General features: G+C 37.8%; 3 protein-coding genes across 9 annotated transcripts; all 3 read right to left on the bottom strand.

Annotated features, from left to right (window-relative positions):
* Window positions 1-72994: 72994 nt before the first annotated feature.
* Window positions 72995-99061, bottom strand: LOC120751197 (potassium channel subfamily K member 17-like). Its single transcript, XM_040060676.2, has 5 exons — window positions 98858-99061; window positions 87066-87180; window positions 77957-78123; window positions 76620-76788; window positions 72995-74871 (listed from the first exon to the last, which is right to left on the bottom strand). Exons 1-5 carry the CDS (start codon window positions 99059-99061, stop codon window positions 74615-74617), a joined length of 912 nt encoding a protein of 303 aa, XP_039916610.1. The 3' UTR covers window positions 72995-74614.
* Window positions 99062-103652: 4591 nt separating this feature from the next.
* LOC120751198 (potassium channel subfamily K member 16-like) lies at window positions 103653-112648 on the bottom strand. The gene is made up of 5 exons (XM_040060678.1): window positions 112436-112648; window positions 108373-108487; window positions 107655-107821; window positions 105128-105293; window positions 103653-103876 (listed from the first exon to the last, which is right to left on the bottom strand). The coding sequence occupies exons 1-5, from the start codon at window positions 112646-112648 to the stop codon at window positions 103653-103655; spliced, it is 885 nt and encodes a 294-aa protein (XP_039916612.1).
* Window positions 112649-118898: 6250 nt separating this feature from the next.
* KIF6 (kinesin family member 6) lies at window positions 118899-272799 on the bottom strand. 7 transcript variants are annotated; one of them, XM_040060534.1, is made up of 23 exons: window positions 272309-272411; window positions 271354-271460; window positions 269246-269320; window positions 256667-256814; window positions 253987-254096; window positions 245670-245799; window positions 237505-237711; window positions 232291-232434; window positions 229356-229442; window positions 226202-226305; window positions 211800-211905; window positions 210817-210943; window positions 208632-208844; window positions 200182-200223; window positions 178765-178867; window positions 171508-171563; window positions 149192-149242; window positions 134845-134926; window positions 133717-133852; window positions 132193-132281; window positions 125137-125226; window positions 123123-123247; window positions 118899-120324 (listed from the first exon to the last, which is right to left on the bottom strand). In XM_040060534.1, the coding sequence occupies exons 1-23, from the start codon at window positions 272372-272374 to the stop codon at window positions 120308-120310; spliced, it is 2415 nt and encodes an 804-aa protein (XP_039916468.1). In that variant the 5' UTR covers window positions 272375-272411; the 3' UTR covers window positions 118899-120307. The 7 variants fall into 7 exon arrangements, with proteins under 7 accessions (XP_039916468.1, XP_039916470.1, XP_039916469.1 ...); XM_040060536.2 differs by having other exon boundaries at window positions 123123-123229; XM_040060535.2 differs by having other exon boundaries at window positions 132193-132278.
* Window positions 272800-285748: the final 12949 nt, after the last annotated feature.

Below are 285748 nucleotides of genomic sequence, written 5' to 3'. Positions count from 1 at the left end.
AAAAGGAAATCTCTTTCATCCAAGCTGTATGTCTAAGACACATTTGCTGTACAGATGTTTCCTAGGACAGCCTGGAATGAATGAATAAATGTCAGAAGATGTTTTAGATGGAGCAAGTAAAAGACATTATTTGGGCAAAAGAAACCTGTCAAATAGTGGCAAAGACTGCATTTTATGCCGAGTATGAACTGTGGGCCTCTCTTCAAGTCTCTGCCATTTTTCACTTAGAAGGCTGTTTTTGGATGGTTGATGACTGTTCTCAATGCCTGTCAACTCTGCATCTTTCATTTTTTTTTTAACTGTTGAAATTTAGACACCTCCAACATCGCCTTCAAGTGTTACGCATACAGCCGTAACTACGTTGAGCAGTGCACTGTCATGCTCACTATCGTGAGCAGTGTTGCTTCTTTGATTCAGTCCAGTGCACACAGAGAGGGTAAGGATGGTCTGCAGATGATGCAGAATTTTATGTGAGGCATTTGTGGAAAGTTTCAAAACTCTCCCTGGGATTGTTCATACCTTTTGGCTTAAGTATTTACAAAAGCACATTTTATGCTCTGAATGTACAGTAACACATAGTAAATCATAATAAAAATAATAAAAATAATAAAAACCTCTACCAAAACAACCTGCATACCACTGCAACAGACTTCTTCACCTATGGACAGATAATGAGTGAACAAACACCACATGGCAGATGTTAGTCATGCTGCTTAATGAATAACTGGTGATGAGTACAGTACCTGCGTGGAATGGCTGTAATGTGTTCAAGGAAGAATATGTATTTGGATCATCTGTTTTTGCATATGGATCATCTGTACCTGCAGTGCTCGAAAGAAATGTCTTCATCAGGAAGAAGCCTAAGTATTTCAACAGTTTTTCTGCACCTGTTTCCTTGACTGCCTTCTTCCTCAGCCATCCATAGCAGTCACTGGATGATGAAACGTTTTTCCTTCAAAATATATTAAAAAGAAATACTCTGGCCTTCTCTTTCTGTTCCACCATGACCTTACTGGTAGTGCCAGAAGCTTTATGGCAGTCCTTCGTGCTGACATTCATGTCAGTGATCTAAGCATTTCAGAATACAGCTCTACAAAAAAAGACCGACTTGTACAATGTCAGTCCTGGACTGGCTTTTACCACCATGATACCCAGAGGACATTACTCTTCTAGATAATATGCTCAAGGATAGCTGAGCACCATGGTAACAGAGTCAGCGAATATGCAACAATCTGTTATTTTGTTACATAAAACATCACTGTCAAGTCTTTTGTGTCATTAGGAAGGAATTAAATTTTATTTGTGTATAGTAATACGGATGAATGTTTGCACATCGTCCTGCGGCTTGTTCCCCAAACCAGTGTCATTTAACTTTTATCAATCTGGTGTCATGCAGTGCATACCTTCCTCAGTGTTACTGCCTGAATGTGACAGTGCTGGATTACAGGGGGGAATTCAAGGAGCTGTGAGCCTCCCCCGTCTGTCTCCCAGCTGGGTTGCACAGCTGCATGTCTGTGTGCCAGGTTGTGCAATGAAGGGCCTTGTATGTGACTGGGCAGATCCCAAATCCAAACTGGGCTCCCTTCCACGCACGGTGTGTAGCACTCACGTTTTGTTAGTCAACATGCCGGAAGACCTGTTCCCACCTAACTCTTCCCTTTATAGAAAAAAAGCTCATTAATTTTGGCAGTGGGAAAGCAGAGGGAAAGTTGATTTGTTGTTTCTTTTTCCCCCTCCTGGGTGAACAGAGCCACGTGGATAACAAATGAGGACAGCTATACCCACCCCCTCCCAAAAAAAAAAAAAAAACCCACAAAAACAAACAAACCCCCAAACAACCAAGAAAAAAACACATTGAAAAGGATCATATTTTTATCATCTGTTCTCCTATTCCAAACCCTGCAGCAACAGCCTGTGAGGTTAGATTGGGTCTTATTTAGGAAAAAAAAAAAAAAAAAAAAAAAAAGATTGAGTAAGTAAGTGACAGAGTTGGCTACATGCAGTTAAAGCAGTATGGATTTTTAAGATTTTTGTTTCCTATGGACATGAGTTGCTTTTGTGCTTGGTGTCCTGGAATGAAAGAAGAGTCATGGCTCATGCAGTCTCTATGCATGTGTGCCCTGTGTCTTTAAAGGAGTTTTGGAAGAAGACAAGAGCTCCTGGCATAGACAACCTCCACAGCCCCTTAGCCTGTCACATGGTTCTTTGTGATCCCTCCTTCATCACATGTGTTATTTGGAAAGACAGCAAAGGCTGAGCACTAACACCCACAGCTGTTCTGCCAGTGAAGAGCTTGCAAAGCTGTTAGTGGCTTTTGACTTATGCTTTGTACTCCCCTTGGCCATCATCAAGAAAGGTGTTAAGGAGTTTGGAGGAACTTGGATTTCAGTGTTACTGCCTTCCAGTGGTGCCTCCCACATGCCAAAACCCAACGTAAAAGTAGCAAGCAAATCCAGGTGACTCGCCAGATATGACTCCTGGGAGGTAACTTGGCACAGAAGTGACTGGGTTAGAGCATCAGATAAAACTCCACCTGGTCTGGTGCTTTGGTCAACAGCAGGGCTGTTGTCATTGCTCTAAGTGTAGAAGCTGCCTGCAAGTCCTAACTTCCAGGTCGCATGGTGAGCACCATGTTCTTGGCTCTCAGTGACTTTGTAGGCATGTGTGTGTGCATGGTCACAGTCAATTGTACAATAACCCATGACTGAGGTGGAAAAGCAAGTCAGATGCTGGATATTTTCCCCCTGTTGTGTAGCACCTCAGCAGTGCTCTGTTCATCGTTCTGTCTCACAACTGGAACACAGTCCAGTGTGTGAGAAAGTGAAGAAGCAGTGTGTGAGTGAATGGAAGCAGACTCAAATTGCCCATGTTGCTGCTCTCCTTTGGGAGCTCCTGGGGAAGTCCTGGTAACTCAGGTCAGACTCACAGCGGTGCCAACAATGAGGCGTGGGGGAGGCCTGAGAGGAAGCACAGTTGAGGGAAGGCACAGAGTCTAAGAATAGACAGCTCCTAATTATACCTGTGCACCTGCAAAAATCTCTGAAGCAGTTGGGAGAAAGAGAGAATATGGGGGAGGGAACACTGACGCCATCAAGATAAAGGGCTGTGGTGCTCTCTACGGGCATCCAAGCAGAGGTGAACATCCCAAGCTTTTTTTGTTCATTCAGGAGGACCATCTGAGGCTGAACATCCCCAGGAAATACTGCATTGCCAGCATGGGTTATAGAAACTAATATCTAGCAGCCTGTTAGAGGTTTCACGACTCATTTCCTTTGAATATTAGTTATTTCTTTTGCCAAAGAGAGGCGAAAAAGGGAGGAGGAGGAAATAAAAACTAAATTGGCTAGTTCATTTAATTTATAATATCAAGTCAATATGCAGATGGGTGAACTCTACAGATGGCATTGCTTCAGTCAAGACAGAAAATTCAATGCTTTCCCTGCATGTGATTTCTTTGGAACACGGAAGTGTATGCAAATAATGGGACCAATCTGCGAATGCTCATTCAGCTCAGCAGCCATGAACTCTCACTGACTGTGGGTACTTGTAACAATAAAGACTCCAGGCTGGGGAGTCTGGTTTTTAGGTCTGCTTCATGTTCTACCCTTGCTTCACTGCTCCCTACTCTCACCCCCAATCTTTCGCAATTCAGTGACAGTCAGAGTTAATAAAGGCGTGTCTGTGATCCTATAAAGCAATTTGCATCATCATCTTTTGTGATGAAATTTTCACAGGGGAAAGAGGAGCAGCAGTATTTTGTCCAAGTAAAGGTTGCCCTGGCAATATACCAAGAAGCCTGAAGCCCTTAATTTTCCTAAGAGAGATTTGATTAGTGCAGCCCATATCTGAATGCAGAAATGTGTCCTGCAGAAACTACACTCCCCCTCCCCTTCACTCCCCCTTTTCCAAGATAAGTGTAAAAGTATTCTGGAGCTTACAATCCTGCATTACTGCTGCTGTGTCACATGCACATGGACAAACTTGGCCTGCCTTGCTGAAATTATTGTACTAGGTCTATAACAGATCACACGATATCTGCCTCTGCCCTGCCAAAAACATCCTTTTCCATAGCTGGGTTGAAGAAACTGTGCTGCTTTCACTAGACAGAAGTGGCCAGAACCTGCCAGTTGACATTAACTGTGTTGTATGTTTTTTCAATGTGTGTCAATTATAAACAAATGACAATGCAACTTCCATTTTGACTAAAAGAACTGATAATCGACACAGAGCTATTAAAACATGACAAATAAGTAATGTCTAAGCCAGATAAATAAATGAGCTGCTGGAGAAGTCTTTCTTCTGCTGTTCTGCCGAGTGCAAATACAGCAGCCTTACTTAATAAAGGTGGCCTCATTTAGTTCTGGGCTTGTCTCAACACTAGTCTTCTACAAGCACTTTGGACAAGATCATTAATCCTGCATGTATCAACTGAAGACATGCCTCCCAAATTTCCTTCTAATGCTGAGAAAAGCCCTAGTTACACAATTGTACCTTAACTAACAAATACCTATTCTCAGCAGTGGGAAGTGAGTTATTTTGCAGCTCTCAGAGCGTACAAATGCCTTGTATGACATTTAAAGAGATTAAATTCCTTTGCCACTCTTTATACCTGGACTGCTTGTAGGGCATGCTTCTTGGTAAACATGGGAAGATCACAATTGGAATATCTATTATCGTGGTAATGTATGAAAATCTGACAGCTATTAACAGAGCAGTGTGGTAAGGACATTGCTGGGGTTCATAGGTAAAGAAGAGAGTGGATTTTGATATCTGTCATTAGTACAGAACAGTGGGGGAAGCCACTGCGGTGCCTCGCTGGCAAGACACAGGGGCGGCTGCCGTAAGCTGGGCACTGGAAGAAAGGGTGGGATGGAGCCTAGAGGAGGAGTTGTGCAGGCTGGCTGCAATGGGAGGCCTTTGCTGGCCACGTTGTGGGCAACAGGGCCACACTGATACTCCAATTATCATTTTATTTCCAGAAAAATTTGGCTTTCCTGTCTGGAGTGACTAAATTAACTCTTTTTTTCTCATTTAACCTTCATGCAAACTCACCTGCTTTTGAACAGACATTGCAAGTTTTAAGATCCAATTCAAATCTGAACCTTTCCTTGTGGTCCCCACTGTGTGCAGAATTCCTCTGAGTCTGGCAGTTTTCCATATTAGAAATCTAATTTAGTTTACATTGATCATGGTTTAGACATAAAGCTTGAATTCAGTCAATGTGGATAGAAGGATTGAATATCTTCAAAGAGTAGTTCAGAGAAAGAAAGGAAAGAATAAAAAGGCCTTGAATAATATAGAAGATGAGATCTAGCACTGCTAAGGAGGCAGATTGAATAAGCTCATGCTCATTTTATATGTGACTTTTGCAGTTCAACATAGGCTTTTCAGGACTGTTGAGTATACCCCCTTCAGGACCAAGGAGCAGGAGCAGGGAAGAGCTCACAGCAGCGCCTTGACAGCTTGCCAATGCACACACAAGCAATACGCACCTTTCAGTTAGTCCCTGCAGTGAATTATGTTTTCAGTTGTACCTTGCAGAGTGAATAGCAAATAACTTCAGACTGTAACACTGTCCAATCTGTTCCCCATATGCTCTCCTTTTCCAAAGAATACACTGTACTGTGCAGTAATGAGCGCGCTCAAATAACAATGGAAAGAATGACTCTGATATTCTCTTGAACTAATTTCAAAGATGCCTATCCAGTTCTCTGCCTTTTTTGGTCAGTCTCTACACCATTTATGCCTGCTTTTAAGCAGGCTGGGTAGGAGAAGAGATTCCAGCACACCTGATCCAACTTTTAAACTCAGCTCCACAGAAAGGCAGATATTACACAGCCATAGAGTTACGCAGTCAGTAAAACTTTCCCTGCTCCGAGTACATTTTTATTTCTGAAAACTATGCAAATTCTGTGTTGGTAAGGTATGTAAAACTGATTGTGGGAGGTTACACATGAACTGGAATGCACGGCACAAAAAGTTGTATCTTCCTGTAACACTAAGCATTGCCTCACATATGGGAGGCAATATATCAGAACTCACAAATCCTCTTTTAGGCACCTGTAAAAAACCACTGAAGCCAACATGGGCCACCTGTGACATGCAAAGGCCTCAGCTGAAACAGACACATTCACAAAGCTGAGCTATGAAGTCCTCTATAATAAAAACTCCTACAATCTCGAAAGATTTATTGTCTTCTGGGGGCAGTTTTAGGCACATAACTTATTCCCATGGAGCTCTGGCAGTTTCTCATACCTTGGTTCTTCTCCCAGTATTTTCTCTACGGCTAGTCCTGCAGCCAGCTTGTTTTCTAGCTGGATAAGCTGCCTCTGCTGTAATATCAACACTTGCTGGGCCAACAGGGAAGACAGTGGAATCAGATACATATATTGAATAACAACAATAAGTAATACTGTACGTTCTTTATTCCTTGTACTGACTTTCACCGTGAAGGACTGTGCACGGCACAATACTGAGTGAATTTCAAACCCTGTGTACAGGGCCAGCACATGGTTTCTACAACATCTGACTTCTACTAAATGCTCAGGTTAGCTCTAAGTGAGAAGTGACTCTTGTTACACTTCTGCATATAGGCAAATTTCGCGTAAAGACAATGAAAGATTATTTGGGAAGAGTGAGGGTACTGTTTTTTCTTCTCATTCTGGAAAGGACCACCAAAGCCCTTCGGCCTACTGAACTATAAAGACAAAGAATAAAGGTTGCAACTAATGTGGGGAAAAGGGAACGGGCTTACATCACCACTCTGTCCTGTTTGAGTGGTCTATCTCCATACACTGTTCATGCTTGGACAGGGCAGTTTCTATGCAGAAATGTTCCTGCTTGAGTGTCTGCCTCATTAACAGAGCGTTGTGTCATAGACGGTGCCAGACACAGGGCACTGCTGTGCTGTGGAAGGGCTCAGCTGAACACAGAGGCTCTGAGGACATGGGTGAAGGCTCCCGAGTGCACTTGCTGAACCAAATACATTGCTTAAAAATAGTGTCATGGAATAAGACAAGTAAAAAGCAACAAGCATCTGGTTGGAAAAGAGATTTTCCAGCCCAATTATTCTTTCAGAAATTCCACTTATGTAGGAGATGGATAGAAGCTCTTCATACCTCTAAAATCCTCCAACTCTTTGCAGACAGACAGGTCTCCTTTTAGCCATTGTCCCAGATGTATTTCAGTTGCAATCCAAAACAAGTCTGGCTCAACCCTTTGCAGACCTCTGAACTGTCAAAAGCCTGGAACAGCAAGACTGGAGCGATTGCATCACGTGTGAGGGGGGGAGGTCAGAGGGAATCATCGCTCCAGAATGCGTGCCCACATCTCAGCTTCTAATCCTGCTCCGACACCGGGCATGTCGGATCACGCACGGAGGAGGTGCACGGGGCATGCCACTGCTGGCAGGTGTGTGCTGCTTAACAAGGCTGCTTTGAATGCTGGCCCCTGCAGGTTCTCCTCCACCTGCTCCAGCCCCAGGCTGGAGAGCTTCCTCTCTGCAGCCACAGTGCTGGCAACTGCTCCTACCTTGGGGATTGCTACTGGCAGGGATGGGCACAGGAGAGTGGTGCTACAGGAGTGCAGGAGGATGGTGCTCCTGCAGGGATGGGCAAAGGAGGATGCTACAGGAAGTGGAGGAATGGCAGCAGAGGGAATCGCGCTTAAACTGCCTCAGGCTTAGCAGGACTCCTCTTGGCATTACCAAAGGATCGTGCCTCTGCCTTCATAACTGCAGAAATACTGAACAAGGCTTACTTCCTTTTAAAAACAGAGACATTTCATCCAGTAAACTATGTATTTCTTGGATGTTGTTTGGCTTGCCAAATGGCAAGCCTTCAGTTTCTTCCTGCTAGATCAACCCGAGGCCTAAAAATGCTGTGTCTTGTATCTTATTGCTGAAAGATTAGTTTGTCCATGCTTGATTAGAGAGGTTCTGCTAAGAGAATCTGTTATATAGAGGTTACTAAGCTCCTTGTAGCTTCCTCACAAAGCAAATGCATCCTTTCCCCTAGAAAAACATTGAAATTATCAAGGGATTAGCATATGTTAAGGAACTAAAAAAAAAAATATATAGCAAGAAGGTCAGAGAATACACAAGTCCTTTGGGCTCTTGTGTATTGCAGCCAAAGTTCTGAAAAGCACTTCTGTTCAAGGACAGAAACTGTGGCTCTCTGTACTCTCAGAAGGGTGTCAGCAATTGCAGAAGTGTGGAAGAGAGGAGGAAGTCTCATGGCTCCAGCTGAGGGAAGGAGCACCAGTGACATGAAGAGTGCCCCTTCAACCAGCAAGGAAAAGAGGAACCGCCAACTCTGTCTCTAAACCATCGGGTCTCTTTCCTGTGCTAGCAGGATGCTCCTCCCAGCCCCTGCTTCAATTTAAAATTGTCTTCCAGAGAAGTAAGTTCAAATGCTCCAAGTGAGAACTAATTTGTATCACAGAAAATGAATGGAACCCATGGAGTCAGGAGAAAAAAAAAAAAAAAAAAATTGAAATGGGCTGAGTTTCATTGCACTCGAACTTGCTGAAGTTCAGATACATTCAGAACCGGAGTTTTGGAGCAGACCCATCTCTGTTGTCAACTCACTCATCCTCTGTTGTTGTGGATTGTTTATTACAAAATAGTGTGCTCAAGATATCACTCTAGGTGAAAATGTAGAAAAAAATAGTTCTGAGTGCAGTGGTTGTAATAATTTTTGCTTAAAATGCTTTAAAGAATATGCTTAAGAAAGCTGAGGACAAGTGCACGTGGAGATATACTGATTAAAATACTGAACTTTAGCCTTGTAGGTCTGCACATTTATACAGATAACCACATCATAAACTCAAGCACTCTTAGATTCAGACTAGCTGGATTCATCAGTAACTCTTCAGCTGTGGACAGAATATATTTCAGGGAGCTGGAATTAGTACAAAATAATCATAGACTAAAAAGGCTTTTGCCGTGTTCTGAGGTGTAGAGCAGGATTTGGCCCAAAAAATACACTATCATAAGCTCTTTGAATTAATACAAAAATAGAATATGGTGCTTTTTATTTTTTTTACCTAATAGTCTCCAAATATTTTTTAAGTATTATTTAGCACTAGCTAAATAATAGCACTCTCTGTTGTGGGAATGTGTTTTCACAGGCAGCTGTGATATGTGTGATTTACCCTGATTCACAAAATTTAAAAACATTAAAAAATAAAGAGTAAACAAAAGAAGGCAGGGGCAGGGAAACAAGAAAAGGGCCAGGGAATCAATCCAGATTGGAATGAAAATTTTGCCACCCATTACTGCTGAATAATATTCTCTGTCACCATAATTCTCACTAATTTATATGACCAAGGATGTCAAGTTACACACTGTCATGATTCTATGCAGTGTTATTTTGGACATTTTTTATTTACTTCCTTTTTGACCACTTACCAGGTTTCCTCAGGGAGGGATAATAAAGTGTACCCTCAGAGAAGCCCAAACTGTATTACTGTACTCCCAGAACAGTTTCTAAACCCATTTGCTCCTCAAACATTAGTACAGGTTGTATCTGTCAAGCCATCCCTTTTAATTTTCCCAAGCATCTGATGTTTGTGCAGTGCTTTACGTGCATATAATTGCAATGACACAATTGAAACATGCTTTAAAAGATGGTTTTATAATATGTCTCTGTGTTGTTACTCAAGCAAGGTTACTTCAGTTTCTGGCTTGTCACAAGATCCAGCCATATAGGAAATGTATGGGCCTTTTCACATGGGAGAAAATTAATACTGGGAACTTGGTAACTAAGAAGATGTTGAGAGATGTGCACCCATTAAAGTCTTTGACTAACAAACCAGGGAAATGATGGCAGACCACTTGTTACTGTGAGAAAGATGCTCTTGCAGGTTCCCCACCCTGCAAAGGCTGGGTCTAAATGTTTGTTGTCAGTTGCTAGAGAGCCTGTAACTTGACATAACCAGGCGCTGATGTCAGGGCTTCAGGACTAATACTGAGCTAAGATCTTGTCAGCATTTATAGTTAACCTTTTTATTACAGATAGATGGCACGAAGTAAACTTAAGTCAGTGTTTACCTCTACTTTTAAAAGCCAGGAGAAGGGAAGAGAACAGTTAGTGGCTTCAGGAGGGCTTGATAGCCAAAGACTAGTGTCCTTGTAAATCTGATAAATAACAGACAGTCTAAATTTTTGTAAGAGCTCCAAGGTTTCCTGTGGGATTCCTTCAGATAAGAATTTGAAGGGCGCTGGTTACTTCTGAAGGTATGTTCCTCTCTCAAGGTCCGGCACATGGGGAGAAACAACTTTAAAATAGAAAGAAGGAACATATGGGGAGAAGCAGCATCAGAAAACCCCTGAAAACCCAACAAACCAACTAGTACTTCTTTGGACAGAGATGGACTGTCTCTTAGAAGAAGCCTGCGGTCTGTGGATGAGTAAAGCAAGGGGGAACAATTAGATAAGACAGTGGTGAGAGAAATACAAAGTGCAATGGAACTGAAAACCAAACAAACCCTGCCATATGTAACCTCCTGAGTCAGGGTCATGCCCTAAATACACAGTAGCGTCTGAAAGTAGTGCATGTTGTATTTAAGTACCTAAATACAGTCTTAGTGCATACCTGTAAAATTTTTTTCCAGATCCAGCATAATATCCTTTTATGTACAATATGTTCCTTTAATATGGAAGAGATGGCAATCTCTGAACCTGCAGTCAGAGGTGCTTTCATAAAGAAGGTTCCTGGAACCATCTCGTCTCAGGTTCAAAGGCTGCTCAAATGTTTAAGCTCAAACAAATCAAATTAAGTATGTTCTTGACAGATTATGTTCCCCCTTTCGTAGGTCTCCCCTAAAGGATATTAGTCATAAGCCCAGCAGAACTCCTACAGTGCATCCACACAGTTTGAGGTAGATGTTAAAATAATCCCCCACTTGAGCACACAAGTCTGGTAACTGTTCAACCAGTTATGCAATTTGCATGTGTAAATGAATTTAGCATTCACAGATGGATTCCTGTGTATATTACGGATAGTTAAGAGTGGAGTCTGAAAACTGTTCTGTAGTATTTATTTCCCCTAATGGGATTCTATCCCATCAAATTATAAATCTATATGTTGAGCCCTATCTATGTATAAAGATGCACAGAACATATCTGCCTGCTTTCACTTCTGGAGCTGTAACAGTGCTCAGCCAATTGAGAATGTGATGGTAGAGCTCCAGACAAGGCCGTCTTTGCTCGTCACACTTTGGAAAAGTGAGCGGGACAGCAAGATGGGCAATTTTTTTCAAACTGTAGTGGCCTCTGAGAAGAGCTGATTTCGTGCACTCTGGGTGTTTGAATTTCAGTTTGGAGATCATTTCAACTCTTGCTCTATTTTTTGGAATGCAAATCTTCAGGTTATGCAATGTACTATTCACATTCTTTATTGTCAGTACTCAGAAAGGAAGTGTGTCACCAGTCCCACTGGCTACTTACTGGCACCAAGTTGTTAGCAAAGTGTTGTATGAGTGCTCAGTTTCTGGCACTGTGCTTTTTTAATTTTTTTTTTTTTTCTTTAGAGAACAGACAAACACAGTTCTGACCTACGCAAACGAATGCAGAAAAATAAACTGGTTTAAGGTTCAAGACTGACAGCTCTGTCAGTATTATCAGTTTCTGTAGTATAATACAAAATGAAAGTATTCTTTTGCATGATCAGTCCAGGAAGAACTGAGTAGTTAAAATGATCAATACTTCACCTAACCTTAGAGAATTCAATTTTCATCAATTTCTAATAAAAACAGAAACATCTTCCAGATATTAATTTGTTAAAAATACATCTCTCACTCACATGTTTACAAAACTGTTTCCCAATATGATTTTTAGTTTCTAAATGAGTGAGAACTCCAAGAAAGATAATTTTAAAAGCTATCTTGCACTTCGTGTTTAGGGATCAGATTAAAGTTTGGGTAACAGCAATGGCACATTTAGACTTTTCAAATTCCTCATAGGAACCACAGAGCTACTACTAAGAGCTATGAATGGGACTCTGCCTATATGCCTGTAGGCATAGATTTATATTACAGTCTTATAAGTTTATATATTTGAATATTCCCTGTCAGATAAAAGAACATAAGTCAGTGTGAGATGTTAGGAATTGATAAACCTCTTGACTAATCCTGCGTCATACTGATCGGCTTTCGGATTAAATGAAATATGTTTACCTTAAATTCTATTCCATTACTCCTTTAAAGTCTTTAATCTCAAAGATTCCCAAAAAAATACAGTAAAAGGATACTTCTGAATACCTGGATTCTCTGCCTAGTTGGTTTAAATTTTAGGAGTAAAATACTAATAGAAATTTAAGAATGATAAAAATTTTTAAAAAGTATTGTACCAGTAAGCAAACACTGGTATAGGACATTAACAAATTAGAAAAATGAAGTTGATCATCTGAAGGGTTGGGGACTGTTTTCTGCCTACTTAAAACTCAGTTTCTACTATGCATATTTACAATTCTAATGCCCCATAAAGACTCATTAGGTGAAAAAAGTCTTTGCTAAAGATTTCATGTTTCCTTCTTTCCTATGCTCTGTATTATTTAATCAGCCACTGATGACAGCAATTCAAATAGAAATATAAAGCTTCCTATAAAACATCCAGAGAGTCCTTTAAGTAAACTAGTGTTAAAAAAGATAACACTGAGAATTCTTCTCCGTTCCAGAGCCTCATGAGGATCAGAAAAACTATTAGTTTCTGTTTGTAAATCACTTTAACATCAGGGTATCGTTCTTGAAAATTTCAACCCTACAAAAGAAATTGTCAAAAATAATATTTATCCTGTCCACTAACTTTTGAGCAGACGTGCTGTTACAGGCATTCTCTGTGCTTTGCTGCGTTTTAGCTGCTGCCCTTGTTTTTACCTTTTGCTGGAATACAGCTTTATCACATGAGGCTGCTGTGTTACAGCGCTGCTTCCTACCAGTGTCTTCCTGTCTCATTTCTTTAATTACTGTCTACTGTTCATGTCAATTGCAACATGTGAATGAAAACAGAAACCAAGGCATGAAAGAAATTGACAATATAGATTAAGTTATAAATCCCTAACCTCTTTTAGTGTCCTACTTCAGACTTTACTATCCTCATATGTATTTTATCTCGTTACGGTGATACGCTGGGTTTGTCTTTACCCCACTAAAAAGCCTAATCAATTGGGAACCCTTTGATTAACTAAGTAGTAGGATCACTTTTTCAAGGCACAGCAAGTACTTTTCCATCCAGCTCTATCTTCACAAACTCAAGATGTCTTTGACAGATAAGGTTATTCGTCTCTTTGTCATTTTCAGTGTGGACTGTTTAGCATTTTGGTCTGAGGTATGACTTTTATTGTTATAGAATAACTATATAGCTAAAACCTGTAGGGAAAATGCAGCTGAAAAGAGCAGATACAGTGTTCTGCTTCTCATAAGGCAGTGAACTGCGCTCCTATAAACACTTGACTGTCAATATATCTTCATCCTCAATTTAGAACATAGTTGGAACAGTACAGTTTCTGGGTGGAAACATGGCCCAAAGGACTTCCGTGGTTCTCTTTAAACCCAGTTGGCTGTCCTCATTAATGTGGAGTTATAATTCAGTTTGATAATGGATACATTTAGTTTAAGTGTTTTCTTGGGGGGGAAAAAAAAAGTATTTAAAACATTAAGTTAATCTAAGATTAAATGCTTTGTTGCACAGGAATTTAGGTATGTGCTTGAGAGTTCTGATGAATCGGAACCCAGTGAGTAAATGAATAGCTACATGGTTTTTAGAAGTTCTCTGTTTAGTTTACACATTCTCAAGCTTAAGATTATTTTTTTGCAAAAAAAAAAAAAAAAAAAAAAAAAAAGTTAAATGTTACCACATAAATATAAAATGGAAACTGTTTAAAAATATTTATTATATTATTAATATATTATGTTATTATTACTGCAGCCCCATTCCCCACACCCTCCCCCTCCATAAAGAAAACAAGAAATATGAGGAGAGAAATAGTATATTTTAATCGTAAAATCACTGTGAGGTGATGTGATGCTGAAGAAAAGAGTGTCATTAACATACATAATTTTATCTACTTAGGCCTCAAAAGAAGAATATTTGTGAAGGTTACTTCTAATTTTTTCTTGTAATTTTTCCTTGCAAATGAATTTTTAGACAGTTTCCAAACACTATCAGAGTAAAATGTTTTAAATTTAATTAACAGAATTAAATGTGTTGGGACAAGCTGTGTGAATACGACAAAAGGTGATTATGAAAATTTAACAATAGAGACTAGTGAGAAACTTGCAATGTGTAAGGGTTTTATTAAAAAATATATACTCATAAATCCCAAAATGTTCCACCAGAATATTTTCAGTGCACTTCTGATAAAGTGCAGGCTGGATCCACTGGGGATGTGCAGCTTGTTCTGAGTCCAGCCATTACACCTGGACATAACCAAGAGCTTGAGCTTCCAAGTCCATAGCTCTGTGTCAGTGTCACACTGCTGACTTGGTGTCTCACATTTATCCTCCAAGGCACTCAGATCCTCTGCTACCAGCCCTGCCTTGCCATATGGGTCGTTTCAAAATCAGTGGCCCAAATGTTTCCTTGCTTCCTATCTCTGAGTGCTATTGCTGGGAATGTGGGGGTTTGAGTGAAATGAGGTCTCTCTGGTGGGAACAACTTCAGGATGCCCAGAAGGGATGGGTGATTATTTTGTACCACATCAGTATTCTCATCTAAATGCATGACAGCAAATCATTATTTAATTTAGGGTGCAGTATGGCATTATAGCAATGATGTCACTGAAAGACACGTTCGTGCTTCTCAGAGCAGTTCCTTGTGTGCACTCCCTGTTCCTTGTGTGCAGTCCCTGTGTGCACTCACACAGCCATAAAGGTCTTAGGCCAGTAAGTCTTATATTTGTATAGAAACTGAAGTTAACCTGATATAATCTGAGTGAACATAGCATTCTCTGTGTTGATTTAGCTTTAGTTAATTGCCTACTGACTTCAGCTAAATCCTTAAATCTACTCATAACTTCCTATGTATCAGGGTGTATTCTGTCTTATCATTATAGTTTTCTTTTCTGTAAAGTGACTTAAAAGTTCAAGACTCCTTTTAGAAATTACTTGCATGTTCAGGAACCTCAGACTTTGTGTAAGGCACTAACACATAAGCTTATCTTGCAAATTATATCAGTGGTCTTAAAATGGCAAGAGTCTCCACCTGTATCGTGCAGCATAAGCCCTAGATTAGAAAACAAGTCCAAAGTAAATATTTAATTGAGGATAAACAATTAACAGTTCAGAGAGATCAAAGAGAGAACTCACACTTCTGACCAGGACTGTTTAAACTTGCCCAGCTTCAGGTTAAGAGCAGTGATCACTTTGAGGTCACCTTCACACTCAGAAATGACAGGAACTTTGACTTTTTAGCCGTCTCAGGTCTCCAGACGTAAGTTCTCTGGAGAACCCTGGACTCTAAAAGCTACAGTTTTTCCATGCCTGAGGATTTCACATGTCTCATTTAATAATGATCTCCAATCATGAAAGCCAGTAGTGATCACAAGCTCTTAAACTGTCAGTTATCTGGTATTTGCATCTCCTACTGAGGGGAAAGAGCAGGGCGTGGAAGGGAGAAAGAAGGCATGCAAAGTGAAACTGAAGTCAGAGAGAGAGCTGCAAACATGCAGGCTGAAAAACACAGCTGTTAAACTATCCTATAATATGTGGACTCATAAAAAGCTAGGAATGAGGATGTAGCTTCTGGCAGTGTCAATACGCCGAGTAAGCAAAACGTTAGCATGGCTTAAGACAGCCTCATGATCTTAATTTTCCTTCCCTTCCTCTTTCATCAATCTGATAATTTAATATAACCAAGGAGATTGAATACTTAAATCTTCTACCTCTGTTGGACGTGGTGGCATAGTTTCCAAATCTGAGATGCGAAGGTATATCATCATCATCATAAATTCTTGGCTAAACTCGAAGACCTCGCCTTGTAACGTGATTAACTACAGTGTTAGCATTAATCCTAGCTTTCAAGAGACAAGTATTTTCCATGAGGAGGGAAGATGATTTGAACAGAAAAACATCTAAATGTCTACATAAGAAACTCATAGAATAGCCTCTTTTTGTGTCTTGCTAGAGGAATGTAGCCAAATGTTTCAGGGCTTGCAGATGGACGTAGTGGCCTGACCACACCAGCCCTTTATACTTGCCTGTGAAGTTTTGGGATTCTGTTCCAGGCTCTGGGACAGCTGGGCAACGCTTCTCCAGTGCACCACCTTGAAAATACTAACAACAACAAGCTACTTCCCTGTCAATAAAAAAGCGCTATCGTGCAATAAAACGACCAAGATGAAGGTACAGAAGGACCTTAATGTAGTTGAAAACAAAGACTAACCTGTGTGTGAAACAGTGTGTAAAGCAGAGAACTGAATTTTTTAATAGATCAAAATGGAAGAGTCGGGCCTCCAAAATCATGATTTAAAACAAACAAACAAAAATTCTGTGTTTCCTATGCACATTGCACAGTCTTATCCCCAAACTCACTTGCCCAGCAGGTGTGCCAGCAGGAATGAGATGACAGGGTAGACAATTCCCCGGGGTACCTAAGATTATGAAGTCTTACTGTACTAAGGTTCTAACCCACAGCCAGCATCTCTCTCCTGTCCCACTGCAACTGTTCTTGTGGCTGTAGGTATTCTTTCCCTTTCCTTTTATCTTCAGAAAGTTGATGTACATCACCTACCCCAAGGTTAAAAAAAAAAAAAAAAAAAAAGAAAAGAGAAAGCAGAGTTCAGCACTGAAGTCAAGCCCTAAGGAAATACTGACAAGCAATCTGTCTTGAGGGGGTAATTTCCAGATGGATCTGGTGAAGAAACCACATTCCTGAAACTAATAGATGAAAGCATGGCAGCTGATACAGCTTAAATTTGTGACTCAGGCAAATCTGTGCTTACCCAGATAGGATTAATGCTGATACCAGCCAGAACTGCAGTCCCTTAGTGGCAGCAGTAAGGTTTTGGGGATTGTCCAATCTAAAATAGCTACTTGCTCTACTGACTGCCATGAATACACCATTGATTTCTTCATGTATTTGAAAAATGGCAAAACAAACATTCCCAATACAATCTGGGCTTTCATTTGCAGGAGGGCTGAGCTGGTTCAGGCAGGTTATAGTAATTTGTCTGTTGACATTCTTCTGATGGACAAAATGCCTATTATAAATAGGTTTGTTGCTTCTCCCACTCTGGTGGCCCCTTGCCAAACGTATGGTCTGATCCCGGCTATAAGAGTTGGCTCTGCAGATACAGTGCTCCCATATGCAGTGCAGCTCCGAACACTAAGGGAAAATTAATTAGATATACCACTAAGGGAATTTTAGAAGGTTAAATCTTCCCACAGCTGAGTGGAAGAGATGAGAGGCACATGTCTGTCTGTGGCTATGAAAGCCTATGAAGCTTTTACATTCCATTTATCATGGGGAAAGGGTGTAAATGGTCTACAGGCTTGCAAGTGGCTGTGGTAATTAAAAAAAAAACCAAAAAAATCATCCTCCAAAAAATCATCCTCTATAAACCAGATCATCTTGAAGGGAGCCTATAAGACAGATGGGAACAAATGTTCTACCAGGGCCTGTCGTAATAGGAAAAGGGGTTCTGGTTTTAAACTGAAGGAGGGTCAGTTTAGATTAGATATGTGGAAGAAGTTATTTACAATGACAGTGGCGAAACATTGGAACAGGTTGCCAGGAAATGTGGTAGATGCCCCATGCCTGGAAACATTCAAGAGCTGGAGCTCTGAGCAATCTGATCTCACTGAAGATGTCCCTGCCCATTGCAGGAGGTTTGTCCTAGATGCCCTTTAAAGGTCCCTGCCAACCCAAACCATTCTGTGATGTCACAAATCAGATCATATTGCAGACATATAAATATTAGATTTAGCATAAGGAAGAAGGAAGGAATATGAGGCTGGGAAGGAGAAAAAGGAGAAGATAAGATTAACACTGCCCAGATTTAAATCAGCTCAAGGCGCCTGGAGCCCTACCTAGAATTTCAGCATATGCCTTTCAAGACATGTATTTGCTTTGAGACCAATGCAAAATGAACTGAAATTGTACATGCTTGTTGGGCTCATTTGTCTGCAATTCTAGTAACTATATCAATCAAACTTCATTCATTTCCCTGGGTCCCACCACCCCTCAATGCACACTTTACTCAAATTAGTGATCCAGCACTAATGCGTACTTTACTCAAAAACCCATTACATATTTAACTACAAACAGTTCTCAGGTTCAAAGTGTGCAGCAACAAGCTTTTTGTCACACGTGGTGACAAAAAGGGGCTGAGAAAATCCAAGTCTCTTCCTGACCCCTCTGCTTACCAGTGGGGATCAAGAAGGGAGATTTCCATTTTTGATGGACAGATGGATCTCCATCTGTCTGGCCACAGTCTCAGATGGGTTTGGACTAGCTGGGAATTCCTGTATTCCTCCAGTTGAACAAGGTTCTTAATTCAAGGTTCAAGTGTGATTGCTGCGGTGCTATTTAAACGCAGGTTTAAACGCTTTGCTAAATCAGAGTTTATGTTGGTACCTTTTTCGGGCACTGCAGGAATTGCAGCACTCAGAGCAGCCGACTTCTGATCACTCTGGATGCAGGCGCATGACTGCTAGCTCTGCTGCGGTGATAAGCACATGTTAACCACTTGGGTGGATGTTTACTTAAAACCATCTGCTCAGCTAATCTGTGTAACTGTCTGAAACAATTCCCGAGGTCAGTCTTTTAAACAAGGACATTGGACAGATGGTCAGCTTTACAATGTGGGTGGAGCACCATAGGTTTGAGGAAGCAGATATCATTCCAACAGAAGCTTGAATTACCCAGTTTTCTTGCAGTTGTTGGATGGACAAAGCTGTTGCACCAGTTTCCAGCCAGTGCTGCGGGTAACATGACCATATTAATTCCTGCTGCTAGTACAGTATATAATCGGAGACCCAGCATTAGGGTACAATACTTTCACTGCTCAGCTTCCAACTACCACCCCACAAACAGCAGCTGCTGCCCATTCAGCAGTAAAAATAATAAGTACAACTATTTGAGCGTGGACAGCAAAACATCTAGAATTTTCTCCTTGGTTTGCACTGCTGTGACCATGACTGTGATCAGTTACTGTGCCTTATCTGTACCTTACCTAACTCCTTCAATTCACTAAAGATAAGAGAACCTCTGACCCGAAACCCTTCTGGATGCTTTGCCTGGGTGAAGTCAAGCCAACAATCTGCCTACCTGTGTCTCATTTTCTGTACTTACAAAATAAAGGGATTGCACATATCTTGCTGCTCAGTGGTGTGCGCAACACGGTGAGAAAATACATACAGTTTTAGAAAACATTCATAAAAACACGGATTTGTTCTCCTCACAGGTCTTTCAAAGGTGCCACATATTGAGCATGGAAATCCTCACAGAAAAGAAGAAGCTGTGTTTGGATGTTTTGGTTGTCCTCGAAAACCTTACAGAAATGGGGGAGCCAAAGGGAAGGTAAATGGTTAAAATATTTGCTTAGCAACGAGGTTATCATAAACACAGAAAATTATGTTTACATAAACACAGAAAATTTTCAGTAAAATTTGTTCTAAACAATTTAGTCAGACACATCTACCAGATGGCTGTCAAATGATTGATTTTTTACCTTGGTAGCCAAATAAAAAGTGGAAATTCAGAATCTGAATCTTCTTGCCAAACAAATTATTAGAAATTTATTTAATCTGACATGTCATGTTCTGATTAATATAAAATATTTCATTTCAAGAATTTTCACAGAATGTAAATATAAACATATAGAGCCGCAGTAGTTCTCAGGACTGCTCTGGGGGAGCAGTCCTTTATTCAGTACCTCAAGAGCTCTGGCCCTTGCAAAGGACTATCCAGATTCAACTTTATTCTCTGTCTCCATTGCTCACCTCTCAGAAAATTGACATAATACACACGTGTGGTCAAAGAGCCACTCTCCAGTTATCTACTGATGCACTTTCACTTTGGACAAACATTTGTAGCCCCAGCCTTCCAGGGAGTATCTCACACAACAGGTGGAGGCTCATTCCTGGACACTTTTCTGTGGTCTTTCTTTTGTAATACTGGAATGTGGAGTTGTGGTGCTAACCCAGGCTTTCTCACCTCCCAAGAAAGCACTTGACTTCCAAGCTGTTACATAAATCCAGTATCTCTCACATCCTCCTTTATTTTTGTGGTAAAAAAAGAGAAAGACCAGGATCTAGACAAAGGTATCTACTGAATTCAAACTGGATTTATAAATAACACTGAGACAAATAATGCAAACACACTTTGCTCAAAATTTGTCTAGCTCCAGTCATCTCTTTGCAAACTCCTGAGAAGGGAGTGCTTGTTTATGTACTTTGTGTGACATGGGAAAACTCAGAGGATTTGAGAAGATGGATTGTGGTCCAAAGGTTTCATTGTAATTGCACTGAATGTGTGCAGTATGCAATCGTCTGCATGAATATATGAGTTACATTAATGAGATATAAAAGATATTCCTGGGCTGGACAAGACAAATTAAATGCAAAATGTGTATTAAACTGGCTGCCATTAAACATTTTTAGCCTTTAGACATACAAAGATATATCTTCTGAAAAAAATATTCATATAAATTCATTGGAAACATAGTGAACCTAGCTAGTCTCCTAAAACGTGATGTCTGTATTCTCTGTCAGCTTGATTGTCTGTCAGCTACATTCAAATTCAAAAAAAAAATGCATCGAGAAGACAAATAAGGAAAGCTTTTAAGAGGTCCCTTGAAAAAGATGTAAGAAGGCATGCTGTCTCATGTGCTGGTGCTGATGCACAATGAGACTGCCTGGAAAAAGCCAAGACAGTGCCAAGAATGCTGGCATAAGTAGATGAATGACCAGTGCCTTTGGGGCACTGATGTTCCATTACATAAACAAAAATAGACAAGACCATCACATGCACTCACATGTAGCAGGAATGAGGAAAAAATTCTAATACTTTCTTAAGGTCAAGGATCTAAGCCACGAGATTTTCTGAAATATGTTGACAGATCACAAGATGAGTAGAAAAAAGGGAGGGCACACAATAGCTTTTATCTTCTTAGCTACTCTTGGAAAAAATGAATCAACTAATGAAAACAAGTAATATTTTAGACCACACCAGAGATCACTGCAGTCTTCTGCCACCAATGTTAGGCAAGGGCCGAAACACAAACTCAGATCAAAAGCGATATCAAGACCTTTCTACTTGGATGTAATAGCTTATAAAAGAGCATCACTTAGTGCTGTATATTCACCACTGTTGACTGAACCTTGTGGTGGCATGAAGGAAAAACCCAATGACACCAGCTTCTGCTTTGTCTAGGACTCCAGGCTGCTAACACTGTACTTACGACAAAACGCCAGCAGCCAAATTTCCCGTAAATGGGAACAGCTCAGTCCACTGGCCAGCCAAAATACCTGCTCTGTAAGCAGGGAAGCCAAGGGACTTGGCTGATTCCTCAGGAAGCTCAGCCAGATTCTGAGTCCATCAGGCAGTCACACCTTTAGCCAGGCATCCAACTTGACAGACTTCTGCCAAGAGCTTTCAAAGTACCAGTGTGTCTCCAGAGGGAAAATATTAAAAAAAGAGTAGTTACGGAGTTGCCAGTGAAAAAGTGTTATTTTCTGGAAATGTGTTTTGGTGGAAAAAGTTGTAACCAAGTTAAGAAGCAATTCTGTTTGTGGTGCTTAAATAGTCTCGGTTGCCTGAGGTCCAGAATGATTACAAAATATTGCTGATGCCAAAAGGGAGGTACACACTGGAAATATGGTGTGTGATGATGAAGGGCTAAGTGGTGAGGTTGACAGTAGAAGGACTCAAAAGTCTGGCCAAGACCATGGTCAGGATCCTTACCCTGCTCCTGCTAACAGCACTGCACTGAATAAGGAACTAGTGTTCTTCATATTCTCATTACTAGTAATTTCACCCATGAGACCAGACCATTTGAGAAATTTTGCCTCTAAATTTGCATTCTTGCAGTTAAGAACAGCATATGCTAGTATTTACAAATCAATACAGGTTAGCTTAGTACACCAAGAATCACATATGTCTGAGGTATAGCTGACTCCAGCCACTGTCCAGAAGTTGGATGTTCTCTTTCTGTAAAACAGTCCCTTTATTATTACCTACATTTGGCTCGTGCACTTGCGTGTCCTACATTGACCCTCATTTGAGGTCAATTTTGAATAGAGATTTTCTCTTCAGTTTGTTTGATTCACTCAGTCTCTCCCTAAATGTTCCTTTTATGTTGCTTCCATAACATGTAGTAAAGACTTAATGGCTGTCAGTAGAACCTTATGGGGCTTGATAGTAGGAAATAAAAGGGGCCATTGAACTCTGATGGACCACTTACAGGTCACTGAGTTCCTGGATCTACCCTGGCTGACAGAAGCCAGAAGGAATACAGAGCAGAGATGAAGCACATTCTTTGCAACACAAATAACACAATCTGGACAGCAAAGTGCTCCGTGTTACCAAGAATCAACAACTTCACCTTTAAAGAAGATCTTTTCTAGTGCTAAATATTATTCCTGCCTTCATCAGAATTCACACATCCTGCCACACATCCAGACAGTCTCAGCTCTCAGAGGGACTGCAGCCGGTATTGGAACCATTGATTTAGTCAAGGCATCCCCATTTTCATATTTATATTACAGACATACTTTGCATTCCTCTAGCACCTTTTATCAGAGGATTGATCTCCTTTACAGACAGCAATGAATTAATGCTTGCAATACAAGCAATGCCAATGTAAATTGGGATTTGTTTTCCATGTTCTGTAGATAGGAAAGAATGAAGCTCAAAAGTGATGCAACTTATTTAAAGAAGGCTTGGAAGAGCCAGGCACAGAATCCAGATATCCAGACACCCAGATATCCAGGTATCCTGATACCTGAGGTAGTGTCTTCACCTTACTGTCAGTTTCCTTTCACCTGCTCACTGTGCAATAGACATTCAAACTGCACACAAATACAAAGGAAAGCTTCACCTGCTTTTGAAAATGGATGCCTAAACTTATGGGATTGCAGCTAGATACCAAATGATAAATGTCCAGGACATCTTCAGGCATGAGATTTCACTAGTTTCAGAAATGTAGTCACTAAACAAGGATTAAGAACTGTAGCTGTATCTGTGCATAAAAACGAAAAAAAAAAAAAAAAAAAATCCCTTCTCTTAATAAGCACTTTAAGTGGCTACAGTGAGTGTGAAAGTATCACAGAAAACAAAAAGATATTGTGAAAAGAAAAAGATACTGCTTTTGCTTCACTGGTGTCTATATGTTTATTTGACATATCATTGTAAGGAAGGCTGGTTTTATTACTAAATATTTGGCAAAGTTTCCAGAAAATATATGCATGGATTAGATGTGACATTACGTGGGCTTGAACATTGCCCAATATCAACTGATATCAACAGAATATCAACAGAGCATCCTGCAGCACTCGCCTTTTTCCCCCTGTCCAATGACACTATCTCATTTCCAATTTACACCGCCGGGTACTCACATATAATGCCTATGCCAGCCACAGCCACATCAATCACTTCTATTTACAAAGAGGTAGGAATATAACTGATCTTGTGTGACACTCAAATGCTACATGCACCAAAGACTTTGCTTGTTACAGTGATCTTGATATATTCCTTCATGCAGGGTACCCATGCAAACGCAGTATTTCAGTGGAGATAAACAAAAGTGGGTATGACCTTGAACGTATCTTCCTACCTGCCTCTTCAGTAATTCTGTGGTTATGAGCTGTCCTTTCTTTCAGAACACATTTGAGAGTGTTAATGTTGGAGTCTGCCTTGTCTTGCTCCTCCTTGCACACAGGGAGACATTACCTATATGAATCCACCGACGAGTATAATTTCAGATCCAGCCCAACGTGAAGCTCCTTTGGGCAGAACGCTGATGCTTTTCAGCTCCTGTTGTTTCTTAAAATCACACTTAAAGAAGAGTTCTCGAGACTCTACTGGCTTTCTCTAGAGCCACAACCGCATCTGTTAAAAAATACAAAAAACAAAAAACAAACACCCCCCCCCCCCACCCCCCAAAAGGCAAGGATTTAAAACTTCCTAGCTTGAACCATGATACTGTGAATAAAAGACCATCTTACAACACATGGAGTATTCTTTTGCTCTTGTAGACATCACTGCAGAGGTTGTAATGGGAAAAAACATGACAATACTAGAAAAACTATCTGATTGTCACTATTTAGCTACTTGCCCTTTTTTTTCTTTTAATATATTTATAATTAACTGTTTTTCCTTCCTGTTTGCCATAGCTAATAGTCTGTTCTGCCATAACTTCAAATGCGGACACTACCTACAGAAGAAATCCACCCTTGTCAACTGTAGCTCTTTACTGAGATCCGAGGGAGAGAAAAAACCCTACCAATATTAAAATACACTATGGAGGGAATTCAATCCTGCTTGGAGGTCTTATTCTTTTGGATCTGCTTTTTTATATTAACAGTTTCTTTACTTTCCTATCTGAATGGGCTTTTTGACATTAACATTACACTATATTTCTTGTACAAATCCATCTGTTTTTCTGATGCTATCCCTGATGGAAACTTTGTCAATAGATACCCCAATTGATTGCCATTACTAAGTAGCTCTGTTTGCCATTCAGCTGTTGGGGTTGGTGGGTGCAGTGCTGTGTCATACATGTGTACCTGCACATAAAGTCCAGCCTGAGTGCTGTTCAGGCAACCAGGCCAAATTCACTAATTCAAAGCTTCCAGGACAAAGAAAGCAAGTCATCTGCTTAGGTGTTTGACTTCCATCCACAAATACTTGATCTGTATATGTACTAGTGTTTATTAGTTGTACTGGGAAAGAATGAAATTGTATATGGCCACTGATTCCTTGCCCTTTTGCTTTCTGGAAATCACTCTGATGTTAACATTTTCTCTGATCATGACTCTTCCTGCCTTGTTCTTCATGTTTTCATTAATAAGAACAGCACAGTTTGTTTTTACAACAAGTGACCACAACCGCCACTCTATTCTTTAGTCTGTTTCCAAGTCAGATTTCTGCTTTAGCCCACCCTGGACCCCTCAGTTCATTCTGCAGATTTTCAAACTATAACCATTGCTGGCCACAGACATTCCCCATTGGTCTCAGTTTTGTCCTCGGTTCTTTTCCACAGCTGTTGGACACTTGTTTCTCCATTCCTCTCCTCTCTAGCTCTTAAAAGCAGTCATTTTAACCTTTGCCGGCCCAACCAGCCCCAAACCACCTCCGGGGACAAGGCAGGGTGAAAGCCTCCCAGCACAGCTCTCCCAAGGGAGTCAATAACCAGCAGTTGTGACACAGTTTTTCCATGGAGCCAGACTCAGGCTGGCTACCGCATTACACTGCGTGAAGAATTTCTAACTGGGATTTAGATTATGGGTCCCAAAGCCTTCCTTCAGCCTTTTAATTTCCTAATCTGCCACTGATGCCTGTTTTCCCCCTATTTACACTGCCACAAGCTCTCAAGCAACCCTAAAGCAAGACAAAACCTGGAGTCGAAGCAAGTCCAATTCAGTGTCTCTAGTTTACTCAACGCCAAGGATGCCTCAATTACCCTTTGCCAGGGGGAGCTTTCTGAAAGGCAATTCTCCCTCAGCAATGTCTCTCAACAGACAGCACCTGTTTAGGTAGCAGACCACAGGCAGGTAAAATAGCCCATCTTTGGAACAGTGAGGTCAGAAAGGCAGGTCAGCATCGGCTTGTTTAATCAGCACAGAGCCATCTCTTTTTGCCTTGCAGAGCACCACTCACGCTAATGACATGCATCCTGGGCAGAGGAAATCAACAGGGAAAAATAAGAACATATTTTTCTTATGATGCTTCACTTAATGGAGTACTTTTTAATTTTTCAGCTTTCCTTATCTCTGTTCTTTCCTTCAGGTATCACTGTTTATCTCTGAGGAGAATGTTTCCTAAATAGTCACTATCTGGCTCATTCTTATTAATGAATACTCTCAGGTGCTTTTGATCTAAAATTGTGAAGTATCTCTCCTAAAAGTGTGCTTGAAGTTCATAGTCATAACATGGAAATATTTCCGGACGCTGACAAAGACAATACATGTGCCTGATTTTAACCCTGTTACAAGTGCAGCTGCAGTCCTTCTGTGCTACCAGTCTGAAACGGGCTTAAAAACCCCAAGTATTTTGGAAGATGAGCTCCAGGATAGGATACTCAGTGCAGCTGGGCAATGGGAGTGTGTAATTAGTAAATGCTACTGCCGCCTCACCATTCTTAATGTCCAAAGGGGCAAGTAGCAGTTAGTTAACTGTGTTGGTTAATCATGATCCTGGGTTGTGCATATGGAAAAGGTATTTTGTTACCTCATAGAGAGGGCTTGAGGCTTGATGTTTGAGTTCCTTTTGTGGAAGGCCATTGACACACTAATTCAGTGTGTTGGCTAAAGGTCCCTAGCTTTGCAGTGCAGTGGGTGGTGGGGACAAGATATTTGTTTCGATCTTGCAAAGCAAGGTTGCAGGATAAGTCCTTTTCAGGGACTTGAGCAGCATAGACAGTACTGGTCAGGACCCTGCCATTTCTAGCATAAAATCAGACGCTAAAACTGCAAACAATCTTTACACAAATCTGGAACTGCACAGAATACTTTCAGATTTTCTACTCTGTATTTATTGCACTGTAAATAAAGATTGCATTTCTCCTAGCCAAAGTATACAGTCAAACTGAGCAAAGACATTCTCAGATAGGTACCTATAAATATATTTGTCTCTTCAGAATGACTGTGTTTGGGCTTCTGTTTCTGCAACACTATTTTAATTTCACTTATCCTAGGGCATGTGTACAGTAAATAATGGAGCAGTACAGAGATTCCTCATTTGGCATCTCCAGATGACTCTGTGTGGAGAAGAAATGTTCGAGACGCTTGCTGAGGTCCACAAGCAATATAGGTGAATAACATACAGACTGCTAAACCCTACCACTCCACAAGTCTAATCTCAACCATTTGGAATTTAATCTCCTGATCAAGAGTGCTTCCGAGATTCTTTCTGAACAATTACATGTTTGTAAGTAACATCCCTGGGACGTGGACCCTATCCCAGATGAAGCAAAGTGACACAAATCAGCTGTCCCACACTGCTAAGCACTGTGCAGATCGAGGCAGCCACTTCCAGCACCCCTCTGCTGCATCCCCTCGCTGCAGATGCAGGAGCAAGGCAGGACAGGGGTGTGGGCTGGGGGATGAAGGTGGGAGTGTGGAGGAGACGGAGCCTGATTGTAGAAGTGGAGGATCCACAGCTGTATCAGAGATGTGCGGTGACGTGGTAGAAGTGGTTGCTGGAGGCTCAGACTGAGTTCTGAGGAAAATACAGTCTAAGCAGGAATAATTCTCTCTATGTCTGTGTGTGCCCATATATTCAGCAGCAGCAAATGCCCATCTTGCCTGAAAGCCCTCCAGCAACAGCCCCAAGCAACAACAGCTCCAACAGCTCCCTGCCCTGTGACACAAACACCAACCCAAGAGAACTGCACTAAAAACAGTGGTCTTAAATGCAGACACCTGAGGCAAAGTCTAATCCCTTCTGTTCAATTCCCAGCATATGTTTTTTATTTGTCTTCAGCCCTTCGGATGGATATGTCCTCAGTACACGCTGTTGTTGCTATTTACCTACCAGGAATCCGAAGCATTTAGTGGCATGCCAGCATTGGGACAGTTACTGCCCTGCTGGAGCTGCCCTTGGCTCTGGGCTCTGGTGTGATATCCTGTCTCAACAGTTGCCAGTACTCTGGTCTTCCCATCCTCTAGAGCCATCTGAATTTGCAATATTCATTTGAGGGTGAGCTGAGGCCATGTCAATTTCTGTCAGTCTGCAAAGGCCTGGGTGAATTATATGCATTATAAGATTCCCTAGTTTCATCCACTAAATAGTAATGGGCTTTATGTGACAGCATAATTATGGCCTGAAAAACTCATTTTAATTTAACTTGAGAAATGAATTTATGTCAGTATGATTCAACTGATGTGGACGCTGCCATTGCAGCTTTGACAGATGAGCACCGGCAAAAATCAAGCTGAGTTCACAGCTCCAATTATTTCCTTTGCTCTTGATTGACTTGTCCAATAAGAAGAAAATTGTGATGGGGATTTACTTAATTCCTCTCCTTCCCCATGTGAAGAGGAACATAATCCCCATTCAGATACTTCATGTATAATTTTTTCTCTCCAGTTAACTTTGTGTGCCTTGAATAATTCAACATTGTAAACTGAAGAGACACTTTTCTACCATTAAAAAAAAAAAAAAAAAGTACTGGCAGCATATATTCTAGTTTTCTAGTTTAGGGAAGGCCCCCTTTCTTCTTTGTATAAGGTCCCTAACAGAAGTATATTTGTGCCATGAAGTGCATGAACATCCAATACAGTGAGGCTCACAGGACAAACTGCACAAACTCTAACTTTGATATGCACAAAACTTCTGGATGTTTCTTTGGGCTTTCTTGTCAGACAGTGCAGGCAGCGCTGTCCTACTGTAGTAACTGGGTTACTGGGCAGCTGGACACAATCTCTGAGCAGAAAAAAGAGGACACATCTGGAAAGACATAGAAGTATAGAATTCCTAAAATGTAGGTATCAGAGTTAAGTGCATATACTGTGTTAGCAAGTCTCCAGAGAATAACTGAGTGTGGCAATATTACTTCCCTGCATTAGCTGCATAATTGCCAGCCTCTGTATTCCCTCTGGATGCTTATATGAGGAAATGGCACCTATTTTTTCATTAGCTAATTACACTATGATAATGAGAAAAATATATACCATGTAGAGAAATCACTGAGGCAAATCTTTATCTACACTTAAATTAGCCACTAATATTCTGAAATAGGAGTATCTACATAACTTCTTACATTGTTTAAAGTCTCTTCAAGTTACATTAGAGTAGCTATCCCTTGCAGAGAAACCATGAGTTCCCTGTTACAGTGTAGATGTCTTGCTTGGTACAGTCTTTTATTGTCACTGGTTTGATATTTTTCCTTTTTCCAGAGCCTGAAAATGGCTTTCCCCGCGCACACCCCGCCCCCCCCCCCCCCCCCCGCCCCGATTTAGATTTTAAGCTCTTTGAGGCAGAAATCATGTTTGTGTGTATTTGTACAGCAGACTTGGGTCTTGCTGACTGTGGTTTGTAAATATTACCACAATATAAATAGTACATTAATCATTAATTATATTGTTGATACATTACTATGTCTTAAGTGGTGTCACTGTCTATGACCCTGTCTCATCACAGAGATGAGATCAAGACATTTCCATAATCAAAACATTTGTCTGAAGTAATTGTTGCCCCAGATCCTTGTGGAATTGATTTAGAAACAGAGATCGACATAGTACTGTAAACGTCTTGCCTAAGGTAGCATCCCTACCAAAGATTAACATATTTTGTGAAACTTCAGAATATTAAAAGTTATTAACTAAGGTAAGTGCATCAAGTATATGCATCTATACACAATTTGATGAACACAAGAGTCTCAGACTGCTTTGCAAACATTATTTCACTACCTATAACATACAAAAATATCATAATCTTAATTTAACTCCAGGATAAACTAGCTGTTCGGTTAACACATTTACAAAATGTAAGAAAATAAGTAAAGTTGTGGGATTGTTGTATATAAGAAATGGATAAATGCTGTACGCCACAAATTAGGTGCAGATACATTGCAATTTCTTGTATTAACCAATGCCTTGAACATGAGTTCAGTGTTACTTGACCTGAACTGATTTGATTGCCAAGGTCATGCTGGAAGTCTGTGACAAAACAAAAAATAGAAACCAGATCTTCTAACTCTCACTAAATTAGTTTCTTGATTACAGCACCTGACAGTGCGATCCGTAACAGCATTTAACCATGTGAAGAGCACTTCAAGACAATTTCCCAACTACTTGAGGCAAATAACTCAAATCTCATCTAAAGTGCCTAGGGACATATAGCTTGGACCGAGAAGCCGAGTTTCACTCTTACATCAATAGAATAGATCAGCAACACAAAGTATCTACCCAACCACAGCATAGGAGATGCAGGTCCTCCCCTCCTTCCTGAATCCCCAGACACTGTGGTGACGTTCTGTGTCTCTCTTGTCCTGATGATCCTTGTTATGAGTTATGTAGTCCTGACCCCTTATCCTCCAAAGGAGAGTAGGAGGTGTCCACCAGGAATGGCCAATATCTGGTGCCAGGCTGTGCTGCAGAGAGGGAGCCCTGGGTGCAAAGCCCCTGGGGCTGAGGAGGGCCACTGGAATGGGCTGTTCTTCCACCTCATTTGCCTTCATCCAGCTTCGTGACTGAGATGTTGATGCTCATGAGCTGGTTTTGGTTTCTGCCTCACCAAAGCACCTAACTCTGAGTTAAATTACTATATGGAGGCTAGAAGGAGCGCTTCAAACAAATCTTTCTTCAGCATGCCCTGTTGGCTGGCTCAGTGCCCTGAATATTGAGATGCCTGTTGTCAACATCAGCTTTAAACATCTGCCCCTGCCTACTTGTTGTGTGGGGCACCCCACTTAGCACTAGGGACCTCTCTGGAGGTGGGCACACAATCTAGGAACTGAATATCACAGTTCTCTGAACCTTTTTAGAAGGGGTCTTCTGAGATAGTTCAGAAACTAGACACCGAATTTCAGATGCCCTCAATCATACTTTGATATAGGCCATCTAGGGAGGACTTTAAAACCCAGGGAAGATACAACACATAACCAACAGGGGAAGCAGAAGTCACTGTGGAAGGGACAGCTAGACTAATGATCATGGATTTGGAAAATTCTAATTCATCTTATTATTACTTGCACATTAAAGCTACCTGCAGATGATGTCTCAATGCCTCATTTTCTCCTCTGCAAAAGGAAGAAGGGTGTTGGTGTGTCCTACAGGAGTGCTGTGAGTTTGAAGTGTGTAGATAGGATGGGAACAAAGGTCTAATACAGAAGTGACAGTCAAGTTACAGGTTGTCAAGTAAGTTACAAGAACTACTCACATGCATAGTGAAAAATGACTGTGAACAACCTCCACCTTCGGTGAGGCTTTTTCCTTTGTGCAGGCATTGTCATGTCGCAGCTGTTTACCTGCTTCTGGGAACACACTTAGAAAATCAGTAGTAAATTCTTTTAGCTTTGCTGGGAATAAGAATCCTCACTCTTGAGTTGTGCTTGCATGAGCTTCTCCTTTCTGACCATCCTGATTAACTGCCAGTATTGGAGTCTTATATGCGTTCCTATGTAAACTACATTTCTGACCCACAACACCCTCAGTTGCCTCCACATCTGGTGTCTGTGGAGCAGAAAGGTCCAGACTTTGTCAGGAACAGCCATTTCGCAGGTGGCTATCAAAAGCTCAGCAGAATGTCAGGATCTCTATGAGAGCTTGTTTTCTTTTGCACCCTTTATCAGGTGCAGTTTCCAAGTGTCTTGCATGAAGGCATAAGAGCAATGCCATTGTTTGTTCACTATTATAAATAGCACCCATCATTCTGTAGATATGTTTATGTCCTCTGAATGAATCAGGTGCAGCTGTGTGCCTGCAAGGGATATGCCTAAAATGTTAGATGTCAAACAACTGGTGAAAGAAACAAAGTAGACGGAGGGAGGGGAAGAACACTTTTCAGCTGGACAGTTAAGAGAAATATTATCCAAGTACTTTTCTACCACTCTACAAGCTTGTATTTGGTAGCTTATGTTATAGAAACAAGCTTCTGGGAGAGGTGTGGTAGGAGAGACACCAGTATTATAAACAGAGAGAAGGGGAGGTGTGTTCATGACGGAAAAGAAAACAGAAAGGTGAGAGAGACTTTGTTCATGGCAGAGAGGCCATTGACTTGCCCTTACTGTTCATTTTGAGGAAGTCACTGAACTTTTCTTTAGTATCAGTCATCCATTTTATAGAGGTGTCTCAAATTCACGTGCTTATCATATTCTACAAGTGTACTAGAAGATAATTAACCAATTCTAATAAACTTCTACACAGTCAAATATTCTTTTTCAGAATCCAGCTGGTTAAAAGGTCACAATTTCTGAAATATTACCTGTTTGATCTAATAAGGCCCTGCATCACCCCTCATTTTGAAGCTGAATCTAAGTGACCCTCAGATATTATTTATTTATCATTTATATAAGGCCATTTTAATCCAATTGTTTCTAGTACCCTACTTCAATTAAGCTCTTTTGTAGCATCATTTTCTAATATTCACTTTATTCCTCCAGATAAATCTTAAAAATATTATCTCTTTCTGCCACCATGAAATTGGAATATTTAGCGTTCAAGTTCTGGAAAAATAAGGTGATACTTTTTGTTATTATTGGAAATCACAGTGACATTACAGCAGTAGTAGAGCAGCAGTAGCATGCTGGGTGCCCAAAAGAAAATTCCTACCACTTGGGAGGCTGGAATACACTAAAAACCAGTGTGCTACACTGTGCACTATTATTCACCAGACACTACAAAGAGATTGTATTAAATGGGAGAAGTACCTGATTTTATGGCTTTAAGGAAAGAAAAGATTTAAGCATAGCTGGAATTAAGGGGATGAAGCATGCGATTAAGGACATAAATGGGAAGAAATTGGAAGACCAGAAAAGCACTGGCACAGAAGAAGCATATAGAGTAGAGAGAGAAGACTAGGATTAGGTGTATAGGAATAACATTTCAAAGCTGTTCACACTTGTATTCTTCATCTCAGCTACTGGTGGACAGTACAGACCTCTTCAACACATACCTGGATGGAAATCCTAGTTAATTCTGGCTGTTCATGGCAGGAGCCCTGAAACCCAGACACACAGAGAAGATCTGGGGGGACTAAAATCTTATTTGAACGAGGGATGTACTTGCACGGGCTGCTGGAGCAGGGTGCAGCTCCAAGTTTTCAAGTCATACAATAGGTAGCCCATCCAGTGCATGTCACTGCTTCTTTAAGAGAATCCGTATCAGCAACCCCAAATATTTCAGCTCCATTTCTATAAATAACAGAAGATTCACTTGGAGATCATATAGCCTCCTTTAAATTTAACTAGTTGCCATAGCATCTCTCCTGCAAAACTGTGATAGCTGTGGCGTCCTAAAGGATTTCTAACCCTCGTCAACCACGCTTCTCTCTTCCCTTAGAGAAAAGGAATAAAGACAGAAAATTAAGTTTCAGATAGTTTTCTTGAAGCATAGCTAAGATTATCTGATGAAGTCTCATACCTCTTTAGAAAGAATCAAGTCAGAAAAATACAAGTTTCTGAACACTAGAAAGGAAGAATTAAAGACATGTTCAGGCAACCTTTACCCTGCCTGGCTTGTGGCACCCTGGCTCCGGGAATAGCTCCCATACCGAAGGGCGGCTTTGAACTCTGCAGGGGGGTGGCTACACCTGCCCTGCAGCCAAATTCCTCACGCACCTCACCCCCAGAACACCAGATCGCTCACGTTTGATAAGCCCTTTGCTCCTCTTTTGTAGTCTGTCTTTATGTATTTGACACATCCAACCCCAGGCTCACCTGCCATTTGGCCTATGCACGGAGGGCTGCTGGCATCCGTACTTGTGCGATGCAGGGCTTAAATGAGGGGGTAGGAGCTCTTGAAGCTACGGGAAGCCCTCTTTTGTTCAAATGCAGGACCTGGCCAGGAATTTTTTCCTGCATTCACAGGTGGAAATGGTCCATCCCCATCAGCTTTTAACATGAATCAGCCTTGCTGAAGCGCTGTGACTAATCCTTCTGGCTAATAACGCTTTACACAGGCAAGGTAAACTGGATGATTTGCACATCGTTCCAGTGCTACTGAAAGGGAAGGGCGAGTGTCAAGGTTTCGGAGACGTGTCCTTTAATCTTTTATTTCCCATAATTTCAGATGTAGGTGCTAGACCTGAAGCTGGCTTGAAGGGCATGAAATACCAGGATACAGTTTTAACTCCATTATGCATTAATGATGTTTTTCTCAGTGACTATAAGATCTGTCAATGAATTTAGGAATAGCCCCGACGTGGGAGCCGTCTCCCACTCTAGAAGTACTAAAACGAGTCAGAAAGATGAGATGGGAGATGTTAAATCATCAAAGGTTCGTCTTTGTGATTGCAAGGATTAAAAGGAGGAACTCAGAACACCCTTCGAACGAGATGTACACAGGAATTCGAATTAACAAGCTTTAGGCTAAGAGATATTATTTTTCTGCTATTATCTTTTAAATGAAAATACCTGGTCCCCAATACATCTATGGCAAACCATTTCTCAGCACTATTGCCTGGGAAAGAGTATTCAATCATTTGTCTCAAAAAAGTATGCATCAGTTTTATATAAAAATTATTTTTATGTGTTTCATGGCTCAAAAGACTATGAAATACAAAAGAGGATTAAATGTATCTCATTTATGACAGCCCACTATTTTAGAGTTCACCCTGCTTTAGAAGAAATTGCTTTTAAGTCATAGAAATGGAACTTTTGGTTTCCACTGTAGTATGTCAGTGAGCACTTTGGAAGTTCAGTGAGCTACAGAAGTAAGTTAAGGCAACTGCTCAGAAAAATAAAAAAAGTCTCAATTCTGCCATGTGTCCATCACCTGGCTGCTCCTTGTAGGCCTCTTTCTTATGAGTCACTGTGAGCAGGGCAGTTTGCTCAGCTAAATGATCTACCAGAGCTCAGGCTGTTGTGAGCAATGTGTGTTATAAATTAAGCTATAGGCAACGTGACACAACCAGATATTTGCATACCACTGGGGTATAAACGTGCTCTATGAGTACATAAAAGCAAACAAGACACGGTGTTTTCCCTGTGGTCATATTGGTTATTTACAATAGGTGTCAGTCTCTCCAACAACTAAGATACCAAGTAAGTTTAGAAATGGTTTGTATTTATTTATTTATGTCTGTCAGGGATGCAGGGAGTATTGAGAAGTACCTATCATTAACGGGCACTAATCAGCATTGCAATTTCCAAGCAAAGTCTGCTCTATGACAGTAACACCACTCCCGAGCTCTGCTCCTGGCATTTCAGTTTTTCTTTAGCACTTCAAAGAACATTTGAGTCCACATTTGTCTTCTGGCTTTTGTGGGCATGTAACAAACAGGGGAAGCAAAATCTAAGACTATCATGTGGAAATTGCTAAGGAAGCAATAGAAATATGTTCTCAGTAAATATAAGTTTGGGGTTAGAGCAAAAGACCAGGAGCCGGACCTCCAGGGCTTTGCTCTCTGGTCTGCTATTAATGCTGAGCATCCTTGGATGGACGCCCTGCCAAGCTCTTCAGGTAAACCCTTGAAAGCAATGCCCTGCTCTTACATTCTCCTCTCTTCTGCCACCGAGGGTGCATCTCGGTCTGAGACACGGAATGGATTGTTCCTGGAATAGTACTATGAGACTCGCCGAGGAAAAGGACTTAACAAATTAAGCATATGCATAGAAAAGAGATACGTGCAAGTCCACATGACTTTACTTCTTTGCCCACTCCCTCTCCAATACAACAAAGAAGCAACACTCACAAAAGACCCCTACAGACACTAAAACCATTCAAGGCAACTCTGAACATATTATAGGGTTATCAATTTATTTCCTATTTATCATATTACAAAGGAGAATTACATTTTAAAGCACTGCAGAGAGTCGGTCTGAAGTGCTTCAAAAGATTAAATTCTAATATATCTTAATATCATAAAATGTATCTTAATATTATAAAGGCTGATTACGGACTTCATTTTAAGGACTCCTCTGCTACTGTCAAAACAGAAAGTACAGCTGTTAGCCCAACTTTCTCCTTGGTAAGTGGAGGACAGTAGGAGCCTGCTTGACTGCTATAATCTTTTCATCTGAGATTCTGGGGTGTATCTGGATGCCAGGCAATACAAAACTTTTTTCAGAGCTGGATTGGTCCGGATTTTGTTCAGTCAAACAAGGGGAAAAAAAAAAAGAAAAAAAAAAAAAAAAGGAAGAAGATGGAAAAAAAAATTGTCTGTTTGGCTGTTTTGAATTACAGTACCTGTCTTCATCCTTGCTCCCCAGCTAAGATAAGGAACTATTATCCTGCAGAAATAATTTACTACCAGGGAATTTCCCTACCAGGCTGAATCTACGCTGGGAAAAATTGCAATTTCTCTTTTATTAATACATTTTTATAATGTAACATTACATTACAGAAAGAGTTCCACAGGCTTAAGTAGAAGATAAATTGATTGCTCTAAGATGAAATTTTTCATCTGGATTTTACAGAAGTTGAACAAGGGAATTGTTACAATATCTTCTGCAATAAATATCTATTAATTCATAAGCATGAATTCCTCAAAATGTTTTATCTAACACTTTCCAGCACTAAACATTTAAATCCAAAGAAAGATTAAGATTTTGTGGATGAAGTGGATAGAGAGCTTCAAGCATTAAAGGGTCCACAGTAAGAACTTTCCTACCCATTAGCTGGAGCACAAAGCCTTTGTGAGAGTCAAAAGGGAATAGATCTGAGCTTCCTGACCTCTCATGGTGGCCTCTCTTCACAAACTATGGCTGACATCTGTCTCTCTTCCTCCAGGCTTCTTCCTGTGCCGTTTTGTTAGACCGTGCACTGGTTCCCAAGTTTTGATCTATCTCTCATGGCATTGTGATCAATTCTTGCATTGTCAATTGTAACTTCAATGATATATTAATTAATTGTACCTATTTTGAGTGGGCCATGCAGGCACACCTAAACCAAGAAATACTGTCGGTGCACTTTCCACTAATAGCGTGTTTGATCGCAGATCACAAAACCTACAAGCCAGTGTGAGTTTGGATTCAATTCATTCCCAGTGGGCTGAAGTTGAAAGCAGTCCACTGAAAGCAATAAAATTTGCAGGCTTGCTTTGGGCTCTGTAGTCAGTGTCTTCATCTCTGTGGCTTCACTTGCAACCAAATTTTAATTTATCTCACAAAGCAGAGTGGTTTCCCAACTGTAGTGTAAAATCCATGTAGCACTCTTAGAAAGCTTTACAGAGTATCTTTCACTTCTACATCTCCCTCAGATCCTTCTTCACTCCCAAAAGAGAGAAAAGAGGTCAATTTTCTTCTTTCACTAGAAGCGAGGCAGAGCCTGTGATTATACTAGGTTTGCTCTGGTAGATGGTAAGAACGGTAAGAGTTAAAGCAAAGCAGGTCTTCATTTCCTACCACAGCCAACTTGATTCCTGATGGTGGTGGGTGGGGAAGGGGACTGCCAAGAACTCCGAAGTGGCAGAGGCAGTGTTAGGAATGCGGGAATCTGGGAACACCAGAGAAACTTTGGATTTTTTTACAACGAATGTGCAGTTTCCAGATGAGAATGCCATCCATATCTGAATAAGGTATATATTGCCTGCATATCTGTTTCAAAATGTATAAAAAGCTTTTTTTCCTTTTATTTCAAAGTGGCTACAAACCCTCTTTCTGCCCCTCTATGTCTATGCTGGGCTGGGTCAATATGCTCCTGTCCCCACAGCTCTGGGCTGTGGCAGTGACTGACATGGAGCTGAACTGCCAGACCTCTTTCAGAGCTCCAGGATTGGGAGCCAGCAGAGAAGTGTCTGGCAGTGACAGCACAGCATTCAGCTGTGCAACACTCCTACCCTCCTAATGCATTTCACACTCGGCAGATTGAATTGCTTTGGTCTTCTCATTTCTTGTTCTTCCAGCAAACAAAACTTTTCCCCCTCTTTTCCTTGACAAAGAGTTTTGCCATATGCTCCAAATCAATTGCAACCTTTCTGGTGCTTTGTTACTGCCCACATCTTGGGCTGCATTCAAAAAAAAAAAAAAAAAAAAAGCAGCTTAAATGTTTCTGTTTCTGCTCTAACCGAACTAAATTTGAAACATTCTGTTCGTTAATTCAAAGGTTAATGTGTCTTATCACTCCTTTCTTATTCTGAATTAACTAGAACTGAACCATTCCTTTGCTATAACTGACCTATCTGTCTGACACATTTTTGTCTTTCTGCATGGATAGTTGTTAAGAATAGAAAAGAATTTGCTCATACTCATTCACTGGTCAACATTGTTTGTTGACTTAAGTTTTACTTCCTCCATAATCTTAATTTGATTTAATGCTGCACTTCATGCAGTTCTGTCCCTTCCTATGTGCTGCCACAACACACTATGTGCTGTATCCACACGAACAGCCAGGCCATTCAGTTAAAGAAGAAGAAACAAAAGCTTTTTATTGATAAAACTCATCTTTGAGCAGGAGCAGTTCCCACATGAGCATCCCCTCATGAGCATCACTGTGGCCCACAGGAGGGGCAGAGGTGGGGCTGCCCTCTGCTTTCAGCAGCAGTGGGATCCGAGATCGATTTCAGCTTCTGCTTGAGTCTGGCAAATAGCTTTCAGACTACATCACTGTAGGTGTTACTTAGGGCAGAAGGCACCCATATCCCGTACTAACCCCTGGTGAGGACACATTTACAGGAGTAGAACAGTCACACATTCACCTATTATGACCCACCTATTGATGGCACTGACAAAGGCACTTTGTTTGGGAAATAATTGAGTCACCCCCTTGGATATCTGCTGGCACAGCACATAACTGGTGAGGAATCGTGCCCCTTTCCTTCCCACGGATGATAAAAGTAAACCCACGGAAATGTGCAAGGTACTTCAGGGTGTGATTTCCTTAGAGGGATCGGAATAAGAGGGCAGATACTCAGAGCATGAAAATGCAGTTGTTTGGGTTTGACCCAAGATTTCTATTACCCCACTTTGTTCCCTCCTGCTCTTCCTCCAAGGGCACAGGCCACTTGGGGACGTCACTCTGTACCAGGGGATGGGAAGAAGTGATGTCAATGCTGTCCCTCATACTCTGTGTCCACCCTCAGGCCTGGTGTACCATGAGTACTGCTTTGGATTCCCCAGATAAAATGTGTTTTACAGGTACCTGGCTGCTACTTTTGAGATGGGTTTCACTGAAACCTTTCAGTTATTTGATATGTTTGGGTTTTTTCAGTCCCCCTTTTTTTTTTTTTTCTTTTTTTTTCTTTTTTTCTTTTTTTCTTTTTTTCTTTTTTTCTTTTTTTTTTCTTTTTTTCTTTTTTTCTTTTCTTTTTCTTTTTTTCTTTTTTTCTTTTTTTTTTTTTTTCAGTGCAGTTGTTCTGGGAATGGAGAGTTTCATTTTCTGGATCTATATTTATTTTTTTATCTGATATTTGCTACAAATTTACATTATTTCCATTAAACTACTTGAATGTGCTAGTGAGAATTTCCATGGAAAGTAAAAGAGAAGGTATCCAAGCCTAGAAGAAAGAATGAAAGATGAAATCACACCTCTGCTCATATAGATGCAATTAAAACAGAATTAGAAAAATCAGGGGAAGAAATAAAAAAGAGGAAAATTAATCCTTCAGGTTTTCTGGTTTATTTAAATCAGCTAATTAGTTTATACGTGTTAGGTACAATTCCATTAGGGAGATTGTCAGTATAACTGTCCTGGTATAATTATATTCATGGATAAAATCAATTTAAATGTTGAAATGAATAGCTAAAGCATATTTTTCCTCTACTGCTCCAGGTTTGCTTTTACACTGTAAGAGCATAGGCAGCCAAAGTAACCTTAGTTCAGTTTACATCATGTGATAGAAGGCTGTCACTGTCACCTTTTAAATCACAGTAGTTTGTTTAATAGCCATAGTACTCGCCTTAGGTAAAACAGATTAAATACTTATGCTAGTCCTTGAAGACAGCATAGGATTATTATATGACTGCAAAAAGAAGCAAACAACTCTTCCAAGAGGAGGGGAAATGTAAGCCATTCGCTGGAAAATTTGAGAACAGATGAGTATGGCAGACAAAACTCAGGAGGAGATGGGTATTTTCTCCACCTCTTTGACTCAACATCCATCTTAACCCAGTAGTTCCCATGGAGCTAAAGCCTAAACAGACTCTGATTATCTTTCTCTCTCCATCTGGAGTGTTAGGAGTTAAGTTCTTGAAGTTGGCACAGTACCTTTTCTTCTGGAGACACAGGACCCCATAGAAGTATCATCACTTCAAAGAGATCAGCAGCTCAAAAAATGGATGAGCTGAAATGACAGGAGGCTGTGAGGTGAATCTGCACTCATCTGAGTGAGCAAAGACAGATGTTATCCAGACTCAGATTATTACATTTATTATTACATTTAATATGTATTACATATATTACATATTTTATTTATTACATTCATTATTATTACATTTACGAGACACAAAGCTCTGGGTAGCTAGGCTCTTCATTTCAGTTCAGCGTTTGTTTCCAATGGCTGTTTCCATAAATTTGCAATTTACAGGTGGTAAAGCAGGTATTCAACCCAACTGCATGAGGTTTAACTCATTCCAACAGCTCAGTCTCCTAAGGGCCTTCTTCCACAAATGTCTCAGTGTTCTTAATGTCACTACTCCCTTAAAGTAATTTACACATTGTAATTACAGATGCACTGCGCAAATGTAAAGAAGGAACGACAACAGAACAGAGTCACAATTTTCTAGATTAAAATTTAGACATTCTGGTCTATCCTAGACAGGCTATGACTGCTTTAACCAGACACAAAATATATTGCTTTTTACCAGACAAATGTTTAGGCCCTAAATAAAGCTGCCTGACACCAATATAAACTTTAATGCTTCTCAAGCCAAAATAAACTGTGCAACCAAAAGAAACTGCAGCACTTTATATTTGTGAAAAGCGTGGGGAAAGGTTGCTTGCCTCGACTCCACAAATACAGCAAAGGCTGCAAAGCCCCCTGTTACTGAGAAGATCTTGCTCATTGAACTGCCTCTTCCTCAATGCAATGCTTGTTATCCTGGTGAGATTTTTTTGCTTCAGTGTAGGTAAGGTTTTATCATCCATCTCGAGTGCCAAATGTCGGGGCAATTTCAATTAACCCTTTGCTGGCTGAAGGCAGCTGCAGTGTGTGTCCCTACAATTTCCAATTTTTCAGAAGCATCAAAGCTGGAGAAGGAAGTGGGTCTCTTTGCCTGTAAGCAATAACAAACATGGAAGAGGAATGCTGTTTATTTGGTGCAGCTGGAAAGAATGAAGATGATCATCTTCCTTTATCCCTTTCAGGAATTCAGACTGCTGTTAGGTAATAAGAAAACTATGCTAATAATTTTCCACGTAAGTAAGCAAGCATTTCACCACTGATGCTGCAATGGGCTTCTCTACTGCTGCCAAGTTGCACAGGTAATGAATAAAGCTTGTACAGTGATTCCAGATCTACAGACAAACTTTTTGCTTAACTACACTGTAGTGATTAAAGCATTTGATGATGCTTCGCAGAGGACTCTTCAATTATGGCAATTTATTTTTTGTTTAACAAAAACAACCTAACATATGTTTTAGCTTTAAAACGAGATCCATTACTAGGCTATATTCCTTCTCTTGCTTAGAGTACAGTCCTTTTTACACCATTAGATGTAAACCTTGAGTTTCTCCCATTTAGGATGTGATTCCCAGAAATAATATTTTCAGGTTCTTTACTCAACTCTCTAGTTGCACTGGACCTGGGGACCCGGGGCTGGGAGCTGCTCCCAGTGTCAGGGCAGCTGGACATTGGAAGCAGCATTGTGCTTTGAGGGTTTAGCCCCTGCCACTGGCAGTGACACAAGGGTGTCTCTAGACAGGCCGGCGCTGGTGGTGCCAGGGCTGCTCCACCTGCTCTCCAAGCTGCCAGGACACGAGCCAGTTCTGGCACAGAGGTGACAGCCTTGGTGTGGTGCTCACATCCGAGCTCAGATGCTCTGCTCTCAGCAAGGCTTGTGTGCTCAGGGGCAGCACCGTGCTGACATGACTGCTCGGTTTCTGGCAGCCAGGAGAGGCCATGGGGATAGCAGATGTGTGGATGTCTGCACTGGAATGAAGCTGTGCTTCAGCTTTGTGGTTAATAGTAAAGGGTTCAGTTTCAGAGGGACCTTGGAAGGCTGACAGAGATGCTTTGGCTTGGGGCAGACAGTGATTTTACTCCTATCCACAATGTGAAGACCACGAGTATGGAAAAGCAGTGGTATGGGGCAACCATGGGTAGACCAACCCATGAGCGAGTCATATGGGCACGACTGTCAGGAGACTGAGGCATGGAAGGGAGAGTCTAACAGTGAGTTATGGGAGTGCCAGCGGAATTTCTAAACAGACTTTAGTGGAGGTCCTGAAGAAAAGGATCATTGTAGGCAGGAAAAAGTGCTAAACATGGAATGTTTTTTGTCATGCTAGAAGATAAACCAGCAATCAAGTTTCAGGAACCCAAGATATCCCTTACATATTTTGAAGGGCTAAGGATGTAAGAGAAAAACCACAAGGGGAAAAGTTGATGGATTCTGTTATTTCGTTTAACGTGCACAAACCCCCTCACTTGTGTTTTACAACCTTGGTTCAGTACCTCTGTAGCTCCAAACAATGCTGCTCCAAAGAACTCCCGTGCCATCTGCTCCACACCCCACCACGGGCCACAGAGCTTTCAACCATACTCCACAACAAACTTCTGTAGGGAAGACTACAACAGAAACTGTGCTGTAGGAAGACATCAGGGTACCAAAGAGAGTTCCTAGTGCTCTGCATCATTGCCCTATAAAGGATATATTAGATAAACAATATGCAGAAGCTTTAGGAGTGTGGTCCTACATTACAGGAGAAGACAAAATAAATAGGTAGATAGTTAGTTAGTTAGTTAGTTAGTTAGTTAGTTAGTTAGTTAGTTCTTGGCAGGTTGATCCAAGGGAATGTTCTTTCCATATTCCATGTTTGGTAATGAACAGATCCTAGTCAGATGCTTGGGGCATTTGGCTTTTTCCAGTGCCAGTACTACTGGGAGTAATAGGGCATGCCAGTGGCCATCTGGCCAAACTGGGTGGCGCCAGTAGAAGCAAAGACTTCCCACAACCCAGTGATAGGAATGGGGAAAATTCTCAAATGGGAAAACAGAGCTGTTATCCACCTCTCTGACCTATGGGGAGAACTCAGGGCAAATGCAGTATTTTCCACTACCAGCAGACTTTTGAAGCATTTGAAACAGGATACATCTTATTCTCTGCCTATAGCTGTTTGGCAAAATGGGACACTGTTGTCAGTGCTACTGTAACGCAACTCTGTACCAAAACAAGGCATGTTTTTTCCCTCAGGACCTTTACCTCACAGGCAGTCTCACTATCACAGGAATCACATCTTTTCCTTATCTCTCCTGAGTCAGCCTGTAATTCAGCAGTGACCCCACCTTCAGCTGGGACTGGGTGTTGTTCCAGTGGCACCATCTGCCCAGGCTGCACTGCCACAGGACAGGCACTTCAGCAATGAACCCATCTGGCTGGGCTGCTCCTGCCCTGATCCCTTCCATCTCCAGATGCTCCTTCGTACCAGCGCCTCCACAACCGTATATGGGTGAAGGGAGGGATGCACCCATTTGAAATTCATCCCCATTCAGTGGTCTAGCTCATGGCATGGCCCCACAAATATTTGTGTAAGCATGAGAGAGGGCCCAGTCTGCAGAGGTGTGAGGATGGTGACCCTGAACCGTAACAGGGTGGGGCCATTTTTACCTGGTACAGGTAAAGATGGTTTAGCACTCTGCTACCAGAGTGCTTGTCCTGACCTATGATGGTCTCTGTGCTCCTGTTTCTTCCAGATACAAGAGGAGGAGGCAGAAGGAAATTGCTAATGTTCATCTTGTCAGCAGGTGCAAATTTGTAAGAAAGAGGAAAAGACTTATCAAGGATCTCTTACATACTATTAATTACTTTTTGAATGACTATAAATAAATAGCCTAAACTCCCACTACCAGGTTGAGAATATTCTTGCATTTTCTTATAGGAGGCATGACTTTGCTCACGGTTTTATGTGGAGGGTTTGGAGGGTTTGATTACACATGGACTGAAGTAGAATGCAAAAAAAAACCCAAACCCTAATCTTATCTGGGGGTGAGACTGAGAAAGGAATAGCAAGCTCTAAACAGAAAAGTGTATAATTTTGACCAGTACTGCTATGCTGCAGAGATTTAGTTAAACACTGCAATTCTGCAGAAGGACATTCTGACGTTGTCTTATGCCTTGTTTTCTCTGGGTATATGCCATATGAGACAGATATAAACTAAAACTACATTTGCCACTGGAGGTTGGAATGATATGACAAAACATCATCATAACTTCAAGTTTAGAATCGCGAATCTTTGAAAGATACATGCTTTAATTCTCATGTATATCAGGAAACTGTATCTTCATCTGGGATCTGATTAGTTCTTGATACAGTTAAGATATAGATTGATCTTGTATGAAATACTTTTATGTAGTACATTTTAACCAGGTATCTTGGTACGGCTACTGCATAATCTATACTTATAGAATAACTAAAATAAATCTGCAATCTTATTTGTGATATAACCATGTTTGGTGTAGTGTGAGTCAAGTGACTTGCAGGTCAGTCGCTGAAAAATGAAAAAAACTGACCTACAGTATGGTAGATTTATTGGTGTAATTCACAGGGAGAATGAGCAAAACAAGGAAAGACAAAATCCCAGCATGCTATTCCATGGTCAATTAACATGTAATATTGTTTTGCTTGGGTGATGGCTGCTGACAACTGTGTGGTCGCAACAGCTGGGTGGTCTTTTTTCAGCTTATATAAATAAACACTGCAAATTCTGATATGGCTGGACCAGAGTGAACATAAATGCCATCCTAACAAGAGAAAATACAGGATGCTTGCGTTGCTGGCAGGCACTTCTTGGGTTGGGCTTTCCTGTTATGGTAATTCCACTTTCAGGGTACATAGTCATGGACCTAAAACCACTGTGGCCTCAGAATGCAAGGCACTGAACTACTCTTACTCTCTTTGCTGGCTCAAGGATGTTCAAAATATTTTGAAGGAGTAGCTTAGCAGGTAAGATCAGTTCTCTTACAACTAATCTGCCCAAAATAGTACCTTGAACTCATTATCCATATCAAATGTGCACTGCCACATAATCCTGCAGTACGGAAACTGGTATCAATGGACAGGCAACTGCAGCTTCCTTGTTCCTGCCCAACTAGAAGATGGATAGTGCAGTCTCCCCCCCTTTCGGCCCAGACTCCATCTGAATTAACGAAAGAGCATTTTGGAGAGTGGAATGGGAGCTGGGTAAACAACCTCAAGGGTGAAATGTGGCTCACCAACTAATAAAGACATACTCAGAGGAAGAAAAAAAGAAGTCAAGGCAGACTTTAAAAGGTTATCTCGATTAGGTAGGGGTGGGAATAGACACCTATCTTAAACACTGTATAATATCTGAAAATATGAAGAACCCCAGCAGATGAGGACTATTAGGACTGGTAGGTGAACTTAGGATTCAGATTCCTGTTTGTTGGCTGATCAGATTTCAAAGTAGCTTTACACTCAGGAACATAGTTCTGCTATTTTGGCAGACTCTTGGCACAAAAATGAAAGTTATTTCCTTAATATGAAGACAGCAAGATGGAAATTGCTTGAGACGATGGAAGTTTGGCTCCACTGCTTGTTTTGGGGGTATTTGTAAATATAAAGCACTTTACTGTCTGGGGTCCCTCTGTAATCAATAGAGATAAGGACTTCTGCTCTCCATCACTCTGAAAGAGCTTATCTTTCCCTGGTGACCACAAAGAAAGCCCAAGAAGATGAACTGACTTCAGCTGTAGTTTACATTACAAAGAGTTTCACAGCTATTCTGGTTTAACGTATCATCTCCTTCCCCTCCTTACAGGCTCCTCCCCAGAGATGCTTCCTCTCATTTACACCCTGTCCAGTGGCACGCTATCCCTCAGTAGTGCAGCTGTGCTGTAAACAGCTTTGCGCAACCACTCCAGTCAGAAAATAACAAAAAGGAAATTATTTTTCAGATCGAGTCTCCCAATCTGCTTCAGTGACCACACAAGCAGCTCTATCAGCACAGCTGGTGCACCCTTTTCAGGGGCAGAATACAGCAGCAGAGGGAAGAAGGAACAGCACTGCTTTAGCAGAGTCATGATGCCCCACATTGCCTCAACCTGCCTCTGTGCTTTTGGAAGACGTATTCATATTCCTGGGGCTGGGATGGGTCCTAGTTAGGTCCAAGGCCTAACTCTTTTAACAGAGTAAAACTTGAGCATGCATCAAGCTCGCTCCTCTACCTTTCTCTTCCTGTTGTCCCTGTGTTCATGGCAAAGAAACCCAGAAGCGTGGGTGAGAGCACAGCTGGGATGTGCTCCTGTGCAATGCTGCTGGAGCAAGATCCTCTGGCATCTCTTGTTACATCTACAAGTATCTACTGTGAACCAAGTCAAGTGCCTAAAAATGTAGTTCAACAATTCCAGTCCTTATATTGATGTGACATCTTGGGTAGGCATTTGCTTGAGAAACTCCTTTTCTCATCTAAAACTGGAACAGTAACTCTATTCCAACTTTCCAACACATAGCAAGGCTGCTATGAGGGCAGAGGTCACCAGATCACTGAGGTTCAGGCAAACTCAGAAAATGTAGAAGACTGTAATTCCTTTGATGCCAAATTTGTTGATAAGAGACTTCAGTGTAGTGTGAGCCAAATCCTTTTGGCTGCCTATTAAAGGCAGCCTCATGACAGATCCTCCTTGTGATGTGGCTCTACTCTGTAACTGCTGAGTGTCAGCCTCTATTGTAACATCTTCTGCAAAAAGGCATCTGTTCCTTGGGGGTAAAACAAAATGGATGCTCCATACCTCTAATGAAAGCGCCATTGATTTTGTTGAGAATTGTTATTACAGTTGCAAAAAGGTCCCTTCAGGCTCGCAACTGACACGCGAGGCAGTGAAAATCAGAGTCACACTCTCAACTGCCAACAAGCAGTGTACTGGAAAGGGACGAAAGAGTAATGGGAGTCAACTAAAACAACTATGTAGTCATATTCTGAGATACTGCCAGAAGCAAAGTTTGCAGGGGCTTTCAGAAGAAGAAGGGGAGTGACAGCCAGTGTTTGATGGCGGGCCCAAAATGCATCAGAACAAGAGCATCAGATTTTTTATCTCTCTCAGTGGAAAGAGGTACAAGAAGTGTTCAGAGACAAAGTTTTAAATGAGAACAAAGTCCCTTGCCTTCAAATGCTTCTGCAATTCGACAGCCAGCAAATATGAATCCTGTGATGGGAGGAAAACTGGTAACAGATCTTCAGAAAGGATGTGATAACATGCACTTTCTCTGCTGCTTAAATCGGTCACAGGATATACAGGTATACAGGCATACAGCAGGTACCAGTTCTCATCTCATGGCAGGTCATGAAGATGTGGGTAAAATGCAAGGGGAGAGCAGGGGGAAAGGGCGAGCAGTCTACAGTTACATTTGGGGATCTGTGTCACTTAACGAGGAGCTTACCCACCACACTGGAGTGAGATTATGAAGAGAACACACACCTGCACCCTGCTACAGTGGAACAACAGCTCTCCATCAGTAAATATAAAAGAAAGCAAACCTAAGTGGCCCATATTCAATAGCTGTGTTTCTATTTTCTCAGGATGAATGGTGAGCTATCACAAATGCACCAGGCACAACTGGCACTGCAAACAAATTGATAAAAAGTCATTAGTTTAGACTCAGAAGAAGACATTCTCAATTTTTAGGAATCCTTGATGCAGCAACACCAATTTTCCCTCAGCACTGACTGGCGTTTTCCTACTTCTGTTTTGTTTCATTTTGTTTATGAATGAGTGGGAAGCAAAAGGCAAATCTAGTCACAGAAGCAACAACATTTAAAGAATCATCACTGATGACCTTTTTTATTTAGTTGTAAAACACACTCAGAGAGACGAGTCACTGTCATGTTGCTCTGCAGTTTCTGCAGACATGCGTCACCCCCTGGAAGTGACCACTTGAGTGTAGAGGACCGACAAAGTTATTGCATCCCTGATGATTTTTTTTTTTTTTTTTTTTTTTAACAGAACTTCTACTTGTGATGCCTAGATGTCATTTTAGCCTTATTTAATCTTAACTAAAATATTGGATCTTTTCTCTGAATCTCTTATACCATTTTATCGTATACACCTGTAATCTGGACATGATATTCAATGTCACTGTTTATCTCCTTAGGCTGGTTAAATCTATCTCTTGCAGCCTCTCACAAGTATCTTCACTTATGCAGCTGAAGTTCTTTACTAGTCTATTGTCATCTCACACCTTGATGACTAGCATTCCCTCTTTTCCTTTCTTCTTTACTCTAAAAGTAATTTTTATTGAGTCCTGCTTAATTCTACACACGGCTTCATCCTTATTTAGTGCTGTAAGAGTTTCCTGCCTTCAAACAGCACAATGCCTCAAAAGAAATATATATTAAGGTGAAAATACTTCAGATGATCCACCTCTTACTACCACTCCAATCCTGGGATGAGTTTTGTATAATATGTTTGCACTCATCCATCTCCACTCTGCCTGATTAGGGGGCTTGCTGTCAGTGGAAGAATGCAGATTCAGTGCTTGAGAAGAGACCGTTCTGTGATGAGGTATCAGTCAAAGTAATGTAAGAAACCTGGGGAGAGTTTTGAAGGATGATGCACTGCATCTGATGCTTTTGCTTGTTTCAGGATACAAAAGCTGTGAGCTCAAGTTCTCACAGGTTTATGCAAGGAATATTGGGTATATTGTCCTGTACAGCCCCCTTTGCCCTGTTAAAGCACAAGAAAGTCCACACAGAGCATTAGCAGAGTTCCTGCAGTTGTGTAAGTATGTGGATAAACAAATTGCATAGACAACTCATACAGTATTCAAATAACAAATGTTCAATCTGGAAAGAATCCCAGAGTATGAATGCCACTGAACACAAGAAATTGCTTCTGCTTCTTGAAACATAGAATATTTGGCTTGGATACTGTTTTCTACATCCGTATGCTCAACTTTGTGCTCGTATCTTACCTTTTTTCATTAAACTGTGTACAGTACTGTAGAAGAGAGAATTAGTTGTTCCTCTGATTAAAGAAAAAGTGCAAGGCTGGAGAGACTGTCCATGTGCAATGCACAGGATGCACTCAGCTGAAACACTAAGGCACAAGTGCAGGGTGGGACTTGTGCCCGCACTCAGGAGTAATGACGCTGTTAGCTAGTTATGCACAAGTTCATAAAAGGTTTGATATCGATAAACACTAAGAAATAATGTGAAGGTGTGTAGGGGAGAAGGAAGAAGAAGAAAGACATAATATTTTCTATAAATCAGGGGCCAAGGGAAAAAAAGGTATTGCAAAGAATGGGAACTTTAAAGCTACAGAACATTTAGTATCAAGGTAACCATCAAAGAGAGTGAGGATCTTGCAAGTGAACTGATAGCACTTGTTTGTAGCATAAAGTTAATTACAGAAGGGAGCATATGCCTTAAAATTGATGAAACTGTTGGCAGATGTACCAGCTTTCTCTTAGGGCCTGCAGAGCATCCCCAGATTAGGTGCATGGCAGTGCTGTCACTAAGACTTTGATGACCCAACTGAAACCAAAGCAGAGATCTCGCTGCCATGTGGGAACTTGCAGGTTCAAGGGTCTGTGTAATCTAAGCTGAGCTGCAGCCAGGAGGGGAGGAAACTGGGCTCTGCTCTAGCATTGCACTGCCAGCCAGCTAGGGACAAAGTTCTAAGCATCTGCTCTTGTGTAAGATGTCTGGGTTTTGGCAGCTTTAGATGCAAAAAATGTTTCTGGGCTCGTTTCTGGGCCAAGAGATAAGATGAACAAGAAAAAATGGAATTAACCTTTTGTTAGAGAGCTGGATCATTATTAGTCCATGAGGCTGCTAAAGGGGTTTTTCTGGACTCAGAGTCTGAGTATTAGTATAAGGTGGAGCACACAGCATCATAACATCAGGCACACCAGCTAAGCAGGATGAATCCCAGCATGACTTAGTGTGCATGTAAGGCTCTCAAGGGAGGTGCATGGGAGCAGCTCTTTCCATGACAGAGATGAATGACAACATTCTGAGAGCATATTTTTTTTGTGGGAAGACTACAAAGCTACTCAGTGAGGACTGAATTTGGATCTGGCCAACAGGAGGAAGTGTGGAGTTGGGAAACATTGGCCTTGCAAGCAGGGTGTTGATCAGACACCACCAAGGCACTGAGGCGAGCTAGCTGCTGCAAGGATTCTGTCTATGGCACTGCTCCACAGAAATGTGGAAAACAGACCTGGTCTGGGACGTCATACATGTCTGCCCTGTCATAAGAGACTGGCCTAATTCATTACTAAGCTAGCTAAGAGTGATACTGGACATTTAAAATGCTCGGGAATATGCCTATTGCATGTGCAGTTCACCAATTCCTGGAAGATGAGCCCAAACACGTGCAAAACTCACCCAGACAGGCAGGAGTTTGGTCCCATTTCACACTCAGGAGAGAACGATAGTTTGCTTTACTTTCAGGTGTTCCAGCTGTTCCTAGAGATCACTTCTCACTTTTGCACTAGCACTGTCAGCTGAGGAAATACCTGTGCACTGCCACTGTGTTAACTAGGCTGGTAACCTCAGCTGGAAAACCTTTGGCTGTGAATATACAACAAACAGCATATGAACAACAGCAATTAATTGACTATTTTACACCGTGCCTGTGTATGCATGTGTTTGTGTGGGTGGAGAATGCAGACAAGATGTTCCTACAGATTCTTGCAGAACGGAAATTTGAAAGTAGAATTGAAGGTGGTGAAATTTGCTGTGTGCTGCATAACAGTAAGAGAAGTGCTCTGCAGCCAGATGTTTTTTCCATAAGTCTTTGCTACAGACTGGTATTGGCCTCACTATATTAGTAAAATTATGCCTGCTGGTAAATGTCCATACCAAACTGATGATGCATTAAGGAACAATGTTTTTAATCAATAAGTGTTTGTCTGTCCACCATATTGATTTTAGTCTCCCTAGCATATTTACTTTCATTCTGGAAAGATCTTTCGATAAATGAGCTACGGTATCAAAGGAAGATGTCAGAAAAATCTTTAGAGGTTAGCATCTTTTATGTGGATTTGGAGGTTTTAGACACTTGTTAAATTTAGGAGTTAAATGAAAACAGCTTTGAATGATGATGCAATGCAATGTTGGGATTGCAAGAAAAGATCCCAGCAGAAGGCCAGCACACAGATGTGTCAGATGAGACTGCATTCCACACATCAGAAGTCACCATCCCCTGACCCAGACATGAGCAGCTATGATTTGGACTTCCTTATATTTGAAAGCATTCAAACACACTGGAAGAAATTCCAGTTATTGCAAGTAAATTTAGGCTACCATTAAAAAGCCAAAAGGTATCTTGCAAAACATCCTTACTTTTCTAGAAAGCAATTGTTCTTCACCTGGAATCATTACCCTCCAGACAACAGGAAGCTAAGGACAAAGTATATAATTTGGTCCATTTCACTATGTATTTATTTTCCTTATTTGTTCTAATGGGGTAAGGGAATTATTTTTGGTTCTTAATAGTTACGTATACTTTCCTGTCTTCTCCTTTTGAGAGTACACATAGGAAAGAAAACCCATGAAAGACTTTCAATCCCCAACACAAGAGTCACAGAACCACAGACTAATTCAGGCTGGAAGGCATCCCTGAGGCCACCTGATGAGCTACCTGCTTGCAGCAGAGCTAACTTCAAAGCTAGGTGGGGTTGCTGAAGGCCTTGACCAGCTGAATTTTGAAAATGTCCAGGACTGGAATTCCACAGCCTCTCTGCCCTCTTCCAGTGCAGTGCACTTTCAGGTTGACATTTTCTTTTCTCATATTTGATTAGAGTTTTCTGTACTGCAGATGGCAAACACTGTCTTTTGTACCTTCCTGGTATGTGTCTGAGAAGAGTCTGGCTCTGTTCCCTCTGTATCGTCCCCATCAGTGGAAGAGGGCAATAGGCTTTCCTATTCTCCTTCTCTTTCTTAGGCCAAATAAACCTTGTTATCTCAGTGTCTTCTCCCATGCCCTGTGACTTGTCATCTGTTGGACGCCCTCCTGTAAGCTGGACACAGCTCTTCAAACGCATCCTCATTTCCCAAATCCTGCTCCTAGCAAGGTTCCTGCTAAGAAATACACTCCTTCTAGCCTTTCTTGGAGGTGGGTGTGACATTTTCCTTTCTTGACCTTGGGCACCTCATCAAATAACCATAATTTTTCAAATACGATAGAGTGTGGCCTTGCCATACAATGACAGCAGCCAGCTCCCTCCTAACTCTTGGATCCATGCCATCACATCCCAAGGACTCACACACGTCCCCATGCTTACGCTGAAGCATTTGTTTACACAGTCTCTGACTTAATCTTCCCTTCCCATTAGCAATATTTGTCTCCTTCAAACCCTGCCACAAGGCACGCAGCTCCTTGAGGCTGAAGGCAGACTTTTACAGCAAACACTGAGGAAAAGAAAAAAACCAAGATCTTCAGCCTTTTCCATATCCCCCCATTACCAGGTCTCCTGCCCTATCAGGGATTGTTCTGAGCTGTCAATACATTCTCCAGGGGAAGTTTGGGTGTCCAAGTTCTGTAGATTTTCACTTTTGAAAATCTGGTCTGCTTCTGTCATAATTTTCATTAAAAAGTTTTGGGAAAGAAGAGAAAACAGGAGGCTGTGGATGTGAATGTCTGTAGAAAAGGAAAGTTATGGATACAAACAGACTGTCTTCTGCTAGGCTGTTACCAAACAGATTATTCTTCACATAATGGCAAATATTTCCCATTTTTAAAAGTCAATCACTAAAATAAATAAATAAATAAATAAATCATTATATGGGGGAAAAAGAACCCCACAAACCCAACAGCTCCTAATTTATTCCCCAGACTGTAGCTCAACACAAAAAGAAAACACAGATGTTTCATAACACAGCTGTAGAGTGAGCTTTTCCAGGTTTGTGAATTTGGCACCCTCCTGCCTTTTTGGGACCCAAATTAATGGCTCAGGGCAGACAGCCATATGCTGGATGTAGTCCTGAAGGTTCTGCCTGCATAGGGATCAGGAAGCAAGCACAAGCTCCATCAGCACAAGCTCTTAGAATTCAGTGGAAATTGAACTAAAGATCATTTGTGCCATGGTTTACATGTGTATGTTATTCCACAAAATCATAAGTAATTTGTATAAGACATAAGTAATTGACACTGACTCCACAGCCCTATGCAGGCCACCCAGATCAGAAATATGTCACAGGGGAATCTGTAGGGCTTGTCACCTGTTTAAGCCATTTGTAGAATGTCTGTGCTAGTGAAAGGTGTAGCTTTTGCTCAATCCGGTGTGCATATTAGCTGCAGTTGTAATTCAGTTGCCCGAGGGCTGCAGTGACTGCTGTTGATGTAGCTGTAAATTATTGCTTCAAGTGAAGAGAGGGCAGGAAGACTACTATTGTCCAAAAGGGTGTTCCTGAGGCAAACCCTTGATCGTTCCTGCGAACAGTGATGATAACAGTGCTGTTAGCATATAATCCTTGCTGGAGGCAAGGTAGGTACGGCTGTTTGCAGTGCGGCTGCCCAAGGCAGGGCTGCTTCCTACTCCCGTTCAGCGACCTGAGAATCTCACTGCTTTACGAGGCACTACTTTCCAAATCTCTGCCATTCCTTAACTACAGCATGTAACCTCTTTCATTTCCTTTTTCCTGCAGCCAGTTCCTTCTGGATGTAGTCTGCAGACCTCCTTCCCACCTCTCCCTGTGAGTGTCTCAAACACCTGACTTCAAATTCACCTGCATTCAAATACAATTTTTCATAGCTAAAAAGACCAGAATTCTATGCCTAACATCACGGAGATTAAGGGACATAATGTTTAAGGAACAAATTATTGTTGGACTGAATTCTCTGAAGTCTGGTCCTGCAAATTAACCGGGACTATCAGTTTCCAGTGAGAAGGAATGTTTACCAGTGGTTCATGGGATCAGCTACACTACAGCATGGAACCAAAGAACTAAAGGATTACTTGATCGACTGCTGAACAAAGATTTCCTCTGTGAAGAATTAAGATTAATACTTTGTAGAAAGGGAAAAACTCTGGGTACCAGGCAGAGCCCTGTCCTGTAGTCACTACAGTTTATGCAAGGAAGCACAGCGATGCACTAAGCTTTCTCGCTTTGGGACCATGGGAATGGATCAATCTTATCTGTTTGATGTGCTTCATCCACATTTGTTTGGCACAGCAGCAAGCAGACACTGATTTCTTCTGAGCTTAGAGTTCCATCCTAATAGGGTCAGATTTTTTCACAAGGGATTTCTTAGCCTCAATGGCACAGAAGCACACAGGAAACCAACATGATATTTTTAAGAATCAGACATTGCTTTTCTGCTAATGGAGTGCACAATCAAAACATGCTTGACTTGCATCAAGAAAACAGATGAAGAGAAAGAAAATTGGATCAAGCAGAGAAGAACGGGATTTGCTGGTAGCAAATAGAGAACATTTTTCACCTCCTGAAATACCTAGCATGCTATTTGAAGTAGTTGTAATTATGAGCACTATGTCAGTGCTCAGAGATATAGAAGAAAGGAGTCACACTGTCTCTCACTGGATAATTAAGCTCCCATTATTATTCAAGATGGTGGGATGAAATAAACGGTGTATGTTGCAGGTGGCAAGAACAGGGCAGAGTGAGGAGGGTCAGAGATCTGTGAAGGCAAGAGGCTAACCACCATGAAAAAATGAGAAATAAGAATACAGTAAAAAGAAGTGCTTCAGTTCACTGCCTCCTCTTTTCCCTATGGCAAGAGACACAACATCAGAAACAAGGATGTTCTCACCGCCCTCAGATCTACCTCACATTCTCTAGAAGTACTGGTGCTCCAGAGCTCTTCATTTCCTACCAAGATCTTGTCATTGCCCCCAAGGAAATGGGAAATTATGATAGCTTTCATTTCACTGATGTGGTAACAGTGGCAGAGATGTAAATATATTCAGAATTTTTCTTTCTAGGATTTTTCAAAGCATTCAGTCATTTGACATTTGCTTGATAGAAGTTAGATACAAAATTACTAACTACTGAAATATTCACTAACTACTTATCTGCCTTTTAAGGCACATATCTATCCTTAAAAATGAGATGCAAGTGGCTCATTTCTGAAAGTCATAAAGAAGCTTAAAGTTATGCCTTATGGGAGGTCTCCAAGGAAAAAAGTCTTAGGAGTTGGGCTTTAAGCACCCTCAGGCACCAGGTCTTTGCAAGCCCTCTGTGGGTCCCAGCTCTCCGCTTTCCTCTTAGGTCAAGCTTCTTGCTCAGCAAGAAACCTGAACTTTACTGTTCACAGATGAAAATAAAACAAAATGGTCTGGTATAACATGTACATAACATCCTCAACTTGGTGCACCTGTTTTCTCTACAGGATGGCTATGCCACCTCTAACATGGAGTGTGCTTTCTTCTCAAAACCCTTTAAGCTTTTTAAAGTTTGGAGCAAATGTTGTTACGAGGCCCAGTTTATAAATAGGAGATGCTACACATGGGAGGGCTGATTAATTTTGTTTGGATAACTCTGTGGACCAAGGAGGGAGCCTTTTCACAAGGACCCACTTTGACTTGGCCTTGTGTCTTCAGTTTCCTGAGTCTGCTTCATAACAACAAATTCAGGGTCTATAAAATAACTCTGGTGCATTCAATATATTAATTTGTTGAAAGTACCGATGTCCACTTTTTCAATGGAATAATAATAATAATAGCTTGGCTTCCTTAGAGACTGGAGTGGTGTGAATAAAAGAGCTCTGCTAGACAGCAAAGTATGCCAAATGGACATATTTTACTGGATGAGAAAAACAGCTTGTCACTTCTAATTGTTCAAATTATGTGTGATTCAGTTCTTCCTGCAGTTATTTTTAACTTGTTAAGAGGGTATTATGTGCAGCTAAGAATAAAAAGGGTGTGAAATCGTTAGCTCCCCTGGTAGGTAGGTGGTGATAATGAAGATTTTATAAAGTTCTTGTTAACAGATGAGTCTCTGCAGTGCTCAGGAAGACTCTTACAGCGTTACCAGCCTCTCACTAAAGTAATGGTTCTTAAAGAACACACATGGGTTTTGATCTGCTGTTTTCCTTTTTTTCCTAATTATAGAAATGAGCTGAAATCAGAGTGATGGCTCAGAACTCCAGGATACCAAGTGTTAGGCTGGTGTCCCAAAATGTCATCCAAAACTGCTGACTGGGACCCCAGGGCATGGTCTGCATCTGGCTCACCAGTCATGTCCTGTGCTTGGCACCTCCCTTCCTCAGGAGTGATGCAGCAGTCACTCCTCAGCATGGCAAATCTCCTAACAGAGATTGCTTTCACAGTATGGGCACAAGTCTGACATCTGGGAACTACTCTCCTAGACCCTTTCTGGCCTGTTGAGTACTCTTGCTGTAATGTGGGTATATGAAAGACCTGCTGTGGTAGCTAGCTTTGTCTAGAATAGCAGAGGAACTCAGCTCACACTGATAATGAAGACATTGGTCAAGAATATTTAGGTTACTGAACCACTGCAGCAAACCCAGATCTCACACCTACCCCTCTGCCTAGTGTGCCAGGGCTGGGACAGAAGTGTAGGACAGGGTAAACTTAAATAAGCACTTAATGGAGCATATAGGAAAAAAAGGATAAACATCCAACACTCTAAGGTAAACATCCCAGTCCTCATGTTCAAGGCATTAAACCACTCAGCAGGACACCACAAGCAGGCTGCCTTAGCTGACTTAAGAAGTCCTGTTGGTGTCAAATGCTCCTGTCAACGCAGCTGATTCAGCACTCAGGTTGTCGTCAAAGTCAGAACAGTGTTTGTGGAGTGGGGACAGGAGGCAGCTCATCAGCAACTGGACTGGTAAAGTTTCCAGGTGGAGGGCACACCTGAGCTGTCATCACTGAAACTCATGCAGCAGTGCCTGAATTAACTTCAGTCATGTTGTCATGGGTGCAGGTAGATCCTGACTTGGATGCAGGTGATGGATTTGTGGCACGAAAGAGCTCAGCAGGAGCCAGCTGCACTGGCACCCGTCCAGACTCACAAAAGCTACAGCCATTGCTGCTTGCAGGGCTATGGTGACTACGAATGGGGACTTTTTGTTCTCTGTGGAGAAAGTCCAGGAGCTTACCTTTAGTCTTTCTGGGACACATAAATAACTGTAAGGAACAGAGATTGAAACCTGGGAGATGGAGGGGATGAGGAAAGGGAAATGGCAGTCCGGAGTGCAACTGATGGGAGCCTGAAATCCCATTCAGGCAGCCCCAGTGCCTCTGGAATATGATTAATTGATAGTGTGGGCAGGGGGGGGAAACTGTCGCCGCTTTGGGGGACACCACATCCTTGCACGTGCAAGTGCTCACATGGCTTTCCCGCCTGCGTCTCTGGCTTGGAGGCATTTACAGGCTGGGTGTATCAGTCTCATAAACATGCCCTAGTCTGACTAAAGGGCCTTTTTCTTGCAAGGTTCCTGCACACCTTACCCTGTTGACCTTTGTTCTAGTTCAATTAACCAGCTTGGTAGATAACCAAAGACCCTTCAGCCTATAAAATAGATCACTTTTCCAGCAGGTATCTTGCAAACCTTGCTATTGGAATTTTAATACAGCTTCCTCTGCACCCTGGAGCTTTTCACTGTGGGCCTTGCAGGTGGTGACTTCTCTAGCATGATAATTTCTTTCCTGACTGTGGGTTCTGGCACTACGGAGTTCACTTTGCAGGGTGACCTCTACATTTGTATTCACGTTTATATTTCCGGGATCTTATCACCTTTAGATGTTTGTGATGTGAATCTCTATCTAAGGTAGTCATACATATATAAGTTCACTTTATAGTTAATGGAAATCGATACTTTTATAGTCAGATTTATCTGCTCTCCTTTCATCAACAACTCGGGAATTGAATTAATCATGCCCCAGCCGTATCTTTTTTCTATCCATTAAGTATCACGGGCACTCAGTGTCTTGTTCAGATGTGTCTGCACTGAGTAACTCTCACCTCCCTCTGCCAGGTACTTGTAACATCACATGATTGTAATTTAGTTTTCACTGATACAATCATAATTAAAAATCTCATCACTTGGGTCTAACTTGAGGTTAATGAGGGTTTTTCGTCCCATGAACAACTTATCTGGGTACTAGAATTGATCTGGCCTACAAATTGATCTGGCCTACAAAGCAGAATGAAAAGGCATGGGAGTGAGCTAATGTTTTTTAAAAAGACTGTAATGATATTTGTCTTTAAAGAAATCTGAACAAGATACGTTTGCAAAAAACATCACTCAGTAAGCAATAGTTTAAGACTGGAAGAACTGTCATAGAGAGCATTTCTGAGTCTTACTCCTATCTTTAATATTCACTTGGCAGCCTTCAGTCACTTACAGCTAGCCAGGCTCCCAGGAAATAATGTGTACTTGCAGGACAGACAATAAAAAAAATTAAATTAATTCTCAGCATCTTGAAAATTAGTTTAACAAGAGTCTCTGACTGCACATAAATGTAATGAAAAACAATTCAGAGAAATGATTGGAGGCTTTTCACATCCATGAAAGTGTCTGTGACCTAGAAATAAAACAAGAAATAGGAACTCCAGGTCTAACTTCACTGATGTCAAGTTACAACTAATATGATCTGATTTTCTGAACCTTGTTTTGAACCATTTGTTCTCCCAAGTACCCACAAAATAGAGGGCACTTGATGGGCAGTTTGGTAGGTATTTTTTGGGAGTTTTCTTTCTTGCAGCTTGCCACACTCTAAGAATGCACCCTTCAGGAGCCAGTTAACTCTGAGGTAAAGGATTTTGGCTGTCCACCCTTTCCTGGGGAAGCAGTCCTTTCTGGATGATCTAATTTTTAATGGCATTGGTTCAGAGCAAGAAAGGAAGAACCATGGTTAAGAGCAAGAAAGGAAGAAGGGCTTATGAGCACACAAGCTAAACAAAAGCTACAATACCAATTTTCTGCACAACCACTTGAAAGGAATGAGGAAACACCATTCACTTTCCTTAACCATCCGGTCATCGTTCAGGTTCCTGGTTCACACTCCCAGACAAAGGTTAAATTATAATCCAGCGGGCAAATGACTTTAAAAAGAGGGGTTAATTTACTCTGGTGAATAACAGAGGTTTGTCTCATGGACAGAACACATCACTGATCAGATCTGTATCTTGAATTTTCAGGGCCCTGTGTAACGGTATAAGGAAACAGTAACACGTAGACAAATAAGGGCGTTCAGGTGGATCTTCCTCATCTCAACTCAGCAGCAAAACTGTCATCAACAACCACAGTTTTGGCGCAGGCACACTGAGTATTCTCATACCCTAGCTGAGAAACTGGGGGCAGCAAAAATGTTAGTTTTCAGACGTGAAACACTTGATGTTTGCCAGCAATAATTATTGACTGTTGACAAAAACTGCCTAGTAATGAGAGCAGTGAATCATATTCTCTTAAAATATTATTAAGCTGTTAAGAAATTCATGGAAGAACAACTCCTGCACTACCTTGCCAAGAAAAGAGACTCAAACCAGCACCAGTCATGGATGTGAAAGACTTAACTTTTGCAACACTCAGCTGTCCCAGACTTTGGGAGATAAATGGTCTTTATATCAAATCAGTACATTTATTTGCTGAAGGAATTCAAAGCCGAAGTAATTCATATTAGTTAGCAGACATAGGGTAAAAATGAGGAAAAGGCTCACTGTGGGGTGCATCCCAGTCTGATGGAAGCGTTTTGGAAGGACTCTGCAGGACTCCTGACCTGGTGCAGCACCTCCATCACTTCTGTGAGTTAGGGGGCAGGAGAAAGGGGGATAGCTTGGAAATTCCTGCAGTCACTCACACCAGGAAGCTTCACTTTTCTACATGAGTGAGGTACACTGGCCCTAACTGCATGACAAAGATTGCACTGCTTGCACAGAAATGTACGTATGCGTCTTACAAATAATGCCTGCTGTGCTTACTTGGCTCTTGCTTGGAGGAACCAGCAGCTCCTGTGACCCCGGGCACAGGATGGTGCCTTGGGAGACAAGTAATTTTAGCCAACAGTTCTTGTCAAGCCAAGAATACATAACAAAAGGCACTCTCAGGAATTCACTGATTAGCAGCTGGGAATAGCTTGAGCTTTATCACTTAATCCAAGCCACATAAGCAAGATTTTTGTGCAGACACAGTAGTGGGTTTTAGGCAAATGCACAGGCAGGAACGCAGCTTAAAACTGCAATGCAAGATTTACCCTGAAACCCTGATTCCCTTGACTTGAGTACTTCCATCCAGCACAGACTTGAGTGAAACCCATCAATCCGAACAGACAAGATGAACAAAGAAAGGTCCCAGGGTCAAGCACCAGGTCAAAATGAAAATGGAGAACAGAATCCAGACCTCTCAACCGCCAGCCAACCACACAGTTCACTGGTTTGCACTCATCTTTCTACGACACATTGCTGAGATTAACACAAGATATGTTCTGCCTCAAGTAAAGCAGTCAAAGAGAAAACTGAGGTTTAGTGTATGAATGCAGCTTTTTATAGTGTAGGCATGCATGCTTTTATAAGAGAAAATAGCATCCGAACTGATACCCGGCTTGCTTGCATGAGTGTGCATGAATGACATGGAAAAATAAAGTAATCCATGATAACCCAGTGTTCACAAACAAGAGTACAATACAGAATACCACACAGGCCATAGATCTTGCAGGCAGCACTGATGATGCAAAAGCAGGCATAGCCAGCATTCACAAATCACCTTAAGTGATTCACAACTAGTACGTGTGACTTCCCCAAAAGCAAGACATCTCTTGACTCTTACAAGCACCCCTCTTCCCAGAGTATCACAAAATTCCCACCAGAGGCAGGGAAAAGCCTGGATCAGGTAACACTTATGCTGCATGGCTACAAAAGATGTACAAAGAGGGAAAAAACAGTGATACTGAAAAGTAATGGAAAATGTCTTCTGAGATGCCTGCTCCAATAAACAGGGTGTTTTGTCTTGTTTCAGAGCCATTGAGATCTGGAGCAATAAGCAGTGGGATAACAGCAGGCCTGAGTGTGGCATCAGTAAATCGAGCAGCGGGGAAAGAGAGACATGTTTGTAGCTGTTTATAGAAACCATTGAAAGGACACCAAAGCATATTACAGCCTGGATAACCTACATCATTTAAAGCTGGGAAATACCACCACACATCTCCACTTCATAACTTGCAAACTCTGCAAGAAGACAGCGTGAGCTAGATTTCATCACTGCCTCACCAACCTCAGTGCACTTTGCCACTGGCATTACTTCACCTCACCTCTGAGTAGCTGCTCTGTGATCTCATTACCAGGTTCTCATTACACAAAACATCTTTGAACAGCCTTCAGGACCCAGGTGCTGTGTGGCTCTGTAATGCCTGGGCACTCCTGGATGAAAGGCCTTCCCCCAAGGCAGCACTGTCTCAAGTGAGGGAGCTCACAGCAATTCCATCGCTGATGCCTTAGTAGAGGGACAGGGACTTGCCTCACGCTCCAGGGACAGCTCTATCATTTGGTGGGCTGATCAAGAGAAGGGGGATGAATCTATACCCACTGTTGCCCGTAGTGGCTTATTTGGCATTCCTGCATCCAGCAGCTCCCTCCATTTGTGCACTCCTGTTTAGGAACCATGACTTCTGAACTATGCTCATGTTTCACCCACTAACCTGCTCATACATCTATTTGTCTACTTCCCAATCTATCCACCTTAAAAATCACTTAGAAACTGACGCAAGAGCATCCACTCAGACACTGATGATAATTTAAATTAATAAATCCAGATAATCCCCTTGGGTCTGACTCTCATTTATAATTAAAATCACATTTCACAGATCCAGAAAATGGCAAATTAGATCTTTCCAATTAAATTGGCACTTTCCATAATGCCAGAGGTCTGTTCAGCGTGGCATCAGCATCAAACAAAACCCACATGTTGATTTATACATTCTCCAACACCGTGAAGAAAAAGATCTTTAAAGAAAAAGATTGAAAACATTTTAGCTGAAAAAAATAGAAGAGACTAAACCATTTAATGTGCCTATTACAAAACAAAAACAAACAAACAAAAAAAACCCCCAGAAAAACAACAAACCACATAACCGAAAAACCCCAAAACAACCTAGTCCATGCAGATGGCATGATTTGCTTTTTGGTGTCTAATGGTGTCATCTTTGAGCTGATTCCTTCTCACCTGCTTTCTTCATCTCTGGTAGTGCTAGAATTGCTGTCTTTCTTATCCACTGGGAGTCATCCAGCAGGCCTTATCCTACTCATTCTTTATTATTCTATGCAGGAGAAGTCTATGCACAAAAGATATGGAATAGTAAAGCCTTTCAACAGTCTCTATGTGGAACACAGAAAACTAAGGAATAAAAACAGATATAGTCTTCTATCCTTCCCTGCCCTCAGAGAGACTGGAGAAACCAACTAAAAGACAGGTTTGTCCAGCTTCTGAACAGCAGAGTATTGAATTATATAGTCAGATAAATACTTAATTTAAAACCATTTGTCTGAAAAAGAGAAACTGCTCAGGGTACAGATGGACTCATCAATGAGCTGAAAGCTGCTCTTGGGCTGCCTTACAAGCACCCCTATATTTGAGTTAACTGTGCAAATGAGAATGTGAACATCTCAGATGAAACACTTCTTGAGCAACAGCATAGACTGACCAAACTATTTCAAACAGGTAAGTGGTCTTGTCCAGATTCAGTGCCTGCTTTGCATCACAAGGAGTCTCTCTTCCTTCAGTGGATGTAGCAGCTGGTGTGTGTGCAGAAAAGGAAAAGTGGAAGTGGAAATCAAAGGGGTCCCTCCTGCACCAGGAATGTGAAAGACACCACTATGAGACTAGGGGCTTAAGTGGAAAAAGCCCAGAACTCCCACTTGGCCTCCAGCATGAGGAAGACTGGGCAAGCCTGACTGACCTGCTACCTAAATCCCTCTCATTTATTAGTTAACTTTCAATTCCAATTGAAAATATGACCGTGGGCATACATTCTTGGCTGAGGTAAGTTTGTACAAATTTACATTGTTTGAAGATATGATTCACTTCCTTTAATCACAATATGCTCATTTAGCCCATCAAGTATCTGGCATATATTTAGTATTCTTCCATTATCTTGGAAGTAGATTATCTTGATCTCTAGACTTTCATGAGTGGGAGGAAGCATGAAGACTGGATTGGCAGTTTAATGGAGAACTTCTCAGTGGGAAAACAGCTGAAGTGAGACCTGGCTTTTATAAACAGAGACAGTGCTGGCTTTAAACACTCCCCGTGGTTCCTCTTTGGACACTCCTCAGAACAGCACTCTCCACTGCATGGCAACAAAGCAGGGGTGGCAGCAGCGCTACGTGGTGGCTGCTGGCTCGTCTACATCACCCAGCAAAGCACAGGCACAGAGACACCTAACCCAGCAGCAGGGCAGCACAAAGTGTCAGGGCCCCAGCGCAGCACAGCACCTGGAAGGGAGCACCTTTCCTAGGAAATCTGCTGCTTTTACGCCAAAGCCAGCTTCTCCAAAGAGCTGCTGTGCATCATTTAGACACACCAGCTCAGGTAGCAACAGGTCAGCCTTAGTCCATGTGCCTGTGATGCTCAGGGTGGATGTGTCCATGCCTTTTCCAGCTTCTAAAATATCTGGGCTGCTAAAGAAGAGTTAAATATACTTCTACATCCATAAAAGTCAAGCAAGGGGCTACACAATAATTCTGAGTAAAGTGCGGAAAGAGGAGATCTTTAAATATATAAAGGGTATAGGAACTGAGCCTGGGTCTTTTGGGGGTAGAAACACAACAAAAAAAAAGTTTTACAAAATGCAAGAGTAAAGAAAAATATTTGAGTTTTTATCTCTTTGTAAAGAAAATAATTGGCTTGGATTGAGCCCTTCCCTGGGAGTGTTTGCAAACCAAACATTACACAGCTGCCAAGTACCTGAATACCAAAATGTGAAACTGACCTAAAATAAAAGCAAAAGTGATTGCTTTATTAGCATCCACACTACTCAGAGGCCTAGGTGCAGGGTGGGTAAAGGCCTCTAGGATGTGATTCATCTGCCATCTGAACGTGCACAAAGCCCGGCCTCCTATGACATGACATACACACTATTAGGTGAAATCCATCTTATTCTATAAGCGGCTCAGACAAATCATTAAGTCCTTTGATTCATTTGTGTATAGGTGTCTAATACTGGCTGAGATGAATTCTTTCCCTGATCTTTAACAAATCAGACTGCTACATTACAGTGCTTTTTTCAGGCAAACTAAGCATTTTAAAAAGCAGTAGAAGCAGAAGGAAGATTGGAACTGTTCTGCGGTATCTGTTCAGTGACAGGGATTCCCTGGGTTTCTCGTACATCAAAAGATTTTACCAAAGCTGCCTCTGGCATATTACACAGGACCACATGCCTACAGCCACGTGCACTAGCTCGAGCTTAGCATGACGAGGCCAATTAAGCTCTGGGTGTGATTAAACATTTTTTTCCCTGTAGAGATTCAGTATTTGGGAACTAGATTATCTCTGACTGGCAGCCAAGCAGACCACATCTAATTTTCTTCAAGCCCTGCCATCAGCAAGAGACAACAGGCAGTCTAAGGGGTTGTGTAAATGCACACAGCATGCTAACAATACACCTCTGCATCAGCAGAGTGCATTAGAGATCTTTTGGGAAGTATTGTACAAAGCTTAAGTAGTGACTTCTCTTGGTATTCCTGGGAGCTACAGAATAAAGAAACATTAATTCCATTCCATGATTGAAGTTGACTTACAGAGAAGTGAAAAGATAAAGAGAGATTGCCAGCCTAACTCTGTTGGGCCAGAATACAAGTGTTTTTCCTACAAGATAAGCCTTTATTTCCTTGTGGAAAGTAATATGAGCTTTATACTTGCTAGGAGGGTTTCCTGGTACAGCAATACCAATTGAAGTTACACTGGTAAATACTTCCTTGTGCTGATAAGGTTTGAATTACTCCAGAAACACACATTCTTACAATATGATCTTACGTTCCCCCATTCTACTTCACTGTTCCTCACAGACATATCCTATTGCACTCCAAACGCTGCTCCTACCACAATGTGCACACCTGTGTGTGTCTGTGTGCAGGCAGAGTTTTGTCATCCCTCATTTCTCAGGCTAAAACTGCCCTGAGCCACAGCAACCCGCTGAACTGTACAGCAAGTTACAGATATCTAAACCAAGACCTAAAGTAACTCTCCCATGCCCATCTGAGTGAGGGCATCGAGGGCTGCAAGCTTGAAAGTTACTGCCTGTGTTTGTTAGAGTGAATCAACAGGTTGCTCTGCAGGTCTCTGACTGACCTCAGATACAAGGTCAGTCACACCAGGCGCTGCTTAACCAGCTGGCTTTACTCAGAAACATGATAAGGGAGGGCAAGGCTGGGAGACACAGCTCCCATTGGCAGTCTCTGACAGCTCCCTTTTACTGCAAAGCAAAGGGTGAGGAAGATTATAGGTGAGAAACTTGCTCACCCACCCACAGGTTGACTTTATTTCTGCACGTCATTTATTTGTATAATAGCACTGCACAGTTGTTCCAGCTGTATGTACGGCTACATCCTTTAAAACAGATCATTCAGGTCTGATGTAACCTAACTGAGCTCAGCACAGCTTAACTGTTCTCCCCAGTTCTGCATTGTAGCTGGCATCCTCAGGGCTCTCCAGTGGCAACTGCTTTGTAGGCGCTTCCATGCTCTATTTAGGGGCTATTGACCTTCTCAAAATTGCTATTCAGGTGATCACTTGGGATTTGGGGCCAGGATTTGAAGGCTCAGCCCCACCTGAACTGGAGTTACTTACGTACCTTGCATTAAATCTTTTTCAGTCTCTACCAGTACACTTGTCCCTGTTGGTGTAACTATTTAACATTCCCAGGAATGGATCCTAAATGTCACCTTTTCACAACCCCCACACCTTCACAAGTGGGCAATAGATTGAACCACTGGCTCTCTATCCCTGCAACAAGTATTTAGCAAAGGAGACTGAGAAAAGACCAACTTCCATTTCACCTGGGGCCTTTACTATAAAACAGATTTAAATCCTTTGATTTTAATGACACAGAAATATGAACACACATTGATTTGACCTAAATGACTTCCCTAATCATTTAGCTGCTGGCTGTTTTAAGGTGTCTCTGTTGTGTTTCTACAAACAGAAAAGTAGCAGATAGGTGTTTGCCAAAGAAATTGTGGCTGAATTCCACGTGGAAATGCCAGTCAGCTACTTCTGTATCTATCCTCTGCTGTTTTCACTTCTGCTTGTTTTGCAAGCTCATGTGGACAACTTCCTGGTAAAGAAATATCTCTTAAGTATTGCCATACATTATATGGGAACATGCTTACCATTCTTATGGGTAAGGGCTCCAATATGGGACAAGTCCCTCTAACACCAAGATGTTCTTACAGTGCCTGAGAACCAACAAGCACCTGAACTCCAGAAAACTAACTCAGCGGCACCTGTGACGGCAACCCTCCACACCACTGGCTACTGCTATCCAAACTGGATATTCTTTTGCTTCCAATTGTAGTAATTCCCTAAGGACTAAATCCACAGAGATTTACACGTGTAGTGATTCATGAAGCAAGAGAGAGGATTGCTAATAGTTCTGTACCTCCCAGCCAAGTTAATAATTTATGAGCAGTGAAACAGCTTCAAGAGTGGCTGCGATGGCCTGCCCATGAACTTTAAGGAGATGACAATCATGTCATACTGCTGGCCTACCCTACCTGAGTCAGACTAAAGACTTGAAAACAGATCCCTCCTTCCCACATACCAGTTCCAAGCACTTTATTCCATTTTTTTTGGAAAAAAAAGCACCTGCTTTACACCTAACATTTGGACCTAGTCCAGACAAAGGTACTTTATTATGATTAAAAGTGTGGTTCACCTGTTTGGGTGGGGCTTTTTTTCTTTTTTTTTTTTACTGGCTTGGTTAGCTCCTTTGATTATTTTCTGGACTCTGAATCCCTCTGTTAGCTACTCCATGCATAGCAGGGAATATTGTACCATTGTCTTGAGAATTAGAGGTTATATACGGGTGATGCAGATACAGTGGTAGATGTCCTTATTTATGAAATCAAGAAGAAATTTTGGAACATATTCTAAACTTCAAAAGTTTTAGTCCAGAGTCAATAACAAAAACATCATGCAGTACACTCTCTTGTGGCTACTAGCTGTCATCATTAATTTTATGTCACATCAAAAGATATCCTCAGATTCAATCCTTGTGATTTCAATGAACTGCTCAGCTGAAACATTTTGTTCTGAACTCCAAAGGCCACACTATCATGGAACAAATAGCAATAACATCCAGAGCTGCTGGATCTCAAGAGAATCCATGGGGAGAACTATTTCGGGCTTAGTTCCTGGGGTCACTCATTGCCACCCGGTACTTCCTGGCTAACTACAGCTAGCATTCTCTCAAAAGGAAGACAAACTGGCGTGAAGCCATTACCACCTTCCTCCAGGCTTTTCCTGGAGATCTTAAGTGCTGCCATTCCTTCAAATTATCCACGTGCCAAATGAACTTGGAGCATGGCTGCAGCTGACAAGAAAGGCTTCCGCTTCCCAGTACGTTACAACCAACCTGAAAGCAAGCCAACCACCTGAGACTGTCTGGACGCCCTCATTCCCCTCAAGGTAAAGACCAGAACTGGTGCAGATGTAGGGGAGATCTCAGCCCTCCTCAGAGCTGAGATCCTATAGTTAACATCATTAAGAGAAGAAAACGGGAGCAGGAAAAGTAGTTCCTGCAAACCCTCTGCTCCTTCTCTTTGCATTATGACAGTCCTGGCCCCAGCACAATAGAGAAGACTCTGTTATAACTGGCACAGGAGAAGGGTTTGAGCACATGGGAAATATGAGAGGAGGATACCGAGTTTGGCTTGGGAGTTTTGAGGAAATTCATGTAAGATCAGAGTTGGTTAGAGCATGGTGCTAATAATGCCAAGGTTGCAGGTTCAATCCCAGAATGAGCTATTTACTTAAGAGTTGAACTCAATGAATCTTGTGGGCCCCTTCTAACACTCAGAATATTATGTGATTCAAGATTAAGAACACTGATTAGACAGAAGCAAGACCAGAAAAAATTATGAGAAAGAAATGGTTTATGAAGAAGAAATCATGAAATACTGTTTTATTTGCCGGGAAAGTGGCGGGAGCCATATGGGAAATGTACTGTAGGAATTAACATGACCATAATATAATTTGCAACGCTAGCAGCCCATTCTCTTTCTCTCTTTTGCACACAGAGACACAATGTTGTGTGCTGCAGTAAGAGTTCAAAATTCAAAGGGCAGACACAGAAAAGTATGACTGAGTAGTTTTGGAATCCCTGGACTTAAAAGTGCTGTAAGTCTTCAAAAGTCCTCTCATCCAAATGGTGTCAAAGCTTCATTCTCCTTATTAATATCTGAGATGTGGCTTTATTTTGGGTGCACCCAAATGGGCTGTGTTGCATTCAAGTCTTGTCTTACATTCATTGATTACTAAGGAGCAATTCTCTCTTATTTTAAAGCCCATAACTAATTAAACTCCTCATTGTGCTTTGTTGACAGCAAAACCATATAAAACCAAGAAGCCGGGCACTTTTTATACTTTCAGTACAACATGCAGTCATCCATCCCACTTGCCTTCTAGGAATGTATTTTTTTGCACTATACTTCATAAAATTGGCATTTTTACATTCTAACCAAAGCTTAATCAACAGATTTAAACCCGTCTTTGGAAGACACCCTGTCTTTCACTTTGAAGTGCAGAGCATCATTAGTACCACAATAGTGTTCTAACTCAGTAGATCCAAAAGAGTAGTGGGAAAAGCGATTAACAGCATTAACCTGGATAACTGAAATGTTTTAAAAACAGCCTTGCAACTCCAACCTGTAATAAAATTATGCATCAAGTAAGAGCAGTAGTGGTACAATCATGACTTTTTGATCAGTAGTTATCCAAATTAGGTTACTTCTAATTTTTAATTATATTGAAAGTTTTCTCAGTGATCCATTTCTCATTCACCATAGTCAGCTGGGAAAATGTTGCCTCGCTAGATTTCTCCTTGCCTCAATTAATCCTTCCTTTTTGATCCTATCCTTACTGTGTGCCTCCTTGCTCAGTTTCCACACCTGTGTCTTCTTCAGTTTTGCCTCTGGGGCTGGTTTGTACACCCCTAAATTTATGCATTGGGCCTTCCTATTCTCTCAGATGCATGGATGTCTGGAGCATTTCCATAATCACTAACTAAATACAGTTGGATTCATTTATTTAAAACATAGCTGCTAAAGGCATTAACAAAAAAAAAAAAAAAAAAAAAAAAAAAAAAAAAAAAAAAAAAAAAAAAAAAAATTATATATATATATATATATATTTTTTTTTTTTTTTTCCCAGGTTTGATAACCAGGTTCCTTAGGAATGAGTAATAAACTCCACAGCCCCCTACCCTCAACATTTTCTTTCTTGTTATTTTCTTTCCTTTCTCTTTTATCTGTTATAGCTTTCTTTGGTAAGCATGCTCTTGTTTTAATTCAGGTATTTTGGAAACTTGTATTACTTGAGAAGTAAATCTTATGTTCCAGTGAGTTTAATTCAGTAACAGTGAAGAAACAGGTAACATATTAGCATAAAAATTAAACCATTTTCAAAGCCTCTCTAATTTACACTGCATTATTTCTGCCTCAAGAGGCAGCTCCAGCACCTAGACTCAAACACTAGAAAACTATCAAATTTCTACTAGGAATGTTTTTGTAAAACTTCCCTTAAAAATAAAGGTACCTTAGCTCAAAATTTGAAAGGAAATAAAAGTTTTGAAGACCACATCTTCACTTGTATTAACATAAACAGTTTAGGAATATGATAATCCATGTTGCTGCTGTCTCCTTCAACAGTGACAGCTTTTCAGCGGCTCTTAGTCTCTTACTGCAACACACATTGACTTAAAAGGTACCAGAGATTCTTTCTACCTGTTTAGTACTAGCTTAAACATTTATCAAATTCTCTCTGAAAAAAACCCTGTCCTAAACATCCAGTTAAATCTCAGTCCTGAGAAATGAAGATTTTTCAGGGCATAGATATTGTTCCATTGTAATCACCCAACTTTCTGAGAAACCTCTGAATCTTTGCCCAAGACCATCCAGAATGACAGCTGCCCAGATGTTCAGACTCAACTCCACTTCAGCTGTTCGTTTCCATATACTTATCTGAGATATTAAAACGAAGAAGGAAGAAGAAGGAAGAAGGAAGTAGAAGAAGGAAGTAGAAGGAAGAAGGAACCTTCTAAGACCAAAAAGGTGCTCAGAAGCAATCACAAAAATTACCTGCCCTCATGCTACCTCACCCACAGCCAGGACCACTGGAAGGGGAGACACTATCAAGCACACAGTTCCCTAGACCATGGCATAACAATACCGAAAAAGACCATCTGTTTATTGCATCCACTGTTTCTATCAGACAGAATATTTATTTTCATGGATGACAAGCTTTATAAGACCTCAATACATTAAAAATTTGCCCTAATTAAATTGGTGAGTAGCCATCTGTACCAATGTAAGCCTCTACTTTAGAAAGGGTAAACCAAAATGAGGTTTGCCTTACCGGAAGCGTGTCAGAGATGAAACACTGAATCCTTCTGCTGGAACTTGTAGGCAGATAGGTAACACTGATAGGAGGCTAAACCAACCTGAAAAGCTGAACATCATTGCACATCATTTTGGAATGGTACAATGGTATCTAACGTATGAACAAGACACCCTCCCTCCGTACCACCCTTCTTCTAAAGTCCATTTCTGACTGTGAGATAAAAAATAATTAGCATCTACAAAATTGCATCTACCAGGCCTGTTGTCGGTGCAGCCTGGATGTTAATGGAGATAGTCTGGAGAGAAAGGAAGGCTGGGTACAGTGGACTACTAGGAGAAGGATGGTTTGAACTTAAAATGCATAATCATGAATGGCTGTGGTTGGGAGGGATCTCTGGACATCATCTGGTCGAACTGTCCTGCTCAAGTAGGGTCACCTAGAGATGACTTTTGAAGATCTCTGAGGATGGAGACTCTACTACCTCTCCAGGGAATATGTGCCAGGTCATCCCTATAGGGAAAAAGTGTTTTCTGGTGTTTCAGTTTGCACCCTTTGCCTCTTTCCCTGTCACAGGGCACCCCTGAAAAAGAGCCTTACTCCATCCTTTTGACACCTTCCCTGCAGATATTTAGTTACATTGATGACATCCCCCTGAACCTCCTCCAGGCTAACAATTTCAGTTCTAAACTGACCTGGGGTATCAGTTGTAAGACAAAGTATCATCAGCCATACACTGCAAGAAAAATAACATCCTGGAGTTTTTTTGAAGCCATAGACCATAATGGGAAAAAAGCCTCTTTGTTCTAGTCTAGGGACTTCATTGTAGTCAACTGGAGAAAAACTGTGCAGTTCTGAGCAGTCTGTACTACACTGCTTTGACATCCTGTTAAGGACTTCTGGACACATCTCTCCCCAAGGGGTAAATGTCTCTTGGCCTAGCAGAAACACTGAGGCTGAAGCCAGAACTTGGCCTTGAAGTAGGAGAAATAGCACCCTCTCTATTTTCTTGCTTCCAGGGATTGAGTTCCTGGGAAACAGTATAAAGGTCAGAAGCACATTATGCTCTGTGTGATTATGAAAAAGCCTCTGGAGGTTGATGTTACATAAATATTTACAACTACCACTATTAACCAAACCTGTTTCCAACCTCTGCTCTTCCCAAGGAAGAAAACAGGATAATAAGAAAAAACTGACTTGTGGAGAATAATAGCAGTGAAAGTCTAATTTGAAATTACTAATGAAAACTGCATACTTATCTGAACAGAAAGAGACAAAAAACCCCCCGAAACAATCAAGGAGCATCTGTAATTTTCCAATGCAGACTACAGATGACTGCAAGTCAGCTGTGACAAGAATGATAACAGGACCATGCTTTTGTTTTCTTTATTTTACCCTTGAAAAGATAACCTTTCATATTTTGGTACAGTAGACACATTGATGATGATGTCTTTGTGATGTTGCAAAACTCCACTTTCTTCTCATCCCTCTGGGAACAAATCATTTCATATCATTTAACCACAAAGTAGCTTTAAAAAGATCAGAAAGACCTGAGGCAGAGCACTTCGAGGGACTCAGATATATTAATATCTATTGTCCACATCAAAAGCTACCTGATAGGAACTGTCAAAAAAAAGGATATTCATAAGAGACAACACACTAATTCAGTGTCAGAGAGTCCAGTCAGAGATGGTATTTGACTCATTCATTCCTAATATTTTTGGTGATCCAAGCAAGCACTTGCAGCTCTGGAGGTATGTGTGGGTTGACAGCAGTTCTGATGTGCCTCCCACAAAATATGGGATATCAGACTGTGGGTGGCAGGAGTCTGCATCTGGGCAGCCAAAGGAAGTGATCCAGAAAGGACAGCTGGGGCAAACAATGAGGCATCTTAATACCCAATCACATGCCCAAGTCTTCAGCTCAACCCTGACATAGAGTGGAAGCACTGAGATCTGAAAAAGGTTTTTATCCTTCTTTTTCTCAAGGCTATTCCTTAAGTTCCTCTCCCCTTTGCCTCTCAGAAAGGTAAAATTAGCTGCCCAAAGACTCGTAACTCTGCTCTTCAGTGAGACCAGGGTGCTTAAACTTCTAAGGCAGTTTTGAAGACCCCATCCACAACCTAAAAATACATGGGAACATTAACCAAATGAGATTAATATAATAGACATTCAAATTCAAAAGAAGAAACTCTTCTCAATGTTTCTACAAGCAGTGTCATCAAAGAACAGCGTTGGTAGAAATTCCCAGAGTCTGTGACATTTCAATAAAATTTGAAGCACATTTACATCGTCATTCCTGTGCTTTGACAGCAAAAGCTCCTATCACCTCGTGGGCATCCAGATTCTACAATACATGTATACTTTACTAAGTTTTGCACGTGAAAAAGGGTGCAAAGGATATGCATTAATGGGTATTACATTTTATGAAGTGGAATTGTAATTTACTCACGTTTAAAGAAATATACACTTCGTTCTTCACACAGGCCAGTAAAACCTACGTTGTGTATCCATCAGTGAAAATACGCAAGATGAAACAGAGAAGTTTATGTTAAAGGCTGTTAAAGAAATTACCCAATGTTCAAAAATTTGAAATGTATTTATTTTGCATTAGTATGATCCAAGAGGTCCACTGCTTCCCTTCCTGATCTCTGCTGCCCCTTCAAACAGTATTTGAGAGAACATTTACTACTGTGCAATCAGAAAAAGGTCAACAACTGATCCCTTTGATGCGTTTCTTTCCTGTAATCAGTTCCACCAGATATCAACACTCAGACTGGCCTCTTCTGGAAACACTTTTTTCACAGTATATGTTTTGGAACTTGTGTTCCTGAAGACTGTACACTTTTCACTCCTTCCATTTCTGTGAATGGATATTTCTAATTCCTCAGTCCCATATTCCAACAGACTCTGTTTTCAGTCTTTTCTCTAACAACCTCATGGAATCTTGGTTTATTGCAAAAGCTGAAGGCTCAACCAAATGCTTCATTCTGGCTTGCTGCCATGGTAAAGTTTTCGAAGTTAATGCTTAGGATGCAAACAGCACAACAGGAATAACAAAATGAGAAGAACAGATAATGGAATACAAACAGCACCAGGAGTTAGACTCTGTTGCACCTTTATAAATGGCATAATATATCAAAAGGTTTTTGAGAATTTAATGGAATTAAAAAGACCCAACCAAGTTCTGTTTCACGACTGACACAATTAAATAAGCATCTGGCATTCTGCAGATTTAAGGCATTTGTGGTAATATATAAGATGTTAGATAGAACAGGTACATTAATCATTCATGAAATGAGAAGTTCATCAAAATAGCGTCTCTTGATCACAGCTGAAGAAAATTCAGTCTGTTTCTAGACTGAAGTAGCCCTCGTTAACATCGGCAATAGGAAAATGCTGGAACCACTGACTCTTAAAATTGCCTCTAGTCCTTTTCCGACTTGCAAAATGTGGCAAAATACAAATCTACCTAAATGAACTGTCACGTTTATGATGACATCTGGTCTGCAAAATTCTTCAAAGGATGAACTCACATAAGTTCTGAAGTAAGGAATAGCCTACCCAGTAGTCGCTTTCTGTTAGCAGACCTCTGATGTAGAAATTACTTTTTTAAAAAAATTGAATTATCTTTTTTTATCAGGCACCTCTACAAGCTCTTCCTCATTGCCATCCCTGTACGAATTATCGGAAGCAAAACCTTGTTACCTCCTTTCACAAGGCTGCCAGATAGCTTTAAACAGTGCTGTTCATTTCTTTTGGCAACATGCTACTTGTTTTCTGCATTAAATGGCACTTGCTTTTATGGCTGTGGCATTTGCAAAGTGCCATACACATAACTAGAGGCTGCAAGAATCATGCAAAGAAATGGACAACAGCTAGTGTTGCTCAGGAATGTCAAAGATTACTTCATAGATTGAGGTGGGAGGGCAGGTAACGTTTCCATAAATCTACTTTTGACTAAGAGTCCTGTTGGTACTACTTGGTGGTGCTGCAAATGAAACATTCTCTCGTTGCTCAATTCAGAATAAAAGCATTTCAAGCTCAATAAGCAAACTGTCACCCTGTCCACAGGTCAGGGCAGCTCCACTTACACGTTTCTAAATGTGTAAATTGTCTCTGGTGCAGTAAAACCTACAGGACACCGAGGGTATTTTTCTTCCCTACAGGGCTTCTGCAGGGGCTGTGTGAGAGTGAGATTCAACTGGCACTTTCATTTTTGTCTCTGTCACTGCAGATCTCCACATTTTGAAGTCCACTCATGCCATTTTTGTTATCATCCATTAAGTCTTCCGCCATCTCCGTGTTCTTCTTGTTGCATTGACAGAAGTCACTGGAGCTCTCTAGAATGGTGATGCAAAACTTGATAACCAGTGCTAGCCAGGCCATCCCAAAGAGGATCCACAGAGAGATTACATTCTTGTACCAGCTTGGATAGGTGCGATCTGGGTTCATCCCTACAACAGAATCACCCAGAACATTTCTATACTGGATCAAGAGTGCCTCAAAGGAGACATTTCATGCAAAGCACAAACAGTTGAAATATCACTCAATATTAGCAATTTCTACATAAAAGTATGCCATCTATTTAGCATGTGAACAGATGCTGCAAGTATGTTTCATGATGTGTCAGCAACAGCCTAGTACTCCTTAGGAATTGCAAATATAACCCGTAAGAAAGAAAAATAAATCCCAAATTACATCCATGTCAAAGTGAAATTATTCACGTTCAAGTACACAGTTTAGTTTCTCTACTTATTATTACTCAGCACTACAATATTCCATCAGCATCTAAGAGGGGTCCCTGCAGGCACAGAGGTAAGCAGGTTTTAGGTACCACTGTATGTGTCTTGTTGGTTAAACCAGATATAAGCAAAAGAGTCTCTGAGAGCGGGAGAAGAGAGGCCTGAGTAGTCCTAAAACCTCCGAGAACAACCAAACCTTGGAAGACAGTTTGAAATTACCACCGGCCTTCACGGCCACAGAGGCACTCTCTGCAGAATCACAGACAGCTTGGTGCCCATCAGGACTGCCAGGTCCTTTTCTGCAGAGATGCTTCCCAGCAGGTCAGTTATTCCTCCCAGCTCTTTATCACACTAGTGGGGAAACAGTGTGACGGTCACTTGAACCTTATTTTTGAGGCATAAACCACACACGGAGGCAAAATTGTTTAGCCTCTACATACCACAACTGACATATTCAATTATTCCCATACCAAACCTAGTGTCTCTATGGCAGTATTCCAGTCACAAAGGTACTACACAGGTGAAGGCACACCTGGAAGAGGAATGAATTCCAAATGATTCACAGAAACTGAGAGAAGTAAAGCTGCTGTAGCACAGAGTTCAGCATCATCTGTAAATTCAGTATGGGAAAATGCTGAGCTGACCCAGCTTTAGTCAAGCTCCATCTGGCTACCCTTGCCCAAGCTAACTTTATTCTTAACTTATTTACACATGCCTACACAAGCTCTAATCATAACTGATGCATTACAGACAAGTCCTAAAGTAACTGCCACTAAGTTGTCTAAGCTTCAAGCAAGTGCTATGAAGAAAATAAAATAGCAAATCGGTAACAGGATGTTACAGTCTTTCTGTCTCTCAGGAATTCAAGGGTGCATGTGTTTCTATAATCAATTTGTTTTTAATGAGAAAGTCTTTATCAAAAAGGTGTGTCTTGCATTTCAGCAAATGCAGTGGGTGTGGACCCAATCCCATTTCCTCTGGCAAAGGGTTTTGGCATCCAAAACTAGGTAGTGCCTGGTGCCTGACAGTCTATACCTAAGTGACTTAAGCTGCCCTTTAGAAAGCATTTACCTAGGGTTTTGACAGAAGAAACAGTAACTATCTGTTAATGATGATGCAGAGTGGCATCTGCTTAAAACTAAAGGCTGCTGATGCACTGCAGTGTGGTTAAGTGTGCCCTCATAAACTACTGTGATTAAACCATAGCACTCCTGCATGGTGCAGTCATCCAAGGGACAGGCCACTTCAGAGCCACTTACTGACTGGGAATGTCTTTGCTCTTCCACAGGCGGCATGGCCGTGGCAGAAATCATGTCTTTTCCAACCTGTCAAATGCCCACACAACATACTGTTCATCAGGTCTGGGAACTGCTACTGGTGCCAAACTGCTGAGTGGGGAGCTTTGTACATCATGCATTTGCTGTTCAGCAGGTGAAAGCAATGAAATGTGAACTACTCACCAATCACATAGTCTCCAAACCCTATAGTGCTGAGGGTAATGAAGGAATAGTAGAAGCCTTCTTCATAAGACCAGCCTTCTTTGTCAGAGAACAACAAGGGAGGTAGCAGGAGGAAAAATAACAAGCCAGTTACCAGTGCACAGGTCTTCATCAGGAAGGAAGCTTTATTCTAATAAACAGGAAGGAAGGAAGAAAAAAAAGAGATTGTCACAAGAAGTGCAGCAAGGAAAGTCCAGCTTGGTTTCCAGTTGGAGATGATGATGTTGATATGATGATGGACTCCAGAAAAGCATACAAATGTTCATTGAATTCCACTATAATAAATGGTGTGTCTGTCCCATGTGTGCTGGTTTTAGCTGGGATGGTTATTTTCTTCACAGTAGTTAGCAGGGGGTTGTGCTTTAAATTTGTGTTGAAAACAATGCTGGTAATACAGAGGTGTTTTTATTGTTGCTGAGTAGTGCCTGCCCAGTGTGAAGGCCTTTTCTGCTTCTCATTGCACCCAACCAGTGTGTAGGCTGAGAATACACAGGAATTTGGGAGAGGACACAGCCAGGACACAGCTGAGCCCAAGCGACCAAAGGGATATTCCATATCACCATGGCATCATGCCCAGCATATAGAGCTGGGGGAAGAAGGCAGCAGGGAATGTTCAGAGTGATGGAGTTTGTCTTCCCATGCAAGTGTTATGCATGATGGGGTCCTGCTCTCTTGGGAATGGCTGAACACCTGCCTGCTGATGGAAAGTAGTGAACAAGTTCCTTTTTTTGTTTTGCTTGTATGCACAAGCATGTTTTGCTTTACTTATTAAACTGTCTTTACCTCAGCCCATGAATTTCTTACTCTTCTGATTCTCTTCCCCATCCCACTGGGAAGGGATGAGTAACTGTGTAGTGCTTAGATACCAGCTGAGGTTAAACTTTGACACTGAGCCGACACAAATTGGGCATCACCTTCATAAATCCTAAACTCATGCCAGTTTAAAGCCTGTTCCACAAATGTTCCCATGTAATTTACACATGCAATTCTAACTAAAACTGATGATAAACAGACCAGATAGTCTAGGACTGTGCATTGCTCACATGCTTTATCACTTCTGTTGCTGTAGGGGAAGTCATCCATCACAGAATTTCCCTCAATTAATAAACAACCTTATCTGACACCTCATAGGGCTGTCATAAACTAAATTTATTCTCTTCCAGTTACTCCTGAGTATCATTGCCTTTTTGGTCAAATAGTCAGCCAGGCTGTCCTTGTTAGTCATAGACTCTCAAATACTAGACAATGTCCTCTGGTTTTTTTTTTTGATTTGCAATATGCCTGTCCATACTGCTTACCTGCCAGTGAAACACCTCCTCTAGGCGACAGGCACAGTGCTGAACCCCAAGCAGCATCAGCTGCCCAATTTCATTCAGGAGTATGAGGTTCAAGGGGATCCCAAAAAGTGCAAACACGATGCAGAAGATTCGACCAACTGCAGTGCTGGGGCTCAGGTTCCCATAGCCTAGATAGGGAGGAATGAAGCATTAAATCTAAAATATTCTCTCCTTACCCCCTCTTCCTGGAGGAGTGAACCTCCATCATCTACAGAAGTTAGGTGAGAAGGTCACTGCTCCAAAAGGACCTTTTCTATAAATAACTGTAAGTTACATCCATTGTTTGTCATATCCTATTGTGGGCTGGAAAATAACATTTCTTTCCCTGCCAATTTTGCTTAGTTCCTTTTCCATTTACCAGTAAATTTCCTCACCCCTACCCACTGCCCTGGCTGGGATCTGACGTAAATGCAAACCTTCCGTTTCGTTCAATTTTTGTAAGCATTGTTGGCACGGGCTTTGTTAATAAATGATCCTGCATGCCTGTCAGATGGTCTCTGAATCACAACAACAATGTTTTAATTACAACAACCACCCTCTTCTACCTTTGTCCCACAGGACTAGTGAACTTAACACTGCCTCCTTGCTTATACTCTTTTGCGCCACATGTACCAAACACATCTTAAATTGTCAAAATTATTGTCTAGAGTCAGTATACTCAAAGAAATTATATCTGACCTTTGTAAAATACTTAAATTTTAGACTTAGAGAAAAAAAAAAAGTGTTTTAAATTTTGCCTCTTTTTTCTAGTCATAGGAAGTGATCTAATAAAAGGTCCTGCCTTGCAGTCACAGCCTTGCCTGTATCCTCTGATCATTCTGGCTCCAAAATCACCTGTCTTCATTCCTCACATGTTCTTTTTAAAATGCCCCATAAATTTGCAGACTTGCACTTGTAATTTCCACTGGTTTCTGCCACAAGAAAGTCAGATTTAAAAATCTAGGATGCTTTCAAAGACAGAACAACTACCACAGCACAAGCATTTCAACAGTGCCTTAGCCCGTCAGAGACCTATGGCCTTGACTACATTCCAAAATCACCTCTGCTCATTAGAGATTGGTGTACATCCACATAGGAGGTTATCTTTTTACCACAAATAATGCTATCCCCTCCCTCCCAGCGCCGCCCAGACATCGGCACAGAGGCGCTCCCTCCACTGCTGCCTTGCTACCCTGCCTTTGGGTGCTGTAGCCTCAGGGCAAGTGAGCAGTGCTCAGCAGAGAGAGGCCCCAGGGCTGGGCTCTGTATCTCAGATAAGTGAGAGTGCAAGCATCTGTGGTTAACTCCAGAGTTCCATTTCTTCACTAACCTCTGTCACATGCCAGCTGCAATAAGCCACTGACTGACGACGTGGAAATGTGTGCAGCTATAAGCTGGGGATGGTCCACACATTCTGTGCCAAGCTTTTGCTAACAAAAAAATCTCTCCCCACGGACAACTCTGCAGTTAGTTGTGCATGTGTGCCAGCAAGCTACACCCAGAAAGAGTCTGGGGACAAACTATTCCTAAGTATGCACCCCCACAAATCCCAAATTATATAATGTGGAGGACATCTCCTTCAATAATTTTAGGCACACAATGTAGCTCCAATGGAGCCCCAGAAGCCTATCCCTGGGAAGGGGGAGAACATCCCCCAGAAAGAATGGGATGCTGTTATGTAACTAGATGTTGTGAAATGCAGTCAAACCAAAGGGGCTAAATTAAGACTTCATGCCAGTGCTACTATGTCTTGGCTTGTGAGCAGCTTTGCAATGTTAATGAGCTTTTCCCCCAATGATTGCTCCTTTCTGCCATCTTTCACTATTTCTAGACCAACAGGTGTGGTAAATGAGACATGGAGGCAAGTACAGCTGGTACATCTTTGCTTCTAAGAAAATTATAGAAAGATGTGGCTGGTGTGATGCATTGCACACAGGCTGTTACATTTCAGTGGATTAGTTCCAAATTTTCTCTTATGGGATTAGGCTGTTTTGTGGCCTGATCTGGCTCAGGAGAAAGTACTGGGGGGCATTTACTGTAGGGCTGGAGACTGAAGATGAGTAACATACATTTATGGCTAAGTTATTCCAGGGTGGTTTCCCCCCAACCCTTCCCCTTTCTTTTCCTTCTATATCAAGTTTTAAAAGACTGTGTGATGTCTTGGGCAGTTCGTTTAAGCAGAGATTTCTAAGTTTCTCTGCAGAAAAACATAAAAAAAGAAAGGCCCATGTTCTCTGGACACTGTGTGAAGCACAGCAGCCGTCAGAGTTTTGGGGATGCTGCAGAGTGCTGGACGGCAGAGCGCCTAAACTTAACTTGTACGTTACAATTAATTTAGAATGGCAGATTGAATCATGTAGGAAGGTCTAATGCACACAGTAAACCCAGCCCTCCAAACACCAGATCTGTTTTGCTTTAGATTTCTGTCTCCCTTTTCCCTTGGACTAAGCAGCTCAAGACAACTTTCTGAAGACTTGCTACTCAGTTGCTGTACACATCCCAAAAAGCCATGTCCCACCAGCTTTTTATATAGGATACAAAGAATAATCAAATTGTATAGGAGACTTTAGATGATGCAAAATGGCCAGAAATGTACTCCTGCCTAGTTACATCCACTTGTCTTTCCTCTAGACAAAGAAATGCCGAGCTAATTGGGTATAAACCTCAGCTGTTATAAAACTCAAGCAGAAATAGGAAAATAGGACTTACCCTCTTCCGTATTAATTGGTATCTTAAACCATTGCAAGCTATATGTTAGAACAGCTGAACCAGATTCAGAAATTAAAGCTACACTGCCAGTTGTGTCACATCCTTCACTGAGCCGGCTGCTGAGGTGTCACCTGGTACATGCCTGAGCAAAGAGACACTGAGAAATGATCACTAAAAACTGCAGAGACATCAAAGTACAAGTGTTTCCACTGAAGCAGCTGGATTAAGTGCATGTATAGCTCCTCTTGTTTTGAAAAAAGGTGTAATGTAAGTTAAGCTTCTTTGGAAGAAACAAAACAAGAGTGGTTTTGTTTCTAAATGCTCATAACCATATGCTTTAACTTGTGCTTCTGTTACACATATTAAGTAATTCAGGATTTTTTTCCTGCTTTCCCATTATATTCCTGTCCATAAGGGATTCAGAAGCTCTGTAGACTTGTTAAGAATATGAGACTTATTAGCAAAAGATCTTTTCATTCACAAGACAATACTTTCAGTGCCCTCAGTTAACCGAGGCAGCTGCAACTTCCTGCCACCCACAATGAGAGGTTTGTTCTCACTGACCAGATATAAGAGTATTTTCATCAAAAAGTGCTTAGAACAGAAAGTGTCTATCATAGGCAGAAAAACATCTGAAAATTTACCAAAAAATTTCATGTGTAAAAAACCCAGACTTAACATAAAACCAAGTCTCCCCAGAAATGTGTCTGAGTGCTAAAACCACTGATAAAGCTACTGGTTAGAGAAGCAATTCTTCTTGTTTTATTAAATCTTTTCTCCTACCTGGAAGTATACAAGCCATCACTGCTACAGACATGGTCTAATCCCAAATTTACAGATTGCTCTTGTTGACAATATTTTACTTTAAATAACCAGGAATTAATCTAAGCCTGGGGACCAGGTATCCACTGTGCAGTTCACCGAGGGGTGTCAGTGCCAGAATTACTTTATTTTGCATTACATATTTAAATACTCATAAAAACTTCTCTGCTTGGCATTTGGGATGATGTCCAGTGAGCCATATTCCTATTTTCCCAGGCACTGGAGGATACTAAATCCTTAAGCCATCCAGCTCCTCCTACCACTAGCTCCTCCTCTGACACTTTTCAGGAAGTCAAAACTTTTCTTTCTCTTGCAGTCTTTACAAGTGATCTGGATGTTTTCATCCAGGAGAAATGAAAGGTTTTTCATCATGAAAAAAAATCCAAATGTTTCACTGAGAAAAAAGAAATATGAAAATTCACTTTAGATGGCAAAGACATTTTTTGTGTAATTCAAAGTAGAAAAACCACAAATACACTACTGATCACTCACACAGCCTTATGGCAATGTTTGTCTGGTCCCTGAAAACGTGAGCATGGCCCCAGCTTAGCTGGAAGGTGACCCTGACAAAGTGCTCATTAACCGACTCTGACCTCATAGCTGACTGCTTTAAGCAGAGAGTTGCACTGAAGACCTCCTGAGGTACCAGGAAGCCTGAATTATCCTATGATCTTACAAGCATTAGGATTTTCAGAGGTTATTTGGTACCACATCTACATTCACCCTAAGATCAGCAAGTCAGGGGTTTTCCTATCCTCCCTCGTACTTCAAATGTCTCCATAGCTATATAAAAACATGCTTGGCTTCTCAACCTTCTTGTTAGATTTCACATTATACCTACCAAGTCTGCCCTAAGTTCAAGAACACTTATCAGCTGGACACAGCTAAGGACACCTGGCATTCCCAATTCATCTATCCAGGGAGGATGCTACAGGCACGGAGCCTGTACATGTAGGACAGAAACAGGACACGAGCCCCAGGCAGTCATACTGCTTGCATTGGCTTCTCAGTTCTATAATTAGAACAAACCAAAAATTTGAAGATTTTGATTTTAAAGCTAATGGTGGCAGAATCTCAGGAACAGTGTCTTATATGGGGAAGATCACTGGGACCCTGGCAGGCTGAGCCAGGCAAGTTATTAACAGTTTTAGCCCTCTGAAGTTTGAGATGAAAATAAAATTTGGTAGCACACTGCTTCAGTGGGTGAAAAAAAAATGCTTCAGATGAGTACTGCAGTCTTTGATTCATGCTGTGCATACTGAGTACTGCAGTCTTTGATTCATGCTGTGCATACACTGAAAGCTGTACAGCGGGCTTAGTCTCAGCCGGGTGAAATGGCATGCAGTCAGGAAAGCCGATCACATTTCCACTGCTCAGGAGATAGCTCAGAGGATGCTGCTATGAGTGGCTGTCCCCAAACCCACCAGTGACCTCCCATGGACCACTGTACCACATCCTACTTGGGCAAGCCTGTAGAGAAACTCTGCCAGCTGTCACAGGGCAGGGAAAAGATCAGCACATCAACAGGGGCAGCTTTTCAGCAGAGAACTCCCCTACACAAGAGATTCCTGAGGTTCACAGAGGATTCAAATATGAAAGTGTTCCCAAGCTGTTATTCTGTATTTTAACCACTTTGAGACATCAAGTTAGTTTAACTGAATACGCCAATAGACTGTCAGCCAGCAATGGGCAGGAACCTGACCATTTTTCAGGAGCTCCACCAGATGCTGGGGAGCACTGCAGAGGGTCAGTGTTTTCAAAAAACTCTTGCTAGCCCAAAGCTTTACCCTACTAGGACTCCACAGTCCTGGACTTGCTACTGTTTTATTCCCTGCACTGGAATCGTCTGTAGCAACCACTAAATATCTCTAACAGTGTGGTTAATACCATCACTCACTGAATAGCCTGATCCATGCCTCTGTTGTTATCTCCCAGTGCTTTGGGGTATTGCTATTAGGAGCTTTGTACTAGGAGCTACCTAGAGAAGGAAAGGACAGGAAGAAGGTATTCCCTTTCTTTTCTTCACGGTGAGATGTTTCACTTGCCACATTTTATATATGAAAACGGGCCCTTCAAATTCACACAACTGAATTCTGGGGGTTGTGCCTCCAGAATATGGTAATACAGCACTAGGCACTGGCATCCATCCATCCAATATTCAGTGGGACGTTCAGGCTGGATAGGACAATTCTCCTGCTCTTGGGCTTGCACAGACGAGTCAGCCCCACCACTGGCTACAGAAAAAGCCTTTCCCTAGCACCTTCTCTGAAATCACACCACCCTGTGGTCGTTTGACTTTAGGAACTTTGATCTTGTGCCCCACTCTGAACTAGCTTTGACCTCTGCCCTGCTAGTCCAAACTAAGCAGGAGGAGAGTAAACACAGAAAGGAGAGACTTTGTGTCGGCAAGGGATAAAGAAGTCTGAGATAAAACCAGCAGCAAGTTAGCCTCTCTTTCTTCAATCATGTTTAGGTCTACAGCTCTACAGGAACTCTGAAGATGACCCTTCAAGGCATTGGAGAAAAGGTCCTTATGGAAAAATCTGCAGAAAATGTGATAACATATAAAATCTGGTATGATGTGATATGTCAAAGACAGCAATGAAGAAGGCACAGAAGGGTAACAGTGGGGAGCAGGAATCAGCAGGTGGCCAGGACTGCCCATCTCAAAAGTTATGAAGCAGTTCCATTCAAATTATAAGACCGGCCAAAAAACTACATAGGCTTTGAGGCACTTCTTTAAACAAGAGACTTTAATTTATACATATCTGATCTTTAAACATTTGCAACTGAGGCACCAACTACATCCAGCCTGCAGGTTAGAACTCGCTTTGTATTTAAGCAAAGTTCACACGCTGCTTTTAATAACTTGTAGTGAAAATAGGTGAGGCTCTCATTTAAATGGAAAAAGGATACAGTGTAGAAGATGCTGCAACAGGAGATATGGGAATTTAAACCTTGTCAGTGGGGAAAGAAGCTAATGCACCCCAGTTGGAGTTAAGGGGGAAAGAAGTTAACATCACTTCCTGCAGCCCAGTGAGAAAGTGTAAGGACTTGAGAAATGGACCTAGCCTTCTGAGGGGAGTTACAGCACCTAAAGTAACATACAGAAGCTAGCAGAACAGAAAGAGCATCTCAAGGGAAAGCGATAAAGGTAAAAATGATAGTGGTTCTGGCAGTGCTGTTTGAGAAGACTAAGGACAAGAGTCACAAAGATGTCATTTTGCATAAGAGGCCAGCAAGGCATGGATATCATTAATTGCAAAGAAAGAATGTGGAAGAGACAAACAGGCCAAAGGACTTACAGCAGCTGGAGCACATGGAATAAAGGCCATCCACAGTCTTCAAAATCTTTATATAGTACCCTTAAATTCCTGAGAATCTTTCTTCTGCATTATCATCTTAACTCTACCCTTCCTGAACTCATTTGCCAGTATGCCTTGTGTTTTAATTCCTATAGGCTAATCTTCTGCAGCGGGACCTGCTTTCATTGGTTCCATAATCACAGCCTGAGATAAACCCTTCCTTGCCATGTAAGAACACTAAAACCTCTACAATTCCTCAAGAAGCCTTCTCAATTGTCATTTATCTCATTGCCATGCCTTATACATGAAGTTTCGTATTGTGACTCACCCCTTTGAACTCCATTGAGTTCTTTGGAAAGGAGCTTGTCTCTTTACTTGACATCATCAATTATCTTTCCCAGTCATGCAGTGGTACCCTCAGTGAGGGCTGAACCCTTCACTATCTCAAGAATTTGCATAAAGAGAGATTATGGTAACAGACTCAGGGTGAGGCTCTGTGAAACCATTTGCAGTTTTCTCTTCTACAACATATTATCAACAGAGTCTTATGACACTAATCTGTATGCAACAATTTAACTTGAAGAAGCAAAATAAAATGTCCAATCATCTAAAGTTTTCTGCATAGAAATGGCTTGTATGGCATTCTCAAATCCACAATTGAAAAAATCGGGAGCAAGTCTCTGGAGTCATAGCATCAGCTTTAAAATTATGAGATAAAGAGCTGTAAGATTTGTTTCTTTTCAATTGCCTCTGCTATCAACTCAGTTGTGTCATGCCCTGTCCTGTTCTCCTCCCCTATAGCCATCACGGTGAGGTTTACTTAAAAAAAGAGGGGAGTGGAGGCAGGGGGTGGGAAGATTAGCTGCTAAGCTACTCTCAGCAGTACAGTGAAATGCTGAGTCGAGATCTCTGCCAACATCACAACATCCCCTGGATATTTTAACATAATAAATTTGATTCTTCCTGAGTATCATTAACTTAAACTGGCCGTGGTGAAACAGTCACTCTGATGGCTTAGAAAGCCATTAGGATTCACTACCGAGGCAAGCAAAGCAGCTCTGAGCAGATGCTGCTTCGCACCAAAGGCTGGAGGGAGCTGCCCGGGCTCTGCTGGAAACCCCCAGCCTGTGTAACGCTGTCTGATGAGCCTCCACTGCCATCACCTGGTGCAACCCTTGCCTGGCAGCACAACACACGGAAAGCGTGTTCCCAGCCAGAACAGTGCATGTGCGAAAGAGCAGGGCAGAAAGGTGAACGGAGTCACAGGAAGATGACACACCACCACCCACTCACCTCCACCCCCACAGAAAACCCACAAACCCTCTCCTTCTTTGAGCTCACGCCTGTGGGCTTGGTGTTCTGGAGCCAATGTATCTTTAAAAACAACCAGAAATCAAAAGAAGGTTCCATTTGGGTACAGAAGGAAAAATCTTGATTCAAAAATACACTTAAAATTGAAGAGAGCTGACAAATCAAGAAATCCATGAGGGATTTTTGATACTCAACAGCCATCTTTCCACATACTCTCCCCTCCATGTTTTCAGAACTGGGTCACACCATAAGAAAAAGACATCAGGGCAAGCTATTAATGGCTTTGGGGACAGGGAACAAACTGACAATAATTAACAGCATCTGCCTTAACAAGCTCTGTACCTATAACATTTTATTTTTTTCATTTTCTCACCCCCTACTTATTCTCATCATTTCTTCATGGCTTTGCATTACCCATTTGTTGAAACCTGACTTAACTGAATTGTGATGTTTATCCAGCTATTTAACTTGCAATTGAACAAGCAGGTCCTCATCTAATATAGGTAGTAATAAAGAGGAATAATTCATAAATATAGTCTCTGAAGACACAGTAGTCAGTATAAAGAATTTTCCAAAATCAATCCCATCCTTGTGATAGGAAAAAAGCTCATTTCAATGCACAATTCAGCTCAGACCTCTCAGAGAGCACAAGACTTGGCAGTCCAAGGTCCAGGCAGTGCAGCACCATCAAGTTCAGGCCCCAGAAGACATGTAACTTAGTAGAAATACTTCCTGAGCTAATTATCCCTGTGTCTGATCAGTTAGAAATCATTACTGCACTGGCACTGACAAAGCACTCCTAGGGCTGGGTTCATGGGCGCTTCCCTACTTGCCTACTGCAAGCTTCAGGGAACCACAGAGTGCTGGAGCAGCATCTGAGTACAGGTCCTCATTCCCACTCTTTTCCCACCTATGAAGTGGCCCCACGAGCAGGGAACTCTTACCAATGGTTGTTATTGCAGAGATGGAGAAGAAGAAAGACCCACTGAAGTCCCACCTGCCCAGGCTAGTGGTGTTTCCCTGGAGGGTTATGCCACTCTTGTAGGCTTGGATGATACCCTGCAAAGAGACGATAAAGTGAGATCCCACAAACCCCTTTAAGGCAAGTTCATGTGACTGGCATTTCCACTTCTAGCTGGTAAAATCCCTAACTACAACCAACTCTGATTCTGTTGTTTCCCTCTTAGAAGATATCTTGTGCCTTGGAGACCAAGGGGCTGCAAGGTCAGGAAAGCCAAAAGCCAGCACATTGCTTGTAAGGAAAGGGCATCTACAGCAATAAAAGAAAGTTACACATGGTAGATTATATAGATGAATGCAGAAGAGATTGGAGGGCAAGATCAAACTAGAGAAGGCCTAGACCAACAGTAATTAACTCTGCCTTATGATATATTCATTAGGAAAATGAAATGTTTCCAGATGGGATATTCCAATGGCAGAAGTTCCAGAGCAGCAAATGTACATGCGTATGTAAATGATACAGATCCCTTGCAGGGGACCCCCCTGGACTGGGAAGGAATGCATCTGGTGTGTTATTGGAGAACAAGACTACTCAGGTTTGGCCAATATATCCCCACCTTGGGACTACAAATGTGAATGAACACATTAGATCAGCATTATGCCCGATTCTGTTCAATCCTCCTGGGAGTCTTAGAAATTACTAGCCAAAGTGCGCAGAGTTATGCCAAAATAAGATATCAGATGTCTTAAAAGTGCCCACATATGACTATACCTTCCCATGCCAACAAAATTAATGACAGTTGTGTCCAAAACAACATTATTCACAGCATTGACACTAAACAGTCCACACTTCATTTGACAGTTGATTATCTTTGAATGCAGAGTGTAACCAAGAATACATAAAATCCATCATCGGTGAAAAAGACATTCAGATACTAAATGATACTGTCCCTATCCTAACAAAAAAGACTACTGATAAAGCTTTCACCACTGATAATAAGAAATCCATGAGGGACTCAGATTTTAATCAGTTTTTGGTTTTACAAGGAAGTTGTAGTTTATACATCCACCAAGCAAACTGGCATGTCAATCCTGCAAAGCAAGGAAGCTTTGTCTCATTTTACTGATGTAACGTGCTCTACATAATATTTGTGATTTATATAATATTATACAAGGCTGTGAATTAAAAGCTGTTTCCAGGGTCCCAAGCAGCAGCTTAACAAGAAGGATCATTACCTCCTTTCCCTAGAGCTACTAACTCTCACACTAAGACCAAGGAGCAGCTCAGAGATCAACACATTTTTCTAAGCAATAAACATTGTTTGATAGTGTGTTCTCAGAAATGTCTTGATTTACTCATAACTGAAGGCAACTTCAACTCCTCAGGGTCACATCATAATCTATTAAATTCTAAATTATGAGACAGAGCAGAGAACCTGTGCTATGAGAAGGGCTAAGGACCACACATGTTGTATTGCATTTTGCTTCCTTCTGCAAATTGTCACTAACGTGAGTGGGGCAACTGCAACTCAAAAAAAGATTTTGCATATAGCATTAGTGACAAAAAAAGCAAGCCCTGATTCTCTTCTCCATGCAACTACCCCCAAAAAAAGAGATAGAAAAGGTTGCCTCAAGAAGCCTCCAGAAGGATTTGTTTTGAACAGTTGTGTGTAATTCCCCCACCCATTCTTCTTGCAGGTCTGGTATCTGCATTTGTCAGGCTGCATGGGGTGCAGGCTGACAAAACTTGACCTTCAGTTTAAGAAGTAAGGAACTCTGCAGCTAATGACAGGAACCACAGTGTCCACGAACATAAAATAACTCCCCAAGTAAGTCAAATGGCAAGAGAGACACTGGAAAATTATACAGATGAGCTATTTTTCCCCCCCTCCAGAAGCCAGTAGTTAAATTTGAAATAAATAGCTTGATATTTTCCTCAAAATGTCCTTCTGTAAACTGATCTCTGCAGCTCTTAGTTAGCCTTGAACACATATATACCTGCAGGAGCAGCAACAGTCCAGTTCTTGGAAAAATGCCTTATCAGCTGGATCGGGGATAATTGAAAAACTCAAACACGCAGCACGTTTGTCGTCCATTCTCCTCCCTGATGTCCTGCTGATACAAGCTCAGCAGCTGACAGTATTACACTCAACATCAAGTTTTTATAGCCAGAAACATTGAAGAACCAGAGAGGACTGCAAGAACCTGTGCCACAACTGGCCCAAAGAAATAGAAATACCTTCATGGAGAAAAGGGAAACAAAGAGCCTGCAAAAGAGAAGCAAGCAGCAATAACCAAGTCATTAAATGTATAATTTTACATCTTTGACCACTTCTGTTCTGCCTGGCTTAGAAGCAAGAGGCTGAGCAGTTGTGAGCAGCTGTGCAGCGACTTGTAACAACTCAGCATCCCAGGGTCGCTGTTAACTTCCCCAAGCAGTGATGCTACTGCCAGGAAGCAGAGGATGCGTCTTGAGGCTCTGCAGGCAGGCCACAGCATCTGCCCTAAATGGCACAGCGGCCGGCACTGCTGTCAGTGGGAAGCACCATGTAAGCAGTACTCACTGGCAAAGAGCGAGCCCTGAGCTTGCAGCATGCCAGCTGCTCTCTGCTCCTGCTACTGAGGCACTTGGCATGCTTCCTGAGGTCTCCAAGCCCCTTCAGCAGTAAGTCTCTAAGCATTTCTTGGTTAAATCTTGTTATCAAACACCCAGTTGACATCGTCAACCATTCAGCCCGCCCACCTGTTGAAGCCAGTCCAATGGGCACCACTGAATATTCAGGTAAATCAAAGCCACTTGAATAAATGAACACTCCAAGAAAAAAAGCCAAGTTCTTTACTGTTAGGAAGAAAGAGCTACTGATGCCGCCCTTAAAAGGGAAGATTCACAGTGGCTGGAGATAAGGATACCAGCTCTTGTTTTCCTAAAGTAAAAAATGTTTTATTATACTATCTAGAATCAACCTTTGACATAGCAACAATGATGACAGAAAACTAAAGATTGACTCTCCTGAGAATGGCAGAACTAATGGAGCTTGCCTTCCTGCAGATGTGCCCCTGGGGGCGGATTCATGAAAGAGAAATCCATAGATGGCTATTAGCGCACAGAAATTACTGCTGGCACAGGAAGTCATTGGATTGCAAACTCCTGAAGGCTGACCGAGCATTCAGGGAGATATCAGTGAATACTGTCCTTAATTTACTATATTCCTTTAGACTTCTGCTTTTGGCTACTGCTCTTTTTCAGAAAAAAATTAAAAATGGTTTATAATTTAGAACACAGGAAAAAAAAAATCCAGCTATAAACACTCTAGCAGAACAGCTGAATTCTCCCTGCTTTTTCCATTGAAGAGGTGCCATTATGTCTCTGATTTTCAAACAAATTTGAAGTATGTTTTAGCCCGTGGGTTCAAGAGGTACTAAAAAGAAGGCGAATCACACGTTTCATCGTAAATGCTTAGTTTCCCTAGCCAGCCAGAATCAGAAACTTTTAGTTTATGATTACTTTGAGGTAAAATCCTAGGGGTTTTCCTTTTTCTCTTAATTAGGCTGGTGATTTGTACAGTGTCTTCCTCAAAACCTAATGCATTAAAAGGCAGTAGTAGAAGCAGCATCTTAAATCCAGCGTTCAAAAGCAGTTATCTGCCTGATCTGGGACCTCAGTCAATATCACCAACTGCTCAAACCCCAAAAATACTAAACTTGCAGAGCTTGGGCTTGGTATTTTGGGAACTTTAAAGGTCATGTGCAATTCAAAAAGCAGAAAGGAAACAGGTGGGTGGTTAAAACAATCAGAAAAAAACAGAATGCAGTTGTTCTTCGGTTTCTACTGACAGACAATCTGTACAACATAAAACCATAGTTCCACTTCTCTGAGCTTATTTTCCCCTCTCTAAAGTGATAATAGAGTTCACAGTGACTACTACATATTTAGCTGATGATACCCACATAATTTTAAATTACAGATAAAAGTTTCATGACAATTACTGTAACTCCTGTAGGATTTATAAATTGAGATTTTAAATTATTAGACCTACACAGTCAATGAAACTTGATTTGTAGGCTGCCACACTTTCTCATCAAGTAGACTGTTGCGGGTTTTGACTACACAAGTAGGCTTTGCATGGTGCTACTTAATACTGCTATAGCTGGTGACTAGAACAACAGCATGACATCCACTCAAAGAGGTCTATTTAAAATGTAGATGCCTGTCCTGTTACCTTTGTGATAAAAACATGCCTCAGAATAGTCAAATTGGGCTTCCAGCTCCACCTTTCTCAAGTATAAGCTCTGAAGTTTAAGTCAGAAATGTCATGAGCTAATGCTTGCAAATGCAAGCTCTATGTTAGATTACATCCCAGCACGAAAGCCTGCCTTGTGCACATTTCTGCAAGGCCTTGAATTCAAGCTCAGTGGTAACCCACTAGTGAGGTAACCCAAGCTTAGTGAGGAAGCTGTGGGTTTCTGTTGACTCCCTTATCACACTTATTTTAGGATGGCAATACTCCTTTCTTTCCTTGTAATTTACTATCAGTTGCTGGTTCCTTCTGCAGCAATGTACAAACACAACATTACCATAGTTTCCTTATTTGAGTCAAAAAAAAGAAACTGAAAAAATTAACTCCTAGAGCCTGAATTTTAACCCTTCACAGCTCTGGGGCTGCACTTCCACAGATGGCTGATAATGAGTGACTCACCTATACTGGAGTTTTACCACTCAATGCAGCTTTGCAGCAATAAGCCCAAAGTAGTTACTAACAGTCATACCAGCAAAAATTAAACCATACACTTTGAATTACAGTCAAAAGATCTGTTTGTACTGTCTACCAAAAAAAAACCAAACAAACCCCCCCCCCCAAAAAACAAAAAAACCCAAAACCAAAACCAAAAACCCAACCCCCCCCCCCCCCAAAAAAAAACAACCAAAAACCAACCACAAAAAAACCCCACCAAAAAACTCCAGAACAAAAAGCCAAACCACCAAAACCCAACCCCAACAACTACAGTTTGGTTCCCACTTGACATTTGAGTATTGCATCTTCCACCCCACAAAATGTAGGTTTATTCTTTTGCATTTGCTGCAGAGACACTCTATCCTTCAGCCACAGCCCTAAGCCTCATTTACCGTGTTTGCTGTGTTATCAGCTCTGGGCAACTCCCAGCTTTCTCAGTTTACACATTTCCTCTCTTCCACGATAATCATCACTTGTGGGCCCCTTCATCACCAACCTGTGGCTGCAGCACAACTTCTGGTCACCAAGTATTGCAAAAGGAAGGACCATTATTTAACCTGACCTCCTTGACACCAACTAAAAATTCCATCTTTCACCTCTGCACTGAGTCACAACAGCGTGTGACTAGGGTGCAGCTTTCAAAAAAGGCATTTAAGATCAGCAGTAAAGAATGAATGAATGTGTACATGTAAACTGAGGCACTATGTTCTTAATCTCATTCTTCAGAACACTTTACAGCAAAAAATAAGATTTATATAAATGATTAAACAGACTGACTCTAATCTCTCTGCCCTCCCCAGAATGAGTGAGTTAAGTGAAAATGACAAAAGCAAAGCCCCAAAAAGATTAAAGATTATGACCCTACCAAATATATTCATAAGAATTCATGATTTTTTTTTCTTCTTTCTTTTGGAGGAAACCATCAGGGAAAGAGTCATAGAAATGACCTTTTTATAAACTGTGGCTCCTGTCACTGATGTTGTTCCTTGCTTCTGAACTGTGGCATTCTGGCCAGGGGTTGTGGTACTCTTGAGATACCTTTAGAGGCAAAAGCAGTATTTACTACGTGTATTTGAAAGCAGTTCTCAAGGAAGGCAAAAATGGACTAGTGTAAGAAACTTTATGCCCAAGTTTAGTTGAAGTTTACATATTCATGTACAAAACCCAACTTTTCTAGGGCATACATGTTCTCCTGAAAATGGCTTGCCTCATTTCAGACACTTTTCCTCACCTTTGCAACATAGAAAGGAGAAAAAGAAGGTGTTCCAAAGGCACCAAGCTACCATTTAGATTAAGGAGAAAACAACTCACAAACTCTGTGCATAGGAAATTCTGTGCAATGTTGGCATATAAACATTCATTTATGCCTCACAGAATACCAGCTGTAAATCAGAAGAAAATGGTTAACATCAACCTTGGTCTCAGATTGCAAGGACAAAGGTCAATTAATTTCCAAATAAGCGACAAATAGATTATTAATCACACCTTTCCCAGCCATTAGCTCTGATCCCTTGTCTTTGGAGAGGAAACTTACATGAATTCTGCCTGAAAGAGGAACTCACACAAAATAAACAAAAAACCCCCAAACCCCGCTGGATTCTTTTGAATTCATAGGGGTGTTGTGTTTTTTTTGTTTTGTTTTGGTTTTTGGGTTTTTTTTGTTTGTTTGTTTTAAAAACTTTATGCCACTTGAATAACTTGAGAGCTGATCAAGTAACTGCTCCCCCACCTCCCCAGCAATGTTTGCTAATGTAATTGGCACTCGTTCCTCAAAACCTAGGAACCCTGAGAGCAAAAGCACTTTTACTCTGCAGCTGGGCCTGCACTACAGTTTCTAGAATTCATCTAGACTTACCCACAGGAAAGGAGCAAAAGATGTAAGTCTAATGCAGTAATGAAGCAACCAATGGCACCTCAGCCGCTAGCACTTTTTCTGAAAATTAAGCTTTTATATCAAGGAAGAATGTGTGGCATGATTCATGAGACAAAGTGTTGCTGAACTCCAGTCACCTCCCAAGCCCCAATGAGGACAGTTGCCCGACAGATGGGCTGCAACAGAAATAGGCAGGGCCTGTTCAAAGAAGTTGGAAGAAGCTGCCTGTATGATTTACAGAACACAGAAAGGTTTCAGCGTATTATCCTTGTAAAACTGAGATTTCTTTCCCTAGTTGTTTTTCTTCTGTTGCATTAAAAAAGATAAAGTATGGAAAACAAGTACATATAAGAATGATCCACACCTTCAAGCAACTGATAAGAATTACCGTTTCTCTTTGGTATCCCAAAGGCAACCCCAGTCTTTAACTATTCACTGCCAGTTGCGGGTCTCAAACCTTCTGGTAGGACAGGTTATTGAGACACTCCCTTGTTACTTCCCACCAAGCCTGACCAGCTGTAAATGGGAACTTGATAATATCAAAAGAACGCTTCTCTTTAGACAGAGGAAGAATATAATAGGCTGCCATGCTTTTTCCCTTGCCCCTCTCTTTGCGAACACAAGTACTAGACACTTCCAGAAGACCTAGGGCTGAGTCAACTAACCAAAAAGAGGTCATCGGTATGCCTTCTCGTCACCTTCCAAGGAGTCTAATGATATAGTGCCAGCCTACTGCCTTAGAGAATAATGATTTTACCTTCAACAACTTCTACCAAATGTATGCTAGAAGATGGTATTAGCAGAGATGCACATTCTTGGTAAGGCACCCTTGGCTCTTCTAACCAACATGTCTGGAGAATGATGAATTGGCTGTAACTTAAGTAAAGTAGTAGTACATTTTGATAAGCGTGAAGTTGGAAAGAACAATTACAGGGGATCAACCCTACTACACCTGTGACAAGTTAATTTGACCCAACTGGGTTCTATATAGATATTAAAGCTCCACAATACCAGGAGCCAGCCAGTGCTGTTCCTTAAAGACCCTCACCACTGGCAGGTGAACTCTGGTGCTCACCCCTTCCTGCTGCATCATCTGAGCACAACATTATTTTAGTAAGCTGTATTTGCAGGGTTTTATTTCCTGACAGCTGTCACAATTCTCTGCTGGTTCAATGTCAGTACAAGGCAAGGTATTGATGAGGATCTTTCAGTCACATAGGATCTCATTGCTCTTGTAAACATCTACTCAAACTCTGTGTACCTCTAGCTGTTGACTTTGGAGATAACAGTATCTAGATCCACCTGTAGCCATTTAGTTTATAACCCACCCTTTAGCATTAGGCCCTTTTCACTACACCTTAACCTAGAAAGATTAAAAAAAAAAAAAAAAAAAAAAAAAAAAAAAAAAAAAAAAAAAAAAAAAAAAAAAGAAAAAAAAGTTCAGCTTTCACTCTCTCATTTTATGAAAGCCATTGTGTTTAAATAGCATTATATCCCTACAACAGAAAACCAAATAGAACAATATAATAAATACAGGAAACATCTGCACTGGGAAAATATGTATATAACACAAAAGGTTTCTATCAAAAAGAAAGGGAAAGATAGCATGACAGGGATGTCATGGTAATAGGGTAACACACAAAAAGTGCTGGTCCAAGCTTGGCCCTACAGCCAATCATCTGGTTAAAGAGACACTGTCAAGTACAGCAGGTGAGCACCTGTAACCATTGAAAATGACGCAGGAAAAGGAGCAAGTTTGGAGGACAGCTCAGCTGGACCAGAGCTATATATACATTCACATCGTGCAGTAAAGCTGAGGCACTTCTGCACTAGAAGTGATTCACAACAAAGCACCTGTAGGTGCCCCCAGCCCCAAAATGTCAGAAGGGGTCTGAGCCCCAAGAAATATGCCCATACAGAAAGTGTCCTCTTTGTGCACAGCCTCACTTCCTGGACAGCTCCAGAAACTAGAACCAAAATAATTTTTGCCTGGACATAGATATTTTTCTCCCCAGTTGAGTCCAGCTACTTTTCTTTGTTGCATTTGAAGTATATCACCTGCAATCTGTCTCATCATTGCATCTGCTGCCATCTTCTGCAAGTCTTGTCACTGAGAGCTTTCTTTGATGTGATCTCACACCCAGTGATTCTGGCATGTAAGGATCACCACCATAATGATAACAAAAGGCCAGATATTGCCCTCTTTGCATGTTGCCTAGTGGCTCAGGAGGATGGCCTGCTCCCAGTCTTGTTCCTGGCGAGCATGTGTTCAGTCAGACTGTATACAATAGCAGAACAATAGCCTGGGATTAGATGGGTCAACAAAGGCAAACTCATGTGTTCCTTGAGTAAACGTCACGAGATGCACTGTAGAAAGACTTGTGGCCACAGTGCCTCCATTGTGCCCTATGTGTGCATATAAACACATGACCACACATTGTTTATTGGCTTACAGGTAAAGCATTTGCATGTGCTACTTTCAGCTACTCAGGAAATGTGGAACTGCTCCTGCAGGGCAAGAGCTGGCCAGTCCCTCTAGGCAAAACAGCCACGGCAAAATCCAGGTACAGGAAGCAGGGGCCCACCACCACAGATGTCACAGGCTATCTAACATATTCTCCTCCACTGTTGTTTTTGTTGCTGGTCTGTTATTTTCATCTGTCTTCTCCTTTGTTAACTAGAAGACTGCTTCTTCCTTGGAAAGGACCCAAGTCACAGAAATTACTGAATGGTAATTCACTGGTATAGCTACTACAGCATGGTTTGTTTGCTTTGCTTCCCTCCTGCCCATCCTCACTCCGCGTTCTCCTGCTAGCTCCTCAAAGCTGGAGCTCTCTGTTGCTCTCCCATCCGCACAAGGATTGGAACAGTGCATCTCCGCTCCCGGTTGGTAACTAGGAACTAAGCGATAAACAGGTCGTAAAATTATGTTTGTACATTGCTCAGCAAACTAGGATTTTATTTCCTATTGGCCCCATACACTTAAAATAAACACAGTTCAGGATTATCTGGAATAAAAGAGCTATAAGAAAACAATGGGGAATTGCCAGTAATGTCAAGGCAATTAAAATTCACACACTGCTTTACATTTTCACAAACACCCTTTATATGTCTTTCTTAATTAGCAAATAATCAGCTGTGTATCTAGAATAGCTGTGTATCTAGAGCTTCTTATCTGAAGAGAGGCCAGTGATGACAGTGCCTGATAAACTATGTGCCATGTACTGCAATAACAATTTAGTGCACGGAAAAAACATCTCTTTTTGAGCACACCTAAAGCATTCCAGTGATTGCTGCATAGGAAATTAGAAAAGAGTATAGGAAAGCATCAGTTCTGTGGATTTTTAAGGATTAATTTCTCAGTGTTAAAGTTATTCAAAATGACACACAAAGCCATTCAAACTCAGGGTACGTTTTCTCAGAGCATGAAGGCACACACAGACACTGCATAAAATGAAACAAAGCTTATTTGTAACTTTCCCATCAAGGGCTTGCTCAGTCGCAATTAAGTACTCAGACTGCATGCATATTGTAATAGCCTCTGGTCTAAAGGCATTTGAGTGGGTGTCCTATTCCCAGGGTATGAAGAATGAGTAGAGGTCATACTGCAAAGAGGTAAAACAAACTGACAGAATGACATTTCTACCAATTTAGTTGTGATTATCTTTTCTCCACTACTAGCACCTCATCACCATCATTCACTAAGTCCTTGCAAGCCCTTGGCAAGTGCCATACCAGGCGCTCACTACACAATGGGCCGGTCCTGAATGAAGCACAGCTAAGATGCAGCTTTATGAAATGCCAGACTGGTCTTCTCTGCTATACTTCTCATTTCTCTCCACTTAAATTCCACAGCACACACACCACAAGTAATAAAAGTGGTTACTACGGTAGCTTACAAAGGTCCAAGTTTATAGCATATGATCACTGTACTACCGACTCCCAACCAGAATATACCATCCAGAAATCCAAGGGATGAGAGTGTGATATAAGGCATCAGCATAACTTTGTCTACCAGAATCTTGCTGAAGCACCAGATATGATTATACTATTTGATGGCTTCTGTATTGTCCTCTCTGCTGGAGAGAAGGTTAAAAAAAGACAACAAAAAACAACCCAACAAAAAGGTATATATCCAAGTCCCTTTTCGATTCTTTGAACTGCTATGGTTTCAGTCTCCATCATACACTGCTTTTATAAACAAACAAACAAAACCCCACCAAAACAAAACAAACCAACCCAACCCCAGGTTTCCTTTGTGTTTGGCAACATCTATTTGAGGCACTCACACCAAAGCAAGGAGTACCTGCTCAGCTACCAGCACCTACTAAAATCAAAGGGTTTGGGTAAGTACTCAAGACACTTCAGTATCGTAGGTTCTTCTTTTTCAGGCAAAAGTTGAGCAAAGAGAGAACTTATTTACATCACTTTGCTTGTATCTGTATCATAAAATGCAACTTTAGTAAGACTGCATTTGTTGTTGCTTTACATTTTGCAATCATCCTGCAAATATCTTCAGAAGCATTTTCAAGGATAACTTAAGAGACCTTAACGATTTTCTACTTCCCTTTAAACATCAAGTAGAAAACGGAAAAGGTCTGACGCTAGTATAAACATCAATTAAATTCACCACGACAAAGCCCTCCCATTAGAATTCACCGCTCGCAAGACTCCACAGACTATAACTCACGCTTCGTAAGCGCAAGAGCAAACCTAAACCACCTCTGATTAATCGCAGGTAATCGTCACGTAACGGGACACCCCGTCACCGCCTGCCTTCGCTCGGGACGGCGGCGCTTCAAAACCCGCCACGGCCACAGCCGGTGTTCCGGCAGCGGAGAACAAAAGCACCTCCGTGTCGGCGGGGAGCGCAGGCGGCCGCAGCCCGGGGCGCGGCACTGGGGAGCCCGACGGGCACGGAGCGACGCGGCTGCCCGCGGAAAGCTCCCACGCCGCCAGCGGCTCCCTCGGGACGGACGACGTGTGCGCGTACGCTTACACAGCGAAAAACTCCGGGGAGTTTCGCTGGGTTTTTTTTAAAGTCGCTCTCGGGCCGGAGGCGCGGTCGGTGCCGCTCCCGCTCCGCTCTCGCCCCCCGGGCCGGAGGCAGCGCCTGTCCCGCAGCCCCAGCGGGCGCTGAGCTCCGCTCCGCCGCCGCGCCCGGGCTCACCTCGATGAGCCGCTGCAGGGCGGGCCCCTGCAGGCAGGTGTGGTTGGCCAGCAGCTCCCAGTGCTCCCGGAGGAGGTTCTGGGCCGCCCGCACCTCGGCCGGCCGCTCCAGCGCCTGCAGCACGGCGGCGCCCAGCCCCAGGTAGCCCACGTACGCCGCCAGCAGCACCGGCACCCCCCAGCGCCGCCGCCGCGCCGCCACCATCGGCCCCGCTGCCGCCGCCCCCGGCGCCCGAGAAGCGGCTGGGCCTGGGGCGGGAGCGGGGCCGCCCGCGGGAGGAGGGCAGCGCCGGCCCGGCAGGGCGCCCGGCCCCCAGCACCTCCCCCTGCCTGCCCCCGTCCCGCCCTCCGCGGAGAGGAGGGGAGCCCGCAGCCCGGCCGTGCCGCGGAATCGAGGTGGTCGTGCCGCTCGTCCTTCTCTTCCCACCTGTGTGTCCCAAAGCGCCGGGCTGCCCGGGGCTCCCTGCTCCGCGCCGCTCGTGCCGGGCAGGAGCCAGCTCCGAGTCACGCTCGCTCCCCGAGGGATGCTACCCAGAGCCTCTCCCGACAGACCCAAGTGCTTCCCTCCCCAGCTGGCGCTACTTGTAGAGCAGTAAGCTAGCGCTCTGCATAAATCTGCGTTCCTCTTTCACTCAGCTGCTAAGCTAATTTAAAAGGCAGCGCACAGGTATTTGTGATAACAGTCCTTTGATAGAAACAAATGAAAAGGTGGCGGCTTTTTCAGAATCCTTTTATTATTCGTGGTTTTCCTGTGAAAGATGGGACTACTTTCTTCATATAGGTAGTTTCTGTGACCTATTTGATTAATTATTTTCTTGTATGAGACTGTATCCAATATCCCTATCTGTTCTATCACTGCTAGATAAAACAATCAAATAGTTTTGGGTGTATAAAAACTTTGTAATTTGCCTATTTTGTTACATAATATGAGATAAAGGGGAGTAAACCCAGTGAGTTTCTGCACAGGATGACTTTATACATTGTCTCACGCTGCCCTGTGGTGCCAGTGGATTGTAAGTACTATTACAAGTAAGGCAGCCACCAAACCATGCATTGCCCCCCTGGACATGTTCTGGGAATGTGCTATTTCATGGTTTTCTGAGATGTGCTTTAATCTGACTAGCATAAACACATGATTTCACTGCAAAAGTGCAAAAATTAATATGCAAAGGCTAGACTACTTCTAGTGTAATGAGATCATCTGGAGCACAGACTTAGGGAAAAAACCCAAAACATAGATGCTGCTCATTGCCCAGTCTTAACTATGCCTTTTCACAGTACTCATTACTCAGTGATATTTAAAGACAAAACCAGAATTATATATATATAAAAGAAAACTTTCTATAAAAATATACAAAAGTAAGAAAAAATGCGAAGATACTAAAAAGTATATGTTTACTCATCACATTTAAGATCAGGAAATAGACACATCTGAGCTACATTTTGACATTTTAGCTGTATTTAAACCCAGAGAGTATGATTATGTTGAAACATTATGGACTAAACATACAGAATTTAATGTTTATACTAAAAGTATATAAAACTACTTGCAGGTGAGACTCAGGGTTTTTGACTACAAGATATGCTGTGAAAACACATTATCAGGCATGTGCTTACTAAAAGGAATTTGGGAAGAAAGATTAAGATTCACAACAAATCTTTACAGAACCATATAATATTTAAATGGCTATTTCTGTGAGTATTCTCAGGAACATCACTTGTCTATCAGTCTTCTATTTACATCTCCACAGAGAAAGGCACAAATCTTTGCCAATGATACCTTGTTGTTGTCTGGAAGGACAGCATGTATACCTGAGGATGAAGATGGGCTTGTTGAGTAGGCTAAAAGGGTAAGTGTGAACTCGGAAGGACATTTGCTTCTTGTTCTGCCCTGGACTGGAGATGGTAGCTGCTCAGGACAAAGTGCTGCTTTTCCACATCACAGATGAACACTGCCTGAGCCCTTGCTTCTGCCACAGCCTGCAGAAACACATTCAGAGCCTGCAAAAGTGCTGTTTCCCATGCTTGGAGCTGAGCATGTGTGTTCTCCATTCTGAGCAGAAATATACCACTGGTAAAATGAGTTATTAGACCAAAAGGATCCCTTTGCTCCTCTGGCTCATAGCAAGCCCTTGTGATTGCACAGCTCTTCCACGTTACTTTTCTTGGCTGGTCAATTGATACTTGATGACTTTTGAAAGAGGAACTCTACCAGAAAGTGCTTGGTCCATCCATGCTCAGAACCTGGGCCAGTGCTCCCAGTATGTACCTCAAAGTAACTTTTATTATAGACGTGCATGACTTTTAGGAGCTTTTCAGAACCTTGAAAAATTGACAAAATAATAAGAAATTTCTATTTTTTATGTAGTACAGGTGAGGGCATCAATATCCTTCTCATTTCTCTTCCAACATGGCCATATGCTTGATTTAAAGGCAGCTTTCTGAGTCTTCGGTTGGGCATCTGGAGAACAGCTGCAGCTACTGTCAGCTTTAGTAAATGCAGCAGTAGCAAAAAATCCAGCAAATCACCATTTGCTGTTACTTTGCAAAATCTGTATCAGATACAGGAGCAATTTTCTGGACTGCAATAAAAACAATCCATACTTCCTGCAGTCAGATGTCAAGTAAAGATAATTTTAAGAAACACTTTGTCAGTAAGTGCTTTCAACCCTGATAAACCTCTTTATCATTTTTATGGCATGAAGCATGGTGTAAAACACTGGATAGGATCACCTTTAGACTAGTGCTTGTGTTGTGGCTCGCTGTGGCTGGATAAAGTACAGAAGGAATGGAAAACAGCAAGGTGAAGAAAACAGGTTAGATACAGAAGTCAGCAGAACTTCAGTTTTCTCTTTTACACAAAGAGGCCAAAAGCGTCTCATGGTGTTAACACAAGGCAGGTACAGAGTGCAGTGATGGTGATGATGTTAACAAGCACAAGTGCAAACACTGTGTGCAAAGAACAGAAAATACTGAGAGACAAAGCTTCCCGTGAGATTTGCAAAGATACAAAAAGCCAGACAGGAGAGAGTTGGCTGCTCTCAGTGAAAGTCTACAGAGAAAGCCATTGCATAAATTTATGGGAATAGCTGAGGGCATAGAGGAAGATCAGTGCAAAAGCCGAGGAGATAAAAATCTGTGAGGTAGGTAGTGGTAAGACATGAAGGAAATCTTGGATGGGATTACCATTTGAACATTCATTTTCAAAAATTAGTTGAATAAACCATAACCAGCATTTCACATAAACCATGGGCCAGCATTTCAGATTTGGGTAGCCACACTGCACTATGCAGGACTCAGCAACAGGCAAAGAAAACATGCACCTTGTCAGGCATAAAAACAAACATCTGTTGTGACCCTCCTCAGGAGTAAAAATCTAGCTCAGAAAGTATGAAGGAAAAAAAAAAAAAAAATAGTGACCTACACAAGTCTTTACATGTTTTATGGACACGTCTCCAAAATGAAATATCAAAGCAGCTGCTGAAAGGCTGACATTTGATGTTCCTTTAGTCTGACATACACTAGCTTGGGGCTAGTCTACGTACCCAGCCATATTTCAGTCATCCTTTACATTAAAGTTCCTCTTATAAATGAGTTCAAAGGGATTAATTGATGGTTACTATGTGATATAAACATACTGAATAAATAGCAGTGCGTATATAATTACAAGCATACCCATGAACATGTTAGTGATGATTGAACATGGTACCCAAATTAATGGATAATTGTTTTATCAAGTTTCTGGAGTTTAATAGAGAGCATGACTACAGATCTGCATCTCAATCAGCAGTCCCTATTAGGTGCTTAGATGTACTTCGGTTTTTCAGCTCCTTTGGTGTTGGCTGCTGCTGCTTTTGATTAATAGTAACTGGGATAAATTCAATCTCCCTGTTTCTGATGAGTCACACAATGGGCCTGACTGAGGATCAGATTTACTGCAAGAACATATCATTGGCCTTATTTAGAGGTAAAGGTACACCGTCTGTTCTGTGTGGTGCAAAATAGCTCTTCTATGAACTGGCCCAAAGCAAATTCTAATGATATTTGTGGTCTGGCCAGAAATAAGGATGTCTCCTTGCTTTTAGATTTAGTTTAAAGTGCTGTTTTCAAGTGGATGTGAAATTAACTATGATAAGGACCTGCTTTAAGCTGGAAGTTTGCTCTGAGGCAAATTCTAACAGTCCAGGCAGAGCTGGACAGACACATAATTTCCTCAAAATTAAAAGAGAAGTATTTTAGCCCAGAAGATAAAGAAATTCTGTCATTTTATATGAAAGATGTTCATTTCAGACAATATCAACTGAATCTTAATTGGGTAGATGTCATTAAGCACGTGTTCATAACTGATGATATTCCACTGTGGTTTTGTTTGTTTTCTGATTGGAAATGAAGAAAGATTTCTGTACCTGACTTTTTCCACTTGAGATTCTTGGTGGAATGACTTCTTATTGAAGCTGAGAGGCAGTCACTCTGGATTTTTATGAAAATGAGTGACCATGAGAACTGAATCCCACTAGAGAAAGAGAAAGGATAATAATTGATTATTTCAGGGAAGTTGCCTTATAATGAGAAGGGTAAAATGAATTCTGGGACCATTGTGTAACCATGTATGGTCCTTCCACGGGGTTTTAACTGGCTGATGCCTACACAGGGTGTGGAAATTTCCATGTATCTGAAACATTTCCTCTTTAGCAAACAGTACACAACCTGTGGTTTAGTCCTTTATCCACAGGGGTTGCTTAGTGTGAGACACAGATGGACGATGCAGTTTCAAGACTGCTTTCTTTGTACCTTGCTCAGCTAGGGATATGGATTCTAGGCTGCTCAGGTTCATCTTCCAATTTGGTGGTATCTCCTTCTGCCAAGCTTAAGTCAGACTTGTGCCATTTTAGCTGAAGGTATCTTTCCATCAAGTCAGCTCCCACATTGAAGACCAGAGCCAGCCAGGCCAAGCCAAAAACAATCCATATCGCAGTTAGGCTCCTGTACACGGGGATATAGTGCTTGTTGGGGTTCGTGCCTGAAAAATCCAGGAAAATTTGTATATTTATCTTGGCAGCTTTGGTCTGCTAAACATACACACTCAAACACCCTCTCCAATCCTTGCAAAAGTGTATGTGTTAATGAGCTTGTGTGATCCATCAGCAGATAGAATATATATATTTTTTTTAATGCCAACTCTGAGGTTAAGCACAGTTAGCATGAAATCCCTGAAGCTGAGGCTATACAATAAAAATAGCCATATCTAATATTAATCGGGGATGCTCAAAGTCAATGGTTCCAAGCCAACAACAGAGGAAAAAAATCTTGGAAATTAAATGTTGACTCCATATTGATCATATTTCACTCAAGAGGCACACAGAGGATCTCAGATGATTTAGAAAGCTACAATTTAGTGGTGAGGCAGCGATTGCTTTTTGGAGGGTGATATGACCTCAGTACCTGGGTTTCACAATCACTTGGATAATATAGGAAATCTAGACGTTTCAATTAAGTGGTCATGAGAATCTCAATCCTTGGTTTGATATTTCCACAGCATGGACAATCAGTGCAGCTGATACAGTCATGAAACTCCACAGTGCCAGATTCAGCATGGGATTCTTTTTTATCTCCTTTTGGGACATAGTTATGACCTTTAGGAGAGGAGAGTCATTACTTGTGAAGTAGGAAACCCTAGTGGTTTTAACAAATAAACACATTAGACATAATTTGTTAAGATTATGCATATGTTCAAAGTATGTGTAAAAATAGCCCCTCATGTGTCTCTGTCACAATGTTCTCAACCTAGAGGTCTAAGGACTAATGTCAATGGGATAGTTTTCTTTCAGAGGCATCCTGTGGTTGTCAGTAATCTTCTCCCCATATTATGTACTGATTATTTAATATTTAATATGATTTGTTGTTGGGAGTAGTAGGCACTTGCTGAAATAAATCCGTGTTAGGAGGGTGTGGTTCAAAGACTTAATACTGAAAAAGGAATTTTATTTATATTCTACCTTTCACTCTTGATAATGTTTGCACCAGCCTGGACACAGCCACTGTTGAATGAGTGTTCAGTGGCAATTGTGAAATGAGTTGGGTAACTCTCAGGCTGGCTGTCGAGAAAAGAATTCTCATATCCTATAATACATTAGCTCGTTGTTACCGGCCTGGCTGAGCTCACTCTGGACCAGATCTATACTGGAATGGATATCTATGCTCCTTGTATTTAGTATTATACTAGAGTTATGAATTTCAACAAAGCTCAATCCAGTTCATGTTCTTTTTTTACCTACTACATAGTCCCCGAAGCCGATGGTGCTCAGGGTGATAAAGGTGAAGTAAAAGCCTTCTCCGTAGCTCCAGCCTTCTACATAACTGAAGACTAATGGCGGGAACACCAGGAAAAGTAAGGTCCCGGTGGTCAGGAAGATGGCCACTGCCAGTGTTTGAACCACCTGAAAGAGAAGAGGAAGATGGCAGCTGAAGAGCATGGAGCAGTTGTCTTGTCAAAATTTCTGTATCTGTTTTACTCTTGAATCACAAACCCACCCCACCTGGGAGTGATGGCAAAAAAAAGAAGGATAAGCCAATGCTTCCATGTACTGCAGGTTGAGCTCAGTTTACTCTGCACATATTGTACTTAACCATGAAAAAAGAAAAAAAAAAAATCATAAAATTAGGGAAAAAAGGAGGATTTTTAAAAAACTTTTTGCAATGAGTTTTCAAGAATGCTCCTGTCATATTTTCAGACTTACTATGGCAAACATTGGAATGATATACTCATTTTGCAATTTCAATTCAAGTAGAGATGCTCGTCTTGAGGGAAATCACCACGTAGTGCATAACTCCCAAAACAAATATTGGCAAGAACAAATTCACCATGACTGCTTCCAAAGATTTATAAAGTGGTTTGCAAGAGCTCAGCCAAAAATATATTCGGATGAAACCAAAGTGAAGTCAGTTTGCCTGCTTTCATTTTTTAGCTTAGACGTGCTCAGAGCAGAACTGTTTTATGTTGGCACAGGGCAGATCTGTGCCTCTCAGGACAAACATCTGCCTTCAGGGAGATAAGTTACTGCATATGTGACTGCGGTAGATAGGTACAAAGAATGGGTCCTGAAAAGATTTTAGGAGTTTAGGAATGATGATCAGGAACTCAGGCGTTTCCAGGGAATGCATTCTGGTGAACTTTTGACTAATGATGTGTGGGCTGATGCAAACTCATTACAATTATTTAAAAATGCTCTCAAGGGCAATCAAACTGGAGTATGATTTTCTATTAATGAGCCTATTGTGACTGGATGAAAAGCCAAACCACTGTTTATAAAATGGAAGGTCCAGAGACCATGTTTTAATTTCTCTCTCTGAATCACTTAAAAAATAATAATAAAAAAATCTCTATCTCACATAAAAAAATGATTCTCTGAGCTTGAGAAACTTGGCTTGAGATGACTGGGTGACTTTGACAAGTCACTTCTGTATTATGTGTCGTGTCTCTCCAGCTGTGTAATAGTATTTGCCTTATTTGCAGAGCAGTTTGAGAATTACTGATTGACATGTTATAGTTGATATATAATTTAGCTGTTCTCATTTACTTCATTCCAGTACTGTAATAGTGTTTAATTACTTAATAAACTTTGTACAAAAATGTATACCGAAATGAAAATCTGTCTTTTAAGAACTTTTTTGTATAAACCTGTAATTTTGGGAACAATAAGTCAGGAACAATGACAAACTGATTGCAATTAATTCCCCAGAGCCTGACAAAATTTTGTTCATAAGGGGATAAACCAACTCCCTTGAATAAATTTTTCAGAGCAAAGAAGCAGATACAGCTCCAAAGCTTTGTCTGATCTGTCAGAAATGAGATGTCAACTCAGGAGTGAAAAGGGAAAATAAAAGATCACATCCCTGAGCTGCTATCAGAAATCTCAGGAAAGATACAACTATACTAGCATGAAAATCCAGGTGGTAGAGCTGCATGTGTTTGGGGAACAGGCAGAGGTTATGCAGCTAAAGAATTTCTTATGTAATCCAAGTCTGCATTTGATGGTACCTTTATCTCTTTCCCATTGTAGATAAAGAATGTAGTGACTCAAGAGATTTTACAAATGTAAAAGAAAAAACTTGTGCCAGAACTCTGAAATGTTTCAACATATCTCACATATCTAATCTCCCTTTTCCCTAACTGAAGGGGTCAATTTATTGAACCTTTTCTCAGAAACATGCACTAACTTTGTAATAAATGACCTTCATGTATTTTCCATTATCAGTGCTTTTCTTATTAAAAAATGTCTGGATTAGTTCAATGACTCGCCAATAAACTGTAAGTAAGGAGGAGTATTCACATTTTAAGAAAAGAAAAGGAAGGAAGTGCTAAGTTGTTGGCACAAACAGGAAAGTTAATTCTAGCCAGATCATTAGGCCAATAAAAATAAGTTGCCTTTGCCCAGTGTAGAGCTAGACTCTGGAGAGATGCTGGCATAGGCTGGAGAATAAGAGCTTGATTTGGTAGTGTGTGTACAAGCACATATTCTGCTAAGGTCACCAGGTCTATGGTTTTGCAGAGTAAGGTTTTAAAAAGGCAAATCTGGGGCCCCTCAAGCAAAAGCCTATAGCTTTAAAGCTGTTGTAGGTTGTTACCCTGGGTGTGTCTCGGTGACAGTAGGTAGATTGAGTGTATCAAGTTTCTGATTGAGAGGGCCATGTAACTGCTGTGCTTCACACAAGGAAACCTAAGCTAGCAGCAGCAGCTATCTGAGAAAAGAATAACTAATTTTAAAATAGTGAAAACAAATGGTAAATTGGCACTGTACCTGGGCACGCCCTGGCTTTTGCACCCATCTTTCCAGGGTAAGCAGATGAGCATTGAGAGCTTTCCCCAGCTGATTGAGGAAGGCCAGGTTGAGGGGCACTCCAAATAAGGCATAAAACACACAGAAGATCTGCCCTGCCACTGTGCTGGGGGACAGGTTACCATAACCTGAAAAAAAGAGGAAAACAGCTGCATGAAAAGGCTCTACAGTCAAGCTGCAGGCATCATGGAATGTTCATAAGGTTGGAAGCTCAACTACATTAAGCTTCAGGAACCTGTGGATCTATGATTTTCTGCAATTAAATCTGTCTGCAAATTGCCATTGGTTATGATGAAGCTTTTTGCATTCACTACTACTGACTGAAAATTAAACATGAAAAATATTACTCTTCCAGGTACTATTTTAACTTTCTGTAAGTCTCTGATTTTGTTGTGAGTACAACTCAGAGCTTCAAAGCAACGTTTTGTACGTGGACAGCAAAGACGTGTTGTCCTTGTACAAAACGGTCTTGCATGTACAAGTAGGCACTCAGCTTTTTTGTGAGTATAAAATATTGTATACAGAAAAATAACAGGCATAATTTGAAACCAATAGAAAACCAGAACCCACAGTAGTTGATTGTCTTGCAGGTGTATTCTGTCCACTAATGACGCATTTCTGCAGGCTTTACAGGACAGTTGGAGGAAACACCAGCTTTTAAGGAAAGAGAATACCTCACCTATAGTGGTGACAACAGTTCCTGCAAAAAAGAAGGAGTTGCTGAAGTCCCAGTTACTGGGATTTGTAGAGTTTCCTTCAGGGTTGACCCCTTTTTCCCATGCTTCCATGAGGACCTGAAGCAGAAAAGGTCAAAGGAGCCAAGATGAGGAAGACCGTTAGAAACCGAGATAAGTGCTTTTTTCATCTTGAGCAAGCAAAGTGATAAGCAGTGTAGAAACAGGGTAGAGTTGGACTGAATGTCTGCTGACATCGCAAAACTTGGAAACAGAGCTGGCCAGGAACTTAAATTCTTGCTACAGGAGAACAGGTCACTGTAGTACGATAGGTTCCCCAGCTAGATGAAATCTAAGGGGAAGGGGGTGGAGGATTCCCCAAAGTGATCAAACTAGGAAAAAAAATAAAGTTGTGCCATAAAAAATAAAGTAGTTGCTCTTCTCTCCCGCTGCAGTCTAGTAATCTCATTCAAGTTCTTAATTTCGGCGTGTGTAAATGTATAATTGTATCTGTGGGCAGGGGCGTAGGGAACATGCTCATTTCTGTACTAAGTACTAGTAAGGATGAATTACTATTTTTGGCTATGACTTCCATATAATTTTCAGTGAATATTGGGCTTCTCTTAGTCTGAAAGATTAACTAATGAAATATTTTCTGCTATTCCAGATAGCTCCTACCAGACCAAAACTGCTGTGTGCCAAAAAATTACTGCGTCAAATATCCCGTCAACTGCCTTAATAAAGATTGTGTTCCTTTGCTGTCACCAAGGATTTCTCTGTGGGAGATCAGTTTCCCTCTGCTCAGCAGGTGGGGTTTTAACAGTCCCCTTGTTTGTCACATACCTTACAAAGGCTAAGTCACAGACTTTGTAATTTTGCAAAATGCCTGAAAGAATTACCTGTTCATCTCTTCTAAAGACTTTGTATGATGTAAGACATGAGCAGGAGTCATAGCAACCTCAGCTTTAGCTGGTTCCAGGAGTATGAGACCCAAGAAGATACTTTTTCTTGATTCAAATGTTAGCCACTCCCAGAAAGATTGCTTTTCTAGTGAACATAACTACAAGGTATCTGATTTTGGACAGGTTCTGCAGTATTAGCTGATCTGTGCTGGGGGACTGAGTATCCTAAGTATAGTAATTAATTTGATTCCTTCAGTAAAAAATCCTACAGCATTGGTCAAATTTATCAGAGGGCTGCTGGACATCATCACCTGATATCATGACTGACATGTCAGCAGAGCTTACTTTCAATATGACAAAGAACTTTGCATTATCCATTAAAAGCCTTTTCTTAGAATGAGAAGAATTCAACATGTCAGATTTTCTAGAGTCACTTATTTCATTTACTACTTAGAAGAAACACACAGAAGCTACTGAGGTGTGAATATTTAAAAATAATCACAGGTTTAATTTATTCCTGTAAGGAACCCTTGACAGTTCTATGTATTTCAATGCACAAGAGCTTACTGGAGTTATGCTCACACCATGAGAGCCAACACACAAGAGTGAAGCAACTTTGAATGTCGAACCTTTCAGACACAGTTTGACAAGGCCAGATTTCTTGGTATAATTGATGCTGTTAAGTGCAACCCCATGAAAAGAACCCATGATTGAAATGGTATCCCCGTGCCCAACAAATAGGTTCCTGTAGGACAGTTATAATGGGTCCTGGCTCCTTTCATCTACAGCTCAGGTAAGGGTTATGGCAGCTGCTGAATGGCTGGTGAACATTAGCTGTTGTCTTTGGGAGAGAAGTCGTCAGTACGTAAAAGCAATGTGCTGTAATTTACATTCCTAATTTACAATTAGGAATATGAAACCTACATTAAGCTGGAGGATGTGGAGACAATTAAAACTGCCTGCTATTTCTGCTCCTGTCCCCCTGACAATGCACATTGCAGCCACCTGTGGTCAGAGTCAAGGTCTTTTGGTCTGTATTTATATCATGTCCTTTGAGACTGAAAAATTTTGGACATGATCAAAACACGGACTCCTTACTCAATGCATCTGCTTCTCAGTTATGCTGTCCGACTGTCATAATTTCCTGACCAAAGTATACCTACCAGAGATACATTAGATAAAAGAGTTTGGATTGACACCTTCTGAAAGCTTCAGGCTGCTCACATTAGGAGCTGCAGCTCAGAGCCTTCTCTCAGCTAAGCAGTTTTAGCTAGGCAGAACCGACACAGTTCATTGACATGGAATTGCAAGAATTTGTTTTATGTATAATGGAGTCAAAAGTTAATGAATTATAAGTGATAACTCATTGTAAGTGATGATAGATATGCAAAAAACCAAACAAAAACTGTGTTGAATCTCACATTGCAGGATTTAGGTTTAAAGAATGGGCATTAAGACAACTTATACTTATTAGCTGAATAGACTGAGTCCAGGGGCTGTGTCTCACTGCTGTCCAACTACTGTGACTTTTCAGACTGGAACTTGTAACACGATGAACAGGTCTCCTTAGCCATATAGTTAAAACATGCAGAGACACAACTGCTTCCCTGCATTAGAGATTTAATATGGGAAGACAAGTGTTCGCTAATATTAATAAACTTGTTAACATGTCTAATAAGCAACATATGGGTCAGAGAGTACCTGCATTTACACACACACACACACACACATATATTTATATATATACACACACACACATATATATATACACACACACACACTTTGAGGACTACCAAGTCTTGGTACTTTGAAACTTTGTGCATTGTAGATGATTTGGTGCCCTCAACTGGTTTAATCTGGAACAGTTTACAAGTGAAATTGTGTTTAATTCAGCAGAGACACAGCAGCAAAATGCGATTCTCTGAGTGGCGTGGCAGTGAACCTAAGAAAAGTCCACTGGAGTCAGAGGGAGAAGAATCTGGACACGTGTGACCTCCCCTAATGTTTTGAGGGTAGTGGAGATTTGAATAAACCTTTCAATCACATAAAGTATCGCGGTTAGGTTTAGAATGAGAATCAGGGTTTTCACCTCTGCAATCACCGTCGGAGAGATAGGAGAAGGACAGGTAATATCACCAAGTCATGAAGGCGAAAAATAGACATGTTTTTAGGCATGTAAGTTCTTGAAAGCTCTAGCCATTTTCTGGCCAATGCCCAGTTCCACAAGTAATGTATCATAGTATTAGTAATAGGAACATTGGCTTTGTAGACACAGAGGATCAGGCACCTTTTCTACTCTTTCTCATCTAGCTGCAGTGTTCGCTTAAATCGATATATGAAGTCTGGGCTTTTTGTTGATCAAAATCATATATCTTCATGGAAGTCCTCTGACTTGGGCAGTACAAATTGTTTTGAATTTTTATCAGTTTTAGTTGCATGGTAGAAAGAGTTCAAACTGTTTAGGCACCCAGCTCTGCAACTGGGTATGTTTTGAGCACAAAGAAACTCAAGGATTCAGAGTTCAAGAATTTCTGTCCATTTCTTGCAGTACTATTATGAGAATAGATCTGTAATACCAGGAAATATATCTCCAGTTTTGAGGAAAAGATTAAAATGTAATTGAAGTTGTCATTAACTGACAACCTGTATTGAACAAAAGTCCTTTATCTCTTCTTATAAGTGATAGATAACACAGTTTGTGATGGTTGACTATCTTTTCTTTAGGTCTGGAAGCGCAGGACCACCTTCAAAGGTAGTAGACAAATTCTAGCACAAAAGTGCAGAACTTGCCAGGTTTGTGCTGGAGAACCTTGGAAGGGCAACCTACTTCTTTAGGTTTGATTCTTGTTTTTTGTTCCCATGCATAATTCCCAGTAATAACTAATGAGGGAGATGAGAACCATGAAGTTGAAACTACTGCAATGTAGCACAAGGGCATCACTAGATGCACTTATATTTTGGGAGCCATAACCATGGAAAGAAAGTTGTTCCATAGATCAGGGTAAAGAAATATATGAATGGGCTTGAGTTATTTGTAAAATTAGATATTTAATATTATGGACAGCTGATTGGTTTATATCATGCTTGGCTTCTTGGCCCCAGTAGTATTATTTCTTCTAATGAAAATAATGCCTGAGCCAAAATAATGGTAACCTTTTCCTCTTACCTGTACAAACTGCTCCAGAGCTTGTCTGTCCAAGCATGTGTAATTCTGCAGGAACTTGAGCTTTTCCAGCTGGAACTGGTCCCGAAAATGTGTTTCTGCCTGCTTCTCCAGCAGCTGGAACACCGTAGCACCCAGGAGGAGGTAAAAGAGGTACCCCAATACCAGCAGCGGAGTCCAGCTGATCTGCTGGCTGTGCATGGTGAGGAAGGGCATGCTGCTGATCTGCCCTTGCCAGTCCCTGCTCAGCACTGTGTTTGTTACTGTTCCAAGATGTGACCTACCCAAAACACCCAGGAATCACACACCCGTGTTCCCATCTACTGCCCTGAAGAGTTTTTCAATAAAACACCAGGGTATCAGGGCTTACAAAATGAGACTAACCGAGAAATTTTATCCCTCCACATCTGTTCTCTATCCAAAATAAAGGGTGAACATTTATAGCTTAATAAGAGTGTGAATCATAGTGTTTTTATTCTATTAGCGTTCATCCAAAGATCTCAATCAAATGAATAAAGCCCTCTGAGGCTGGTATTGGTTTCCAGCCTGGGAAGCTGAATCAAATCTGTGGCTATATGACTTACCCCAGGTCATCTGAATATAGAGCCACGGATAAACTCTTAAAGTCTTTTACTTGTAAAGCTTTACTCTAAACACTAAACTTTTGTACAACAAAATGCTCTAAACTCTCTAATTACAGTAGACTCCCCAGAAGAAAGAAGAGTATGGAGCTGATTAAATGAAAAAGTCAATAGCTGCTGTCTGTACCATACAAACATTGCTGGCACCAGCAAAAACTGCATGGTGAAGCTTATAAACGTCCTGAATTCAACTTGGTCACACAACAAAACCTCTTTCTTTTCTAGTCCTAATAAGATCACTCTCCTCACTGCCTGGCCTACTGCTCCTGAACCCTGTCAGATGACTCCACCCTTTAGTCCATAGAGTAAGGGAACAAACCACTCATGCCTACTGCCTTCAGTCTCTGCATTGCCCTTTTAATCCAAATACTTAAGGGGGGAGGAGGGCTTAAGGTTAATCATTAGCTAAAAAAGTATCAGAGTTTCACTCATAGGAGCCTTAATAATTATCATGCACTGGAAATGAGCTGGGCTTGCTTTTTTTTTTTTTTTTTTTTTTTTTTTTTTCTGTAGGAAGAGCTTTATGGCAAGTGTCATCCATGTCATCATGCTGCTTCTGAAAGAAAACAAACACACACACACACACACACACACACACACACACATGAAGATGGCCAGGTGGCTAGGGCTGCAATTTTGTTATCATACTCCCTTATGGTTAAAATGTTCTGGGTATAGATATACCTACTTTGCTTAGCATTCATATGGTTTTACTCCTACCTTCACACAAGAGGTAGTGCTCACAGTAAAAGACTGAAAAAAATATTTCATTCATATCTTTGTCTGGGAAGGTTCCTGGACTTGCCATTTGTGCTGTGCTCGTAACCTGAGGCTAGCCATCATCCACAGGAGGATGACTGACCAGCAGAAGGCCACTTACCACTCTGAAAAGTGAAAACTATTGTGGATAATTCCCAGGAAACCATCCTGGACTTTGTCTGGGACTGCTCTGTCAGTGTGAGTAGGGGAACAGAAAGATTTCAATAGGGAAGTGCAAGGACTCACAGCCTTGCTGGCAGGATGTTTCTTTTCAGCTGAAAAAGTGAAACACTTGGGAGATGAAAATTAAAGTAGCAGTGTTATTACAGAGCACTGCAATAACATTATAAGGCAATCTCATCTGAATCAGCTGAGACATCCAGCTTATTATCACTGATGGAAGGCCTTCTCTTGTCCTGTGCCAAGGGTGACATTTAGTTACACAGCATCTAACAAGAACATCACTCTTGTGTCTGACTTCCATAATTAAAATGTCCAGCTTGTTACTCTGTTCCTACTGCAGTGGTATGGGCAGACAAACCCGGGGTATTGCACTAGCAGGGCTCTGGTGGGAAATCCAGGTGTTTGTTGTGTTGTTATTGATAGGACCTGTGACTACCAGGATGAGAGAATGCCAGCCTACTGATTTTCTGGAATGGATGCAAACCATGGAATTGTGCACAGCTGGGCTGGGACAAATTTTCTGAGTTGAAGTATATTTCACAATTAAGGGTGTGAAAATATTAGATATAAATGAACAAATACAGCACATAATCAGTTTTTTGCCTCTGTCTTTTCTTTCAGTTCAGACCAAAAAAGCATGCCAGCTGACAAACTTGGTAGTGTAAATTATGCCTTAAGAAAAAAATGTCCACGCAGACTTACTTTTGGGATCTCAATTTTCTAAAGTTTTGCAAATTGAGTCATTAACATCATCAAAGTATGCTTCTTTCTATACTACAGCTATTCCTACTGGTTTGGTTCTTCTCCCCTCTAGTGTCAGGCTGCAATCTAGGAACCAAATAAAGCCAGAATCTGTAGAGCAGCTCAGAAATTATGCCTTGCCACAGGACAAAAGAAACCCAAATATGTACATTTTGAAGTAAACTGAAGATTTCTGGGTTTTGTGTGAGTTCTGAATCTGGAAGAGGGAGTTTGGCATGGCTTACCATATTGGAAATTAAATTTGGCTTCCAGATAAAAAGGCATAATATACAATGTGCTGAAATAACAATACTAGCAAATTGCTTTTTATGACAGGTTGACGAAGCCCACTCTATAGTCTTAACTTCTCTTGTTGCTTTTCTAATGCTCTTCTGATTAAAAAATAAACAAAACTTGAGTTCACAAACTTTAGGAATAAAAAATGCGGAATGCAAGATCTTTTTTAAGGCTGGCTGAACATGGAAGCTGACTGTTCTTCTGAGGTCTTGCTTTTCCAGAGCTCCCTGCCAATGTAGAATGTAAGAGTGCATCTGCTCTCAAAGCTAGGGAATGACTTCTCACAAAACACATCTTGAATCCAGAACTGGACATGAATTCCTTGATTATTCCTTCATTTGTCTTTCTTCCTCAGTGTGACTGACTCGATAGGATCCAGCTTTTCCCACAGAAAATCTGAACCATTCTGGAAAGGACAGATACCAAAATGACATCCTGGTTTACAATCAACATAGGAATCACCTTTTATGTATTACTTGGAACAAATCAAAGGATTCAGTGCTCTCCAAATGCTTTACCTCTTGTTCCTACAGTCCCTAACAAATCTTGAACATGGATAGATGTGAAATAAAAGATAGGCCCAAAATAACTGAAATGGTTTGCTCACTTTCCTCACTGGTTTTCAAAAGCCAGGAAAAATACCATTATGATCAGAAGTATAATTAACATCAACACAAATAAGCTGTTTCTAAATTAAATAATAAAATAAGTTGAAAGGTATCTTGACTGATCCTGTTATTCTCAAGCTTCTGATGGAGAATGATTTTTGGACTAGTTTTTCTGGTAGAAATGTCTCTACACAGAACTAGTTGACAAAGTGTATGCAAAGATCCAGGAATTAATTCTTTTGCATGCTAAGCATTTCAGCCTGAACAGTTTGTACAAGGAGATACTGAATTATTTTAATTTGTTTTTCTCCTTGAATGACTTTTAAACTCTGCACTGCAGAGAAGAATTAAGGAAATTATTTTAGAACCATATGAAATATAAATAAGAGAACCATTGCATTTCTTCAGGCACGGCACTGCCATCTGTCAATTTTCTACTTCTGATTTTGTTCTCAGTACAAACTTAAACCAACTATTTTGACTTCCTGATTTATGTTCACATAGGTGAAAACATGAAGTATTTTCAGATAAATATCATAAAGAATGCTAAGATTTCAACAGTATTTTTCTCAGATGTAGTCCACAGGAAGAAAAAAAAATATCTTGAATTCTATAATTATTGTATTAGAGGTAGACCTTATTTCTGTTCTTCATCTATATAAATGCATTTGAGTCAATCCACGGTTGGTCCACAAATACAAATATTTGTTTAGTTCACTGTTTGTGCCAAACGAAGCACTGCAGCTGCTCCCGAAAATGAACTGAAGGTAGGCTTTAGAAAATCTCAGGTGCCATTCCTGAGCTTCTCCTCAAGGAAAAGAGAAAAGGAATCTTCAGTTTTATTGTGCTGGTGTCAAATCAAGACACCTCTATAAATATTCAGTTTACTTTGCTTGTCTTATAGGTGGGGCTTAAAGCAAACATTGCAGAAAATGAAAATATTAAGAAAAAATATTAGAAAAAGATTGTTTAACATTGATTAAAGCAACAATAAAAATGATTCATATGAAATATCATAAGGTCATCAGTTTGATTGCTGTGGTTATTAAAAATTCACTTTGAAAAGACAAATGAATTCTATATAGAGCTACAAACATGCTATATGCAAAAAGGCATTCCCAGGTGTTCATCTTCTTAGCATCCATATTCACCAGCTGCATGTTTGCAGCAATATTTATAAGATCTTAACATTTTAATCCATTGAAGGGCTCTCAGTTTATACTACTGACATAAAATACTTGCATCCCATGATTGATTAAACCAGGTAAATATATATTACATTATATACTTACACTGTTACACATGTGAGCCTCATTACTCCTCTTCAAAGCCTCTTTCTTAGAAAACACAGGAGTGACAGAGGGAGATTGAGTTAGGGCATGCCCATCTTCCAAGAAAGAGAAACTCAACTTAAGGTTTTGACATTTTCTTCTTGGAGCTCTCTGGAAAGCTGCAGCAGCTTTCAAGAAAGCTGCAGTGAAATACTCAAGCCCAAACCTGGTTAGCTCAACGTTTTCACTAATGCAGGTCCAGACTGTGTACAGAGCCCTGGCAGATTCAACATAAATGAGAACAGACCCATGGCCTTATCCTGGCCCTTCCAAAGGATACAGTGCTGCAACACAGCAGAGAATGCATATCTTAATTTCTTCTGACATTAGCGATGTAGAAGATTGGAAATGTGTTGAAATAAAAGATGAGATGATCTACAATGCCTGGCATCAATTAATCTCAGAAAAACCTGTATGGAATCTAGCTCTCAAGACCTACTTCCTCAAAAAAAAAAAAAAAAAAAAAAAAAAAAAAAAAAAAAAAAAAAAAAAAAAGCATTTGGGTTTATTCTGGTTGCAGAAAATAAATAAATTGCATTTACCATATGATCATTGAACCAAACCCAACTAGATATCATGTGAATTGACTGGAGTGAGACGTGCATGAGGAATGCCATGCTTAGCAATGCTGTTTTACAGGTGGCTTAGAGAGGATTCAAGACCAGGATAAATGTGGGCCTTTGATTGTTTCTTCAATGTAGTAAATGCTTGGGTTATTTAAAATTAATCTTGAAGTTATATGAAGAGAGATTATTAAAAGAAGGAACTTTGGTTGTCTGTGGCCAACAAAAATTTCTTGAAGCAATAAATGATTTCACAAAGCCACAATGACTCAGAGAAGAGATCCAGAAGTCCTCCAGCACCCGAGGGAAGGCCATCAAAAGTTGGACCCAGGCTTTTGACAGTGTGGTTGGTGAGAGGAAGAGAGATAATGACAAGAAGAAAAGTTCAGGCTGGACATAAGCGAAAACCTTTTTGTCACGATGACCGTCAAACATTAGTATGAAATGCTTAGAAAGGTTATGCAGTCTCCATTCTTGGAGGTCTTCAACACCACATTGAACAAAGCCCTCAGCAGCTTGGTTTGCTCTTGTAGCTCATGCTCTTTTGAGGAAGAGGTGGGATAAAAGACCTGCTAAGATAATTTCCAACCTGAAATTTCCTGTGAACCCAAAAGGCAATTTTTGAAGAGAGGAGCAGTCTTTTTTAAAAAGAGAATGTCTCCTAAAATTATCTTTTCATAAGATCACATGATCTTATGAAAATTTTCAAAATATGCAAGAACAACTTTATTTAAATGATTTTATATATTTACATGGTTTTCTATTTCTGGATGCACTTTTGTCCAAGACGTCAAGTGCCTGTTAAAACCTTAACCGTAGACCATTTTGCTAATCAGGTACTACTTTGTTGTGATTGAATTTCACACCAAATTTACAATAGTGTAAAAAAAGGCTAGAGAATTTTGAAACAGGAGAGAAAGGAATTATTTTCCTTTGCAAAAAGTTTGGCAAACTGAGAACAGAACTCTGAATCATCAAGTTACAGCAGCATCACATAACTCATACAAAGATAGCACTGAGATTCTTCTTTTAACCAGTTACTTAAAGCTATTGGAAATACTTCAATGTCAAAAGGAAGGAGATGTTGGACCAGTGATTCCCTTTCAGCCACCTTCAACTAAATTCATCACTATGGGTATTTCACTGGAAACAAAAAAAGATGGATGCTTGACCCAGCAACATTTTGGAACCTGTAGCTCTTCTCCATCTAGCAGCGTTGAACAGAAGCAGGGATGTGGCCCTGCTCTCCTCAACAGAGTTGTATGAACATACAGTGCATATTTAATACAGTGTTCATATATAACAGAGTGAGAAGAAGAAAAATAATGACAGACAGATAAAAATTCTGGAAGGACATTTTAATATAATCACCAACAAAGCAGACATATAAAAGGGAGAAGGCCTGTGGATTTTTCCACATCTGACAAAATCCTTGAACGCTTCCCAAAGTTAAGAGTAGATCTGACTTTTATCTCAGTTTGCACATACTAAATTCTGCTAAAGCTTACCAATTTATATAGTATCTGTGTTGACTTTTACAGAAAATTAAAGTGCAAAACAGGTACAACTTTAATATTTTAAACTGATTGCATATTAGTTGTTAATTTGACAAACATATCTTTTGCAGGTTTGAACACAACAATTCACCATGTACTTCTGTATAATTATGAATTTCACAAAGAATTAAGTATCAGCATGTATAAAAAGAAATATACATCCTTGAGAATATGTGACTTCTGCCAATATATTGTTTTATTTTTATGTGAACAACCCATATGCTTCTAAATGCATGACTAAAAGTTTATCATGAGCATGAAAAGTGATAACTTCAATATGGTAGTATTCCAGAGAAATAGTCTGTACTTTGCATTGCATTTTTGATTTTAATTTGATGTGTAAAACAAATTGTTTCATAACTGGATATTATGCAATACAACAGTACCAAGTCAATAGTGAAATTACATTGTATATAAGATATAAATGTATTTAAATTTTCACATCTCGTTGTTGTTTTAGAAGTATTGGCCTTTTTCTGTTTAAAGTCTATTAAGTGTAGTTGTTTCTCCTGAAACCTGTGTATTCTGGGAGGGTGTGCATTTTGCATAACATTTAATCCATTCTGCACAACACTTAATCCATTCAAACAAAAGGAGAACAGTTGGGAAAGTTTGAACTCTGGAATTACTTTCTCAAATACATTTGTTTTTATATTACAATGTAATCTCAATAGTCGAATAATCTGATATGAAAATTGCTATTCCTTGAAGGGGAAAAATCTCAAATGAAATTTTATGGAATTTTATAACCCAAATAACTACTGTTATTGAATGGATATCTCTTGATGTTCAATAGGTATAATTAACAAAGCCTTGTGCAAATTGATGTAAAAATCCCCCATCAGCAGTAATAAGCCTTTCCCAGATTAAAGATGTATAAGAGCATTAATACATTAGATAATTTTAACATTTAGAAATGTACAATGAATTCTCATAAACAAACATGTTTGCCAAACTCTTGATTAGTTGTTTCAGTTTAATTAATCATAATGCAAGGTGAAGATACTAGTGCAAATACTCAAATAACAATTGTTGGACAAATAGATTTTGCTGTCAAAGACAGTTTGTATACCCTTACCAATTAAACTTGTACATCTGAAGTACTTACTTGTACCTGTTTCTAAACAGAAGAAGAGGGGAAAGAATAAAGATCTTTCACTGTTTCTAAAAGGAAATAGTGGACGGTGACAAGAATTTCATTTGTTCCCTAAGCCTGAAAGGAGATAAAGAAATACATTAGACTACATTTCAGGTTGCACTGTCTATTTTAAAACAAACTTCAGAAACACAAAACAGAAGAAAGGGAAAAAAAATCCTTTAATTTAAATCTTTTAAGACACAAAAATCATTCATCTAGTCTTCTGCATTTTCATTTCTCTACCCCAACACTGAACATGGCATCAAAAACAGGTTTGCCGAGTAGCCCTTTTCTAAAAAGCTTTCCAGTGCAGTTATTACAATGCTCTAACAATTCCAGCAGTGCACTGTGAATGTACACACTTTAATTCCACTCTCTTTAGAAAGCAAATGGTAATAACCTACAGTCCCAGAGGTAATCTTTACTGAGACCTCTCATTCCCACCCCAGCATTAGTGTCACTAAGGATATTGAGAATTCCCATGCTTTTTATTTATGAAATTTATTTCCACTCTGTTGGCTTCTCTGCACACATTTATTATTTTTTATTTTTTTTTCTTCCCCTCTAATGTATAGTAGGGCCCTCAGTTTGCTTCTAAGATACTAATGTAACAGGGTGAAAGGGTCAGGATCAATAAAGGAAAAAGCAGTGAGGATGTTGACAGTTTTTAAGCCCAGCAGACTTTGGCTTGGCTGACCTTATGCTTCCTTATGTTGTTTCCTGCAGGGCACTGTGTGTGTTACAGTCATGCAGAGAGGGAATACATTTACATGCAAATGTAGAAAGGATTGTTGAACATCTCAGTTGATGAGAGCTTGGTAAGGAAGCAACAGAGCACTGAACTGGGACTCAGCACACTTAGATGCTGTGTGAAAGTGTCTGACTAAGCTTAATGGATCTGGGCAAATAATTTCTCTTTGGTTTATTTTTTATATGTTTGAAATTTCTTGGGGGAAAGTTATGTGATTGATGACACGCAGTATTTTCACCCTAAAGTTTGAAGTGAGACTACATTCTTCTACTCTTCCTCTCTACCTAACTCTACTTTACATCTGAAATTTTTTCTTTATGGGGTCAGGAATGGGGACATCATAGCCCCCATCCCTGTCCCCTAAAAAACCAGCATCTAGTTCTCCTTCATCTTGATAAATTAGAATTTACAAACTTTATTTGCTCAATGGCTCCTGTTGCCAGTGGCTTCATCCCTTAAATCTGGAAGGTTTTCCCTTTCCTCTTAGGGAAATAAAGCCTTCTTTTATCTGCTAGGTTGACTCCAAATCCTTCTCAGAACTTGCTGCTGAGCTGTCTCTTGCCTATGACACGTCAGATCCCTACATGTTTGTTCAACAGACCTGGCTTCTTTACTTTTTTTATTCTCCTGCTTATGCTTAGCAATTTGTTGAGTCATCCAGCCCTGCTCTGCCAGGATGATCAAATGCTACTCCATTCCTTTTTCATCTACTTACAGCAGCTCATCTTGTCTAACTGAACTTCAATTTTAAAAGTGCTGACTGTCCTTTGTTCTGCAAGAATACCTTATGTTACCTAGGGTCTAAATAGTTGTCAATGTTGATAATGTCTACTCCCTTCTGAAACTGATGGATGATGCCAGGTGATAGGCAATGGCTGAAAACAATCAGGATGGAAAAGGCATTTGAGAGAGACATTCTTGATGTGGTGTGGTTTAGGAGATGATCATAGGATAAGACCTGCTCCTGTTAATTACATTACTCTCCATCACAGATTGAGTCAGATTTGGACCTTCTGAAGGCCTGAAACCTGCGTTGTAACACATTTATCTCTAACCTTCTGATGAGCTGCCTATAAACCCAGTTTAATTTCATTTTCAAAAGAAACCCGACAACAGCTTTTCTAAATAAAGACAAAAGGGATCCCAAAGCCTAAGTGTGCTGTGTTTGCTTTGGATGAGTGTAGGGAGGCTGTTTTTTCAGCCAGTGTGTGTTTACCTGACAGTTTTCTGATAAGCAGTGTGATACCAAAGCCCTACTTTGTGGCAGTGCTAACACCATCTGCCAGGTGCCTGTTGAAAAATGCTGTCATCAGCACTGATGTGCTGATGGAAAGTTATTGCTTCAGTAACCACTAACATGCTCATATTCTGTCTAATTGGTTGCTGCCTCTAAAAACTACTATTCAGGAAAAAGAAAAAGCACAGGTAATTTTTCTTTATCATGATAAATTACTTTTAAGCCACCTTGCAGTGCCACAGTTGTTTATTTATTGCTTTCTGCTTTCTGCCAATTTTAGTTATCTACACTCTAGAGTGAACTTTATTACCTTCCTATGATTGCTCTCAGTACCTGATTTGACGATAAATAGTCACAGAAATTTTTATTAGACCTTGGCATAGTGAAATACCTGTTAAGGACATACTCTTTGCTAGGCACAGTGGGCCAGTCTGCCTCCTGATGTAGGGGTACAGTGCAACCATTTGAGTAATCTTTATTTGGTTTCATCTGTTACAACTAAATTTGTACTGGCTGAAAACTAGGACAGATAGTTTAAAGAAAATCTATACAGAAAATATTGTATCATCAAGAAACCACATTCAAATGCTTAAGGGTAAAATAATATGCTATGCAGGTTGCACAGCCATGTATGTCCCAGACTTTCATTGATGGTGGCTTAGTAAAACAGAGAGCCTTCAGAGTTTTGCACTGCAGCATTGAGCTACTTAAGCAATACTTGTGAAGAACCTCAAGTGTTTTGAACGGCTGAGAACATAATGTAATGTAATTGAAGCCAGAATCAGTTCTCACTTGTGTCAGTATAATGTGGACTAAAGTTATTTCGGCTTTAAAATGCTGTACTGGAGATTTTGGTTTGGCTTCCTATTTTTTGGCAGGATTTACCTTTCTTTTGCAGGATGTTCTGTCTTGCTTTAATGAAAGCTAGGATGTCAGCATCAGCCTGGCTGTCTCCAGTCAGAGGAATAGACGTACTTGAACTTGGTGGGGTCCTGAAATAAGAAAGTATGCTGGAGGAACTCAAGTGAGTAAGAAGGTTAATTTTTCTGTCTCCTCTTTTTTTCACCATGAAGGATTTTATTCTTTAGATGTATTGTTAAATATGGCACAGAGTTGATCTCAGGACTTCTTAATGGTCTTATGGAGGTTCCTAAGATTAGCCACTATATCTTTAGTGCGGGAAGGCTACTTGCTTGTCAGCTATAGACCTCTCACAAAGGGTTAAAAATGCTGTAGTGCTGAGTCAAAGACTTAATTCCAAGTGGAAAAGCTTAATGTAGTGAGTTTACCAAGGAAATGATGGATGTGACTATGCCATGTGTTTGCTTGCCTCAGGCTGCTGTACATCTGAACAGATCAATAGAATTTTTGCCTACAGTGGGGGAATTAAGTTTTCATACATACACAGAAGTAAACAATCAAGTGGCACTCAGGGCATCTCCTGACCGACACAAATCCTTTGGGCTGCTGAGTCTCCAGTCCCAGCTGAACTCTTGTACCTATGCTGTTAAATGATTGACTTATGACTGCTTTTGACAGATCCTCTGGTGGTGTAAGATGATGTAATACAAAGAAGCTGTTCTAATCAGCTGAGAAAGCTAAGAATTTCCGCCTGCATCTTTAACCTTATTTCAAGATTAAGCACTAATTGGGATGTGAGAAATACAATGACAAAAATTTACTATAGAGGACAAGTGAAACTGAAGGGAAAACCTTTTGTTTTACATATCCTACCTCTGTAATTATAGCTATTTTCACTGTTCCTTACTGACTGTAGCAGTAGGTGGTTTGTGTGACTGACTTATACAGCAATCTGATATCCTTGTCTTTTTGCTACTAATTAAGATCTCAGTTGCTGAATCATTGAACCAAAAAGGAAAAATGAAGAAATTACTCTGAACTTAAAACTCCTCTATTTTTAAGTAATTTACAAGGTGATAGCAGAACACCAATAAGGGACTATACTTGATTGATTTTCAGTTACTTGGCAGCAATATAAAAAATAAAAACCCACAGGATATTGTGAAGGTAGTCTCTAAATTCCATTTTTAGCTTCTATTTTTCTCCTGCTTGTCTTAAACCCTAATTTAAAACATTAGGTTTTGGGGGATGAAATTTGCCATTATTTTTTTTTTTTCTGCTTTAGAAATGGATTGTTTTGGAAAATGAAAGAAAAAAACCCTTGTGCTTTCTTCTTACTAATTCAGTAGGAAAAATAGTAACTTGACCATATTTTCCTAAGGGCATTAATAGCCAGAGCTGTTGAGCACAATAAGAATATAACTTCTGGAAGCAGAGTGATTTGGCAAAATGTTTCAGTGGGAGAAAAGAACATGGAAATAAACACAGTTGAGAAAATAGAGAGGCTCAAAACTCCAGTAGTTTCTGTTAACCTGCTAAGCTAATTTGCACAAAGCAGTACCTGTTCTGAGAAAACATGACACGTAACTTTTGCCAAGCCTGAAACTGTTGTCATTTTATTTTAATAGAATAATATGTGGGAGAGAGATTAAAAATATTTTAAAGACAAAATCACAAGTATGAAAAAAAATCTCTGCCTAGTTCCTGCATTCTACAATTCTGCAATACATACACACTCCCTTTCTCTGAGCAGGCTGAAAAGACACTTTCATGAATATTCATAAGCTTATAGAGAAAAAAGCCTCAGGCCAAACACGAAACCACCTTTGTAATACTGATGATGCAGCAGATTGTTGTAAAGCTATGTGGCAGCCCCGCAGTTGCTTTGAAAGTTGTAGGAAAATCTGCAATTTTTTTAAAAAAAATATTTTTGTATTTCAAGGAGACTGTTTCTAAATAGACTTATGGAGGAGGGTGAAGGCATTATGTTATTTTGTACTTCGCTTTTTCCTCTAAGTAGCCAACGTGTAGCTCTTACCTTGTTTTTAAAGCTGGGTTACCGAAAGTGATTGAATTGTTTTTTACAGCTGGATCTTCATACAGGCTGTCTCTACTCGTGTCTGAAGAACTGGAATGGGAAATGAAGTAATGAAGGAAAATTAAGGAAATAAAGAAAAGAATATAACCCTTTTGTAGGCAATAATAATACATACACTAATTAACTACAAAGAAGCTGTTTTTCAAGGTTTTTAAAAAATCTATATAAAACCCTTGCTTATTGAAAGAAGATTTTTAGTTTAATCCATATGATGATTATGTTTATGTAGAGAATGTGGCTATGAAATAATGCCAAATAACTTAAAAAAATTATACTTTTAGTATTTGCCTTCCAAGGCAGACTTGTAAAGCACTTTGATATATCCAATGTACAGTTTGTAATAGCATATTTAGTTCTGAAAGTGACTATTAGCCAAATGAGGCCTTTGCTCATTTTCCATTCTTTCTTTAGTAGGGCAAAATTATTACCAAAATCAGTGAGAGGCTGGATAAAAACTCAGTGAGAACTTTGGGATGGGGCTTGTGGTTGATAGCCAAATATATTGCAAACAGCTGCTGTGCATTCCTGCCTCTGCAGATATCATTATCAAGGAAGATCACTGTTAGGGAGGCAGTTTTCCACCACTGGATATCTAGGGACTCTGCTTTCCCTAGGGGTTGCATGTACTGCCAGATCTGGTGCCAATCTTAGAGTGGAAAAAGTAAATTACTCAGTGGAAGGATTTTTCCAGTAGATGGCAGGATTGGCAAGTTCTTGTTTTTCTAACTCTGCAGTAGTTTGTTCATTGTTGGCTGCTGAATTGATATTTCTGGCAGAGAACTTGAAAAGGGAAAGAAATTTATTACTAAAACTTTACTGTATTACACTGTGCCAGGTTCAGTTTTGCAGAAGATATTGTGCCCAGGAGTATAAGTTGTTTTCAGTTGAACAACTCCAGGTTTGCTGAATGATTCTCTTTAACTCCTCGAGTCCCACACCATTCACACCTGCCTAATTCAATTAAAGCAGTATCTTATTTAATGTTAAAAATATCCTGTACTTTATTACACCTACATATTGCAAGAGCTAGAAAGGATGTGTGATGTTATTACCTACTGTATGGTTTAAAAATATCTGGGAACCTCATATTGTCATTCTGCTTTAGGATTTCCTGAACATTTTTTCCACTGATTTGGCAGTTCCTAAAAACAAAGTGATTCAGTGTTTTAAATTCAGTTTTCTTAAAGGCCTCTGTGTATGTGCCCTGAGATACTGAGGCATCCAAGTCACACAACCGCAGTTTAATAAATTGCTACACATCAACTGAACCATAGCGACCATCCCTGACTCTATTCTTAGCCTACAACAAACATAAAGTAATGTGAATGAATGTGTTTCTTTTTCATTGCTCTCTTTTCATTGAAATAAATGTCTTTGCTTTCTCTTTGCCATGCACAAAATGCATAATTTTACAAATACTGTGAGTCAGAGGAAGTATTTTATTTTTAAGTTGCAGTAATTTATATATTTGAACTACTTATTTTTTCCATAGAAATAATAATAATAAAAAAAATTATTATCCAAAATTGTTAAATCCCCATTTGATAGGGGATTTAGATTTAGACTGATTTCAAAAACAAGTATATACTACAGGTATGGCATGGTTGGGACTCTAGGGATGTCACTTTCAAGTGCATTCCTGGACCCAAGGACAATATGGCAAAACTTGCCTTGGGGTGCTCTGGGTGAATTTGACACCCATGGAAAGCAATATTAAAAAACCCACGTAGACTGAGGGAGATGATGCCCAGAATCAGGAAATTAACATTACTGTGCTTAGAGATGGACCTTAACCTCCCATCCTGTGCCTGTGGGATTTCAAGCAGGCATTTTTATTGTGGGATACAAACTGTTCTTCAAGTTAAGGAAATTTATAAGGAAGATTATAATTTTTGAAATGACTGAAAGTTCTGCTTTCACATAAGAGGTTAACAATTAGTGTACTAATCTAACAAGTGAGTCCCTCAGTTTGGCATGACTCAACCCCCCTTTTTTTTTAATATCCTAGACATTCTCTAATTCCTAGGCTAGAGGGATGGTCTGTATGGGGATAACTTGCATCCTTCATACCGAAGTTCTGATAATGGCATTGCAAGATAAGTTGCATCATAAGGGGACAAAAGAGTGTAATTTTGCAGTGCAGTGGTTTGTATGCTCAGATGTAACTTGTTCTTAGACTGTTCTTAGAAGTGAGGACACTCTGTATTCATCTGAGTGTTAGATGCTGTTCTAATAATGCAAAAAATGGAGAAATGTTCTAGTAGTGCTCTAAATTTAATGGAAAGTCATTATGCCAGCATGGGGTGGGGGTAATGATACCCCTCTCTGTGTGACCAGCACGAAGGACTGGACATCTCAGGATGCTCCAACAAAGCCAAACAAAACCACGCCTGACACACTTTCGTGTGATGAAAGTCTTTCTCAAGCAAGGGGTTGATCCAGAGATCCCTAGAGGTGCCATTCAACATTTCTGTGACGTGCAAACAGGCATTCCTAGACCACATTTTGGATTTGGGTGGATGTACAAGGTATGTAAGTTATGTCCTTTTGTTGCCTAAGCTTTAACCTCTAACATTATTCAGCTTGTTTGGACAGTGTATAATTCCTATTTTCATTCTGAATCTATCTGATTTTTTCCTTGAGTTGCATTTAAGAAATCTCAAAGACTGTTTCCTGACAACTTCAGTAAATTTCCTACTTTTTCTGGATATTAGTCTGTCAACTTTATATGTCTGTTTGTTTTTACAACCTAGTACCTGAAGTTTCACCCAGTGGACAGTTTTCTTTCTTGGGGGGGTTGGGGGGAGAGAATCCTCTGTTTGGGGGTGTATTTCTCAGTTAGGCATGGAGCAGTGGTCATAGAGATATACAGAGGGTTGCAGCAGTATACACCTTGCTGCAGAAACCCAAGGACCAGAGACAACTGATCCATGGACTGATCAGCTCCATCAAATACATGATGAGCTGCAGAGATGATGCATGTCATGGTATGAGGACTTCATTTGCCAGCTGAAAAATAATGGAAAATCAGGTGGATCAAAATGTAAAGTGAAAATCTGAAGGTGTGCAACCTCTACAATGTTAAGAAAATCTCTGCTGGACTTGTCCAATTATCCTGAGCTTTGGACATGAGGGGAACAGATGTTCAGTGTACAGACAGGAAATATTCAAGCTGCTAAAAGCTGAGCATTTTAGTAGTTGGATACAAAAGTAAACTTGGCCTAACATTCAAATTCATAGATAAATTATTCCAGTTGTTTCCAAAGAATGTGAAAACCTTTGAAATGTCACTAATTGATGATGTTATTCCCAGATTATGTTTTTATCATTATGTAACACTGCAGAAATCTGTCAGGAATAAAAAATGATTAGACAGAAAATGCTGTAAAATATGTAAACATTGACCTTGTTTCACACAACATTAATATAGGGAGCAACTGTTGCAATCCAGGACAATAATTGTTAAAAAAATATGCTGCTCAAAGTCATCAGACAACATGAAGAGTTATTTGAAAATGCCTCCAAGGGAATTTAAAGTGCCAGGAAGATTTTGAATAAGAAACAGAACAGCCGAGGAGTCTGAAGTCGAATGTACTGTGGGGCCTGCTGGAATAGGACAAATGAGATGCAGTAAAAGGAAATGAGTGAGGTTAAGAAAGATTTGACTGAGATAAAAAGGAATTAATTCCTTCTGAGAGGAGGAAAAAATCCAAAATTTTTATGATTTTAATAAGTATCAAACATTTATATGATTCAAAGAGAATACAAGAACTGTTCAACACTACTGAAACTAAATGTTCAGTGAGAGAAGCAATTTGAATAGACAAGGATCTGATAAATTCCTTAAATGAAAGCCTTTGTGGGAGAGACTGTATGAGGAAGAACAAAAGTCTGTGTTTGAATTCTGAATGTGTGGAGCACACATGGAGTGCTGAGCCTGACATGCATTTTCAGACTTCTTGCAGACGTGACAGGAATCCATTAGGAGACATAAACATATACACGATGGGAGCTGCAGGTAGCACCACAAGCTTTCAGACTTCACTGATGGAGGCAGAAATGGTCACTATTCAACTCTTTGATTAACACAGACTCATTTTGACACTAGCAACTCAGCCATTTTTTAACTGAAAAAAGAGACATATTTGGCCATGAATCAAGTGTCTTTTAGGTGTGTGTATCCTTCTTAAGCCTCAAAAGGATTACCAGCCTCCCTTCTCTGTTATTTTAGTTATAAATTAACTTAATATAAAATAAAATTTGAGCCTTCCCAAGGCTTAATTTTCTCTGGAAACATGACTAAGGTGTGTCAAACAATAACAATCCACACAAAACATGCACTAGAAGGTGATCAAAAGACTTTATTCAAATAGGAATATACCTGTGCCTTTTGCATGCTGAGTTATATAATTCATTATTTCTAGCCTGAAGATTGTATTTACATCCATTCCCATTCAGGACTTTGTCTGGTTTTACTGAATAATTTGTCTGTCAACAGCAGTCTTAGAATTTAGCCGCCTAAATTTTAGATCTTACGTCTATTGAACACACATGTTAACAGAATCCCACCTTGGAAACAGGGTTTATTTATACCACATTGTATCAAACAAAATTTGTGTCAACTTTTGCTTTGGTGGCAGGTTATTCTGCTGGGTGAAGATAGCAATATCATTGTAAAGAGAGAGAGTGTTGATTTCTAGGCAAGTTAGAAAAAAAGAGCCATCTGTGTCTCAGGACTATGTGAAAGAAGTGCCTATAGCCTGAACTCATTCTTCACAATAATGGGAAGTGGTAAGTAAAGTTCTTGCATCAACTGGGGCCAAGGAGGTCCCTGGAAAAGAAATACTCTACTATTTTATTCTTTTAAAGTCTGTGAAAATTGAAACCATTATTCTAAAACGTTATTGACTTGGGTACAGGAAAAAGTAAATTTTCATGCACAGTGGGATGTTAAGCCTATAGCTCCTGCCTCAGAAAAAGCAGAAATAAGGTTTCTACTTCCATCCGCATGCCACTGGAAATGTACCTGAGTAAAATGCATTTAAACAGCCCAACATAAAATAAGATCAACTTTCTAGAACCGTAGGAAGGAAAGAGTGCTTGACTTTTAAAGATTATTGTAAGAATATTGATAGAGTTGGGAAAATAAAACTACATTCATCCCAACTCCCTCTACAGTTTTAGTTCCAGAAGATAAATATTCCGTGTCTTTGACATTTATGCAAGGATCATCCAGGCAGCCTCAGCCAAAATGCCCATTACTTAGACACAGAGAAACTGTTCACTGTAAGGAACATCTGCTTTTTGCAGGAAATCATGTGGGGCAGTACAGGACTCTGAAGTAAACTTGGCAGCTGAAAGCAACCACGCGCCTTTCCCTATTCTAGTCAAAATGCCAGATGGACTTTTCTTAGACTTGTCCTCCAGTAATAAACATGAACAGTAAAGGCATTTCATAGAAAAGCTTAAAAAAACCCATAATGAAACCAGTTATGCAATTTTGTTTCTGACCTAGGGTAGGGAAAGGAGGATTCACCACTGCTGGAGCCACTGCCAGTCCCCCATTGCACTGGAAAGTGCCTGGCCATTACCATATGCTCTTTTTAGTTCTAGAATTTTTAATTAGAATGCAAACGAAATTGCTTTCCTGAGCAATTTGTTGTTCCCAAGATCAGCGGGACAGAGAGGTTGTGCAAGAGGTGCTTAGTTCAAAGGACAGTACAAAGTTAAAGAGAGTGACAGTCATGGACTGGTTGAGCTAATTTGGCTGAATTTGTGCTAAGCTAGAGCAAAAATGCTCTCATGTTCTATTCCATCAGCTTTTCTCTGGGACAAGTAACCTTCAGCCTGAGATCAGAAATTAACAGCACAGATTAGGCCTAAAACCTGCCAACCATTTGCAAAGTGATTAATGTCTAAGTCTTGAGAGGGTACAAAATAAGAACCAAACCAAAGTAGAGAAGACTGGAGTTGGTTTTTCTCAGTTTGGGAGATGAAAATGTCTTCTCAGAAAACCTTAGAGGACTGTGTCTATCATTTTCTATGCTGATTATGGAACATTTATTACAGATACATAAGAGGATAAAATAAAACCTAGAAGCTATTTTAGTTTCAAGAAAATTCAGTATTCATTATTTAATGGCATGTAGGAGATATTATGTTTGCTGAAAAGCAGGAAACATCATTTATGCAGATTACTGTCATAAAAATGTAGGTAAAGCCACTCATCAGAGAAATGTTAATTGCATAATGAGGAGGAGAGAGGCAGAAAAAGAGAGCAAGAGAAAGGTGGGGAGGGAAAAAAGAAGAGGGTGGGAAACAGGAAGAAGGAATGGGAGAGAACACCTCCATTTATTGTCCTTGAATATGGAAACCTGCACAGACAGGTATTCTTGCATCCTGCTTTCCCTGATGGTTATGAAAAGCCTACTACTGCAAATTTAAATTACAGGTTTTGAAATCGGAGCTGACTGTTGATGAAACAACCAAGATGATTACATTTTTCTCCTGTAGATGACACATCAGCATCTTACAATATCAAATATAATATCATTGTGGAATAATATGCTGCGTAAATGTAGGGCCATGGCATTTTTTCAGTAGCAAGTCTAACAAGGATATATATGAAATATTTTAAAATTTGTTTGTTTGTTTGTTTGTTTGAAGTCCCCTGCATACATCCCAAAGAAGATATAGTCTCCACATACTGCAAAATTGAATGAATACAGGCTTGCCTTTCTTAGTTGTTGTGGGGCCCCTAGAGAAAGCTTTCCAAGGTTCCATGACCAACAAGTCAAAAGAACTGAGGTCCTACGTTCAATAGGACTTCCAAATAACGGAATGGTAAAATTTCATTTTCTACACAAACATTTCTGTTGTAACTGAAAATACAATGTTTCAGTGTGATATTTGCAAAAGCATTGTGGACAATTTCACTTTTACTAAAACTGCATTTTTTTCCCATATAAGGAAGGAAGAGAAAAATAAACAGTTTACCTGTTAGGTGATAGATGCTGTGAGGATCTGATAAACCGTGGATAAACAGTGGTGGTATTTGGTGATGTAACCATTTCTGGCTTTTCCTGCTGGGTTTAGATTGAAAAACAAAATTATGAGAATGGGATTTTTTTAAAGTGTTTCATATTGGCCGATAAATTTCAGCAATAACAAGGTAAGCAATGGCTCATTCAGAAAACCCAGAGTCTGAATCACACAGTATTTTCTCCACTTGCACAAACACTTCTGAACAAAAAGGAAAGTATTTAAATTGTTTCAAGTATTTTTAAGCTCAAGTTACATGTTTTTAATACGTAACAGCATATGTTCACTGATTTCCGTTTCTTAGGGAACTCAGATGTATGGATGGGTCAAGATCTAAGAAATCAATCCCAATTACATTTTCCAGTTTTCTAATCTTCTACTGATGTATTATGAGAGGTTGAATCCTGGAACTCTCGCATTAAGGGATAGAGAAAAATATGCTGCAGTGGATTCAGGAACATTGCTTGCAGTGCTTTGAAAAGCCTAAATATTTAAACAGGAGAGTGACTAAAATGTCATCTTCTTTTGCCACTAATATGGTTAGGCATTTTTACTGGAAAAGTATTTGGGAATGCTAACTTGCTGATAAGATGCTTAGGTGGACTGTATGGATAACTAAGCTCCCCATGTCAAGTTCTCTATTTATTTCAGGCTGTTTTCTTAAAAATACGGTTGAGAATTAACCAAAATACAGGCTAAAACTTTCTTTGTAACAACTTTTCCTCAAGGCATAAATCTTCTCTTCCAGTTAATAATAAATGACATAGGGTGGACTGCACTCAGCATTCTTTTTCATGAGGCTGATGTACATTTCAGAGCTTTGTTGTGAGTTGCTATGTCACTACTTGCAAGCCATTTAAAAATTGTCAAGAAGGGGAGCACAAGAAAGCTAGGTTGTTTTTCAGTAGGTAATGTTCAGACTGACTGTGTTATGAACTTCTAATACACTGGCTAAAATGACAGCTCTTCAGTTCATTTTTAAACAAGTCACTGCATTAGAGCACTCTGCACTTAAACACTGGTGGACTTCAGCTAGAGAGGGAGGAAACACTGTGTTGGGAGCTGCTGACCCTCTGGGAGCCTAGGGAAGCTGACAGGTTACTGGAGTCTTTGCAAGCAAAGGAAGCTAAAAAGTAACTACATTTGCTGCAAAAAACCTGATGAAATTGTAGTTTTGCAATCTGATATTGTTCTTTCAGAGTTGCTGGCATTTTTGGCCCATTCTTCTCTATCAATCAAGTTGTTTGGGAGAACATCAAAACAGACAATAGAGCAGGAAAAAATGGGTTTGTTGTTTTTTTTTTTTTAGCTACATACAATAGCTTTGTCCAACTTACATTGGCATAAGCACAGGTGAACCAGACCCTGAATCCCATCCTTCATACTCCTTTCTATCTAGTCAATTAACTACTTCTTTAAGAAATTATTGAGGATTTTATATTTACATGAAAATCAAAGAAATACAAAATTATTTCATACCTGGAATTTTTTTGCCTCTTCAGACCACCAGACTTCAAAGTCTTTTTGCAGCTTCATCTTCACTTTTTCCATAAGAAGCTGCAGGTGCTCAATTTCTACCTTCAGCCCTTTGAAGCGACTATACACTGCTTTATAGCTAATATGAGAAGAAGAAGGTGTATTACAAATTTTCCAATATATATCTGAACAAATGTCAATCCTACCTAGAAAAGCCAGCTATTTAAACTATAAAATAATGTATATTAAGCAGCGATGCAGAGGACACAGACAGATGGTAGAAGGAAACAACTCATATTTTATAAAAGCTTCACAGGACAATAATTGCGAGAAACTTATTCCAACAACCTTCTATTTCATAAAGAAGTTAGTGAAATTCAAGTGGGATCAACATCGATTAACAGTTAGAATACAGGTTCAATCAACTATGAAAATTATTTCTTTTGAATTCTCATCGTGTTACCATTAATAAATAATTGGTATCTTCGATTCAGATAGGAGCTGAGATTGGTTCCCCTGTCAGATGGAAGCTTCCTTACTCTCCTGTCTATCAGACATTTGGAGATTTACCAGGAGTATGCAAGAGCCAGAAGTTTCCTCAGTGACTGTGACTAACATTAATGCTAGCAAAATACTTCATACTGATATCCTTGTATCTACTTTTTTTTTTTTTTTAACCTCCTGGCTACAGTGACAGTGGAGCAAGGATCAGTTAACCAATTTGTATTCTGCATATTATTTACACCTAGTGAGTCCTGTATAACCTGAAGGTTTTCTTTAGGTCAAGAAAAGCAAGACTTTTCTGAATCAACCCAAGAGGCTCACAATACGTTTGGATTCAAACTACAAGTTGCAAACAGTAATCCTCAGGGAGGATATTAAGCTGTTTTTATTTATTTTTAACCTTTAGCTCAAGCATAAATTTTCCTCTCTCATCTACCGTGGCATCTGACAGACAAACCAACAGCATATACCCAAATTTAAAAACTATTAGTGAATCACAAGGCTGATATTTTTAAAATGTCAGAGAAAACCCTGAGGGTAGCTGTATGTGCAGAATTGTAATTGGAATATACTATCAGTATAATTTATCTTCCGAAGGAGGGTAGAAATGTGAGGCAGAAGTAATACCTTTTCTTTTCTTCTTCAATTTGCATTCTAAGATTCTCTTCTACTGGGTCAAGCGTTAGTTCTTCAGATGGATTTGAAACAGCTATAGGATAAATGATCAGATTTAAGAAATTACTATATGTTGTCCAAAGAAGCAAGTTCTAATTAGAATAAAAACTAGCATTTAAGAGGTAGTTGATGAAATGGGGGACATTAACCATTTCTTTTTTCTGGAAATGCTTCTTCAAATTCCTTATTTAGGCCTTACTTAGTAGAGGACATAGCCAATAACTAGTGATTTGAATCAAATTGCTTATATATTTTTTTTCATAATTAAAGACTGGAACATTAATTTTAGATATAAATAAAAGCAAGGTAAACATTCACATTTGGCATAAAACACTATCAAATGCATTCAAACACTTCTTGCAATATTTTTGGCAACAAAAACAAGACTAGAAGCTGTTGCAAAAAGAAGAGACAGCAGTAGCTCTTGAAAGAGAGATTAACTTTGGAAAGCAATAAATTCAGATAATTAGTATAAATAAGGAAAATATCCTGAAACTATGTGAGAAAAATTTCAAGGTAAAGGAGAGCTAAGGAAATACCTTAAGAGCAGCCCAAGTTAGCCTAAGAAAGCAGCTTATGATTTCCCTATCCTGTAACAGAGCTAGTTTACATGCAATACACAGTATGCCTGTTCTGAGAGATGGCAAAACAGTCTTTCCATCATGGTTTATATGTACAGTGGTGAAAGGAAATGTAAAGTTACCTCCTAATGTTACAACAGTTTCTGTTTCTGAGATGAATAAGAAGAGTTTTAGGTTCCCAAGAAAACACGTTTGACCTTTTTAACTCAAGAAAAATGAAAAAAGCCAAAAGATTTGCTGTACTATACATGCAGGTTTCCACCCCAACTCTTATTTCTGCCAAGAAAGTAAATTCTATGTCAGTCTGTCGCAAGGCCTGAGGAGTACACCCCCTCTTCAAGGAGAGGAAATCTGTCTGGAGCAAGAAGGCAGCAATGACCCCTCTCTGCCTGTTGGCACACCAGCTGAAACCATTAATCTTTTGTAGTAACACCCTATAGCTTAATACAGATGAAGTTGAAAAGCATTTTATTTCATTTCGTAGCTCAAGCATGTTAATACAGACAGTCAAGGTGGACAAAGCTCACGCACAAGTCTCATTCCACACATTGAAAGGCCTTGTTGCATGTGATTACAAAGGATAGGATGAATACATTTGTGGTGGGGAGGGTACCCTTATAAAATAAAAATACAAACTGCTTGAAATGTTAAAGTGAACAAGGAAGACAGGAGGCAGAGGAGATGCTACAACAGTGACATTGTATAACAAGTTATACCTGAACATAACAGATAATAAAAAGGTCATCATAATCATGCCAGAACCCTTAAGGAAAGGAGCAAACCTTTCCATGATTACAAGGGATGAGGATTTTCTGATTTGTCACATTTCATCCCCAAGAGAAGGTATAATGTGGGAGAGCACAGAGCTACAGATGGAACATGGGGGGGAGACACTCATTGCAGAGCTTCATGCTTCTCTGAACTTCATGAACACACAGCAGCCAGGCTTGAGGGAAATGTGTGCTTGTGGAACAAACTGAAATGATTTAGGGAGTTACTGGCTCACAGACCATGTAAGAATCCTGATTATGTTTCCATGAATATTCCAGCCAGACCTAGGGTGACCCAATTTCAGGTTAAAGGGGACTCTACTGTGCTCACTGAAGAGCCTTTGTCCTATTTGCACAATCTGTGACTGTGTCTGAGTTCAGGAGGCAGAAGCTCTAGCCCCTATAAAGAAGGGAAATAATATCGGGTGCAAGAGAGTAACATCTTGGAATGTTAATGTTGTTTCTGAAGTGAGGACTTCCCTACATGAAAACATCACTGAATTCTGCTAGTTATTACAATGTGATACAAGCCAGAGTATAGCCCTCCTTCCTTGGTTTATTAGGACATCTAGTACTTGGAAAAATATTTTGATATTAGCTCTGAAAGGTCAGCCAAACTCAGGCAAAATTTTGTCACTTGTTTATAAAATCAGCAGAAGAAGGGGTGTTTTTCTGCTGATTACATGCTGTAGAAGGAATTATTTGGTTGCACATTACCGTCAGAAATAATAATAAAGCCTTTTGTATGAGATGAAAACCTTTATCATAAAAAGGGTGCAGTATCTTTACCCATCAATACAAGTCTGCCCATTATCCCTGGCTGGTGATGAAAGGCAGAAGCACAGCTGTAGACACGGTAAGCAGCACATTTTTGTGAATGGAAAGAGATGAGTATCCTGCAAGCTGGTGTGGCCCCAGCAGCAGATATAGCATCAGACAAATGGCTAAAACTTACACATCCCTGTGCACATCATCACTGAGCTTGGATCACAAAAGCAGAAGAGATCTGAGAACAGTGTCAGGTGAAGTCCAGTAGTAAGTCAAGTCCAGGGCATGCCTGCTGGGGCACTGCTTTGTAAGTTCTCCAGTGTCTTTTCCCAAGCTGTTGCAATGTCCATTTCAGTTTCTTGTCATGCCTGCTCATAGCAGCAATGTGTTTGTGAACTGAATAACATTCTGCTCTAAAGACTAGACCTTTGGAATACATCTGCTCTAATATATCCATAGGGTCATGGCTCTTTCCTGATGTTCCAAGCAAAAAGACATCTAAGATCTGGTGGACTGCATTTCAACGCTTATGTTTCCTGCTACTTCTGCTTTCTCTTCATTCCCTGCTACTTCTATTCTCCCCTCCCCTCCTCTTTACCTTTCCTGATGATTCCCTCCAGTGGCCTCTTTCTGCCCCTCGGCTTCTGCTGCCTCACACCCCTCTCCTCTTACCAGTCCAGGCAGTTTCAGCTACAGCTGAAGAAAGGAAGCTAAGGCAGAGGTTACTGGCTCACTGTATAATGCCAACATATCTAATATTAGCATTCTTCAGTACATAGGCTCAGTCATTTAAAAATAATGTTAGAGGGACACTGAATGTATAGACTGTAAAACATAAAAATCATAATATTTACTCACAAATTTAGTTTAGACACCTAAGAAAAAAATGCCTTTTTTTTTTCTCCTCCAAAGAGTTTCTTTTTATTGTATGTATCTGCCTTCCCATGCAAAACCAGAAAATATATATTAACCACACATATACAAAGTACTTGTAGATTACGAAGCACTGAAAAGTCATGACATCAGCATTTGCACACATATATGAAAAAAATTTACAATACATTAGAAGATGTAGTAGAGATGCTACTGCTAAAATATTAACTATAGGATATCATTTCTGCAACCGCACAGAACTCAAAGTGGTATCTGCTTTGTTCAGGCAGGGTTGATTTTTAATTCATTGATTGACAGTTTGTCACATGAAACTCAGCTGTACAGTTTAACTCTATGCTTTTAGTGCATCAGCTGAGATGATTTCATTCAGTTGGAGTGCAATACCACATGCACTTTTTGTGCCTCAGTGACTTCTCCTGGGCAACGAATGCAGTTGCTGCAATTTAATCCTGGATAATGCAGCCCCAGGTTTCAGGGGTGCGGGGAGGTATGACATGCATGTTTAGGAAAACATTGGCTCTGTGTATACTAGGGGTTTCTGTTGGCATCCAGTTCTGTACAACAGAACTATTTTGGCAGCAGTCAGCAATGTACTGATAAGGAGTATTATTTTCTTTATATTAACATAAATGCACATAGAGCTGAGTGGCAAAAATTATGAATCCTAAGTCGTGAAGACTTTTCTAAGAACACTGAGTCACAAAATGTAAAGAGACTGACAGTGCTACACTGGGTAGGGAAATAGCTAGCAAATTTTATGTTTCCTTTCAGGCTGTTTTTGCTTCATCTTCATATACAGCCCATTTGGTGAAGTGAGTACAGGATACAATTGATACCAGCTGCCTGCACAGAGATGAAGGTGATCTCCGCATGAGTTGACAGTTCATATGATAAAAGGTTTGTAATTTTTGGTGCTTTTTTTTTCCCGTAACGAAGATTGTAAGAGGCACTTAAAGATATAGTTTTGTTCTGTTTTGTTTTCCCCTAATGAAAAAGCCAATTTTGGAGTACAGGAAGTGGTAAATTTTACAACATATCCCACATGATCAAGTCACACAGTACCAGAGGGAAATTGTAGCACCTGCTAACTGGATCACTATTTCAAAGCCATGCAGAAAGCTTGGATGAAACACACTATTTCTAGAATAATACCAAGTCTTATCACCATAGTTTAATGCAAGCTGGCAACAACCTGAAATACTCTGGCAGGTTCTTGCCTATAGTCAGAAAATGTTGCAAGAAACTCTCTGTGACCCTGAACTTTATACTCTCAGGGTGCTCATATATTTCTCAACCTCAGTGTATCCTGGAAGTCAAACTCCTAGGGATTTATTGTCTTGTGCCTCAAATAACATTGTACCCTGCCCTTCAGCTGTACTTTTGCAGTCAAACATTATCATTTTTTTCACTGGATAGTCTTGTTGTTTATCTGCTTAAATTTATAGTCACTTGAAGTAACCAAATTTAGAATTGACTTTAGTATCCCATTAATATATTTACTGCATTATTTATCAGCTTTGCAGATTTTGACAAACTCAAGTATTAGTGCTTTCAAACTGGAACATATGTTGTAAGTTGTTTTTGGATTTTTTTTTTTTTTTTTTTTTTTTTTTTTTTTTTTTTTTTAAGAACTACACATCTATCATTATTCAGGATCATCTTACAAGTAATTCTCCTCTTTTTTTTAATGTTTCCCTGGGGCTATATCAGGATACGTTTGTCACTGGGCACCACGTGTGTATCTTATACAAAAGCAAAGACAAATAGGCACAATGGAACTCAGGAGAAGATGAAAATATCCAAATGTCTGGGTGAGTTTATGTTGTGAGTTTTAGAGCAAATTACATAACTCTAATGTAATATAATTATAATTTTTAAATTTCCAGCCAGTTTGTCATAGAATAAACTGAAACACACTGTCCTATTTTCAGCATTTTACAAGTTAATGGATGTGCAGGGGATTAAGGACATGTGCATTTTGTTGATTTTTATTTTAATCACTGAATTTAGTAAGAGGGTCCATTGGTATATTGCTTTTTGTTTTGTTCTGTAACATTGCATTGCTTGTTGCTTTTCTGGCTTAATACTGGCTCAAACTAACTAACTTCCAATGTAGACCTGGAAAGCAGAGCTATTTTTCCCACCTCAGCGAGCTATTTTTCCTAAATACAGAGTCACACTTCAATTCCCTCAAGTTTCTTCTTTGAAACTAGTCACCTAAAATTTTCTTTCTGAAAATACATGGCATAAAAATCAGAAGGCATTCTGAAAGGTTCTGAAAACCTTCATAGGTTGCACTTAAGCATGCAAGCTTCTGAAACTATCATGGCTAAAAATTTTCTGTTGCATTCCAAATATACAATCAAAATATACTGGGGAAAAAAACCCAACAACAACAACAAAAACAACCAACAAAGCAGCTTCAAGTTTAATATGTTCCATACATGCCAGTTAATCTAGTGGAACAGTAACAGCTGGATCTTAGCCAAGAACCCCTTACTAATTCAGATTCTTGCCTACACTTAATAAATAATTTTTACCATTTGGTTACATGTAATTCTGAAAGCAAGCTTCTGAAACTATCATGGCTAAAAATTTTCTGTTGCATTCCAAATATACAATCAAAATATACTGGGGAAAAAAACCCAACAACAACAACAAAAACAACCAACAAAGCAGCTTCAAGTTTAATATGTTCCATACATGCCAGTTAATCTAGTGGAACAGTAACAGCTGGATCTTAGCCAAGAACCCCTTACTAATTCAGATTCTTGCCTACACTTAATAAATAATTTTTACCATTTGGTTACATGTAATTCCTTTTGCATCATTTATCTTGTTCATATTATTAGATAAAATCATACCTGTTATGTTTGAATGATCTTTCTCTGCCTCCCAAGAAGGGGTGTGATTTGTCATCCATAAGCTTTGAAGTGTTTTAAGAACTTTCATTTCTACAAAATCTAAGAGCTTTCATGGAAAAAAAAAAAAAATCTCTTTTCTAAGCTTTGTCATGAGACATTAGGAATACCCCACTACCAATGTCCAGACTGCAGTTCAATAAGCACCACAATTTTTGTAAAATAATGCCTGGTCAAGAGAAGGACTTGACTGAGAACAGTATAGCACAACTTTCCTAAGAATAAGACATGCCTAAGAGTGCTAAAGGTGCAGTCACATTGAGTATCACAGATTACTCTGCATGAGCAGCAAACACAGGCATGGACAGCAAAGTCCATGCTTGAGGATCTCATTTAGGAATGCAATGCCCATAGCAACTGTGGGATTAATTCAATAGGCCTAGTGTTTTGGAAAAATAAGGGGTGTTTTAAGTTGTACTTGCATTCTGCATAGAACTGTCTGTGGCCGTCAATACAAATGCTCATGAAAATGCACAGAATCATTTACTCTGGGCACTGAATTTATAGCAATGTCATCTGAAAGAATATTAAGGAAAAATAAGCATACATGCTTATCCTTAACTACTTCTGTTTCAGCTGTACATAGGTACATAAGGGCTGTGAAACTGATGTTTAACTTCAAGTTAGACAATAAATGAGGTTTTGACCATGATTCAAGAGGTGAGTACTTACAAAACAAATGTATTTGGCTGAACAATTTTGATCTTTTTGCTACTTTCATCTGGAAGAGAGTAGAGGAGATGGAAAGCACAAAGGAAAGACACATTATTGGTGAAATCAATATATTATGAGCATGGGGTTGGGCTATAAATTATTTAGTTTAACTCTTGGCTCAAATAAGACAAAAGGCATTGGTCTGAAGCTTCTCTATCAGATTTGATTTTTTTTTCTATGCAAATAGCAGAGATGTGCTAAGACCTCACCTCAGAGGTGAGGTGAGAAAAGTACTACAGAAAGTTTAGTTTCTACTTTCCAGCATGGCTACTCCACTGGTCCTCTAAAACTGTTACCTAAATGCTTTGTTAAATGCTGGTATGATGTATAAGTTTTCCAGAAAATTTCTGAAACTACAACTATAGGATTTCATGTCACCAGTAACGTCATTCTTTAAGAAGATTCATTTTGATGCTGCTGAGTGTTATGGCACAGGTATTAGATTAGGCAGTTGTAGGAACCAGATTATGGTTTTGGGACCCCCCATTCCTGCTGGCCCCACTCGTATCCCACACGGAGTGCCACGCTTTTGCTAGTTCTCCCATGCACATAGCTGGCTGCAGAACAGCTGGGATGTCTATGCTGTGCTACCAGCTCAAAAAGGTACAAGAAATACAGAGGTATTTAGGGAGTTCTCATAATTCAGTTATTTCCTATGATCTGTGAAGGAAAGGACACTGGGCTTCATGTTCTGATAGCTGTTGGCCAAATTACACTGTACTGTATACTGAGCAGAGACAATCTTGACACATCCAGAAACAATTACAACTTAACTACAAGACTCTGGAGAAGTTATATCCAACCTCTACACATTTGTGGGATGTTATTAGCTACTTGTTCCGAGTAATTATTTATTTTGATCTCAAATATGCAAACATTTTTCAGCAAAGAGGGAATGAATTAATTTCCTTTAGCTATTTCAGCAAAAAATAAAATTAGGCAGAAATTCTTTACCAGACCTGCAGATTTTTCTGAAATTCTGGCTATCACACTCACCATGCTATTTCTCATTCAGCCTTTGTCATTTCCTTTATATAATCAGCTAGATAGAATTTTTTACTCTAGGTCTGACCTTGAAAAACTCACAGAAAGACAGACGTGAAAGGCCTCTATTTGTTGTTTACAGTTCATTAGATTACAGAATTTTTTAATACAGAGAGCTTTCATGGAGGAAACCTTGAGAAACAGAACTAGTCAAGCTGCCCAACACACCCACTGGACACGGCCAGAAGAAAGAAACTTACAGCACCTTAAACTCCGTATTTTATTTAGTTAAACTTTCTACCAGCTTTTTAGAGCCAAAAGAGAGAGGTACTCAAAGATATACTGAAGTAAAGCAAATGAGCTTAGGCCTAGAATCTGTAGTCTGTGTGCATAGAACCAGATTTATTTTTTGGTCACTCCACTATGATTTTAGAATCATAGAATCATTCTGGTTGGAAGGGACTTTGGAAGCCTGTGTGGTTCAAACTGCTCAAGGTTTGGTGAAAACTGAACCAGATTATGTCCAGACATATTGTGAAAACTCCATGAATAGAGATCCTGCAAACTTCTTTGATGAATTTTTCAATGTGTAACTACCCTCACAGAATCGTAATATCTTATTTTAATAGACCAAACTAGAGAATTGAAAGCTTCATCTCCAGATTCTGCCTTGTTAGACACCAGGAGTTTCTAAATAATAATTCAGCTCTCACTGAACTTTTCATTATTCCAGAAGAAAGCTTGCTTACTACAAGAAAGCTTCCAGAGACTGCAAGCTATTCCAACAACAGTGAAATGCCAAAGTCAATGTCAACACAACTGAGTACTGGGTAGCTGTGCTACAAGTTCATGATTCCTAATAAAAATGTCCCTTGATCCAAGAATGTTTTTGCTCTTTTCTGAGATCTGATAGCTGGATTTGAGTGGATCACATGGGAAGCCTAACAGGAACACACAAGTAATGTCAGAATTTTCTCTGACAGTTCGGGAGGACATACTTGCAAACACTTCCAGTAAATATCAGTATTCTCTTTCTTGAAGACAAACTGAATGAGAAGTCTCATGCCTGCCTCTAGAATTGAACACTGGATGTAGTAAATCCCGCTAAAAAAAGTAATAGAAAAAAATACAGCAAAAAATACTACAAAGCACCCTAGAAAGACTAGAGAGACACCTGTGGAAAGAAAGGTCTGTGTGAGATTGAGGCCTGAAGGTGTAAGGAGTGTCTTATTAGAACATACTCCTACAGTTCCAACCTTAATTCCTGTGTAATGATGGGAAAACCCCAAAACATATTACCTAAGAAGAAACCTCAAGTAATGTGGCAAGGCAAGGGCATCATTGCAGCTTATCTAACTGCTGCTTTGAATCCATGGCTTTTGTCCTGATTGTGATCATCTTTACCAAATAACTTGGTAGATTAAAAAAAATTAAAAAAACAACTCTTCAAGAGTTTGTTGTTTCATCCATAAACTATGCTGACTTGATGCACAAAATAGCATGCAAAACCATGAGAGTAAGTTTGTTATGGTATGTAGCTTCACAGTTACCAAAGGATAAAGTCTAACAATTTGTAATGACAGAACAATTACTTATATATGTTTTCAAAATTAATTGTCCCTAATTAATTGCAAGCATTTGATTAAAAACTGATTTGGTAAATATTTTTAAAAGTACATAACATGTTACAATAATTGTACAGAGCAAATTCAAAAGTATCTGTATCTTTGAAAGAAAAAACCTCTTTTAAAAAGGCAAAGATTATTAATTTTCATCCAGTTGTGCTATTAATACCCTTGTCCTAGCAACGATGAAAAATAAACGTCCCTTTAAGCAAGCACAATCTTACCAATTTTCTGTCACTCAGAATTCCTATTTCCTTTGAAATACACCCTAAAGAAAATGGCCTTGACGCCACTAGAGGACATCCTAGGAATAAAAATCAGTGTGCTGCATGCACAAGAACTTGTACAAAAACACCACTGCTGCTTGACATTTCAAGCACAAATGCGCAAAAGAACATAACACACAGAAACATTGTGAATTTCAAAACTGTGAATTCTTGAAGAGAAATCTTTCCCTTACTCTGAGGCTGTTGCAAACATACTGCACTGCTCTTTAGCATATTTTAGCACATTTTAGCACTTGGATGTCTGGTAATACTGAGGACACTGGCCTTATCTCTTGCAAAAAAAAATCCCCAAAACCCAACAAACTAACAAAAAAACCCCAACCAACCAAAAACAACCCCAACCAACCTCCCTTAAATTATGGACTTCAGATTATTTCTCTAAAGTGCTTTATTTAACCCATACATAAGGTATCATTTTTCATCACCAAGAATGACTTGGTCTTAAAACAGGCCATCTATTATTCTCCATGGACTATGCTGGATTTGTGTGGGAAAACACAAACTGCCAGTTTCCTCAGCTTCTGTCATTTTGTGATTGAAAACACTTGTGTCTTTTCATTTCATGACATTAGTACAGATCAAGACTCTTCTGCTTCATATGAAAAAAGTTAAATGCCATCTCAGTTACAAGATGTAAAGCAGTGAAAGAAACCAAGCTCATTTTATTTAAATGTGGATTTATTTAAAGAACAGATTAACTCTGATGTAAACCAGCAGTTTGGAAGTGCTATGTGCTTTCCATTCACACAGATCACAGCAGATGAGTTCAAGACAGTCATAATTATTGGACTAATTAATGTTATATATGCCTGGAAGAGGCTGCAATGGCTGCAGAGATGTCTACCATACACTTTCTGAACATACCTTATACCCAGAGCAGGTACAAACCATGGTATACCAGCCTTTCTAGTGGCATGAGCCACATTGGAAGGGTTCAATGACAGGTTGGATGGAACTCTGAGCAACCAGATGTAGTGAAAAATTTCCCTCCCCATGGCTGGAGGATTGAACTGGATGATCATTAAATCTCCTTTCCAACCCAAATCATTCTGTGATTCTGACATCTGACACTCTGGACAACTGGGAACAGCAGTTGCCCTTTGTAACTCCTCTGATACGCAGAAATGTGTCTGACAACGCATTTGCATCCCACTATCTGATACATGGTAGTGGCAGCATCACAAGCATGGGAGGAACCATTGCTTGAAATCCTTTCCTAAGACTGCCTGGAATACTCCTGCAGGACTACCCTGCTGCATTCATCATACAACACGGCTGTACTCTGTGCCAATCATGTTCATTCATTCCTAGACGAGGAAAGGTGAGTAAGCAGAATGAAACATGCTATAAAGAAAAACACAGCAAGGAATGAAAAAGGGCATAGACTGATACTAACATCTTTAGAACAGGCATCTAGCTTTGAAAATGTAGGAAAAGATGGTGCAGATAAAGCTGCAAAGGGAAGAAAGATAAGCAGAAATTTCCCCATAGTTGCTTAAAACCAAATATATGTTACAAATCCAAATATAAAAATAACATGCCAAAATCTTTGCTCGCAGGCATTTGCCACACTAAATCAAAATGCTGGTATGCATTTTCAGGGATTGAAACATATCTGTTGTTTCTGACTCACCTCATCATTTTATTTTTTATGAGGAATCAGCTTTTTCGAGAGAATTTTGCTTAAAAAAGAACTTGGGAACAACTTTTTGCATAACAAGAGAAATACAGAATCTTATTTCTAAGATTCAAGGTACAAAACCTGGAAAAACAAGTGGGGTTTCTGTTTAATAAAATATTGATAAAAATATGCCTTAATAGTGAAATCTATAGAAGGGATGCAAGATCCTTACAAAGACCCCCATTTGTCCTTTTTTTTTTTTTTTTTAATTTCAAGTAGCTTTACAAAGACAGGAGAGTTGGACAGTAATTTACTCTTAACAAACCTCCTCAGAAGCAAAAAGTTTTGCCATCAGGCTCTGCATTTTACAGAAATACTACTTTAAAACATGATAAGATAATGCTTCACTATAATCAAATAAGACACCAATTTTCTTCTACAACACTGTAAACCCCAGGGAAAGCTTCTCTTTCCATTCTTTCCTCCCATCTTTTCCACCCAGAAGCATGGTTGTGACCCAGTGATTTTGCTGTCAATACTTAAGCAGTATGCACATTATTTCATTCTAAATATTCTCAAAGTGCAGTTAGGCATGCAAAAGGAACTTTAAATCCTGCCTAAAAATGCATTTAAGTGTGTTACTCTGAAAGATATTTATAAAGATAACTAAAATAATTTATTTGCATAGTAAGGTACTTTTTTGCAGTTAATAAAGTTGAAAGGCACACTGAGATGAATCATTGCAAATTTACATAAAGTATTCAATGTTTCTGGTAGTGTACTGACAAATTTTGAGCATCCTTTATCTCTGATGATACCTCCCATATATTTGTGCCCTTTTTTAACTCCCAGCATATGATGTTTTAAAAGTGATAGCTAAGAGCAATAGGCTAAGAAATGGCGTTTTCCTTCAAAAATAAATCCACATCTTAAGCACAGCAATAAGGGAAACAGATCCACACTCTTTAAAGTCGGACTAGAATAGTTTCTTGAAGAGTTTTGACCATAAAATGCTTTAAGTTAAGGGGAAGAAAAAGAAAGCAGCTGGAATATGTTAACTTGGTTTCTAGTTGAAACAATGGTGTGTTTTATTTCATGTTGGGTTTTCGATAGACCCTTAATTAGACTTCTGACCATGCAGTTTTCATTTAAAAATATCTTGATGACATTCTGATCATCAAGAAGTTTCTGGCAGACTAGGCACCTGTTACTCTTTGAAAGAACATTTATCCAGAAAGGCAGGCAGGCAAATAATACTCCCCAGCTCATAGAATAAATATTAAGTCAAAATATCCAGAGTATTTAAAATAATAATGTAAATACTGGAAAATACTTTGTGCAGTCCAGACTTAGTGAGAATAAACAGACAGCAATGCTCAAAACAAAAAAGCAGAAGCACACAGGTTGCCTGCTATGAGGTGAAATACTAATACAATATTTACACTGTAAATGTATAGCTGGTAAAGTCACTACTATAGCATTTCCTAAGGACATGAAAAATTATACCTATGTGTGTTATGAAAAACAGCTTAGTTATTGAAAACAGCATTTGAAACACAATTTTTCTATGTAGTAAAAAAGCCAGTGTACAAGACCAGATATTATCATTCAGACTGAAACACACATTCATAATATATTAATTCATTTTTCAAAACATTGAATAAGGAATTCTCATAAACAGCACTGCTATGATTCATCTTGTAACTCGCAAAAGTGTTAAAAAAAATTACTAAATAGATGGTATTCAAACCTGGAATGAATTAAAGAAAAAAATCCATGTTATTCTGAAGATAGCACCTTTAAATTGAACTTCAGAGGAGGGAAGGGGAGTGCAGGGAAGGGGAAGACTTGGACAGGACTCCCAGCAATCATCTAGTCCTCTTCAGGGTTCACCACAAGTGAAAGCGTATTACTATTAAACCAGGATGTTCAATTACTTTTTAAACAGTCAGGTATGGGACATAGATCACCTGTCAAGGAAACCTGTTCTTGGTAAAGCATCTTTTCTTAGTAGCACGTCTGAACTCCCCCCGCCCCGACGCAGCTTTGAACCTTTCACACATGTCCTGTCACTGGATAACAGGAAGAAATCAGCAATTCCTTCACTTCCCCTTCTCATCCTGATAAAAATCAATTGAGTTTGATTCCTGAGCTTTATTGACATAGACAAACCTATTTTTAATGCTAATTTTTAAATCAAAATTAAAAAACGATAAAGGTATGAAATAATAACATCATCACCAAAACTTGAGATGCATGGGGAGATTAGAAAGAGAAACAGTTTTGTTATTCTGAAATAACTTACTCGCCTGACTTTTGGAAGAGAAGATAGTCCCCAAATTTTCTCTTCTTATTAAGAGACAAATGTTCTCTATGTTATGTATACATAGAAATACACATATCAGCAATCTGGTCTGAGTTAGTTTCATCTTTTATGCGAAGTAGATCCATGAAGGCACATTTTGGGATTCTTTTATGGATCTAAATGAGGGGGGATCTAAACTGATTGCTCCAGCGGTTTTCTGCCAAATTTTGGCTGAAGTTTACTCTCCCCAAAGTGGAGTTCTCTCATGAATACTCCTAGGCCATTTCAGTACAAAGTCAGTGGAGTCAGCTTAAAGCATCTTAAACCAAATTTAGATGACTTTACATTTTTGTGAACAACTTACACAGACAATTTTAGCTTTACAGCTGTGTCAACAGAAACTGCAAGGAATAGCTTCTCAATTTCAATAACTTGATGTGAGACAAATGAACTGTATATGCCTTCAGTCACCCTTGGAATGAGAAAAATTAAAAAGAATGTTAGATTGTGGCAACAGCTAGCTACCAGCTCAGCTTCAGGATAAATCAATGCCTGTTAACGGGAATTCAGATTAGACTAATCAGAAACCAAACTCCCAAATCTGTAAGCATTGTGTATTATTTTTCTCACCGCATATAAAATCAGGTTCCTTTTGAGTCACATTTCAGGCAAAGTTCACAGAATCCATGTTCTTTGTGGCATGGACTATTGTAGAAACACTGTGGCAAAAAACTGTCATGGAAAATACAACCAGCCTCCCAAGCGGATTCAGCCCTGGGAGAGAGCTTGTTGGCCCTGTTGTATCCTATCTGAAATGTTATGCTCTTACCTAGAGCTGCTCTCTGAATCTGCCTCTGGATTATCTTTCCTTTCAGATGGTCTGCAAAAGACACAAAATGCAAATAATTAGAATTCAAAATGTCAAAAAATCAATGAAATCATTGCCTATTTCCCACCATTTGAAACTCCTCTGCTGTTGGCCAGTTTTAACGGGGTTTTGTGATCCAGGGGACAAGATGATTTCTGAGTTCTCTCCTTCTCTCTACTGCAAGTAAACAAGTAGGCACAATGTGACTCTCCATATACTGAGATTTAAGAAAATCAGTAAGACTGAAAATTAAGCATTTACTATCAAGCACTTTCACAGGATGATATACTGCTAGATACAAAAGACATCCAAGTGGGAACAGAGGACATATGGAATTCCAAGTATTTGTTGAAACAGCCTTTAAGGTGCCGATGAGATTGTAGGTCACTAGTCCACCCCTTCACCAGTGAAAAACTAATTCCTCAAAATTTTCCTATCTGTCCTGCTCAGTTTTAGATATCCCTTGTGCTAGAGCTTCTGCAAGTTCTACTACTGTCCTGGTTCTGGCCAGGGTTAATTTTTTCAGTAGCTGGGAGGGGACGGTGAGGTTATTCTGTACTACCTCACATCTTTGCTGGGGGCAGGAGAAAGGGACACTTTTCTTGGGAGAAGGGTCAAGTAAATATGGCAGAGGGAGCCATCCTCTATTGTCTAATATTGGGGCGGTTTTCCATCAGAATTGTTTCTTTTCCTGTATCCTCTATGATTAACACTGTTGCTGTTACTGTTCATTTTCTTATCATCTCATTGCTGTTTCCAGTAAATTGTTCTTATCTCAGCCTGTGATCTTTGCCTTTCTTACCTCCAATAATTCTCTCCATCTCACCACAGCTGGGAAGGGAAGGGGAGAATGAGGCAGTGAGAGACAGCAGAGTGTGGTTTGGAGAGTCTTGGTAGGGGCACTGAGTTGGGCAGTAACATTCCTAGATCATGGCAACTACTCAACAGGACTTACAGTGTAGATGTCATTGGTTTTGAATGAAAAATTAATCAATTCCATTATCTCAACATTCCTAGTCAGACTCCCATGCCCCATATAACTCACTCAGCCTTCTTCTATAAATTTCCTACCTGATCTACGGCAATGGGCCAGTTTCCCAATTATTCCAAACAATAATTAGATTACCTCGTGGGATGCCATTATTCAAAGAGATTAATGGAACCAATAAAGGAAAAACATAACCTTAAATATGGAATTTCAGCAGTAAATGTATTCTGAAGGAGGATGGGATTATGCACCTCAGTTTTCAAATTAAAACAATTTCTAAGCAGAGATCTGTTCATAATAGTCTAAGCTGTAAATCTGGATACCAGAGAAAGAAAAAAGAAAATCCATGCTGGATTCGCTTTTCCCCCCCAGACCTGTGATTATCTATATCATATTAGCATGCATTTTGAATTAAAAATATCCCTTTGCTTACAAGTGAAGTCTTACAGAGTAAGCTAATTAGAAGCAAATTAAGTCATTAAAAGTCAGCAAATTCTTAACCAGAGAATATAAAAAGCCATTTAAATTCACAGGTCATGAGAACTGGATTGTCCTGTGAGCATAAAATAACTACAACAAATTTATTTTCTTTGGAAATTATGAGAACAATTGTTAAGTATTTAGTAGCTTGGTAGGAAACTTATTACTTTCAATACATTACAGTATGTACATTCAAGTTTTGTTGTTTTTAATGTTTATAGAAAAATGTTTTAATGTTTATAGACAAAAACAAATGAAAACACCCTACCTACTCTTTGACTATAAAACAGACATAGAGCTGTATTTTTCTGCAGAGGAAATTTTAATTTTTAAAATTATTTTAAATTAAACTAATGATTTTTTCTGTAATTAAAGTTATCTGTAAAATTAAGAAACTGTAGTCTGTAAAATTAGGAAAAGCCTTCAGCTACTGAGAAACAGATTAAGTGAAATAGCTAAATTCATCTAACTCTTCTATAAAAAAAATCCTCCATCTCAGCTGTACCAATACTCAACCAAAAAACTACATTCAGTTAAATAAGTTGATTTCTGTAACTATAGAAAAAAGTGCCATTGATTACTAATTTTTACTGATAAAACCTGGTTGAATGATCAGCATTGATGTTATTTGTGTTTTGAAAGCTATATAAAGCAACTCAGTTGATTTCCCTACTCAATGAAATGTGATTAAATGTGCTATTTTTTTCTCAAATTGCTTTTTGCTATTCTGACTATTTAGATCCCTGTATTCTATTGCACTGTTTCATACAGTGTGATGTTATTCAATATTGAGCCATGAGACAGCCATGAAAAAATTTGTAGAAATCTTGACACTCATCTCAACAGACTACCATTAACAGAGGTGCCTCAGAAACAATCAATACATTTATCTTTGTAGAAGGGCTCAGAAACTCTCTAAAGCACAGTGAGCTGCAAAACCACTGTTGAAAAAATGGTTCCAGTAGGGACAACAGGCTTTTCATCAAGAGCCACGTGAAAATAAGGGTGACATATGGTTCTCAGTCTTGTCAATAAATGGTGTCATATCTCCTTCTTTAACCTTGCCAGAAACAGATCATCAGCAATCTAAATGCTTTGCGTTTCAAGCGGCAGTGAGGTCAACCGAAAAAAATATGCCAAACAAGCTGATGAGAGTAAGACCAAGCATATAGACAACAGCTTGCAATCAATACAAATATGTGGAAACACAAGAACAGTGTGACTGGGTTTTAAATGATTATAGCCAAGAGGCTTGACTTTCTATTACAAAGAGTTTACTCTGAGCACAGCTGAGATAGAAACCACAGAGGCTGCAGGAGCTCTACTTGCATTGCGAACTGTGTCAGACCTTTCAGCAGTGTGAAACTGTTCAAGTGTTCCTCTCTCCTTTCATTCCAGCCTTTGTACACTTCTGCTCCATCCATTACACACACCATGATGCCGCAAGAAAACTTTCTATTTGGCAACTTTGTGAAAGAATGAGAAGTTTGAATCAGACCACCTGTAATCAGAGAGGAACTAAAGAAAACTAGAAAACCATTGGCTAGAAAAATTAGATTCCAGCCTTAGCTTTCTTCTAGCAAATAAGAGGTTTTTAAATTATTTTTTCTTTAAATAGAAGTAGAAAGGTGACATTTATCCAATTCACATAATCCAAACTGGCTTTTCAGGGCAGCAAAAACTGAACTTAATTTCCCAGAAAACTTTCTGAAGAGAAATTGAAATTGTATTATGGGAAAGGTAGGCCAAACATGAGTTCTGATTTGGGGGACATGGTGGTATCATGAGGCATCTGACTGTAATTCCATACGAAGACTTAGCCATCCAGATATGATTTAATCTTTCAGTTTGTTTTAATCCAATTTGAAATTTGACAGTTTGTTTAGATTTCATTTGGGAAAAAAATTGTTTTCACTTAGAAGCTCTTATTTTTGATAAGCCCTTGAGATTTTCTGTGTATGTTTTTGATTAAAGTTGCCTTGTTTTGTTTTCACTATAAATACTTGTGAGGGAGAATGAGTGTTTCTGACCTGCCCTACTTTTCTGCTTCTGAGAACACCATTGCCCCAGTGCTAGGCTTGAAGTTCATAAGTGATGGAAGTAGAGGATTATTTCAGTACTGTTACCTGCACAAATCTTCCCATGTAAACAAAAGGAAGATTTTGGTCTTAACTACTGCCGGTTCTACAATCTTCATAAACAGAGATATGTACCCAAAGAAATACAAAGAATCACATTCTCATAAAGAAACCCATCATGTCTTCTAATTCCAAGTGTAAAGTTGTGGACGAGGTAGTGCTTAAATGTGGTTTGCAAAAATTGAATTTAAGATGTGGAGAACATCTCTCAACATATGGCTAATTATATTTTCTGAAGTTTCACCAAACAAGAAGCTAAAAATAGGTCTGTAGCTGATACTAAATAATTTTTTCCAGCAGAGTCATTCTTCATCTGGAGATAACGGTCCCAATAAAATGTTGACTGCTGCAACTCTACAGGTTTTGGCAAGAAAAGTAGTTTTGTGGAATTTAAGAATTCACTCAGCATGCAGCCAGCTGTCATTAAGGCTATGATAAATCTGTTGGTTTTGGCCTGCATTTCTGGAGACATGTAGGTATGGAAAAGAGATGAGCTGGTAACAAAGAACTTTGGCTTTGTGACAGGAGACAAAAGCAAGAAGGGAGATGGAGAAGACAAAATGGAATAGAGAAATCTAATTAAGAGTGATATAAAGCAGAGGAAAGTATCCCATATGGTGACTAAATATGACAGAATACATAACTTGAATAATATGGCTGTCCTTTAACTTCTTGTCTTTGCATTGTTCCAGACTGTTTCAAGGATCTGAAAGTATCTGCCAATGTATTACAGACAAGGAATGCTTTGACCTGAAGCATGTGCTTTGGGACAATACAAAAGGGAATATGTTACAATTAAAAGAAACCCCACTGATTTAAAAAACTTCTTTTGTTTTGTTTGGGTCCACATTACAGGTTTTAAAACTTGTCTTATGTTTTATTAGATCTTCAATATAATACTATTTTAAGGTTTCAAAGATCACTAACTCAAGAACTGACAGGCTAAAGCTTTTGTCAATGACTTCTTATCTCATTTTCTTTAGTATTTTCTATTAATTTACATTTTCCAAGCCTGCATTATGTCTTGATATATCCTTTCATCATGGAGATCCTGAAATCTTCACACCTCAAACAGGATCCTGTATATTTCACTTTCTTAATTTTTAAATGATTTTTGGTGTTACATAAATTATCTAGCAGAACATTCTCTTATGCATCCAGGGCATCTGGTTCCTGGAGTTCACTCTCCAGGGATTTTGGGTCCCTAATCATGCTATATGGTATTAGATGTTGGTTTATTTTTTTCCTGTTTCTCACACTGCCACGCCAGTCAATAGATTGGGAATGCACAAGAAGCTGCGATGGAACACAGCTGGGACAGCTGACACCAATGGACAAAAGGGATATTTTACACCATGTGGCATCATGTTTAGTTAAAAAAGGCTAGAGGGAACAAGAATGAAGCAGAAGCATTTGGAGTGATGGTATTTGTCTTCCTAAGTCACTATTAGGAATGAAGGGACCCTGCTTTCCTGGAGGTGGCTGAACACCTGGCTGCCAATAGGGAGTGAAGGAATTCTTTATTCTGCTTTGCTTTACACACAGATTTTGCTTTACCCATTAAACTGTCTTTACAGCAACCTATGAGTTTTCTTACTTTTACTTTTCTGGTTCTTTCCTCAGTCCTGCCAGAGGGGGGGCGAGCAAGTGGCTGTGTGGTGCTTTTTCTGACAGCTAGGCTTAAACCATGATGGGAAATAAGAAGGGGGGTTTTTTGTAATGCAATACCCCTGTATTTGCTGTTGGACTCAGTACCACCCAACTATGAAGACCAGCTCAAGACTCTGGAACTGTTAAATCTGATTCATGAAGTTGCATGCATCCACTCAAATCAGGTAAGAAGTCCTGCTGAATGAGCAGAAAGTAAAGATGCGTATTCAGCAAATAATCACTCAGACAAATAGAGGAACAATCACGTAACTTCCATGAGCCTTGTATAGATATATTTTTCACTACACTTGAGGTTAGAGTTGTAACAGCTTACAAAGTATTCCTGAAAGTAGGAGACATTGAACCCTAGTGTAGATATTCAAATGGAACAATTTCTCAAACTGAGAAGATCAAACAGAGATAGTTATAGGAAATCTTACCAGATGTGATATTTTTAAAATCTGGTGATGAAATTGTATGAGAACACACTCTATGATAAAAAGTATCTGACAAGGAAATTAATGGAATAAAAGAAAGTATTCTGTTTTAATGCAAAATCCTGCAGCACTAAGAACAAATAAACCATTCAGCCTTTCATTGACCCAGATAAATATTTGGGACAAATGCTGAATTTGCTTTTCAAACTTTGTCCTTCTCCAATGGCAAAAACATGTCAGTTGGCTCTATTAGGACAAAGTAGTCTGCATTAGTCAACTGGCTCAACACTTTGTCTGATGGAAATGCTTTATTTTGGAATACATGGTTGGCGAAATCCCATATAATTTGATAGCTTCTCATTTTCAGAAAGCCCTTTGTGGCATCAGGAAGGAAAACATACTATTACAATACTCATGGCCTCTCTGATGCACACGCATTTTTCCAGGTATGAAATATAGCCCTTATCAACATTAAAAATATATGGATGACAATACCTCAGGTAACATACTGTAGAGTATAACCTGCTGCAGCAAATTTCTGCCTTCTGCAGTGGTTTAAGATTTTACTGCCTCTCCTTTCTCCTCTTCCCTTCCCCTTCCCTCTATCCCAAAGTTTGCTGTCAAAGGTCACTGCCCCACAGCAGAGGAGGTAGAAGGAAATGTATGCCCATGTTCTGGCTGCTCTAGCTCCAGAATTTGGAACATCAGCACAAGCACACCAGCAATTTAAGCTGACACACTATCATCAACTCAACTACATTTTCTGAAATACAAGTAAACACTCTCTTTTGCCAGCTCGGAAAAAAGGATTGGAGAAAGTAACTGCCAGCAAAAAGATGGGCCAGAGCACTGGGAGCAAGGAAATTGATGGGATTTAATAGAACTCATCAGTCAGAGCTCCCAGGAAGGACAACAAGTTCAGCATTTGAAGCACAACCCTGACTTCCACAAATTCATAGCTGCGAACCATAGCTTAAGCTCAGCACATTACCAAGTGCACATGGAAATACACAGTTTTCCCAACATAATCTCCTTCCTTGGAATTTAAATATCCCAGATTCAAATGGATACATTTTACTATGGTGTAGGATACTACACATTTTGAGATTATTCTTTGAAATTTCTGACTGGGGCATGTTCCCTTCCTTGCCATACTCAGTTGAGACAATAACAGATTTTATTGACACATTTAACACTTTAAACATGATCAAATCTACGGACAGAAAGCTTATGAGATAGCAGTCTCTGCCAGCCATTGCTATAGGATGACAATGTACTTGACTTCTCAGGAAGAATTTCTTCACTGGGAGGGTGTTCAGGCATTGGGATGCAATGTCCAGGGAGGTGGTGGAGTTACCATCCAGAGGGCATTCAAGGAACAACTGAGTACTAAGGTGTAGTTGAAGAGATGGTGATTGGTTAAACGATGGACTGTCATCTTGTGGTTCATTGAGCTACTCAATATACAGTCCTCTAAACTCTCAACCCATTTCTATGCACTTACTTCTAACCTCCATATTAAGTCTCCTCCCCTTTTTCTTCATGTTTATGTTAATTGTAGCCAAATTGCTTTTTTTCCCTCACAGGATGATGATGACTTACACTTTCTGATTGAAGGACATTCCTGCAACTGTTTATTGTTTGGCCTTCATTTCCACAGCATCCACATCCCTGTTTTTTTTTTTTTTTCCCCTTCCTAATAGCCTTTCATACATTCTGGCTGCTGAAGAACAAAAACCAGCTTTGAAAAGGTTAAACAGCAAAACTATAAGAGAAATTGATTTTATTTTCCCGCTGCCTTCATTCTGGACCTCTACCTTCCTCTATGTACTATGTTCCCAAAGGAACACTTCAACACTTTTTCTAAAAATACAGATATTCAACACTGGGACATCTAGGATAACCAACATAAACCACTAAGGGCTCTGGATTGCAGCTCAGCATCTCCTTGAAACTGGAAATCAGAACCTGGATGCTTTCTGAATTTTAAAAAAATGCTTGGACCTTTGTTTTCATGTTGTAAGGTTCCCCTCACTACTTATTCCTGACCAGGCATTTTTAGCCAAGCAAGGACATTTAGCAGCAAGCACACTCCAAGGGACTTGAGCAGAAGTACACACTATGTCTGGATACTCCATGGGGAGGGGATAGGCAGCTCAGCCAATAAAGCAGTATTTCTCTATGTGCTGTAGCAATGGCAGTTTGTTGCATTCAGGAAATAAAGTGAACAGTTTTTGGGGGGGGGGATTTATTTGGTTTTATTTTCCTGGATAGCTCTCCTGACTTTAGCTACCTAAATTTCACTTAAGCTATATCTTAGATGCCAAAGTGCTATTTTAAGTATTGTCCAAAGAGAACAAGTATTCTGTTTATCTATCTTCATATGCTATAAAAGAAACAGAAATTATGCACATCTGGAAACTGTTGTTCTGTTGTTTATCACATCTATTTGTTCCTGAATTAAATATTAAGCTGGTCCAAAAAGCATGATTGAAAAGCAATGCCATATGGATAAGGAGCCGTAATCTGTGAATTTAGTGCTCTGGATGCTCATATGACTAAATTCAGCTTATCTCTTAAGATTATTTTTTTAGAAATTAATATGAAGAGAAAGAATAAGGAAAATAGTCAGAGAAATAGCTTTGTATACAGCTCCTATCCTTTTCACATTTTCAAATATGCAAATTTAAGAAGGATTAAAAATAAATAAAGGGTACTTAAAAGCACAAACAAGCAAAGTCAAAACCAAATGATTTTACCCCCAAAGTTTTCTGGTAATGATACATTGGTCTCAGTTATTATTTTTTCAGAGAGTGACTATATCCAAGTTTCAGATGAACATGGTTATTTTCTGTTACAATACTGCTTTCATGGCTTTGTAATTTCTATGCAACAATTTGATGCCCAGTTTCATTTTGTGATATTTCTTCTGGCCAGGGCTGTCCAACATAAAATCAAATATAGAGTTCCAGAGCTCACTATATACTTTTGCTTCAGAAACTTAAAATTTTGCTTTTACCCAAGGAATTGAGTACATACTGCTCTGTGACTTCTGGTCAGATGAGACAGACTGATGTTAAGAATCTGACAGATATGACACAAAATTTAAAATAAAATAAATAAAAAATATTATAATGCTGAAGCTGATTAGATATGCTACCATGTTTTGAGGCCATGCATATAAACATTTCAGGGTGATGGAAACAAGTCAGAGTAAGAATGAGTGTATGACACACTTTTTGATGCACATTTACTTGTAATATATGTACCAAACCTTTGAGAAGTGACTCCTCGAGTGTCAGATACAGGCTAGCAACCCAGAAAAATCTGAAAGAGCTTCCTGTGAAGATACAGCATATATTCACTGTTCTGGATAAGCCTAAGTCTGTTTCTTGAATTGCTCAGCAATTTAAAACACAACCTGATTATATATAACTGGTATAATGATGTATGTAATCAGTTCCAAACAAGCATTTTCCCTCAGCCTTAAATAAAGTGTGTGACAAAATCTTCGTATTACAGCTATCTGCTGTTGTTTGCATTCTTTCTGCAATATTCACAAACAGCTGTAGTGACATCACTGATTTAGGAACAAGTTTGATTAGAAAAAAACAGCTATTGTCTTTTAGTATGTGTAGGTCTGTATGGCTATGCTACAAGTCTGCATGAATGATGTACAGATGTGTAAATGAACCACAAGATACTATGAAAAACAAATTTCTATTTCTATGCTCAGGAAGGAATATCACTCTTGAACAGTACTACTCTGACTAAGCTGAGGTCTACTTCTCTGAAACTGGAAGGTTTGATTTTCCACTGTTAAAATCTCTGGCCATCCAATACTAAAGACATACATGACTCGGATATGGGACTTGAGGGAATACTAAGTTTACTGATGACACTAAATTGGGATGAGCTGTTGACTCCCTTGAGGGCAGAGAGGCCCTGCAGAGAGACCTCGACAAGTTAGAGAGATGGGCAATCACCTACTAGATGAAGTTAAACAAGGGAAAGTGCTGGATTCTGCACCTGGAATGGGGCAAACCTGGTTGTCTGTATATAGCAGGGAATGAGAGGCTGGAGAGAAGTGCTGCAGAGAGGGACCTCGGGTCTTGGTCTATGGTGACTTGAACAGTGCCCTGGCAGCCAGGAGGACCAAGCATGTCCTGGGAGCACAACAACGGGAAAGGTTTAGGTTGGATATCAGGAAAAGTTACTTCACCCAGAGGGTGGCTGGGCACGGGAACAGGCTCCCCAGGGCGGTGGTCACAGCATCAAACCTCACAGAGTTTAATGCTCACAGAGGACAATGCTCTCAGGCAAATGGTGTCACTCTTGGGGTTGTCCTGTGCAGGGCCAGGAGTTGCACTCAATAATCCTGATGGGACCCTTCCAAGTCAGTATAATCTGTGATTCTGTGATCAAGAAAAACTTTTTGTACAAAAGATTGTAGGATTTAACACACACACCTCATAATATACCATCAATTATCACCTAGCATTTGTTCTTTAAAAAAGCAAATTTAATAGATTGACATAAGAACATACTAAAGCCTAATAAATAGCCTAAAAAACCAGCAAAATGCAGAGTAGCAATCTAGCATTGACTATCTATTTTCAGTCAAAGGACAGTTTACAGGCAGAAAATCTGTTACTATTTTTCCAAGTTTATAATCATGGCTTGATTAAATCCAATGAGCCTGCTCAATTTGTTTTAGTTATTCTAGTGAAACCTTAAGTAAAAAATGTTTACTTGGTTTCTTCCTGAGAATAACTTCTCCCCCTGAAAATCGTTCTGTTTGTAAAGAACAGAACATCATTTGTAATAATTAGAAAATGAAAATGTTTCCTACATACGTACATTCCAACTCAGAGCCAAGGAAAACATTAACATCTTGGGCCTGGGGTGACTGTTACACTAATAAGGTTCTTCTGTTTAAAGAATAGCACACCAGGGGAGCATAATAGAGTTGTTCAAATGAGTTCATTCAGTTTGGTATTTTCTGAATAAGTCATTTGACAAATCACGTTTTCTCATTCTGGGGACCCATTCAGCATATGCACTCTAACCCTCAGGCATTGCCTATTGTTTGAAAGTAAAAACAAACACATGCAAGCACTCTGAAACAATGGACGATATTTAGCATTGCCATCAACATATACATTGCCCCCTGAAGCCAAAAGACTTCTACCTTCTGAAATAAGTTTGCTGAGTGCTGCTGCAAAGACTGTATTACCAAAGATGGTATCCTCTTCTTATAAGGAGGAGCAGGAAAAAAGAAAAAGGCTACAACAAAGCTACTAGAACTGCCCGGTTCTCTTGCCAGTCTCATTTCTACCAGATCAGATAAAAAAAATCCCACACCAGCTAAGGAATGATGAAGATAGAACCATGACGTGTCCCTCTCTTTGAAAACAGCCGAAGCATGACCGTGGTGCAGCAGCAGCAGAACAGACATCCCTGTCACCGCTGACATAAACCTGGGTGTAGCTCTGATGGGAGAGAGCCTGCACCACCCACGTGCTGGACGTCTCAGCCTCACAATAAGCCTGATTTTACTGCTCTCCTTAGGGTTATACTTAGGGTTAAAGTAGAGAAAAATGAGAAGTCCAGAAATCAGAGACACTGCAGAGGAAAAGGCATGCCAAGGGGAGCACAGCACTACCCTAAAATTTCTCCCTCTGCACTTCACCCCATGAAAATATACATGTGCTGGGTATCTGTGGCTACAAAAATGCTCATCTATTCTGCCAAAATTAGTGTAAGGCTTGAAAAAACAAAATGTTTTTCATCATATCTTCCTTCCACAGCGTTGGTTACAATTTCTTCTCTATGTTCATGATTTCAATTCCTTTCTGGAAAGGAAATTTTTCCTTTCTAGAAAATAAATGAAATCTTGCTGTTTCAATGAAGATCAATTTGGCAAGCTTTGATTCCTTTCCCTGCACTTCATGGCATCCCATGCCATTTGATTGTTTTCCCTTTGGTGAAGGTTTTTTTTTTTAGTCAGGCATGTTTTTTAAAAATATCTTATTCTATCTTATAGTTTGATTTCATTACCAGATTTTGTCATTAAAGAAATGTTAATTTCAGCAGGAAAAATTACAAACACTCAGAAAAGGAGATACTATCAAATAAAATGCAATTGAAAAAAAAATAAGGAAATTTGGAAATGGAGTGACTACAAGAAAATGGATTGGCATGAAATGAGGTACAATGAAAAGGACCAAAACTTGCCAAAATTAACCATAATGAAATCCCAAAACCAGGGAACAAACCCAAATGAAATACAGGAGAGGGTATTGATGAAATGACGTGCCCAATAAAAAAACACTTCACCAAAGGGAAAAAATCAAATTGCATGGGATGCCATGGAGTGCAGTGAAAAAGACCAAAACTTGCTTAAATTAACCTTACCGAAATCCCCAAAATCAAGGAACAATGTCAAATGGAAGGACCACAAAGAAATTGATTCTTTTTCCTGAAAGAAAATTTTCCTGATAAGGGAGGGGAAAGGAAATTAAATCTTGCGTTTTTAATGAGGAATTAATTTAGCAAGGTTTTGCCCAATTCCCTGTACTTCATGGGATCTCAAGCCCTTTTATTGCTTTCTCTTTGGTGACTTTTTTTTTTTTTTTTTTTTTTTTTTTTTTTTTTTTTTTCTATTAGGCATTTAATTTCATCCATGTCTTTATTTGTCTTTTTATTTGACTTTGTTTCCTGATTTTGGAATTTCAGTAAGAATAATTTTTTAAAGTTTTGGTCCTTTTCACTGTGCTTCATTTCATCCCTATCCACTTTCTTGTAGTCACACCATTTATAATTTTTTTTTTTTTTCATTTTATCAGATCATATCATATCTCCAGAGGGTTTGCACCACTTTCTTTTCTATTTTCAAGATTTCATTTCTGTTCCTGAAATGAAGAATTCTTGTGATTTCAATGAGGATTAATTCAGCAGAGTTTGGTTTATTTCTCTGTCCTTTATGTCACCCCATGCTATTTTATTGTTTTCTCTTTGTTTTGCAATTTATTACTTTTTTTTTTTCCTCATTTCTTTTCATGAATTTTCTCTCCTGTCTCTTTTTTTGACTTCATTCCCTTAGGTTTTAGTAGGTATCATTTTGGTAGGTTTCAGAGCATTGTATTTAGAAAAAGGAACACCCCATTTCCCAAAGATTGCTCCCTCAACTGCTTTCTTCTTGCCAATCGATATCCTGGGCACCTAGGCAAGAAGCTGCTTTTGCTGCTCCATTTAGGGTTAGTGTTGTGCTTAGAGTTGGCATTGAGAAAACCACAGAGCCTTGAAGTCCATGGATACTGCAACTAAAAAAGACGTGTCAACCCCAACATTGCTCCCGTCACACTTTGGCACCACCCACAAAACAGAAATTCACCCTGAAAAATTCTAATTTTTCTGCTCCACTTAGGGTTAGACTTGAAAAAGCCACAAAACCCAGAGCTCCAGGGACACTGCAACTACAACAAGCATGCCAAGAGGAGCATGGAGCTGCCCCAACATTTCTCCCCCACATCTTCCTTTTTGTCACCTCCCTTGTATCTTGATCCTCAGCCTTGGAAAACGCTGATTTTTCCTGCTCTGCTTAGGGTTTGTACCTCTAACATGTACAATGCCTACCGTAAGTATAGCAAAGACAGACTTTCTCTGCTGTTTTCAGAAAGGGATAATAACACTTTACAGGCTTTTTTTCATAGACTTTATAGTTTTGTTTTCTTTTCCTCCTTTTTGCATATCTTCCAGCTTTCTGGGGACTCTTCATTCAGCTAAAAGCATTATTATATCACAAATTGCCTAGTCATAGGTTTAGAATTACACTCAGCAAACATAACTGTACTACTTCAAGACAATTTAAGCCTTGCTCACTTGGCAGAGACTTTTGAGATTCTAAAAAAAATTTTCATGTGAATGAAAATATGATCTGTTGATTACAAGCAAAGTGGTTAATTGATTATTCTCACTGTGAACACTGTGAAGAAGCAAGCAAACAAAAAATCATTAACATGAGCCTTTCACTGAAGTGCTAGCAAGAAAGAAAAATACATTCCCATCACTCTGCTTTACATTATGATCCAGCTCTCTGCTTGAAGGACAAGAAAACTGGTTGTGGAAATATGCATCACAGCATTGAGTCTACTCCAAGAGGATAGTGACCAGTTACCATGTGGTAATTACTTGCCAGGCCTGTGTGAAAGTCATGACACCTATTCTGCCTTGAGAGAGATCTTCCAGAAGACACTGTGAAAGACCACACCATTTTAGATTATGCTCTACAGATCACTGGTTAACTAGGCCATAGAAATCATGTCTGAAGTGGTAGAAAAAGAACCTGAACAGAATCAGGATTAAAGTAAGCTATATTTCATCATGGAAAGAAGGAAATATGTTAAAACTGAAGGATTTTCAACCAATCAGAAAAATAAGATGTAACATCCTGCAAAGCAAAGTAAATTGCATTTCTAACAAAGAAGAAACTGTAGGCGATGACAAAGTAAAGAAATAAAATCTTTAGAAACTCAGCTGTTTTTCTGTGTTTTCAATTCCTTGCTTTCAAAAATCAAAATGCAACATTTAAAAAAATAGATTTGAAAACTTCTGTCATAATGGCACAATGCTCAGATATTTATCCAAAACAAACACACATAGGAACTTTATTTTTTCAGCATTTAGTGGCCAAACAGTTGGGCCAAGAAATTAAGGAGAAAGAATCTGAAGACTGTGTCAGCCATGCTGAATGGCCTCAGCTTTAACAGCTACTGCTATTTTTGGTGGACACATAAACATGCCTCGTTTATTACAAAACTGCTTTGAAACTGACCTGCAGATCAGAAACAGACTGGGGCTTCTAGGCACTGGGCCACATTGAATAACATCTCAGCTGGGAAATTACATCTGGGGGACTGTTTGTCCCCATGGCCTGTTTTCTCTTCTGTTTTTCTCACAGATGGCTACAGGTTTTGCAGAGCTAATATGCTTTGTTCTGTTAGGCATAAGTGCCATCCCTCAGGAGTAAGCAACATAGTCACACACCTGAGAAGCACAGTTACACGTCTGAGATGATGTTTGGAAGAAACGTTTGTGTACTGTTTTCTGATACAGCTTGTGTCCTGATTCCAAGACTGACTCTCTTAAGTGACAGAGGACATCTGCAACATACAGGCAGCATTCCAGGAGAAAAGAAATCAGTGGAAACTATGTGTATTGCTTTAATTTTATATATATCCCAGTGCAGAACAGAAGTGGTGAAGAAGCAGGCAGGCAGGCTTTTTTTACTCAGAGAGCCTGAAGTCTATGTTGATGCATTCTTGTCAAATCTACTTCTCATGATAAACTACTGTTTCAGCTTCTTCTAGATCGCTGATCTGACTGGAATTTTTCAGGTACTGAGCAATCCAGCTAGGGATGCTGGACACACAAAACATGATGCATACAGCCTGACACCGAACAGGCTTTGGAGAAGTCACACACAGCACATCTGATAGAGAATGTGCTGGGTGAGCTGTACAGCATGTGCTGCAATGAGTGCCCATTTGCACTTTGTGGGACTGGGCTCAGAGCAACCTGCTCAAGTGGAAGGTGACCCTGCCCGTGGCAGGAGGGATGGAACTGGATGACCTCTAAGGTCTCTTTCCATCCAAACCATTCAATGATTCTATGAATCTGTAGCTAATGCTTGTTGCCCTTGATCAACTAAAACAATTAAGATAAATGTGGAAATATTTTCAGAATCTTCTTTTCAATCCTTATACAAGTAAGAACTCTAACTGACCTCAGCTAGGGTATTTCCTTAGTGAGGATTTCAAGATTTCAAGTTCCATGGATTCTAAAGGTCTCTGCTTGAGAATACAAGCTACCTGAAGAATGAAATGCTGTGGAATGACATTATTATCTGCTCATTAAATCTGCATACAGAATTATTTTCTTTATGAGTTGTTTGCATCTCATTTGAACATTATTTTTGTGGAATGTAATCTTTCTTCTTGAAGTTTCTCAATCCCTTTTTAAACCAGATCTTGCAATTTTTCTTCTACACTACTCATTTCCAGTAAAATTTGCTGAGCACATATAATTTTTCATAAGTACTCAATAGTTTCTGGAATTACACTAGAACAGTGAATTAAATCAGCAACTAGGAAGTCACAATGTTTATTTCCATAAAAGAATAAGTATCTCAGAATATTACACTAAAGAATGGAATGCATTTCAAAACACAATAATTTCTCACTTCATGGCTGAAACAACGTCCAGTAAGTTAATGTCTGTAACTCAGAACATTTAGATTACTGTAAAGCAATAGATAATACTACCAATATTACTGAGCTTTAAGAAAGCAGTTCATTGATTTTGATGGCTTTTCTTTTTGTATAGCATATCATCACAGCTTTTTCATTTCATCTAGGTTCCATGTAAAGCATAGAACTTTTCTTTAACAGAGAAATTCCATCCTTCCAAAGTACAGATACTTTTTCAGCAAATGTTTTAAAAATGCTATTTGCTCATGCATTACTTCCCTCAATTCTTTCAGCTTATATAATCATGCCTTAAAATATGTGTAGCATTCCTAGGATCAGCCTTGATATTCTAGTTCTTAACTAGCTGATCCTTCTTTTTCCAAGTAACTTATTGCCTGCATGTGAAGATACAACAATGTAGATTTACACCACAAACAACAAAGTGCTCTCAGACCACCTCTACCTAAAAAAACTTAAATTCATCTATCTTATTTCTTTTCTTCTCTGAGCAAAAATGCTGCTATAAGTTCCCTTCTTAAAGTTGTATAGGTGTAAAAAAAAATCCTTGTGTTAAATATTCTTGCTTTGGAGTTTAATGTAGGTCTTCTTGGCTCATCCACATTGGGAGGAAGAGTGACAGTAACAAGATTGATTTTTATGTATACATACATAGAATCTTGCACAAAGAGAAAAAGATTAATAAAATTCTGATTTTATATTAATTAGGTTTGCAGTAGGTTTAACATCTACTGTGCATTCACAGAAATAACAGTGTGACACACAAGCTAGCGAACCAGAATCAATATTATCTTTGAGCACTGATATATCTTGTCCTTGGTCTCCTCCATCCTCACCATTTCAGTGTAGCATGTCATTAACTGTGATACATATGAACATTACTTGAATAATTTAGAAGCAAATTAAATGAGGACTCTTTAATAACCTTGCTTTCAATACTAGAACCTGCTGTCACTAAAGATCATAATTTGCTTTGGTATTCTACGGTCCTGTGCACAAAAACCAAAGCCTGAAATGAGGCAGAGCAGTGCAACAGTTCAGCATTCTTGTGGGTATAGATGCACCATCAACATCATGTGCACATAATCCACCCACCTACCCTTTTTCATTCCGAGAGTGCCTGTTTCCTCACACAGTTATTACTCCCACATGAGTTTGCCCTTCCTCTCCCAGCTTCAATCATAATGTTAGCTGATTTCTGGACAGACTAAAAACAACAGCTGCTTCCCTCTAGGCATTAAATACCATTTAGTATGCTTTTTTTCCTCTAGGAAAAAACTAAATCTAATAGTGGTAAAAATAACCCAAAATAGTCAGACATTTGTAAGAGTGAACTGGAAATCTTTACTACTCTTAAATGCTTCTAACACACAGCATATTCTTGCATATAGGAAACTTTTTTTTCATGGTGAAATTCTGAATGAATATATCAGCTTCATTTACACTGAAAATAGAAGTGGTAATTCCCCCAACACACTCTTTGATTAATGCAGCAGCAGTTGGGTCTTTTTGTTATTTAATGTTTTACAGTTTGTTCAAATGTAGAGTAAACCTTACTGTCAGAGTAAGGACTTTGACACAGAATGTTTGCAGTAATAGTGTAAAACCACCTTGGTGATAATAGCATCCTAGGAAAATACCCTCCTCCTAGCCCTGATAAGGGGAGAAATTTTTATTTCAGAAGTTTCATCTTTGCTTCTCACCATACAGCATTATTTAATTGGCAATAAATTAAACTAATTTTCTCCTACTTCAGTCTGTTTCACTTGGTAGTTAGTAAGTCATGTCCTCTTTATCTCAACCCAGAACTTTTTTCTTCCTTCTTTTCCTCCCTATTCTTTTGAGGAAGGGATGTGAGAGAGCTACTAGATAGTCAGCTGAGGTTGACTCACCACAATGTGCTAGGCACAATCACTCAAATTTTTGCAATGAGAAATTTTCTTCACTATTTTGAAATAAAACCTTAAGCTTCAAATTTCCTTCATTGTCTTCTTCAGTAATACCAAAAGGAACTACAGTTCTTGTTAGACACCCTAACTCTCTGCAAATGACACAATACAAAACGCATGCAGTCACACAGCACTTTTTTCCCCAAGAAAAGAAACCTCTTTTTTTAGCGAGCAAAATATACACTTTGAAAGTTCTTAATGTCGGACTAGAGAGGCAAAAATGTACTTTGTGTCAGTGCTGGCCCACTTTCCACTTCTCCTACGCTGGTTACAGAGTTCTCATTATTTCCTGGCCTCTCAGTTATTTTTTTCCAGTTTCACTCATGTTGGTTTTTTTGCATTTGTCTTTTAAAGGCCAGTCCTTGAGTACATTCTCCAGTCATATGTAAACAATTCTGAATAGTTCACTCAAACAAATCCAGACATGTCTACATGTTCAAAATCTATACCATCTCTCTGCTTTTTTATGGTGTACTTATGCAATATTGACTTGCAAAAAGAATTGCCCCTGAATTCTTGCACCAAAGCCCTCTGTTCCTTTATTTGTGTCTATATAGAGTTCAGTTTCATAATGCAACAAACTGTGTCACTAAAATGACTCTGACTTAAAAACACTACCCTCTTTTTCTTTTTTCTCAAGTATCAGAAAAAGACAATTTTCATCCTCAATAAAATTGATCCTCTTACTTCTAGGAGGTCATTGTGAAAAGTAAGCATAATGACAAATCTAAGAAATTTTATTTTTCAAAAAAACCCCAAATCTCTGTACTTCTATTAAACACAAAATGTGTCAGAATCCAGGACTAAGTGGTATAGTAGCAAAGAGGCATGCTTGTCAAAATACCTAATTTCTGATATTATAGTAATTCCACACTTGAAATCCACCTTACATCTAGACAGGGTTTTCCTTAATCTTTTTGTGCAAGCAGTAACATCTACAAAAGCCTGCCAAGAAAATCCTACTGCAAATTTCTTTTTACAGCCCTAATTTCCTGATGTTTTTGAAATGCTAGTGTAATTGAGAAGGGCTTGGAGTATTGTGTGTACTTTTCACTGCAAAACACTAATATTTCCAAAGTCAGAATGAAAGGGTATTTATGACATAAAAGTTACAGCCGGATGCTGCTGTCACTATCTCAAAATATAATCAGACTGCATGAAATGGATTATTATGGCCTCAGTGGTGCATAGTTTTATACTATTAAGAGTAACTTAGAAATAATGGAAACTGATATTGATGGGATCTGTTCTTGATTGTGCACAACAAGGCAGCCAGGAATGCTTAAGGAAACCAAAACAACGATAAAAGTAAATTAAAGATCTAGTTGCAGGCCGCAGATGACTCTTATTTTTCATATCACATTTCAAGTAAAAATTTGGCAGGTTAGTAAACTTAAAATCTTTAATGAACTTCTGAGTATGACTGTTATGATGAAACAGACTTAACTGAAAAAAATGCTCCATGAAAAAACTGTATAAGGTAGTGTAATTGAATTGACTAAACTGAGCTGGATACAAAATTTTAATACTTCTTAGGAGGTGCTTATAGGTAGATACATTAACAAATATATTCTAAACATAGCTGGACAGGAGGAAAGGACAGATGAATAAAATGTAATATTTGTATTCACCAGAGTGCTAATTTTCACGTGCTGCAGAGTGTTACACAGAAAGAATTAAAACAAGGAATTTACAGTATGATCACATTTAAGCCTCAGACATCAGTGTTTAAAACCATCCACAAAGTAGTTACATCTGCATAATCTGCATCGATCAGGATATAGATAACTATAAATGGATACAACATGGATAGAGTTTCTTGCTTATACAGTAGAACTAGAGTAAAAATTCTATGAAAACACTATTTTCCCATTTTGCTACCAAAATAATAAAAAAAGAGAGTAAGAAAATTAATTTTTAATTTGAAAATGCTTTACTTGTACCTACACTTATATACCAAAACAAGACCAAAATGTGCTTTGTGCAATTTTTCATAGAACTATGGAGACACTTCTAGCTTGATTCTTAAAGGAATTTTTCAACAATCATGTGGTCTACTATATATTAAAGTTTTCTACAGGAGGCATGTAAGCATCGTCAAGTTCAGTGCAACACTACTGATTTGTTACACAGCTGCTTGTTTTATTCAAGGGATCAGTTTGGTTTTTAGTTTACATATACTGTTGTACCACTCATGTTTCCCAGATATACTTCACTGTTTCATTCTTAACACTGAAGAACTTAACTGAAAGCAAGTTTTAAACAGATGTTTTTAATTGCAGCTACATCCATACTCTACTGCACTATAGCTATCAGAAGTTTTGCCTAACTTACTGAGGAAAAACCCACAGCAATGCAGTCCAAACCAGGGACTTCTTCTAGACTTTGAAGCAAACCATGGAAACATGATCTTGAGAGATGATGCCTACATTGCGTTGTTACCTTATTTCTGAGAGATTCAAATTTCAAGGGACCTAGAAATCACACAAGTCTTGTCCTAGTATGACACTGCAAGTGGTGCCTTCAGGACTCGCCTGTGTCCTACTGATTCTTTTACTGCCTCCCATACCCTCCAAACATTTGTTCTTTCCCCGGTGAAAGATGCATTTAGGGTGGCTGCTAGGCTCTTGTTTTCAAGCAGCACAGTTGCAACCCCAAATACTTAGAACGATGTGCTTGTGTGTAGCTGCTTATTGCTGGTGTTCACTGTTCCTGCTCTAAAAGTCATTTCAAGTTCCATAAGAGAAAGAATCTTGACAGGGCTGACTTTTGGTTACACCTTATTTAGGCTAAGGAATTTCTTGGGTATAACATAGATGAGCAAATCTAAGAGACAGAAGGGTTGCAGGACAACGTGTATTTCAAGATGGCAACAGAGGAAAAATAGTCCTCCACAGTGTGTTTAACTTGCTTTTCCAAGTTTGCCACAATAAAAAGCCTACGTGGCAGGAGTTAAGTGAGTTTATATAGATACTACAGAGACCCATAGTAGCAAGGCAGATATTGAAATTCTTCTTGCATGGGTCAATCTATGAATATCCATGCACAGGTTCTGTACTGACATTTCTGTTCTGGCCAGCCTGACAGAGGCAAATTACCCTACTGAAAGAAGACAGGTGAATTCCAGTGTCATGCCTTACAGAAATAACCAAATATCCAGAAAACTTCTGCAGTAGGGCTCAGCACCTGATGTCTGTGCTTTTGGATCTATTCCAAACATCAATTGTGCTGTGGTTTGAAAACACATTGCCAACTCAGCTGAGGCTTTCTGCATACCTGGCATAATTTAAATATACTGCATAAAATCCCTGAGGGACTTGTGGTATACCCAAAGGTGATTGGGAGGGGAATCTGGCAGTAGTTATCATTCATGACCACAGAGAATATAATCATGGCTATGGTGTAATTACAGAGCATTGGCAGCTGTGTTGTGAGATAGTTGTCCCTTCCCAGAAGTCAACTGCTGTTCAAAGACGTGAAGTGATGATAATGACTTCATTGTCCATGTCTATTTTGGTGCCATCCAAAGAAGGAGGAGGTAAAAAATAAGAGCAAGATCTACACCACTTGCCCTGGATGCCAGATTACCTTTCAATCTGGTCCCTCACAGCCTGTATCTGAAAGGTTGAAGAGACATGGCTCACTTCAATGTGTGCAAAATGGAGGATATTGACCTGATCAACAAGAACTTCAGGGACAGAAAAAACTGTTAAATATTTGTCAGAACTCCTGGACAGCCTCCAATTTTGGAATCAACAGAACTCCAAATCAACTAGAAACATATCAAAGGCTTCTAGGAGGATCATGTAAGACCTGCCTTGGGGTTGAATAGATCTATGGGTGATTTTTGACATTGAACAATCTGAAACTGGATACCAAACATATGCTGTTGGGGCCTTAAAGCAAAAAAATGATGAAACTCCCCACCAAACAGAAGCACTCCTCAAAATTGCTCTAATTAATCTGTACAAAGTGCAGAGTGGTAATCTTTTATCAGAAGTCATATATATTTATGGATAAATACAATGATTAATCTGTAGGTATGAAACGTTCAAATGACGATTTTGGACCCTTTTATTCCAAAATAAAATTTTAAAATATCATGCTATTGCCTTAACTTTTCTTTTTCATAAATTTCAGACATCCTGGCAAATAAAGAAGGGAGCTGGTTTTTACATTATACTATTTGAAATAATCAAAACTTGTACATAAAATTATTACTGCTATCATCAGCTTACAGCTTACCTTATTGGAAGTCTTAGCAATGCATTGACTTTTTTCTTTTAGAAACTAGAATCTCCTCCCATATATTTGAATTCTATCATTTTATCAGCCAAAAACATAAAATGAAGTTAAAATATACTCACTTATTTTATTTCTCACTTCATTTAATTTCTCTCCAAGGCATTTAGCTTCATCAAACCTGTCAAATCAAGCATAATGATACAGAATTATTTTAAAGAACAACTTGTTTCAAAAATTTATCATGATAAAATACAGAAATACTCTTATGTTACAGTGTGTTAATTTAGTTTATATTGTGTTTCATTTTTATATTGGATTTGTAATGTTTTCTTCCCTGTTACCCCTGGAAGCGGTATCACGTGGTTTGTCCCTGCTCCGCCGTGCCCATCCCCTACACTGGAATGTAACCCAACTCTGTTCCACTCCCACCTTATCCCGGATTGGGTAGTGGCTTGCCCCTGCCTCTGGGCCCATCCCTCCTGGGAAAAAGCCCCAGGACGGGGGAGGGCTCAGTCTCTTTGGCATCAGAACGGGGACGGGAAAGGAGCTGAAGGAGCTCTGGACCAAATAAAGCTATAATTCCCCCCCCGGACAAAGAGCAGGCCCTTTCCTTTTGCCATCAGTGGTCATCTGGGTCTCTCTAAAGAACCACCGCACTTAGTACTATTTTTTAATTTGTAAGTAGAACTAAATGGAAACAATTTTCCATCAGGAGAGATTGTTTGGTCTAAGAGAAACCATCTAGAAGAATCTTGATCTAGAGAAAGTAATTGAAGAAATCCACAAATTGTACTTCTGTCTAACCCAAAAGATGTCAAAACAGAGTAAACAAATACGGCTTCTCACTACAAAGGTGGGATGTGAAAAATTCCATAAGACTGGAACAAGTTAGAATTTCAAGTGCCTAAGTTGGTATCTGCTTGCAAACGTTTGCTTTCAAGGCGGAATTCCACAAGGCTAAATGGCTGATGGTGGAGGGTTGTTGAGCACTTACTCTTTCTTAGATGAAAAAAGGTGGAAGCCACTGAGGCTTCTGTTAGACTTTAGAAAAGCTTTTTCTACTGGGGTTAACTTAGAGCCCCGAGCAGCCATTAAGGATTGCATAAATATCAAAGTGAAGAAGCTCTGAAGCATCTCTCTCCTTCTTTCCTTCAGGTCCCATAGTAAGTTCATCAATTACTTGTTACTTATAAAATCTGAGACAAATCTCATGTTGGCTATTGACTCTGATTCATGTTCACAGAGAGATTTATCTGGAAAAGTTAAAGTCAGCTATTTATCCAGCCTTTATTCATAGGTTACTGCCAATAGCTGAATAGGTCGTGCATCTGTTTTTCAAACACCATAGTTTACAAACCAGCACAATAACAAAAAACTGCAATTTATGACATATCAACAGATTCCATCTGTGACTATGAATCCTAGTGAAACAAAATTAGTCAGGTAAATACACAAGACTTGAGTGTAAAACTGAATGGGGAAAAGCTATTTCCAATACTTCTTTAATTAAAAAAAAAAAAAAAAAAAAAAAAAAAAAAAAAAAAAAAAAAAAGTGGCATTATCTAGCATTAAGGTGATATTACTATGGATAGTGATGAGCAAACAATTATGTTGTTAGCTGAAAAAACTTCATGTATATCTTACATGGAAACCACTCAACAGAAAGGCTGAAATTGCCAAATCATGGCTTCTATTACTTACAAGATAAATACTCCATATGAAACCCCAGAGTGAATTTAGTCACTAATTTTAGTGGAAAAAGCATTTTGGCATAGATGTCAATCTTTGAATGCAAATGGCAATAATTAAAATATAAACATCCTGGAAAACAAATCTCTAACTCATTCTGTAAACCAAGACAGACTCAGAGGCTGGCTAATGAGGGAGACATTCAGCGAATTAAATGATTATTCACTTGTTTTAAATTATTAGAAATTACAACAACAAGTGACCCAAGTGAAACTCATCCTTTCCATGAAACTTGCCCACAGGTACTGAAAATACAAGATAGCTGTCAACCAGCTAAAAAACAGAAAGCAAGAAAAGAAGAAAATGGAAAAAAATAATGGAGAACAACAAAAATGAAACTAGATCTACATCACATCTGTAAGCTCAGTAGAATTTTACTACTGGAAATATTGACTAAGATGAGATTTAGAAGCTTCATCCAGTATGCAATACTACATTGGAGTGGCTCAGCTGGAAAGATTGCTTGGTAGCATATTTCACCAGAAAATGGGATGCATTTTTTGCCTCTTCAGAGAAACAATCTTAAGAGAACATGATTGCATTAAGAAATAGGATACTATTAAGTTCTCTGAAAGTCAAGTATAGAAAGTCCAAATTGTAGAAATTTGATTCTGTCTGGGTATAAACACAGGGTGGTTTCTTTAAAGCAGGGAAGCCGCTATTAATGTATGGAAGAAAAATTAAAAAGAATTGTTGTAAAGCTGTAGAAGATCACATTTTCTATCTTACAAAGCACTTCCCATAGGCAACTTGAATTGAAAGGAAATTGAATCAATTTAGCTGCACTTAAATTATCTTTGACTATATCATTTTTTCCACTTTTTAAATTCAGAGACATTACTGAGTTACAGTATAAGCTATTGTACCTGTAAAGAGCTCTGACGTATAGTAGGTGAAAGTTTTACTCAAAACAAGATTTTTTCTTTTATATATATATATATATATAAAATAAAAAAAAGCTAAACAAATGCTTTTCAGTATCTGATTTAATTAGCTGACTGCTTTTGATCACTTTTACACCAGTAGTTACAGAAAAAATACAATCATACATATTTTATATGTCTGACCATGTATAGTCACATCTGTATGAATTATTTCACAGCCCAAGCAACAGTTGTGACCTTCACAGTGAAACTTCCAAGTAGGCTCACAGACAGTTTACCATTCAATAATGTAAGACTGACAGAGTGCACACTTGATGTCTTACTGGGATGTGCCAGGGGCTTCTGAGGCAATAGGAGCCAACAGGGGAACACCAAGGAAATACTTCAAAGGAGTTAAAGTGTGTTCTTCTGAGAAGATGGAGCAGCCAACAACTGAGGTGCCTTTATGCATGCTGCGTGGGCATCAGACAAAAGAAGCTGGAAGTCACTACACTGCTAGAAAACTATGATCTAGTTGCCATTTCTGAAACTTGGTGGGGCAAATACATAACCTCAGTGTGCCTACCAATGGCTACAGGTTGTCAGAAGAGACAAGTGAGAAGGAGAGGTGGAGCAGTTGCTCTCTAAACCAAGAGGTGAACTGGGCGTAAAGAGCTGTCTCTGAACAAGTTATCTGCAGGCTGATAGCTGATGGGTAGGAATCTGAGACTGAGTGGTTAGCATCTACTACAGGATGCCTGATCAAGGGGAGTCTATTTATGAGGCCTTCATGCTCCAGCTAATGGAGACATTGCACTTACTGGCTCTTGTCCACCTGGAGGACTTCAAACACATCAGCATTTTCTGAAAAATAGCATGACAAGCAGTAGGCAATCAAAGAGACTCCTGAACTGCAGGGAGGATAACTTCTTAAGCAAGGTAATAGACAGCCTTACCACAGGGAGGTGATACTGGACCAACTGGTCAGCAAAGTAATGAGCTAATTGGAGATGTCAAGACTGGAGGCAGCCTGGGCTGCTGTGGCCATGTGTTGGTGGAGTTCACAGTCCAGAGGGATATGGGTAAGGGGAAGAGTAAAGTTGGGCCCCTCAGTTTTAGGGAAGCAAACTTCCAGCTCTTCAAGGATTTAGTCAATAGGATCACCTGGAAAACTGCCTTCAGGGACAACGGAATGGAATAAAGTTGGTAGGTCTTTTAGAATGTTTTCCATGAAGTGTAAAAACTCACAATCCCCAGGAGCAAGAAATCAAGCAAGGAAGGCATGAGACCAGCATGGCTGAGTTGAGACCTGCAAATCAATCTAAAGTACAAGCAGGAAATGCACAGGCAGTAGAAGCACAAACGGATAACCTAGGAAGAGTATAGTAATTCCTGTGTAGGGAATTGTGCCAGAATGGTTTGGGAATAGTATTCCCCAATTTAGGAGTCCCACGAAAAAAAACACACTTCCATTTGCTTCCCCTCCAACTAAAAGCACAGAAGGCAAAAGTTTCAATTTGAGACGAGAGCAATTTACTGGAAACAGGAAAGAAATAAGAAAATTAATAATTACAGCACAAATATTCACAATGTAAGTGTACAAAAAGAGAAAGTTTGGAGCTTGACCCAACCACAATCATGCCACCCAAAGTGGGGTCCCTTCAGCTGGGACCAGTATTACCCCACCACTCTCTCTGCCACACTTCCCCCAAGCTCTTTTCTGAAATGAGACAGCATCCTTTTCCTCTGCCTCTGGCCATGAAATAAGATGGTACTGAATAACAATAGGGTCTTGGTTACGCCCATACGGCTCCAGGCTCTGCCCCCTCATGGCTACTACAAAAAAGTAACCCTGTTTTTAGCCAAAACGAGTTACACTCTCCTCACCTGAGCTAGGACCAAAGCCCCTTTGCAGTGAGTGGCTCCAGTGAACCAACAAGTCCACTGCCTGACTCCCTGCACTTACCACAGTCAGATAACGTTTTTTTACTGGCTCAACCTCAAGTTTCCCACAGAAGAAACTCAGATGCTTGGGTCCTTAAAATAATTTAATCGTGATGCAACAGCAAGATAACACCTTGAGCTGGTGCCTCTGAGGAGGGACCCTGAACAAAGAAAACCCTGGATTTTTATACCCTTGCAGTCTAAGACCATGGAAGTCTCTGCTCTTCATCCTGAGGCACTGACTCCGACTGTGTCTCTAAGTGTCTGTCCACCTGGCTGGAACCACAGTTGTCTGTGTCCTTTGTTATGAGATGGATTAGTGCCAGTTCAAGGCCTCTTGCCTCAGGCTCCTGACACCCAGCGCTCAAAGTGAGCTACCAGCACAAAATGTATTCAACAGCACTGTGTCCTGTTCTGGAGCACAGAAAAGACATTGACCTGTTAGAATGCGTCCAAAGCAGGGACCCAAAAATCAACAGAGAGCTGCAACATCTCTCTTAGGAAGACAGACTAAGAGAGTTGCAGTTTTTCAGCCTGGAGAAGAGAAGGGTCCAGGATGACCTTACTAGAGTAATTCAATATTTAAAGGGAGATAATGAGAAAAATGGGGACAAGTGTTTTAGCAGGGGCTGTTGTGATAGGACTAGGGGCAGTGCTTTAGGATAGATTTAGACTAGGTATAAGAGAGACATTTTTTACAATGAGAGTGGTTAAACACTAGAGTACATTGCCCAGAGACGTGATGGATGCCCCATCCCTGGACAAATTCAAAATCAATCCTGACTTTGCTCTGAGCAACCTGATCTAATTGAAGATGTCCCCGCTTATTGCTTGCAGGCTTTGACTAGAAGACTGTTAAAGAGTCCTTCCAACTCAGCTTATTCTCTGACTCTATGATAATTAGCAAGCCAAGAAAATCTACCCAAAATACCCAAAGGAAAAAATAAGACAGATAAAAATAAGTAATTTGTGAACCAAACACTGTTTGTGGTATGACAGAAGTGGTTATGCAACTATAAACAAAATTATTAACAAGAGAAGTCTACATATAAAGGGAAGCTATGGCAACCTTTAAACATGTGGTGTCCACACTCTTCTTCCTGTGCAATTTGAACACTGGCTGGGTAACAGAGCTTTTGTGTAACTAGTAGTTCAGAGGCTGCATTCCAAATTACAGACTGGGTTTGATACAAATCCATTCTAATGAACTCAGTAAACTTGGAGCTATAAGCATCTTTGCTAAAAATGACAGCAAATGGCAGGGGAAACTGCCTTGGTCCAAAGTATCAAAATACATGTTAGCACTGATTTCAGCAATCAGCTGATGCCTATTAGAGAGAGGTTACATAAAGCATTAGTATGAATCTCTTTGTCCTTTAAGGAAAGCAAATCTGTCAGAATTAGTAGATTTTGGTCATCTCTATTATATATTCTGAAACCAGAAGGAAATACTGATTTGCTTCATAGTAATAACATACAGAAAAAATATGGAAGAATTGTGATTAATTTATAATGAAGAGCAGAGCATGGCTCGGAATTGTATTGGTCTCACTATCATGCTGTAACTATTAAGTGTTCTGCTAAATAGCAACACCAGAAATGACTGCAGTGTATGCAGTGATAGTGCAGTGCTGTGGCATGATCTGATAAATTGATCAGAAGAAAGGCATTACTAAATATCCAGTTTATATGGATAAATGCTTAGATATATCTAATACCGTAGCAACTTGTGTTCCTGTGGCTGAGGTATAGATCCAGGTAAAAAGTTAATCAGTTCAGAAAAGTGATAAATAGCAAGAACTTCAGTAAATCAAGATCATGTCTTTCCTCAATTTTACTGAAATAAATAAGACTTGGTGACCCTAGAAAAAAATGTCTTTCATGCCTATGAAGTAGAAAATTGTGTTTAAGAAAACAGAAGAAAGCAGGAGAAACTTGGAGAAGGAGAAGACCTCAGGACAAAAAACTCCACAAAAACACTCCAAAGCCAACCAACCAACCAAACACCCCTCCAACCAAACAGAAAAAAACCCAAACAAAATACACCTAAGCAATTCTTAGGGGAATAGTTAATTACAAATACAGATTGAGAGATTTGCTTTTTGTATCTGCAATCTCAAAGCCATGCATTTCTTCTGCAGTACTAGGAGGGTTAATACTTGCAAAGCTGATACTGAAGCATACTGTTATCCAATCAACATAGAAAAGTGTTGGTGGTTTAATTTGTGAGGTTTAAAACCTGTATGAAAATTCATGTTTTCAATGTTTTGCCATTGTCACTATTTTCACCAGACATATGAAGTGTTTTGCCAACATTAACAAGAAATGTGGAGGAGGAGAATATTATTTCTGTTTGTGAATGCAAAACTGGCAGAGAGAAGCTAAAACCACTTGGCAAACAGGTTAGGGACACCAGACATGCATATGTTAAGCATCTCCTAGCCTACTATCCAATTCAGTGCTGAAGCCAGTAAAGCATTTTTGACAATGGAATTTGCAGTAATTGATCCACTCCAATGGATTTTACTTCCCCTGGATAATTCTTGATCATGAATGCCATTGCCACATTGCTTCAACATGGCTGTGAAGATGAATAAAACCAGTGGAAATATGCATTAAGGTTCCTCGTGCTATTTTCATTTCTATGCACACTTCTATCACCACTTCTTGATATGAAATGTCTTAAGTGAGAAAAGCTGAAGTGCCTGTAATGAGTCCTCAACAGAAGCCTGGGATGACTGGTGTAAAATTACATGTTCCTGCCCAGACTGCTAATGAACTTTCAGATATCTTCCCCCAGCTGTATTTTGATGTGACACTCACCTCTGCTTCAGAAGCTGTTTGTTGTCCTCAATGGTTATACTGTCAGCATGGTCCCGCTTAAAAACTTCAAAAGCTTCCTGGGATCCAAGTGGCATCTTTCCTCCTGCCCCAAGATAAAAAAAAAGAGAGAACTTCTTCAGCGTCAGCAAAAGATAGAGATTTTGCACTGATTTAAATACTTTTTAGATAAATGCAGCAAGTCAGCTCAGGGGCCTTAAGGCAAAGAGAAGACTAAGTTCAGTTTTCCACAGATTGGAAAGCATTTTTGACAAAAGATTTCTATTATCTGACAAATTACTTATGTTTCACATTGCTTCTCTAAAGTCTGAATGCCTGAGGTATATAATTCATCAAGATAATTTTAAATGTTCATAAGTAAAACTGAACTTTGAAAATTTAAAATATGTGAAATATTCTTAAGTGCGAGCCAGGGATATTTTCACAACAGCACAATGAAGTTTGCTTCTGTATTTCTTTCATTTGTTTCACACTGGGCCCTAAATACACCTTGACTATTTTCAATATTCTTGGAAGAAAAAAAATCAGGCTTCTTTAATTATGTATTAGGAAATACTTTTCCATACCCTTTTAGGTAAAGCAAGAATTCTACCTACACAAATGGTTTGTGCCTTTTTACATTTACAACATGGTGTTTGTTTCCTTTTGTGCACCAGAATGTCAAGACTTATTTGCCCTTTGAATCTTTTAAAATCATTATAGAAAAATATTACAGTGTGTATTATTTTCAGTGCTTACCGCCAGATGATCTATAGATCCAAGTAAGATACTGTACATTGTATCTGTTTTATTAACAAAAACATTCAAAGGCTTAAGGAGAATGAGAGCTTACGCCAGCATCTGTGTTATCACCAGTACATATATGTAAATAAATAAGGGAGAAGAAAGGATGAGACTTGCACTTAAATAAATTACAGGAATGAAGACAGTTCAGGAGCAGAAAGTGGGAGGACTCTAACACTCAAACTTTGTGAAGAATGCAAAATAGCTCCACCTTTAATTCAACCTCCAAGTTGCAACATAAACCTCGAAAATTATTTTCCTTAAATTGGAATTTGGTTCTCTTTTGATTTTCCCCCTCTTGAGTCTTTCTTTTGTCCTGCACACTAGTCTGCCTTCCCACCTCAGAGCTATCAAGGCCCCCAAATCCATTTTGAACAAGAGCTATAATATTCCCTAGGCTTTCTGCTATGCAAGTGTTTCCTCTATCTTTTATGCCAAAGGACCAGTATTACCAGTAACATATGCACATACACCAGTTCTTTTTCAGGCTACCTGCTTTGCAATTTTGGTGTAAAGGTTTTCTCCTTCTCCAGGTTTCTCTTGTTTCTTCCACTTTCTTTAACACAATCTTTTAATTTCATAGGCATGAAATACATTGTTTTCAAGGTCAGCATCACCAAGTCTTATATTCATTTACATCAGTGAAGCTGTGACAAGAAATAGGCAAAACATGCCTAAACAGGCTGGGATGTGCAACACTGGAATGTTATCCCTTACTGGTCCATAAGCTGTATTTTAAAGTAATTCTAAATATATTCTGGTGCACCTCATCATACATATATCAGGATAAGTTCCCATTGACTCCAGCGAGATTTCTGTGATGTAAAATACTGTTTACAGAGAAAGCTGGTAACAAAAACTATACCTCAGGGTTCATTGATCAGCAAAAGTGTAAAAAGATTTCTTCAAAATATAGAGAAAATTTTGCACCGTTTCAGTCAAAAGAATCAGCACATCTGTTAATAATTCAAAAATTTTGAGTTGAAAATAGAACCACCAGGAATGTTTGAATGGCAAAACATGCAGAAATGCTCCACCCTTTTTGAATAAGAAAATCAAAGAAAGATACAGTGCACTATTTACTGCTGAGTGATCCAAAAGAGCGAAAGAATTCAGGAAAATATATCTTTCTGTGGTGATGACCTGAGAATATAATGTTCATGTTTCATGCTTGCCATGTAGAAAAAACAGGCAGCTTTGCGAGCAGAATTTTATAGTACATTCATGACATCTCCAGCACTAATTTTAGTATGCAGCCTGAATTGACCCCCTAGAATTGCTTTTGTTGCAGAAAAAGCTTGTATTAAGTGCAGAAAGCCTGGAAAAAATTCATTATAAGATAAACCATGACATGCCCTTATTAATACATAACATTGCAATGTAAAGTATTTAACTCTTCTGACCATGTGCTGCCTTTGAGAGTACAAATAAAAACAGTAAAGTAAGTTCGGAAAACAAAACTACTACAGTGATTATTGCTACTGTCTGGCAGAAATGTATCAACCAAAATTAAAGGTAACCGATAATAATTTCCAGCACTAGCTTGAAAAGGCATCAAATTTGTACAGCCAAACAAAGCACACAAAAATAGATTCCCAGAACACTTGGGAAGGGGAAATTTTCTGGTTTATACAGTTCATTTTAAGAAAATACAGAAACATAGGAAGTAGTAAACAAACCTATTTTCAAAATAGTATGAAAGGAAAGAAATTTAGAAACAACCATTGGGATTGTATTTCAGTATAATATGAGCATACAACAGCTACAGAATAATGTTGCACCCTACGGGTAATGGAGGAGACATTCATGAAGAAAATAAGGGACGACAACAATGTTAATTACAGCAAAGGACTGCAAGGGATAATGAAAGCTCGATGGAGTAGTTGTGTTTTCATTCTGTAATGAAGATTATTTCTTTTCCATGGTTGAAGTGGTATCTTCAGTCATTATGTTTATATTTCCTTAAATAATCTGTAATTTCATAAAAAAGCCTCACCTTCTTTCAAATGACCTCCAAGTGCCAGGGTGCATTAATATTATTGGCATGCTGTTCTCCTGGGCTTAATTCTAACAAATAAGCTATAAGTTAACATATATTATTATTAACCAAGGTGTTATTTGGTTTGTTTTTCTCTACCTTTGAAATTGAAATCTATGTACAGTAGTACATAAATTATAAGACAAAAACAGAATTAAGAGGAGAAACCAAGGAAAAAATTTTGTCAGGGTAGTGGAATAGCTCAGCTAAAACTTCTAAAGAAAACAATTTCTTTCACTCTTAAAAAGCCAAAAAATTCCTCCTCTCCTTCTTAATTATCATGGCATGGTGTTACAAAATAAATATTTGAAAATTCTTATCTAAGGAAGAACCATCATATCCTGCAGGATGAGAACCAGGAAACACATGTCATCAAGTCATTATAATGTGTTTCCTGGAATAGTCATTACCATAAAAATAATTCAGATCATTGGAAAAAGCATAAAATTTTCTTTCAATCACATTCATGAAACCCTAGTTTACAGGATGGCATAAAAAAGAGATAAAGTTTGTATCAAGCTAATTTTAATTATACCTTTCCTGTTAGATTGTGTTACTTGGGTTGAATACCAAAACACAAATATGCCCAACTCACACAATGTAAAATCCACAGCTAACCCGTCATCGTTTATAGCAAGTCCACATAGCTGAAATTTTTGGTAAAATTCAGGTTCAATCCACATCATGAACTTGTATGTTTAGGAATGTTCTCATTGGAGGTTTGATTTCAGTCTGTTCTCTGACCTAGTGAACTCAGCTTTCATATTAAGCAAAAAAATTTGGTTCAATAGGCTCCTCTGCTGAAATGTGCAAATTACAGCTGTCCCACTGCACTTGGGTAAGTCAGCAGTGATGTGTCCCAAGCTCTGAACTAGAGCAACAAGATTTGACATGACCAAGAAATAGAAAGATTGCTGTAGTATTGATAATGGGATAAACTCTCAAAATCAGTAATAATTCAAAATACAGTGAACAAAAACATAATAAGGCTTTTGGTCACTGCTAGCAGATTACTTTTTAAGATAAGAAAAGACCAAAGTTATTTAAGGACTCAGTTGTATGCCTATAGGAGGTAGAAGCCTGCATACCAGCCATGACCTGACAGATACTGTGCATGCTATTCTATCACTCACTAAATTTTAAGCATTCATTCTATGCTGTTACATACACAAATGCTATTTACAGCCATCCTAAACACCAAATGTTAAAGAAACTTTAAAGGAACATGTAGGGCATAGTGTGGCTCTGGGTCTTCAACTGCCAACAGAGAAATTATTTGGCTGAATCCTTTTTTTATATTAAATACTATGCACCGGAATTATTCAAGGACTACACTGAGTAGGTAGAGGCATGCAACTGTATAAACATAGACTTTATTTTGTTGTTAAAAGTGGTCAAACACTCTTGTATATTTACATGACCATACTGATTTTTAAATGAATCTAACACCAACAAATCCTACTGCAGATTGTATTAGTGATCAAAATTTATAAATACTTAAAAGTACCTTTTTTTTTTTTTTTTTTTTCCCATACAAATTTAAAGACTGCTCAATCTAGAAAGGGCACTTCCAGTCCTGAGTTTGGCCACCTTCTGGTTTTTGGTTGGTTTGATGTAAAAGAGTTATTGCTCAGAGGGAGAAGATCTTCATAAAGTTTAATGCATGAAACCTACAGAAAAAGTTTGCATTGCTCTTCATTTTAGTCTTGGAAAATCTGTCAAACAATAGCATGAAATTGACATCATCTCTGTCTGAAAGCAGAACCACAGTGTCTCCTCACAACACCACCCTGTAACCAGATTTTGGTCCTGGTATGAGAGCTCTGAGGGGGTTTCAGGGGCCTCATGCCAGAGCATGCCGGTTTAACCCACAAAAAAAATTGGAAGCAAAAGAGAAGTATTAAGATTGCAAGTTGATCTGTTCTGAGGGAGGAACATTAAGATTGTTGACAAAAGCAAACTCTTGGGAATAACTGTTCAGACAATGTATTCTGATGAGAAAAGCATCTGTCCACATATCTGCCCATGTAATTGTTTTGCAGAAACTTAATTTTCAGAGTAAAAGACTTTGACATTCCATTTTTACAAAGAGGTCTGTTAGACAAGAGTTGTCCCTTCCACTGAATCTAATAGAAGCAAAACGTCCCCTTGGCTCAAGGAAAGCTCTCATTCAGGTGAAGGTAGTCTGAAGAATTTCAGGATAGCAACTAGCATGAATTGTGAGTCTTCCTGCTTATAAGGACTGTCAACCTGTTTGGGCTATCATGTATTCCCACATATTATCAAATGGGAACAAAGGAACTGCAAAAACTTTCAAATGAAACTAAAGACAAATTATTTGGTAAGCCTTTGCAATAGAACCAAGGTATTAGAGGTCATATAAGCATATTTCATCATATCTTTACCAGGATCCATCAAGATGTCATAGCCATCTGTTCAGAATGGAAGAAGAGATAACAGATAACAGAGCTTGCAATAATGAGTCAATAAAGAATAAATACTTAAAAATAGGCAACCAAATGGCAAAACAACACACAACAGACACTTCCCCACTGCAAAGCTCAGCTAAATTTCTCATGAAAAGCATGTGTATTACACATGGCTACCTTCGCTAGACTACAATTCAAAAATGAGAAAGACATGAAACAATATTCAAAATCAAAATCAAAAACAAAATCACAGAACTCCTGCAGTGTTGAACAGTTTCTGGGGAAGTTAAAAGCCTTGAAGGAAAACCAGAATATTCAGATGTGATGAACTAAATAAAACATGGGCATAAATTAATTTCTCTGGCTTTGGAGTTTGTTTATTTAGAGGGGAGGAAGAGGGCAAAATGAACAATTTGTTGAAACACTGAAAATGATGAACAGCAAAGAACAATCTTGTACAGGAGCAAGTTGGACACAAATCAAGACAAACACTATTTCTAATGCAATTAATATTGCTAAAAATGGGATTACTTTAAGATGGTTAAAAGAAAATTGTAAACCCCTAGATATTACATATAATGTCAACTCTGTAAAAGCCAATTTTTATAAAGTTCAACTGAAATCCTTCCAAAACCCAGCAAGCAAACACTTACAAGAATCTCATAAGGAGTAAACTACTACATTAGTTAATAGTCCTCTGCAGTAGTAGTAAGAAAAATATTGAACTGTATTTCAAAACCAAAGATTAAATGAAGTAGAAACTTAATTTTAAAGAAGATGAAATTGACTATTTTAAGATTGTCTAAGACCACAGAAGAACAACAAAACTAAATGAGATATGATAGCTGAATTTAATCACATTGAATTTCTTCAGTTTCATTGTTTTAAGAAATCTCAAGTGGCAGGCAGGTATGTTTTTAACACCTTTACTTTTGCAACAAAAGCCACTTGACCTTTAATATCTAATGAAAGTCAGAAATGTGGTTTTAGGCTCCTTACTGAGATGTAAATCTGACATCAGGTTCAATCTTAGAGTGATATCAATATGTAAAGATTGCAACAATTGAAATATCTCTCCCGCATTTTTCTCTTCTGGAAAATCAGTATACCAGTTTGCCTCCCTGTCATATGTTGCAACACACAATTTGAGAGAGAACTGCAGGATAAAAGGAAACTGGTTATTAACAAGTTTAAATATGTTTATGACCTCCACCTGGTGGAACATATATTTGCCTAGATGTCAGACTCAGTTAATAAGGTCATTTTGGTCTTATTATGATTTTAGTTCTTATAGATTTCTCAGATATAATTTTTATTATAATTTCTCTGATTACATGGCTTGGAATCAAGATGCTCTAGGATATCTGCACTAGCATTGATTATTTACTGCGTACCAACTTTTGTGTTGTCTAGTTATGTTAGTATATTCTCTTCAAAAATCCAGTGAGCACCAGAGCTATCAATATCAAAGTTGGAGCAGAGAGATGAGAATGCAGTTAGAGGCTATTTGGCATAACCAAAATGTTTGCAGATCTCAGCAGTGGGGAATAAAATAGTCGTGTTTGGACACAAATATTATTGGAGAAGTATTTACGTTTCATGTATGACACCCTGTATGTTTCAAAAGAAAAAAACAAAATTCATCTGTTATTTGCAACCATTTACTTCTTTAAAGCTGCCTGTGAGATCATATTCGATTGTTTAATACATATGCACATTGAAAGTCCTTAATTAGTAGGTACAAAAGGAAAGCATGAAATGAAGCATGGTAGGCTTGGCAGAAGTTCAGTGGGTGGATACAAAGGAAAATATGAAGTCAAACCCACAAGAACTTTAGGAGACCCACCCAATGGTGCTGCCACTTCTAAATAAATAAGATTCATTTCTGCATAGGACAGAATCACACATTTCAGATACCTTCTCATAAAACAGGATAGATATGTCATACTGCATTGTGCAGTTTACATCAACACCTTATATGAAAAAGAAACAGTGCATTTCCCTTGTTTTTTAGGAATCTAAATCTGTTCCCTTCAGTAGCTGACGCAGTTGTAAAAGTTTTACTAAATACAAGAAAGGACCTCTATTTATGCACTTGTGTCAACTCAAATTAGAGTTGATTTTAAATCAAATTTAGACTACTGAGCTTAAGATGAGGATTGTCAATTGAGTAATAGCAAATCAAATGAGTTTTGACATACTTCATGTACTTGATATGCTGTAGCAGCAACATTTGCCACTTCTGTTTTAGGCCTGAAAGGGGGCTTTTAGGCTCAAAAACTTTTCTGCCTTTTTCAACCAGACCAACATATTTTTAAAAAATTGAATAGTCTCAAGAAAATTTGCCCAATTTACATGTTTTATGCTGTTTTGAGTGATAGATATGGTATTCATGTTCTCCTTTTCAAGATATCTTTCTCAATTTTAGAATAATTACTCTGAGGGTTGGATAAGAATATTTTAAGAGCTCTGCAAAATGACAACCTACATCAATGGAGTCCTGACAGCTTGGACCAAATGCAAGTGAAGTTTTTTGTTAAGGACATCTGTAGGCATCTGCATGTATTTTTGGTGTCTGGAGAATCATTTCTACCACCAGGCTTGCCAGTAACACCATAAACCACAAAAGAAGCGTATTTCATTTTCAGAACAATTTAGGAGAAGGAAAAGAACTTGTTATAAGCATCAATCTGGTTTTGGAAACTTACTGTATTTTTAATTTCATATTACATTTTAGCTTTTTCTTTATTAAGATACTGAGGTTTTCTGAAGTAGAAGCCTGTCTATACTACATCTTAGGTAGAAAAGAAAAAAAGTTCCTCTCTAGTGGGTACACAATTAATTAGTACCATCTTGGGGCTTTCTCTTTTAATATTTCATGCTATAAACTACAGGAGTGCAGGGGCCATTTAATGAGGTGGTGGGGTTTTTTTGGTTTTGTTTTTTTTTTTTTTTCTCTGAGGTGGAACGCCAGCACTGAATGGGTTTGCATTCAAGATGGGCAGCTTTACTGCTTCCATCAATTAAATCTTTTGGAAGCTGAACATTAGCAATTAAGAAATGAGTAAAATTTATCTGTAAAAGAAATTTGATTACTGCTCTGTTGAAGATTTTTTGGGGTTCATCTCTGAGAATGAACACAGAAGCCTGTTGTGTACCAATGTCCAAATTTGAAAACATAATTTGGCATGATATACCTCATCAATGAACACAATAAATTTCAAGCACTCACCTACTGAAGAAGCATTTCATGCCTTTCTGAAGGAATCCTTTAACTGCTACATTACAGACTGCATCAATGTGTATTAACGTACTTTAAATATACACACAAAATTAAGTCTTCAGAAGTTTCAACTAATCTCACAATGGAGGACTTCTAAGCACATGACAAGCTCCAGAAGTCTAGCAGAATTAAAATGAGAGTTCTGTGCCCATAAATTAGCAGAAGTTTAGAGAACACTTGTGTAACTTACATGCTCCTAAACACCTACCCTGATGAAAGTTGCTGAATTTGCTTTGAAATTAAGGACATTGTGCCTCTTGTGTTACACAAATAGTGCATTTTAGTAACACAAGATAAAGATTAGTGAATGTAGAAAGAGAGCAGTTATTGCCAGTCCAGCAACACTCATATATTCCATTTTATATCTATAGTGGTTTTGAAATAGCAGACAAAGCAGAAAAGGAGGAGATAGCAATGGGGTCTGAAAAAATCAACCTGGCTAGTTTCTCTCCTGAACTTTCACTTCTGCTTTTCAAATTTTCTCATACTCTTTTTTACAAAACTCTCAGCTATCTTTAGGTAAAACTCATTATTTTAGACTTTTCTCAGCTGTTAAAAGCTATTTTACTGCTTTTAAAAACTCTTTTGACTGCATTTCATTTTGAAGGGGAAAAAATCTATCTTGAAGGATTGAATTTTAAAGGAAACATTAAATCTTTGTAGAGTGTAGAAAAAAAAAAAAAATTCTGAATGCCATTTACATCCTTTTTAAAAACAGTTTTGCCAAACCCATGTAGTAAGGGTACTTGCCTTGTCAATCAGCGTTAACACAGTCCAGAAGGCTTAACAGGTTTAAGTAAAGCTGTAATTTGCATTTTTAATAAAACATTTTGAGCAGAGGCATTCATCAAAATAATTTATTAGAACAGCAAATTAGAGCTATATTTAAGTGAGTTTTACCTACTACTTACTAAATCCTACTACTTACTAAAAATGGAATAAAGCAAAGCAAATAACTCAGAATTTAAATCTATTTTTTCTGACAATAATGACAAATAGCATACACATTACATCTTTATGAAAAAAATTATACTACACATCCGTAGTATTCACTTTCAATATTCTAAGAATAAAACCTTTAGATTTCATGAGCAGGAATATAAATATTAACTTGAACATTCTTAATATATAATAAGTTTACTTATGTTCACATGAGTTTAAGCTTAAGAAGTTCTTAAGAATTAGCAGTCGTTTGCAAAAAGAGAAGTCCTGCCTCAATGGAAATATTGATAAATTAATCAAAATGGAAAAGTAGTAGCTGCCCTTGTTGAAAAAAAAAAAATGAAATGAACAGCAGATCAAATTTTTAGGATATCAAATTGCATCTATAGAAAGACTTCTAAAATGCAGCTGAAAACTGTTAAAAGGAAAGCTTAATTTCCATTCTTAGTATATTTATTCTGTAGAGAAAAATAAAGAATGAGGTACCTTCCCTTTGTAGTTAGCAAAAGTATTTTGTCTGCCAAGACTGAAACCATTAGCTGCTTCCAGTGCCACTGGATATTCCTGTTGATTTTATGTGAGCTGTACAGTAAGTATATAGAATCACAGAACCAAGTAGGTCTGAAATGACCTTTGAGATCATCAAGTCCAATTTGTGACCTAATATTACCTTATCACCTTAAATGTACTGTTAACTGTCCTATTCTTGTACTGGGCTACACAAAATGTAACATGGAAAGAAATGGCTTAAAGAGAATGAGGACTTCTATACATACACAGGTGACAAAAGGAAGGCTAGAGAAAACATGGGTCCCCTGCTGAATGAGGGAAAGGACCTAATTACACAGGACATGGAAAAGGCTGGGCTTCTGGATGCTTTCTTCACTTTAGCCATTACTAACACCACCAGCCTTCTGTTACTCAGGTACCAGAGACCAGCGGAAAACTCTGTATGAAGACAGAGAAATAAACTCCATTTGAATGTTTCTTTTGCTATTCTTCTAATACAGCCCAAGCTTAAGAAATTCTAAGATAAATCTGGTTTTCTTTACTCAATAGCTTATATACAACTTTGGAAAGTTGCACTGAAGTAAAAATGCATTCACACTCTACTGCTATATCAACCATAACAGGGAAAAGTTCATGTATACTTAACGGAAATACTGCTTTTATCAACAAAAATGTAACTGACAACAAACTCACCTTGACAGTTAGGCCCTTGTGAGGTCACCTTTTTTCTGGCTATAAATTAATGAGATATTAATTATTGTTACTGAATATCTGCTTTCATTCTTCTAAGTTCCTAATGTGACAACAGAGTTCCTATCATCTGATTGCATCCACTGGTAACCTTCTTCAATTACTTTAGGTATGACAGTACTTCTGCTCTGGAAATTTCACCACAAAGGAGGTTAAAAATTGTCATTGTAAAACCACAGAGCAACTGCAGAAGGTTATGTATTTTTTCTTAGGGTGGAGATATATATACTAAAGTGAATACTCAAATTGTGTAATTTGCTATTTCAGGGCAGTTCAAAAGAAACATCACCTAAATGTACATTTGAGTGAAGGAGGGTGGAAGGAAGTTGGGCTAAAAAATTATCAGAGTCAGTGAAAGTTAGTATTGCACTACCCAATCCTATATATCACCTAAAAGCCTTTAAAACCTTGTATGTGGTAAATTTGGGACTTCTTATGTATGACAAAATGATAAAAGCAATAACCTCACTTCTTATATCAAGACTAAAAGTAGTAAGTGGTAATAAGTATCTCTAGTTTAGATGGCTTGAAGGAATAAAAAATATTTTAGAAATTTCATTAATACTACAGAAATATTTCTGGAATTCAAATATCCCTGTTTATTCCTCTTAGCACAGGCACTCCTTATAGAAGACTGAGAAACATTTTAAAAGATCCAACCCATAGGATTCTAATAACCCCTCTGACCTAGAAGCAATGCTTTAAATCTCTATATTTCAAATTGAGAATGTAATTAAAACCAGGAATGTGAAGTTCTCCAAGTAGTACTATAATTCTCACCTGAAATACAATTCTTAACATCCACCGTTATTGTGAAAACAGCCACTCAAATATATAAATATCTCTAGTTTTTGAATTACTAAGATTGAATGTGAGAGTTCCCCACTGCCTGTTCTGCAATCTCCAAATAGCTAAAAAAGGATTATTCTTCACTACATTGTATGTCTCGCCCTTTGCAGCCAGATCTCAAAGACTTTTCCTTTCAATCCAGGAATTCACCTGGACCCTTTCCTCTCTGCACATTCATTTTTGGAGCATGGTACATGGTGAATGAAGATGAATTAAGAACACCTTTTATGCCTAACTACAGTACTGCTCCCAGAACTAAGAAGGAATATAGAGGGGAACAGAGGAGGACCATAGTAATGAAAAATTAGTTCACCTGACAGTCTCAGGCTTGCTACATGTTGGAAGCAGTAAGGGGGATCGCACTGGCCAAGAACAATATGTGCACTATTGCTGCTGTAAAAAGTTGGGGTGAGATTTTTTTGTTAAATTTATCTTAATGCATTTTAACTAAGAACTACAATTTAATGAAAAGAAACTTCTGGTTTGAGCTTAGAGTCATAAAACAGTGAGCACTGTAAAATTACTGGACAATTAATTTCTATTCCCCTATACTCTCAAGGTGAAATCCCACCATATTGGGTCTCTGAAGTGATTAAGATACCTTCTTTGAGGGCAGGTCTGCTGCAGAGAATGAATTTCTATCTTAACAAAGGGAGAATGAATACCCAGAGACAGCTAAGACCTCACAATTGCCACTAAGTTGACCAAAAGACCTGTGCTATTCATGTTATTTTTTGTCTTCAGAGAAAACCTTAGAAATAATGGAGTCAGGGTTTACAAATATAGTTTTGAAACAGAAGTGCATATATTAACTCCAAATTCAATCTCTGAAACCTCATCATGCTAAAATTATTTCAAATTTTGGAAGAAGCTTCCATCTTAAATTGTCCCTAGAGGCAGGAACTGCCTTTTGCCCTGTAGTTGTGGGTTAGTATGGCCTATCCCAATAAAAGTAAGTTCTGCTTCCATAACAACAAATAACCACATTCAGCAAAATAATCATTCATTGTCTTCATGTACAGCAACCATTCCCCATGATATAAAAGTCAGATGTGATACTCGAGTGTGGTAAAAGAAACCTACAATTTGGCAACATCTACTTGCTTATAATAATTCATAAAATGTTTGTCTTTCAGAAATCTATCCATGCATTTTTATCATTTATCGTTTTGTCTTATTGGTGGGTGCTTGTTTACAGAAATATATAAATTCCCTGAGCCTTTGAAAAATTATAGTGATTCCAAATCCCTTACTATTAGATGTGTATTTGCACTACATGATTACACATTTTTTTCCCATCTTCAACAGTGATAATGAAAAGCAAATTTAGAAGCTAAATTCCTGATCCTGCAAACAAACAAGCGCAGATATTTTTTTCCCCCAAGCAGATTCCTGGCAATTGAAGAGACAGCCAACATATGTACATAATAAACATATATATAAGCAGAGAGACACAAAGCCTTTCTTGCTCCTGAGAATAAACAAGCGAACCCCTATCTTCCCCCCAAATATTAGCACATCTTCATTATTCAAAATACAAGCTATTTTTCTTTTATGCAACATGCAACACATATTACATAACCTCTCTTCAGAGAACTGCTCCCACTAATTTATTATCAGCTTTATTTATTGTGCCTATAGCCTACAGTAAATAAAAAAAGATAAGGAAAACTTCATCATTATGATGCCTAACACGTCTATTGTATTAAATTTGAGAATAATCATAATTAAAAATAAGCTAATCTGGGTTCTTCTGAGGTTTAGTTATTGCCTCTTATTTCTGTGATTCAAAGAACTCTAATTTTAATCAAAAGTGATGCCATTCTTGTACCAGAGATATTAAAGACAAAATTGGTTGCTCACAAAGGCAAGAATGACCTATTTTCTCTCTGGCTCATCATACCAGAGTTTTTCTGGTGAAAATTCAATGGTCTCAGGAGCTGTTTGAGGGAACTTACCAAAAAAACCCAAAACTAAACAAAAATCCCCAATAATGTAATATAAAGTATTTGAGTGAAATTCCATTTCATATTGGCACAATTCCCAGTGTGAAAAGCAACTTCTTTTAATTCCTTTTTAACCAAAATTTGTAACCAGCTGAACTATATAATTAAGGTGCAACAAAGGATGAAAAGACAATTTTTGAACCAATAACCTCTGTAGCTCTAAATCTGCTTATGTCAGGACATAGAATTAAAAGCAGTTTTGCCCTTTGAAAATCTGTTGAAATAAGTGACTATCACTAGAAAAATAGCATAATTCTTCCTGAAAGCCAAGTACACTATGTTTATTTGATGGCTTTAAACTGATTGTTTTCTTGAAGATCAAAAGGGGACAATAAACTATGGACATTCCTTGTCATTCAACCTTAGTACAATATTAAATGTGCTGTATCAGAGCCACGAGCTCTTTTATCAGGCTTTAGTTAATTAAATAAACCTGCTGAAAGTCAAAAGGATATCTTCCCAGAACTCTTTTTCTTCTAGTATTCCCTCATGCAAGGTTGTTTTAACAGTTCTGATACAAAGCGATGACATTCTTCTGTTTCCAACCACTGGTCATTATTCAAACTGATGTCACTCTCTCTCTGTACACATAAAGATTAAAGGAAATTTCTGAAATATTTGTAATTATTTTGCCCCAGAATTATGGCTGGATGTAAATGGCATAAAGAGTGCTGATCAAAGTGGGGAGGCATGCAGAATAAAAGATTCATAATAAAATATTCAATAATTTTAACACAACTTTCCCAGTCCACTCTGAGTGCTTTACTCTTCTCTCTTTTTCTGAACAAGTAGAGACAGCTTTGCATGAAATATACTTGCATGCAGCTTACTCTCAGAATTTACAATACATATCAAACCTGCTATATGCTTGCCCATGCTTGTACATGAATTTTAAGTAGCCAGCATAGTCTAGAGTTTCAGCAAACTGAATTTCCCAAACAAATTAGCTATCAATACAAAGCAACAATTTCAAGAACTGGGTTGAATAGTTATGCTGACTAAATATGACGAGTCAATACTTCCAAGATTTTGTATTGGTTTCTACATCTAATTCACTGTATTACTTTCACAAATCATTTCAACTGCTCCTCAGTGTTAGAAAAACAAGATTTTGCTCTTAGAGATGGCCTTTGAACATGAAATTTCTAAGTGATTGAGGAAGATAAGCCACTCTTAATTTATTTCACTGTTGAAGAAAGTGATCCAGAGAAATGAGGTCACTTGTGTGAGTTCACAAACTTAGTAAGTAATAAGGATTGAAATAAAAACCAGATGCCCTGCATCTCAGTCTAGGATCTTATTCAATGCAGTGTATTGCCTCCATAATGCAGTGGAAAGTTGAGTTGTTTTATGTATGACAAACAAGAATACACCAGCTAACCTCCGTTAGACAATGCACTTTATCACAAGCATTCAGTGAAAAATCAGAAACATACAAAGGCAAATGTTAACAGGAGCTCATACATTATTCTTACAAAGAAGTTTCATTTCTTTTGGAATAATAAGAATGGCACAAGTAGTCAATGTGTACAACTGCTAACAACTGTCTGAAGCATCTCTGCTTAAGTAATAAGAATGTGAACATTACAAAAACAAAAAAATAGACTATTGTATGAAGAATAAAATATAAAAAGGGAAAGGTTAAGCTTTCACTCCCCTCAAAATTTACTGCAGCTGCTGTTTATGACAGAAAGCACAGCCTGTGCCACTTGGGAAAGGTATGTATGTTTGCTTATCTTTACTTATGTTTTAATTATTGTTCTGAACTGCTTCCAAAACATTTTTTTTCCTGTCTCTTCATCCACTAATAGAATCTTTAATGACTGGACAAAGACTGTACATAGAACAATGGCTACCCAAAGTGGTTTTTCATCTTGTCCTTTTGTAGTAAGCAACTGCATCTATTACTAAAAATATATATATTCTGATTTCTTGATTATCTGTGAAATCTGCAGTTTTTTTCTGAAATTAAGATTATTTTCTAAGTATTTACTTTGCTGTCTAAAATTCAGGGTTTTGTAATATTATTTATAAGAAAACCGAAGTCTTTCCAGGTTCTTATTTGATGCACTGCAGTATGACTCACTGCTACTATATTTTTCAATGTACTTTTTTTCCCCTCTTAGCAATTCTGAAATAGCTCCTCATTAGCAATGACCCTTAAAAAATTATTTGAAACAAAACAGCTTTTGACTACTGCTTTTCAAGCATCTGAAAATACCAATGATTTGACCTTGAGATTAAGGGTTTAGGAAGATGAAGACTGTGCTTATATTACTGGCAGCTATCCAGCACTACACTATAGTACAGGCACTATAATGGAAATATTAAGGTTAGTAACTTTAAGAGAATAGGCAAAAAACCCCAAAAACAGAACAAAAAAACCCCCAAAACAGACCACAAAAAAACCCAAACAACCAACCAAACAAAACCCCCCCCACACACAAAAAAACCCCAAAACAAACCCCAAAAAACCACCAACCCCCCCCAAAAAACCCCAAAACAACAAAACAAAACAAACAAAAACAAACAAACAAACAAACAAAACCCACAAAAAACCAGAGGGGAAAAAAGTATGGTTCAAATCCAGCAAGTTAGACTAGAAAAATATGACTTTCCATTAGCATGCAAAAATAGCACCTGACCAGTCAGATAAAATGCTCATATTTTTAGCAGAATATGTTTAATATTACATCAACTCATGTCTCCTTTATATCTGAAAATTATACCCACAACATCCTTTTTTTTTTTTTTTTAATGACAGTAAATAGAAATTTTACTAAACCTCAGGTTGATAATAGGTCCTTATAATGTGAGTAGTCATACAACACATTCTCTTCTATATCAAATATTTTGGGGCTGCCTTGCCAGTAAACACTAAACAGACATAAAATAGACCATGGTGAAATGGACCATAATAAACCATAATGGTTTCACTAATTATGTGCAGTTATGGTCAACAGATTTTTAGTATTATTTTTACTATATAAATAAACTATCAATTAAAAAAAATATGTGACACTGTTGTGATTACATCTAGAAAAAATGGAGTTTAATAATTTGTGCCTTCTTCTCAGAGAAGGGTGATCTTTCTTCTACTGCTTAATGTCCCTCTTTACACTTTCTTTCCTAAAGTCCACATTTTGCAAAAAAGCAGATTCCAGGAAATGAAGTTACTTGTTTGGATACAACTGCCAAAGCCACTTCCTGTATGCACTTGGCAGAAATGTTTGGGGAAAAAAAGTCTTATGACATTTTTCAATCCAACCAAGCTGGGCATTCCATTCAGCCACACAAAATCTCAGTTTAGCCCCAGAAATGTATGCCAGTTGTATATATTTGACCACTCAAAGCATTACAGTCCAGTAACAATAAATTCATCTTTATATTTCTTAGGAAAAACAGTATCAAACAGGTTCCAAACAAAAACACTGACTCATTCATCCATGCATGACCCGATACTCTTCCATTTTTTCCATTTTGCTATTTTTCCTCTCTTCTCTCTGTACAGCCTCACATGTGAATGCACTGTAAAGAGTAACTTATGAAAAGCCTGCAGAGAGACCATTCATTGGAACATGACACAACATAGTCATTGTTATTCTTGGCACTGACACTATTTATGCCTCATTCAGAGGCAGATAAAAAAGGAAATTTTAATGAGAAAGCTCTATAACAAACACATGGGCTGCTGCAACAGAAAATCATGAAATATATGATGCTCATCAGATGAACTGAACAGGCTGTCAATGACTGAATCATATTTTTTTAACTTTGTTAACAGGTGTTTTACCAGATCCTGCCCTGCACAATGAATATTATGACAAAATTAGGTCTTTGACTGTAACAACACAGTTTTTTTCCAAACCAAGTGTTTAAAAGTATCAATAAAGAAAAAAAATCTGGTTGCTTTGACTCCAGACCAATCTCTTCATCTTAAAGACTAACAAATTTACCAAAGGGCTCACAATTACATATGCATCAGTTTAAAACTGTACCTCTTCTTCCTATAGCACTCCTAATTTAAGGAAGCTCTGTTAAATGTAAATGTGACTCCTCTGAGGCCCCTGTCTTTGAACCTCCAGTTCTTTCTGGGTGCTACAGGTAAATTAAAGATGACAAGCAGCCACTTCCCAATTATTGTTTCCATTTCATTGCATGTGTAATTTCAAAGCACCTATTACTGTCTTGTCTCTCTAGCCATTTTCCATTCAATAACTCTCTTGGGTTCACTGTTAATTTCCTTCCTTTGAATCTACAGTCTCTCTTATTTCTAATCTCACTCACAGCTTCATTAGGAGCACATCCTAAGCCACAAATATTTTTGCTCTTTTCTACCCTTATCTTCTTATAAAAGTGAACTACAATCCATACGCACCCTTTCTTTTTTACCCCTTCCAAATCCATTTTCTCCTCCCAGAGTTTAGACAGTCTAGTGTGAGGTACAATAACAACTATTGTCGTATCAATTGCTTCCACGGTCTACTCCTACTACAGTTTCCTGGCAGCCACAGTATATTCACAAGAAAGACAAAAGCAGTATTCAGAAACACATTTGCTATTTGTAATCAGCACATGGTCTCCTAATTTATTCCATTAAACAGATCAAAAAGATGCCTGACATTCAAATAAAAAAATCCCAGAGTGTAAGAGAGAATAAAAGATCAATCGTCTTTTCAATTTTTTGAGTCCCCCTTCACTGTTTCAGACATTATCACAGAAATTTTCAACCCATCATTAAAGCTATTTTACTCAAAAAGTTCAAGACATGACTCAATTTACCCTAGCTTTCTCCCCCTAAAATAAATTAAATGATTTTATTAAAAGCTACAGTTAGCAAGTTCAGTCATAGGAATATAAAAATGTAGATCTCTCTCATGGCTGGCACCCTTCAATCTATTCCATCTTTTAAAATATCTGGAGAAAAACAGACTTTTAACAGTGTGGATAACAAGAAAACTCTGGGGCACCTCATGAGGATGCCAACAATGAAGACATTTCTGAAGCAATGACCTGATCACAGATCTTCCCTTTTGTAATAGATGCAACTTCTAACAGAGTTTCTTAATAAGGCAGGTCCCAAATGACTGACACTTCTAGGCCAACGGCTTAATTTGAGAAATGTTGCAGAACTGTGGCATTACATATATGCAGAGATAATTTCTATTTAACAGACAAGCAGATACTTTTTATACCAAATTCAATTTCAAATCAGTTTAAATTTGTAGCTCTACACTGCAGGAATCAAACCTAGGGCAACAAATACATGCAAGGGTGTAGCAAAATCATTTATTTGGAAAAAGCTTTTTTCATTCAGTGCTTGTCAGTCACAGATTAAAACATGCCTATTTATCGCAGTCTAAAATACCACAAAATTGTATTACAAACAACAGGTAAACTTCCTCTTCAAGAATGGTGGTGTACATTCTGAGTAGTTCTTCCCATTGTCCCATAATAATGCATAATATCTTTATGGATTGAAGTGCATACGCTAATCCTCATTAATATTCCAATCTCAAAGAAGCATTTGTCAAAATTTTTAATTAAAATCAATCAGGCCACATTCCAAAATATAACTAAAATCCATTCCAGGCAATCCTAAAGTTATGAAACCCCTACAGTTTTGTTTTTTTTTTTTTTTTTTTACTTTGAAAAATACTTTAATTTTTGTATCCAGTTTTATTTACCATACTCAAAGTCAAATCTAAAAGCAACACATGATAGCAACCTGCAACAATTTACAAGGGAAGTCAGACATGGGAAAGAAATTCTCTGGACTGAATCTTGCCTCTTCAAACAGTAACGATAAATAGATTGAAGTTCTAATTCACAGAGTATCAAAAAATTACCTGAGTGTTTGACATAAGATTAGGTCCAACTGACTTCATAAAGAACTAAAAACATGTCTACCTGTACTTCTTCAGAGATCAAAACATTAGCTGTTTACAGAAGCCCTGACAATAAATCCTGCTTGGTCATACAATGATACAATGAACCTCATGACTGCCTTGAACCTATTTTTCTAAGTACTTATCCATTTTCTGATTAACTTAGCTTTACAGACTATGTCCCCAAATTTGGGATTCCTCACAAGAGTGGGAGATTATTTACCTTAAGTTATCCTCTTTCAGCCATGTGGATGTTTTGATGATCCGGCCTTGATGTGGGGCAGAAGTTGCGCCCAGAAAACAAATATGTAAAAGGCTGAGGTATACATGTCTAAATACTTAGCATTTAAAATATGCATATGACACATCAGGAACCAGAAGGGAATTGGCCACATACATATACTGAATTATGACGGCAAATAAAACCAGTAAGAAATATTAATCTTGTGTTTCTGCATTTCATCTAAACACTAAGTAGCAAACATCAAGAAAAAATCCAAATTGAACCATAAGTTATCAATCAGCAGTTTATGCTGGGTTTTTACCCTTCCTGCAAATTATCTGGCTTTGGAACAGATGCAGGTATTTCCAGCACTTTTATGCCCAGGAGGTGGTGCTGCTGTCTGTTTCAGCAGTGACACAGGAACATGTCTTCTTCGTATTCTCTATATTATTGAGACATATATACGGAGAAACTGGTTTGATTTCTGTTAAAGAATAAGGAAAAAAAACCCCACCAGTGTCTTCCTAAAATAGAGTGTAAATCATACATACATAGAATTGTTAAGGTTGGAAAAGATCTAAAAAGTCATCTAAATCCAAGATCAAGATCTCTAAGTCCAACTGTCAACCCAGCACCACCACCATGTTCACCACTAAATCTATATCCAACTATCTAAACTATCCAGCTGCCATACCCACACATTTTTTGACTGCTTCCAGGGATGATGACTCCACCACTCCCCTGGCCAGCTTGTTGCTATGCTTTACAACCCTTTATGAGTAAAATTTTTTTCCTCATATTCAATCTAAACCTCTGCTGGTACAACTTGAGGTCATTTCCCCTTGTCCTGTCACTTTTTACCTGGGAGAAGGGTTTACCATCTCATTACAACCTCTTTTCAAGTAGTTGTAGAGAGCAATAAGGTGCACCCTTAGCCTCCTTTTCTCCAGGCTAAACAACCTCAGATCCCTCAGCCTCTCCTCATAAGACTTGTGCTTCAAATATATAACATAAATATTAAAGAAGTTAATCTCTCCATTTAGATTTTTGGGCAAGTTTATTGTATAAACTTCCAGCATAATAAACTGATACTCTCAAAGGCTTTTTTATATAGGTAGTAGAAAGCCTAAAATGACAGCAGAAAGCAATAGTGACATTATAATGTGCATAATAAAATAAATTGCAGAAGCCTTCAAACACAGCATCTGATATTAACAACATGAGATTTTCAGATTACATGTCTGTATTAGTTTTCCCTAGAGCTGAACTTCAGAATGTTGTTTCTGAGATGATCTTTATTTTAAGGAATTACAGGATTACAATAACTATTACAATAGCTAAGATAGTAACCATAAGCAAGTTAAGTAACATGAACATGCAGCATCAGTTCAAGGGCCATGAGGTGACCAAAATAAAACGTCTTGAGATAATTACACTCAAGACAAAAATAAAAGACTGAGAATATTGGTTATAGAAAATTCTTGGACATTAGTTTGATGATTAGGAAACAGTAGAAGATGAAATTTAATTTTATTTGAATGAGGGTTTAATAAAAGCATGCTGAAAATCAGGCAGGGGCTCATAGTATGATGGGGTTATTTGTGTGAGTACTTAGCAGAGTATCATTAACAACAGAAACAACAACAACAACAAAATCTTTCGGCAAATGTGTTGCTCAATCATCACCAAATGACTCACCTCTAGGAAGAATGTTACCAGGGAAAATGGAAAACAGAGAAACTGTTAAGGGAGAGAAGATTAAACATGAGTGCACTGTAATAGAACACAAAAGTAGACAGAACTTTGTCATGCTCTACTCCACCATTCACTGCATTCAAGTCAGATACATGAAATTTGAAGAAGAGCTGGAAGTACTGCTAAATGCTAACAAATGCTAAATAATTTATTCGGTCACATAACTTCTCTACAGGAAAATGGCTGGAATTACCTACATGTGAAGGATCTTTCATATGCACAGGTTTACAAAGAACAACTTCAGCTCTTTGTATAATTCTGTGTAATCATTTCAAATGCCAAAATTGTCTTAAGGAAGTCTTAGACCAGCTGCTACTTGACTCTATAAACAAAAAGATCAAAGACTGTTTTCAGGGTAGCTTGGTAGATGGTTACAGCACAGCATCTCAGGCAGGGATTTCTAAGACCAGCCCTGCAATGAAAATCAGTAAGAGTTTTTACCAGATCTAGAAGTAAAATCTACCAAACTTGCTGTATATGTGTGGAAAACCAAGTATCACTCCATTTTTAGTTGTTAGCTCATTTCCATTTATGTGGCTACTCTTTTTTTTCACACAGATGTCAACAGTGGTCTAACCTGTGAACATAATGTTTTTCTTTTGAAAGCATCTTTCTGAACTTACAGCAGGGCTGAAAATTAATGAATCAAAGACACACTTACTAAATAGATATTTCAGAGTTAAAAGTGTAAGAGACAAAAAGATAATGCGTTAGAGGTAAATGAACTGTGCCATGATTTTTTCAACAAAAGCATACAAAACTTAAGAGCCAGTTTTCACTGAGGCAAACAGGCATACAAATCTTCAATGGAAAAATTGTACAGGAACAGAAGCATGAAATTGGCCTGAAACATTTGTATGAAACTTAACCTGCTAAATGTACTGCAAATATCAGGAAAAAAGGGTAGAGATTCATGGGATATTTACAAAAAAATTCCTATTCTGGTTTTATATTCAAATATGCTGAGACTAGAAACTTAACCTGCTAAATGTACTGCAAATATCAGGAAAAAAGGGTAGGGATTCATAGGATATTTACAAAAAAATTCCTATTACGGTTTTATAATCAAATATGCTGTTTCTGCTAGGAACAGAATGAAAAAATGCATTTCTAGGTTAAATACGCAAACAAAAGAGAGACAGAATTCTAGACTGTTATATTATTTAGCAGAATTATTAATATCTGTACAGAAATATCTAAAATGTAAGCTAATAGAAGAACTTTCTAGTATTTTTGATTAGCCATATGCATACATAATGTGCATGTAGTGGCTCTATTAAAAGGCACTGTAGTCTCTCTGGTCTTGCGTTCATAACAACAACAGTATGAAAGAAGTTTTACAGACGTACTTGCCAAACCTGACAGTTAATATATAAAGGAATGTGATCACCCTTCAAGCATGCAGGAACTTTCGGAAGCATATTTTACCCCTAAAACATCAAGAGTTCAAGAGCTTCAGCCACCAAAAAAACTCACCCCAAAACAACTTTAAGGCATTAGTTTGAAGGATCCAATAGTATTTTAGACAGCCAAAGTATGGCTAATGAAACAGGAAGCCAAAAAGATTTGAAATAGCAAAGGACTTCCAAGGAACACTAGGTTACATTTAGCAGACTAATCTGGATAAGAGAACAGTAAACTGGCACAAAACTACTGGAAAGTTTCCCCATCTAAACAGACTCAAGAGGAAGGCAGTAAAAACTGCCAAAAGCATCTTTAACAAGCTTCCAAACATACGTTCTACATCAGAAGAGATTCCCACTTGCAAAGTGGAAAGAACAACATGATGAGAATCTGAGGGAAAAAAAAGAAATGTTTTGTAAAACCAAGTAAATGTGGAGAAAGAAAAAATCTGTTAATGAAAGCAGTAAGTTGTTTTATATAACAAAGTTTTCAATATACAAATAAGTTCTAGTGTCTCTGAAAAATTAGTGAAAGCATTGTAATGATCTACTCCTCGATCTTATTAAATCCTTACAAGTTACAAAATTTGCCTTTGAAGTTGCAAGTGGGGACCAAGCTCCAGAGAGGAAAATCTGGGCTTCATCTCCTAAAAATAACCCTACCTTCATATTTATAAACACTTAGTTAAGATGACAAAAATTGTAACATGCAGGGTTTTATCACTGAATATCAATTGCAAGAGCTCACTTTAAATCTTATAGCATGTAATTATTTTTCTTCGTCACAAAGAATAATCATCTCTTCTTCCTTACAAAGATATTTCTGGAGTCTCAAAATTCTTAACACAGTTCTTTTTTTGCTGTTCACTAATCTCAGTGAGTTCAGTTCAAAGTCCTCACTCAAGCAAAAGTCACAGTGGACTCACTGTGAATTCCAACAAAATAAAGCTCTTGGAAGCAGCACAAATAGAAGAATAGATTTTGAAACAAACAAACAAACAAACAAACAAACAAACAAACAAACAAACAAACAAACAAAAGAGCAAGCCCCAGAAGCTAGTTGAGTCTCCTATAAATTCACAGAGTTAGTCTGTTTGGCATTGATTACAGTCACTGTACATTTAAAGAAGGTAATTCTGTTTTAGAAACTACTTTGAGTTTTAATTTTTACTTTTTGTTCATGTCACAAGATTAAAAAGTGGAATAAACCTGTGATCTTTAAGCCAGAGATACCAAAACATATAATAGCACATGACAAAATAAGTTTTCCACAACTACATGCTAAAAACATGTCTCACTGATGATAGGCAGCCACTCATACTATGAGTACAAATTACATAAATTTGAGCTCTAGCAATACATGTTTTATCTGGTAACTTGAAATACCAGAAAATAACTTTGTTAAGCTTATCAGAAGTAAAAAGTTCAATAACACTGAAAAAAGCTTATTCTGACTGTTAACATTTGCTGAATTTATTTTCAAGGCTTTTTAAAATAACTAAATCAAGCAGTGAAGTCTGATACTTTCTGCTTGGTCCTTAAACTTGGCAATAATGAAAAATATACTGTAGTAAATAATCACTCCACATTACAGAAAACATTTAATGCCTAAGAAATTAGCATAACAACACATCTTGTTTTAAATAGTTGTTAAAAAGATGTAACAGTAGCAATGAAATATGCACTACATCTTACTAGGAGCTGGTAGAAGTTCAGCTGGAGAGCAAATGGAATATATACTTTTTCCTGGACCTTTAACAGAAAATGTAGAACATAGTTGCTTTCTGACTAATGAGAAAGATCAACAGTAATTATGAACAGTGCCCTAAATGCATCAGTGAGCTCTTTTATTGGCCAAATAGCAATAAAATAACTACATGTGTTTGTTAACAAAAGAACTAACATGAGCACAGTGCCAAGACTCTGCCCCCAGATATCCCAAAGCACTACTGGACACAGAAAATTCTCCAAGAAACATATGGGTTTGTTAAGCATTTAATTTTTTTGAAGGTTTGAAACAGGCCTTTTTTCTGAACTGAAAGACATAGAAGAGATTCTGACAGAAAACCTCAGTCAGTCCTTTCCATTAGGGAATTTTCTGGGGGTTTTCAACAATAGAAGGAAGCATTTTCCCCAAATTATTACGTAAATATATAAAGTAGACAAGATAAATATTTATCTTTCAGATGTGCAGCAGTATATGTGTTGTCATCACTACTTTCATGCTATTCATAAGCATCATCTGTTTAAGGAAACCGTTTCTCACCTTACATTTCAAAGCCAGCTTGTCAGCCCTCCAGCAGGAATATTTTTTTATATAGGTGTTTGCATGGTGTCGAGCAAAAAGTGATCTTAAATCATGAGTCAGATACATAGGAGGAAAATTCTTCACAAAAGTCTCAAAAAACTTCACAACTTCTCAATGAAAGAAAAAGAAAATGGCTCAAATGGGTCAAAACATGATCCTAATAAAATAATTTGTGAGAGCAAAATAATCACTCAAATCCTTCAGTATATACAACCATTTGAATGACTTACTAAGATTCACTGTATTCTTTAAATGTTGCAATAGTCACACTGTTTTCTGGTAACCAAACTGTTTTTATTTCAGGAGAAAAACAAATCTAGCAGGAGGAGAAACTATATAATATGTCTTTTATGCTGAGAGAATTATCCTAAGAGGCAAACAGCAGCCTTTGAAATCAGTAACTGATTTCAAAATAAGACTTATCTGAACAGAAGTAGTGATATAATGCAATAAAACTAAAATACAACACAATATTTATCAATCTACTGTCTGATGAAGTCTGATTTTTTTCTTGTTTTGCTAGATTCATTCATTCTGATTTATTCCGAAACTAATTTATTATTGACAAACTCCTCAGAAGGATTACGTGTAGTTCTACAATTATATCTCTTGAAGGTATAAATTATTAACACAATTAAAGCTACACTAGATACTTTATGACAAACGGAATTATTATATTAAAAGCAAAATTGTTGAAGAATTTGTAAAGCTCAGCTTATTATGCCAATAACTTATCTTTGCATTTTCTGGAATGTTCATCTGAAACATAATTCAAATTCATAGCCAGTTATGTCTGTTTCAGATTAATGAAAGATATTATGATGCAATAATAACAGTGACCACTATGTTAGACTATTTTGGTCACTCTCCCTCATGTAGTTACGGATTTATAATTTAGAGCTCTCTGTGATGGAGGATGGGTATTAAAAGGCAAGTTATCCTTTTTCATGGTGTAACACTTGGACTAAGATAACAAGTTCTGGTCTGTTCACTGTAAATTCACTATCTTATGCCATCTGACTTAACAAAATGAAGCAGCCTTCCACTGCTTCTAGGCAGCCTGTCTACCTACCACTCCTTCCTAAAAGAAGTCTTCTGGGATCCAACAAAAAGAAATCTGACTGCATGCAAACTGGTATCATTTTTAACTAATGTAGAATCCAATTCTATGTAACTAAATACCAGCAGAGAAAGCTAGGGCATTACTGGGACGCTGCATTTACATGTTCCTTTGTGGTGGCTGTTAAGAAGAACAGCCTAATCCAGACTCTGACACAAACTGAGAAAAGCACAATACAAAATACAACAACGATCCACATGTCCAATTTCAGTTGTTCTTAGTTAGGTCTCCAGTAGTATCAAACCTCATGTTCAACAATATTTTACTAGTGACATTATTTCAGATATGATATTCAAACAAGCAGCTAAAGACATAGCTGTTTAGAAAAAGTACCTTTCAACATTAAATCAGACACAGGCAAAGAGAGCTATGGTTGTTCAGCATGGAGAAGAGAAGGATCCAGGGAGATCTCACTGTGTCCTTCATTACCTAAAGGGGCTTAAAAAAGGAGGGAGAGGGACTTTTTATATGGACAGATAAAGTGCAGTGGCTTTAAGCTGAAAGATGGTGTGTTTAGAATAGATGTTAGGAAGAAATTCTTTACTCAGGGGGTGGTGAGGCACTGGAAAATGTTGCCCAGAGAGGCTGTGGATGTCCCATCTCTGGAAGTGTTCACGGCCAGGTTGGATGGGGCCCTAAGCAAGCTAGTCTAGCAAGTGGCATTCCTACCCATGGCAGGTGGTTTGAAACAAAAAGATTCTTAAGGACCTTTACATAACTCAAAACATTCTATGATTCTATGGAATAAACTCTTTACAACTTAGTATTATCAGCTGATAATACTATATAACGTTGCAGAAGAACCGACATAGAAATCAAATCTGGGTGTTAAGCCTTGTTAATCCTCATCTGTACAGCCATTAAAGGCTCCTGTTTAGGGTTTCAGGCATAACATAGTGGGGAAAAGGCAGACTGCACAGGAAGGTAAATACTACCATATGTCAAACCTTTGAAGATATATTATGTTCACTCAGTTTCTTCTGAAAAGATCATGCACATTTGATGCAGGATGGACTTAAGAGATAAATTACAGCTGTACCTGTAAAGCATTTACCATTGCAGAAGTCACTACTCATTTGCCTTCAAAGTCAGCCTACTGTGGGACAAATTTGGACCAGGAATTGTTTTACTGCTGTAATGAGATCAAGATAAATTTCCCATTATCACAGATTATTACATCAAGCTCACCAGTGAAATAGTCTGACTGCGTTTCTCCTACTTAAAGCAGTGTCTGGACAGGATGAACAAGAAACATGGTTACACATATCTTTCAGTGTAGATATGGTCCTAGATCATATCGGGAAAAAAATGGTAAGAATATTATTCTGTCTTCTATCACCAAATGGTAAAGATCTGTTTTTGGGCAAGTAAATGTTACAGCTACAGAATAAATCAACTATAAAATAAATAAATGGTTCTAAATATATATATATATATATTTTTTTTTTAACAAATTATTACATAGAGGTTCAAACCACTATTTTTTAAACTAAGTATTTTTTTCCTATGCTTTCTTTTGATTTCCTAATTTAATTTTCAGGATAGGGAAATGAGATAAGAAAATGAAAAACACATTAGAGACACCAGAAATTACATGCTATATTGCATTAAATCAGGTTGATGTCAGGTTTGAGAGTACAGAAGTAAACAAAGAAAGCTAGATTGTTCAAATAATTAACATGCCATATAGCCTTCATGCTGTAAAGTAAAATCTTCATAAATGATGTAAAGTATGCAAAGGGTTTAAATGATGAAGAATAGCTTTAATAGTACACTAAAGCTTCTACCTGGGAGTTTGACCCTGGCTCAGGCCCTAAGCCCTTTCACAATCTTTAGTGAATTCTTAAAGTTTATAGACTAAATGGCACACATATATATATACAGTTCAGATGGATTTTGAAATGGATGGATAATTTTATAATGATGAACATAATTTTCAGGCTTTCAATAGTTTAAAAATGAGGCTCTGTGCTCGAGTGAGAATGATGCCTCATCCAAACTTGGCAAAGGACCACAAAATAGTTTGGGTTGGAAGGGACCTTGAAGATGACTGAGTTCCAAACCCCCAGCCAAGAGCAAAGGCATCTTCCACTAGACCAGGCTGCTCAGGGCCCCATCCAACCTGGCCTGGCCAGTGCAGAGTGCAGGCAATATGGTTCTACAATCCAGTCAATTTGAGCTGACAGGCTGCTTCCTACTTCAGATTCAAAGAAAATTCCTATTAACATACTGCACAAATGTTTGCAAAAAGGCAATGCATTGATCAATACTAAGTATTTGCTGCTGCTTATGAGGGTTTTTTTAAAACACTGAAGAATAAGTGGCACTGTATAAAAGATGAAATTATTCTATCTATTTGTTGATAAAATATAGCTATTATTTGCTAGCATATTTCTGAGGTAATGAAAAACTTTGTGTTATAAGAACATGATAATATTTAGTTTATATTATTGTGACACCAAATCCCATAAATTCTTCCTATAAAATGAGAAGAAGCATGGTAAATAGGAAAAGTAGAAGACAAAGGGGAGTCCTCAGCAGCTGAGCAACTGAAACAAAATAACAAGTATGAGAACTGACTAGTTCAATTACAATTTTAGAGGATAATTGGCAAACTTAAATTGTTTAAGAACTCCATTCCCACCAGTACTCTAGCAAAATCTAAGTTTCTATTTGCCATCTGCCATGTCTGAATTTCACACTGAAAACTCTTATTTCAGATAGCTGCCCCCCAAAATGCGAAAAAAGCATATGGAAATATAATTCGTGAATATGTAATAGTCATACATGAAAATCTAGGACAAAGCATGTTCTTTACTAACAAAAACATAAGCACTTCTAGAACCTGTGGCCACCAAAATATCTTTTTATTTGAGCAACTAGAAAATGAAGAAAACATGAAACCATGCAAGAAAAATCTATCTACAGTTATTGGAAATTTTTTCATAGTGGATTTTGAAATGAACAGCTTGCAAGAATATTGTTACGTATTTTCATAAATAACCAGCTCAAGTGATGTAAGGAAAGAAGACTGCAATGCTCAACACGTAACCCTTTTCAAATAACCACTATAAAATCTGCCCTACTTATACCATCCAGGCTACTGCTCAATATTATTTCAATTGTTTGATTTGCTTCTACAGTGATTTAAACATGAACTTAAATCCTTTTGTATCACTTATACACATAAATTGAAATGGATCTTCCTGGGAAAAATATTATTAATGAATTAATGAATATAATAATTTTAATGAATTATGCTCAAACCCCCATTTTTTTCCATGAATTTACTGAAAGATTCAAGGGCCTGCAACTGAATTTATACTATGGTTCCATGGGGCTGTTCAAAAGAGTATTTACATACATTTTTAAAAGCTATCAGCACCTTAGAGGACTTTAAATTTAAAACCCTGCATCTGTAGATATAGAATTAACTCAACATGACTGATACTGAGAATCAAGCTTCCTTGTTTTGGTTCACATTTGAAGGATATACTGTAATATCATATGTAAATCATATTGGAATTATCCAATAACTGTTCACTTAATTAATTACACTGACCTGTTGCTCTGGAAAGAAAAGGCAGTTTGGGAATGGAAGAGCTGAAATCTTTTGCCTCTTTCGGATTAAAACATCTAGATGGACTCTGACTTTCTTCCAAGCTCATAGAAGGAGACTGCTCCAAGACTGTTGAACCAGCAGAGGTGGCATTAAGCTGTGCAAGAGCATCTCGTGCTTTCTTTTTTTCTTCTTTTAGCATAGTTACCAGAATATCTGCAAGATATATTAAGGTGTTTTTTTTTTTTTTTTTTTTTCCCAAAGTTAAACAATTTACATTATGGAAACATACGTGTGAATGTGAAGTTAAAGTTGGATGCGTTCTTTGCAATTGTTTTCATCTACCTCAGTTTTCCAAACAGCAGATTCTTACTAAAAGAGTAGCAAAATCACACACTGACCACAATTGCTGATCCCATTCAATAAACTCCTGATTAAAACATTTACAGAAAAACAGGATTTTTCACCATTGTGGTAGTACTTTTTTATTTTTTAAATTCTGTAAAAAAAAGGACAAACAAAACAAATGAGAAAACCTCTTAATTTACAGGTGGCCTTACAAGTGTATCCCATCTGTAAGCTTTTCACAAAATGCTTACTAAAATTCAGAAAAAGTCTTCAAGAATTTTCTTGCAATAACACTGTGAATTTACTGAAAGTATATTAGATTTAAATATATTTTTCTTAACAGCCTATAGAGGACATATAATGGAAATCCTGCATGTATCTAATTAGAAACACTGAAGTCCCAGTGATATGCTTTTTTCATGTACTATTCTTTTTAATCCTAATTAATCTTCTTAATGAATGGCAGAAAATTTAAGTAGTCTTTGGGGAATATTATTAACTGGAGTAGGAAATAATAATAAAATGCTTTCCAATTCAGTTTTTATGATAGCTTCTAGCTACTGTAGGCAAGAAGGAACTCATAGTTTATTCAACAGCTTCCATACTACCCACTACTTCATCACATTAGACATGTTATTAATGTTCTAGTGATGATATACTGTCATTTAGCCACTGCAGACTCCCTAAATCAGTCTTGTCTTCAAAGTCTTCCCATATTCTTTCTATTTAACTTTTACATGGATTTACACAAGTTTTTTCTTTTACTTCTGTGAGAAAAGCTGTAAAAAATCTGTTGAGCACAAGGGCATTTGATAGATATCTTTTGCTTTTTTTCCCATACTAATGAAATAACTTATTACAAGTGGAAATGTTTCTGGGAATTCAGATATTGAAATTTACATTTTAAAAACTGAAGAATATTTTTTAAAGGAATAAGTTAGTGTTTTAGCTACAGTTATTTAAAACTGCACCTTGGAAAAACAAAATCCTATAATCTGACAGAGCAGAAATATGGAAGCTTTCTGGCCGCCTCTGTTCTGACAGGTAACACGCTACACACCAGTGAAAGAATGCCATTCTCATTTGACATATAAAATTGAGCTGGAATTGTTGAGCACAAAGAATGCAACTAAGTTTGCTCTTTGCTAATAACTGTGAAAAAAACCCTGTTACCTTTATATTCAACAACCCCATTATTTTAATATCCCTGCTATATTACAAACTTTCCCCGCTGAGTATCCACAAAGCTGGGGTCACAGTGGCTGTGGCTTGCCATAGGTCTGTCAACCAGCTAAAAAAACCTCCCACCCATCGCACTGCAGTGCAGCTACTCGTGTTTCCTGTGAGACAGGGAAGTGGACAAAACACCTCTGAGCAGTTTAGCACTTTCATGCGCAAAAATTTTAATTTAAATATAAAAATCCAAGTTTTATTTTTCCTCTAAGGGCAAATTGCCCAGTAGTCCCCAAAGCAACACTTACTTCATTTGGCTAAAAATAACACATACAGGAAATTCTAGTCTTTGTAAGGTAATAGATTGATCTTTATATAACATCAGAGTTTTCCCCTCTAAAAAGTAGTTTAATTTGCTGAGGAGAATGTTTTAGGTGTAGCCTGATCCACAATATTTGGTTATTGGCTGGACCATTCAGAAGTTTGGATCCAGGATTTTAATTTTGATAAAACCAGAAAGAGAAGCAGGTGCAAAGCAGAAGTCCTGTCACATAAAAGCTGGGAATTGAGTATTTCCTTTAACACAGTACAGCCTCTCTCACACAAAGAAAAACAGTTGTAAGTCAGATCTCAAACCCAAATAATACTTTTCCCCCACAAAGGATACTGATTTCATTGTCTCTTTGTTGCAGAAGTCCTTTCAGTTTTTCCAGTTCTTCAGTACTGTTTTTTTCTTCAGAGAAGTCTTGTGGGAGCAGTTTTTTACCTGAAGTCATTGGATGGTTTATAATTTGCTATTAGGAGAAACAAAAATAAGCACACGCCTTTAACTTTCCCTCCAGTTCTGTATTATATTATGAGAGAGTCTAGGTACAGTAAAAAAGGTAAAACATTTCTATACTCTTGACAGAAAAAAATCATGCCACAGTTCACTCAGTTTATGTCCATTGTATCCAGTTTATGTCCAGTGTATTTTTTAATCTTCATTAACAAGTGTGCATGCATTTTTTTTTACTCTTTCTACATATAAACTCCAGTGTTCTCTCATGTCACAGAATTTCAGTATTAAAAATATAATTAAAAACTTATTATTTAATGACAATAAATTAAGATCAGGAATGTATACACTATTATATTGGAAAAACTATATCCCAAAATACAGAAAAGTATTATCTTCTATAATTTCACAATTATCAAGTGTATCTTGTTTTCCTCAATGATTCAGAAAATCTTGCAACATTTTCAGAAGAATTAGTTTAACAGATAAAGGGATATAGTGTTTTTAATCTACATTTTTTACCTCTTTCAACATAGTTTGTCCAAAATAAAACCTCAGTAATGCTGGAAATACAGATGGGAACATCTATCCATATAAAAACAACTTGTCTTGCTTCCAGTAACTTCCAGTGCTCTTACAATTTACTGCATGCTGTGGATCCTTGCTGATGATTCTAAAAAATGCTGCTGAATTTTCCTAGCTAAATTTAAATCTTCTATGAGTCTTCCATGCACTTTAAAGTTCAATTGTTTTACCCTTTTCCGGTACCTCTCCACTGCATTGCATTTCTTTTAACACTTTTCAACCATAGATATCTCCAAGTTATTTTCAGAGTGCCAGCTGCACTTTCATCTCTGTTTAATAAAAGATACCTTCATATGAATGAAGCAATACTTGATCTTGCGCATGTCAGCACCAACATCCAGAGAGCTATCAGGATCATTATCTTTGAGAAATGTTTCAATCAACTCATCCAACCTGGGAATAATAATTTTAAGAGAAGAAAAAAAAAATCACAAAGAAGACAACTCTGCAAACTGGCACGTCAAATACAATATAAAATGTACCAAGCTGTCTGATATTAATAGACTATTTTTCTTCAGGGTCCATGCATTTGAAATGTACTTTTGTTCTGATTAATTAAACCTGGACTTGATAATGAAGATTCTACAGCTGTGTGTCTAGACATACCGGCAGGTGTTAAGGAATAAATAGTTCTAGAACTAAAAGCATCTAAGTAATAATCTTTAATTTTTCTCATTTATTTCATAATCATTTGCTTTTGTGCTATCTCATAATTGAAATTGTGCTCTCTCAGAAGACTAGATTTTAAGAAGTTTTGGGCATGGGATGTTACTATATAGGATTATTTGTGCAAAAGAAGTCTACTTCTTTTTCTATAACTATAGTCAGCAGATAACATAGTTTTCATGCATAAACTACCTGCTCCCATCACCAAGTAAGGCAAACTATCTTTTAATGCAGATATTTATACATGTCTTGGAGATCTACTGCTCTTCCTCTGAGGAATGAAATGTAAACAGCATTTTATTCTCTTGCAATGTGTTCTTTACAAACAACCGACCAAACCTTCCTTAGGGAAAAACAATTAATTCATTAATTTAGTCTTCATAAGAAAATCAGGCACAGAGAAGCACCCTATTTATTTTTCAAAACCAAATTAAAATTTTCAGACTGGAAATCTATACAGGCATAATATACCATGTTCTAGGCTGGATGCCACATCTATACAGATAGAGTCAAACTTCCTCTTACATGCTGACACCATTTTCCAGGTCTTGCATTTCAGGATGCATTGCAGTTCATTCTCAAGACAAAGGGAAGAAGATTTCTAATCCCAAACTAGACTTTTAACCCGCTTACTAAGGTACATTTCTGGAAAACATCAAGCGCAAATTCAAACTCCAGAACTGGGTTCAGATTTATGGCTTCCTGGTTACTGACAAATGTTATTTAAATTATTTAATAGGCAAATGGTAGGGCAACAGTGACAGGCATATGCCCTGTAAAGCATAGTTTTCATAATTTTAGATGTTTATTTAAGTTAACATCTTCAGAAGACGAACTTAAGTTCTGAACCTGAGCAAGGGAATCTAAGGCAGCTGCATCAAGTGCCCAAATGACCAAGAAAGGCAAAAGTTCATCTCTGTGTTTCTTTCAGATTAGTTTAGTTCAGCTCCCCACTTAATATGCAATTCTTTTGAATGTCACTTTGTAGTCATTTATCCTCTTCAGGAACAGGACTGGGAATCTTGTTGCCATTTTATAATCGGAATCATTTTGTTGTAAGCACATAGAAAAATTTTAGGCATTATAATATCTCAGCATTCAAAGCTGACCCTACAGTGTGTTTTGTGGCATTTCCCTGCTTCTGAAGACTTCTCTCACTGAAATTCTTCACATTACAGTAATAGGAAATCCTTGCTGGAGAGTGAAACAGTGAGATGCATGACAATCAGAAAAAAACCCCAACATTATTTTCAGGAGACAAATATCTGCAAATCAGTAGCTGCAAGGCTGGAGTGAAAATTGGAAAACATAACAGAAAGCTTTGGTATTTATCTCCTCTAGAGATGGCAAACTGGCAATACGCAAAACAGAAGAGAAAGGAAACAAGAGGGGTTACTTTCAGACAAACTTTGCTTTCCCATTTTCATCATTTCAGATAAATAACAACAGACACCTATGTTTTCTATCACACTCATTGAATGTCCGGAATTCAAAACTTCTGAATTTATAGGCTACTCCCTGAAGTCAATGTGAGTTGTACATGTGGAGAGCTCGAAGGAGAAGATATTTAAACAGAAATATTAGCTACAGATGTATTATTGGCATTGACTTGCTTATCAACTGAAAAGAAAACAAAATTTACTCAGTAAAATAAAACTTTTACTTACTGCTACGTGATTTTTTACAGCATTAAGAGTACAACAGAACAGAAGGCAATAGTACACAGTTATTCACACCCTCTGCAGACATACTATGCACAAAGCAGGAGAATTAATCCTTCATCCATGGAGACAGGCATTTGTGTAAGCAGTGGGAAAAGAGAGGCATTTATACTAATAATGAGAATATGATTGTGATTACACAGACACAAAGTCAGTATTTATCACCATTTGAGGCACCCTATTGGTTTCAGTAAGTAAGAGGAAACAAGTAAGAAATGTTTTTTGATAATTAGATTGTCTAGACTGACTATATGAAATCATCTATAAAAAGGGCCTTTATCTTGAATTTGAAATTATGAAGGAGATGTTTTAACCTTTTAAAGATTATCTGGTTGCCATTGATTTACCCATACTAGATTACAAAAGATTTAGGCTATGGAAATCAATCAAAAAAATTGCACTAACTTGCATAATTACAATTGCCATAATGTAAAAATAATTCAAAAGAAAGATAAAGAATATGTAATTCCTTAAAAATTATGCTCTATTTTTTGAAATTATTATTCCAGTCAAGAGTCATGGTTCATTTATTAAGTGTAACGAATTAGACAAGCTGTAGTTATAAACTGCTGTTTCCTCTCTCTTATATTATCTTTTTTGAATTCTTGAAAAAACACAACTGTTCAATTCATTTTTTGATTTTGAAATAGTACACAGAAGCCAAAAGAGATCTGAGGGCCAAAACATTGAGTCAAGTCTGAAACAGCACAGTGTAAATCTGAAGTTATAAACCAGTTCAGCCACTTTCTCAGTTGCAGGAAATCTTAGATTGTCAATGAATTTTTAGAAAAATTTTCAATATTTCATCATTAAGAATGAGAACAAGAAAAGGAACTGACCAAGTCCAAATGCTACGGATAAAATAAATAAATAAATAAAATAAAAGACAACCAGCCATGCAAATCTCCATGAGTACTCAAAAGAAATCACTGCCTTCCTCAATCTTTTAGGTTTAAGGTTTTTTTCTGGTGTAAAAAACACCAGAACTCTTTCTAAAATAAATAGTCTGGCAACATTCTGGATATTCTGGGAGTTTCTTCCAGAAAACTGAAGCACTAAACAAAGGTACAAAATAAATAATATGATTTAAAGCTACTTGAATTTTCTCTTCTCAGTGAGTAGATCTTAGTAAACGGAATCGTCCTTCATTTAAGTGATTTATCAACTCAAAGACTGTCAAAATAACATATGAATTTATACAGTTCAGATATTCAGTTTTACAAATTAAAAAAAGAAAATGCTACTTCATTTCCAGGAACATTCACAAAATTAATCAAGGAGACAATAAAGAATCGCAGGGCAAGGGAAAAAAGGTACCGATGAGAATAAGCATAAAAAAGGAATACTGACTGTATATTTACTTTTTCCTAACATATATTAGACAATGTACATGTGTTTTCTAGGTGGCACAAAAACAAATGACAACAGCATTTACAAGATTAATAACTTTTTACTTCTCATATTCCTGACTAAATCAGTTAACTATTTATTTCTAAATACTCCATAAAATTAAATATATGGTATATAAGAAAACTAGAGCACAGAATTATATTAAAAGGGCTGTAAAAGATTTATGAAATTCATATAGGGCACCAACACTTAAAAGTCCAACACATTTTTTTCTGGTCAAATCCATGCACAGGCTGTAGTCATCCTCCAACAGAGAGACAGTGAGAAAAACCTTTTTGGAAATAAAGGAGATGAAAAATAGCTTTGGTTTTTCTTTGTGTTACTTTCAAGCGATGGATATTACCATTCTCCTTATCAATAACAGCATCTTCTGAGATAGTAACCTATGTTTGATCCTTAGTTTTCTACAAGGAGAATGCACATTAAATTGTTTTTCTCAAACCAAAGACTTTTGCAAAAAAAAATGTCAGCAAGAATTGAACCAGAAAAACAGATTAAAAACCCCATCACTGAACAAAGTAGAGTCTAGCTGTTCAAAAGTAGCAAGGAATTAATAGAGAACAAGAAATCCAGAGAGCTTTCTAGCAAATCTTGCTTCACTGGCTTTCTCAGAGGGATAGGTATGTGGCAGAACAAAGGTAATATGAAATCATGAGGTAAAATGAAAATATTCTTTTTCTAAAGGACAATTTCTCATCTCAGTCATAGTAGAATAACAAAAAGGCATAGGAAATAAAGCATTTTTAGTCATCTATTGTGGCTCAGCCCTGGGACCTTACACCTAGTCAGTCAGTATGTCCTATTTTCTGTAAGAGCTGTGAACTAGTTTCTTTCAAAAAGACCTGAGCAATTAATCCTTTAATTTACTTATGCTATTATGCCAAGGATAATGGTAAACATTTTCATGTCCTCTCAAAACAGATATCAGGAAATAATGCTGCCCAAAGAAGGGCATTTAGATAATGAACTTGCTAAAGGAAAGAGCATGCTGGGCACAGAATATGTACCATGTTTGAAAAATTTTCAAGTATGTGCCTGAGCTTTTCTTCTCCCAAATCCAACCCAGGCTGAGCCCTAATTTCCCCATTACAAAAATTGCCAAGAGTCAATGGGAAAATAATATAGAAAAATCATATACATAGGTTCTACAACGTGATTGAGAGTGCCAAGGTAACTCATAAACTAGAGGGAAGGAAAAAAACCAGTCCAAATGCTTTGGTTCAAGCATATAATGAAAACTAGCTAGAATCAAGAAAAAAAAAAATCAACTAACAAACATATCAAAACCACTTTCCATGATATTGAATATATGTGAATACTGCCACTTACAGTATGCTCTTATGTTTTACCTTTCTTGACTGTACTTATGAGGACTAGCACCACAGCAGTCCTGGACCTCCCTGTTATATGAGAGATGGACTGCAGAAGAAATAAATTCCTGTTTTGACATTCTATTTGTCTATTATATCTTACAAAATGAGTTTTGCAAGGTATCAATTGGTAGCAAAAAGAATAATCCCCTCCAAAAAATTAAAATTCAAGATAATCAAGCCAATGACCTAGTAATGAAATTACTCGAAAAACTTTGTAACAAATACCTGTCACTCATTGGAGCAGAAAACTGGATAAAAAGATGCTCTCCGTACTATCATCTGAAGAACAACACTAAGAATTTTATTTCACACTGGAGAGACTTGTAAAAAAATACAGCTATAAGAATTCACACTACTCTGCTTTTAATGTCATCTTGATAGGAAGAACCTATGATGGAAGCTCTTTAACTGAAATTCAATGGAAACCTGATTATGGAGATAGGTACAAGCACTGAATTGAAAATTACTGAATTGCTTACTTGTCACATTTAACTGCTTCAGTGGAAATATGCAGTATGAATATGTATTTCAGAATTTGGTACTCTTCTAACATAAGATGGTCAATTTAATTTATATAAATTTGAGGGAATTTTGTTATTCTGGTGAGTTACATCAGAAAAGACTCCATTAATCTGAAATACAAGTACCTAGCCACAAGATACTTGCACTGAAAGTATTAAACTACTATTAAAAAAATCCCCAAATCTAAAACTGTATTTTAGAAATACTAAAAAAAAAAAATCTCTTTTTGTGTATAAACAAATATTAAACTAATCGTCTTTAATTTGTTGCCGTTGATAACATTAGAAAGCCAAGTGCTGTATTCTTCATTCGTTTTAACTTAGTAAGCCTCTCAATAATGTTTCCATGCAGAATTTGTGCTAATCAAACTGGAACATGCATAATCACAGCTAATTTCACATGACAGGAATATCATCATCATATGAGGACGTCTTTTATAACTCATGGACATCCAAAGTTATTCCCCTTTTTCTTTTTTCTCTTGTATGCTGTAAGGTAAATTATAGAGCATTAAATATTATTTAATGTTATTAAAGTAAGTGAAGCCTTCAAAGGTAATTTTTAATAGATTTCTGATTTTTTTTACTGCAAGGTTCTGCCCTGAGAACAGCAGGCCTAACTTAAATAAGTAAGAGCAAGGGTGTGCTGAAGCCTATTGCCAGAATCCTGCTATATCAGAAAAAACAGTTTCCCTAACAGAAATTCTCCAAATGATGAAGAATAGGAAGTATGAAACAAATACCCATTTTCCATGAAAAACAGCAGTAAACCAAGAACAGGGCTTTCTTTCCTAGTGCTCATCAGAAAAAAAAAAAAAAAAAACAAACCCAAACAACAAAACCCCCAAAATTAACAAAAGATTACACAAACGCACAGAAGTTTTTAAGCCAATAGCAAGATGACAGTATTAAGTGACTTATGAGATTAATTTTAAATTCATTTTGATAGTAGCCATATTAACATAGTAGGAAAAGAAAGGTATTACAGTGCTGATCCAGGTGGATTTGAATCATGTTACCAGAATATGAAACCACAAGTTGTGGAAAGCCCAAGTCCTTATGCTGATGCTTGGAAGAAAATTCACAGTAGAACTGTCATAAACAGTTGGGATGGAAATATATTGAACTAACAGTGCTCTTTCGTTAGTGACTGTAAATCAGGTCTAAGTTCTTGGTCTCGCCGTTCCCTCTTTATATTTTTTTCCTTTGAAAATAATGTGAACACACACTGAACTGCAGCTTAGAGACACCTTTTACATTATCAACTTTATTTCCCTTCTGTTACTTTCTACCCTGCAGAAATTCTTCTTTAATGAAGACTGCTTACTGTTGAGACCACACATAAATCACAAAACCTTTCTACCCACATTACTTCCAATTCTATGCAATTTTTCTGATAGCAAATCTGCAGAATGATTAACTGAGCACTGTACTACTTTAACCCATTCATTAAATAACACGTACCTATATATTTTTTTAAAAATCTGCTTCTGAATAATTCATTTGTTTGGATAAACGAAGATTCAAATTACACAGCTGAAATGCATCAGAAAAGCACTCCCAGCCAACTGAGTATGTTTTTAAAGTCTGGAGCGCTCAATAGCTTGCAAGATGCACAGTCTCAAAACACAGATTTGGAAGGACTTGATTTGACCTTGCTTTGTGTGCCATGAATCATTTCTGAGAGAATTTGCCTTTTAACCCCTGATCACTGACATTGCATGTTATGTATCAAAATTAAGTTCACTTAAATAACAATTAATTTTGTATGTCAGTTGTGAACTCTGTCACAAGCAAAAATCCAAGTTTATGAAAAATAGGCTGCTAACAAGACAGCTGATGAAGCACTTGTGGTAATCAGAGTGGTCGTTTTAATTAAACAAGTTTGTTTACCTTGACTTTGGAATAGTTTTCCTATTGGTAACCTAATTGGAAACAATCCATTCTAAAATATATTAATTCTGAAAATTATCATTAAGTTTAATAATAATGTCTTTATTGCTTAAGTAGGAACTCTACATCTCTACAAATTTTATGAATTTCATTGATCTAAAAATGCATGATAGTGGAAGCAGAGTGATTATTACATTTAAGAGCAGCTAACTTGAGGCTAAATTACCTTCAAGTGTGCATCAGTATGGGAAGACCATGGAGATTCAAAGTAGTGGATTTTATGAATAGTGGAATGGAAGATAAGGGCAAAAAGCAAAAGTATTTCTAGGCATTGGTGTGAATGAAATGACAGAAGGTAAAAGCACACAGAATACATCCAGTTTGTCCTGAGAAGAGCTGTTATACATTACTGACGGGTAATGCACATGACAACATAACTGACATATATAGAGGATAATGTTGTATTCTGTATCCAGAAATAACAGCTTAACCTCTCCTTTAACAAAAGTGTGCTAACTCCTGGGTGAAAAAATAATAATTAAGGTTACATAAGCCTTTGTACAATCCCTTCAGTTGATATTTCATAGAATAGTTTTATTATCATAGCCCTGGTATAGGCTGCGTTGATTTGGTGCAATCTTAGACCAGGGTATTAAGAGCAGTAAGTCTTTGAGTGTCTTATGTTTTTACAATCTGGAAGATTTTTACAGTTATAAAAAATATCTATACAATTCTCTAACAACTACATACTACAGGAGATTCTTCTGAATTAGATGGCTACCATGTGGCAAACAGATGTAAGATGAGTTTCTACACAGTTGAAAATCATGAATTTCAATGATGAAATGCACACAGCTCTAAATCTTTGTATCAGTAAGAAAAGGGGTGATTTGGACTGGACAATAAAAAGACCAAGACTGGCTTATGACAGAAAATGTGCCTACCGCCTGTAATTCTACACATGTAATTTTTTTTTTAAGAAAAGAAACATGTCAAGTAGCTTGCTGAGTAGAAGATTTCTTTCTTCAATGGCACTTTATAAAAAAAAACCCCAAAGCACACACATAAAGGAATGTTACTCACTGCCAGTTAATACTTGTGGCCATAACAGTAGTTATGTTCTAATCACTGGAGCATATCTAAAAGTAGCAAGAGAAAACTAACCTTTAGTTTATCAAAATTAAAAAATCAAAATATCTACAAAGGGGGAAGAACTTGAAATAAAATGAAATTACATAAGACAAGCATAACAGCAATTCAAAGAAGCCGAAAATACTAATATGGATGAACACCAGTATAAAGGACAGAAGTAGTTTAAAAAAAAATTGTAAAGTATCAGTGGTTATTAATGAGATGCATATGTTCAAAAGAGAAAGACATTTAAAAAGTATTTAAAGTGCCAAAAGATGCAAACAGGTATTCAGTGGTACTTTCAGAAGAACTCAGCTGACCAAATATTCAATGAATTTCAGAGAGAGAGATTCAAAAAGCTTCTATAATAATTTATGATATTATGTATTTGAAATTTGGCTAAAATACTTTTTCAAACATCTAAATAATCAACTGAAGCTATGTCATGTTTTCTCCATACACCTCACTAATATGAGTTTATTTCACTATTATTGTTAAAACCATATAACATTAGATGATCAGTATAATTTTGAACACTAAAAAACAGGCAATAATATATCACCTATCTCCCTCCCACCCCATGCTCAAACTTGCTAAAGTTCTTTGAAAAGAATGTTGCAGTTTACATCTCTGACTAGTTTCAATGTAAAAGGTGATCACTTTAAATAAGATTTTTTTCCCCCCTACTTTCAGGGACCTTGGAACAAAAAGCCGGATGACAGAAAATTATTTACACTTTAAGCATTTAGTTTAGGTACATGCATTAGGAATCTGAATTTTCTGTGTTGTTGCTACAGATTTCATAACATGTAGGACAAAAAAATGTCCTCTACAAAAATACATTGATTTAATAGCTTTCTAAATCAGGCTTCTAAGCAAGCAGTTAACATGAGACATTTTAAGACTACTTTATAGCTAAGGTAGCTTGTTTTCTCTTGAATATTGCCTACACTGCTCATGTCAATCTGCTAACTTCTACACAGATCTACGCTCTGCAAAGATGCATTGACAAAAAGCAAGGTGATATGCCTTTATTTCTTCCACCTTGCAAATGAAATTCAACACTGACATCAGCAAATAATATCTGCTCTGCTTTTTAAAGGAGGCCATTTGTTCAACAGCTTAACTGAGTAACTGTTAAAGCTCTATATTGTACAACAGTGCGATATTGTTAATACTACGAATAGCATACAGATGTCACAAGGTTGAAACAGAAAAAAAAGAAAGACAGAAGTAATGAGATCTCCAGGACTCGAGTAAGATGAACAATATATGACTGTTGAAGTAAAAAATAGATGCCTCTGTAATAACATATGTATCTGAAAGAAATAAGGTAAAGTTATTAATAAATTAAAGTGCTAAGCCAGGACTTCCGGTCCTGTTCTTAGAGATTTCCAACTGGCAAAAACTCTGGAAGCGTGGGTGCTCTGGAACATAGGACTTTGATTTGAAATCCTGACTTTCTGGGTACATACTGTAAATTGCTAGTGAGCTCATTTATATTATTAAAAAAAAAAAAAAATCCCAAATGATTCAAACCAAAAGGACTTTCCCTTTTACTTTTTGGCATACAAAAAAAAAAAAAAAAAAAAAAAAATCATTTGAAAGTAGTTTAATTCAATTCTAAAGCATAATGCAGAAGCCTGAAAGAGTACAATTTCCTTGTATTTGGGATGTATGATGTTATTTTCTACTTTTTAAAAATAGTTCAAAGAACTCCTTTTCTAATTTTTTATTCCCTTAAATATGAAACTAATTCCTCAGCTCAAAGTAATATTTAGATCAGCCCTTTACTGCTGAGGAAGTAGAAGGTAAGATCCAAAGCAAGCAGTTCAGATTTTGGAAACATTTTACGAACTACATTTTGAACCACTTACGTAGTCTAGATGAATTTTTTAAAGCTTTGCTTTTTAGATAAACAAAATGAGAGCAGATGAATTAATTTATGTTTAATATTTATGAGAACACAATTATAAAATCAAAATTATGACACAATAATGCAAATGCTCAACATTTAACACAGAATTCTGAATTCCAGACAGCTGTAGCTTTAGTAACACAACTGGTAAGCAGCATAATATTATAATTTACCATTCCCAAGAAAAGTCAAGAGCATTTGTTTTCCATTTTGTTTTAAACTTAGTGAATGGTAAAATGGCATTGCAATGATTATGAGGAAAGCCTATTTGACAGATTTTTTTTTCCTTCTATTAAATAAAAAAAACCAAAAAAACCCAGAACAACTTGAATCCCTGAAGACTTCTTTGATTTAACTGAGGAAAAAAACAATCAAGAATGAAAATCAGCTAATTCATATGCTACCTGCAAATATTTAGCAATTGCAACTGCATTGAGTAGCCTACCAATTTCATTTGGAATGCTCTGAATGCAAACAAGTGGAATGAAGCTCTTTATTGCAAAAGATGTTTGGCATTTCTTGACTTAGTAAGTCAAGAAACATATAAAATATAATTTTCACATATCAATAACACTTATTTCTTGGGCAATCACTAACACTTAATTCCTGCAACATAAAACTATGCAATACCATAGGCATTGTGTTAAATTAAAAAAATACTGTATCTACACATGTACCACTGGACTTGGTTTCATTTTGGAGTTTTTCACTGACAAGTTTTGTACCGTTGGCCATCTGTGCTCAGCATCAAAGAATAAAATAAAAAAAAACAAACCACAGGATCAGAATACTTTCAGCAGAATAATTTTGCTGTGACCTCTATTAATGTATGTATGATGAGTCAGAAAAAGAATAATTAAAACACCTCTATTTTTTGTAAGATCTATCTTTCTATCATTTTGCCTTGTTTGTCAATTATTTGCAATAAAATTAACTACAGCTAGACTTCAAAGTTTAAGAATTTGGAAAAGAACTACATAAACTTGAATTATTTATATATATATATGCGTGTGTGTGTGTGTGTGTATATATATATATACACACACTCAATGAGATACAGTTTATTTAAGTTTAAACAGAAGATATCTTAACTAAGCAAAAATGTCTAAGTAGGATTTGAAATCCATAATGACCCTAATTAGAATTTCCTCTCTGACATGCAAAAAAAGCATTAATAATAAAACCAGTAATAATCAAAGAATTCTCTACAATACTAGTCCCTTAAGAATCATTCTTGGGTGGCCACTTGAAATAAAGCACAACAGAGTATGCTGTATTATCACCTATACCGTGCCTCTTTTCTTCTTCTGCCTGTCATAACAAACTGATCTGTATGGCTCCTGATAAATAATATTATTTAGGTTTCATTTTAGATGCAAAATCAGATGCAAATCCCAACATAGACATTTTCCAGTAACAGTCAATCATGATTTTATCAGCCATCATCCAGGTCCATACTTCTATTTGGACTACTCACTTGTATATTTATTCTTTAATGTGTACAAACTCTCCAGAAAATGAGTAGCTCCAAACTCAGATGGCCAGTCCCAATAAACAGAACTGTCATGAAGATTTGCTGTGTTATGTATTGATAGACTCTAACTGGAGACAGAACACTTAGATGCTATCTGCTGATCGTCATAAATGCTCACAACATTTAGAGACCTCAAGCACAGACATGTAAATCAGTGTGGTCGCAAATGTTATTGCCATATGAAAGCAAGCTCACAAAGTATAAATGCCCATAACCACAAAAAGATACTTCCCTTGAAATAGTAGCTTTTTATACTATCATTTCATTACAATTTCATTTGGGTGTTTGAGCCACATCATTTGTTTGTCTGTGAGTGTTCTGTTTGCATGAGCACAGACAAATGTAAAACTCATAAACCCTGACATTTGATATTTTCCCTCCCTTGAATTGTTCTAGGAGACTGACTTAGCTTTCAACATTCCATTCAACTGCAGCCCAAAATACTAACAAGCCAGTCTGACTCATGTATGTGACAGTTATTCTTTAGCACTCTCTTTCCCTCTCTGTTTGAAAAAACTCTGTATATCCTTTTTTTTTTTTTTTTTCTTTTTTCACTTCAAATCATGTTAAGAAAATGATCCCTGGAAAATGCCATTATATGGCATTGAGGACTGATGAAGTTAATTGTTTGAGGCCCTTCTTGTTTAGTATTGATCCTCAGGAAAATTATTATATCCCAGTCAACAGTACTTAAGTGCTGTTCTATGTTTTATTTCCACAGCATTTGTTCCAAGAACAAACTTATTTTTGAAACAATGAGCACATGTTCTACATGAGCCTGAGTAAATATAAACAAATGATAAATTTAGAAAACCTAAAATTTTGCATTAACCTAGTTGAGGTCCTTGAAAGTTATTTCTCATTATGTGATTTAATACAGGTAGAAGCTCATTAAAGTCTCCACCTTGCTTCTTTCTGGAGTAATGGGATGCAAAATTCCTTGTTATGATCTCAGAAGAAATCTTTTCTGATAGTGTAACACATTAGATATTGTGCTACATAGATGAAAAGGAAAAAAAAATACAACTAACACATTTTTTAGTCATATTTCTGAAACCAGGCCTCCTAGATGCTATAGTGCAATTGTATGCAGATGATATATTCCTAGTTTTCCTTTGCATAATCATAATGAAAAATTTAATCAACCATTTATCCATTACTATTTATAACCCATTCCTATTTATATGGCTACCACTTCCATGGCAAAAAGGTAAAAATCTTAGGAAATAAGATTTGTTACTGTGGTCTTAGAAAACCCAAATGATTTCCAAAACCCCAGTTTCTCTATAAAAAGTAAGAGGGAAACAAGACCACAATGGAAAATTCATGTGACAGATTTTTACAATAATGTTATGAAAGCACTCATTTAAGCCAAAATATAGATTATTTAAGAATGTCTGAATAAAATCACTGAAAGTCAGTCATCTTCTGAAGAGTGAAAAAGAAACTAACTAATAAGGGTATTTAATTTTGCATATAATGAACAAGGAAGGTACTTTTCTTTCTGTGGCTAGTCTTGGTCACATGTAGTGCTACTCTGCAATGTTATTTGTGCATTTGACTCTCGTGTTTAGGCAGATGATAAATATATATTAACACAGTAGGAACTGCAGGGACATTTCTGGTTAGGAGAATATACTGATAACTGCTGATGTAAATGATTAATAATAAAACAATCTATATGAGAAATTCAAGGTTCAAGATAGCAGCTTGTCCTCATGTGTCCTGACTCTCCTGTGTGTCAGGGAAAATTGTTACCATTTGTAGTTGTCTTCTGGACCAGTTCCTTGAGAAATTAAAGACTAAATATTTGCAGAGCTTGAGTTTGGTTACTGTTAATGCCCTAATTAAACAAAATTAGGCAGCCACTTATTTCTTTATAGAGTTGAGGTACAGTAATTAAATAGGTCCATACTACAGAATCAAAATTTCAAGCCTGGAAATTGAATTCAGTTATTGTAAACATTTAAACTTGAGTAAATAAACCAGATTTAGAAAGTTCCTATATGCTGTATTGATCTGTTACCAAAAGCTGCAGAATGTTACAATATTTACGTGAATTAATATTATATTTCAATAGCATGTTCACTTAAAAAAAAATTAAAAATTAGCTTTTATGACATTGATTAATTGTGGATCAGAAATGTGAGTTTTTTTGTTTATGTCTGAAGCAGTATACGTCTTAGCACAAGAGTATTTTTTGAACTCTACTCAGATTGCATATCCAGTTTTGAGAAAGACTGGTTTTCATTCTGCCCTATTATACAACACTTCTTTTTGCCTGGCATTTGACAGGCATTCCCATCCTTTGCATTTACTTCACTTCCTTAATGCTGAGGCGGCAAAAACACAGCCAGCAGCCTCACAGAGCTTTTCATGGAAATCTGCCATTCTAAACTGGCAAGGAAATTCACTCAAGGAAATTTAAAACTCTGAGATGAATTTAAATATTTATGCCAATAAAGAAACTGGTGAAAAGTATAATAATAAAAGAAGAAAATGAAAACAATGCAAGACAATACTGAAGTAGCTCTTTTTGGGAAAGCTCTGACGTTCTTTGCTTGCCAGTCACCAGCTCCAACTCATCCTTCAAATCCTGGATCTCCTTTTTCAGCTGGACAATCATCTACAAACAGTAAGAGATAAACCAAGCATCACCTACAAATTAATAGCTAGTTTATGCTTTTTGCAGTAGAAGGTTGAGTTTAGACAAATATACTTTAGTTTTTTCTTTTTTTTTTTTTTTTAAATGTATTTTCTAAGAACTGTCAAAATGCCTTAAATACACCAAGCACCTTTTTTTTCTCTCTCTCTTTTTCCATTTAGAAACCCAAGAAAAGCCATCCAAATTCAGTAAATTCTTGTGTTGGAAGACATGGCTGTACAGAAAGAGTTCAAAAGATTTTTTGCAAAAGAGAAATATAATTTGACATAGGAATAAAAAGAGCTTTTCTGACTCATTAGTTTTGCCTCTTAATAATGAAAACACATTTAAGAACTGACATCTTTCTTAGAGGAAGGGCAACTACACAAGAGATTTTTTGCATTCCCTTATAGAAACAGAAGTTTCAAAACAATATCTTAATTTTAATCTTACTTTTTTTTTTTATGTGACATTTTGCTATTATTAGAACTATAGCATACTATACTTAAAGGATGCATCAGTTGCTAGCATCAAACTGATGGCATAAAGTGACATAATGAAATTAAATTGTATAATTGAATAGTAATGTGAGAATACTACATGGAAAAATGAAGTAGTTTTTTAAATTCTAGGAAGTCATTGTCAGTCTGTACTTTGGGAATAAATATCTCTATAAAACCAAATTTTAGTAATCATTAAACTCTCAAAGCCATATTATGCAAAGCAATATGCAAATACCTAAGACATGAATGAATGCATTCTTAGATGCTTTATAGTTGATAATTTAATGAAGCCTCCCTTTATATGGCTCAAATGTATCAGTAGTCAAATGATATTTTAGGTGGACATGCATGCACTGATTCCATATGAAAAATAAGTTTCCAAGAGAAGAATATTTTCAAGGAAAAATGAATCACTTTTGATTGCATGTGCTTTCCAGTAATGAGATTGTTGAAATTGATGACACATACTTTCACTGGGTGTTAACACTTCAACCATCTCTAGTTCTTTTAATGGTTAATTTTAGTTGTAACTTCCTACATTTTTAAAAATCAAATTATTTTAAACATGAATGTGATTATTTCTTTTAACTCTAAACCTATAGCTAACTATTTTTTACAATAAAATATGAAAGTCTAACATAATTCTTTATTTAACAGTCTATTAAAGTGATGACTGTTAATTAGGGAAGTTGTAAGAACACTTAGAGAATATTGCAGGCCAAAAATTTTACTCTGACTTTATATTGCTCCATTTTGGTGCCACACTCTCATGTAGTTTGTGCCAGCTACTGAGTCAAGAAAGTTTAATTTTGGGCTCCAGTGGAAAATGGTAGACAGCTGAATTGTAGCAACATCTCTTTTCAACATTCAAATTTGTTAGGATGATTAAATTCAATCTGATAACAACTGAAATACCAATTTCAGGATATGGACAGAAGATTAATTTTCAAGTATTATTAAGTCAAAAATATATGGAAGTAAGATAACTTCATTTCTATGTTTACACAAAAATAGAGATGAGGTTTAATTCAAGACCCTGATTTTCAGTTTAAATTATGTCCTCTAGCCATGAGTGAAAGAGGTTTAAAGATGAGTCACTTAAAAGTGCAACAGGTACAAATTCATCTTTTCAGTAAGATAAAAAGTCAGGAATGCTCCATTATGAAGAATAAAGTTTACACAATAATCTGACTTAACTCAGATCGACCAAGAGGTATTGTGAACTCCCTTATAAAGCATGCATTCAACTCAGAGATGATAGATACTGCCAGTAAGTTGTTTTGATTTTTTCATAAAATTAATATTATTTTACTACAATAAAATTTGATTTTTATGAAAAAAAAAATTCTTAAAAACAGCACTTTGAATACTAGGGCTGCACCCTAGGAATATACTTAAGATGGGTGACAAAATCCACAATGATCACAGGGCCATATAAATTCAAGGTACTTGTGTTCCCCTGCCTTTTTCCACAAGAGGGGATGGTTTTCTAACTCTCATGAGTCCACTTTTGCTTTACTTCCTAAATGATCCTGCAGAGTGAGACATATCAAACTCATGGAGTATAGCTCCACAGGATGTAATAAATGTTCAGGAGCCTGCATGTGTTTTACCTCAACCAAAGCTTTCTGTGGCCATGGAAGAAGTGTTTTGCATGATCTGCTACTAGAAAATCTATGTAGAAAAGGAAAAAAGAACAGACAGATAGAATTGCTCAGTGCCTACTGGGATTATTTTTTGGCTCTTTTTTAAAAAAAATCTGTGATTAGAAATTATTGCTATTAGAAATTGCTTGGAAAGAAAAATAAAATAAATAATAATAATAAAAAAAAACCAGCTGAAAACCTGTCAAGGATCTTCTATTCCCTTTGAACTTCAAGAACAAGAGACAAGAGGAAATAAAACCACAATTATTAACAGTAACTGAGATACTCTAATTACCATCAAGTAACAGTGACTGAAATCATTAGCTATATAAGTAGCTATTTCTGTCTCCTTTGCTTGTTGTCCTCTTTTTTTCCTAAAGGTAACTTTATGGAGTTCTTTCTTCCTACATATATAAAATGTTCCTTGAATCAATTTCAAGGAAGGACTTAGCATCAGGATTTTCTTAGCTTTTTAATACATAATTTGTTTCAGTGGAGCTGTATGCCTTCATCAAGTGACTAGAAATCTTAGTATAATTTTAAAGAGTTTTAGAACCATACAATGATCTGTGACTATGATTTAGGAATCATCACTCTAAAAAAACCCCAATATGAACATGATAATGAAAGTGACCATTTCTCACCTGATGCTTTAAGAGTTGAGAAAGCCTTTAGAGATTTGATAAAGATCCACTTAATTATAATTGTATCCAGAAGAAAAAAAAATTAAGTAGCAGTTATTTTATAGCAAGAAAGTTGGAGTTTGCATTTGAAAATTATTTAATAGGACATTTCAGTATAAAATCCCCAACATCAAATTGACAGCTATTGGTTAATAAAACTTAAACCAAAAAATCTCCTTCCCCCTGTCCCCAGCTCTCACCAGTCTGGGGTCAATTTCTTCATTAAGAACTGCTTCATTCTTAATAAGAGCAACTCGCTGTGCAAATCTGCAGGTTGATATAGATTCCTGGGGGAAAAAAAAAAAAAAGACAGGAGAGAATTCCAATTACCTTTGCACAGGTAAGTAGCCAGACTGCCAATGAAGCCATTAAAATACATTTCCATTTTTTGAGTATGTTACAGAAATATTCTATCATTTCCTAATAATTTTTAGACCGTGTTTATCATCACAGCACCTCAGGGCTTTATAAGAATTAATCAATTTACCTTTGCTGCAAGTGTGTGGAATGAATGGAAACCAAAGTCAAAAGTACCAAAAAATGATATTCAGTTGTTGTCATTTTATGATCTGCTGTTCAAACCAGCTACCCACTAAAGAAATTCTGCTTCAGTTAGAGCTATATTGAGTAATATATCTACAATTCAGAATCAACATCTTCATCCAAGCACTCCAAAAAACTAGCACAAAAAATGTGATGTAGTGATCTAAGAAATTCTGTACAAACTCATTGGTAGAAGTAGGAATAAAATCTAGTTCTCTAGGATAATAATTTATTTGTCCTCTTCATATGAGTGCCCTTTCTTACTCTGAATTCTCTGCTTCATTGTTTTCATTAGAAGAAACCACACTAGGTCCTTAAGAAAGTGGCTTTTATTGTGCAACCTCGATTCATATTGGGGGTAGTTCTGTCTTGTGCATCGTTTGTGAATGAAATGTACACCCAAGAGAATACAGATATGGGTAACGACTCATGCATCTATCCTAATTCTGACATCTTCTGATGATAAGCAATTGACTAAGCACCTTTTTATATTATTTGGACTTATTAGCTTACCATCCACCTATATTATTTGGACATTTCAGATTTTGGAGAGCACGGAAGGGATTTTTTTTTTAATTTTTTTATTTTTGGGAGGGCTGAAGAATAAGATATGCTGTGTAAATAGTATACGTTAAAGCAGGAACATTAAAATTGTCACAGCTTATTCTGGATAATTGCGTGATCTAAATATTTCCAGAATAGAAGATTAGAACACAATGTGAGATATACACACCATATGACTTCATATTTGAAAGGATTCTGATCTCAAAGAGCTTCAAACAAAATTAACAAACTTACCCAGCTGCATTTGTAACCAGACAATATGTTTGCATAATCACGTTTGCAGATCTGAACAATGTTTTCATTTAACAGAAAAAGTCCACTTTTCTAAAGAAAAAGTCTATTACTAGATGAAGTACGGTTTGAGTATAATGCTTTCCACTGTATTTCAGAAAACAGTCATAGACTAAATAGTTTTTCTTTTCTTGTTTATTCATATTAGAATGCTTTTATGTTAGGAAAATCAGAAAATAAACAGCTTATAAATGGCTTTGAGCAGTGTTCTATGTATTCACATTGCTACATGTGAATACATTTTAGAATAAAACCATTTCAGTTGGAAGGGACCTACAATGATCAGCTTGTCCAACTGCCTGACCAAGTATAAGCACGTTGTTAGGGGCATTATCCAAACACCTCTTAAATACTGACAGGCTTGGGGAATCAACCACCTCTCCAGTCTGGTCCAGGGTTTGACCATCCTCTCAAAATGCTTCTTATGTCCAGACTGAACCTCCCCTGGCTTATCTTTGAGCCATTCACGTGCATTCTACCACTAGAATACCAGGGAAAAGAACTCAACACCTCGCTCTCCACTTTCCCTCCTCAGGGAGGTGCAGAGAGGAATAAGGTCACCCTCAGCTTTCTTTGCTCCGTACTAGACAAGCCCAAATTCCTCAGCTGCTCTTTACAGAACATTTTCCCAGACTTTTAGCCAGCTTTGTTGCCGTCCTCTGGCTGCACTCAAGGACCGTCACGTCCTCCTTAACCTGTGGGACCCACAGCTGTACACAGTTCTCAAGGTGAGAATGGCAGATAGCAGGATCATCACCTTTTTTGACCTGTCGGTTGCGCTGTTTGATATATCCCAGCATGTGGTGCCCACTTGGCTTCTTGGGCTCACTGCTCATCTGACCAGCACCCCTGGATCCATTTCTGCAGGGCTACTTTCCATCCACTGGTTACTCAAATTACGCTTGTGTTGGTCATTACTCCACTATAAGTGCAGAAATCTTGTTAAATTTCATCCCATTAATCACAGCCTAAAGCTCCAATCTAGAGATCACTCTGCAAAACCTTGTGTCCCCCAGGAGAGTCAACAGCATCTCCCAAATTTGGTATCATTAGCAAACTTGCATTCAACTCCTCCATGCAGATCATTGATTAATGTATTGAACAGAACTGGCCCTGGATCTGAACCTTGAGGAGTATCACTGCAGAGCAGTCTCCAGCCAGATGTAGCGCCATTCACTACAACCCTTTGATAAAAACTTAGGCCTATTTGTAAACAAAGAGAAGAAAAAAATCACTACATGTAATTCCATTGCAAGAAACTGGCGACTGGACCCAAAACATTTGAAAAATTTCCATAAATCCCAAACTACCTCCCCAATTCCCTTTTTTTCCTAGTGAACTTTCCATTTGTCTACCATAATCTATAAATTCTTGACTCCAAAGAAGACTAACAGAAGTTCCACCAAGGTTTTCAGTGGAAATAAATCAAAAATATATTCAGCAGGAGATCAATAAATTGAAAAAAAGAGTAGTTCATTACTAGGTGCAAGTCATTTCCCAACCACTGCTTGACTTGAGATTATTTAGAGAAAAGCACATTTTCTAAAGGATTTGTTTATATCCTACAGGAATATCCACTTATAAAATTATCTCTTAAAAACAAAATTGAAATGTTATTTTAAAAGGATAAGAATAAAAGCTTACACACTTGAATTTTAATCTATACTAAAAATCAAAAGAGCAGGATCTCTAGAGAAGTGACAAAATTTTTGTTCAAGATAGATAGAAAGAACATACATCTATATTTCTTTTGTCCATAGCAAGTGTTGATATCATGGTAGTCATGCAGTTTCCTCCCAGACTGTCTCTTAGAACTGAGGTCATCATAGAGTTTCGGTAAGGAATGTGGGACCGGTTTTTCTCTGCAAGGGCAATTATTACCTGAAACAATAGCAAAAATAAAAGACTTCTAAATTTATATGTCTATCAATGTTTAACACATATGAAGAACAAATCCAGTCTGCTCAGAAACTTTTGACAACAAAATGACGTTTATGCACCCCACTGTTAGCTGCAAACCCACTGGCTTTATTGAAAGAATTCCAAGTTAAATTTCAGCATGTTTATGTCTTTGTAGGAGCCGGACCTGAAAGACCAAACACATTAAATTTTATCATGCCCTAGCCTTACAGTCTCTCAGCAACATGGAAACTGAACATGATAAACTCAAACCCACAGGTTTTCCTAAGACACAGGAACTTACTGAAAATCTTCCTCATGACTTTTTTTTTTTGTCATAACTATAAAATATGGATAATATTAAAGTAAAAACTTCCTCAATATTTGCTAAAGCATGCTTTAAAAATTATACATTCTTAAAACACATTTCTTAGATGGGCCAATACATTTATTCCTGAGAAAATATCTTGGAAAGCAACACACAAATAAAAGGGTGTATGATTAAAATGTACTGCTGGAAAACCATGATTCAGTTTAGAATATATATGCCTTGGCCAAAAAGGAAATTGTACACCTACTATTCTCAGTTTCCCTCCTCAGCTGTTTACATTATGGGACCTAATTATTAAATAAAAAGCTAGATTACCCCATGATGTCCTGTGATATAAAAAACTTGAATTGTTATCTGGCCAAGTACTATACTGAAAAGCTTTAGGTATATGAGTTGTGCAAGCTCTCATAAATGATTAGGAGTTGGTTTTTCTTTAATAAGTGTTACATATCCGTGTGTATTTTGTTTATGCTACATTTGCAAAAATTGATATTTTAGAAAATTTATTGTGACTTTTTCATGGCATTAGTTTCTCTTAATGGTCTTCAGAAATTTAAAAGTTAAAACTATAAATCTTACACTGGCAACCTTGAGAGACACAAATGCATAATAAGAAAATTACTGTCTGGTAAAGGAATCTGGAAACCCATTCCTGGATCAAGGTTTTCAAATCTCACATGTTACAACTTGTTATATAGCAACACGTTAAAGCTTTTTTGGTTTATAATATTGCATAGAAACCTCATAGTAGTCTAGCACATCCATTAATAAGCACATTCTCAGCCTCTGCCACACAGAGACTATAATCGAAATAGACAAGATGGGAAAAGTGCCAAAGAGAAGATGTGTTATTTCCATTATAAATGCGAACATTGTTACAGGGAAGTTCATTTTTTCTGAAGTTCATGCAGGAAGTCTGCAGCCCAGCAGTATCTGAACCTTCCCACATTAACGCTGAAAATGTGACCAGCTCTCATGATGCAGAACCCATTGTACAGTCACGTGACAGTCCCACAACACAGACGATTTTAGTCCAAAATCCCATTTGTAAAACCTCACCTTAACCACTAAATTAATCTTTACAATTCAATCAAGGGCTCTGGAATAGAAAGAGGAGAATCTGAAGGAGAAGGATGTATTATTCTTTGACAAAGTGACAGAGACCACCTGTACAGAAGCTGAACCTGAGTTCTCTAAGAAGCACCAAATGCAATAATCAGAAAACTGTCTCATTTAAGAAGGTGTTATTATCCTTTTGATATAAAAAGTTGGGGTTTTTTTAACACATAATTCTAAGCATAATAATATCACTAAAGCACAGTTTCATTTTGAGTGGGTCAAACAAACCACTTTAACGCCTAGTTGCTCTCAGAACTCTTGTTACTTTTGCAAAATTGCATCCTATATGAAACAGAACAGGTACAATCAGTCATAAATTTCACTGACACATACAGAAGCACTGTTAAGCATAAAGGAAAGTGCAAGACTCAGAAGCAGTTCTGCCATGACCTGAAGTATGCCCAAAAGTCCCTGTTTCTGCCCACATCCTTTGTGCAATGGACAGATTGGCACCAGTATCTCATGCTACCATGTTTTTGGAGAATCCTCAAGACATGGGGATTTTGAGGTGCATCACTCGCAGAAACAGAGCTGTCATGTACACTTTTATCTTGCTGTTTAGTGTATCACATGCTCTGAAGCCATACACCTGCTTCAGTGGTGTGTGTTTTTTTTTTTTTTTTTTTTGGTTTTTTTTTTTTTTTTTTTTTTTTTTTTTTTAATGTATCCCACACTACTTCCCATTTCTAGTAGTGTTAAGAAGCTTAAACTCTGGTCTTTACAGAAAAAAAAAACCCAAAAAACAAAAACAAACAAACAAACAAAAAAACCCTGACAAAACAAACAAATAAACACCCACCCCAAAAAACCAAAAAAACCCCAAAAAACAACAAAACAAAACCCCAAAACAAACCAAATCAAACCCAAAACAACCTCAACAAAACAAAACAAAACAATAAAAAAAACCCCTTTGGTAAATACGGGCAGAAACCATTCACTAATGGATAAAATCTTTCAACATTCCGTAAATGGAACATGTGTTAAATGGCAGTTAACAAACATATTCATTTAAGCAGTGAAAACATTTTACCCTGTTATTCTGGGGAAATAATTCCATTATAGTGTCAAATCATATGGCAGTATAACAGTTAATTTGCAACTCTAAATCTGGCCCAGGATCCTCTATATTTTTATCATAAAGGAATATCTATTTACGCAGTTACATTGCAGTTCTAATTCCAGAACGTGTTGCTACATCTCTCAGACAAAAAGAGCTACCCAGCTATGTAGTAAGGACTCCTAAATTCCTGCTGTCATTTCAGATCAGATGCATGAAACCATCTTCATTTTTCTCTAGACACAGAGGCTTCTTGGAATAAAAGTTCAGTGGATTTATTTGAAGATCTTTTTAACATGCTGCAGATATTTAACAAGGAGATCAAGTGTGGTAACAGAGAACTGTGTTCCCATTGACATCTTGATACAAATCATTTAACGTGACTATTTTATCGTGACAAGCGTTTCAAAATGGCATAAGTCAACACTAGACCACCAGTAGAGAGCTAAAGAGTTGAGAATTTTTATAAGCTGATTTTGAGATATTTGTGCACTTTAATGTTATTCACTGCAAATTCTGGATTGAATGGTTCAATTCCCACTGAACAAAAAGACATTTTTACTTCTTTGGTGATTTCTTTATTCAATATTAGAAAACATTTCTATTGATACGCAATCCCAAACAGAATCCAACATGCTTATTTCCAGCAGTATTTCTCTAAAATAGGAACTAAAAAGTACATGAAAAAATAATATTTTTCACTGTTAAATACATAAAAATAATACAATAAATAAGAAGAGATGCTGAGTATAATTTATATGATTCTGAAGACGTCCATTTTAGAGTCACTGATGCTTATCACTTTGCTTGAGTACAACTCAAATACAGACATTTCTTGAGGGACAATTTAAACAAATGAGGGGCATGAAAAAAATCCAGTGTGATATTAAATGACTGACTGCCACCTGCTGTACCTTAAGCTTCTTCTTTTGACAGATGAAATATCTCTGATCATAAATTAAATGGAAACCAAGAGATTTGTTTTTGTTAACAGAAAAACATGTAACACAAAAAAGAAAAATATTCTTCCCAGCGAGTAGAACAGTTCTATTTCCTAATCATTTAAAAGAATTTTCACATATACACACCCCAAAAAATTTCAGGTTTAATGATTGCCTCAACTGTATATTTTACTAAATAGCATATATACTATAATGTAAGTCAAAAAGTACAGATTAGAATTTTAGAGTTAAACGTTTTTTGTTCTCCCTATCCCCCTTGTCACCCTAAATGACAGCCTCCCAGACCTGCTATGTTTCTACACAAAAATTTTTAAACCTTAGGAGGAAATACTGTATCATCTATAGGAATCCCCAAAATAATTAATTTCTAGGAACAGGAACAGTCTTTACTGGACTGTGAAAACAATATTATATATTCAGTCTTAGGAAGAGATTAATTTCTCTCACAGGTATGAGATCTGAAATGGACACTTGAAAAACTTCAGTGATTGCAACTTAATAGCACAGCATTCACAAAAGAGATTTCATTCATTGCCAAGTGTTTTTTACCCTAACTTGGTAAGCATCATAAACGTCTCAATCATATAAAATATCATGGTAGATCAGGAAGATGTATTTATTAAAGCTTTAAAAAAATTTCTTAAAATATAGTATTAAAATAATTGTTTTATTAATTAACTTAATAATTATCTAATTATTGTAAAACACTTATTAATAACAATCATTATAATTAACCAAATCTTTCTACTGGAACCCTTTATTGCCAAAGTTTCCTTTCACTGATGCTGTCCGAAATAGTGGTTTTTTTAAATGAATAAGATTAGTTAGGAACAATCTATTTGCTCAATATTTACCTTCTGGCAAAGGGTTAAAAACAAAAAGCAACGGTGAAAGAAGGATAGGGATTTTAGCAGACCTTAAATTAAGAGGCTAAATCTTTTTAGTAACCACAGCTGAATGACAAATATTCCTGGAGATTAATAAAAATAATAATAACAATATAAATATTTATTTATTTATTTTTTATTATACTGCATCTATGGGCACTATTGGTATAAATCCAATTATGATAGCTAATCCATAAATACATTACAAATGATAGCTTCTGTCTCAAAAACATCAAAGATTTTAATTGGTAGAGTAATAAAACAACACATGAGAGAAGAGCCAAATAATTTACCATATTACAATGCTTGAACCAAATAAAGCCCAAACACTTTCTTTTGAGTGATACATCATGATCCCAGCTGTGGAAGGGGAAGAAGATCATGAAGAATATTTTTAGGAGAAATATATCAGAAATCTTGTAAATATCTTTAATATTCCAAAGAAAACAAGACAACTATTTTGGAAATATTACCTTGTATACCTTCTAAAATCTTACTGCTTAATTGTTAAGTTTTCTCTAAATTAACATATTTTATTTTAAAGGAAGATGTATCAATTCAGTGGTTTTTAAAAAACTGCAACAAATATCCTAAGACTAAGTGAATATTGGAATCAAGTTTTCCAAAACATTGCATATTGTTAAATAGGAGCTTAATAAAGGGAGAAATGTTTTACTCTGGAGGTTTCAATTTTACCTGCTCCAAATAGTGTAATGACAGGTTGATATATTTGGCTTCTGTCAGTAGGTGGCCTCCAATTCCTGTCTTTGCAACACGTTCTGACCCGGCAAGGTCTACTAAATGCAACTTGGAGCGTCGGATAGTTGCAGATCCAGGTTCCTTGCTGGAGATGTGAATAGTGAAAATGCAGTGAGATCGGCTTGAGGCTTGATTCATTGGTGTCTACAATGACAAGAAAAAAAGAACTCTCAGTGTTAATGGATAAATAAATGTATCTTCTTATAGCTCAATAATCTGTCAACTGAAATCATCTATCTGATTTTTTAGCTATTGGATCTGTAATGAGCAAGCAAAAAGAACACAAAAGGATTTACCTGACATTCACGTCCTGGACAAATACTTGGAAAACTTTAATCTGGACAAATTGCACTGTAAGCAATTAAGGTTGTTTCAAAATACGCTAGCATTAGCAAAACAAGTGGCCTTACCACATGAGGAATACTAGAAAAGGGCAGCTTGACTGGAGGGAAAGGTACTGAATGCTGATCTCTGAGAAGTTATTAATTTCCCCATTGGTACATCAATTCTTTCCCTTGCTTTTTCTGATAGGTAGCCACCACTGTAAGGAGGACTAGGAGTTCCTATAAGGCTTTAGACTTTTTTATTATTACTTATATGAAAAAAATGCTACTTGGTAAAATCAGTATCAGATTTTTAGGTGGCATGACAGAGTTTTCATTAAATGTTTAGCTTTAAATATATATTTTTGGGGAATAACTACAGCCACACTTCCTTAATTTAAAACATGGAAATTCTTGGTCGATTTTTAGAAATGTGCAGTCTTAGCATCACTTCTGAGATTTTCTCAATATTTTTGAAATGCAGAACCAAAAGTTTTAAACAGCTCTCAGTTATTTAACTTTAGATTTCAAATTACCATATGCCATCACATATGCATTTTTATTAAAAAACATATAAAATATTTTTAAGCATTTAAATCACCTTGTGTTTATCAAGGCATTGTTAGAAACTTCATTCTAAAATTACGCCTCATAACCCTCATTATATAAGTAGCTAAAGCTTTAGACTGTATATGGAAATTAAAGGTTTAGTATCCAGATAGCATTTTTATTCATAATATGTAACAAGAATGTCTACATTGTTTTTAGGACATAGGCTGAGCCTGAAAAAAACCAGAGTAGTAAAATAATAAATCAATATTACTGAGTCAGCAACAAAATCTATACATACTTATAGCTGTTGAAAAAAAAAAAAAAATCATCCTGGTTATACTTGCAACATTAATCTCTTGCCTCTACTGTATTCCTCTGTTACTGTGTAATAATTTTTTATGTAGGCCTGTCCTGTGCTTCAGACCAGATATACCAACATATTACCTTTTTTTTACATAATCTGCTTTAGCATGCAACACTGTAGATGCTAAAATGGCCTGCCCATTGCAGGCATTGAAGATGGTGTCTTATTGATCCAGAAAGGACAGCCCTTAGCAGAAAGAATGCAAGATGAACATTGCTTTAACAGGAATAATATGGACCATTTGGTTCATTGTCCTCACTTCAACTTCCCATTTTCTTTCAGCCTTGATAGTGCCAGCACAACCAAACAGGTTTTAGGAACAAACCCAGCTGATCCAGCAGAAAAAAAAAAAAAATAAAAAAAATCATTACTATATACAGATGAAGAATTTTGTAATTCATAATCCTGTGAAATGAGCATCAGAGTGCAGTCACGTGTATGCTGTCCTTAGAGGTGATGCTGGGCAAATTAAGAGAAAGTGAGTGGTAGTGTTGGAATGAAAATAAATAGGCTGAGGGAAAGGTGTCAAGCAAGAAAACAGTCCCAAACTTACTTAAAATGCAGTTATACTAATAAAAATTTATATTCTGTGAAAATGTACTTTATTCAGCAATTCTGATTCCATGAATAATCAGAGCCAGCTTCACTTATTTTACTAGGACAGCTATGATATTTTTATTTTCAGCTCTGTGAACCAGGACTGGATATTTTTTTTTTTCTTCCAGTTAAAAATCCACAACAGAATTAGAATTTAAGGACATTCTCCTTGAGAGAACTGATATTTGGGGACATTTTGCATTACAGACATGGAATCGGTCACACTATACTGCAGACAAGTCTAAGCCAGATCAAATATCAGTACAGGTGGAAGTGCAAAGCAAATGTTGCTATGACAGAAGCTGAAGAAATCATCATATTTCTGAATAAGCCTTCTTAAGCAAACTTGATATTCATATTGCAGCAAAACCTCATGTATTTCAAAATGTGCTTTTAGTCACACCAATTTAATGCTAACAGAGGCAAAAAAAAAAAAAAAAAAAAAAAAAAAAAAAAAAAAAAAAAAAAAAAAAAAAAAAAAATATCAAGTCCTAAAAGAAAATAATTTCAGGACTCTGGGTTCCAAAAAGCACATTTGGTCTACAAGGTTTTTATTGTCTATTGCGATACACTAGCCACAACTTTATTTTGCATATTTCAAGTAAATATGGCTGGACTAGTCATAAGAAATTCCATTGCTTTTTCTCTCCACAGCTTCTTTTTTTCATGTAAATGAAAGAATGAATGAAGCTGATTTGGAAGTCATTGGCTAGAATCTCAAACTGATATTTTTGTCAAGTCCTTCTTTGGAGGAGAACCATGGTTTAATCAAGACACCAATACTCCTTTTTGCAGTATGATTCCATCTCTGCTTTGCAATTCCCATATATAGGAAGCTCTGTTAGAACTCTTGCAAAAAGCATCAAGTAATACAAATTTAAACTGTTAAATGGGATGTAATCATGAAATGTTAATTGCCTAATCTCCCCACGCTTTACTACTTTTACCACACAAGTAGATGCACAGCACACAACAGAAATTATGATTTGTTGGCATCTCCAGTCCAAAACCAAGCCTTTTCTTTTGCCATTTGGTTGTTGTCTTACACAGGCAACTTCTGAGTATCACCATTCATCTGTTTAGAAAGTTTGAAAACAGAAAACAAATAATATTTTCTGGACAGTGTCTCAGAGCCTACTAAAATGTTCCTTTAGTGGTTTTCAGAGTTCATTTTGGCTTTGTTAGCAGTATTCAAACCATATGTATATGAAATCATCCTCACACTAATTTAATGTGATGAAGGAAAAAAAAAGAAAGAGGGGAGTGTCCTGGTTCTCAGCAGATGGTTGCTATTGTGAGAGTTATATTTAGAACAACTGATGAGCAGCAGTTACTTACAAAGAATAATTTTTTTCCAGGAATTCTGTGACATCATAAACCACATAAGCAAACTTCAGATGTTTTGTGATATCACATGAACACTACAAAGGACTTAATGCCAGGTAATCTATTGCTGCCCATTTGTGGCACGGTAAAGGACAAATTCAGTAGCAGTTAAGATCATGACTCAGTAAAGCATCAGCATTTCATTTGATCATGGAAAATACATACAAGGTATATTTTAAGCCATACAAACCAGTCTTGTTTTTTTCCAGGACAAAAATATACCTGTGTTTGCTGAAATTAAATAAATTGTATAGAAGCTTTGTGACTTTAACTACTACATCTATTTATACAATAGTTACAAGAAGGTGGTTTCTACTTAAATGAGAATTTACATCATAGTCATACTGCAAGAAGCTTCTGAGTGGGATATTTCTGTCAAGGAATGCAAGGTCAAGAACCATCCAAAAACTTGCTAGAACCTAAGTTGTCCATCTTAATCTAATTCTCATCTATCTTAAATCAGAAAACACATTGCAGGAATTCTTCCCCATACAGGAATTTATGTATTTTGCAAACTCTTTATTTATTGCAGCTGCTATTATAAATGTTGTTTTCTCTAAAAACAGCCAGAAATGGATGCTACTGATCTAAATAGAGTTCTTAGGGATTGAGGACCTAAGAACGAGGAAGTTTCTTAAATAGGACAAAGACATATGAAAAGCTGTTTGAAAATCACCACTAGACTAACAGAAGCCGCTTCTCTCTGGAAGAATAATGTGTTGATTATGACTGCCAAAACACTCTGACAAAGATAATACATAAAAAATTTCAGGACCACTGGGACAAAACAATTTCACAGGTGATAAATACAGCCCATATTGCAAACCATACTTGGCAACTTACATCATTCCAGTGGAATCTTTTCTTCCTTGGATCAAAATATTTAGACAGCAGAACATGATTTTCCTGTATGAGTGATTTAGTGACTAGCCAATAAAGACAGGCTGAAGTGTTCACAGTTTTTTGATAGAAGGTCACAGTGAAAAGGTAAAAAATTTTCTTTTAAAGAATACTTTCTTTTTCTTCTAAAGGATTTTTAGATTCTGAACTTTTCAAAGAAAGCAAGGAGAGATAAAAAAAGAAAGTACTGATAGCATCCAAGACTGATATCAAATCAAATTTTTCCAATCTCATGCTACACTCAGAGGGATATCTGTAGAAGACGTTCTGGCAGCTACAGTAATTTCAGAGTTTGGATGGATATCTCTGCCTGATGAATATAAACTCCACTGGTTCCAACAGAACTATACTATAAAGAAGAACATATAAATTGAAGAATGGGAGGTGCCTGTCTTCATATCTGGTAGATCAGAGAGACCTCAGTATCTCTTTAGTTTCCTTTCTAAATAATATGTTACAGGTGAAGGGGGTCCTCAGTTGTACTTAGGCACACTTGTCATAGTTGAAATTGAAAAATTGTTGTTATGAAAATATAAGGATCAGAACAGGTGCAATCACTTCCTGAAAGCAATACTTTATCATTCCATATTACTACAAGTACAGTTTCACAGTTAGACCATGGTAACTTTTAAACTCAGGTAACTTTTAAAGTAATTAATATTCTCTGGTGAAGACATTACTAAACCCTATGTTATATAGTGCCTTCTATCCATATAAATCCCAAGCATTTTAAGGACTATCCAAAGTAGTATGTATAACCAGTAATTTTTTTTACCACATATGGAAATGAAAGCATCTGTGCTGAAATAATGATGCCATTTCATTTGGTGCTAATAATAAAATATAACAGGTTTGTCAGAGTGGAAATAAGTTAACAACCTGTACCAAGGAGGAACTTAGGAAATCAGAAAGTTGCAATTTCTCCAGGACTGCAGCTCAAACCCAGATAGCATGCATTTTTGTCAGAAGTGACATTTAATCTCATATGCTCACGCACTGAAATCTTATTTTTCCTATCTCATCCAATAAAAACTGCAGTCAAAGACTACCGGTGCCTTTCTAAATATATTAAAGAGAATACTAATATACAATAAATACAAGTAGAATAAGATCAATTCACAGGTCACAAATGTATTCCCAAAACTATCTTTAAAGCTTTAAATTTCATTCTTTCTTGAAATAAACATATTTAAACATTCCCAAAAGCTTACTGATTGCCCCAAGTGTATTTCAAACATTTTAAATGATGGAACAAGTACTTTGTAATACACATTGTATCCCAAATTTAAAAATGGAGCGCTATAGGTATAAAACCATGCACTGAAACATTTGCTTCCTCATTAAAGCACTCGTTCATTAGAGGAAAAATAAATTCTAACTGTACATGCAACTGCAGTCCTCAGACGTATTAATTTCAGAAAAGGATTTTACAGTTTTTAAATTACTGCACATCCTTGGGAGGCTACCTTACTCTACTGCTTTAAGAGAAATACTAAAAACACTAAGAGTTCTCAAAATCACAAAGGTTTAGGAAAGTTATTTCAAAAGACAGAGGTCATATGAGATTCCCATCACAAGAACTTAGAAAAGACCACTTCAGCTGAAGATATATTAATAGTATACCAAAATAAAATGTTTTGAGAACACTACCTAAATAGCCAAACACTTATTTCCACACAGGAGCTTTTTTAGATCTTGATGCTACCAACTGCTTATATTGCAAATTTGATTTTTAAATCCTCAGCATGCATTTCAGATACCAAAACCATAAAGTTGTCTTCAGAGATAGAAAATATAAGAAAACCGTTCCGATTTTATAACCTGTTGGTACAGACTCTTAGTATTCAAATGTAACAAGAAACTGCTTTATTGCAAAGCAAACAAAAATCTAGTCCTTACATCCAGCACAGCTGCCAACAAAAGACTCAGTTTTTCTGGTTTTGATCTCTGCCAATTTCTCTCTGGCAAAATATGAGACAAAAATTCCTATTTGAATTTTTATGAATTGTCTGTGCACAAACGTCTTCTATCTTATGATTTACACAACTTGTAGTACACATCAAAACTAAAGGACCAGTCCTACATTGCCTAATAAAGCAATCCTGCACAAATTAGATTAGTTTCCTTTCTTTTTCCTTCTCTTGGGATATAATTACATGTGGGAAAGGAGCATTCAGTTATAAACGTTCCCTTAGGTTCTGAAATTTAATGAATGAATGAATGAACTAATGTTGCCTATAAAATACTTTTAATATTGTGATGACTTTCTTTTTAGTGCAGTCAGTGATGAGGGAAAAATGCAAATCACAAGTTAGACTGCGTTAGCATAGGCAATGCAGAAATTAAACTGCTCTTCTTATTTTCAAAACAATCAATTCTTCAAAGAAGGGTTATTCAGGGTTAAGGCACTAGATTATAATTTTAGGGGATACAGATCTCATATGTGATCCATGACTGTCATCGGAGTTCTTCCATGACAAAACTCATAATTAAAAAAGATGAATCCGGCATTTATTTTACTTTCTTTTCTTTTTAGGTTTATTAATCTTGTTTCTTTTTCTTTCAAGTTGACTTAAGAGGGTTCTAATCATCAGAGGTCAGAAAGTATTATCATAACTCAAGATTTAAAAATATGGATCTCCAGAAAATCTATGTTTTATGTCATAAGTCCTCTTCCTTAGATCTCTTAATTAGCCCTTTTCTTCTCCTCTATTACACTTTGTCAAGTTCCTCTCCTCCACATAGTATCAATTTTTCTATTTCAGTATCATGAAGCAGTTCCTTACCCCAACGCTCAGGTATATGAGCAGCCCTTATGTTGATTGTCTCTTGCCTTAACATATTCCTACCTCTCAAAATATAACGGTTGAAATAGTCATCTTTGAGAAAGAACAAATACTTGTGTTTCCTATTTAAGTTTTGTAATCAAATGGTTCTTCCTCTACGTCCAGGTGTATGTGGTCATCCTGCAGGAACACAGAACTACCTGATTATTTATATACTCTAAGTGTATTTCTTGTCAATGTTTTATGATATATCCTTTTGGAGACATAGAGGAAGAGAACCCAAAAAGGTCTAAAAGAGAATTAACTCTATTGTAGCTAAGACACATTGCCGGTGCTCATATTATACAATACACTTTTCATATTTACATTCCATATCCAAGCATGAAGGAAAAAAAGAACCTCACATATTTCAGATGTGGAAACACTTAATTTGAATTTTTCAGAATCAGTAAAAAACACTCTTGTGTTTGAATATTGGCACATATTTATTTTGAATTTCCTTTGAACTACCATTTTGGTTTTTGATGGGTTTTGTTTGTTTATTTGTTTGGTTTGGGGGATTTTTGTTAGGTTGGGAAGGTCGTTTTGTGTTTTTACATATACCACCACGTGTTTATGCAACAACAAGAAAAAAAAAAAAAGAGGGGACTTACATTAAATACTTCAAAGGAAATTGAGTGCTTAATCATAGGGGCATAGAATGGTTTGAGTTGGAAGGGACCTTAAAGATCATAAAGAGCCCCCAGTCCCCTCACACTCCATAAGGAGGGACACCTTCCACTCAAACGGGTTACTCAGGGCCCCATCCAACATGATGATGAACACTTCCAGGGTAAAACTTCACTGGGAATGTTTGACAATGTTTTGCAAGGACATATTTTCTTACCTTTACGTGCCTATGTATGTTGATACACGCCACATTCAAAAGTCAGTCTAATAATTTATGGGAATTTTTGTATTCTACTTATTTGAATTTCAGTAAGTTAGGACATCAAGAACCACCAATCAGATCCACTCTGAAACACTATCATCAGAGAAATGATTTTTTAATTTCATTGTGGAAAAGCACTCAAAAAGAGGATACTAATTTATGTCCAAGGACTTCTAAAATACACATTTGAGAGAGGAGGAGAGATGATTTTGACCAATTTAACTGTGGTGGTGTTAAGAAAGATTTGGAGCAGAAAATCTCACCTCAGCAATCATTCTGTTGGTGTCCCCCAAGAAGAGTAGATTTAAGGCCTCCTCTTCATTGGTTGCTTGCTGAAGAGACAAGTTTTTAAGATGAATGTTTTGATCAGAGTCTTCCATTATTGTCACTTTTCTACATGGAAAATAAAAACAAAAGTGAAAACCAGAGTTTTAATGCAATATTGTTTCATAATTTCATTTTGATCACACCTAAAAGTGAAATCTAAAATGCAAACACAATCATAATGAAAGGACATGAAAAATAAATTATAAACATTAAAGGAAATTTTGATTTCTTTTCTACTGTCATGTCCTTTTTATTCCTTTATTATGAAACTTCACATAGGAAAAGACTATAAGAAAACCGTAAGTTTTAGAGAAAGCTTTGGGATTTTTATTTAGTGAGATACAGTAAAATCTCAAGAGTAACAAATAATACGTAGGGGGTTGTTTGCTATTACCAAGTAGAGACGATACACAAAGCATACCATTATTTTGACATATAAATAGGCATGGAATATTTCAGAATCAACACAGCTGTAGTCAACATGTTTCTAATAACTTTGTATTTGTCAAGATTATTTCTCTTTTCATTCTTAAATGGTAGTAACTACAACAGTAAATTATTCGTTTTTTTAAAAATTAAAAGCAAGCCAACAGAATGATTTTATTTATTTCCCATTAGAAACGTTCTTAGTTACACTTATATAAGACTAAAGCTCTCAGAAAGGAATTGGATGCAAGTAGCAAGGATATGGCAAAAGCTCCAGAAGAGCTGCTAAGTATTACTGAAAATCCTTTTCACTTTTTTCAATAGTCCTTTAACACAGGATTTTTTTTTTTCTTTCAAAATGATTACTGGGAGTTAAACCTTATTGGCATTACTGAGTAGCCATTAGGGTCTCCTCAGATGGGATGTTCTATAGTATCCAGCATGGAGGCCAAGTGTTTGCTTCACTAGATTTGGAAAACTCCTAGAGAAGAATCTGTTAAAACAGAAGTACACTAAATCTGAGGATAAATAACTTGTTCTTCAGGATTAATTACATGTTCTGATACAATTCAAAATAATTAGAACTTTTTTAGAAATTGGAAGCTGTTATTTTTATTTAAACCAAAACTTTATTTTCTAAGTATAAATAATATTTTTCTATCTATACATAAACACCTATACATATATGTATATAAATATTTTTTCATGGTCTTCAAGATAAACCACAAGAGGGAGTACGGGGTTTGAATTTTTATCTGTAGGTAGTTCTTGCATGTTAATTACTTCAAGTTGCTTCAAAACCAGATAGATTGTGTTTTGTTCTGCTTTACCTGCCCCAAACTGAGAATGAAATCAAGCATCAAAGCAGCATTCCATAGTATTACCCTTAGATATTGTGAGAGTAGTTCATAGTCTGATGGTCAAAACATTCAAATGGATATAAAGAAATAATTTTATCACATTGCAATGCACTCACTCTTTTCAAGAAAAATGACATGTAAAAGTACACAAAAAGCTTCTTTCATAGTCATAACAATTGCTTTTCGAAATATGATTGCCTCCCACTGTTAGCCTTATTTTTGTGTGGTGGTATAAGACATTTCTCATATAATCACAAAACTCAGCTCCCCCATTCAAAGCATAAACCCTAGAGTATAATTCTGCTCTTGCATATCAAACTTTTGATAATGTCAAGTTGTATTCTGTCTGCATCTGTGTGCATCACACACTAAAGCCCAGAGCAGTTCTGATTACAGTAGTCCTGTATTAACTTCTGCCCTTTCCTGCATCACCTGAGCTGCTACCAATGCAAGAGAGCCTTGCACACTGAATGCTTTAATTTCTTAAGTTCTTGTTACTGGCAAACATTGACCTTAAAGCTTCCTGCGATTAATTAATACCACCTCATTAATTTGTGTATTATAAATAATAATTTAAAAACCCTTAATATATTTTGGAAAAAAATTACCATTTAAAAAGTCAAGTTTCCTATTATTATATCTGTCTCTAGGGCTTAGAATTGAAGAAATCTAAAATAATCTCAAAAATTTTATAAATATTTAAAAGTTAGTCAGAATGCTGCAAACAAACAACATATGAAGATACACAACTTCTATGCCAATACATGAGCAGGACATAGTGATACTACTTCATTGTGAGGAGACTATACAGCCAAAAATAAATTTAGGAAAAAGATAAAAGAGAAAAGCGCCAAGTATGTATCATGGAGTCAGTTCAGAAGAACAGATAAATTAATGGATACATATAGGTAAAGTTTTGTAAAACTGCAAGGAACTTTAGCTTTTAGGAAAGAACGGTCAGGATAATCATCTCATGTATCATCCCAAAACCATGATCTCTCAGAAGTACAACTCCCTGAATACCACAACAGAGAACAAAGTCAACACTTACTGAAGAGACATGGTTACAAAGTTATTCAGCTACCAGCACAACTTTAACGAGCATACAGATTTGATTTTCCATTCGAGCAGAGACTTAGAGCATAATCTCCCTTATGAGACATGGCAGAACTATGAGAGGAGTAAGTGCTCATGCAGACTGTTTGCTTGACACGTCATATTGTGATAGGAAATCCTTCTCACTGTCTCCAACAGATTTTGTTTTGAGACAAAACCAGTTTGGCTGCTCTGGATGTTATGGACATGACTGGAGGTTGTGACATATTCTGGAGTTAATGGCTCATGTAATAGTGAACCTGAGTGAGCACAGCCTGTGAGGTGCTGCACACACAGCGGGGCATTCAGGCCTGAGTTGTGCTGCACAGATCCCTGGGCTGCAGGATAAATTCACTGAGTTCTCAAGAGAACACCTTCTAGAATGAAGCTGTTTTCTTGTAAGGAAAATATACAAAGGCTCAAAAGAGCACAAGGTAGATCTTCTCTTCATGTCCAGGACCTGTACTGCTCTTGTGCAGTGTGCCGTAGGGAAATCCATTCAGGCTCTGTTCAATGCTGCATGGATGCAGGGCACCCAACACGTGATGGGATGCAAGATCTACTTGTCACATATTTTCCTCTTATTCTGTCTTACCAAAGTGGCTACCCTATTAAGCCATTTGTTGCTAAAACTTTCTTACTGAGATCTGGAAAAACCTGTGCATTCTCTCTCCCTCCTCCTCCTCACCCCACCATGTAGAACAAGTAATCAAAACTGAAATGAGATTGGTGGTTCATGTAGGAACAAAACATACAAAATCTGTTAGAATTTGTAGGCAACTTCAATAATCTCACTCAAAAAAATAGTACTTAAATAAACTTTGATATTCGCTCATCAAATGCTTCTAGAAAAGTTATCTTTAAAAAGCTTAACTGGACCTTATACTCTTTTTCAGGAAACAAATCAATAAAAAACATGGATGTGAATAAACAATAATAAATCTTGTATGCTGAATTTATTGTATGCATTTAAAGTGTAATTTGTTTGAACTGTAATTTAAAAAAATCCTCTTAGAAGAAATTATTCACATTTTAGCTATCTCCTCATTAACAAAAAGAAAAGTCTAACCTTACCAAACTTTGTATTCTTTTAACCTTTGGTATTCTATAGTAACACAATGAACACTCTATTTTGAAAGACTGTATTTCACATTAAAAAAGTGAACTAGTAATATCATTAGCCCTAGAAGACTTAAAATATTGATAATTTCAAGAACACTGAAAATATAGTTCTTGAAGGTTTATGATTGTTGGTCATCTTCCAGATTACATAGTTGGTACCGCAATTAAAAGGGGCTGACATTAACGTTGTTGAGTCTGGAGGGGAGAACCAGGTTTATTTGCACCAAAAAAATCAGACTGAACAAAATATATTTCCTATATGTTCAAAATTATTCCTTTAACATTATTTTATTTTTATCCTTCTTTATTAAGGAAAATTATTATAGTAGCTGTTTTAGCTTTCCAGGTCAGCAGTATGGTAACTCTTAAGGCCCTTGGAGGGCAGTAGAGAAGCAGAACAGTATAAACTCATTTGAGGTACTTTACCAATATGCAGTAACAGGTTTTGTTTTAAAGGGAAACTATTTCACACTGACCCCATAAGAACAAAACGGTTCTGCATGTTATTAAAATATATTGATATAGGCATAATTGTTGATGTTTGAAGTTAATTGGTTCTCATCTTAAAGTGTAGTTTTCTTAAAATCAGACAGCATCATACTAAAAATTAATTCCCCTCTAAAAGAAAACTTTAAAGAATCTTCTCACCAAAATGGGGAATCCTTTTTGCTGACTTGAAGTTAAGATTCTATTTTTCCCTGGCCACATCATGCTGGACTAATGGTTGTCTGAGCTCTCTGACAAGTAGCTCCTCAATAACTGCAGATTAGACTGTCATTCTAAGGCAAAACAGCGCTTACTGTAGTCTACCTTCACATGCAAGAGGGTCACCTGCCATCAGACAGGTAGAGCAGTAACTTACTGGTTACCTATGAATTAATCTAATCATTCTTGACTAATGGTTCTATGACCTTTACTTTTGTGTTACATATGATGTCAAAAAACCTTTCATACTTCTGAATATATAACATGTCAGGAAGAGTTTTACTGGTAGGTTGTAACCAAAGTGAAATTCAGTAACATTGGGTTACATAAATTAAAAATACACTAGAACTGAGAACCTGTTGGAGAAAAAAGGCTCTTGCACAAATGTATGGTAAATTAAGAGCCTTAGAAAAGTATTCCTAATTTGAACACTCCTGCAAAACTTTTATGAAAACATAAGGTGGCAGTAAGTATTTAAATGGTTTTCTATCCGCTTTATTTCAGAGCAATAATTTCATACCTTTATGTGTTGAAAACAATAAATTTCCTTGTATGAACATAGAATTCTCTACAGCTACAAACAGAATTAGACTGTCAATATTAAATTAAATGTCTTCATTCTAGCAACTAAGATTCTTCAATTTTTTTTTTTTTTTTGCATCTGCATATGCTGGCTTAAACTAAAGTATATTTTATATGAAACATTAAGGTATATCAAATGATAACTTCTGTGGGTTCCAAGTAAAAATCCAACTAAACGTTAAGAAAACTAGGGGTTTTCTTCTGTTAAAATAGAAGTTTATTGGGTTTTCAAAACTAACGTTAGTTGTTGTAGAAATATATGTACCTATTAGAAATATAATATCTATATGTATATATACACCTACATATGCATGAATATGTAAATAATTGCATAATTCTGTGTAGGAATCTGTATATTTATGCATACAGATAGACATATCGATGTACAGCTATACAGCCCACGTTCATGCTTTTGTCAGGGAATTATTTCCAGAAAAGTAATGATTGTTTTTGTGAGAGACTCTTCTCATCTGGCAGACCTGGATGAAATGAGTAAGCAGTGCTAAGATGAAAATTTCATAGTCTACAGAATACACAAAGAATGGCTACACAAAAACCCTTGACTTCAGAAGCTGAGATTCCAAGTCTCATCATGTAATGTTTAGATGCAATGGACAATTTTAAAAATGTTTCTTATTCACTTTGCCTTAATCTTCAAATACAATTTTAATGTCTCATTTTTCAAGTACTATCAACAGTCCTGTAGTGTATCCACAAACCTTTCATAACGTCTATCACCTGAATGCAGTCTGTGTTTAGCCCTTACATTGAACTGGTAACAAAGTTAAGAATGCAGAGTTTGCTGGTCAGAAGTACCTATCTTTCGTTCCAACTACATCCCCTTCTTTTGCAAGAATATAGATAAAAATACTGTTCCAGAACAATCTGCACATTATATGCGGTTAACTAATCTTTTTGCTTATTCTTCTAAAATGACACATTTCTTCAATACTCTTTTTGTCCATCTTAAAGACTTAGGAAAGTAGCAGCCCTGACTGTTAATATTTACCCAAGAACTTAGGGTGAATACCCTATCTTTAGCTTTTTATAGTGCTTAAAGCTTAGAGGATCCACTGTGGAGTTCAACAGAAAATTATGCATAGTATGACATCTTTAAATTACAAAAAACATATATTCTTTTTAATAGTCTCATTAAATAAAGGCTTTCAAGCAAAAAAAAGTCATTATTTTGTATGTTGCTTACTATCACTAAAATATTGAGAGGTTTTAAGCATATCAAATTCTCCAAATATATATTAGTTAATAAACACATGATAAATTTTAAAACACGTGATTTCTATTTACTTATATGTAACCTCTACTTTATCATTTAAGAAAATTAATCAAGTAACTGAAATATAGTTAATCATGCAACTACCCATTCCTGCAACTTTTACTCCCTTTTTAGATCAGAATGACACAATTATTTTTATATTTTGAATCCCCAGACTAAAATATTAGAAAATAAACAAAGCATATTTATTCATTAAATACTTTTACACATGCTAAATATGAGTCACGTACATATAGTTTTAGTTTACATAACATATTTTGTTGATAAATGATGTAGTGGAAAGAATGTCCGTGCACAGTAAAACCTTAAGGCACTTATTAATATTAGTCACTCTGCAGTGAAAATCTTATTATCTTACTAAAACTCATCCTGCAGTAGTATATACTATGTAAGTTCACAGGCAATTATGATTATCCCAGCATGTTTTATTCCTAATTTGCAATCAAATTATCTATCAATTTTTACTTTTTAAAATAACCTTATACACAACACATAGTTATTCTTTAGTTTAGTTGAATCACCATACATAAACTAATTGGAGGATTCAAAAAATCCCAATTATTAGCAAATATCCAGTACCTAGTTTTAAGATAAGACATATTTCCCAGGCCAGGTAACCATGAATGTTTCAATGTTGCAATTAAATTATTAAAATTCAGTTCCTTTGAAACTAATTAATTCCTTCTCATAAAATGTTAAATGTAATGAGTTCAGATAAAAATTTCAAATAACTTAATAAATGAAATTAATAATGCAATAAACTTGAATAACTAAATGGCATTAACTTTAATAAGTTGAAAAAAGTGTAACACACTATTTTTACATGCTATAAAAATGGACACAGAAATTAAATTATATTATCCCAACTAGCTTCTGCTTAAAATTTTTGTCTGCATGCCACAGGAAGAAGGTAATAAATCAGAGTCCTGAACTTCGTCATGAAAGACACTGGTAAATACACAGAGTCCTTGTAGCACTGATGTGTCATAAAGCAAAATTTTACTTCCATTTTTCAGATAAAGAAACTGAAACAATTAGACCAATTCACAGCCCAGTCCCACCTTTCGCATTTGTCTGCTGTCTTCCTATTCTCTAGACTAGATTCTTTTATAAAGATCAGTCTTGCAAATTATTTTGTACATACATGTCCTAGATAACCCACACTATGAGGAAAAATAAAGCGCCATTTAAACACAATAAAATATTGTGTTGGAAGATTTTTTTTTTTAAATAAATAAAATGGTTTAATTATATGCAAATAATATAATTAGTTTTTCAAAATAAAATTCTACCAATTTTCTTTTATTGCCCCATTGAAAATTTTCGGTATGTCTCCTGCTCTTGTATCAGCAGTGATTTCTTTGCTGTTTACAAGTGTCTGTGGCTGTAATGTTGAGTGATAAAATTCAGAGTGCCCAGCATTATTTCAGGGCACTTGCAAATCCAGTAAACAACTCACTTATTTACACCAATTTAGGGTTTGCTTAGCTATTTAAAAATAACACACGCTGTAAACCATTATTCCAGACTTAGAGACTAGGATTTCCTATATATTAGAAACCCTTAACTTCACCAGCTGCAGTATTCATGACTTACAAAACTTTGTTTGCTACCCATCTCCAAGCATTAGTAGGGGCTAGTGTCTGATCAATGACAACTGTTATAACAACCATCCATTCTGAAGGAAATATACTGCTCTTTGGAGTTCCTTGTGGCCTGTTTTCTAGCAGTAACTTACCTTATTTCAAAATTGCATATTCTGGAAAAATAATTATCCTTGAAGGAAAAGGTCCAGTTATAAGCAGGGAGATTTTCTCATTGTTATTGCAAGGAAATACCACCTGTTACACGTCTCTTCCACGGTCATACATGCCATACAAAGAGGCAGGCTGCCATGAGAAAAACAAGTGCACCTTCTCCTTGTCAGTTGCTGCAAGAGATCTCTTCTGCATAATAGCAACAAACACTTTTAATCCTTTCACCTTTGGTTACTCCCTGGCCTCCATACACACAAAATAACACGCTATTAAGGCACCATTGACAAAGCATTCTGATTAAATTAACACTGAGATCAGTAGCACAGCTTCAAAAAGTCCCCAAACAATGTAACAGGGTACATGAAAATGATTTCTTTTGGTTTTGATGATATTCTCTAATCTTATCACTTACGGCAAATCTTCCATTCTGGAGGCCTCATGTCTTGGGTCCAGCAGATCATAGCCACATTCATTGTAGATTTCTAAGTAGGAAACATGAGTTGTGTACACTTTATTGCTGTCCTGGATAAGAAAAGAGAAGAAATAGTGTTATAAATGGAAATCTGAGGTAGATTAGAAGTCAAATTTATTTCTAGGACTTCAGGTCACTTTCTCACTTTGTGTCTTTTCCTTTTCCTGGGAATGCTGTGCATGTTCAATTTGTGATACTTTTATATTGTGTGTTACCATATGCATAATATGCATTCTTCTTCAAGAAGAATAAAGGAAAAAAATCACAAAAAACTCCAACCAAAAGAGAGACACATATACACAAAACTCACTAAAACAAAAATCCTCCACAAAACCCCACACCATCCCGATGTCTGGGATTTTTAATTGATTCTGTATACTTTAAAAAGTCTGTATATATTTAGAACATAGGAGCTGCTTACAGAACTATGCAACATGACATTTTTCACTTCTGCATTAAAAAGGAATGTTAGTATAAAAAGGTAAATGCTCATATTATGGATAGAAAGACTATGCTTAAAAAAAAAAGCAAAAACAGCAACAAAAATAAGATTTACTTCATTTAGAAACATCAATGACATACTGATCTTCTCTCCATCATAACATTAGACAGCTGTATATGATGTCAGCTGTTCTCTGCAATCACAATTCTTTTGGTAAATTACATTGCCAAAAAGTAATTTAGCACAACTGATTTTTGCAGACAGAATTTTCCCCTGCCTCAAAGCCAAATCCAAACAACAGAAACCTCAAAATAGTGGGCTTTGATTTCCAAAATTAAAGAAAGAAAAAAAAAATCAGTTACTTAATTTCAGCAGACAAAGACATTGTAAAAGCATTCATATCACAGTAGAACTTTAATAATTCAATCCACTACAGTTTTTTGGGGTTTTTTTGGAAAATACTTTGAGGTATAACTTGTCAATTTCATTTAATAATTATTTCCCATGGTTTTTTAATTGGTTATGACAGTTCACTATTTCAAGGGACATAATTTAAAAGATACAATACAGATGGGTGGAAAAAATGTAGTAAGGAACAGTTCAAACAGGATGCCTTGGAAATAGGAGAATTTCTAAATTAAAAGGAGATGTTATTAAAAGAAAAGGGCTTGATTTGCTTCTCATTTAGGGTAAAAAGTTTTGTTTCTTTGGTTTCAAATTGCAGTGTCTTTGTCCAAGTAAGAGCTTAACAAGTCTTGTATTTCATGTCCCTGATTTCACTTTCTCCTGTTTCATCCTACTTAGGGTTAGAAGGCAAATTATTCTTGTCCACTATTTGAACACCTTCCAAACCACAGTTGTAGGTATAAAAAAATGAAACAGGAGAAAGATATGAAAAGAAAGGCAAGAGGAAAGATAAAACACCTAGAAGAGATTCTTTAAAAGGTACTAAGAACAACAACAACAAATATATATATATATGAAACAATGATTTGGAAGTAGGAAGATTGAAAAAGCCCTATAAGCATAACTGAGTATAGATTTTGATCCAAAACCCAGTCTGAAGAGGGAAACATTTGTACTTCTGTGCTGAGAAGGTGAAAAACATACCAGTTATTTTTCATCCTATTTTGTTTTTATTGCATAATTAATATTAGAAAAGAATGTTGGTATGTTGGTACTGTTTGTTGCTGGCAATTACACGATAAACCTGTTCACTTTCCACAACAAAAGCCCTCCATGGGGGTTGTGTGAGTGTAGCAGAAGGTCTAAGATAACATGATCATGTGGGGGTTTTTTTCATTTCCTTTCCCACAATGGCAAGTTTCTGTGGGATGTACTGTGTACATTTACTTGCCAAAGCCATAATTCCAAAGAACCAAAGTAATTACTTACTGTTGTTAACCCTTCCTGAGACAGGGCATATTAATGTGACGGAGGCATATACCCTTATGCAAACAGACTGGTACTCTGTAGTACATGACTGGAATAGTATAAAAGTAGAGTGGAATGATTTATGTTAATGTCAAATAATATTTAAATTGCCTTAAATAAATATCTTTGCTAGAATGTGAAGATTAATGAGTCATAGGCTTGGTGGAGTAAATTAAGAGACAAAACATAAATTACAACAAACTCTTCACTTTTGCCTCCTATAATTATAAAAGTACTGGAATATTTGACTGTGTTCACTCATGTAAGTGTTTCAGACACTAAGAGAAAATGGAATTTTTCACAAACATAATAAACATAACAAACAATCAGTATGCTTACTCTGGCACATCCTTTGGCTTACTATCTCATTTCATTGCACAGAAAGTCAAAATGAAATGCAATCCATGCAATACCAAACCAGAGTGGAACTGATATAAGTGTTAGACAAGAAGAACCACCTGTGTGATCTGAAGGTACACTGCACCAACTAAAAATAGCCTGGATTTTAAAACTACAGGAACTTCCCACAGCAATGTCCATTATTTTCACACTATTGCAATAAACCAGGTAGCCAAAACAACTGCAAATATATTCTTGCACACAGTAAGTACCGTGTCAAGTTAGATATTTTCTTTGAGCATTAGTTTTAGGACTGCCACTAACAATATTATAGAAACAATCTTTAGCAGTAGTTAAATATTTGAAACCGGACATTAAAAATAAACAGAAAATAATGTTCCATACCTTCTGCAATTGATCAAAAATATAAGATAAAGTCCTGGGAATGATGCCTCGCTCACTGTAATGTTCTGCTCCTCCTGTGATGGTAAAAGTTTTTCCACTGCCTGTCTGACCATATGCAAAGATAGTACCATTGTATCCAGCCAAAACACTATACAATTAAAAAAACAGAAGAAGATAATTAATATTTAAGGCAGAACACATTGTCCATGATCAACTAATTCTTAATTACTTAGCTTAATTACTTATCCATCTTTGGTAATACAAGAATACACTTAAGTATATATATATTCTGGATTCTATAGAATTTAAACGATCTAGAATGAAAGATTTCTTGACGCTTTAACTTAATTCATTATTAGCTAATCATACTTATTACTATTTACACTAACTTTTCATACTTTTTAGTTTGGCAGATGATTTTTGCAAGGATGATATTTAATATCTTTAAAGACTGCATATGTCAGTAACCGTGCCATTGGTACACCAGAAGAATCAAGTAATATTTCACACAGGACTTCATTAAATGCAAATAAAAAACTATATTGTAGTTAGAAGCTCAGTAAGGATACTGTTATACCAGGGTCCATCTTTTATTCTGGGAATACGACTATACTAAACTATCAGACCATGCTTGGATAAAGGTATGCAGGAAAACCCGTGCTTAAATCAGTGTAATAAAATCTTCATTTGCTATGAAAACACACAAACCCACATTAGTAATAGCAAACTTTTCTGAGTGTACAAGAAGCTTTGATGGAACAGACAAAATAGCTATTAATGGCACAGCATGAAATGGCATTCATCATCTTTTAAATACCTCTTACTTCTGTTTGCAAAAGTGCTTAAAAAGGGTCCAGTTCAAATACCTTTCTCTAATTTACCACACTGCCACCATTGACTTCCACCTGATTTTCACCAAACAGTAGATAAGCTTAATCATCTTAAATTTTGGATTAGATTTACTATGCTTAAGGATCTATCAATTTTATTCAACAAATTGAAAAGCAAAAATTATTCTCGTGAATTCTTTTTAAAGAAAAAATGGTAAATAAGCTACAATTTTAGAGGGAAAACAATCCTTGCATAAGATGAAAAGAAATATTTATATAGATAGCTGCTGGTCAGGTGCCACGAGAGATGCAATGATTCTCCAACTTATTAAAGTTTATTTAAAGGCCTGAGTAGTTGCCAAATCACTTATTTTAATCCATTACAGTAGGATGTCAAAGACAGAAACAGAAACATGTTGAAAGGAACTACAGCAAACATCTGCTCCCAAAACGTGCAAAGACCAAATATATATAGATATTAGAATCCAGATGTTAAAAATCAAAACAATTATTATGATAAAACACCTCATTAATCCATCTTAGGACTCTCTAGTGCCCACTGTCACAATATCTGAATGTTGACAACAGTAATGAGTTGTCAGAAGGTAGGGGGTATCAACAGAAGTTCAGATACTGCAGATTCAAACTTAGCAAGGGGAAATGATTCTTCAAGCAAATCGTAGTTAAGCTGTGCAACTCTGCCATGCCATGTTTTGGACATCAAAATATCACACAGGCTTCAGCAGAGATTGGACTAAATCACCAAAAATTTTTTCTTCAGAGCTACTAATCGCAGAGAAATCAGAAAGTCCCTAAACTACAAATAACTAAAGACCAAGACTGAGAGGGTACATGGGGTAGGCAGCTCTACAAGCTTACTCTGTTTATTTTTATCCTCTGAGCATTGTCTGTTAGTCCCTGTGAGAGACAACATAGTGCACTAGGTGGAACCATGGTCTGACACAGTACGGTTGCTCTTCAGCTCATACAGAAGAGCTCTCTGGCTCTTCAGAGCTAGCAACTGGAGTTGCTAAATTTTCTTACTCCACTTCTTTAAAGTTGTGCCTTGCAACATGTTAAAAACTAGTAAATGTGTGGCTGTGAACTATTAACTCAACATGCCTGTACTACAGAAAAAACTATTGATTAGAATCACCTCACATGTAAACACAGGATAGAACGTCACATACTGTCAAAACAGCTGCAAAAGTCAGTGAGTTTTCTTTTTGCTATTTGATTCATATGTGTTCTTATATTTTCTGCAGTGCATCAGCACAGCTCTGAAAACTTTTCCAGAAAACCCTGACAGCTCATAAAAAGTGAACATATCCATGTCAATAATGCATTCTTCTAATCCAATGCAATTACAGGTTATCTTAATATTGCATTACAGAGATGATTTTGATTACACAGTTATGTTCTTTAAGTTCTGAGCTAAAAGTCAATCTTATTTTCTAAATTTATGTGTATCTATATGTGTGTGTGTGTATAATTACATGTATACAAATAATTTCATCCTGTCCATATTTACTGCACACATTTCTTTCATTCAGAGTGTATTTCAGCTACCACCAAGTCAATTTAAGGACAGCCTGCTTGAGGTGTTAGGGAAACATGTAAGGAAAGAAGACTACCAATAATACCAGTGAAACTGCTGGCAAAGTCTTCTAAGAGTAACAGGCAACTCCATGAGGACAGGATGGAGAAAATATTTCCTTATTAAGTCTGAGAAGCAAAACACGTATAAGAAACAAGGGGCTAGGGTCTCAGGCAGAAAAATCTCCTTTGTCTCAGAAGCAAGTTGTACACTACAATCTCACCTGAAAAGAGTAGAGGGAAAGATACAGTGAAAATTAAAATCTTCCACTGCATCAGCTTGTGGAGAAAGAATTAAACTTATGAATTACACAAAAGTTAAGGGTGTGTGCATACATATAAATTTATGAATGAACACATTTCAAAACTGAAGATGTCTAACTACCATTCAAATATAATATTATGAATATTAGTCAATGTCAATTTTGAAGGTCTATACATGGTAACATGGATTACATCATAAAAATCCATGTCTGATGTGTCTTATTCACACGTGCTCTAAATAACTTCATTTGGAATCAATGGCAACAGAGGACGTCTTAGCAATGAGCCTTGTGGACTTACCACCACAGGAAATACTTGGTGGAGATACACTTTGTTCTTTTCCACTTCTAAGTACTTCGAGGCAAAAATCCCTCAACCAAAACTCCATCAATCTAATTATAGTTGACCCCCCAAGGAGTTTAACACTGAAAGGGTAACTATTTTGATGGACCAATACCAAATCAATCAAAAAAAATCTATATCTATTTCCTAAATACTCAGGAAGTTTAAGATTTCTACATAATATTTTCAACCATAGAAGGACAATTCCTTTAGGAAAATAAAAAGCTAAAAAACTTTTATAAACTGTTAACCAGCCATAGAATACAGTTTAAGAAAACAACAAACTATACTGCATAATTACCCTTGGCATAGTGATAGGTCCCTCACTAGAGGGAAGTCAGAAGTCAGGGTAGTGAGCCAAAAATACACGTTGTCCCTTTCATCCTGAAATATAATTGCAGCAGGTACCAAAAAAAGTTGGCAACACCCATTATGACAGGAGAAGAGCATATTTTCTAAACAGCATCCACCAAAGATCTTGAAGATTCTCATTTGCAAATTATAGCTGTCCCCAAGAGTAGTAGAAGTGATTCTTTACTGGGAAAGGTTGGTAGAAAATTAGCAGCTTTTTTCTGCCTTTGCAGCAAAAGCTACTTTGCAAGATGTCAGTTCCCACAAAGCATGAATCTTTGCTCTTCAGAGTCTCTGAATTTTTGTTAAACTCCGTATTTGAAACTACACAGGTTCACATGGATACTGATGGTAGTCGTGTGAGGACTTGAAACTCTGCATAAATAAAAATCATACACTAAAAGCGTATTTTCAGTCATGCCTCCTTGGTGTTATCAGAATTTTGCATATTTCTTTTACTCTCTGAAAGATGAATTTTGCCATGGTTAAGGAGACATTTTGTTGAATATGTAGTCTCTTTACTACTTCAAACAAAACACATCAAAGACTTATAATCCACGGAGAGGCTTCACAGAGAAGATCTTTCATGCACTTATACAACATTGTATAGTAACCTGTTCAGAAGTTCATGGATGACTTCCAGACAGATTAGCTAAAATACTAGGAGAAATCTTTCTATAGCATATTTTACTGAACTTATGATTGCTGGAGTTGCTGAAGTGTCTTGTTTTTTTATCAATACAAAGCTACACCTAAACCCACCTATTACAGAGAAAAATAACTTTGAAATACAGTGACTAAAACATGCAGGCATATATTTGTAACACTTAGTGATAAGACGTTCTATGAAAAGAAAAGAAAAATATATATTAAAAAGTCAGTTTCTAACAAATTGTTGATTTGGTTTAGCTTGTACTGCTTATAACCACATATTTCATGTTTCTATCTGGAAAATATAGACCAAGTTAAATGTGTCAAGGAAAACTTAATTTGTCACGCACATGAGCAGTAAGTCTGACTTGTTGAAATTCATACCTGCAAAGGATAAGATGCATTGAATGGGGATAAAACTCATTGGCTTGAATTTCTGCCTATAAGGAAATCTCAAAGAAACTTGGCCAAGGCTTCAAATTCTGTTAAGGCAAGATTTTCACAAAAAATATGACATTTCAGGGGAAACACGGACATGCAATAGGTCTCCAAAAAGTTGTATTTCAATTTCATTTAATATACTGAGCTGTCTTCATGTCTTATTAATGTGTGGAAGATCTGTTTCATGACTGCCAAGAAAGGCCCCAAAAAGTCAAAAGCTGCAAATTCAAAGAGGGCGGAACTAAACAAATTGAATTTTAGATTTAACTCATGATACCAGAATATTAGGATTTCCAGATTTTGTAGCATAAATGATAATTATGTCAACACTTGGTAAATACATCTTTTAAAATGGAATATTTATTTTTGTGTTTCAGTGAAAATACATGTGATCAAGTCATATGAAGACTCACATATAACAAAATTGAATATAAGGAAAAAAAAAGATTGCTTGATATATTGGAAATGGAAATGTATATCTATGTAACCACATCTACATACGTTTCCTGCATGTTGAGGTGGGTGGGTTAGTCTTGTCTTTCTGATCACTGTAAGAAAAGTTGATTAAAGCAAAATATTGATGAAGAAATATCATGATTACCTGCCAAGTATTATGAGCTCATCAAGAAGTATTTATGCAATAAGAAATTCTCTTTAGTGAGGTTAATATCATTGAACAACAGAAAATTGTGCAAAAATATTTTGCTTGGTGAAAATCAGAATAAGACAGAGTGAATGGAAAGAAAGCAAATAACAGCATAAATTGCAGACAAGCAACTCCCAAAGTACAAAAAATTATCATTCATTACATGCCTAAATCTTTATCCTTTTATTCTGCATTATAATTTATCATCTAATTATATGCTCTTTTCAAGATGATTATAATTTAGAAAAGGATTAGATCTGTTTTTACATTTTACCCAAAGTATCGAATGCTTCTTTTCTGATCAAGCACTGAAAACTTACTGCTGGTTTTTAGAAACACAACAGCTTGTGCTTCATCTTACAGAGATAAACAGCAACAAGTTTAAATGAAAAGAAAGCATTGAATATATCCTCTATGTTGCTTAGAATTTAAATCACACCTTTTCCAAGAAAAAAGTGGTTTGTGCACACAACTGACTAGAAGATTGATTTGATACCACTGCAAAATAAACCTAATCATATATTATGGCAGCAACATGATGGGATAAATTAAAAAAGTTTTAACTCCTGCTATGACACAGACTATCAAAAAAACCTTCCCCAACAACAGTGTTTGAGACAGGAATTGCAAAACTTTTTAGTATTTTTTCTAACCAGAATACTAAAGGACACTTTCTCTCCACTGGGAAAGAATTCTCTACCTGGAAAGTATTAAGAAAGATCATGATCCACATGATCAAGATCAGGTTTCAATTCAATGACCACATTTCCAATATGCTACTGAGTTTTAGGGGGAAAATTTGATTCAGATTTTTTGCTGATGTAAATGCTTGAACACCCTAAAGGATTTACACTTATCTGAATGCATCAAAAGTACATCTAATGCCTTAGAATCTCCCAACATACATTCTAAAAATGTTTTTCCAAATAACATGGAATACTCTTAATTTTTATACTTCCCTTGTTTTGAAAAAGAGACAAATAATAGAAAAACAGAAAGCTGAAGTAAATGTTCCTTATATATTCCACTTTCAGTACAAACTTAATACCATTTAATAACCCAAGTATTGTTACATAAAAGCTTACGTAATGATGATTGCTCAAAAAAATCAGTTTTGGCTTTATGAAAAATTATGACATGCATTCACTTCTGCACTTCGTACTTCAAAAATCTATCCATTATCAAACATAGGAAAATTTTTTACATGAATGTAAAGGAGAGCAATACCATGTGTTTTTTTCCCCTCAAAGTTTCTTACTCACTCATCAAGTAACTTGCATGTTCTAACTTACTTGTAATTAGCGGTGATTTAAAAACATGCACAGTGAGATATGAACTTTTAATTTGAAAATTCAGTTCAGACCCTTATTTAAATTAATGCTGTTACAGAGTTATGTACTGGCATTTCCAGTCACTCCACTGCCTTGTCTCATTCCTGAAAGATGCCTAATTCCTAAATATAGTGTGATATGGAAGTATAACTCATGGAAGCAATTCCACTTGAATTGATAGATATGTTATGTTTACAACTGCCTAACATTCCTCAAGTGACAAATTCCACAAGTGAGAGCTAGACAATTTATGGGTAGTTACTACAGTCTAAAATATCATTCAGTACTTTGTCCTTGAGTATCTGAGACAATATAAATAGTGGTAAAAGCCCAGTGACAGTAGACAGAGGTTGAAAAAAGACTGAGGTTTCTCTATTGTGGTCGGGTTTTCTGACTACATTTTGTTTTAATTTCCAGCGAAGACCATTTGTTCTATTTAAAGCTTATGGACACAGAACTTTTCATTTGTTTCTGTGCTCATTGTTAATGAGACTTTAGGGAGGCTTTTGCCTAAGTATAACCAAGCACTCTGCTTCCTCTGCTGCTGCACTGGTTTTGCTGAATTGAAGAAAACAGTTACCTCCAAAAAAACCCCCAAAACAAAAAACAAAACAAAAAACTGCATAAACTCTCCTCTTTTAATTCTGTCCCCAGTTTTGGGCTCCCCAGTAGATAAAAAATGCTCTAAAGAAACTTCAGTAAGCCTGATAGAACCAACTGAGTTCAGGCTGCAGCACATCATGCCCAAGAAGCCAAGTGAACTGTTTCCTATCAACCTGGAGAAGAGAAAGTCTTACATATGCCTAATTACCACCTTCTGCAATGGATCTTTAGAAGCTTACGCTGGTAGAAGCAGCAGTCACAAGTTGCAAGAGAAGAAAACTCCAAATGGGTATAAGGAAAATATTCTTCATAGTGAGAGTAGTTAAGCCTTGGAATAGGGTCCTAGATAGATTGTGGGATTCCCATCTTTGGACATTTTTGAAGTTCTATTGGACAAGGACATGAGAAATGTGATCTGGATGCCAGACCTGCTTTCCTCAGAAGATTGGCCCAGATGACCTACCGAGATCCCTTCTTACTTAATTATTCTAATATGTTGAAAAAGTTTAAAGTGAAAGTCCTGTACAAAGCTTATAATATGAATAAATAAAACAATGAAAATCCCTTATTAAGTAAGACTAAATTCTGTGTTTTTAAGTAGGTAAGAGAAAATCCTGAGATAAAGAAATAACTTTCATCTTAAAAACTTATTTAGTTTTGTTAGTTTATTTTGGCTTCATATTATATATATATATAATTCATATTACATATATATAAAATTATATTTCATATAATTTTACCTGAGTTCTGCCATCTTGATTTTAAATGAATAGTAGCATAAAGGCATGTGGTCAAAACAAATATTCAATAACTATAAAATACAAGAATAATGAAAAAATCAGAAGACACCAGTATCTTTGATATTTGGATACTGTTGACCCTCTCTATTTCAGTTCTTGCAGATGTGAAAAATTTTTTCAGTGTCCCTCATTTTTCTTCCATCTCAATAAACCTCAACTCACTCATACTAAAAAATTAAATTAACACAGTCCTGGCAAAATCAGCCTCCTTGCCCCTTCCTCATGCAGTTTAGCACATGGCCAGAGTCTTGTGAGCCCTGTAAATGTATCAGTCTCTGAGGATGTCCTGCACTTCTCAGAATGGCTTAAAATAATTTTGCGAGATGGCTCTTCAGCAGTCTTTCATAAAGTGAAGGTTTTAATAAACACAAAATACAGAAACAGAAGAAAAAGCCAAGCACAGGTGTCAGAGAATCCCCTGACACCTTGCTAAAACACCCTCAAAAAGCACTTCAGCTCCTTTGTGCACCTTTATAAATAATGATTCAGGAGGGATAATTTGGCTTGTTGCCAATAGAAGCAGTTACAAGATGTTAAGAGACATTTCTAAAGCCCAGCCAGTGCCCCTGTGCTGGCACTGAACCAACCACAGTGAAAGTACCACCGAAGATTCTAGTCCATTTTCCTTTTAAGTTCAAAGGTAAACTGAAACTCTTTTTTATATAGAAACACGTGCTTGGGTGTGGGAGTGCATTACTACGCCTTCCCCCCCCTTCCAAATTATATTGAAGATAAAAAGAAGGAAGAACTTAATTTCTGGGATCTGGAAAATAAATTTTCAGGAGAATTTGTCTTCACAGAAATTCAGTTTTCAGGTATCTTCTAACACTTGGAGGTCAGACTAAAGTTTACTTTAATTAAAATAAACAAAGTATCTCAGTATGACTTTTTTCTTTATGTCTTTCCCAGATTTGTGGAACAAATCAAGATTGGTAATGCCTCATCTTGAAAAATCAAAACTGATTTCCAAATGTGCATGTAGCTGTTTTTGAGAGATTAGTCCAGGCAAATCTCCTTAGAAATTTAAGTTTTCCTACAGAAAAAAGAGAAAAAAAGTAATATATTTTCTTGTTTTGACTAGGATCTTTGAATATATTTAGAATGTCACCATAAACACCATAACAGATAAGTGACACAAAGCTATTCTGAAACAAAGCTGTCAAACTGTAACTTAAATTAAACAATCTTCTTGAACAATTCTAAATTGCACAATTTAAGTCAAAATAAACACAAGCAACTAATAGTCATTTGAGAAGAAACATCAATGACACTTTCCACTTTTTATTGCCTCATAATTGTACTCACTTTGAGAAAGAACAGCTAGCATTACTAATTTCTCTATTTAGGGGAATGTTTAGGCTACATTTCTTTCAAGATGACATCTGAAACAATATGAATTTTTACTTTGTATAGATTCTACAGACTTTTGTGATGTAAATGAGCCCGACCACTAATTTCAACACAGTGTGATAAATATATCCAGGTACAAAATTAATAATTTTTTATAAAAATATTTTTACTATATTTAGTAAGAATGTAAGAATACACAGTAGGAAAAAAACCCCACAAAACCAGTTGAGAGTAAACTGAAGTAGTTTATATATTACAGATGCTAAGTCTTAGGATAAATATAGCAGATGACAAGAAACCAGAAAGAATCTGAAGGCGAGCATTACCCCCAAGGCCATCAAATATTTCAAAAGATCACAGGTAATTGTCATTAGGTTTATAAACTGCTGAGCTATTTCTTATTTGCATGAGACAACTGAAGAGAAAATACTTTCAAATGTTATTCTTTAATAAATCAAGAAAACTAATACCAAAACATTTGCCATATTAGAACTGAAAACTCAGTGAATTCAAAACAGTTAACATTTTCTACTTAATTTCTGATTGCATACATAATCATAATACTAATATTTGAAACATTTTGAGAGTAGCCTTGTTTAGTTTTGTGAGGCTAAAGCAGTGCTTAATCATTAGCAAAATTTTAAAGTAGGGTGTTATTTATTTTCTCTGGTTTTGATAGAGTGACAGAATTAGTGCTGCTTCGAAAACATCAAGAATATATATTTAAAAATAGAAGGAAAAAATGTAAGATGACTCAAGGTTAGGAAAAAAGTAATGAAGTTCAAGCAAATCATGCTTATAATGGTTTGCAGAGGCTGGCACTTATGACTGAAGAAGCAAATTAAACAAACTAATGTCTGGTGCCTCTGAAACCACAGGCAAGATGACAATGTAACTGGACTTACAGAAAGAGAAGTAGTGGCCCAACATCAAAGCAAACACAAAAAAGAAAAAAGAAAGAAAAAAAAAAAAAAAAAAGAAAAGACAGTTGCATCCAATTTCAATCCATCCAAGAACAATTTAGAAAGAGTTTAGAATCCTGAACATTGCCTCTCTGGTTTCAGTTCAAACAATGCTCAAGATTTTTTTTTTTTTTTTTTCCTGAGCATTCAAGTCTCTAACTGAATTTTGTCAGGACTGTAAGAATGCATGACAAAGAAAATGTCATTGAACTATTTAATTGATATTTTCCTGGTTCTTTCTTTTTCCTGGAAATACACACAAAAAACCTGTTCCCTTAGTGAAGTGACTCCAACAACAGAAATGTGTGTACCTGCAACAGCTTTTTCATGCTAGAGAATATTGACTGTGAAAGAAACAAACAATGAAGGACATTTTGCTGGGAAAAACTGTGGTCTTTCAGAGAAACAGGGCAATTCTTATTGTCCCATGATGGAAAGGAAAATGGTATCATTAGCCACAGAGTGAAATAAAGTTCAGGCCCAGTTCAGGAATTCATTAGCCAAGGAACCTCATGACTCTGAAGATATTTTGAAATATATATTTTTGTCTAAAAAGAGGTAAAAAATTAAGGCAGTGGATAAAAACATGAGCATACTTCAGTTATTGCCTACTCTATACAATTAAAAATATCAGTAACAACACAAGCATAATTTAGAAGCTTTACCGCATTATAATGCTCAGAGACAAAATCTTGATTTCATTAATGGTCTTGTAAGTCAATTTTAGCATTAAATATAAAGACTCATCTATTTGGAGATAATTGTCTGCCTAAACAGTATTTAAGTACTTTCAAGTATTTAAAAATATCTAAACCCTGAAACTAAAGCAAACATAATGGAGAAAATTAATATATAAAACAAGTCTTTTATCAGCTAACGCTGAAATAAAGAAGAATACTCCTTCCTGTTTACTAGAACACTGTATAGATGAACTGTTCAACTGGAAAACATTTCCATATTCTAGCAAAAGACTCCAAAGGGAAAAAAAGGTGGCCAGTTTCTTGCTTGGTAATTTCAATACTCTCAGCTTCTCTTGGGGGTAATTAAGCCCATAATATGTAACAATGAGATTTTTAATGCTTCTCTTTTCAAACACACTCAAATTAGATAAAGATTTTTTTTCTGCAGTCAACATTAAATCCAGAAATACTAAAATTAAGCATATGAGTTAATGTGAAGCTATATGTGATAATGTCAGATAAACAAAGAAATACCTTTTGGGATGGGAAAATAACAAGCATTATCTTTAAGTATATTTAGCTTATTCCAATGAAATTTCAAATTCACTGGCTCTTCATTTTCACTGTCAGTTACCTTTCTGCTTTATGAGGGACTTTAGAGAAGAAAACAGTAGGGGTGACGAGAAAGAAAATGAAACTATAAAGAGATAGATATATTTTTCTTCCATGTAACAACTTGAGAAAGGCTTAGTGTCCAGATGGAGATGTCTGTTTTTCTAGAGTGCTTAACACAGGACTGTGCAACAGATTGAGGAATAACTTGGAGAATCATGGCTTAAACCAACAGATGGATTAGACAAGGAATGAGAAAAAAGTAGGAACTTGAAGTAGTACTTCCCAACTCACTACAAGTCTGGATTTTGAGCAGTAAATTTGATAAACAAGCAAACACTATGCAGAAATTCTGCTTCCTCCAGCATGGGAGAAATTCTGCTTCCTCCAGCATGGGATTATCTCCCACTCTAAAACCAGTACAAACTTCAGCAATGTGGACAGTAAAACAAGCAAAGAGAATGGCATAAAATCCATTTTCCATTGGAAAATCCACCTGTTTCAGAGTGGCATTCAATCCGCACATTGAATGCAGAAGTCTTCATTAATCTTAAATATTTACCTTTGCAAACTGTCAGATGTAAGCATTGTTTGATTATGAAAAAGAAGGAGGAAAAAAAAACCAAAAAACAAACCAGTGCCAAAAGCACCGCCTTACATGTTAAAACAAAAGTAATAAGGTAAAGATTTAGGAATATTTCCACAAACATTAATGAGAGTCCCTAGCTTAATGAAAATTATATGGACGGATAAAATTTTCATTAGTTTTGCCTCCACATCAAACTACATAGAAAATACTGTTCTAAGGCAATGAAGTCAGCTTATATTACAGACAAAAAAAAAAAAAAAAAAGAATTGGGCATGGATTTCTATCGCTATTCAAAAAAAAAAAGAGGCAACAGTAGCATTGCTATTTTAAGAGTCAAAAATGGAACCTTAATATGCATAAACTTTTCAGGGGATTGTAAATCGTCTGCATTCAGACATGTCAGTATTTAGTAAATTAGAACATCAATCCACTTTTACAACATCTAGACAAAGACTTGACTGCTCTTCTTCAAGTAATACAACAAAAACAGGAATAGCTTTTCCCTGGTTACTTGCAAGGTCAACAACGTACCATTCTGCTACTGGTTTGGCAATACTGTCAAAAATCACATCTTGTTTTGCTTCTTGATCAAAAATTTTCTGAAATCTGAAAATATTAAGCAAATAATAATTGTTTAGAATGTTAAAACAGTACTTGATTCATACATTTTTGTTTGTGTTTGTAATACAATGTTTACATCATTAGGCTTACATAACTTAGTACAATGTTTTCCCTGTAGTCTTACCCACAGCTCGCTGTTGTGCTATTGTACATAAATAGGCTGTACACAGAGCTGCTTTGAGAAGATCTGTACAATAAAATCCTCTGATAAAATGATGTGGCTTAGAAAAAATAAACTGTATTTTAAATCTATCAAGAGAATTAGTGTTTGTAACTGGCACCACACTGAATTCTGGATAAATAGATTACACTATAACCAAATACAGCATCCCACCAGTACAGCCAGGCTCACATTTTTTCCAGCCATTTCCTTCATTCTGCTGCACAATTACTATAGGTCACAATGAGATATTTAAATATGTTTTGTCACTTTCTATATAAAATGTCTGCAGTTATTTTACAGAATCAGAATTCTTGAGGTTGGAAGGGACCATTTATTTCAATCATCCTGCTGCCTCTGCATCACTTTCTGTTCATGTAGATGGACTTTTCTTGAATTTGGAGAAGGTGATCCCTGAAAATCAGCCAATTTTCCTGGCCAAGTCTCCAGGAACGTGTCTCAGAAAATTCTTTCAAGCAGATCCACGAACAAGCCAAAGTCTGCATTTATGAAGTCCATGGTTGTGATCCTGCTTTTTGCCTTACCCCTTTCTCTCAGTACCCTGAATTTCATTATCTCATGGCTGCTGCAGTTAAAGCTACCTCCAGGCTTAATATCCCTCAATAATGCACCCATGCTTCTAAATATCCTGATTGGCTTAACTGCATGTTAGGAAGTTGTTGTCCACCTATTCCAGCAGGGATATGTTGCCCCCCAGTTTGGAATTCTAGTCTTGCACAGAATTCCTCAGAGTGTGTAGAAAGGCCTTACAGACACTGGGTGTGTGGTGTGTCAAAAGGCACTGTGCTGACCCATGCAGTGGGTACAGTATCACAGAAAAATGAAATACACAAAATGTAAAAACATTTATTCTAGCCTGCTAATCAGTCAAGTAACTCAAACAATTATTCTTTCATTGTCTTAAGGATAATAAGGCATAGGGTTTCTCAAAATGCATCTCCACAGAGTTTTTAATAAATTATAAAGTCAGACAAAATTATCGGCATTCATTAAGTCAGACTTGGGCATTGACAGCCTAATGTTGCATGTGAATCTGTTTGGAGAGGGCAGCTCCTCTCTTTCCAAGCAGATTACCTTATCTGATGTAAAACCACATCAGTCTGAGCTGCAGTTGTTTATGTGGAGTTCTTTTTTTAATAGCATAGAGAAACAAATTACTTGCTGTTTACTATAAGAAATGAAGCGTATCCAAATTGGAAAAAAAACATTCTCGACCTCACCATTAAAGGTGATGATATATCTACTTTTATTCATCACCAAAATTTTAAAGTGTTGCCTCACTTTTCTGTTGAAGTAATAAAAATGTTTGCTATTGCTGTATGGATTTTAAGTTCCTAAAAAATATTTGCACTTTACAACTAAGGATTTATTTCTTTCAACAATTTCTGGTTTTCTTTACCTTGTTTTGGCCATACCTGAAACGCATTTTTTTAAACAGAATGTATTGCATCAAGACTTCTTTAGCCAGTCTATAAAAACTCATTATATCACAAGAAAACACACAGTCCTGCTTCAGTCTTCATACACAAATTCAAAACAAGGTGCAAAAACAGAAGAACTGATAAACGAATCTTCGAGATGAGATTTAGAAGTGCACAATGACTTACAATAGACAGACAACAGCATGACAATTTTATCCAATGCTGTCAGACCCATTGTGGTAAAGAGCATATACTGAAGTATTCCTCTTATTAAGGGAGTTATATGAAAATAAACCCATCTATACCATAATTGAATTTTAAAATTAGACTTTTCCACATTCTATATATCTGTATCACTACACATAGTGCTGTCAATCACTAAAGGCAGAAGTTATAAAGATAAGGCTTCTACTCACTTGAACTTGTAGCTTTCTCGTTTGTTATTGATGAACCCATCTGCTAAGTCACGTGGCACAGTAATCTCCAGACTGGACAGAGGTTCCTCATTATCAACTGAATAAATCTAATAAGGATGGATACAAAGTCACAGAATAACTTCATCAATAGAACTGCATTACCCTTAAATATAACACTTACCTAAGCTTAGCACCTGTAATTGCCTAGAGACAAATTAGTTAAAAATTGCACTAAATAAGTGAGCAGATCTTCCTTAACTACTATACAACAAAACCAGCACATACCAGCATTATCCTGTTACCATGTAAACACTACAACAAAAGCATAGCCTCTCTGACATAATTTGTTACTAAACCACTTGAATATCTGTGATGTTATAAAAAACCAAAGCACTGCCCCCAGCGCAAACTTCTCCAAAAAATCTGGAAAGACTACAAGACAAAGGCTGCGACTAGATGAGCTGCTTGAAAACAAGACGGCAATTAAGAGACCTAAATGCACGGTTCCTGAGGAACACGTCCATTATCTTTGTTATCCCTTGGGAGGGCAGCCGTGCACTGGGAGCAACGCGTCTCCCCAGGTCAGAAAAGAACACCGGCGAACTGCACAAACCCAGCGACGCGCGTCAAGCGCTTCCCTACCCAGCCTCTTTCTAATAACTAGGCTGGAAGTTAAGTTCCTCAGCCGCTCCCCCAACAGTTACAGCCTAAACTCCTCTACTTCGTGATTTTATGAACTTCCTAAGGCTGCGGTGAGCAAGAGCTTCTCTCCGCACACCCACCAGCCTTTCCGCCCCCGCCAGCCGCCCGAGCCTCTTGAAGGAGAGGGACCCCGCCCCGCTGCCCCACCTGCGCGGGGAACGCGGGTCCCCGGGCAGCCCTTGGCTCTCCCCGGCATCCCCAGTGCATCCCCAGTCATCCCCAGTGCACCCCCGGAGCACTGCTCCCGGCCTACCCCCGCCTGCTGCCGCCTGCCCAGCGGCTTCACCCGCGCGTACACCCGGATCGTTTCCTTCACCATCGCCGCCGCCGGGCCCCGGCAACGGTAACCGGGCACGGCCGGCGGGCACGCGCCGCGCGGCCCCCACACGGCCTGAGGGAGCGGCCCTCGCACGGCCGCGGGGAGCGGGGAGCGGCCGGGCTCCGCCTGCCGCAGGTGACCGCCTGCCGCGGGTGACCGTCTGCCGCGGGTGACCGCCTGCCCGGCCCGTCGTGCCGGCTCCCCGCTAGCTGTGCTCCCCGCGGCCGGAGCTTCACGGCTGCGAGCGAAGGGAGCTCGCACGCAGCGCCCGGCCCGGAGGTGCGAGGGGCGCTCCGGGGCTCTTGTGCCGCACCTGTTTGTCAGCAGGGATCTCCCGTCTCAGCCCACCGGTGTAAGGCTCAAGAGAAGGTCTTTTGCCGTACCTAGATGGGGCACCGCGGAGAGAAATACCAAGACTACAGGCACTGAGGACATCAACTCCTTAATTCTAATATTAAAATGGTTGTGAAAAAGAAACAACTTCTAGTGGGAAAAGAAGATGTCCTGCTACGAGAACTAAACTTAGTGAGCATTAAGAGCGGAACCTCCTTATTCTGGGAAATGGTTACTGAGGAGTCCCACAAACATGATTGTATTGGCCTTAGTTTTGGTGGGATCAGATTACAGTGATTGCAAGCACACTGATTTAAGTGGAAAATCAGGGACTTGATTACGGAGGAGGATAGAAATTTCTCTAACTCAGATATGGTAAAAATATGTTGAACTTGTATGCCGAATAACAAAAATAGTAGAGAAAAGGGTTTTTTCTCTCAGTTGAGCAAATAACTTTCTCAGAAAGTGTATGAGGCATAAGGAGTGTGCCTTCAGGGAATAAAACAGAAAAGGGCTGATCACCATCTAAAGTTAAGTGCAGAAAGTCAAAAGGGTAAATGAATGAAAATGAATGGAAAATATTACTTGCTGATTAAATAAAGAGTGAAAGAAAAAACAGGACATTGGAATGGGGTAATGGAATAAATAGCAATTATCTTCTCGGCATTGCTCCAAAATTATGAAAAACGTTTGTCTCTTGTCAGTAGGGATGGGGATGTTGAAAATTATGTTAGAAGCACAAGTGACTACAGGCAGGGAAACAACTGCAGCTGAGAAGGAAGCAGAACATACAATGAATTTAGACTAAGAGATTTGGGAAGGAAGTATAAATAATTTCAGTTCCAGAATTCTGAAAGTATTGTGATGTTTAATTGACATTTCAGAAACTGAAATATTGGTTTGCTTGGTTTGGAATTGAAATGATGCAGGACAGTACAGTATTTTGTATTTCTATACTGAAAACTGCAAATTTAATAGTTAGGTGTCTTATTTAGCAGCTTAGCTGGATTGTGAATTAGTTGGGCAATAGACATTATAATATTGCAGTTAATTGTGAGCAAACCATTTTGTGTCTGTCTGTATTCAGTAGCTGGAGCATGGAGCTGGGTGAATGACACTATTGCTTCTGGGGCCAAGCCTGCCCTGCAAATGGTTTAGGTGCCTTTCTTCAGCCTGAAGTCTGAGCTGTAAACTCTGAGCCAGTGGCACAGTGAAGACACACTGTTTTATTATAGGATAGACTGAATATGCTATGGCACAGGGAAGGCAATGGGCCAGCTTAGACTCAAGCTGCTCCCCGAATAAAAGAATGGCCTTTGAAGAAAAGCTGGAAGGTGACAGCTAACTAAAAAGGCTAGAGATTATATCTTATGCTGGAGGCATGAAAAGTTTTGGTTTGATTTAGATTTACTATTTGAGATCTTCTTTCTGTATTCCCTGGGAAATCACCTTGTACTTGAGGAATTTTCAGCATTTATGTTTATGTTAAACCCCAAAGATGTGTCAACTTTCTTCAGCTCCAGAATTTGAGGAAGTGCACCACACAACACAAACAACCTACAGATTTGAAATAATTACATGAGCATATGACTTATAGGATCTGGCAATTCCATTATTTAAAAAGACCAACCATTGCATTCTGAAGAAATAGAGCATCACAATGAATCATCTGCCTTTACCATTGTCATCTTCTTCCAATTAGAAAAATAGTATTGGTCACAATATATACTGGACCTGGAAATTCAAGGACTTGTGCTCCATTATGTCACCTAGCAACTTACTATGCTTCCAAATAAACAGCCTTTTAAGTTTTATAATAACCCAAACTTTCAAGTCCTCTCTCTCTTTTTTTTTTTTTTTTTTTTTTTTTTTTTTCCAAGTTTTACTTTTCAAGTAAAGAAACGTACTTTTTAAGATTTTATTTACTCTTGGCAACTATCATGCCATTTGGCTGAGATAATGATTAGAAGTTAGAACACTAAAATCTTTCCATAGATCAACTGGGCAGGATGAAGGGCCAAAACTCTTGCCAAAGCCTGAGTTTGTCTCGCCATCCAGCTCCTGAAAACATTAATGCCAAATATGTATCTTTTACAAGACCATAAACACCTCTTAAATGACCAGAAATTAAAGTCTGAAATGGGGCCTAAATTTAGGTACAGTATCTGTTCAATTTGTTATGTGGGCACTGCCAGAAATTGTACAACCTTTATAGTAAAAGGTGTGGTAATACAGAAAATTAGGTTTCTATATTTAAATGGCATGTGAAAATGTTGAGGCAATATTTTTTGATATTTCAAGTATCATCCCAAAGTCCTATAACCCTTGTTTTCTTCTGCTTTGGGTACAGCAATAAAGTGTTTAATGCTGTCATGTAAACAAAGCTGCCTTGTTCAGCTTTTAATAGTCCAGCCCTGAGAGAAGGACAGAGATGTTTTCCTCTTTTAGGCTACTGTTACAATCAGTTTCTTAGGAAACAGGGCTACATCTTCACAGATGTAAGAAAAACATTTGGAAAGTACCTTAAAATGTCACTGTTCTCACATTCTTACCCAACACATTTATATGTGTCTTAAAAATATGTGTCGTTGTAGACTCAGACAAACTAGAAAATTTAAAAATGTCTTCCTTAGGGCTTTATGTATATCCATAATTATATGTCTTTAATTGCTTGACTCTTTTAGAGTAAACAAAAATTCCATGGAGGAATTTAGGAATTCTTAGGACTCTGACTACAACAGACAACAAATCTTTTTTTTCAAGCTGGGCATTTTGTTTCTGGTTTGGGGGCTTGGGGTGTGAGGGGGGTTCATCTTTTAAATGGTAAACCGGATCCTTTGTTGCAAACTAGCATGAGAAGTGTTAACAGGAGGTATAAATGTAATTCTAATGCATTGCAAATCTTATCTCTACAATTTTCTCTACCTTTGTCCCACATTTATTTTTAGCATAATAGTTTTTCTTATTGATTTTTTTTTTTTTTTTTTTTTTTAAGTTATGAAACCTTCCAAAGTCCATTGTTGATTTGTCTCTGACTAAGGAGAGATAAACTTTTAGGTGATCGTTAGTATAAAAGTCTGTGGGATTTGGGCTTTTTAATCTGAAAACTGGTGAGAAATTTAGGATCTTATGTTCAATTCTGCTCGATGAATAATTTCTTTTATAGTTATTGTATAACTAGTTTGTGAAGGGGATTAAAATTCCATCACCTTCAACAAAGCATTATACAATTCAATTATTAGATACAATTGATTTACAATAAATCTTAAATTGAAGCCAAGGATTAGAAGGTTTTTTTGGTACTGTGTAAATTTAGAGGTGTACCAAACAGCTCTTGCTAAGTTTAGGACAAGTGGCAATGCTGGAAAAGAGGAAAACAAATTATGTGGGCAATATTAGCAGAATAGTCAGAGGTTAGGATTTTCCTGTCGGGTTGTTGCTGTAAAAAAGAATTTAAAGAAAGAGAATTATATAATTTTGTGGAGCTCTTTTGGGGAATGAAAACTAGCATCACGGAAAGCAGGGCAAGGTATGTTTGAAAGTGCAAAATGAAATTGATACCATTGATAGATCATAGACAGAAACCTCTCTGCAAGCTGGTCATGACAAGTTATTACAATATGGACAAGGACCTTCGACACAAAAAAAGTAATGTGGTAAAGACAGGAGAGTTGCTGGAGGAGGCACAGCTGCTGACAGCGTAGAGTGATAACTAAAAGGATGATATTAAGCAACTACATTCTAAGAGTCTGTGTGTGGGATTGGGTGAGAGGGGAGGGTAGAGAAGCTGTCATTCATTGAGGACAGATGTGGGGAAAATACAACAATGTGACGGAAGGTGGTTACAGCCATGGAGTAAAATTAAATTTTGAAGCTCAAAAGGGTAAGGATAAAGGTCCTGATCTCAGTTTCACAATTATTGTTAAGTGAAAATAGAGGGCATGATGCAGGGAGCTGCAGTGAAAGAGTTTCTAGAATATAAGTATAAAGGAGAACTCCAGCCAATAAAAATAAAATTCACGGTTTAGGTAATTTAAAAATGAAAAGAAGAAAGTAAAATGAAGTGTTACTTTGGAGGCTAAAGTAAGCAGAGGTAGCAAACCTCTTGAGGGCTTTTTGTTCAGCCTTTTCATTTGGATGGAATAGATGGAAGTGTGGAGATTGTATGAGGAAAGTGAATAGACACAGAAGAATAATTAAGAAAAATATGGAAGGAGAATGGTTGATCTCATAAGAAGATGGATTAAGATGGGGTGACCAACTTGAGTGGGTGAGCAGATGAGAAATCTTTTTACAAGGTGATGAAGGGAGCTATACAAGAAAAGATGGCCACCTGTAAGGGCGCAAAAGTTTGAATCATAATCTATGTAGCATAGAATACCTAAAACGGAGGGAAATTATACTACCAAGGTTCACTGATCTCAGGAAGCTGCATAGTGAGCATTCTTTTATTATGCTAATACTTGCACAGGCTCACAAGTTCTTCGACTTGGATGTCATAATATGCTCCAGCCAGGTGTGCCAGACATTAACATGTTTAGAGGTGGTACCTGCCTTTTTCTTCAAGGACAAAGTTAAGCCATGAATAATTAAATGATATGTACAATTTTTCAAGTACAACCTGCAGTGAAGCCAGAGAAAAAGGTTTCTTAAGTAGTGAGGCACTAAATGCCTTAAAATACCAAGACCAACTTTCCCACTAAAGTTTCCCATATATTTGTGCCTTGTTGTAGATATGACAACACTCATTTTCCCCATACAATTTTGTGAATTAAGAAATTAAGATGCACTCTTGAACTGTTTGAAATCAAATAGAATAACCCTCATGTAAGCACAATGCAACAGTATTTTAAATCCTCCTTTTTCTAGGTATTTTTGGGCAATGAAAGGAAAAAAGCGGATTAGTTTGGTGTGGTGTGGTGGTTTTTTTTTTTTTTTTTTTTTTTTTTTTTTTTTTTTTTTTTTTTTTTTTTTTTTTTTTTTTCTTTAGTATTCAGTTTTTAGTTTAAAATAAACCAACTATTATTGCTTATTCAACTAGTATTGCAAATTCAGCCTGGTCTAGTGGAACTAGTGGAATATGTCCCTGACCAGGGCAGGGAGTTTGGAACTAGGTGACCTTTAAAGTCCTTTCCGACTCAACCATTCTGTGATTCTATGTCTCAAATGTCAGGCGCTTTTAAGGCTGCGTGGCTTTGTCACGTGTTGATGTTGTGCATCTGCAGTTGAGAAATCTCATAAATGGGAAAGCGTTGTTATCCAGGGACTGCAGACATCAGTTATTTGCCAATGTGAAGAGGCATACCTCTTGTCAGAGTAACTATATTAGAATACAAATTGTTCATTTACCCAGGGCTGATCTTCTGTTTCTAGCTTGGCCATGGATTGTTTAGTCATTGTTTAGGCCCTAGAATCTTCCACTTAAGAACCCCCAAGAATGTAAGGAACTAATGAGTTGCAATTCTCTTGCATTTGGAATTACATACTCATCAAATTAAAGCTGTGTCTCGGATCCAAATATTGCAAGTGACCATATGCATGTTTTTCACATATGACTGAAGACAACAAGGAAACGTAAACCAGCCAAAGGTGAAAATAGAATAAAACCCCCTTTCCTAAATCAGTATCTGTACTTCACTTTATGTCCATTTCTTTTCCAAACTAAAGTCTTACTGTAAGCATTGTCTAGAGTTTTAATTTTTCACAGCTTATTTACAACCAAGATGGTGAGTTATAAATTCACATATTTAAATTCTGTATACTGTGGATCCTTGATTCAGAAAGTCAGCTTCCTGAACCTCTTAGGGGTAATTTGACAGACAAATATATGCCAGCTGCAATTTTTTAGATTATATCATTATTAAGCTAATAGTATATATTGTACTGGAGAACTGTTGACAAAATCGGGTCCTAATCTTCTCAAGTTTGCATTATTCTGTGACCCATGGGAGAACTCAGTGGTTTGCACACGCTCCAGCCAGATTTTTGCAGCGGTAATGAACGTGAAGTACTAGATATGATATTTGAAAACATTGGTATATCAGATTGTTGACATGAATAATGAATTTCAGGCAGTAAATAAATCAGTTCCTGAGACTTTCTTCAGAACATATTTTTTCTTGCACATGACTAACACATAGACACTTTTAAAGCAACGGATAACATATTTAACAGTTACTGTCCTTGAAAAGGCTATGATTTTTGGACTAAGAAAAAACCACTTTGCATCATACAAATCTAGTAGGATATGAAGGGACTCCATTGCAGAGGAGGTCAGTTCTAATCCACTGAGATGCATGACCAAGAAATCTTACTTGGAAAACAAAAGAAACAACCCCAAATCTCTGCCTACTACCTATAATCAGATATTATATATCTTCTTCATTCTAGATAGGTGGAGTAGCACTGGCCTTTCTTAAGTGGGATTATCCAAAAGCAACCATCTTCCTGGGTGAGTCCCATGGCTAGTTCAGCAGATAAATTTTTGCTAGTAATATAACATTTTCAATGGAGCTTAGATTATTTACAGTTTGCATTGAATGGCTTATCAGAAGAGTCACGTAATTAAAATGTGCAGCTTATCCTTTTGTAGCTCATGATTTGCAGTCTGGTGCAAATCATGAGCTACAAAAGGATGAAACACCTTTGGAAGGTGGTAGTGTTATTTTTTCTCATATTTAATAATTTAGGAACATATGCGAATTTATTCCAGAAGAGCAGTTTAAGTATGCTAATTTTTATCTGCTTTTGTTATTAGTTATCGACTGTTTTGAATTATTGTTTTACAGTTTTGATATATTTTTATGCCCTCATAGGACTTGCATAGGCCCCAACATTTGCCAAAGAAACTCCAGAATTTTAATCCTACATTGGTGAAGTGAACATGGTTTGAATGTAGGGCAAATGATGACTGCAGAAGGAATCTGGGAAGAAGTATTATATAACATCTCAGAAAACAGTTAGGCTGTCTGATAAGCAGTTCTTTAGATTATGTATTAGAGTTTCAGAATAGTGCTGAGTAAAATTGAATCATGTTGAATCAAGGGATGTAGGAATAATTGTTCTGTGACACAATTGTTAACCTATTTGTACAGTTATTGAAATATTTTTCTTAGCATTTTAAAGTCTCCAGATGCCAAGTGTGTATCATGATTTTCTTATGCTGCACATAAAATTACTTAATGAATATTGGCTTGCAGGATTAATATCCTTCCAGTTAATTCCCAATCCAACTCAACTTGCCTTTTCTTGGGCTTCTTGCCACATTCCAGTTTTCCCTATGCTGTTGATGTTATGTACGACTGAAATGTGGAATTATCTACAGTTCATAAAATAATCAAGTACCTTAGGCTGTTGTGTTCATCTATTATTAATGGACAGTAAATGCAAACATGAGCTAACAAAAGGCAAGGGATAAGCACATTTTAGTCAGATCAGTTCCCAGAGAAATAATTTAAAAACTTGTCAAACAATTCTTGAAACATGGAAGAATAATGATTTCCCATAGATTCATTGTATATATTCTGGCACTGCAACTTTTCCTTTATATAATATTTTTATAGAACTTGAATAGTAATTTCCATTGGAAGATCTCAAAGAGATTTACAGACATTAACAAAATCTGACTTGTAACACTAGTGTGAAGAAAAGAAGCTGGTTTAGCTATTTGTTGTAAAAAAAAAAAATTTGCCACAGTCAGCTGCTTTCTGCTCTTCTGCCAGCACTAAGGTTTACAAAATACTTCATTCACTAATTTCTAATAATTTTCCTGCATTTGGATTCCTTTTACACTCCCTGATTTTCGGGGATGCTCATGGCTAACCTCTCAGCTAAGTTAACTATCCTCAGAGGGCTTGATTATGTTAAAAAGCCACCCACTTGTGATCCCCCCTGCTGCTTCCAAACATTACTACACTCCAGTGGTCCTGTGCTTCTGGAATGACTTCAGAGAGCCACTGTGGCTGGTTGTAATAGAGAGTAGTTTTCTTCATGTTTCAGGGATGTGAAGTAGAGTTGTCTTCATTCAGTTTTTTCAAGGAAGCCAGGCATTGATACTTTGTTGGTAATCTTGTGGTTGAAATTCACTGGTGGACAGTCCCCACACAACCCAATCTCTTCCTGCAGGTTCAAAGGCCCTTCCATACCTTCCAGACCTCAATTTATTTTTCAAATTATTTAAGCTGGTATAATTTTTATCTAATCATATGTTTAAGGCTTTAGAAAGTATCTCTTCCTCCAAATATATACTATTATTATAATTTCATAATATTATATTTCTTACACATAACATGATATTGCATGATTTTATATGTCAGTTAGAGACTTTTGAGTATTCAGAAGTTTGAAGAATTTCTCTTATGAGCAAATTGTGTTTTCATGTCTTGACAAACTCGATCAAGGGCAATTAAATTGTTATACCTTCCTGGATCTGCCAAATTAGCGGTGGGAGGAACAAAATTTTGGGGGTTTAGATAACTCCAGTATCTAACTGGGACATGAATCTTTATAGTAACAACTTTTGTGACATGAAATCTGTGAAATGAACAAAAAGTTATACAAATATTTGTTTAAGCCTGTCACCTTTCTGTCTATACTTGAGAGAATCAAAGGAAATGACAAATCTAAAGTACAATAGCGTTTTCTTGTGAAACAGTTTAACAAATTTTATTTTAACTGGTTCATCACTGATAACTTCACCAATGGTGTGTCTTCTATATCAGAACAAAATGTACTAATGTAGGGCACATTTGACAATATGTTGTACCTTGGTCTTAGGATATGCTGAGCATCCCAACTATGTTTATTTGGGAGACAGTGGGTCTAGATATATGAGAATTGTTATTCTGGTTTATTTTACAGAATTTACTGCTCATTTTCAGCTCACTGTTTTTTTGTGAAGTGTTTTTGTCTGCTTTGGTTTTTTGTTTGTTTGGGTGGGGTTTTTTGTATTGTTTACTTGTTTGTTTTGTTTGTTTTTTGTTTTGTTAATTTAAGCACAATAACCATCCCATTACATAATGTAACACCCTCCCACCCACACAATCTCACACCCACCCAGCATCATTGCTTTACTTCAGACACAAAATCCTGGTGCTGTGGGATATTGAGTGTCTTGAACAGTGTGTAAATCAGCAGTGACTAAGACCCTGGAGTAGTCAGTATTATCAGTGTAAATTTGTAAAGCTGTTTTTTCTTGTCTGTCTTCACTAGAAGATTGATTATACTTCTGTCATATTTCACTGCCCCCCCAAGACCAGTCTAAAACCTGATTCTTCAAATAAGTGTTCTGTCTTCAAACTTTCATTCATTTATAACTCTAGGTTCTCTCCTGTCTAGGAAGAAATAAATGTAATCTGGATTTTGGTGGCCTTCTGTTTAATTCTGCATATTGACTTGTTTCTATACACTACTGTGTAGGTGCCAGAAAGAGTATTCACAATCAATGTTAAGTGTCACATAAGAATTACTTCTAAGTTGTGGTATTTAATAAGTACAAAGAAAAAAGAATGCCTATATGTGGTGGTTTCATTTTGTTCTGTTTGTTTGCTTAATTTCTTATATTATAAAGCCTTAAGAGATGTTTCTTGGCATCATCAGTCAAGATCCTGTGCTCTTATCCTGTAGACAGGCTGTCTTAATTTCTCCTTCTGCAGGTGGGGTAGCACAAAAGGTCACTTTTGGCTGGTGGGGTAATAAAATGTGGACCTGAAGCATAGTGGTCTCTACAGTTTGTATAAATTCCAAGAATACCTGTGCCAAGACTATTTGCTTATGTCCATAACACTGCAGCATTTTTTGGAAGCAAAGCTGAAGAAATTTCCTAGGTTTTCCTGCCTGAGAAGACACATGTATATACCATGGCTAAATTGTATTACTTCTTGAAATGGCAGTTTCACAAGAAGAGAGAAGTACAGTATCATGACAGCAGTGGAGTAAAATTGTATTCAGGAGACCCTGGGGGTTATGTTGATATCTCAGAAATTCAGTAGGATTACATGGGCAAAAGTTTTGGAACTGTTGGGAGGGTTTTTTTTCTTTAATTAGAAAATAATACAGAAAGAACGTCAGTAAAGAGCATAAGCATTGGTGAACCAAAGCACTAAGAAGTGTACAAGCACAAAAATTGCAGCACCAGCTCCAACTGTGTGCTTGCATTTTTAGGTGCTTACTTCATCACTGATCTTGCCTCAGGCTCGCATCAACTGTGGCAAGAGTTGCAAGGAGAAAGTTGTCTTGAGCTAAATATCTTGAACTGAAATGTAGGATCCCAGCTGGATCCCATCCCACATTCTGCCACAGCTCTTATACATGGGTAGTGGCTAAACATATCCATATCATAATGCTATCTATCACTTTTCAGCATTTGATTTTCCTATTTTGACAATCTTGCAATGTAATTTAAAAAGTGATGCAACTAGCTCTATGTTATTATTCTTCTCAGGTTTACTGAAAGGTTCAACTCGGTGGGGCACTGATGTACTTTTGCATTCATGCCCACAAAAAAGGTTTTCTGAGTTGTTTTAAACCATTGTAGGAAGTGACTCAGGATAATTGCCAGTCTAATGGATTCTCTTGGCTTCCTGGAGTCTTTTAAAAATAAATTTTTTGCAAGAAAAGAGAATGTCTAGGAAAGAAAAGAAAAAAAAAAATTATACCAGTCAAGACACTTAAATTTGATACATTCCAGAGGATTGAACTCTCCTTCCCACCTAGGCTCCCCTGTAACACATGGTGATTGCTGTGTATATGATATAACATTCTGGTATTTCTGTCTGCATCATTGTCTACTGAGTACATATGCTTCTTTGAAGCATCTCCACTTTAACTGTTGTCACTCCAGTATGTGAATAAAAGAAGCCAAAAAACTGTTATCCCACAAATCTCTCAAAGGACCCTGGTTAACCTGAATTCACCATACAGTTTTTGGTGGAAAACAAAATGGATCTAAGATAGCACTGGGAATAGCTAGTCAGGCTGCAATATATTTCAAAATGTTGTTTAATTCTGATATTATATGTCTGCAGAACAATTTTAGTTGCCCACTGTCTAAATAGTCTTGCCTACTCAATTCTCTTTGGTCTAATTGACTGCTTCAAAGGAGTCAGAGCCTAGCCACAACTCCCTGTGTGGGACAAAGCTCACTCTTTCCTGCCTCCACTTCTGCTGGTGGTAGAGGCAGGATGTTCTCAGCTAGTGCTGCCTTCTGTCTACTCTCAAGTATGAATACTGTCCATCTAAGTTACTGGTTATTTTAAGAAGTCCAGTCTCTGCCTCAGGCTCTGAGTTCAGTCACAATGTACTGCAGAGATGATGTTTTTGTAAGTCTTGCTCTGCTTAACACTGCATTACTTTAAATTTGAAATGTTCCTTCTGTTGCATGAGCCTTATTTTCCACTGATTCTTACTTTGCATTGACCCTGATACTGAAGGAAACTGAGTCTAAAATGCTGTCAGTTCAGTGTTATACATAGATTATGATACTCAGACATTTCCCGTGCTCTGCATGATCCTTTGTGGCTAAAGGAACACCTCAAGTACACTGTATAACTCCAGAAAGTGCTTTCTTCCCCCTTTCCTGATTAGAGTATGATCCCTTACACAGTTCAGAGGTAGCTGTGGCAGTGTCTTAGAACAATCCATCTTGCTGGCACATGTTTATCTGCAACACATCATCAGCTTTTCTTCCAATCACTTAAACTGTTTACTAATCTTTGGTAAGCCACAGTGCTGCTTCAGGCCTTGGAAATGAAGTTATCCATGAGACCTGTAGGTGGCTTCCCTCTGGTCAGTGCAATGGAGAATTAAATCTGGGAGCCAAGAGTACACAGTGAATAGAATTCCATCATTCAAAATGAAAGGAAAATCACTGGGTGGATTCAAAAACTAGGGCGAAAACTGTGTACATCTGAGGACAAGGATAGAGCTCTCTGCATTCTTTGGTGTGTACTATTCTTTGAACATATGCCATAACTTTGCATTTCCTGACTTGGAAAAAAACCTGGCCGGTTCCCAAACTGAAATATATGCAGAAATAACATACATAGCAATACCAGTGCAAGGGAGAAAAAAAGCGTCTGAAATAACCTCATACTTAAATGTGGAAACTGATCAACTATGGGGTTCAAGAAAAAATTTCTCTTCCCTCTTTAACCACTCATCCTTACATAATATTCCAGCCCACAACTGGCTGGATGGTGTGTTTTCCATTCCTCATGCTCTGAATCATCAGGTATCTAACCACTGCTTGAGGCAGTGTACTAGACTAGTGAGCTGAATGGCCTGTTCCACTATGGCAGCACGAATAGTATTTTAATAGGGTTTCATTTCCTTTGGTTTATTATTTTGTTAGGTAGCACTAAGGGAGTGAGAACTGGACTTCTATGTTGCTCATGCTCATGCATTAGACTTGTTTGGATCTGAGGACCACTTGACATCTTGTTTCAGTCATGTGCATGTGATGCAGAGGATCTCACCTGGTTCTCTGTATTTTCTCTGTGTTTTAGGGCTGAGTAGTGCCTATGCTTGTGTTGGTCCAGTGCCCAAAGCTGATTCTCCTCACCCTCCAAAAGTGCCTGTCTTATGGGAAAATTACTGTTTTAAATAAATTCTGTTTAAAATGAAACAATTTTTGCTCTTGCATGCACATTCCCAATCTAGTGGACAGAGTTCTCAAGTATAGGAAACAGGAGTACGGATTGCCCACAGGGGATTTTTTTGTGCTCTTCATACTGTGTTGGTGTGTTCCAGAAAGGACTTCTATGACATCTTGTGGGATTGACTCCTGTGAGATTCAGTGCAGAGGTTATGAATATAAAACCATACAACTGGCTATTCTACCTTTCATTTTCATATAGAAATGCAGCGGTTCATAGAGATACCATCTTAGTCCATGGAAGCTGGAATGTTACAGCATTTCTGATGGGATGAATATTTCTATCTTAACAGCTGCCTGGTAAGGGGCATATCCCTTCTGGACAGAAATGAAATGTGCTGCTGGACACGGGTTAACTGTCACTGTCCATGCCACGTGTGGGTAAACAT

Source organism: Hirundo rustica, chromosome 3 (assembly GCF_015227805.2).
Source record: "Hirundo rustica isolate bHirRus1 chromosome 3, bHirRus1.pri.v3, whole genome shotgun sequence".
Classification (NCBI taxonomy): Eukaryota; Metazoa; Chordata; class Aves; order Passeriformes; family Hirundinidae; genus Hirundo; species Hirundo rustica.
The sequence above is the reverse complement of the archived record's forward strand: the minus strand, read 5'-3'. Positions and strand labels throughout refer to the sequence as shown.

Excerpts from the sequence above, each read along its gene's own strand:
- LOC120751197 (XM_040060676.2), bottom strand. The coding sequence starts at position 99,061 with ATGGTGGCGGCGCGGCGGCGGCGCTGGGGGGTGCCGGTGCTGCTGGCG. Across the intron at positions 78,124-87,065 it reads CTCTGCAATAACAACCATTG|GCTATGGGAACCTGAGCCCC; the intron begins GTAAGAGTTCCC and ends CTCCCTATCTAG. Across the intron at positions 74,872-76,619 it reads GTTTGGAGACTATGTGATTG|GGATGAACCCAGATCGCACC; the intron begins GTGAGTAGTTCA and ends ATTCTGTTGTAG.
- LOC120751198 (XM_040060678.1), bottom strand. The coding sequence starts at position 112,648 with ATGCCCTTCCTCACCATGCACAGCCAGCAGATCAGCTGGACTCCGCTG. Across the intron at positions 108,488-112,435 it reads CTCTGGAGCAGTTTGTACAG|GTCCTCATGGAAGCATGGGA; the intron begins GTAAGAGGAAAA and ends TTTCTGCTTCAG. Across the intron at positions 105,294-107,654 it reads AAAAGCCAGGGCGTGCCCAG|GTGGTTCAAACACTGGCAGT; the intron begins GTACAGTGCCAA and ends CTTCTCTTTCAG.
- KIF6 (XM_040060534.1), bottom strand. The coding sequence starts at position 272,374 with ATGGTGAAGGAAACGATCCGGGTGTACGCGCGGGTGAAGCCGCTGGGC. Across the intron at positions 149,243-171,507 it reads TGAAGTGAGAAATAAAATAA|ACCATCTGAAAGGAAAGATA; the intron begins GTGAGTATATTT and ends TGTCTTTTGCAG. Across the intron at positions 132,282-133,716 it reads AAGAGGCAAAAAAATTCCAG|CAGGAAAAGCCAGAAATGGT; the intron begins GTATGAAATAAT and ends ATCTAAACCCAG.